Source organism: Peromyscus californicus, unplaced genomic scaffold (assembly GCF_007827085.1).
Source record: "Peromyscus californicus insignis strain IS unplaced genomic scaffold, ASM782708v3 Scaffold_4__1_contigs__length_199733344, whole genome shotgun sequence".
In the NCBI taxonomy this organism is placed as follows: domain Eukaryota; kingdom Metazoa; phylum Chordata; class Mammalia; order Rodentia; family Cricetidae; genus Peromyscus; species Peromyscus californicus.
In genome coordinates this window covers 8,262,904-8,535,254 of record NW_026294562.1, presented here as the reverse complement: position 1 = coordinate 8,535,254, position 272,351 = coordinate 8,262,904, and the positions used below count along the sequence as shown (strand labels likewise).

The window sequence follows — 272,351 nt, the reverse complement described above, 5'->3', positions numbered from 1 at the left end:
GAGAGCAGAGAGCCACGAGCTTGCTGCTCTGACCTTTGTGAGCCAAGGCCATTTCGTCACCAGACAGAAATGAGATTAGCATATGAAGGTGACTTCTGACGGAGCTGTTTGATGTGCTTCTAACACTCAGATCACGCAGGTGTGGAGTGTCCTCCAACTGCACCTCCACGGTGTCTTCTTTTACCCATATTTGCTTCCTTTGGCCCCTAGCTTTGAAAACCAGCCAGCTCCTAGTCTTATGGCTGCTAGTGGTGTGTAAGCCTATGGGATCAACAGAGCAGGCTGACGCTGAGCCCAGAGGTATACGAAGGCAAGGCCCTCTTCCAGGGACAGAGCCAAGTCCAGCAGGGTGGAGATGGGAAATCCCATCTGTCCTGGTGCCATGCTGTACTGTGGGCACCTGATAAGGCCAGAGAACCACCCGCCCAACCCTTATGTGCTTCCAAATATAGATTTCTCTCCACTCTGCACATGTCCATAGTCATGGCAGTGTGTCTTCTGAAGATAGCTGACTGTCTTTTCTCAGCTGGAGATGGAGCTAACTCTTAAGGGCGACAGCTTCGTGTCCAGGAGCCATGTCCTTCCCACGTCCACTTCCTGTCAGAAGTGGCAGTCCAGTCCTTCTGGAAACGAACGTCACCAGAATTCTCCACTGGCAGACGTCAGTGAATTTCCCCTAAGTTAAAAGCTGAAGGGCCCAGAGACTAACTGTTGGACCTAGAACCCAAATAAGAAGCTTGTCTGCTGACCTGCTAATTCAGCTCCTGAGACAGGTGGGCATAATGAAGGTTGATTTAGCAAAGTGCCTGGTAGGGAGAACACTACCTGAAGTGGAATGAGCAGTGTGCTGAGATACCTAGGGGAGGCCTAAGACTCTGACATCCACTGGTTGCCAAAGATGATCTGGTTACTAGCCAGAATTGTGTCTGGGTGTGGTTCAACCTCCTCTCTGCGTAGAAGAGTAAAGGGAAGTAACCAGCAGGAAGAGGTGCCAGGCTTCACTCCTGTAGAGGTGTTGGGTCCTGGTTGGCCTGGTTATGAGGCATATGTGTTGGGGCAAGTTGCCCTGTCCCAGCAGGGACTTTATGGGATGTGCCAGAGCCACCCTGTATGGAGCAGAGGCAGACTGGGTGGGAGTGGCCATGTCTGTACACCTACTGCTGACTAGCTGCAACCGACCTTCAGCCTCTCTTTAAAGCCAGCAATTTAGAGCTGACTTTGCTTCCACCCTCCTCATAGCTGGGTTGGTCCCTTTCCTTGGCAGCGCCAGGACACTTAACACTGATGAGCCCTAAAGTAAGGTGAGTCTACGTCTTGCCAGGTGGCCAGCCCTGAGTCAGTGCCAGTCTGTGCTGTGTGCACCTGAACCAATTCCTGCTCAATGGCTTGTTACCATGTCACCCTGAGCCCCTGGAAGTGTGATGCATGAGCCTGGGGAAGTTACCTAATGTTAGAATGGATGGGAATGAGAAGCAGTCCCAGGATGTATGTGGTCCCTGTCACGGCAAAGGCATCGAGCCCAGTGCCACCTGGACCATTCCACTCTTCAGACTGAGAAGATGTTGGGCCACGACCACCTACCCTGTTCATGAGTGAGGACCTGTGCCTATCCCATGATTAAGTGGAGTGAGGATTCCAAGCCTGTGTCTCTGACTCCTGAGTCCCGTGAGCCACACTGCATCTCTAAGAGTGGTCATAGTTTTTGTGCCCATGATCTCCATTTCTCCCTTCTGCATCTCTGTCCTGCCTCAGCCCCTCCCTGAGGACAGGGGCAGTGCCCTCTCACCCTGGAAGCTGTTCGGGTAGCCCCAGGTGATTCCCTAAAGCAAGAAAGGCTTTTCCAGAGCAAATTGGGTGTGTGTCGTCCAGGAAGCAGAGCCCAGCCCAGCAGAAGGGTGCTGGGTGACAGGTGCCCTGGGCTATGATTACGGTTGACATACTCTGCCCAGAGGACAGCAAGGCAGGGGCTGTGGCCTCAAAGTAGGTGAACTCTGGAGCCGTAAGCTCTGCCCTGAGACAGCCAAGTGGCCGCAGGCAAATGTCCTCTGTGCTCAGTTTTCTGGGCTGTGAAGTGGGGATGAGCCTATCTTCCTTGTGATATTGGTACTGGAAATGAAGCAAATGTGAGTCCTGATGTCAGTTAAAGGCCCCTGTGAGGTGAGACCCTTCCTGGAGTCTACCTTCTGTCCCTATCACCCGCCATGCCTCTTCTCGTCCCTCCTTTTCTCCTTTCACCCTTTCTTCATAGGCGGTTGGAAGCCTCCAATAGGCTGGGCGCGACCAGGCTGGGCCTTGCCCTCACTCAGCTAGGCGCCATTGACACACCTATAACACTTTGCCCAGAAAGGTTAACTAAGCCAGGTCCTGAGTCACCGGATGAACTGTGTTCTGTGACAGCCAAGCCCATGCCCCTGGTCTCTGCATCACCCCTCACCACAGGCCTCCGCTGCCTGTCACCTCTTTGTCACCCCTGACTTCCAACTGGGGACTCCAGCTGTGGCTGGAGAAGAAGCTGGGATGACCACAGGGCCCATGACCATGGTCATTTAGCCAGAAAGGATGCTGTGGGCTTCTGTTCTTCCTTTTTCCCTCTCCCCCAAGCCAGAGGAAGAAGACATGGGGGTGGGGGTGGGGACAACCAGGCTTGGATGGCTAGCTTTCCGTATGCAGGGTATTGAGGCCGCCTAATTGACAGATAGCAAACAGGGTAAGGGCTCTGGGTCCTCAGAGATAAAGGGGAGGGGGCTCCTCAGGATAAGGCACTGGGAGGGGTGGAGGGCTGAGGGTCTTGGGAGAAGACCAGATGGCTCTCTGCCATGTCCCCATCTGGGCCTCTGTCAAGTGAGCAGAGCCTGGAGAACAAAGGCTAATGTGCACACGAAGGACCATAGGAGGCATGGCCTGATGGGAGTGGATTGGTGGAGAAAAGGATGGGGTTTCTCTTTTTCTAGGAAGCCTAGGAGCTTGGTACTCCACTCTGGAAGTCACCATCCCCAGGCACCAAGAGAAAAGTACCAAGCTCCTCATTCAGGTGAATCTTGCATCCTGTCCACACTGACCCTCAGCTCAGCCCCTCCTATGAGGAAAGCCCTGGGTAGCAGTCATGGTCTCTGTGTTAATTTTTTTTCATTGGGGGCCTGAACTCCATGCAGTACTCCTGATGTCAGAACTTTCAAGAGCCCAGGGCTGCTGTCTAGTCTCAACCACCCCCCACCCCTGCCTGAGCCTGGCTCCCTCAGAAGACAGGGTTTGGAGGGACAAAGAATCCTCTTGCACCTCCTTTCTCTCCTTCCAGACCCATCCCGGGCACAGTGCAGCCATGTCCTTCGCAGAGACAGCAGCCTTGGTTCTCTCATCTGTCCCCAGGAAAGTGAGGAGTGAATGGAGGCGAACCTGCTTTGCCTCTTGGCAGGCGCCCTGGGACTGTAACTCAAAGGTCATAAGGCCACCAAACCCCATAACAATGTCTCTGACATCTCCGTTTTGGCTCCTTTTCCAAGGCCATTGTCCAGCCTAGTCTAAGCTCCTATTGCCCACCTGAATCATTTAAGCAATGACTCCATGGGCACTTTCCCACCCCCACCCCACTCCAGTACCCCCACCGCTGTCCCCCTTTATGCTCCCAGTCTGGGCCTTTCCAGCCAGCCTCATAGCAGGAAAAGGAGCTCTTTAAAATGCAGCTCAGTCCCGTCACTGTAGCCTCATTACCCTGTGACTCACTAGAGATATGACATCTAACCTCCTTTCCATGCAAGGTAGTCCATTGGTGACCTGGTCCTACGTGTCTCCTGGCTTTACTTCCGTTCTGCCACCCAGTCCCTCACTCCAGCTCCTTTTTCTGTTACCTGGGCCTTCACACGTGCTCTTTTCTTGGCATGACCTCACCGAGCTCATGTGGACAGAAGGGCATCTGCCGTGTGCCAGGTATAAGCCAAGTGCTTATCTGTACTATGATCGGGCCCACTTGATAAAGTCAAGTCTAAACTGTGACCACCCAGTCCAGCCTGCCCTCACTCACAGCCCCTTTCTACCGTCATCCATCTCTGGAGATAACTCTTCTCCACAGCCTTCCATGGCTTCAGGCATGGTGGCGGGATCTGACTCCATGTGTTGTGAGGGACAGGGTGTGTAGGTGAATTTCAGAGTCAAACTTGTCCATTGGGCTACATGCAGGACTATCCCAACAAGCACATGCTCAGGAGCTCCTGTATCCAGGGACTAGTCTGGTGCTGTGTGCGGTTCAAAACTGGCCAGGGGGCACCCTGAATGTCAGCATATGAGTTATTTCTCAAGAAAGCAGCTTTGAAAAGAGAGAGAACCTGAATGCTATGATAATAGCAGAGTGGCTGAGAAAACAGCAGGAGTTGCTGGTAGCACAAAGAACTGATGTGGAAACATTTTTAAATTGTTGAATAGTAACGAAGAAGTTATGGAACTCAGAACAGAGCATTTAATACTGTGCTGGCTGTGTGTGTGTGTGTGTGTGTGTGTGTGCGTGTGTGTGTGTGTGCATGAGAGCATAAGAAGTCATGCGTCCCCTTCTCCCCTGGTTCACAGTGTAGCCAAGAACCCACAAACGCAGCAAAGGGAAGCTGAGAGCGTGGGACAGGGTGGTTCAGTCTCAGTGAAGGGCTCCAGGAACACAGAACTTATTTTTGTCCAACCTCTGTGTGAATGTTGAGGCTAAGATCCACCACTCCCTCTTCAACACTTAGGAAACTTTCCTTTGGAATGTTCAACAGCCAAAGCTTGGAAGTCCAAGCTAGCAAGGTTTAAAGGGGCTAAGAGAACAGTCCGTTAACCTCTGTGGTAGTTAATAGTTGCTATCAACTTGATTAGATTTAGGATCAGAACGGAAACATACCTCTGGGTGTGTCTATGAGGATGTTTCTAGAAAATTTTAAGTGAAGTACAAGACCCACCCTGAATGTGGGCAGCACCATCAATGAGGTTGGGTCCCAAACTGGGTCAAGAGTTCGGGAGAGGGAGCGAACACCAGCATCCGTCTCTCTGCTTCCTGACTGTGGGGGCCATGTGGCCAGTTGCCTCTGTCCTGCCACCATGCCTAGCCCACCGTGACAGACAGTACCCTTAAACCGTGAGCCAAGACCAACCCTTTCTTCCTTAAGCTGCCACTTGCTAGGGATTTGATCACAAGAACCAGAAAAGTAACACGCTCCTTAAGGTCACCCAGGACCCAGAGGATGGGAATCCTTCTAAGAGGGCCCTACAGTTCCAGGAAGTCCTCTGTCCTTGTGATCAAAGAGGGCCACAGAGACCCCGGAGGCTGACTCTTGACAGATGTACATTGTGCAAAGGAAGGAGTCAGTGGAGAGGAAATGTTCCCTTGGCTTCCGAGGGAAGCCGCACAGTTGACGAGACTCTGAGCAGCCCCAGCCGATGCAGCAGCTGACTGGGACAAGTTAAGCCCAGGGCCCTGCTGCGCCCCTGTGGAGCCTAGACTGACCCTGACAGGAAAAGAAGAAAACGTTCATTTTTGACCATCTGTGTGTTTTGAAACCCCCAGCCCACCAAGAACCACAGCCTAGTCCAGTTCTGCCAGGGCACCTGGTTCTCTTAAAAACTTACAAGGTCCAGGTGTGGCGCCACCTTTAATTCCAGCACTAGTGAGGTAGAGGGAGGAGGATCTCTGTGAGTTCAGGGCCAGCCTGGTCCACATAGCAAGTTCTGGGCCAGCCAAGGCTACATAATGAGTCCTTTTCTAAAAACAAAAACAAACATCAACAGAAAAGCAAACAAAACAACAAAGGCCTTCCAAACACACCCAGATGACCAGCTTCTGCCCATTTTAAAGGGAACTTTCCAGATCTTATTAAATATTCCAAAAGCCATCAATCTCCAGGGAATTAATTGCTAACTAGGGTGCTTTCCAGACTGTGAAATACAAAAGAACCCAGGTGGAACTGTGGAGCAATCATCTCTTCAAAGGGGCAGCTTCAGAAAATTCAATCCGTGAATCCACACCCCCATAGCTCCTTTAGTGGATTCCGGGGATCAAACTCAAGTCTCCAGGCTCACACAGCAAGAGCTTTACTCATCCAACTACCTCAGTGGCATTTAAGGTGTTCTATTCTTTTGTCAAAAGTAGTTTGTCTCGATACTGAGTAAATAGAAATCTAACTCTATTAAAAACAACAATAAGGGCCTTTTTCGTCCATGTCCTCAAAGATCCTGGGTCCTATGGACTGTTCTCCTCCCAGAGCTGGTGAGAAAAGGATGTGCATTGGTCCAAACCATGTTCGGGCTGGCCGTCTGGACCATGTTCCCTGGAGCAGCTGCACAGTGGGCAGAGGGGATGGGGAGAGAAGGGAGGGGGTCCTCTGTGCCCTGCTGCTTCTCCCCTCACCTCCTCTTCGCCTTCAGTCTTAAAGGCTGGTTCCTCCCAAGCTGGGGAAGTACCCAGTGGGCTGTGAACAGAACTTCCAGGCTGTGAAATGAAAACAACCTTCATAATCAACAGGAAGCCCAGGGACAAGCCAGGAGGGGAGTGACTCTGGGGGCAGGGACAGCATGTGTTGGGCTCGCTCTTATTTTCAGTGGTCATGGTGGTGATGGTGGGGGGGAATTGAGGCCAGACACAGGAAGCTGGGTTTCCCAGCCTCAGCTTTTGATGGTTTCCGGGTCCCCTTGGGCCTGTTGAAAAGAGGCCCACTGAGGTGATACACCAGCCCTTTTAAGTTGTTGCCTTTGTCTCTGAGCAATCTGTTATAATCAGGCAAATGTGCACTGAAGAGGGCTTCCTCAGGTCGGGAGGAAGAGGGGAGGGCCTTGTGAACCAGGGCAGCATTGCTATGAATGTACAGTGCGGAGAATGAGCTCAGTGTAGCCCCTCCTCTGCATGCTCACTCTGGACCAGGACACCAGGCTTTCTCAGGGCCCCACTACCTGCATCCAGTTAACGATCACAAGCAGGAGCCAAGAGCACTGGACTGGGAGCATCTTGATCTGCTCCGGCACTATGACGAGCACACGCTACAGGCTCAGTGGCTCATGAACAGAGTCTCTTTTCTAAGTGACACAGCTTTGTACTTATTTATTTTTGAGGTGCTGGGGAATGAACCCAGAGTCCCACATGTTATATACAGTATGTACCCTCCCACCAAGCAACATCTTCAGTCCCAGAAACTTATTTCTCACTGTACTAGAGGCTGGGAAACCCACGGTCTGGGGAGGGCCTTTTTTTTCTGGCTTTTTATCCATGTTCTCCTGTGGAGGTGAGGCAAGGACTCTCATCCCAGCGTGAGAGCTCTACCCCCATGACCTAATCACCATGGAAAGGCTTTACTCCCTCACACCATCGCACTGGATGTGAGAATATCAGCATATGAGTTTTCAGGAAGATATAAACATAGCAGGAAGTAACGAAAGAAAAGAATCTCATTCTCGTGGATTATTTGCTGTGTGATTTCAGGCAAGCTCCTTGATGCCTCTGAGCCTCAGTTTCATCACTGGAAAGTTATCTCAATGAGGTGTTATATGCAAAAGCAATTATTTTTTATTTGAAAAAAATAGTTGCTGATTCTGACTCCCCTGGGAACATGGGAGAGCATCTTGGGGCAAGTGTGCAAAGAGCACCCAGTGGCTGTTCAGGCACCTGTGATGAACTGGTCCTCAGCAGGGTCAGGATGGGGCTCAGAAGCTGTTCAGAAGCTCTGCCACAGTGACCCCTCCATTTGGCTCTCCTCCCCCAACACCCTGTTCCCTGATAGTTCACCCACTCCGAACACCCACCAAGTGTCTGTCTTACTCCTTTCTTGTTGGCCTTTCCAGCTGCCACAGGACTCACCTGAGAGCTTCAAGGCTAGAAAGCAGAGGAAGGGAAGGAGCAGGACCTGACCTGGCTTGCAGCCAAGCCAGGAGCTGCGAGACCCCAAACAACCTTCTCCCTGCAGACTCTGTTTATTCAACTGTGAGGAAGGACTAATTAAGAGTACCTTTCTCTTCAGCTAGGCGTGATGGTACATGCCTGTAATCCCAGCACCCTGGAGGATTGTGAGTTCAAGGCCAGCCGAGCTACACAGGCAGACTCTGTCTACAAATAACAAGCAAATAAATAAATCTCTAGGATGGTGTTTTGAAGATCAAGTGAAATGTTGCACATGAAAGTTTACACGAAATGCAGTAAGTACTCAGGGAGTCTTGCCTATTCCTCTTTTTTCTGCTGGCATGTGACATTTAGCCCTTTATGCAGGTCTCACTGCCACGGACAGTCTCGCCATTTTAGAAGGCACTGGCCATGCGCAAACACTGACTCTAGACTCAGGTCACCAAGTCTAGTACCAGACAGTGTGGCAGATTCCCAGGTCAGGTGTGTTGGTATGTGCCTCCATTCCCAGCACCGGGGAGGCAGAGTTCAAGGCCAGCCTGGTCGACATAGTAAGTTGCAGGCCCGCCAAGGCTGTATAGTGAGGCCCTGTGTCCAAATAAATACCTAAGTTAAATAAAATGGAGATTCCTAGATTTCATCTTTCCTGCTGAGTCAAGCTCCAGGAGTAGGACCTGTGCCTCTGCACTGGGTCCCCGGGTGCCTCAGGCAGCCGGGAGGCTCCCGCTCCGGGGGTAGGACCTGTGCCTCTGCACTGGGTCCCCGGGTGCCTCAGGCAGCCGGGAGGCTCCTGCTCCAGGAGTAGGACCTGTGCCTCTGCACTGGGTCCCCGGGTGCCTCAGGCAGCCGGGAGGCTCCTGCTCCGGGGGTAGGACCTGTGCCTCTGCACTGGGTCCCCGGGTGCCTCAGGCAGCCGGGAGGCTCCAGCTCCGGGGGACGCACCCTTCTTACTGAAGCTCCTTGCTAACATGCTGTGACTGCTTTGCTTCGTTACCCAGAATGCCCACTGGCAATAGGCTTGTTAGTTCATTCATTCAACAATAAATGCGTAGTAAGGACTCAGTACAGCAAGTAAGAGCACTCCTGTGAAAGCAGTAGGACTTGAGTTCAAATCCCCAACACCCACAAAGGAGATGGGCATGGCCACATGTGCCTGGAACCCTGGTATCAAGGTGTGGAGACAGGCAGGTCCCAAGAGCTCAGTGGGCAGCCAGCATAGCCAAAATGGTGAGCTGCAGGTTCATTGAGAGATTCGGTATCAAAAATAAGGTAGAGAGACAAAAGGAGACACATGACATCATCCTCTGGCCTCTGCACATGGGCATGTCCGTTATCCACCCCACACCACCACCATCCCCCACCCCCACTGCTCCAACAAACACACAAAATATCCATTTAGTGCCTCCTGTGTAGAACAGACGTAGAAGTTTAGGTTCTGGGCCAGTTCACACCCACTAAGATAATGGTAAACAAGATCGGTAATTTAAGTGTTGACAATGATCTGGAGACATTGAATAGTTTCTGTACCGCTGGTTGAATGCAACATGACATAGCCACTTTGGAAAACAGCCTAGCAGGTCGTCATATTCCTGAAAGTGGGACACCATGTCCAGCAATTGTACTCCCTGGCTACATACCTAAGAGAAAGGAAAACACACCGTCCATCCCACGTCTTGTTCAGAGCGTTACGCATGACGGCTCATGTCTGTGATCCCAGCACCTGGAAGAATGAGGTCATAGGACTGGGTTCCAGGACAGCCTGGGCTGTACACTGAGACCTTGTCTCACAGAGGCAAACAAAAGCCTGGTTAGAAAATGAAAACGGGAGCAAGAGAAATGCTCAGCAGCTACAAGTGAACACTCTTCCAAAAGACCCACATTCGGTCACTAGCACCATGTCAGGCAGCTCACAATCTCCTGTAACTCCAGCTCCAGGTGGTCCCACCCTCTCTTCTGGCCTCCACACATACCACATGCTCATATGCACACATGGAACACAGACATAAATACAAAATAAAACAAATATTTTTTAATGAAAACAAATCAATGTCTATCAGAGGCTGAGTGAGCAAATGAAATGTGGTACATCAACAGGATGGGACACTGTTGATAGGAATTCCAACCACGCCCCCATGGTCTTGCATGCCCGGTAGGACACTTAGTCATCTCTGCCTAGTCCTACGTAACCCATGCACATGCGTGGAATAGCCACATGGGCCTGTGTGCGCAGGTGCGTCCTGGCCTTTATAAGACGGGCCCCATGTTCCCCACCCCTCTTTCTCACATGTGTCCTTCCACAGGCCTGATCACATCTATCCCTTTCTCTTTGTCTTGATAAAACTCTTGTTAGTGGACTCTGTCGTGTTTCGTGACTTTTCCTTTGGGGCAAGAGCGCCGCTAAAAAACCACCAACTGTCAGCACGGAAAGGGTCTGGATACGTACTGAACACAGACAAACCTTGAAAACAATAAGTGAAGGAAGCAGGTCTCAAGGGACCACTGTTGAGAGTATTTGTTTAACTATGCAAAGATGTGTTGCATTTGTTTAACTATGTAAAGACATGTTGCATTTATGTTGCATAATATTTATTTAACTATGCAAAGATGTGTTATGTTTGTTTAACTATGTAAAGATATGTTGCTGTCTCACCTTGCCTGCCCAAGGCACCTGATTGTTCTAATAAAAAGCTGAACGGCCAATAGCAAGGGAGGAGGTATAGGTGGGACTTCCAGGAAGGGAGAGTAAGGAGGAGGAGGAATTTAGGTTCGAGGAATAAAGAAAAGGAGATGACAGGGAGACACTGCTGGCCAGACAGACAGACACAGAGGAAGCAGCAAAGTAGACATACAGACTAAAAGAAAGGTAAAAAGCCCTGAGGCAAAACGTGGATGAATAGAAAGAGGTTGAATTAAGTTAAAAGAGCTAGTGGGACAAGCCTAAGCTAAGGCCGAGCAGTCACAATAAGTCTCCCTGTCTTTATTTGGGAGCTAGTTGGCAGCCGAAAGAAAATTCCAGCTACAGACCACATCTTGCCTGGCTTCACTTCCATGAAATTCCACAGTCCACAACTACACAGAAACAGGAAGTAGGTGGGTACTTGTGAAGGACTAGGAAATGGGGAAATGGGTGACTACCAACTTCCTGAGATGGTGAAACTTGGTACAGTTGAGTGATGAGATAGCCTCAAAACTGGCTCAGTACAGACTTCAGATGGGTGAATATTACAGAATGCAAACTAGACCTCAATAAATCTGTCATTTAAAACAAAGAATTAATTATATCATACATTAGCCGGCGTGGTGGTGCATGCCTTTAATCCCAGTACTCAAGAGGCAGAGGCAGGTGGATCTCTGTGAGTTCTCGGCCAGCCTGGTCTACAGAGTTCCATGACAGCCCGTGCTACAAAGAGAAACCCTGTCTGGAAAAAAAACAAAAAACAAAAGGTTGTTTTTTCTCTATTCTTTGTCAGTTTCCTACATGTATATAATGAATTTTCATCCTTCTCATGCCCTATTCCCCATCTCATTCCTGCTCCCTCTTCTACTGAAACCTTTCTCCTTCCCAGCACATCCTCCTCCTCCTTTCCTATCATTTGTGAGTATGTGTGTGTGTGTGTGTGTGTGAGTATGTGTGTCTCTATGTGTGTGAATGAGTGTATGTGTGCCTCTGTGTGTGTGAGTGGGTATGTGTGTGTTTCTAGATGTGTTTGTGTTCCACTGAGCTTACTTAGGGTTGCCTGCATGAGTGTGGGGAGGTTATTCACCGCAGTAAGGATAACCTATCAGTGGTTACACTCCTGGAGAAAGTAACACCCCTTCCCTCAGCCGCCATTAACTCTCGACAGTTTCTCAGGGAAGAAGGCCTCATGAGCCCTCCCTCTTCCGTATGAAATGTGCTGCAGTCCGGTGAGTGTGCTGACTAACCAACTGATATAAGCAGGGGGACATTTGACAGGAGTTATTCCCTCCTGGATAAAACCTTAAAGTGGGGGAGGTAGAGAGAAGGGGGAGGGGAGGGTGGAAGGAGGGAGGGAGAGAAAGAGAGAGAGAAGGGAGAGAATTAACCATGCTGGGGAAAATAAAAAAAATTTCCACATCATTAACTTATCTCTTGAGAATTTTTAGCAGAAAACCAAAATAACTACTTAAACTTATTTAATAAACCCTATAATGAGATTCTTTGGTGGGTGGGTTGGTGGGTTGGTTGGTTGGTTGGTTGGTTGGTTGGTTTTGAGACAGGATCTTACTATGTAGCCCTGGCTGTCCTACAACTCACTCTGTAGCCCAGGCTGGCCTAGAACTCACAGAGACCCACCTGCCTCGTCTCCTGAGGGGTAGGACTGAAGGTGTGTGCCATCACGCCTGGTTGAAATTCTTGAAAAACAGAACAGAGTTCAGGCTCTGAAGTCTCGCTCCCCAGGTTAGACTCCCAGCTGTCCCTGTCACTAGCTGGGTCGTTTGGGCAAGAACTACCACTCTCCATGCCTCTCTCCCGACTGCCACTGAATGGCAAAAACAGATGGAGAATCTTAGGTGAGTTCCCGATCCGTGTTAAGTGCTCAGTAACCATTAGCTGTTACTGTTTGGAGCCAGGCATACTCTAGGCTTGTGCTGTCTGATGCAGGAGGAGCCAGAAAAGTTTAGGCACTCCGAATAGAGACACACCGAGAGCCTACCCCACAACGTGTTTCAAAGGCTTGGTGTGCAAACAGCAGTAACTTGATACTAACTGCGTAGGGATGACATCTTGGGTTAAACCAACTATAGTGGCATCACTTGTCGACAATTTAAAATAACACAGTATACAACTAAAGCCACAAAGCGAAGCTTTCCCCTAAGACCACAAACAGGTGGCGGCCGCCTGCTCATGCCACTTTTGGTGAGCTTTGTACCAGGGGTTCTAGGCAGGAAAGCTAAGTGAAAAAATTAAATGAAAGGCATTCAGCTTGAAAAGAAAAAAGTGAAACTATTTCTATTTACATCCATGTGTCTGTCTACGTAGACAAGGGATCTTTACAAAGGTCCTGAGACGTCTCCATCTCCCTACTCCACCCTCCAAAAAAGTGTCAGAGCTAATAGATGTGTCTAGCAAGGTTTCAGGACACACCACCTAACAGAATCTATTCTATTTCCATACAATACCAACAAAGAATCAAAAAAATGAATATGAAAAATAGTTTTACTTAAATAGTATCAAAAGGACCAGGATGCTCAGGAATAAATGTAATAGATTTGGGCAGTAAAAACTGGAAAAAAGCTGTTAAAAGAAATTAAAGACCCAAATAAATGTCATGCCATCCTGTGGATACAGCTTGGAGGACTCGGTATGGAACAGCCCACAGGCAGAAATTGGAAGATGGCAACAGTTTCCAAGCTGTTACAACTTAGAAATTCAATGCAAACTCTCGCCTGACGCTTTTCAGGCATCCATAAGCTGATGCTGAAATTAATGTGGAAACACAGTTAACACAGATTAGACAAAAAAAAAAAAAAATTTTTTTTTGAAAAGAAACACAGAGGTCACATATTTCCCAAATTAAAACTTACTAAATCGATGATCACCAGCACAGTGTGAACTGGCCTAAAGGTAGACATACAGATCCACAGATCAATGGGTTGAGGCTGGGCAGCCAGAAATCAGCCTCACAGTTAGGGTAATTGATTCTCAACAGGGTGCCAGGGCTGTTCAATAGGGAAAAAAAAAGAGGATCTTTTCAACAAAGGATCTGGGGCAAACCAAGAGTCACATGCTGAGGGCTGAAACCAGATCTGCCTTTGCACCATATGAAAAATTAACTCAGGTGATCAAAGCTCTAAGCTACCTCAAGAAAGCTCTAGAAGAAAACACAGGGATCAGCTTGTGTATAACCCCAGCACTTGAGAGGTAGGGGAAGGAATAGTGGTGATTTGAGGCTAGTCTGGACTGTATAGCAGACCCTGCTTTCAAAAAACAAAACAGGAGTTTAAGATTACAAACATTATCGATGTGTTGGGCATTGTAACTATCGCAGATACGGATGTATGTGTAGGTTATATGCAGATTCGGTCCCATTTTACATGAGAGGCCTGAGGATCTGAGGACAAGTGTCTGTAGGGTCCTGCAATGGTCTTCCGTACCCCTGCACAAGTGTCCAGACTGGGCAGATCTACAGCCACAGGAAGATGTGTGGCTGCCAGAGCGAGTGAGTGGAGGAGCAGGGAGCGATTGTGGATGGCCATGGATTTCATTTGGGGTGATGGGAATGTTCTAGGTGGCAGTGCCTGGGCAGCCTCTGAGTATACCAAAATCTACCAAAAGGTACACTTTAAGAAACAAATTATGTGCAATATGAGTTAATATCTCAAATTTTGCAAGTGAAAAATTACATATATGCCTCACATTTATGAAAACCCATCTTAATTTTTTATTTATTTTTTCTTTTTTTGAGACAAGGTTTCTCTGTGTTACAGTCCTGGCTGTTCTTGTAGACCAAGCTGGCCTTGAACTCAAGAGAACCTGCCTCTGCCTCCCCAGTGCTGGGATTAAAGGCATGTGTCACGACTGCCCCGCTTAAAATTCTTAATTAAAATTTATTTTAATTTCTTCTATTTTTTTTTTGTTTGGTGGGGTAGGGGGGATATTTACTTGCATTTAACATTTTTTTCTTGAGAACTTTATAAACACTGCATCGGTATCAATCACAGCCCTCTCTCGCCCCTTCCAATACCCACCTTCTCTAAGTTTAAGACCTTTTCTTTTTAATGGTATGCATGTATATGTGTACATACACACATGTAGAACCTGCTGAGCCCGTGTCTACATTACGCTTATGTAGATGTGTCTGGGGCTAACTCCTTGAGGTTGGACAGTCATACGGGAGCCTGTCCCTGGAGGAAACCATTCCTCTCAGCAGCCACCGATGAAGAAGTCAAACAGCTATTTCAAGACAGAGACGCAATACGACCCATGTTTCCTGAGTTCTGGGTCAGTGGGTGAAGGTGGTTGGGATTGGACATCAACCAAGAAAGGGAACGCCTTTGTCTCTTCTTGAGATCCCAACTGGACCTCAGAAAGTCACCCGACAACGACAGTGCCCTTCGAGTCTCAGAAAGTCGCCCCATGACAGTGCCCTTCGAATCCTAAGCAGTACAGAGCTTTGAGCCAGGACTTCACTTCTAGAGATTTATGTCGCACGCACACTCACACGTTCAGTAGCTTAGACGCACGGTTACTCACTGCAGCCTCATCTGTAGCAGAAGTCCTGGAAACAGCCTGACATCACTGGGTGGCTAGCCAAGTGCAGTGTGATACATCCGTAACAGGCTACAATTTAGATCACAGTAGAGTAAGGAAACCCTTTGTGTACAAACAGGAAGCAATTTCTACGATTCGTCATCTAGTGAAAAAGTAAGGTTCAGGGAGGAGGTTCGCGCTGGGACTTGATGTGGGAAGTAAAACAAACAAGGGACTCTTCCAGCTGCCCTCCCAACTTCATCCCTACCCTCCTGGACTCACGGGCAGGGGTGGGGATGACGAGGATGGGGAAGTGAAACCCTGACTGACCATTTTCTCTGGAACACCAGGGTTCCCAGGAGGAAGGGAGCCAGGGCTCTCCTGAACAGAAAATGGCTCTGTCTAAAACATGTAGAAAAGTCAGGTCCATCAGTACAGACCTCGAACCCTAGCAGGGCTGAGTCCACTGTGACACATCAGTTGTCACGTGCTGTGTCATGTCACAAATGTTCTTGACCACAGAAGCACTGTGGAGGACAGTCTGTGTTAAAGAGTAATGGTGGTGCATGGAGCACACCATGAGAAATGCTGGGCATCAAACGGAAGTGAACGCAGAGCGAAACTCAAAAGTGGAGTGTCACGTGAATCTGCCACTCAAACCGGGCCCTGTATGGTTTTTGTTGTCACTTGGTTTTTGCTTTTTTCAGCACGAATCATGAACTGTTAGTGAGCGGTGACATCAGTTTAGTGGGTTACATCCAGCTCTAAAACAAATGATTTGGATAGAACAGAAAGTAACAAGAGGTGGCATTTTTACCACGCACAAGTGCACACACCTGCATGCTGGGCCAAGATACGAACTGTGCTTTCTATCGGGACGGTACCCAGGCCAGAAACCTCAGCACACAGGAGGACAAAGTAGGACAATCGCTGACTTTGAGGCCCCTTGTACTGCAAGTTCAAGGCCAGGCAAGACTGCAAAGCTTGGGGTTTGGGGAATTTTTGTTGTTGTTTGGTTGGTTGGTTTTTGTTTTGTTTTGTTTTGTTTTTTAAGTGGGGGTAGGAAAGGAAGAAGAGGAAAAAGAAACGGAAAGAAAGGAAGTTTTGTTCCTTGCTGTGGGCCACAGTGGAAAAGCTGGAAAGGCTCTTCCAGTGCTGGGGGAGGGGAGGGGTTCCCCCTCTCCCAACCTCCCCTGAGCTACCGTCTGCCAAAGGTCTGCAGCCCGGAGCTGCTTCTTGGTAGTGGGGTGACTGGACCCAGGGAGACACCCGGTCTCCTCTGATATTGATGTGGTCTTTCACTCCGTTGTCCCATGCAGACCGTTCTCCCTACTGAAAGTCTCAGCCTGGGCAAGGCAGGATTGGGAGCCCCAAGCTTCCAGGTTCCCCTGGACTGTGTGGAGCGCATCTCCAGTGCCTTCAACCCTGAAAGCTCATTTTGACGTTGTCTCAGTGACTTCTCATTAGCAATTACTTTTTTTTTTCTCTCTCTCTCTTGCTTTTTCTGTTTTAAAATGAGGGTCTCTTAAGTAGCCTGGGCAGCCTTCCTTTGGGGTTACAAGCACACACCGGCACATTTGGCTTTGAATTTTTATTTTTCTTTGTTTTTCAAGTAAATTTGTAAATTGCAGTTTTGTTTTTTTAATTTATTTTGTGTGGCTATGTGTGGGTGTATTGTGGAGTGGGCGTAGAGATAAGAGACAGTGAGCAGGAATCGGTTTTCTCCTCTTACTGTGTGGACTCAAGGGCATTGAACTCAAGCCGCCAGGCTTGGTGGCAAGACCTTTACTGACTGAGCTATCTTGCCAGTTCGGATCTTTCTTTTTTAAAAATATGGTGTAGTGGCAAAACCACTTCCTTATTCTGGTTCCCGTTCTCGGCACGGGTGAGCATTCTTCATTTAAACCTGGAGACATTTCATCCTGATCAACTAGAGACAGAACCTGCAGTGCCCGCCCCCCATCCTTCTGCAAAGCTGAGTGTGGTAAAACCAGGGTAGTCGTCTGCTGGGTGTGTGACTTCCGGCAGGTGGCCTCCTCCCTCTGTGCCCATTTTCTCATCTGTCCAATGAAGTCTCCCTCACAGGGAAGTTATGAGGATTAGACAAGACAGGCTGTAGGAGATGTTTATCACAGTCCCTGTACATAGCAAGAGTTCAGTTAATTAACGCAGGCACCTGCCCTTCTACATGGAACCACAGGTGACTGGGTCCAGTCCTCAATGTTAGGGACTTGTGGTGACTCATAAAGGAGCTTTGGGGGCTGGGGAGACAGCTCAGTTGGTAAGGTGCCTTGAAAGTGTGAGGACCTGACTTTGATGCCACAAACCGATGTGAAGGAAAGCGAGCCATGCAGCGTGTGCTTATAATCGCAGTGTTGGGGAGACAGACAGTGCACATGCATTTTTGGGTACTCACAAGTGATCATCCCCCAGCCTACACCCATCCCCTTTTTCCTGAGTAGAGTCCAGTACCATAAAGTGTTCAGGTGGACTCTTCTGTGCCTTGGAGAGCATACCCAGTCTGTGGCAGATGAACTCAGATCCACCTGGCCTTTCTCCATCCTAGGCAATATACCCTTCCAGTTGGGAGAATGGGGATCTTTATTCCTATACTTCCCAGGCTCCCCTGCAGAGGCCTTCAGGTCCCCAGACAGTACTCCCTGCAGTCCTTGGAATCCCCTCCTGCTGAGATGTGTGCTCCTTCCCTCACTAATGTGCTCGGACTTCCTCATTCCCGGCTCTCAAATACCTCAGGTTCACTGACATTTCTCACTTAACTGTCCATCTTCTCAACTAGACTCCCTTGCAGCCAGGGACTGTGTCTTGTTATGTCAAATCTGGTTTGTCTCCCTGCATAGCACACAGGTCAAGGTTTAGCAAAAGCCAGTGAGCAGCTGACTGCACAGTGGGAAGTTCTCAGGATGGGGGTTGGGGGCCCAGCCAGTGAGCAGCTCCAAGGACTGCTTCTCTCTATCCTCACTGACTAGATCCACACCCCTCTGGGATTCTACACGCACTCACACACTGTCACAAACATGCGGGATTAGCCAAGAGGCCTTCTGACTCTAACTATGAGCAGGGAGGTCTTCAGCCTTCGTCAGTAGATCATGCTGTCAAGAATGCTTGTGACCTTTATTAAAAACACCAGTGCCAAGCTGCCTCTCTGCTACGCTCGAAAGTGGGGCCCAGGAACCTGCTTTTGAACAGGTGACTGGTAGAAACTAAAAGTTCAGAACTCAAACACTTTCTTTACCTGCCCCGCCGACAATTTCCTTCCCTAGACTCAAACCCGGCCTTATAGTTTCACAAAAGGACAAATGCTGGACCAGCAATTCCAGGACAAGGGGCTGTGCATTGCCCACCCGCAGGGTGAGTTAGAAAACATAACTGATCCTTCTGGAATTGACAGCCTGGGTTTTCTTTGAAGTAGCAAGCCAAATCTTTGGTGTTGTGGCATACAAAAACAATAAACTAAGCCCTGGGTTTTGTTCACCTGGAACTGGACCTCAAAAGAGGGCCTGAAGAGAGCCCAAATCTTTGGAACCAAGTACACACATGACACACGTGTACCTCTCTGCTTCTCTGTTTTGAAGCGACACAGAGCAGTGGCCATGGTGTCAACTCTGGAGTCACCAGTGTGAGACCAGATTGCAGTTTACGACCAGTGCAGGCATCACTCTGCTGTTGTCATCGAATTTACAGACCTGGCTAATAACCCTCCTTGCCTCACATGGTTATCAGTAGGATTACCCAGTTAGTGTATCCAAAGGACCTAGAACAGTTCTTGCGTTTTGCCCATGATGGATATTCCTGATTGATAGCTAACAACAGCTTCAGGCATTAAAAAAAGCAGATGCCCGGGAACCTGGTTTGAGGCTCGCCTGGTCTTCGTGGGGAAACAACGCAAACAAAGCCCCCACAGAACTTGTAATCCCAAGTGGAAGTGATGAAATGACATCCTTTGTGTGCCCAAGGCCCTGGATGGTGGGTTGTTAAGTCTAGCCTTGTCACCAAGGTCTGATGTCTCCCTCAGGTCATGTCCAATGTGCTGCTGAAAAGGGTAATTTCACCTCCCTGGGCCTGTAGTGCATCCGTAACCTGAGCAAAGTCATGGTGCTTACTTCAGGCAACCTACATGACGGTTGTTGGAGAGCTGTGGTGGGGGTCAGCGGTATAGGCTTTGGCACACAGCAAGGAGGGTTCAGTGATTGCCACCGTGAGCGTGGGTGCTGCAGAGGGAGACCGGACTGCAATGTCCTCTCCGCTCTTCACCCCAGACCGTCTCCTAAGCAGCAAAGGCAACAACAGTTCTGCAAACAAATCTTCTCTCTTCACCCACATGCTTCAGGAAGGCTAACCTGGCTGCAAAGGAGGTTACAAGCAGAGGCTCCCTCCCGACTTGGGCCTCAGGACGTCAGAAGTCAGAATCACTGAAACTCCTCAGAAACGAAAGCACACGCCCCCTCTGCCCCCGCCCTCCAGCATGAAGCCTTGCCCTCCCTTACACGGCTCCTCCCAGCCAGCCCCACTCCAGGTATCTCTGGGGCATCAGGGCGGCTCCTAAGACAGCCCAGGTGCCTTGGAGCCTGTTAGAAGGTGCCAGAAAGTCTGACACAGTGTCTCAGGAAGGACTTGCCTAAAAACAGAGTCTCAAAATCTCAGGCCACCCAGGAGTTAGGAGCCCTGATAGGGCATCGGGCACAGAGTCTGCCAGGCTTCTCATACTTGCTCAGTCCTGGCTAACAGCAGATTCTAGGGGCCTTCCCTGTAGGCTCAGCTCCTGCTCAGAGGGGGCGTCTGGGAGCGGGGATGTTGAGGAGCGTGTCAGGTGATTCCTACAGCCAGGCAAGTTACAGCGTCTCTTGACCACCCTGGAGAGTGGGGACCTCACCGTTGCTTCTCAAGAGCAGCAGTGAAGAGGGAGTTAACCGCTAAGAATGCAGACTTGGGAGCCAGATGTGGGCAGGGGCCTCGGCTCTCCCAGCTGCTTGCTCAGCCACATTCATCCAGTTACTTAATGGTTTCTCCTGTGTGGTGTGGGGGCTGTAATTAATTGCAGGCATCTAGTTCCCAGATGGCCAGTAGGTTTACTGACGGCAGTGTAGATAAAAGTGCTTAGTGGAGGGCTTGACGTCGTCCTCGTCCCCAATAAACGGCTGCTGCAAGAGGAAAGGTATTTTTCGGGTTGAGTTGACATCTGCAGCTCTAGGGTGTGGATATATCCATGGGCGCTCGTGCCTCAGAGCCTCGTTTCCAGATCTCTCCTTGTGACAGTCCTACAGGCAACTGGAGGCAGATGCGACACCTCCCCTTTCTCCACCACCACCATTATCCCCCAACATACAGAAGATGTTTTCTTCCCTCTCTTTGACTGTGAGGCTCCTCAAGGATGGGCGGAACCACCCAAGCACGATTCGGAAGATAGGATGCTCCCCCACCCCTAGACCATCCATGGTGTCCCAAATTCACAACGTTTTATATCTATATTGCCAGAAGGCCCCAGTAACAGTGTATCTGAGCCAAAGAGGGAACAGGTGAGCTGGTGGGACTTAATAGCTCCCCAGCAGGAAATAGCCGTAAGAATGTCAGAGGGGCGGGCAAGATGCTGAATGACTGGGTCCAACACCTGTGCGCTGCCTGAATCAGCTGTTAGGAGGCCTTCAACCGCTGGCCAGCACCCGCGAGGGCCCAGGGTCTTCCCATGACCAGCCTCAGCCCCTCTCTTTCCTTCTGCGGAACATATGCCCCCCAGACTCTGGAGTGACTGCACCCTCTTTTCCCTGGAGGAGAAGGGACCCTGAAAGTGGCCTGCTGGGGGATGATGGGACTTGGCCTGTCTATTTGGGGCACCTTCCCTCTCTGTGGGGGTGGAGGGTTCAAACCATTGAGCACCCACGAAGTCTCTCCAAGCCTCCAGTTATCTGTGAAGGGGAGAACCTTTAGTACCCATTGCACATGGTTCCTCTGAGAAATAAGATAGCCCATATAGCAGCCAGTATACAACCATTCTGTGGTTCAGCTATGTGACAGGACCACCACTAAGGTTATCCACGTGAGCTATGTAAACTGCGCGCATGCGTGCGTGTGTGTCTGTGTGTGCACGTGCATGCGTGCGTACGTGTCTTTTGCTTTGTTCCCAGTGGTGACACTAGCCACAGGCTATGAGCCTGTTTCCACAGCTGTGAAATATTTAGTCTATGCTCTGGGAGCCAGGACACTCCAGGAGGGCCCCATAGAGCCTACAGGAGGCCAGGAAGACTGGATCAGCCACACAGAGAGGTAAATGGTTCCAGAGTTGGGGCTCTGGCACCCATGTCCCCAACCCCGAGCAGGTGATTATATGATGGAGTTGAAGTGCTGACCCTGAGGCTCTTCTCAGAGGTGAGACACCTGGGCACCTGTGTGATCCTGGACTCAGGTGCCCAGGAAGGGGAAGGGCAGTAGCCATGTCCTATTTTCTGTACATGTGGTGGACACTTTGAAGGCCCACGGGGCTGTCTTGAGGCTAGAAGTGGGTGTGTCCTGGTAGTACAAGAAGTTTTCTAGTGCCCAGAGCCTGGGAAGGAATCCTTTCGCTTCTTGACAGACATGTGTCAAGGACAGGAAACAGTCCAGTCAGTTTTCTGATGTGTGGTCGTCCCAGGCTTTCCCAAGAAAGTCCCCTGCTTTTGACTTCCTCCCGGCGGCAGGGCCATCAGTGACCAAAGCAGTTTTATTACACGCATTTATTTATTTGTTTGTTTATTTGTATGTGTGTGTGTGTGTGCGCATATGTATGTGTGTATGCGTGTGTGTGTGTGTGTGTGTGTATGCCTGTGTGTGTGTATGCCTGTGTGTGTATGCGCATATGTATGTGTGTGTGCGCATATGTATGTGTGTGTGTCTGTGTGTGTATGCCTGTGTGTGCATATGTATGTGTGTGTGTGCGCATATGTATGTGTGTGTATGCCTGTGTGTGTGCGCGCGCGCATATGTATGTGTGCGTGTGCACGTGCGTGTGTGTGCGTGTGTGCGTGCGTGTTTGTGTGTGTGTGTATGTGTCTGTGTGTGTGCCTGTGTGTGTTCCTGTGTGTGTGTGTGTGTGTGCCTCTGTGTGTGTGTGTGTGTGTGTGTGTGTGTGTGTGTGTGCCTGCCATATGGAGGTCAGAGGACAACTTGCAGGAGTTGGTTCTCTCCTTCTATCATGTGGGTTCTGAGTATTGAACTTGGGTCGTCAGCCTTGGTGGCAGTTGCCTTAACCCACTGAGCCGTCTCCTCAGCCCCCTAAAGCATTGTTTTAAGCAGTTAATAAACAATACTTTTTCTATTCCACACGGCACGTAGCAACCGTAAGCTTTCTAACACACATGGGAGCCCCAAAACAAAACCAGGAAAGAGAGTCTCAGTGTGTCACCATTGGGTCTGCTCCAACTTGCACAAAGGGGTGGTTCCCGTCTGCAGACGGCTACTCTTTGGAACTTCTTAGAGAGTAAGACACAATGACTGGCACTGCTTTCTGGGTAAGATCCTTAAGCTCTGAGGAGCCTCCAGGTGTCAAGTGAGGAGCCCAGCCCTGCTTCCCTAGATGAGAAACCTGAGGGAAGTGACTCACCCAGAGGGCACCTGGGAGAATCTTCTCCTCCCTCACTCAGGAGGGGAAACCCTGCCCCATGGTTCAGAATTAGCCAGACCCACATGCAGTCACCATTACGTGATGCTGCACATGACAGCTGAAGCTTCCGGCAGCACATTCATCTGCAGAAATTAATGCCTCTTGCGGGGTTTTGTGAGGACGTAATTATTACATGTACCTGCCTAGTAGGTCATCACCTACTCATCCCAGAGCTCGGGATTGGGGCTCCTCCTCCTCCTCCTCCTCCTCCTCCTCCTCCTCCTCCTCCTCCTCCCTACACAGTCCTTCGTCACTCCTCTTCTGCCCTGACTCCCACAATATTTACATGGCTGCCTTGGAGTATTTCTCATTATTTTATTAAAGTCATTGATTTAAGCCTGTCCTCTTCTTTCACTGTGAACACCTTGAGAGAGATGGAGCGTCAGAAGGGCAGCAGGCTTCTCTCTGTCCTCCCCTGTGTCTGTTGGTCTGAGTCAGTCCACACAGAACAAGGTGTCATATACCCCTGGGCCAAGGCTTTACCCTGGTGGAGATGGCATCATAAACGGCGTTCAGTGCAAAGTCCTAGGGAAAGACGTTTGTCCACTCATCCTCAGTGTCCTGAGGCCTAATACGCTCCCTCTTGCCTTAATTTCCCTTTTAAAATACAAGAATGACCCACACAACTTCAAGGGGCACACTGGCAGAGAAGAGCCAGGTTAAGATTTAAACTTCAAAATAAATTGAAGCCATTTTGCTCCATGTTTCTTGAGGTATAAGAACACAGACACCAGTAGTACCTAGCAGCCTTGTTGAAAAACAGTCCCTCATCAGAAGCAGGATCAAGGGGTGGAGCCCAGGAATCTGTGTACTGTACATTTCAGACTAACGAAAAGCTGGAAGAGAGAAGATTTGCCTTTCTGGATGTGCAATTTAAGGTACTGGATAAAGAAGGGAGCTTAGAGGGGAGATACCTGGTCTCCCTTTGACCCCAGAAGCATCCCACATTGAGCTTCCTAAAAGATTTGTCTGCAAAACAAATCGAAGACACAGATCACCTTCATCTCTCTCTCTCTCTCTCTCTCTCTCTCTCTCTCTCTCTCTCTCTCTCACAAACACACACACACACACACACACACATACACACACACACACACACACACACACACACACACACACACACACGCTTAAAGACAGGAACTCGTATACTGTTTATATTTTTAAAACAGGGCCTGACGAGATAGCTCCCTTGCAAGTGTGAGGACCTGAGTGTGGGTCCCCAGAACCCTCATGAAAAGCTGCATGTGACAGTGTGTGTTTGTACTTCCAGTGACATCTAACAGGCAGATCCATGGGCACTCAGGGATTTCCTCTGACCTCCACACTCATGTACATACATGCTTATGTGTATACCAACATGAGGACGTACTCCCCCACACACACACAGTTGGACGACCTGTCTTTCTTGTGATTAATAAGCACCTGACTTGCTGATGTAATTGAATGATGCTGAGAAGCCCTCCCTGCCCTCCAACCTCCTCTGGCAAGTTGGCCTGTTCTGTTCTGGGTATGAGATTCTGTCACAAATGTTGCTGAATATTCTTTGGTCTAGGTTGGTATATTTGGGGTCCTTAGAAGTGTCCCCCAATGTGCCAACTCAGCATGGGTACATCTTTAAGCCACTCAAATCCAGGTCTTTATTTTCTTACAATGCTGGTGATTGGAGCCAAGCCCTGCCCTCTACCACTGAGCTGTGTCCTCAGGCCTCCAAGTTCAGTACTGAAAGAACCACCTCTGATTCCTCAGTGCTGTGCACTTCTGTGCTTTTCCCATGTATGGTTCTGAAGTCAGCCAGCATGTGTCTCCCTCACTACCTTTTAGACTTCTCATCATATATTAACCAAATATGACTACAAAATTATAACAATGCTCATTATCTTTTAAAAACTGCTGCTTTTATTTTATGATGCCTTCCCACAGTTATTATTCCTGGCATATAAGATTTTCCACCAGCATGACCAAGGCTTAGAAATTGGCTTTTGCATATTCATTTGTCTGGTATTGTTTCATAAGCCATAGACATACTTAAACTTCATTATTAACCTTAATATTAGGTGAAATAACAGTCCATGAATTTGATAAAGCAAAGCATACTCAACCACCCCATTTTGTTGAGTGGTGGGGCAATTTCCAAGCCTTGTCATGCTGCATCATGCTGTTACATCTTTAAACAAATAGCTCTTTAACTCTTGACCAACTTCTCAGTGATGGTTTTCCAAGAAAGGCATTTCTCAGGATCCATCCACTCCCTTTGGATTTTGATGCCCTAGATTGAAAGGGTTTACTGCTGTTTCATTCACATTTCATGCTCTCGTGCCTCCTCTCAGTGGCTGCTATCACCCAGCCCACCTTGAGAGCTGTAGGCATGTGTGGGCTGCCAATGCTAGGAAGTCTTCTTGACTTTCTTATGGTCTTCCTAGAAGAGGGCTGATGGTCTTCACCAGAAAACACCACAGTCCTTGAAAGATTTGGCTGCCAGGACACATCATGCAAGACTTGTGGGGGAGGACCTTCTTAGTGTGTCCAGAGGAAGAACTCTCAATATGCGGGCTGGCTTCTGTCATGCTGGGGCACATGGGACATGAATGATACTCCTTGAGAACTGTTGTGAGAGTGAGTGATGGAGACAAGAAGAGGCTCTCCCTGCAAGTCCCCAGAACTCCCAGGAAAAACATTCCTGGACCAGAAGAGTCTAAGACCTCCATGCTGTGTGCATGTCAGTACTGATTCGTGCCACCAGGACACTGAAAGAAAGTGCTGTAAGTAAGGTATATGGTATCCAATTAGCTGAACAGTAGAGGACACTGTCTGTCTGATTCATGGGACTCCTAATGGGCTGTCAGTACTACAACAACTGATATATTGGGGAGCAGCAAGGGCTCTTGGGGCCCCAGCTCTACCACTTATCAGCTGTGTATCAGAGAGCAAATCTCTTAGCATCCACAGTTTCTTTGGGATTCGCACAATGGGAATAATGCTGGTACTTAGGGACCCTGTAAAGTTATAGTAAATTTAGCGATGTAATAGATATGCAAACATGTGGTAAATACAAACAAGAACACTGGATTTCTAAAATTGCCTTTGGCTGTCATCAGCTAACAGAAGAATGCTTCCTTTGTGCTTCTGAATGGGGGCCATGACAAGTGTCTCCTCTTCAGTGTCCGGTGACCAGATAAACAGCTCAACGCGCACACACACACACACACACACACACACACACACACACACACACACACAGAGAGAGAGAGAGAGAGAGAGAGAGAGAGAGAGAGAGAGAGAGAGAGAGAAAGAGAGAGAGAGAGAGAGAGAGAGGATCTCAATTATCACATGAAAGAGAAGAGATAAATTTTGTGGGTGCCAGTTTTTCCCCCATCACCTATTTTATTCAACATTATATGAGAGATATTATCGTTCCCATGGAAGAGAAATAACTCTTAAATGTTAAATAATTGTATGCATGTTAGAGCTGAGATTTGAACTCTGTCTGTCTGACTCGAGGACCTGTGTTCTTGTTCTGATTACTTGTTATCTGTCTTTAGTCAACATGGTCAACAGATCAGGAGAATAGGCAGGAGGTTTTAGAGCAGTGTTTCTCACCCTGTGGGTTGTGACCCCCATTAGGGTCACATATCAGATATTTACATTATGATTCATGACAGTAGCAACATTACAGTTATGAAGTAGCAATGAAATAATTTTATGGTTGGGGGTCACCACAGCATGAGGAAGTGTATTAAGGGGTCGCAGCATGAAGAAGCTTGAGGACCACAGTTCTAGAGGAAGGAGAAAATACATTAATAGCCTCGTGTGTATATCAACTAGCTGTTGCTGCTGCATAACAAGCCACTTCAAAATGGCCTAAAATATTCCACATGTAGTTAGCTCTCCCGTCTGTTCTCCGACCTGGAGATTCTTCTGGTCTGGAATAGCCCCTTGCATACTCTTGTGGTCAGCTGTGGACTGAGTGTGGGCTGATTTGTTGATCTTGGCCAGGCTTTCTTACCTGTCTGGGGCCTCAGCTGAGACAATAATGCTGACTGACTCAGCTCTGCCTCACCTACTCTCTTATCATCCAGGAGGCTAGCCTGGGCTTGTCCTCATAGCTGAGTACAGATGTGGGCAAGACCTTTTGGTGTCTAAACTCAGAATCAGCCCATTGTTGCTCTTGCTAGTCAAAGAAAGAAGCAATATTTCTGTTATACATGTTTACCCCAAACTAAAGTTTTTAATCCCCTTAACACCCCTCTGGAGAGAAACTACTAAGGGCTGTTTTTACAGATGGGGATATTGAGTTACAGAAGTATTAGGCAAATTTACCCAAAGGGGTAGAACTGTTCGGTGGCAAGGGCATGATTAGAACCTAGAATCCACTCCCTTAACTACGGGTGGCTTACACTCAGGTATTTGTGACGCAGTACTCCCCCGAGGAAGGACAGACAAAGGGGCCGGGTTAGATGACACAGCTCTGAGCCTGCCTGTACAACGGTGGCAGGCAGCCAAGTTAACCAACTTCTGTGACCTCCTTCTTGAAAGAAGATACCGAAGAAGAGATGGGAATGGCCTTGAAGGATGGCATGGTCCAGCCTGGGCCACTGGCCCTCTATCTCCGGAAATTTTTGTTTGTTTATGTCTCAATGTTTTAGAGAGCTAGGACTTCCCACGTCTGGCTCAGTGGCAGAGCTGTTTGGGTGATCTGGGAAGCCCTTGGACCTGAGAGGACCAAACTGCTTCTTCAGCTCAAGCCTGTCACAAAAATAGCCCTTGTCTAGGAAGGCAGGTACCCCCACCCCCCGCATTTCCCCTCCAGCCCCGCCTGGCCTCTAAAGAAAATGACACAGAGCTGACTGCACACAGGACGAGGCAGGACGTGGCTGGGAAGAGGGCTTGATGGAGACTCACCAGCAACAAAGGGAGGAAATGAATATGCAGTATTGGTAATTATACTGTACACGTCCCAATTTGTATTTCAATATGTCATTTCCATAATAAAACTGCTGAAGTGAGTAGCTAATGACACGGACTCGTGTCAGGGAGTTGGGGGAGGAAGGGACCCCCCACCCCAATAATAAAATTGCTTCCATGGCAGACTGGCTGTTTACAAGGCAGATGTATCCAGGAGATGAAGATGCAGCCCAAGGCTTTTATGGAAAAGGAGTCAGGGTTGACCGGCCAACTGCTGTGCTGCCTGGTCTCCATAGCTGCGTGGAGTTGTGCTCCGGGGTGAAGATGCAGCCTGCAGGACCCCTGGACCGGATTAGAACACACAGAGACGTGCTTTGGACTCTGGACAGCCCTCACGATAAGGTACAAGTCACCAACAGTCTTATGCCTGTGGCTGTCTCCTGCAAAGCCCCCAAATCTGTTACTGAAAACCTCCACACACACTTTTCCTACCCTTTCTCCACTGCTCACTTACATGTTTGAACTTCAAATTCTATCACCTCGTGGGGACTGGCCCTGACCACACTTGCCAGAAGCACACGCCCTATTTGGGGGGAGTCTGTTCTCGACAGGCCCTGGTTGGCACCTGCAACACTAACTACACCACAGAGCGATTGTTAGCTCCCTTATCCCTGCCCCCAGGGTTACCTCCACTGACCTGAGAATCCCCTCAAAATAAACAGAGGTGGTTCAGGACCATTCGGAGGGAGGAGGAGGAGCCAGGGGCCAGTAAGAACTTTCTCCACTTTCTTAGCCAGAGGATATAGTCAAACTCATCTATCTTTGTCCAAATCCCATTTCCCAGCTTTTAGCCGGGATAGAATGGAATCCTCTGGAAAAATAACAGAATCGGTGTCAAAGCACGAAAAAGGTAGTCATGGTGCCCTCGTAATTGTGTGGTGCTCTCCAGTCACACAGCTCTGGGTGGACACTGTGTCTGCTGGGCCTCTCATTACAGCACTGTGAGGTGAGCACACAGGTATTATGATGATTCTCATTTCACAGAGGAAGCCGAGGCCCCCAACAAGGGATCTGCCGAGCCCAGCACTGTGCCAATGTGCTTGGAACTGAGGCTTGAACCCTGGTCTCTTGAACCCAGGGCTCTTTGCACTCACACAGAACTGTCGGTGGCTTTGTGAAGCAGAACAGCAGCAGGCTAAGATGTTACCACTGTCCCCAAGACCAGAGGACTTGAGTACTTTCAGCCCATTTCTTTTTGGAAAAAGCCCATAGAAAAATATTAAAAACATTATAGACAAAAAGAATTTGGCTTTTCTGAAAATGATGCCAGGTGAATGGTCATTCTTTAGGAATATACCCTCTACTGAATTTTGATCTTAGAGCCAGAAGTTTGGGGTAGAATGAAAGAAAATGAAGGAAGTTCTCCACGTGGGAGACCTAGAACACACATTTTTTTTTCATTTGGAGAATTGTATCATACAGTTCAATCTTTTAATTCCTCAAAATCTCCTTTCCCACCCACTGTCTTATCCATCCAACCAAAAATCAATTTCAGCTTTCCCTTCAGAAAGAGAATCAAGTCAAATCAGAGACCAAGGGTCGATGATGGGGAGAGGAAACAAAATACAACCTTTTCTCTGATACACAGAATCTATCTTACACACACACACACACACACACACACACACACACACATACATGTGTGCACATACACATAAACACACATATATTCACACACACATGTGTACACACATAAACACATATATTCATACACATACACTCACACACACACTTTATTCACACATACATGTGCACACACACATAAACACACATATTCACATGCATACACTCGCTCACATACACACATAAACATACATGCATACACACATGGCATTAAAGCAATAGGGAACTATTTGCAGGAAGGAAGAAGAGAGACAAGTGTAAGCAAGGGACCACGATATACACTTATAAAAATGTCATAATGAACCCGCCATTTTGTATGTCAACTAAAAACTTAAAAAAGAGAAAAGAAAAAGAGCGGACTCTGACATGTGCTTACCAAACACCAGGCATTGTTCTAAGCACTGAGTAGATATTTAGCTCATTTATTTGTGTATTTTATGTATACAGATGTTTTGTCTGCATGTACACCTATCTGCACATCAGAAGAGGGCATTGGATCCCACGGGACTACAGTTATAGATGGTTGTCAGCCGCCATATGGGTCCTGGGAATTGAACTCAGGACCTCTGGAAGAATAGCCAGTGCTCTTAACCACCGAGCCAGCTCTCCAGAGGATATTTAGCTCATTTAATTATAAAGATAAGCAATGCAGGGTTAGCACTGTACCTGGTAACATTTCTTCAGTAGAAGATCTTGAAGGAAAAACCAGCCTCAATCAACAAGAGACTCCTCCTTTCTTCCCTTCTTTTTCTGCTCTGCCCCAGTCTCAGAGCTTTCCCAGAATCTCTAGGTCTCAGACTGGGGCATTGTTTGGCTGGTAAGGTACTTGCCACACAATCATGAAGACCAGAGTTTCATCCCCAGGACCAACATGAAAAGCTGGGTGTGGTAGCACATATTTGTAATCCTCATGCTGGGAAGGCCGAGACGGGAAGATTTCTAGGCTCACTGGTCAGCCTCAGTTCCAAGGAGAGTCCTCTCAAAATACAAGGTGGATAACTCCTGAGAAAAGAACACCTGAAGTTGTCTTCTGCACACACACATGCACACACACACGCACGCATGCACGCACGCATGCACGCGCACATACTATCCACATATGAGAACACCTCTCTGCTGTCTCCAGAGCTGCCCCTTCCCTGAGACCCTCCTTTTGCTGCCCAGGCCTCACTGGAGGCTGCTCACGTTTCATTTCTCCCTGCTTGGTGCACCCTGGACACTGGTTACCAGTGAAAGCTTTCCCCAGTCCCAGGTACACACAGGTCCTTCCCCCCACCCCACCCCACCCCCAGCCCCCAACTACGGAGCTTTGCACCTGATTTTACTATTCATGGGATGACCAGGCCTCATGGGGGTGTGCTCTCTTCTCAAAGCTTGGCCCCCTGCTGATCTCTGTGGGAATAAAAGAAGGGAGAAAAGGAGGTGATGACAGCTTATATTTAAGCCACAAACTGTATTGACAAATGCACTTGAGTGTGCACAGAATTCTTTTGAGGTAGCTAGGTGTGGGTATCCGGGAGTGAGAGAGAGAGAGAGTTTTATGTCGCTAAGTCAGGCACTAGGGACAAAGGCAAGATGGGCTCAGTCTATTCTCCTTTGCACCGTCTGGGTTTTTCCATATGCTCATTCCTTTTTCAAAATCAAACTAAGCATCTTAAAAAATAAAACAGAGAACAGAAGAAAGATGCACCCACACTATTGAACACCATGCACTTGTTCGAAAGAAGGGAACAGGAGCAAAGCTAAAGTTTCACGGAAGAGAACATTCAAATCACAATAGTATATGCTACGTTATTTTCTCTGTGGATAAAGTGTACATCTTCAAAAATCCGTATGTCTGTGTTTGCATAAATGAATGCAGACATATGAAGAAAAATCTGGAAAGGTGTGCATGGTTGAGAGTGTGATAGGACACATGAAAATTGCACTTTTAACACCATTTTATATGTTTGTATCATTTCAAGCGATTGTGTACAAAAAGAGGTAACTTACTAGATTTGAAAAGAGCCTGAGACCATAGCTGGTCATATCAGAGTCTCATATCAGAGAGATAGGATTCCTTGGGTCTTCAATGGCCACCTCAGCCCCAGATTTGAATGGGCACCCCAAATCTAGTCAAAGTCTAAAAGCTTCTCCTCTTGGGAAAAGCAAGTCTGCTGGCCTTGAACCCCCAAAACTTGGTACCTGAAGATAAGGTAGAGGCTTCAGCAGTGCTGGTGTCAGCAAGGCTGCCCTGCGTGGGAGGGCCACGGGGGCTGGAACAAACCACACTGCTGTCGCCAGGGCCCTAGCTCCGGGAAGCAACAATGAAAAGATATTGGCAGCTTTGACAGGGAGGAAATTGCTTTCTTCTGTAGGAAGGAGGAGTTCTGTGTAGAGGACAAAAAGCCACTTGCCCTGACAAAATGTTTAATTAGAAGATAGGCTGGGGAGTCGGGGGGGGGGGGGGGGGGGTGCGGGGGGGGGGGGGGGGGGGGGGGGGGGGGGGGGGCGTGTCACTTGCCAGGAGTCCCGGGGACTGTGTGCACACACATTCCGTCTTCTGAGTCCTGCGGTCAGGGCTGACCAGGGCTGTGTGGCCTCTAGAGAAAAGTGTGGGAACAGTTACTATCAGGGCTGACTTGGCCGGGACCTTAGTTTACTCCTGTCTACCCTAGGACCATAATTGCCACCTCACTAGGGGTAGAGAGGATTAGCTGAGTTCCCAGCATGGCGCCAAATAGCTGCTCACAGCTTAGTAACCTGAGGATGAAGTCACTGTGGTTATCACCCAGGCAGTCTGCGCAGTACTGAGGACATGGGTTCTAGGGCCAGAGCCTGTGGGTGAGATTCCCGGGTCCTCTACTTATTAGCTGTGGACTTGCTTATCTCTTGAACTCTGTGCCTTGGCTTACCAGTCAGCAAAATGAAGATGCTATTATTTCGTTCACCTTATAGACCCCATTGCTAAGATTAATTGAAGGAATACCCACTCACATGTGCCTGGACCACAGTGGTCAAGATTTGGTATACAGTAGGACTATGATATGTTTAGTGATGATATACATAAGAAAGCATGCCCAGGGAGTTTGGAGTTTTTATTCTCACTGGATCTTCTCTAGCTGTCCACCCCTGTTATGTTGCAAGTGAGACAGAGCAGAGCATCCCTCCCTTCTGTAGGCAGACAAGAGAAGGCGGGGAGGGAAGAGGTTACCCTTCACAGCCTTGGCTATCCCCACTGCACAGTTGAGACTTAAGACTCCTTTTCCCAGTTTCAAGACAACCACTTCTATCTCTAGATGTGGTTCTTAGACACACTGGCCAGCTAGAAATGTGGATCCCCCACATGCTGTGCAACCTTGGGTAGCCCCCACCAGATGTGGCCTCTTGAGGAGAATTTTTAAACAGTGATGGTCTACAGGCATTGCTGACCACACTCTCAAAGTCCAAAATCTGTGTTTGTCCCCATGGGTGGGCACCACTCAAACTTGGACTCAGCCATATTTAGGAATCACTCCTTCTCCACCAACTCAATGCTCCTAAAAAACAGTCTGCCATGGTAGTGGTAATTAGGGGGCACCCAGTCACTAAGAGCCAGCAGCAGATGTTACAGGAGTGGTCCATCAAAAGGACCACATTGGGACTAGGGATGTAGCTCAGTTGGTAGGGTCCTTGCCTAGTCTGCACCAGGTCCTGGGTTTTACCCTCAGCATGGAAAAAAACAGGCACTGTGTCGCTTCCCTGTAATCCCAACACCATCAAGATGGCAGCAAGACTATCAAAAGTTCAAAGTCGCCCTCAGCTACACAGTGAGTTCAAGGCCAACCTGGGCTATGTGAGACCATGTCTCGAAGCAGGGGAAGGGGCACACCATTTATCACCCTTCTCAGATATCACATCTAAAGTGCCAGTTTCCAAGGCAAAGGCCTACTGCCTCAGCTATCTCCTCAGTCATCAGAAACTGGCTGTGAGCACCTTGAAGGTTAGAACAATACCCACATGATGAAGACAGTGTGTGTACTGGGGCGCATAAATAGGGCGGGAAATGGACATGTTCCTATACAGCTGGTGGGAACAAAAAAAACCACAGGACAATTGAACAATCACTCTCTAAAGATGTGCACCAGGCTATTCCTGCCTAGGAATGTATACTAAGGAAAGAATTGAGAATGTGGGCAAAGATTTTACAGCAGGATTTTACTGTGACATTGTTTACAGCAGATGTTTACTGTGACATTGTCTATAGCAAGAAAAGCTATTTGGAAACATTTAGATATCTATTCTTGAGAGGTGGAGTAAATGAATTGTGTGGCAACAATACAATGGAATATTATGTAGCATTAGAATATTGTGAAAAAATACTCATTGACCGGGAATAATGTCCAGGATTAGTGTGGGATGGTAGATAAGTCTGGACAATATGACACATTTTATTTAAAAAAAAAAAAAAAACTTGTGTGCTCTTTGGCAGCATATACACTAAAAAAGAAATCCTTATGCACATAAACATATACCATGGGCCAGGGAAGGCATTCTTTTAGGCAGAACTCTGGTAGTGGGTCTGTAAGTCTAATGCCCTGTTTGTGCATCATGACAATAAGAGTTTTTTTAGATTTTATTTTTATTTATGTATATATGCATGTCTCTGTGTGTGCATGCCTGCATGTGTAGGTGCCTGTTGAGGCCAGAAAAGAACACATTAGATCCTCCTGAGCTGGAGTTCAGGTGGTTGTGAGTCACCTGGTGTGGAGGACCTGAGGTCCTCTGGAAGAGAAGTGTGTGCTCTTATCTCTAAGCCATCTCTCTGGCCCCGGCAATAAGGTTTTGTTTTTGTTTTGACATGTTTTAGCTTTATCCCAGAAAAGTTGGGAAAGTACAAAGTAAGACTTTAGGTGGGGAAATAGTTGTGTTGTTTTGCCGTATTAACCAAAACCAGTACTAACTGGGACTGGATAATATTTGGAGGGTAGACTGGGGCTGCGTGTGACAATCTTGCTGTGTAGCCCAGGCTGTCCTCACACTTGCAATCTGTATAGCTCCCGCTCCCAGGTACCAGGACCAATGTGTGTGCCACTACATCAGGCTAAGTCATTGTCATTACGTCTTTTATTTTTTCATCTCTGTGCTTCTATGATGATTACTTTGACAGTTTTTAATTTTTTGTTTTTGTTGTTGCGGTTGTGATTTTCTATTTATTTTTGAGGACTAATGGCAGGTCAAGTTGGAAGCCACAGAACCCAGAGACCTGGAAGGAGGAAGGGAATGAGAGGACTCCAAACTCCAAATGCTGCAGAATCTCCGCTGAAGTCTCTCAGTGGCCAAAACCCCGGCAAAGCCCCTGAGCTTTCTGGTCAACGTCTTGGGGCACACGCCAAATTGCCACAACTTGCTGAATCCTCTTTCCTATAGTCATATCTATGGTGATACATTATGTACCCTAGTAAAATTTGCCTGAATCAGAGAGACAAAGGAACAAGCCACTGCCACGCCTTAGCTCTAGGACTCCTCAGCCTGAACGAGCTCTGGTTCCTGTCTCCTCACGTCTTCTATACCTTTCTAATGCTTACTTAGCTATTTTATTTTACTATGTTATTTCCTTCTTGGGTCTCTGAGGGAGTTGAAGATTAGATAGTTATAGTTTTCCTTGTTAACAAATTCAGAAAAGAAACTCACTACAGAGGTATAAAGTATATAAGTTTGAAAGACATTCAAAGATAGTTTGGGGTTGGTAATACAAGTTAGGCTAGAAAATGAATTAGGTACAACATTTTGGACTCACCAAAATAGGATAGATAATGGAGAATTTTCTCTGAATTTGTCAAATGTTTATGAGCTGGACATTGTTAATGTCATTCTTGACTGTATATACTGTATATAGTTATTGTACTTATTGTATATAGTTTTTTCTTATATTAGTTATAGCTTTCTATTATTTTAGACAAAAAAGGGGAAATGTGTTGATATATTGTATATCCTAATAAAATTTGCCTGAAGATCAGAGACAGAACAAGCCACTAGATTAAACATAGAGGGCAGGCAGTGGTGGCACACACCTTTAATCCCAGTACTTGGGAGTCACATGCCTTTAATCCCAGCACTTGAGATCTCATGCCTTTGCTTGGGAAGCACACACACCTTTAATCCTAGCACTAAGAAGGAAATGATAGCTGGGTGGAGAAAGGTATATAAGGCGTGAGGAGACAGGAACTAGAGCTTTTTCAGGCTAAGGAGTCCTAGAGGTAAGACACGGCAGAGGCTTGTTTCTTTGTCTCTCTGATTCAGGCAAATTTTATTAGGTTACACAATTTATGACCACACAGATCTCCTTGCGGGGATGGAGTGGACATGTTCTACATTATGGAACTGGGCAGACTTTGGCTCTGCCACATGACTACATCATTGTTTGATGGGGCTATTAAAAAAAGAAAGAATGAAAAGAAGGAGGAAGAAGAGGAGGGTGGGATGGGAAGGAGGGGAAGGAGGAGAAGGGAGAAGGGGAGAAGGAGGAGGAAGAGGAAAGAACAAAAAAAAAACAACCCAAAAAACTATTGCTCCAGAGAGCTGTGAGTGGGAACCAGCATTGGTGGCTGCTGGTCCCAGTACACAATGTGTACGGTTTCTAACAATGATTCAATTTAGGATTTCTAACCTCTATCATGGTCAAAAGTGATACACATTCACAAGAAATTGTCCTTCAGATTTGAAACTCTTATCTTTTCCAGGCTATCAACACGTGGCAAGACAGCACGGTGAACTGTGGCAAGAGCTGCAGCTCACAGCCACGTTCTCCCAGGCCACACACCAGTCCTGTGTGCTGTATGGTGAGCTGTTGATGCTAGGTGTACTAGGAGTATAAACATGCTTTTAATGTATGATAATTTCAATTTACAGTGGAGATTCTTAGGGTATAACCCCACTGTAACTCAAGGAAGTCGTGTGTGTAACACACACATCTGCCAGGGCCTCAGATGATGGAAGGAGAGAACTGACTCCTGCAAATTGTCTTCTGACCTCCACAGGGGTGCTATGTAATACATCTCTCTCTCTCTCTCACACACACACACACACACACACACACACACACACACACAAATAAATAAATAAATAAATAATAAAAATGAAACAAAAATATAGCTACATTTTTTGGTGGCTGGCCTTGGAGAAGAGGGAACCTCAATTACAGAATTGCCTCCAACTGACTGGCCTCTGGGCATGTCTGTGGGGGCGTTTTCTTGATTGATAATTGATACACGTGCCATCCCTGAGCAGGTGGTCCTGGGTTGTGTAAGAAAGCAGACTGAGTAGGGTCCCAAGCAAGAGAGCAAGACAGTAAGAAGCACTCCTCCACAGTTTCTGCTTTAGGTTTCTGCCTTTGCCCCCCCCACCTGTCATACCCCCCACCCCCCTACTATCACGATCTGTAAACTGAAACAAACCCTTTCCTCCCTGGGTTTCTTTTAGTTGGTGTTTCCTTATCACAGCAACAGAAAGCAAACTAGCACACTTTTTCATAATCAATTTTAGAAAAAAATAAAAACTGATATATTTAAAAATCTTGCTAGGGCCATCGCTAGAAAATACATTAAATGCATATCAGAGTGGCAGGGCCGGTGTGCTTGCTGTGCTCTGGTCCCTTCCATCAGTGTCTCACCAACACTGTACACACTGGCTGCAGTTCAGCCTTAGTAGGTCCTTCACTGGGAACGTTTTTTACATGGTTGTAAGTTGTATTACATTTTCCGTTTAGAGTTTGTGTATTCATTGCTAGTGTATACAGCTATGATGAGGGTCTTGTACCTTCATTTCATTTCCTGCATTACCACTGCACTCTCTTACTCCTTCTGGGTTTCATTGTTTTCTTTTCTTTTTTGGTAGGTTCCTTGGGACTGTCTATGTAAACAACCATGTTAATGTAGGGTTGGCTTAATTTTAGCTTGTCCTTACAGTTACGTCCATACTGCATCCTCTTCTTACCTTACTGCATTAGTGAGAACTCCTAGACATCCAGCTAGGAAAAAAGCAGTAGTATGATTGTGATGCTGGGGATTCTGGGGGATGCAGCTTATCACCAGGTTGAGGCAGTTCCTGCTTTTCTGAGAGCTTTGTCTTGTTCTCATCATACATGGGTACTGCATTTTATCAAATGTTTTCCTGAATGAATTGATAGGATCATGTGGTCTTTTCCTTAGCTAATTAACATTGTGTATTACGAGTTTTCGAACACTGCATTACCATTGCGTCTCTGGATAAACCGCTTGGTTAAGGTGTATGACTCACTTGACAATGCTGAGTTTTACTCACTAACACTTCATAAAGGGCTTTTGCATGTATGTACATGATGGATATTTTTGGTGTGTAGATTTCTTTTTATGTGCTGCCTTTAATTTGGGTACCAGTACCACCTTCATAAATGACTTAAGAAGTATTACTCTTCTGTTTCCTGAGATTGTTTTGAAATGGTGTTAATTCTTCCTCATCTTTCAAAAAAATATATATTTATTTTTATTTTATGCATATGGGTATTTTGTTTATGTGTTTGTCTGTGTATCACAGAGCCAGAAGTGGGTATTGGATCCCCTGGAACTGAAGTTACAGATGATTGTGAGCCTCCATGTTGAGGAGCAAGGTAGGGGGGACTCAAGTGCTGGTCCTCTGGAAGAATAGCCAGTACTCTTATCTGCTGAGCCACCTCTCCAACCCTGGTCTTCTTTGTAAGTTTTGTAGACTTCTATAGTGAAACTTTATTTCTTAGGCATGCTTTAATTAATTCAGCTCACAATTCAATTTACTTAATAGTTGACAGGATGCTTTAAATTATCCCATACTAAGTGGCTTGTGGTTCTTGTGTAAATGTCACGCAGTCCTTTTATCTTGTTGATGTCTTCAGGGCTTCAGTAATCTTCTGTTTCATTCCTGATATTGATAATATGTGGGTCTCTTGCTTGTCAACCTTGCTAGAGATTTGTCAACTTTATTGACCACGTCAAAGAAACAGTTCTCTATTTCATTAAGTTTTTCTATTTTTGTTTTTTGTTTTTTTTTTTTTTTTGGTTTTTCGAGACAGGGTTTCTCTGTGTAGCTTTGCGCCTTTCCTGGTACTCGCTTTGGAGACCAGGCTGGCCTTGAACTCACAGAGATCCACCTGGCTCTGCCTCCCGAGTGGTGGGATTAAAGGCGTGCGCCACCACCGCCCGGCCTATTTTTGTTTTATGTTTTGTCAGTTTCTGGCTTCATCTCTCCCTTCTTGTTCTGACTTTGTTTTTGTCCTGCCTTTCCTGGGTTTTTGAAGAGTACGCGTAGATTATTGACTTAAGATTTTTCTAATGTGTTCATGAGAGCTGTGCATTCCATTCACCATTGTTTAGTTCTATATGAATTTTGACATATTTTAATTTAATTCAGCTCAACACAGTCTTAATTTCCCTTGTGGCTTCCTTTAATCCTGGATTACATAGAGTGTGTTACTTAGTTTGTAAATGTTTGAAGATTTTTTTATTGTGTTTCTATTAATGACTTCTAGCTAGATTCTATGATTGCTGAAGAATAGACTCGAAGATTTCAATCTTTTATATTTGTTGAGGCCTAGGACACGGTCTATATTGATATATTCTGTGACCACTTGAAAACAAAGAGTATTCTACTGTAGTTGGGCAGGATGTTGGATTAATGTCAGTTAGATCGTGCTGGTTGGTGGTGATATTCAGTTCTTCTCCATCCTTGGTGATTTACTGTCTAGTTGCTCAATCAGTTATTGAGGCAGTTATCAAAAACTTCATAGTCAGGCTGGGCGGTGGTGGCACACGCCTTTAATCCCAGCACTCAGGAGGCAGAGCCAGGCCAATCTTCGTGAGTTCAAGGCCAGACTGGTCTACAGAGCGAGCTCCAGGACAGGTGCCAAAACAACACAAAGAAACCCTGTCTTGAAAAAAACAAAAACAGAAAACAAAACAAAACAAAACAAACAAACAAAAACCAAAAAAACAAAAACAAACTTCGTAGTCTCCGAACTACAATCAAGGGTTTATGTGTTTCCCTTCCCAGTTGGCTTCACACATTTTTCAGGTCTGCTGTTCAGAAAACAATTCATTTTGAACCACTGCATCTTCACTGTATTGGTCTTTTTCTTTTTTGGTTTTTCGAGACAGGGTTTCTCTGTGTAGCTTTGGAGCCTCTCCTGGAACTCACTTGGTAGCCCAGGCTGGCCTCGAACTCACAGAGATCCGCCTGCCTCTGCCTCCCGAGTGCTGGGATTAAAGGCATGCGCCACCACCGCCCGACTTGTATCAGTTTATACATCAATGGCCTCACTTCTCTTTACACTCTCTCTCATTCATAATTATCTCAGCTATTTCCTCCTCCATTTAGAGCCATGCCAGGTAGTCCACTAATATTTGCTTTCAATGTAAAACACAATTTAGAAAGTTCTGGAGAAGGAGAGACTTGCGTACTGATCTACATCATTTTTGCTCACTGTGTCCTTTCTTCCTTCCTAAAGCTTCAAGTTTCCTTTGAAGTTTTTTTTTTTTCCTCCTTCTCACATTTAGCAAACTTTGAAAGCCATTCTTTGGGTGTGGCTGCTGGTGACAGAGCCTTTGAGTTTTCTTTATCTGGGAATGTTTTGATATTTTCCCTTTATTCCTGAGCGATGTTTTCACTGGGGATTCGAGTCTTGGGAAAACTTTCAGCACTTGAAGAAGATTATGTTCTTTCTTTCTGGCCTCCAGTGGGTTCGGATGACAAGTAGGTTGTCATTCAATTTATTTTCACATATAGATGAAGCGCCATTGTTCTCTGGCTGCTTTCTAGATATTTTTCTTTGTATTTAATTTTTAGAATTTTAATTATGGTGAATATTGGAGCAGCTCTCTTTGGGTGAAGGGTGTGGGGCTTTGCACTGGTTAGAATTCTCATCACTGTGGTCATTACCAGCAAAAGGCAGCTTTACAAGAGGAAAGCTCTATTTGGGCTGATGGTTTGAGTGACAGACCTCAGTGATGGCAGGGAAGGCATGGTTGTGGGCACCAATGCAGTGGTGAGAGCAACTGGAGGCTGCTTGCTCACACCTCAGCTCACCAGGAAGGCCTTCCCCAAAGAGACCTACTCCTTCCCACCAGGCCTCACCTCCCAAAAGTAGCATCATTTCCTACAACAGCATGCCAGCCGGAGACCAAGTATTTAGACACATGAGCTTGAGTAGGACATTTTACATCCAAAGTAAAGCGGAGTTCATTCAGCGGCCACTGCCCCCTCCTTCGCCTCTTCTTCATATTTATTTTATCTTTTTAATTATGTGTGTCTATGCGTGAGTACGTGCACATCAGCGCAGATACCCACAGAATCCAGAAGAAGGTGTCAGGTCCCTTGGAGCTGGAGTTAAAGGCAGCTGTGAGCCACCTGATGTGAAGGCTGGGAACTGAACTCAGGTCCTCTGGAAGAGCAGTTAGCATCCTTAACCACTGAGCCATCCTTCCAGCCCCTTCCATCTTAATTTTTTTTTTTTTTTTTTGGTTTTTCGAGACAGGGTTTCTCTGTGTAGCTTTGCGCCTTTTCCTGGAACTCACTCGGTAGCCCAGGCTGGCCTCGAACTCACAGAGATCCGCCTGGCTCTGCCTCCCGAGTGCTGGGATTAAAGGCGTGCGCCACCACCGCCCGGCCCATCTTACTTTTTGAGACAGGGGTCTCTCACCAAGCCTAAAGCTCACTGATTTGACAAGGCTAGCTGGCCAGCCAACCCCAGGGGTCTTTCCGTGCCTGTCTCCTGAGGGCCACAGCCGGCTTTTTTGTGTGTCCTACATCATGGAATGGCCTCCTCGCCCCTTGTCACTGTCTCCTCATGTAGTTTTTATTGTTTTTGTTTGTTTGTTTGTTTGTTTGTTTGTTTTTGAGACAGGATTTCTCTGTGTAGCTTTGCGCCTTTTCCTGGAACTCGCTTTGGAGACCAGGCTGGCCTCGAACTCACAGAGATCCACCTGCCTCTGCCTCCCGAGTGCTGGGATTAAAGGCGTGCGCCACCACTGTCCGTCCTCATGTAGTTTTTAAACCTTTCCTCCTCCCTCTCTTCTCTATGACTGCGTCCATAAGCGTCCGTAAAGCTCTGGTGATACTTTTTCAGCCATTTTCTCCCATTGCTCAGTTCAGGTCATTTCTCTTCTTTCTGTTCTCTGCTCACGGGTTCTTTCTCTGCACCCCTACCCCCACCCCATTCTGCTTGTAGACCCCTCCATAGAACTTTTTCTTTTAATTATTGTGCCTTTCACTTCAAAAATTTCCATTTGACTCTTTATATTTTCTATCTCTTTACTGAGACTAATTTTTTAATGTATTCCAACAATGAAACACATTTTTTGTGGGCATTTCCTTTTATCTAGGTATTGACATCTGTTTTTAAAACTGACAAATAAAAGATGTATGCACAAGGAAAAGTTGAAACATGTATATTCTGCTAAATGACTAAATTAAGTGAAATAATACGTGTGTCACTCATATACTTTTCTATTGTGGCAAGGACACAAACTCTCCTTTCAGCAATTTTCAAATATACACTACATTGTTATTAACTATAATTACTGGATTGTACAATAGAGCTCTTGAATTCCTCCATTCTAACTGAAATTTTGATTATCTGACCCACTCTTCCCTAATTTTCCCTTTCTCCATATGTGTTGTCCCCTTCCCCTTGGATCAAGACCTTCCTGGTTCTTGGGATAATGAATGATTTTTATACTGGTACTTGAGCATTTCCCTGTTATAGTCTAAAGTCTTGATTCTTATTTAGCACTCCTGTTTCAAATGGCTTTTTCTGATATCATTATGGCAGAGAATTGTTTCCCGAAATGTGTTGTTACTGTAAAGCAAAGATCAGAGTTCAAGTTCCCTTCCTGGCCTCCATTGACATCTGGGGAAGATACCTAGTTAAACTACAAAAGGGTGGGAGAGGACCCTTTATGTGGGAGAGGACCCTTTATGTGAGAGAGGACCCCTGCGTGGGAGAGGACCCCCTGCGTGGGAGAGGACTGTCTTGGAAAAATAAATGGGGGGGGGTCATGTTATCTCACTAGTCTTTTTTAGTGTGTGTATGTGTGTGTGTGTGTGTATTCATGCGTGCTGATGTAGGAATGCATGTGGAGGTCACATCAAAACCTCAGATATCGGCTCTTGACAGACTTACTCGTCTTGTTTTGCACTGTGTATGCAGCCCAGCCGGCTGGCTCTAAAGGTTCCTGGGTCCTCCGGTCTCCATCTCTCTGTCCAGCTTTAGGTGGGCTCTGGGGATTGGAACTTAGGTCCCTAAACTTGAACAGCAAGTGTTTTACCCTGTGAGCCATCTCCCCAGCCCTAGCTTGAAGGTCCTGGCTCCTCTTCTGTCTTCTCTGACATCATTCCGGTTCAGGTGGTGTTAGAAGCTAGCATTCTAAGTGGAGAATGGGTGGGATCACAGGTTTTCTGTGGTGTTTGGCTGGAGGAGAGGGATTATTACAGCAAAGCTTTCTGTTTTGGTAGGCTGTCCCTGGTCATTTGGCCTTTTTTTTTTTTGGTCTATAATTCCTGGTGTGTCTGGGATGCTGGCTTCTTTAGATCCGTGACTAGAATATAGAAGGCAAAAAATAAAATCCAGACAACCAGTTCAGCATTTCCCTTCTGCCCTGAGCTCCCTGGCCAGTCTACATTTTCCTCTCCTTTCGAAGACGTCTCATGTGCGTTGTTTAATGCGATGTCCAAGGTTGGAAGAACAGATAAAAGGACGTTTATCTTGTATTCCTGGAAGCAGGAGTTTCTACTCTCCACTTTTGTTTTCCTTTTAGCAAAGCGCAGTAACTTTGGAATGTCATTAATTCCAGTTTTTAGTCCAACTCACCAACATCGCTAAGTTCATCTCAGAAGTCTTTTGCTAAGAGAATGTCTCCAGGAGATATTTCGAGTCAGTCTTTCCAGAGGCCTAATGAGGCCTGAGTAGTTTGAGGACCTTTCTGGATGAATCTGTTATCACAGTAAAATGAACCTCATGAAATGGTGTTACATCTTCATAGCTCAGAGGGAGAAGATAGTGTTCCATTCACAATGGTTGACTCGAAAACAGCACCACAACCAGCTTCCGGAGCTGGCCAAACCTCTAACCATCAGTGCCTGATGATATGCCCCGAATTAATTATCTGTAACCCCCACTTCATCTGCTAAGTTTGATCTCCTGGAGATACTGCCTAAATTTCCTATCGGGGTTCTTCTACCATAGTTGAATCATAAAAAACAAAACAAACAAAAAAAAAAACCAACTCTGAATACTACCAATGAAGGAGGAGTTTCTTGGTTTCCCTGGAACCAGTTTCTCAGAGATTTCCTGTACAGCTGCATAGGGAACATATAACCACTCTGGCTGGTTTCATTTCAAGTCTTGATAGAAACAGGCTTTCTTTCAGAACATCCATTGGGAAGAGTGTTAGCACATGTCTCCTTGTTAAGATAACACTCACATAACCCCTCAATGGAAATGGAAACGGAAAGCATCCTAATAACATGGTTTTCTTCATCAGTGGAGGGCAGCTGTTCTCCTGCTCTGAACTCTGTTGTGTATGTGTGAATGTGTGTGTTGTGGGGGGGACTGGAAACCCAGTGAAGACTTCTCCGTTGGTTCCTAGTTTGTCCTTAGGTTCATCCTCATGTGGAACAAACATGGGCACAATGCTGCTTGCTGTGACCAGACAAAGTATGGTCTTTTATTGCACTATTACTTCAGTCATTTGGGGATTTGGAGGAGGGTTGGGGGGTGGTGGTTAATGGAGACAGATGGCCAATGCAATTATCACTAGAAAAACAGGTTTGTCCTTCAAAAATGACAACAGCAGTGGACTCTCAATGGCAGGTGAAATTTGAAAAAGGATTAGGAAAGGATTACTAACAGAAAAAGGACAGGTGCGTCCAGGGTGCTATGGTGATGGGGGAGGGGCTTCAACTTTTGAATGACACCTTCAAAATAGCCCTTTCACATCTCAGTTCCATTTGTATCCAGGGAATTTGACAATGGTCAGTATTGGTGGGCTTTGGGTCATAGTAAAAAATGAGGGGAAAAGTCAGAATGAGTATGGAAGTTTCTCCTCCATCCTTTGAAGAGAAAATGTAGCCTGAAGATGGTGTGTTGTCATTTTTAGCAAAACATGTCCATATGTATCGGAAGAAAAGGCAGGAAACCCACAACTCTCAAAGTGCTCCACCCTGTGTGAGCCTGCTGTTCCATTTCAGAACCCTGGGAATAGGCAGTAAAAAGCACCTTACTTCTCTAGGGATGGCTGTGAAGGCAAGGCCAGAATTTCCACAGCTGAGTCGATTGCAGAACTGTGAATGGATCGATCATCTGGCCCAAACCTGAGAGGTGCAGTGACCTGCCTTAAGTCATAACCGGTTGCTGCTAAGCCACAATCAAGCAGTTGGTCCCTTTCGTTTGTGTCAGCCCTTTCTTTGGTTCTATGAGTAATCCTATTTTAACAGATGTGGCCGATGATTTAGTTTTCTCCTCAGAACCCTAAAGGGAGGACCTAAGTCCTGTGTTCAGCCAAGGGACTTCCTATGAGGAAGCTGTAGCTACACCCATAGGGAACAACGGCCCCTGCTCTCCTTCTTAAGGGGCTTCCAGGAGTTAGGAATGAAATAATAACAGTTTACTAAATGCCTCATCTACAGCAAGCACGGTGCTAAGCATTTTATAGACGTAATCACACTTGATGTATCTGGGTCAAGAAATGCTTGGGAGCTGCAGGGATGGTTCGGTGGATAAAGTACTTACCATGCAAGTACAGGGACCTGAGTTCAGATCCCCAGCACTCATGGACAACCAGGCCGGTGGGCACTCAGCTGCAATCCTAACACTTCTAATGAGAAGGAAAATGGAGACAGTAGGATTCCAAAAATCTTTGGGGTCTACCAACTTGGTATGCATGGCAGCAAACAAGAGACCCTCTCTCAATCAACATGGAAGGTAAAGACTGATACCTGAGGTTGTCTTCTGATCCCCAAGTGCACACCATGGTATGTACACACCTACACACACACACACACACACACACACACACACACACACACACACACACACCACATATACACAGACACAAAGTTTTTTTTAAAGGAAAGGAAAATTATATTTATTCAATGTCCATTTCTTCATCAATAGGGGGTGATGTTTATACCTCATAGAACAATTTTAAGAGCAAAACAAATTATGCATGGAGAATAGGGCCTGGAATATTTTAAGCATTACATGAACATCAGCTTTTACAAGTGTAGATCTCCCCTTCTCTAGCTTCACGTATGCTAGACAGTTCCACTAGCACTAGACTGAATTACAGCATCTGTAAAACAATACGGGTCCAGAGCAGTGCTGTAGGCCTGTAATCTCAGTCCTAGCAAGGCAGGAGGATTAAGAATTTGATACCAGTCTGGGATTCATAGTGAGAACCTATTTCAAAAACAAAACCAAAACAGAGTAAGACCACATGGCACGCATTTATTCTGCACTCAAAGGTGTTCCTGTACAAAAGATGTAAGGTTAAAATTCACAATACAAGAAGACAATTGTTGTGGAATATTATTTTAAGATGTGTTGCATGTGTTTATGCTGTGGAATATTTGTTGTTTAATGCTGCAAAGATGTGTTGCATTCTTTTATGTTGCATTTGTTCAACTCTGTGAGGCTGTGCTACTTTGCCTGTCTTAAATGCCTGATTTGTCTAATAAAGAGATGAACAGCCAATAGTGAGGCAGGAGAAAGGATAAGCAGGGCTGGCAGGCAGAGAGAATAAATAGGAGAAATCTGGGAAGAAAGATGGAGGAATGAGAGGAGGAGGAGGAGGACTCCAGGGGCCAGCCACTCAGCCACCCAGCCACCCAGCCAACCACTGTGTACGAAATAAAGAAAGGTATATAGGATAGAGAAAGATAAAAGCTCAGAGGCAAAAGGTAGGCGGGGTAATTTAAGTTAGAAAAGCTGGCTAGAAACTACCCAAGCTAAGGCCAGGCATTTATAAGAAAGAATAAGCCTCCATGTATTTATTTGGGAGGTGGGTGCTGGGCCCCAAAGAACCAAAGAGTTAAAAAAAAAAAAACTACAGATATTCGATATTTGTCTTACATCAGTTCAATATAATGTTTAATACAGCCTAGTTCTTGCTGGACATTGAAGAGGGACCCAGGAAATTAAGCAGACTGTCAATCCTGGCCTCTACCTTTGGAACTTTCTACTTAGTTTGTCTGTAATAATGATGCAGCTAAATGTCACAGGTCTGGAGCAAGCTCCTGCATCTGTATGCCAACATGTTATTGTCATGTGCCTGCCTGTCTGGGATGGGTGTTTTTAGAGTGTAGTTATATGGAAATAGCCTCTGATTATGCTTCTGACTTTTGCAGGTACGTTATAATTTCTGACAGTTGTTTTGACGTGATTCTTGGGCAAGGCACACATATCTGTGAGGCACGTGGGCCTTTGTGCTTTAGGATGATGCTTGACTTTCCTTAATTTAACTATTCTGAGGCTGAGGGTGCGGCTCAGTACTAGAGGATTTGCTCAGAGTGTATGAGGCCCTGACTTGAATCACCAGCACAGGAAAACTTTTTAGCTTTTCTGACATATCATGCAGTATGTCTTTGTAATGCTGAGGCAAATGCAATACATAATGTAATATGCCTTGCTACTGTGGAGGAATGCAAACGGTCGGTTAAAAACAGGAGGAGTAAAAGGGAAAGTGTGGAGAACCCTTCCTCATTCTCTTTTGCGACTTTCCTGTGATAGATGGGAGAACACAGTAGCCAGTCTGTGTAAATCCTACTCTAGACCCAACTTGGAGTTTTCATTTCAGTTGTCTGAGGGACACATGAAACAAGAGACCTGTCTTTATGTGCCTTTGTGCGTCATGTGCATCCTCTGTGCATGTGACTGAGTCCTGTGAGGGTGTGAGGGTGGGAGGTCTTGCCTGCTCACTGTTGTGTCGCTTTTCCCAAAATGAGCCTAGCACACAGCATACTCGCAGTGTCGTCCGATGGCATGAATTAATGTGTATGCAGAATACATGTGGATGAGCCTGTTATCCTAGACAAACACACTGACTTCAGAGCTCATTAGTTTTGTTACCCAAGAACACTGTGCTTTGGGTCAGGAAAGAGAGGCTGAGAACAATTTGCACAACTTCAGGGCCTTAGGAAAAAGAAACCAGAGAGGGGGAGAGAGAGAAGGGGGGAAGAAGTGAGAGGAGGGAAGGAAAGGAAAGAGGATGAGGAGAAGGAGGCAGTTATGACTTCTTACAGAGGAGGATGGTGGCTTATGTCTGTAATTCCAGCACTTGGGAAGCTGAGGCAGGAGGATTATGACAAATTCAAGGCCAGACTGGGTTATATAGTGAGTTCCAGGCCAGTCTGGATTACAAAGTATGACCCTGTCTCAAAAATATATAATAATGTAAGCTAGGTGGTGGTGGCACACACTTTGATCTCAGCACTCGGAAGGCAGAAGCAGGTGGATCCCTGTAAGTTCAAAACCAGTCTGGTCTACAGAGAGAGTTCCAAGACAGCCAAAGCTACATAATAGTGAGACTCTGTCTCAAAACACACACACACACACAATGTAAAATGTTTGTCAGGGGCAACAGATTCCAGTGTGAGAGGCCAATTTTCCATGGTCCCCAGGCCTGTGACTCATGCCTTGGGTCTTCAGCTTCCACATCTCAAAGACTTCTCCCACTGTTCTGTCTTTCAAAAACAACCAGCAAGCCAGGCCTGTAATTCAGCTATTCTGGAGGATATGGCAGGAGGCTCACAAGTCCAATACTAGGCTGTAGAGTGAGTTTGAGGCCAGCCTGTGTAGCTTACAGAGAGACTCTCAAAATAAAAAAGTAAAACAGGGCTTGAGAGTCCAGTTCCGCGGGAGAGAACGTTTACTTAGCATGCATGACTCTCTAGGTTCAGTTCCCTGAACAGAACAAAGCAAAAACAAATGAGAAACAGGCTTTTCCAGAGATAAGGCAGACTGAGACTAAGACGCCAGGCTCTGCTTTTGTCTAGAACTTCACCAGCTTTGTGTGGTCATGCTGTTCTTCTCATGCTGGCCCAAGGCCTGCCGGGCAGGGACATTCCAGGCTACAACTAGCCGACATAGGGAATGTGGGGAGTGGAGAAAGGAGTTGTCTAATGAAGCCCTGCTACCTCAAGTGAGGATCGTGAGACCCCAGGGGAACAGCACTGTCCCAAACCACATGTGGTACCCTGGAAGAAATGACTCCCTACTCAGACTCTCTAACTCCGGCTCCATCTTTTCGTCACTTTTGTTTATGTTTTCCCTAAAATCCTTCCAGGACTCTCAGCCTGACATGTGTGCTAACGTGTCAGCTTCAAGCTCCCTTCAGCTCCTTTTTGCAGGGCCTATGTGGTTCTTCCCATTTTGTAGATGAAAACACAAAGGCTCCGAGACGTCAAATGACTTATCCAAGGTCACATAGCTGATGACTAGGAAGGAGACCCCATCCTACTTGCCAGTTTCCATTTCCTGCTACCTAATACATCACTCAACTCTTATTATCTTAGTATGTAGCATAGGCCATCTTTTATTGCAAGTATCTCTAGGAAGAATCATGTTCAAGCTAATGTTAATTGCTGACACTCCACTGCAAAACACTTAGAACCTTTGGCAGAATTCATTTTTGATGTGCATGCCTGAACATGTCCATGCATGTGCAGATGCATGTATGCCTTGTGTGTGTGTGGAGGCCAGTGGACAATCCTGAGTGTTATCTTCAGGAATGCTATCTATCTTCATGGAAACAGATCTTTGCTTGGCTTGCTGCTCAACAGTGAGCTTGGACAAGCTGGCAAGTGAGGGCTCACTCTCATCCCTACCTCCCCACACTGGGATTATAAGTGCACATCACCACAGCTGCCATTTATTATTATTATTATTATTATTATTATTATTTTAATTTTATAATGTAATTTAATTTTACATATCAGCCACGGATTTCCCTGTCCTTCCTCCTCCTGCCCCCCCCCCCCCCCCGCCCTCCCCCCAATCCACCCTCCATTCCCATCTCCTCCAGGGCAAGGACTCCCCTGGGGATTCAGCTCAGCCTGGTAGATTCAGTCGAGGCAGGTCCAGTCCCCTCCTCCCTTCACCCAGGCTGAGCAAAGTGTCCCAGCATAGACACTAGGTTCCAAACAGCCAGCTCATACAGCTGCCATCTTTATGTGCATGCTGGGGCTCAAACTCAGGTCCTTATGCTTTCAAAGCAAGTACTTTACCAACTAATCTTTGCACCCCCCACCCTCGCTCTTTCATTCATGCCTGCCCACCCAGTTTCCATGTGAGTATGGTGTGGATGTGTGTGAGTACGCGTAGAAGCCCAGGTGATGTCAGGAGTCATCCTCAATCACTCTTTTACGGTGTTCATTAAGGCAGGGACTCGCAAACAAGCCCAGAGCTTGCTGCTATGGTTAGTCTCACTAGCCAATTTGCTCTGGGAATCCTTTGTCTTTGCCTTTCAAGGCTAGAATTGCAGGCGGGCCATCATACCCACCCAGCGTGTTATGTGGGTTCCGGGGATCTGACTTCCTGTCACTGAGCAACCTCTTCAGGCCCTGAATATGAAAATTTTCATAGTCAGGCATGGTAGAACATGCCTTTAATCCCAGCACACAGGAGGTGGAAGCAGGAGGATGTCTGAGAGTTCGAGGCCAACATGGTCTACACAGCAAGTTCAAGGACAGCCAGGGCTATGTAGAGAGACCCTGTCTGAAATGGTTCCCCATATATAAGTATTAAAGAATTTGGGAGACACCCTAGAATGTGTTGATGTGGGAAAGGCTCCATGAGATCCCCAGTTTTGCCCTAGGCCACATCTTGATTGCCTGGTAATTAGAAGAAAAAATAAAACAGAAAACACCCCTCTACACTGGGCCATCTTATTACAGAGAAATCCCATCTTGCCCCCGATCTGTTATACAACAGGAAAGACAGAGGATAGCAGAGCTTCCATGCTTTCTGGTAAGGGAACCTCAACCATCTGGCTTCAATGGGTTTCTGGCTTCTCCACAAAGACAACAGTTAAGTATTTAAACTTTAATGTGAGCGGTACAGACTGTCAAATGCCTTTTCTCGCCACACTGGCACTGCACTGCAAAGCCATTCTGGCCAGGCAGGAAAGCACATCCATTTCTTTGAGTCCCCTAACCAAGCAAGGCCCTACTTTGTGTCATCCATGTTCTGTAGTGAAGGGCAGGGGCCAGAGAACGGAAGTGTCCTTCTTGCCCTTTGGTGAGCTCATAGTCCAATGAAATCCCGTAAATGTTGGACAATGGATTGAAGAAGCTTGGAGCTTGGCTGAGCCAGGTCGGAGGAAAAAGAACAGATGTGACTCTAGGAGAAGGGACCCCCGGTGAGCTTTCATGTGTGGCAGAAACTATTTATCCTCTGCCCGGGTCTCTACCCATAGCTGAGTGTGTCTGTGTGCTGGGAGGATGGGGTGGGGGGCATGCCACAGGAACGGCTGATGGCCAGTTAGCCCATCTAAACCAGCAGAGGATGCAGAGAACGGGGTTTGTCCTCGTTTCTATCATCTTGTCCGAGTACTCCAGTCCCTAGCCCTCTGTTCCACAGACTCTTCGTGACAGTCAAAGGCAAGATTAAGACTGCCAACGAGAGGAGCTGGCTCAGTTCACTGCCAGGTGATTCATTTTCGAAGGCAAACATACTCTGAGTATGAAAAGCATGGCTAGGAAGGTTCTGTGGATTATGACTCAGGTAACAGCTTAGGGGGCAGAAGATCTCTTGACCGTGTTTATGAAGACTGAGTACAAAGACCACAGGTCAAAGAGCAGGGAGGGACCTGACTGAGACATTCTGTCCAGGGACAAGGAAGAGCCAGAGGTTGGAGTGACAACCATAGGCAGACAAGGCTAGAGAAGGGAGGAAGGATGAGGGAGGAAGAACAGGGCTAATGAGTCCAGGAGAGCCCAAGTAGCCCACAGATAGAGCATCCCTCCCAATGCAAGATGGGGAGTCTTGGCGGCAGCTCTTCTACTGCCTTCTTGGTAATTTACCAGCCTCTGTGTACATAAAGGCATAATTATAGGCAAAATGAGTCCTTTGAAGTAAGAGTATAGAATGTCTAGAGGAAGAGGGATAAATGGAGAACAATCTCGCTTTAATATGTAAACAAGATTGATAGAAAAATACTGCTAAACAAATAAATAAGCCCAACGAACAGGAGGCTGGGAAAACAAGACCCAGGCTGAGCATGCAGCAGCCCACTATCCTGGGCCAACCAGAGTGACCTAGCTGACCTCACTAGGCATTTCTGCTTTTCTTCCCCACTCATACATCTTCCCATCAGGGCGGCTGCATCCACATCTCCTACCTGTTCTCTGCAGATATTCTCAGCAAGTTTCCAAAGAGGCCTGTTTACTTCTGGAATCAAAGCCCCAGAGAGAGGAGGGGTTCCAAAGGGCTTGAATGGTTCCTCCTGGGAAGCAAAGCTAATCGGGAATGGAGCTGAGCTTGTAACACTGAATCCTGGATGCCTGTCCTGTGATATAGCCCCTGAAATACCACTCTTTCCGCAGGAGCTAAACTTTATTAGAGAATCTGTTAATTGGGGGGGGGGGGGGTCGAGGGGGATGTGTGAGAGAGAGAGAGAGAGAGAGAGAGAGAGAGAGAGAGCAAGGCGATGCTAATATGATTTAACACTTGATGGGCTCTGAAAAAAATAAGGAAGGGGCTTCAGGCTTTAGCTTGGCACATTCATTGTTCCACATACATGCTACCAAAATGAATCTATGCAACTAAACTTTATGCAGGACTCTGGGGGCACAACTGCAGAAAGACTTTGTGAAACAAAGAGGCATTTCTCCTGCCTCCACTGTGTCTCTCTCGTGTGTCATTGCCTGGTGCTAAGAACTCACATAATAACAAAAAACAATGCCCTCCGATGGGGGGAACCTGATTTGGCACCAACCGTGGTGTTTTCCGTGGGAATGACGTTGGGGGCTGTGGCTGACTGTGGGAATAGTGCAAATCAGCACTTTTTTGTAGATTTTCTTCAAGCCATTGTTTGTTTTGGCTTTGGTCAGATCCGTAGCCCAGCTTGAAGATTCCCACTGGGTTTTCTAAAGCCCGCAGACCTATGAGAGATGGAACAGGGATAAATAAATAATAACAAACACCCTTCCCCTGCCCTAGCACTCATGTGTGGGGTGTGTCTGTCTCAGTGGGTGTATACATACACACATGTGGTTTGCAGTACCGTATATATGCAACCCATCCCACCACTAAGGAATTAAAGAGAAACTCTGGATTAGCTGGTTCCTTGTCTCACTATCATCTTTTATTTGGGGCAAAGGAGACCAGAGCTGTCTTCTCAAAGTATCAGTTTTGGGAAAATGGCATTGAATAAAACTTGTTGGAAATTGTGCCTACACAAGACTTTCCTAAAGTCCTTAGATGTTTGTGGACATTTAAACGTAAACAGTTCAGAATCAGAAGGTTCTGAGAGAAACAAAGAGAAAAGTCAGTACTGTGCTGGTAATGGGATGTGAACGTCTAGCTCACAGCTCTTCCGAAGGTCCTCGCTTTACTCTACCAAAGGGTGCAGAGTTCAACCATGCAAAATCTGTCACAAGATGAACAAACAAACAAAGAATATGTGGACAATTGCCACATTCTGATCCAAACTGTGAATGTATTTATTTCTAAATGCCAGATACTACCCGTCCTTGTCTTAGAAGCAGGTTAGTACATATTTAAGTTTTTTTTTAAGTGTGTGCATGTGTGGTGCATATGCATTTGTGGTATACACACATGCATACTTGTTACATGGCACACTTGAGATGAGACAGCTTGTGTGAGAGTTTTCTCTCCTTCCATTATGTGAATTCCAGGGACTGAAGTCAGGCCACCGGGCTTGCCTGTAAGGGCCTTTCCTGGCTGGGCCATCTCACCTGACTGTATATATTTTTTAAAGATTTATTTCATTTTATGTATATGCAAATGTGTACCTGAATGTATATATGTGCACCACATGTTGCAGTTACCTGAGGAGGCCATGTTGGATCCCTTGGAACTGGAGTTACAGGGAAATGTGAGCTGCCCGATGTGGGTGCGGAACTGAACTTGGGCCCTCTGCAAAAACAGCAAGTGCCCTTAGCTGCTGAGCTATCTCCAGTTCCTGGCCTCATTTATTAAAAATTTCTGTATGTGTTTGGTGTTTTGCCTGCAAGCATGTTGGTGCACCATGAACGTGCCTGGTGTCTGCAGAGGTCAGAAGAGGGTGTCTGTCCCCTGGAACTTCAGTCACAGATGGTTGTGAGCTACCATATGGGTGCTGGGAATCTAACCTGGGTCCTCTGGAAGAGCAACCAGTGCTCTTAACTGCTGAACTACTTCTTCCCAGTTCATTTTTTTTTTAAATGTGTGTATGTGTTTCTGGGGTTGAAACCCAGGGCTTTGTGCAAGCAAGCTAGGTAGGTAAGTTGCTTTAATGCTTATATCCACAGCCCAGTTTATAACATTTTTCAGAGTACACAAAGGTCTTTTTGCAGGCTCTGTGTGAGGAATGTGTATACAGGCTCTGTAAATGGTAAAGAGCCTTTTGCAAAGAAAATATTCTTTATTTAAAAAGTCATCATTTCAGTCTTTGTGACAAATGTATGTGAAAGTGTTTGGGGCTGGCGATGACAAGACACAACTCCAGGGGGCAGCATGTCTCTTGTAAGGAGACAAGACCAGGTCTCCTTACAAGATGAAAGTCTTTGGATGGATTTGTTTTGAGATGTTTTCCAGTGAAGTGCAGAAAAGTCTTGTTTACCTCGTCCATTCTGACTTAGATTCAAGTTACATCAGCAAAGGGGACCTAGGTTCCTGCTCTGAAAGGTCTCACAAAGCGGCTACCCTTGTAAGCCAGTGTGAGAACACTTGCCCAGCATGCACAGAGCTTTGATCTTCAGCAACAAAACAAAACAAAACTTCTTCATATGGCCCAGGGTGTGCCAGGTGTAGTTTTAACTTAGTTCACCCACCTAAGCATCTTACCAGGAGTTTCAGGGATGTGGAAATGTCGCCCAGGATGGGTTAGAGGATTTGTCCAGTCTGCATGTAACAAACCTAGAACTCTACCCCTTCTTACCTGGCTCCAGAACACTTCTCAGCTTTCCTGGTGTCTCCTACACATCTGTCAGGCCCCGCCGCTCAAGCAACAGCCGTGAAACTGTTTGCTGGGGTAGGGATAAGGATATAGGGGTGTGGGAGTGGGGGTGTGGGGGAGTGCCCGGCTGCTCTGAGGGTAGAAGAGGTGGTTCCCAGCCTGCCACTTCTGTCTTTGGGCCTCTCTGTCACAGAAAAGGGAGCCAGTTGTGGAGATACCCTACTGTGAGCTTTGCACAGCTGGACTGAGGAGTGTGGAGAGATGCTCACATCTCCTCCCCCTTCCTGGAAAATAACTTTGCATTTGAAGGGTTGCAAAGGAGTGGGTGATCTGTAACCCAGAGAGGGCAGCCTTGAGATTTCATCGGGCTGTGTGAATGTAAACACAGGTGGGTGCGTGCGTGCGTGCGTGCGTGTGTGTGTGTGTGTGTGTGTGTGTGTATTTGCGCGCGTGCGCGTTCATGTGTAAAATGTTTGTGTTGGGAGGAGTTTCTAGTTACATGTGCTGTTTCGATTCTCCCAGTCAGAATTGGACTTTTATTATTTGATTTTGAAAAAAAGTCTTAATATTTAGCTCAGGCTAGCTTTGAACTGGCGATCTTCCTGTCTCAACCTACCGAGAATTGGGTTTTTATCTAATAATAATTTTTAAAAAGCCCTAGCAGCTGTCACTTATTGGGGACCTACTATGTGCCAGGCATTGTGCTGAATTATTTTACTGTGAAGAAAATCATTTTTGTGCAGATGCACCCAGAGACACCCGAGTATTTTTTTCCATTCATGTTAAAAGGACAGTGCTCTCTACGCAGCTAGGATATGGGGAGAGACCGGGAAGGGTGCTGGGATCGGCAGGGGGCGGGCCCTGCCTCCCTAGTCTCCACCATTTATTTTGACCCGTCAGATGGCGACAGACTCGCACTAGGACCCAGGCGCCACAGCGCCTCCGTCTGTCCTGTAGGTTCATTCAATCTCCCATACACACAGACCCACACAGCGAGAGCGACACACACACTCACACTCACAACTGCACGCAGCGAGGCTCGGGAAGTCAGGCCCGCTCCTTGCCCGGGCGCTTCCTCGGCTCCAGCAGGCCGGGTCTCCCAGGGGGCTCGCAGCTCGGCCGGCCGAGCAGCCCCGGACCAGGACCAGCTCGCCGGACCCCCGTGCCTCCATGGGCAAACGCGGGCGGCCGCGCAAGGAGGCGCGCTGCGAGGGCTCGGGGCTGGTCCCCGTCGCGCCCCCGGCCATGCCCCCGGCCGCGGCCGCGCCCCAACCCCCGGCGCAGCCCGAGGAGCCGGCGGGGGCCAAGTCCCGGTGCCCCTTCTCGGACATTTTCAACACCAGCGAGAACTCGATGGAGAAGCACATCAACACTTTTCTGCAGAACGTGCAGATTCTGCTCGAGGCAGCCAGCTACCTGGAGCAGATCGAGAAAGAAAACAAAAGTAAGTTTGGGGGCCCGGCTGCTCGCCGGCGCCCAGCTCTTTCTTTCGCCCCCTTGGGCGACCCCTGTCGCCTGCTCAGCTCGCCCCCCCCCCCCAACACACACACACACACACACGCGCGCGCGCGCGCACACACACACACACACACACACACACACACACACATGAACCCTCGGCAATAAAGCCGATGACACCGGAGAAAGGACACGCACGCACGCACAAAGCTGCTAAAGATGTAACAAAGACAGCGAGGGGAGAGGGAGCCTGTCGGTGCCTTGGTCTGTCCGTCTCGAGCAGGCCCGGAGGACGGCCTGGCCGAGGAGTGGGGGAGTGTTGTTGTTTGCTGACAACTGAGCCGCGAGGCTGCGAGCTCGTTTCTCCGAGGTCGCCTTTCTTCCTTTTTTTTTTTTTTCCCTTTTTCTTTCCGGAGCCTTCTCCGGCAGACAAGTGTTGTTTTCTTGTCGCTCGTTTCCAGGGTTGGGTGGGGATTAGAAGCTGAAAGTTGGAAACGGTAAGCAGAGCTCAGGGCTTCCAGAAAGAAAACAGATACACATTACAACAATAACAACCACCACCACCACCACCACCGCCGCGAAACAGCTCTCCACGCCGTGGGCCCTGGCTCCGGCTCTTGCTCCTGCCTACTTCGTTTCTCCTCCCTTCCCGCAGCAGGACTGGGCTCAGGCCATCGTGTCTACGACATAGTTCCCCTATTCCTCCTTGGCCCTGGGATGCCACGGCCTCTGGTCCCCTCAAAGAAACAGGCCGGTGGAACCAGGCAGCGCCAGCAGCTCTCCCTGGACCTGTGGTCCAGAGCGCGCTGGGTGTGGGGGACTTGGCGAGGGGGATGTGGCTAAAAGCAAACTTTAGGATTCCACAGAAACAATAGTTGGGGAAGAAGGTGTGGGCTGTTGTGTGCGTTTTCTTTATTTTCTGAGAGACGCACAGGGCGAGCAAGGCAAACGCCTTACTGGGTACCGTCTCGCCCCCCCCCGCAACCGCCCCCCCCCCCCCGTGGCGACCGATGCTAGGAACCCCACCCCGGCCTGGGCTTCTTTTCTGTATTTGTTTCATTTTTTGTCCCTGCCAGTCGGGGCCCCCAGCTCTCGCCAGGCATTCGACTTAGCACCCTAAGGGGGGCACGCGTGTGCTGCGTCTCCAGCACCGTCCTCAGAATAATAGCTGTGAGAAGGAAGCCCGGGCCGAGGGGGTAAAGACTCACAGAGAGGAGAAAACCGAGATGTGTAATCTGCCAGAAGAAAGTAGGAAGATCAATGAAAAAGAGAGAGCTGATTGCAACGTGTCAGATCTTGCAAGACCCCACCACCACCACCACAACCATCAAAACACAAAAACACCTTCACCAAATACACCCGGGCCTTTAGGGTTAAAGTAACCGAGTGTTGGCAGCGCAATTGTGGGGACTTGGTAAGATCAAAACAAGGATCTGTGTCGGGAGGTCGGTGATGCGATCTTTTCTTTCTCTTGTCGCCTCTTTGCTCCGAGTGCCTGCCTGGCTTGCGAGAGGCACATCGCAGTCAGGCTGTGTGGCCGAGTAGCTGAGCGATTATTCACTGGGGTGTGTATAGGGGGGTGCTTTCGTCTGGAGAATAGTTTCTGAAAAGCCCAGGCTAGTGGGGAGCTGGGTGAAGAGGTGGTTTTGTTTGGTGCGTTTGCTTTTGTTGCAGGGGGAGGGGCGCGATTTCTTTAGTCGTCCCCCCCCTGGATCCCCTGTCTCTGGAGTCTGTCCCGTGGCGCCGACTCTGACTCGGGGGGTGCACCCAAAGAGGGCACCTTGTCAATGCTCAGCGAACCTCGTCGTCCCCCCCCCCAACCCCGTGCAATGAGATATATTAGGAGGTGGTCGGAGATCCCCCAGCGTCTTGTGCCGCCCCCCACTTCATACCCGCAGACAATCGGAGACCTACCCCGCCCCCCCCCCGCGCGCCCTGGCCGCCTCCACCTCCTTGTTTACCCCGTGTCGGGGCTCCGGCGTGGCCACCAGTCACGTAAGCAGAGAGCCGGGCGCGCCCGACTGGGCTGCCCCGCGCGGGGCGGGCCCGTGGTGGCTGAGCCAGGGCTCCAGAGGCCGGCACAGTTGAGGGGCTTCCTCCCGGCCCCTCTCCCGGGGTGTCCGCTCAACAAGCCCACAGACCCTGGAGAGGGGCTCCAGAGCCTCTGCACCCCAGTCAAAGTCAACTTCATGTGCGTAATCAGCCCCTCGGCCCGCATCCCCCCTCCTCCGACCGGCTCCCCGCGGGAGTATTTTTAGCACTCTCGCGTCTTTTCGCCGCTGCTGTTTGGCTCGAAATGACGTGATGCCAACAGCCCCCAGATTTCCCCGAGAGCGTGGGGCGCTGCGCCGTGCCTGGCTCGGCTGCAGGGACTCAGCTCCAGGCCCTCGCTCCCTCCGCGACAGCTCACGTAGGCAGGGGTGACCCTCCCGCAAACTCGAGGAGACCACCCGTCGGACCCCCAGATTATTCTAACAGAAGCAGCCCACTCTGCCCACTTTATCCGCTCCACTCTCCGCCTCCCCCTCGCAGTCAGGGTGCCCCCCCTCCCCAGTACGGCAAACACCGAGCCCTACATCTGTCTCGCTTTATTGGGGGCGCTTCTTCGTGCAGCCGGCGTTCGCCGTTGTTTTCTGCTCGCTGCACACAATGCCCGCGCGTCACGGCGGTCCGCGTGTGCACAGCAATAACGCGAGTCGGGGGGCGGGTCGTGCGTGCGCCGGGCTCGGGCACTGCGGGTCGCTCCGCGCGCGCGGGGCTTGTTTTGCTCCAGAGCTCTGCTTTCCGAAACGCTTACATCATTCAGTTGTTGAGGGGGTGGGGGTGGGAGGGGAATCTGGGCGTTCTGATAGGATTCCAGCATTTCCCTGGCCCCTGGCTTTTTGGAAGAAGTAAAGACCCTCCCCACCTATGCTTTGTAGTTGTTATGATGGGGGTGGGTGCCCAGGTTTTGTTTGTCGTGTGAGTCTTTTTTTTTAGGTCACTACTGCAAAGGGCATGGCTGGCGGGTTCAGGTGCACAACCTCCCCGCCTTCATTTCAGCGAGTTCCCCTGTAATCACTTGATCTCAGTTTCTCCGCCTCCTCCTCCTCCCCCCCCTCCCAGCACTAGACACATGGTTTCCACATGGAGACAAACTTCTTTCCTCCGACTGGACTTGACCTAGCTGCATCGTCCAGCCAATCGGCAGCATCCGCCTCTTCTGACGTCACGCGTTGCTGAGGCCGGAGGCTGGGGGGCGGGGTCAGGACGTGAGCCAGGAAATCACTAGGCGCTGTAGTTCAGCCAGTTGGTCCAGTCTTTTCTTAAAGGGACTCTCTTCTTGGAGACAAGCCGGCCCTTTCGACTCCATTTCGGGTTCCCTGAGCCCTTCCCGAGATGCGCCGATAGTGTCTGATCACGCGTTCACACGTTTGGTTTTCAGTGTTTGCAAAGTACTCACTTGGCTTATTTTCCACTGTAGCCAGAACTGCTTTTTATTGCCTCTTTGAGGTTTCCGTACTGGGAGTGTTCACCAAGTTTTGGCCGCAATGATGAATTATTTCCATTAGATGGGGTGATTTTCTTGGGGGAGGAGTTCAAATAGTTACTCAGTGTTGACCATGCGCTATGTGCAAGGGAAGGGTTCCCTAGGTAATGCAGGTACAGTCTTCTGAAATGTCACCTGGTATGAATCTATCAATCTCAAAGCTTCTAGAAATATTTATCACGTAGGCAGTGACCCTGTTATGACAGACCCAGAAACAGTCTGTGGCATCATCCCCTGTACACCTGTGGAATCCAGTGGAAGGGTAACAGTTATAGAGTAATACTTAGAAAAAGGTTTATCTCTACTGTGGCAAAGCCAGAAACTTACAAAATAATTGTTACCTGAATAAAAACTGGAAGTTGGGGGTTGGAGAGAGGGGTCAGCAGTTGAGTGTGTATTACTCTTGCAGAGGACCTGAGTTGTGTTCTCAGTACCTATGTGAGCATCTCACAGGCAGCTGTAACTCCTGTTCCAAGGAGAACCAACACTTCTGGCCTCCAAGGGCATTTCCACAGATGTACACATACATACACATATAAATCCTGGAAACAAATAAAGCACCTGTAAGCCGGAAGAAGTCACGGTGTTAGCTAAGACCCAGAGGAGAAAGACAGCTCCAGTGTTTGGGGCAGGTGCTTTGGAGGCTGCCTCAGCCAGGCGAGTGTGACCAGATAACAACAGAAGCCGCAGTTTACTCTCTCAGGGAGTGGACTGCCTGGGTTGGAGGTAGGGTGTGTTCCTAGGGGCATGGACAGGCCCTGAAGCAGCTTCCTCCTGTTGGTATAGGAAGCTTCGGCTGGAAGTTGCTGCTGTGTGGTGTTCTTTGGCCCCACCCTGTCTTCCTGACATAATCTCCTCTGCTTGGCCATGAAACCTCAACTCCTGTCCAGCAGGTCCACCAGCAAACAGGCTTCACAGTCCTGCCCTTGTGCTTGACTCAGTCAGGACACCCTCACTCTTCTACTCCCTAGGGTTTCTGTGTCCTACCCTTCCTTCATGACTAGGCTAATGCCTACCTCCTCCTTGAAGCCTATGGGCTGTTTCAGCTAGATGGGTGTTAATTCTTGAGTCAGCTTAGTTGAGAGTCTGAAATGCTTTGCAGTCAGAAGGAGCAGAGGTCCAAATTCCTACTCTGTTGTTTGGACATAAGTTACTTAGACTCTCTGAGGCTGCATTTCGTAAGTAGGGCATGTGAACATAATGATACCAAATCCCTTACATCATCGCAGAATGACTGAATCACCAGTTTTAAGCATTTCAAGCACCTGAAATACAGTACATGCTCAATAAATAGTAACTTATGGGGCTGGAGAGATGGCTCAGCAGTTAAGGGCTTGTTGCTCATGCAGAGGATCTGAGTTCTGTTTCTAGCACACACATCAGGAGGCTCACAACTGCCTTGACTCCAGTTCCTGGGGATACAACACCCTCTTTTGACGTCCTTGGGAACCTACATGCACTTGATACACACACACACACACACACACACACACACACACACACACACACACACTTTTTTTTTTTTATAATTTACCTGAACTTGACAGTCTTCTATTTATTTCCTATGTGTTAGCTGTATCTTTGCAAGGAAAATAACAACATCTTGTATGTAGATGAGTGTAGTACATACATTCAGTTGGGTATTGAATGTGTGTGTGCTTCTCTTTTTTGTTGTTGTTGTTTTTGGGTTTTTTGGGTTTTTTTTGAGACAGGGTTTCTCTGTGTAGTTTTGGTGCCTGTCCTGAATCTCGCTCTGTAGACCAGGCTGGCCTCGAACTCACAGAGATCTGCCTGCCTCTGCTTCCTGAGTGTTGGGATTAAAGGCATGCTCCTCTGCCACCCAGCTGTGTGTGCTTCTCTTGTGTGTGCTCTGGAGAGGCCAGTGGTATATTTATATATATATTTTAGACAGTCCCTTCATGAACTTGGTTGGAGCTCACCGAGTTGTTCACTAGTTCACTAGAATGGCTGTCCAGTGAACTCCTGGGATTTGCCCGTCTGCCCCGCCCCCAGCACTAGGGTCACGGATGAGCGACACCACACCTGGCTTGTACATGGGTGCTGGGGATCCAAACTCAGGTCCTCATGCTTGAGTGGCAAATGCTTTACTCCCTGAGACATCTCCCATTTGTTAGGGTCTCACAGGATCAGGTTGACGATAATATTCCCATATGTGTCATCCGTACAGTAGGCCCTTGCTAGAGATTTCTTGATGGGTTGCATTTGCCATTGCTTGGCTATGGCATATGATTCGATTTGGAGGTCAGAGGCATGACCAAACCTGGAAATTCTGAGTTCTGATTGTTTGGGGGCAGTAAGACCAGGGCCTGCCAGGAGATGATGGGTCAGGCCTGGACTACTGAATCTACATTCTGTCAATAGCTGTGATCCGAAGAATGAATAAGTTCTTGCTTAGAAAGTAGGGGACTAGAGTGACTTGTGCTAAAATGGAGGGCGTTAATGTTCAAACAGGTCATATCTCTGCTGAGGAGGCATCTTTGGATGAATCTATTGATTCCATAATAAGCATTGAGTGTCTACTCTATGATTGCTTTTTCCCCTGCAAACACTGTTGGTTGATTCACAATGGGGTGGAGAGGTAGGGGATTCATTTTCAGAAGAGTTGTGTAAAGATATTTGCTAAATTGGGCCCCCATTTCCTCCACGTTTTAGACTGTCTTCTTGGATTTGATGGGGGTTTAAAATGTGGTAGATGCCAGAGGTAGACTGTTGAGAGTATCATTGTGGCTTTCAGAACTCTAGAGCTGCTATGGAGGCTTGGAGAGGAGGGTCCATCAGCTACCAAGGCGAAGCAGCAATTGCTCAAACATCTTCTGTCTTTAACTCAAACATTCTTTCACTGGCACTCCCAGATATGGGGGTCTTCCTTTGGAGATGGCTGAGCCAAAGTCTAGAGGTGAAAGAGGGAAATAGAGGTGTCAGCATAGAGCAGCTGTGGCGGCCGATCACATTGCATGATATTAGTACCGACGACCATTTATTGAATACTGAAAATGGTTAGCATGAGACTAGCCAGGTCTTATCTTTCCCAGTCCACAGCCACCCTACAGCACGTGCAGTTTTCTTACCTCTATTTTGCAGTGGGGGCTGAGGGACTGAAGAGTGGGGATGCTGGGTAACTTCCCCAAAGGTCATGAGCTGCGTTTGCCAGCTCCAGAGCCCATAGATCTCACCACATACACGTGGACTCGTTTTACAGCCAAGGAATGAAGTCCAGACAGGTGACATGACTTGACTAAGGTCGCCCAGCAACATGAAGTGGGGCTGGTATCTGGAACACCCTGCTGGTTTTCCAGAGTCTTCCTGTACACACCTTGTTTAGAAAAGAGACTCAAGACGGAGTAGCCAATCAGAGAGGGTTTTTTTCAATTCCTAGTTATTCAACTATCCTGGCCTTAAGTTCAGGGCTCCTAGGAAACAACTCCCCACTCCTGCTGCCTTTCCCAAGTCTGTCCTCTGGGCATATTAGAGGACTTAGGGCTGTTGCTATGGTACTGAGGCCAGCAGCAGGTTCATCAAATGCTAAGTCTTTTGCCAAAAAGAAAGAAAGAAAAAAAAGAAAGAAAGAAGGAGAAAAAAAAGCCTGGCCCTAAAGAAGCAAATTGGCCGCAAAGATTAAGACTTGCATCCATCCCTGTGGCTTTTTTGTTGTTTTAGAGTTCCCCCGACTCCCCGCCCCGCTCCCTATTCCTGCCACCACGACTTTCTATAAATACAGTTGGATAAATATTGATTTAAACTGCGTTTCTGGAGGAGAAACACATGCTTGCCCTGGCTTGGTCTTCACTTAGATCCCACCAGCACGTCAGGCCCGACACACCTAACCCCACACGCCCTGGCTCCCAAGTGACCCGTTTTGGGGGGCGGGGAGGTGAGTTGTGGTTTTGTGGCTTTTTGGTTTCTATTTCTTTAAGGGAGAGAAGGAAAAAAGAAGCAGAAAAGGCAACAGCTGAGTAAGAAAGAGACATTCTGCAGAACGGGAACCAGCAAGTGGGTTCCAGTGGGCAGGAATCCCGTCCTTTCTTCCCCTCCATTTTCGGTTTTCTGTTTAAAGGAGGCAGGTGGGAAAGCAGCATCTTGGCCACAGGGAGCCCCAGCAGCCACAGAGCACTCACAACAAGCAGGCGGAGGTCCGGAGAGGGACGTGGCTTGTCCACAGTGACACGGCCGAGGCAGGACGAGGCCTTTCTGTGCCCTGCTCTTGTCTGTGTGATAGGAGAGTGGGTCATGATAGAGCCCCAAACAGCTTTTGTTTTACAGGTCGGGCGCTTGTAAAACCGCACTTCTCAAGCCTGGCTTACTGAGCCCAGGGTGTGTCTGGGTATTGCAAAGGTCATTGCAACATTCTCCGTCGTCTTTCAAAATGAAGCTCATTTGACTTTGCTGCACTAAGAAAACTATTTTCTCATAGATGAGGGGTGGTGGGGAAGGAGAGAAGAGGGTGGTGACAGTGATGGCCATGCTAAGCCTTAACTGAAGGAGGAAAATTCAAGTCTTCCCGAGGGGATCAGGGTGGGGTGTGGTTCCAGACGCAGAGTTGGGGAAGAGAAAGAAGTAGGGGAGAGAAAAGAGAGAGGCGACTCAGACCGATGGGCACCTGCCTCTGGGGTCCTGAGCTAGAGGCTCGGTCTTTGCTTCCTCAACTTGGCAGGATGTTGTGCTGGGCCCCTCATTTGTGAAACATTTTGAAAGTTCAGGTGACTCTTTACATAACAAGTCAGCAGGAAACATATAAACATATTTTAGGTAAGAGAAATTTCTCTTCAAGGGTTTCATTTTATTTGTGATTTCTTTGTAGACCAGGTTAGCCTCAAACTCACAGAAATCTGCCTGTCTCTGCCTTCAGAGTGCTGGGATTAAAGGCATGTGTCACCATCGTTTAAAGGCTTTTGGGATAAGACTCTGAGTTACAGTGTGGACTTAATGTGGCAATTCCACCGAGTCCGTCTGATAGTCAAAAGGGATTTATTCTGGGTTAACTCACAATAAGCATAAGGGAGTTGGTCGAAGGCTCCAGGAGGAGTGGGTTGCGGTCCAACGAGGTTCTCTGGCGAACTCTGTCTTGGTCCACAGCACCAGCATCCAGCATCCAAGACCACGAGGTAACCAAGAGAGTGAGCATGTATGCATCCCAGGTCTTAAGGGGTCCACCCTCAGTCACGGGGTGCGGGGTGGCAGATATACCTAGCAGTTACCTGCTGCCTACTGGCATGGTGCTTCCGGGGTAAAGCACAGACAACCACCCCTACATACCAGCAATCTCCTAAATCAGTCATGTGCATTAGTTTGTTTGTGTGTTCAAGTGTCACTTATGGAGCTGGTCTTTGTCTTAAGTTTGGAATGGTGCTAGGTCAGCAGTGCAGTTGTTCCCTTCACATAGTCTGTGCTCTATTTCAATGCCAGGGTTATAAAATTTAGTTACAAAACAGCCTCTTATAGCCCAGGCTAGCCATGAAACTCACTGTGACCTTGAACTTCTGATTAACCTGCCTTTACCTTCCAGTGCTGGGGATTATAGGCTTGCACTACCAAGTCCGTTTTATGGGTGCTGGGGATTAAACACAGGCTTCATGGTAGGCAGTCCACCAACTGAGATACACCTCTATTCAGAAATTCAGTTGTCTCAAAGTGAATCCCAACTGTGGGTACAGTATCTGAATTGATATTTGTGTATTTGGCTCTATACCCCAATATGGACAGAATAAAAACTCATCCTGAGGTTCCAAAAGGCGTCCCAGCCAGATGTGGTGGCACACACCTTTAATCCCAGCATTCAGGAGGCAGAAGCAATGGAATCTCTGAGTTTGAGGCTAGCCTGCTCTACAGAGCGAGTTCCAGGACAGCCAGGGCTCCACAGAGAAATCCTGTTATGGGGCGGGGTGGGGGTGAGGAGTTCCTTCCTACCTGCTGCTCCACCCCTGCACACAGCTGCACCCCAAACATTGAAAAAGCTTTATGTTTTTGTGTTTGTGTTTCTAACTTCAGCAGATCTAATGGACCCTCCTGCGCTTGGAAGATGATTTCCACCAGGTCACAATACCCAGTCCACAGCCCAGATAGCATGCCCTTGGCCACGAAGCACTGATGTCTCCTAAGGAATTGAAGCACAGCAAAATTACAAAGATAAACACACTGTCCTGAGGGAGGATGAGATTAGGAGATTCTAATTTGAACCAAGAAGGAGAGATTTGGACTATCTAGTATTTGAAATGTTTTACTTTGTATACTTATTGTCATTACAAGGACACAGGACTGAAGATGGTTTGCGAGTTCCAATAGACAGGCTATTGTACTAAAGCAGAGGGCAGGCCCGGGCTATGTGACTTCTAGCCACACGTGGCAAGCAGGAACTGAGGTTGTCCTTGTTTTTATCTCTGCAGGGGCCAGAGCTACAGAATGGCTCCCACAGCAGCCTGACCACCCCTGCCATGTTAGGCCCTTAAATCTGAGTGCCGTGTGTACAACTCTCCTTCATCCTTTTTGACCAGCCATGAAATTTAGCTTAATGCAAAAAGAAATATCTAAAACGGCCAAGAGCCAAGCTCTGTGCTTGGTGCTCTCAGAGTGAAGTGTGTCAGCTCTCCAGGTCAGGTGCATATTCCTGTTCAAATATTAGCCAAACAGAAACCAATACCCAATTCTATCTCCTGGGAGTCTGATAACCAGTCTCCAAGACAGCTCTGACAAGTAAGTGCTCTCTTGGAATGGTGCGAATGCCCTCGTCTACTGGACATTTACTATGTGCCAGCGCAATGCCAAGCACGCTGTATTAAATCCTCACAAACATCCAATCAGCAGGTCTGTAGTTACCTTCATTTTTAGAGCTGCCCAGAGCTTCATTCAGCCTTAGCAAGGCTGGCTCACTTTCCCAAGCCCACATGCTAACAGTAGTGGGTCTGGGACTTAAACCCACTGTTCTTCCTTGGGAGTTTGGGGAGAGCCTTAGGGAGCTGGAAGTTAACAAGAGGCAAGAAATGGAATCTGGAATGTTTGTGGTGTGGGTTGAAGGCTCCAGGAGGATATCTCGCTCGAGTGACTTCCTTTTCTCCCCATTCATCCTAGAGCGGAGAGAAGCGGCTAGAGGCTTCCAGGGGTTCCAGCATTGACACAGAAGCCGTTCCCTGGAGACTGATGGTCTGGGGGTAGTTTTGCTTGCTTGCTTATGCCAGCTTGCTGGCACCCTCTGAGAAACCCGCCCAACCAGTAGGGCACCTGTGGTGCTACCGGTTGGCTGTCAGGACTGTGGATCCACACCCTGTCAGACTCCAAGACTTCCTGGGACGCCCCAGCTTGTAGGGCAACTGGGCTGGGTGGTGCTTGGCGCCAAGGGCTTCTGCAGAAAGTCAGTGTGGATTTCTTTTATTATTATTATTATTATTATTATTATTATTATTATTATTATTACTATGGAATTTTTTATTCATTTTACATACCAACCACAGATCCCTCTCTCTTCCCTCCAGCCTTCCCCCCACATCCCACTCCCCATTACCTCCTCCAACATGGTAAGGCCTTCATGGAGAGTCAGCAGAGCCTGGTACATTCAGTAGAGGCAGGTCCAAGCCCCTCCCCCTGCAAGGTGTCCCACCATAGGTAATGGGCTCCTAAAAGCCAGCTCATGCACCAGAGATGGATCCTGATCCTACTGCCAGGGGACCCCTTAAGCAGATCAAGCTACACAATTGTCTCACTTATGCAGAGGGCCTAGTCCAGTCCCGTGGAGGCTCCACAGCTATTGGTCCACAGTTCATGAGTTCCCACTAGTTAGGTTTGGTTGTCTCTGTACATTTCCCCATTATGATCTTGATGCCCCTTGCTCATAGAATCCCTCTTCTCTCTCTTTGACTGGACTCCTGGAGCTCGGCCTGGTGCTTGGCTGTGGATCTCCGCATCTGCTTCCATCAGTTACCGGATGAAGGCTCTATGATGACACTTAGGGTACTCAATGATCTGATTACTGGGGTAAGACAGCTCAGGCACCCTCTCCACTATTGCTAGGAGTCTAAGCTGGGGTCATCCTCGTGGATTCCTGGGAACTTCCCTCATAGCCAGCTGTGTGAATTTCCGAGATGCGCTTGATGTCCAGTTGTTGCTGGACAGTGTGGGCCAGGTGGTTCCTGTCAGACAGCATGGGCCCAGCCTCCTCCTGTCCTGAGTAGAGCTCTAGAAACAGGAGTGGTGTTAACGATGACCGGGTTCATGTCACTCACTTGTTGGAAGCCCTTCCACAGTTTATTCCCCACCTCACTTAGGATGAAAGCCAAACTCCTTGCCGTAACTTTCATCCCTGCTGTTCAGAGTATAGTGATCTCTAGGACAGGCAGTCTTACCTCCCACATGTCTTAGCTTCCCAGGCTCCATCCCATCTGCTAAGTTAGAATCTGCATTTACCATGGTTCTTTATCATTCAACCCTTAGCCCACTTACCATGATTTGCGGTTTTACTTGCTTATCATCAGTCTGTGTGGCGAGACTATAGGCACCCGGAGGAGAGGGAGCAAGCTCTGTTATGTTCATCCCTGCACAGCACACAGTGGATATCTAGGGACTATTTGCTGAATGAATGATGAATTTTCTGAGCTAGCTGTTAACAAGAACACTATTGCACCAGTCATGGGTAGTTCATAGCCATCATCCCAGCACTGGGGAGGCTGAGGCAGGAGGATTTTAGATTTAAGGATAGCCTGGGATAGTTGGCAACCATTAGGATAGCCTTGGCTATATGGTGATTCCTTGTCTCGAGAAAAAGCCACAAAACAAAACAAAAGCCAAGAGCTGTTGTTTACACAGGAATGCAGAATAATCTAGAAGACTGCAGGATTTAGTATCCTTTGTTCCCACCACTAAATACCATGGAAATCTCATTCTGACACATTCCCAAGGCCACCTGGAAGAATAAGTTGAGACCTAGCTCAGCCTCCTCAGGTTGAGACCATAGACCTAACCAATTCTGCCTAGCCAAATATGCTGTGTGTGTGTGTGTGTTGGGGGGAGCAGTTCAGAAGATCTGGCTTTGAATCTAGTCACTGCCTGTGTGACTTTCTGGGCCTCATCTGTAAAACAGGAATCTCAGGGATGTGCTGAGAGTTGAAAGAGCGGACTGGAGAAGCAGCGCTGTGCATACAGTTTGTGATGGTTTGAATGAAGTGCCCCACAGGCTCTTAGGAGTGTCACTGGGGGTGGGCTCTGAGGTTTCAGATGCTCAAGCCAGGCCCAGTGTATCACTGTCTCTTCCTGCCGCCTGCGGATGCAGATGTAGAACTCTCAGCTACCTCTCCAGCACCCATGTCTGCCTGCATATGGCCATACATCCCGTCATGACGATAATGGAAACTGTGCCAACCCCAAACAAATGTTTTCCTGTATAAGAGTTGCTGCCATCCTGGTGTCTCTTCACATCAATAGAACACTGACTCAGACACAGTTACATGGTGGTAGCAAGTTGGTAAATGGATTCATTTTGTTCTAGGCTCTGTTGAGACTCCTAACATTCTAGAATCAAGGTTGGAGCTCCAAGTGGGGGTGAGGTGACATCATCCATATCTTCAGATGAGCAAGAGCCTGTGTTTTTATTGTAAATGCTGCACCTGAGGCTAAGCCTGAAGACCTGAAGCGGAAGGGGCTATGTGTGTGACTTAGTGCCCAGGGCCTGCTGGGGCCTACTATGGCCCTTCACCGGTCTGTGCCATTGGGAAAGGGGTGGTGATATCAACAGAGGGCAGGGGGAAGGGCCACTCCAGGCTAGGCTCCTGAAAGGGAACAGGAGAGTGGCCAGACCTGGGGCCATGGCAAGAACATGAGGCCCAGTCTTAGCAGTGGGGTTGGCCTCTGGCAGAGTTTTAGGTTTTAGTTTAGTTTGTTTGTTCTTGTTTGAGTCAGGGCCTCATTACATATCCCCTCCTGGCCTGGAACTGCTATGTAGATCAGGCTGGCTTCAAATTCACAGAGATGTGCCTGCTTCTGCCTTCTGGAATTAATTCTAGTATTAAAAGTGTGTCCCAAGACACTCAGCTCTTTTTATTATTTTATTTCATTTATTTATTATTTTTGAAGGCTTTAAAATCAAGTTGCTTCTATTTGGGGTGGGGGCTAGTCAGTAGGTAATGGCCTGCTGCACAAGCTTAGAACCAGGGTTCCTTGTGATCCCCAACATTCAGGTAAAAGTCTGCATGATTGTGACTCCAGCCCTGGGTGACTGCAGGAAAAGACAGAAGGGCTGCTGGTTTTGTTGGCCATTCAGCTCGGCTGAGAAACAGCAAGCTCCAGGTTCCATAGGAGACCTTGTCTAAAGAAGACACAGCAGAGTGACAAGGCAGGACACTCAAAGTCCTCCTCTGACCTCTGAATGGGCATGCATTCATATGCACGAGTGTGGACACACACACACACACACACACACACACACACACACACACACATTAATAGGAAGTTAATTTTGAAAAACAGGGGGAAAAAGAATCTTTATACTAGCAAAACCTGAAAAATGAGCTATCCTGGTATGGTGGCACATGCCTGTAATCACAGAACTTGGGGAGGTGGAGGCAGGAGGATCAAGGAGTTCAAGGTCATCCTTTGCCACTTGAAGAGTTTGAGGCTAGCCTGGGCTACCCTATCTTAAAACAAGAATTACAATTTATTTATTTACTTATTTTTGTGATGTTAGGGATTGAATCCAGGACCTTGAGAGGACTGGGCAAGCTCTTGTCACTGAGCCACACCCCAGCCTTTTCTAGTTTATTCCTGTTCTTGAATATAGGCAAAACATTCTAAATAAAACATAAATGATAGGTTTGAGCAAGGCTCCGAAAAAATAGCATCCCCTGGTTGACCAGGTCATGTGCTGGGGCATCGCTGACATGGCGAGATCTACCAGCATGAATGACTACAAAGACAAATGACAGGAGATCACATGACATTGGCAGCGAAGGTGAGATCTTGAGCAAAGGGCTTGGGGCATTCCTAAGGAAGGCGGCTGCGTCATAATCAGGGCCCCGGGGTAGGAACTGTATCGTTATAGTGGGACCCTGAGTGGGTCTGAGGAAAAGTGATCTGGGAGTCCTTCAGACCCTTTAAGAATGTTACTTAATCGTGACATTTAAAGGGCTGAGGTTGGGGCCCCTAGGATCTAAAAGATCTGAAAACTTACTCCACTTCAGAGTGTGTGTGTGTTCCTTTTCCTTTGAAACTTGAGTCAATCAGGAAAGAAAATTCTAGCGATGAGAAGGGAGCATACAGCTTAAGGCCTAGGTTTCAGCTCTCTCTCATGGTATGTCAGCTGTGTGGTGTTTGGTTGGCATGTTGGCGTACTTCTCTGAGCCTGGATGTTCTGAACTGAAAAAATGGACTCTTGGGCTGAGAAGCCAGTTTAGTGATAGACTTGCAGGGCACAAACTATGAAACATTTTGGAGGAACATTCACTTGGCATCAGTCTACCAAATCCTTTTTGAATTCCTTACCACCACCCACCATGGTGCCCCCACCACCACCAGGGTTCGGTTTGAGGTGTGTTCTCAGGGGTAAGCAAACTACTTAGAAGTGCACATTAACAGAATCCTGCAATGCAGACTTCTTCTTGGATCCAAGTTCATGCAAAGAAAAAAGAAAAAAAAAAAGAAGGAACAGTTGAGAGATTAGTACACCGTTAAAATCACTGAAATAGGCAGCCGTAATAAGGGCTATTTAATAAAATGTAAAAAACCCTTTTCTAAAGCAAGAGATGGGTCAGGATGGAAGTCAAGTGCAGCTGTCTGAGCCTTTGCCAGTGGTCTGATCTCACCAGAAAAACTGGAGTTAAAAACAACAAACTTCCAGATTCAGCGCTCTGGGATTAACCACCGCCTCCTCTGCCACTACCCCCTCCCCGCCCTCTCCCTTTCTCCCCAGCCTGGGCACCTGGGTCGCTTGGTGCGTTTCCATGTGGTTGGGAAGTCAGCCGGCAGCCCTGGCGACTGGAGCCCTGGGAGACGGCAGCCACCTCTCGGGTTTAGCATTACGTCATCCCTTTAGACCCAAATTTATCTCGGCTGCACACAGCCCCGCTGCTCTGAGCTGCCGCTGACTTGAGCGCTTATGCTCCAAGTTAGACAAGGCTGACTCACTGGGCAGAGCCAATGCTTTCTGTAGTTCTTCACGTTTGTGGACCCTGGAGGAAGAGGAGGCTGCCGCCTTCATATGGGAGTGGGTGTGTTTGTGTGTGGAAAAATGGGTAACTGTTAGTGCAGTTGATCTCTAGGACCTCGGAATTCATGCTCCCCTGTCCAAACCCTGGTTCTCTGAAATCATTACAGATAATTGCTGAAAACTGTGCCTACAAGGCAAGCACTTTGCAGATTCGGAACCCGAACAACCCCAGTGTCCTCAACAACAATGTCTGTGGACTTGTAACTGAACTCCACAGACTTTTCCTCCTTTCTCCATCTCACCTGTCTGCGGAGACTGTATGCTAATCAGCCTCCATGTATGAGTTTGCAATATATCACTTGGGAATTGGCATCTACTAAACTGTACTCGGGGAGTGGAGGGGCAGGAAGGACCCTAAAAGTGAGAGCTTGGACTGCTTCTTCAGAGGCAGACTGTCCCCATCCACCTTCGATTGTGGTAGAGCTGGGCGATTTTTGCTATTTTCAAATGGTGAGGGAGAGGAAGACACACACATACACACACACACACACACACACACACACACACACACACACACACACACAGAGAGAGAGAGAGAGAGAGAGACAGACAGACAGACAGAGACAGAGACAGACAGACTGACTCTCTTTAGTAATAGGGTGAACCCAGAGACTGGAAAGATCCCAGTCCTTGTGTCTGTGGACATGTAACCCTTGCTTTCCTGTTTCCCAGCCATGTTTGTAGTGCAAATTTGCTTCATCTGAACAAAAGCAAAGCCATGGCTGCCTCTGGGCTCCCCCTGGCTAACACAGAGCGCAGAGGACGCGTGTGCGTGCGTGCGTGCGTGCATGCATGTGGATAGCAGCCTCTTTAATTGCACATGCAAAGGATGGAGGTTTCTGTCCATGTGTCAGCCACTGTCACCATTGACAGTGCTTCTCCACATGTGCAGGTGGCCTTTGGTGACTTTTGTGTGACTTTTCACCTCTTCGTCAGCCGCTACACAGGCGTACCTGCCATTGGGTACAGTAAACTGTCACTTGCTATAAAAGTGACTTAAATTCCCAGAGTCCTTGGAATTTGGAGTTGAACTTTTTTTTTTTGAGACAGAGTTTCTCTGTGTAGCTTTGGAGGTTTTCCTGGAACTCACTCTGTAGCCCAGGCTGGCCTCGAACTCACAGAGATCTGCTTGGCTCTGCCTCCTGAGTGCTGGGATTAAAGGCAAGCACTACCACCCGCCCCTGGAGTTGAACATTTTAAGGGGTTCTGCAAGTGGTAAAAGTGAACTTTTAAACTCATCTGTCTTTTCTCTGCCCCCTCGATCAGACAGGGTCTCACAGTATAACCTTGGCTGACCTGGAACTCACTAACTTACTGTGTAGGCCGGGCTAGTCTTGAACTCACAGAAATCCATCTGCCTCTGCCTCCCAAGAGGCTGGAGTTAAAGGATTGTACCGCCACACCTGGCCTTTAACCTTACATGTTTTTTATTTCCAACTAACAGGTGTTCTGAGTAAATGGGGTTTTTTTTGTTTGTTTGTTTGTTTTGTTTTCTTTTGAGACAGGTTCTCTCTATGTAATTCCAGCTGTCCTGGAACTCACTCTGGAGACCAGGCCTGCCTCTACCTCCTGAGTGCTGGGATTCAAAGTGTGAGCCACCTCACCTGGCAGAGTGAAACACACACACACACACACACACACACACACACACACACACACACACACACACACACAATTTCTTCCTACCTCTATCCAGTAATGTCCTTGGCTGGGAATGAAGGGCTACCAGTACGCAATGGGAAAACCTTATGACCTATCCAACAGCTGAAAAAACACAGTCCCTTCTTTAAAGTCTAGAAAAGTCCCCTTGCCCCACTGTGGCTTGTGAACACTTCTCCTTTTGGGTCTCCCTGAATTTGATGAACATCTATTTCTTAAATGTTGTGCCAAGTGTAATATTTAAAAGGGCCTGTGACCTCACTGGAGACACTGCTCATAAAGAAGGAGGAGGAATAAAAGAGAGAGAGAGAGAGAGAGAGAGACAACAAAGAGACGAGAGAGAGCATTAAAATACAGCACAAACCCATAACACTTTTGAGAGGGTAAGTGATCCATCCCAAGATGTATTTTTTTGCAGTAGCCATAACATGGCCACACGGAAGGGGACACTGTCTCCTCACCAGGAGGAGCAGGTGAACATGACCAGAGACAGGCCGTGGCTGGTTTCCACGGCTCCCTCTCGCTCCTAGAGCATGCAGCACCCCAGTCATCTAGCTTGCTTTCTCCAGAGTTCTCAGCTGGTGTGGTTTGTGTCTCATGGGACATGTGGCAATATCTGGAGGCATTTTGGGTTGTCATGCCCAAGGGGTGGTGGTGTGCTACTGGCATCTAGTGGGTAGAGGCTAGGGATGCTGCTGAGCATCCAGCAATGCACAGAACAGACCCCAGCTCCCAGGAGGAACCATCAAAGTGTCAATAGTGCCAAGGTCGAGACATCCCTTAGACGAGGGACTTGGAAAAGAGGGTGGTGGTTGAGAACAGAGAGTGGCTGGTTTTCAGTGTGCTTCCTGCTTTTTGTTCTTTCCTTTTGGTTTTTTTGAGACAGGGTTTCTCTGTGTAGCCCTGGCTGTCCTGGAACTAGCTCTGTAGACCAGGATGGCCTCCTGAGTGCTGGGATTAAAGTCGTGCACCACTACCTCCTGGCTCTCCCTGTTTTTTAAAGTCCCTGTTGTCAGTTACCTTTCAAGAGAAGAACACGGGAGGAGCAACCATCATAGTTTCCGTTTACTGAGTGCTTAGAATGTACCCACTGATAGAATTATTTCATTTAGACTTCACAACGAAGCTTACTAGATGTGTATGTTTCCTGGGAACAAACTCCATGTCTGTTTCTTTCAGTACCATAAACATAAAGTCTGGTTCAGTGCCTGGCACGCTTTTGACCTCAACACCATGCATAAATGGAAGAATTAAACCCATTTTATGTAAGAGGAAAAGGAGCTTCAAGAGTCCACACAGCCAGAGCTCCAATTCGAACTGAGATTAGTATGATTCCAATATCATATCTTTATGTTCTTTCCTTGCAGCATCAGAACAGGTTTTCTGTCTAAAAACACTAATGAGATACCGAGGAAGAATAACAGTCCAAAAAGAAGAGGTTAGAAAACCTTTTGTCAGTATCGCCGTTGAGAGGGAGGACCGCATGGACGTCCTCTCTGGCTCTCATTAAATGATCTCCAGTTTCTGAACAGCGATTTTTGGTTCTCAAGTGTATCTGTGACGCATCCTTTGCAGATATGCTACTTTCCTGTTAGTGGGTGAGGAAACCGAGGTATTAGAGTTCCACAAGAAAGCAGTAGATAGAGGACAGATTCAGTTCAAGAATGAATGCTCTAGGCCCTGAGCATCAGCTAAGAAATGAGTCTCCTTAGGAGCAGACCCAAAACTCAACCAACTCATTCTCCTCAGAAGCAAAGTCATGTAAGTTCTTAGTCTTTCCATCCTTGAACGAGAAAACGAAAGCCAAAGAGAGACTACAACTCCCAGAGGCCATCGCGGAGTTTCCCCAGGCGCAAGCGCACTGAGGCGGCCCCGTCCCTAGACTCCCGAAGTGCCGTGGCGGCGAGTGGGGACTGGACTACATTTCCCAGGAGGCATCGGAAGGGGCGGTCCTCACCGCTGCTCGGGTCCCTCCCCCGTGCTCGCGCGGAGAAGTAAACAAACCGCGCGCGGGCTGCAGGCTGCGCGGCGGGCGCGGCGGGCACGGCTAGGGCGGCGGAGAGCGCGCCGAGCCGGGGCCGAGCTGGCCCGCCCGCCCGCCGCTCATGTCCCGGGGCGTCGTGGGACTGTAGCCGTTTGTGGCGCCTCCTATCGGCCGGGGGCGGGAGCGCGGAGCCCATGGAGCGGGTGCGGATGATCAACGTGCAGCGCCTGCTGGAGGCCGCCGAGTTTTTGGAGCGCAGGGAGCGAGGTAACGGCTGGGCGACAGCCGCCTCGGGCCCCGCGCGGGAGTGCTGCGCGGCTAGTGAGGGGAGGTGCGCGCGTGTGTGGAAGTGCGTGCACCGGTGAGGGGAGGTACGCGCCCCGCGCGCGGCAAGAGGGGCACGCGCGTGTGGGAACAAGTGTGCGTGTCTGTGTGGTGCGCGCGCGCACGCGAGAGAGAGAAGAGGTGCGCGCGCGGGCGGAGAGGTGGGCGCGCCGGGAAGGAGCTTTGCTCAGGAGTGCAGGTGAGTTCCCAAGACGGCGAGCGAGGGCCGGCAGGTGTGCTTGCGTGCATGCAAGCGTGCATGCGGTGTGAGCGGGAGCTTGGGCAGAGGACAGGGGGCTCTAGGGAGGACCTGCGACTCCGGACTGCAAGGGGCAGACCCGAGGAGAGGTCGGAGGGCGCTGGACGAGAGCTCTGGCAACTTGAGATGAGTGGGTAGGGAGCTGGGGAGGTGTGGGTGCAGGAGGCGGGGCCTGCGAGAGCCCTGGGCAGAAAATGTCCCCCAGGAGAGCTGCGGGAGGGACGCAGCGTTCGACGTGCTGTGAGATGGGATTGCATTAGAGGCGGAGACCGAAGGAGAAATGGAGTGACTGGGGTATTGGGGTGTGAAGAGCAGGAATGCTGTTGTCAGGAGAGAGAGGTCCTTCCTAAGACTTTGTGATCAAAAGAGTTGAGGCACACAAAAATGCAGAGCCCCGTCAAACGAAGGGTTTGTTTGTTTGTTTGTTGTTTTTGTTTTTTATAAGGCAAGTGAAATCTTTAGGGGTGCATGGGTAACCGGTGTTAGAAATTAGGATTTTTAAAAAGAATCCTTGGTGCTGGAGAGATGGCTCAGCCGCTTAGAGTCCTTGCTGCTCTAATGGGGACCCACATTTGGTTCCTAGCACCCAGGTTGGGCAGCTCTCAGTGGCCTGTAGCTTCAGTTCCAGGAGAGCCATCGTTTCTTCGGGCTTCCCAGAAAACATGCATACATATGGTTCAGGTACATAGATAGACTCCTGCACACGTAAATACACATAAAAAATATTTTCTTTTTAAAGAAATTCTTGGAATAAAATGTTTTGAAGAGGAGGGCGGAATTTGGTTTAGAAGAGGCATCGATATACTCTCTTGGCAGTGGGTTGGGTCTGTGTATACCACCAGATTGATGTTCAGGCAACGAATGGAATTTGTTCCTTAGGGTAGGATCTTGTCGTATAACCCAGGCTGGCCTTGGACTCAGGATCTTCTTGTCTCAGCCTCCTGGGATTAAAGGGATGTACCAACATTGGCTGTACACTGGGATTTTATCTCCTAATCATAAAGAGTAGAAACATTTTATGTTTTCTACTTTCAAAAAATGTGTTATTACAGGACCTTAGATTTGTAGATCCATGGATTTGGCTGTCTATATTCTTCTTATACCTTTTTTCCCCCCCTTCGTGCTGTTTTTAGAGTGTGAACATGGCTACGCCTCATCGTTCCCCTCCATGCCGAGCCCCCGGCTACAGCATTCAAAGCCCCCACGGAGGTTGAGCCGGGCACAGAAACACAGCAGTGGGAGCAGCACCACCAGCACTGCCAACAGGTAGCGATTTGGGGAGCTGAGGGAAGGGGAGGGAAGGAGCACAGACCCCAGGGCTGGTACCAACTCCAGAGCACCGCCACCCTGGGATTTCCTCTTTAAAAATGAAATGCAGAAACCATACCCTGGCTTTGTGGGGAGGGGGGGGAAAGGAGTAGAATCTTAAAAAAGCAATTAAAATGTTCTTGCTGGTATTGTTACGGTATCCCCCCATCTTCAACCTACAGGATAGGAAATTGAGACTTGGTAGGCTGTGTCCATGCTTGTAGCCACATGCTAAGAGTAATCTTGGACCAGCTTTCATTTTTCTTTCCAAGTTTATGATAGTCCAAGAAGAATTTTTAAAAACTAGAAATAGCCCTGGTGAGATATAAAAGAGAATCAAGGCTTTGTTAAAGAAATGAAAATATTTAGATATGTTAATGGACCTAGTCCATTTGTTAAGGGGGAGGAGGGGAAGGACCATTCGGTGTAACATTTGCATCTTATTTAATGGAAACTGGTTGGTAAGGAGGTTTAAAAGCAAACATAAGGAAGATTCCTGCCCTCTAGGACGGATTTTTTTTCCCAAAACATGTTTGTCTAGAGGTGCCGAGGCGTAATTGACTTCCCCTTTTGGTTAGCGTCTGGCTGACACTTCAGTATTTTGGTTCCAGAAAGCCAGCATATCCCAAGGATTTATGTCGATAGGCAGTTTTCAAGAAACCTTTCTTAAGAGAAGGGTGTTTTTCCATTGATAAGAGGAAGTTAAATGAAACCTTTATTTCTCATCCTGTAAACATTGTCTAGAGAATAAAAAGATTAATTTGTTTGGCCAGGATTGGGTAACTACAGATCCCTGCAGGCTGTGGGGAGCTCCAGCAAGGTGGCTTGGGTTGAGGAGGTTGACAGAGTAGCATCTAAGCTCTAAATGCAGAAAACCCTAGGTTTCTGGGTTTCTGTAGATAATGGTTGCAAGCCATGAGGTTGAATCTTTCTATTCTGCATTTCAACATCCTTGAGACAAAACTGGATTTATTTTCCCCCCTTTAGTCACACCTGTAGAACTATGTGTTTTCTCAAGACTGATCTTTTTTAAAATTAATTTTTAAATGATAAAAATAGCCTTATGTTTAAGATGCTGTATTTGTGAGTCTAGATGATCTCTTGTGGTATGGGTGTGTGTGTGTGTGTGTGTGTGTGTATGTACATTTAAGTATATAATGGTGTACATTTAGAACACATACTTGCTTGTCTTTGTAATTTTTCTGGTTATACTGTTAAAAATTAAGATGTATTCAGGAATTTATCTTTTAATCCATATATAGATTTGCATAGTTACTTTTCTATTCCTGTGACAAGCGCCACAGCCAAGGCAACTTACAAAAGAGTTTATTAGGGGTTTCTTTACTCTTTCAGAGTGAGTCTATGACCGTCATGGTGGGGAGCATGGCAGCAGGCAAGCAGGCCTGGTGCTGGAACAGTAGCTGAGAACTTACATCTAATCCATAAGCACAAGGCAGAGAGAGAGACATAGAGGGACAAACAGAAAGACAGACAGAGTGCCTAACTGGGATGGTGTGGGCTTTTGAAGCCTTCAAGCCTGCCCCCGGTGACACACTCCTCCAGTAAAGCCACACCTCTTAATCCTTCCCAAACAGTTCCACCAACTGGGGCCAAACATTCAGATCACCACAAGATTTAAACAAAATGTAAGATTTTTTTTTTTTTTTTACATTTATGGAAAAGAGTGCCATATAGGAAACTGGGCCTTGGTTCTGTCATATTATAAGTGTTTGGATCCCTGTCTTCTAGAAATGAGATCTATGATATCATTGCACTTTTCTTCCATCCCTTACTGTTTTCAAGTGTAAAATAAGGTGTATTAGATACTCACCAGGTTCCTCCCCCTGAGTGCTGATTGCCAGTTTCAGGACCTGGTTACTGTAGGTAATTATGTGTATCACTTCATCATTGCACATATGGCATTTTTACTAAAACCACTCGTAGACAGTAGAGACATTCATAAGACATGCATTTCTAGATTTTGCTCATTATAATTCATCATTTTGAAAGTTTTTGTCTGTGTTATTTATTTATTTATTTATTTATTTATTTATTTAGGTTTTTTGAGACAGGGTTTCTCTGTGTTTTGGTGCCTTTCCTGGAACTTTGTAGCCCAGGCTGGCCTTGAACTCACAGAGATCTACCTGCCTATGCCTCTCCAGTGCTGGGATTAAAGGCATGTGCTACCACTGCCCAGCCCCTTATTCTTTTTTTACACTTAACACTGGCTAACTTGGGGTTTGACTGAGATTTTCATTCATGCTACTGTTAATTAGGATTCTTGTATATTATATGAAGCTACAATGTTAATTATTGTGTCTTAGCATGACATGTCAGATACATTGTAAAACTGTAAGCATTTTAGGGTTCTGATAATATCCAAGAAAAATATATGTACCCTGGACCATTTAAGACTGAGAAGGTTTTCTGTTTCTGTTCTTTTTTTTTTTTTTTTTTTTTTTTTTAGGTTTTTCGAGACAGGGTTTCTCTGTGTAGCTTTGCGCCTTTCCTGGAACTCACTCTGTAGCCCAGGCTGGCCTTGAACTCGCAGAGATCCGCCTGGCTCTGCCTCCCGAGTGCTGGGATTAAAGGCGTGCGCCACCACCGCCCGGCCTGTTCTTGTTTTTCAAGATATGATTTCTCTGTGTAGCCCTGGCTGTCCTGGAACTAGCTCTGTAGACCAGACTGTCCTCAGACTCACAGAGATCTGCCTCCTGAGTGCTGGGATTAAAGGTGTGCACCACCACTGCCCTGCAAGAAAGGTTTTTTTGTGGGAACTTAAATACCAAGCAAACAAGAAAAAGAAATTGATTTATATATTTATATATTTATAATATATGATCTTAAGGTAGGCCCAGGCCTATGTATGTTAGGTGACCTATGGTGGAGAACTAGTTTATTAACGCAAACACTAGAAATTATTCCTTCGTAGCCATTTATATAAAATTTCTGCTCCATGGAAGTAGGGGAGCTAAATATAAATTTCTAATACCAGGTATTTTCGACACAGTCTGTTTGTCAGGGGCACTATAATCTTCCTGTCATCTTCAAGCCTACCATTAAATCAAATAGATTTTTATTGATACTGGTTATATGGAACAGAAAGATGATGTGTAGAAATTTCAGTTTATCTCCTCAAATGAGAGAACAGAGCATGTATGATACTATTTCCTGCCAGTTATCTGTGTAGAAGTTGTTCCTTTTTAGACAACTTCTTAAACATTGTTTACCTTTTCTTTTTTTCTCTGTGTTTGGTACTGGGGATTGACCCCATCACTTTGCAAAGCTAGCCGAGTGCCCTGCCACTGAGCTGCGCCCCCAGCCCAGCACTGATGTCCTGTGTTACCAGTGTTACCATATGTCATGAGGCAATATTGCTTTGATATTGTAGCATCTTAGAGATACAGTGGCTGCCTTTCCCCCTAATGTTCTTAGGTGTACTGTGATATTCCTGATACAAAATGTTGTCCTGTGAATTTATGTTTGGAGTTATTTGACTCATAGCATAAATTCCTCTTCCCCCTAAGTCTTGAAACCATACTTTTACAGAAGTACAAAGGAAAGAAAATGAATGATATAAGGTGGTATTATACATCTGTACCTTGCAAATGTTAGTAATTTTATCTGGCAGTTGGGAGGGAGTACCTATAATATATAATTATTTTTTAAATACATGCTTGATTTTACTGTAATCTTGGTCATACCTTTTTGGCACATGTTCTAAAATTGAACTTGCTAAGATGTTACTTACTGCCATTAGTGAAACTTGTTGCAGTAGAAGTCTGTCTCCTTGGGAGCAACAAAGCTCAGAATCTCAGCATTGCTGTTTTGTCTTACAACTGAGAAAAATCTCAAGATTTATCATCTTTAAAACTCTGCTAAGTGAGCCGTGGCTTTAGTGTCACACTGGTTTATGTTTAAGTATTTCTCAAATACATCTCCTTTTCTCTTGACTTCACTAGAACCCTCCTAGTCTCGACCATCATCTCAACTGAAGAAGTGTGGTAGCTGCCTCCCCGGTGTACTTGCGGCACGATCCTCATGAGTTACGTTGGCTGGCTGTCTTTCAGTGCCTTTAACACACTGTGTTTCCTTCTACTTCTGGGCTTTGTATGTGCTCTCTTCCCTGTTGGCGGTCATTTTCTTCCCTCCTTGCCAGATTATCTCTGTCTGTTATCAGTCTTCCTTCAGTGTACTCATGACTTCCTCCAGGAAGCCATTCTTCATCTGCTCTAGCAGATCAGGTCTCTTTGAGACAGGGTTTCATGTTGTGTGAGTGGGCATCCAACTTGCTTTGAGGCCAAGGCTGTCCTTGAACTCCTGATTCCCCTGCCTCTGTCTTTCAAGTGCTGAGATTACAGGTGTGGGCCAGCATGCTGGGCAGTAGATCAGATCTTTATATATCCTATGACACTCCTGCTTTTCTTTTATAATACCCATTATACTTGTAGAAATACTATCATCTAATTGTTTCTAATATTTGTGGCCCATTTGTTGGGCTAAAACATTCCATAAGGACAAGTGAAATAGGGTGTCATGTAACCCAAGATGGCCTCAGATTTCTGATATTCCTGCCTGCACCTCCCACATACTGCTGAGATTATAGGTATTCACTGTTTGCCTGACTTGCTGTAGCATTTATCTCTACTGTCTGTCAACACATAGTAGGTATTACTCAAACTATGGAAGATAGTCAAACTCCAGGTAGACAGCTTGTAAGAAAATTGAGTATTTTTTGTGCCATATTAGACTGGAAGAAAAAACAATGTAAGAAAATGCAACTCCTGCTTTGGCAAATTCTTTTATGATTGTGTTGTCAGAAATGTTAAGGATAATACGTTTAGAAAGGTAAACTGTGGAGAGAGAGAGATGGCTCAGCAGTTAAGAGCACTGACTGATGTTCCAGAGGGACCGGGTTCAATTCCCAGGTTGTCCAGAGTCTGATCATGCCAGGTTAAATAAATAAATAGAAAGGTAAACAGTATGTAGTATGTGAGGATTAAAAGTCTTCACATTTGAAACAAGTGTATTGTTCTTCTGAACAAGTGTGTTATTGTAGACTACAGAGTGTCACATTTGATTTTAAAGAGCACTCATTGTCATCGTAAGTCATGGAAAATGCTATGAGAAGAACTGTCAGTATTGGCAGAGACGTTGGTGTGAACCTGTGACACACGCATGGTGGTTACGTTGTCACTGTCTTAGGGTGAGCTGGAAAGAAGTCATTAGCCAGTTCCCGCTTGAACTTGAAGCTGATGTATGATCTCCTTATTATCATGTGGCTATTCAAGAATGCCAAAACACCAGTAGTAGTCCAGCTGCAACTGCTAAAATAAAGGAAATTTTTAAAAGACCTGTTAGATTTTCCTGTACTTACAGGGTTTGGTTTAACATTCTTTAAACACAAAGACATTTTTTTGTTCATCTTAATTTAGAAGGAATGATTGTATTTTTCAGCTTTATCTCCCTTCTGATTGTCTTCAGGAGTTTGTAGTTTTTGAGGGGAGAGTAGGATGATTTTTTTGTTTTTGTTTTTTGGAGATAGGGTCTCATTAAGTAGCCCTAGCTAACCTGAAACTCTGTAGACCACATTGGCCTCCACATCACAGAGATCCACCTGCCTCTGCCTCCTGAGTTCTGGGTCTAACGGTGTATGGCATTATGCCCAGATCTCTTTTAAAAAGAGATTTTTTTAATGTGTATTTTTTTAATGCAGGTGTTTTGCCTACATGTGTATCTGTGTGTATATACATGTGTGCAGTGTCTGTGAAGGCCAGATGAGGATGTTGGATGCCCTGGAACTGGAGTTAAAAACACTTGCGAGCCACCATGTGGGGCAGCACTTACTTTTAGAGAGTAGTTATAGAGGGTTTTTCTCGGTGGTAGTAACTTGAGTGTTTTATCTTTAAGAATGTTCCTGATGTTTGGAGAATTGCATGGAGGCTTATTTTTATGAAATTTCTTTTCTAGTTTTTAGATTTTTCATATTAAAATAGCTTCCAGGTCTTTGTGCTGTAGAAAACTCATAAAGTTTTATGACAAAAATGCAGATTATTAATAGTTAAATTCTTAGTGATGTTACCAGTCTTCTTCAGCACTTTCTGCATGCTGAGTAACAGACAGATCCTTTGACACAAGTTTTGTGATACTGTTTTCCACCAAAACAGAGTTAAATGAAAAATGCTCAAGAATTATGTGTCAGGATTCCCATTCAGTGCTTCACTGAAGCCTAAGTTTGCTCTTAGGTTTTGAAGACTTGAAAGTTTTCTTATAGGTCAGTAGACAACTGCTTCTCCCTGTTTAAAGAGATGTTTCTTTTTTTGTCCAAAACTTAAAACATATGACATGGAAGATCACATCTTAAAAAGGTAACTCTAGGTTTTATCAGATACAGTTCTCTGCTTTAAATACATGTGGCCAAGAGATGCTGTAAATGATTTCCTTAAGCCTTAGCTATGGCACAGGGAGTGATTAGTGTTAATAATGGAGGAAGAGTACCTCCCCTAGATATTGTACAGTGTCAAATAAAAAGCCCAGTACTGGGTTTAGGTGGCTGTAGTCAGAAGTTTTCCTGTGTCCCACCTGGTCTCGCAGCTGCTCAGACCCAAGTAAACACACAGAGGCTTATATTAATTATGAACTGGATAGCCTATGGCTCAAGCTTCTTACTAGCTAGTTCTTATAACTTAACTTATTTCTACTAACCTGTAAGTTGCCACGTGGCCATGGCATTACAAATCTGCTGGCATCTTGCTGTTCCTTGAGTGGTGGCGTGTAGTCTCCTTCACCCCACCCTTATCTCTGTATCTCTACTTGGATTCTTCCACCTGGCTCCATCCTGCCCTGCCATACGCCAATGCAGCTTTATTTATCAACCAATCAGAGCAACACATATTCACAGCGTATAGAAAGACATACCACAGCAGGTGATTTCTTCTTGAGTTGTTGGTCAGTGAGGTCCCTAGATTCCCAGCATTACAAGCTGTTACCATTGCTCTTGGTTACCCTTCAAAACTTTTTTTTTGTTGTTTTTTTGTTTTGTTTTTCGAGACAGGGTTTCTCTGTGTAGCTTTGCGCCTTTCCTGGATCTCGCTCTGTAGACCAGGCTGGCCTTGAACTCACAGAGATCCGCCTGGCTCTGCTTCACAAGTGCTGGGATTAAAGGCGTGTGCCACCACCACCTGGCCCCTTCAAAACTTGATGGTTAGACCTTATTGCTGAAGACACCACAAACTTGAGACATAGGACATGGAGAAATCAAGCAGGTAACTGACCTAAAAGCTTCTTCTCTACTGGCTAGCTTTCATAAAGCTACAAGTTTCAGCAAATGCTACCAGAGGAAAAAAGTTACCAGCAGTCTTACCCTGATGTGAATCTTGTGAGCTACAATAATGGCTGGCCTAATATGATATGCCCACCTGTATAGTAGTGGCATAAATGTTATGGAAGTGACCAACCACTTTTTCATTGAGATTAAAGCCCATTCTACAAAATGGAGCGCATGCCCGGTACTGTTAACTGTGGCTGGGTAGTTCATAAACCCTAGGAGAGAACCTAGTCCTATTATTCTGTTAAATGGACATCATATTAAACTGCTCTCTAAGATTAATTCATCTTTCAACCCTCCTCAAAGATGCTTCTTTTTATAGTAGATGGTGATTAATACAGAGACTCACAACTGGCTAATATACAGAGAATAAGGAGACTGGAGTACTCACTCAGCTGTAATTGGGACAGCTGTTCACATCTCTTCCTCCCAGGGCTCAGGAACTGTCACAGAAGGGTGGGAATAAAGATTTTAAGAGCCAGAGGTAGTAGACATCTGTAGCAAAATAACATGTGAACTTAACATTGCCTGGGACTGCATGCACAAGACCACCACAAGATCAAGCCAGCCAAAATCCCAGCATGGATGGAGGAGGGGATCAGGAAGTCCTGCCTCTCTGATCCCCTGCTATGGGAGGAAGTCAGTTTTCTTCAGGGATTCTGACTCTGAGGGACTACCAGTAGGCTAGCAGATGGACCCATACCTGTGCACACACGTAACAATAAATGGATTTAGTGGACATGAAATTAAGAAAATAAAAGCACATGAAGAGTTGTGAGGGAAAAGTGAGGGGACAGCAGTGAAATTGGAGAGGAAGGTAGGGAGGTGGATTTGATCAGAACATACTATATGCGTGTATGAATATTAAAATTTTAATAGCAAGCTGAGTTTCAAGCCATGCCCATCATTTTAACCTGGTAGACTGGACTGTGATCTGAAGAAAGCTTTGTCACCTTGAGTTCTTCCTAGAAATGAGGCAGCATTGTCCCATCATTTTTGATATACTTTGTCATTTTTTTCTGGTGAGGGTAAATTTTCTAAATATTAATCTAATCAAAGGGATTTGATAGTATGACTGACAAACTGTTTCCAGATACTATTTTTAGTTTGTTGTAGAGCTAATGTAATTTAAGGATGCATTATAGAACATCTCTCTCCTCTGGCTCTTATTATCTTGGTTATATATATATTTTTTGTTTTGATTTCCTGTTGTCCTAGCCCACTTTCTGTTGCTGTGATGAAACACCCTGACCAAAAGCAACATGGAGAGGACGGGGTTTATTTGACTTAAAAGTTACAGTTCATGATCAGGGGAAGTCAAGACAGGCACCGGGGCAGGAACTGAAGCAGAGACCACGGAGGAGTGCTGCTTACTGGCTTGCTCAGCTCTCTTTTCGATACAACTCTGGATGAACTGCTCAGAGTTGGCACTACTTACGGTGGTCTGGGCCCTTCCACATCAATCATGGATCAAGAAAATTACTTACTGACTTGCCTGCCGGCCAGTCTGACAGAAGCATTACCTCAATTGAGGTTCCCTCTTCCCAGATGACCCCAGTCTGTGTTAAGTTGGGGGCGGAGGGGGGGGGGGCGGCGGCATAGGAATACTAACCAGCACATCTACATTTAAAAATGTTGGCGGATCTCTGTGAGTTCGAGGCCAGCCTGGGCTACCAAGTGAGTTCCAGGAGAGGCGCAAAGCTACACAGAGAAACCCTGTCTCGAAAAACCAAAAAAAAAAAAAAAAATGTTGGCACAGTGCTGGGCAGTGGTGGCGCACACCTTTACTCCTAGTACTCGGGAGGCAGAGGCAGGTGACTCCCTTGAGTTCGAGGCCAGTCTGTTCTACAGAGCAAGTTCCAGGGCTACACAGAGAAACCTTGTCTAAAAAAAAAAAAAGGCACATCTCCCACTTGGCATATGTAGGTGTATTTACGTAGACACAGTGTATTTCTATTCTCATGAAAATTACCATCGAATGAAAGAAAAACTTGTGAATGTGTTACTTCAGATATGACGAAGTTCGTCTAGGAAGTACAGAATCCAGTGAGGTTTATAACAGAGGACCCGGGATCTGATCCCCGAGGGAGAGCTTCATGGCACGGAACCTATTATAACCTTGCTCTTACTTATCCCGAACATATAAAAAAGTACTCTCTTTAAAGGTTTCATACAAGGATGTGTTGTTGTGTGTTGAGTTCCCTCCCCTGTGCCCACCCACCCAACCTTTGCCTCCCCCTTTCCCCCATTGGTACCTTTGTTTTCCTACAAGTTTCGCTTCTGTTCATGTCAGGCATAAAGATTGTGTGTGTGTGTGTGTGTGTGTACATACGTGCAGTGTCTAGCAACTACTCAAAGGAAAACATCCTTGTCTTTCTGAAACCGACTTAGTTCAATTACTATGATATCTACAGTTGTATCCATTTTCCTGTAAGAATTTTATTTTCCTTTATGGCTGAAAAGTCCTGTTGTTTAAACATTTTTTTCATGTCTATATGTCTGTGACATCTTAAGTTACTGTAGGATGTTCTGCTTCATGTGTAGTGATTTATTAAGCCAGTTGTCTTTTGATGGCATTCAGATAGTCTGAGGTGTTTCTTGTCATTGCAAGCAGGCCTGAATTGTGCTGTACTTTTGTATTTGTAAACATGGAGACATAGAATTGTGTGTCAAAGGGTGCGTTCCTGTGGGCACAGAGGTGCATGCCTGTATTCCCAGAAGGCTGAGAGACAGGAGGATTGTGAATTTTAGGTCAGCTTTGGCTCCGTAGTAGACCCCATTTCAGAAAGAAAAAAGGAAAAAAAGGCAGGCTCCATCTTATAAAAATAGTAATAATCACCACTTGCATGTAATATGCAAGTTGTACATTTATAAAGTCCATGTCATATATTATCATCTCATTTTGGTTTCAGAAAATTGTATGAAGTGAAATTATTTTATTCTGCTCTTTTTTTTTTTTTTTTTTTTTTTAAAAATAAGGATTGTATTTGGATTGTATTTCAGGCAATATCCTCGGTAGAACTACAGGATGAATTAAAGTCCCTAGACTTGTTTATCCAGGATTAGCAAAGACTTTTTAGTAGCAATTTACTTGAAAATTAAGACTCAAACCTAGATTTTATGTGTCAGTGTTCTGCCTTTCCATCAGATGCCTGAGTCATGTGGCCCATGGCTGATGTTTGCGATGCCTCCCTCCCACCAGTGCTGTTTGAACCCTTTATCGTTTATTTTCTTTTTCATTAACTATTGAAACTGCTGAATTTGGTAAAGCCATGGACTGTCTTGCATTCTGAATTTAATTAATGAACCAATCTAGTAAGTCTTTGAATACTCTAAAGAAAGTACAAGGTCGTGCGCTGTAACTTTGCCTTGCTATGAAGAAGAAACGTGACTTTCCAGGTGTTTGGGTTTGCCCCCTCCATAGTTCTGCCATCACACAGGACAAAGTGACCTTTGCCCTTTGTAGAAGCTCTGACCAGTGTGTTTTCATCACACTGAACATGCTAAGATTAATGTCTGTGTTTGGCCTTACCATGTGGCCCAGGCTGTTCTAGGACCTGAAGAGATCCTGCCACTTGGGCGTCCCGCATGCTGGGATGACAGGCATACGTCATCACACTTGGCAGCAGTGTTATTTCTTTAACATCTGCACGTTACCCAGCCAGCTGTCCTCTGAAGGCAGTGTCGTTTTGTTTTTGTTGCTATGGTGAACTACCCTGACGGTATCAGCTTGGAAGAAAAGGGTTAGCCTGGCTCACAGTTCCAACTTAGGATCTGTCAGTGCATGAAAGGCACCGCAGGGGCTTGAGACAGCTCAGCCCATTGCATCTGTCAAGAGTTGTGCAGAATGATCGAATGCCTGTGTATTAGTGCACAGGTCTCCATCCTACACAGTTCAGAATCACCTTCCTAGGGAGTGATGCCTTCCACATTCAGGGTGGGGTTCTCTGCCTCAGTTAACACAATTAATAAACCCCCTCACAGGTTTGTCCACAGGCCAACCTAATCTAGACAATTCCTCATTGAGACCCCTCCCTTCCCAGGTGACTCTGCATTGATTCATTAACAATCATAACCAACCCTCATAGGCAGATTATATTCCTGAAATTAGTATCATAAGACAAAGAAAAAATATTCAGTCTCATTTTTCTGTGGAATCATTGTTGATTAAGGATATTAACATTATCAAAAGTTCCAATCCAATTTTACAAAACCATCCTGGGATTCTTTACAGAGACTAAGATTCACTTATATAAAATACAAATATTTCATAATATATGGTACTTACCTAACAATATAAGTGTGTAGGGTATGTGGAAGAGGGTCTCACTGTGTAGCTCTGGCTGGCTTGGAACTCACAGAGATCCGCCTGCCTCTGCTGGGGTTAAAGGTGTGCATCACCACAGTTGGCTGTTTTTTTATGTATGAGCATTTTACCTGTGTGTGTATATATTTGTATGTGTACTACATGTGTGCCTGATGCCCTTGGATGCCAGAGAGGTGTCTACTCCCCTGGAGTTGGAGTTACAGAGGGTTGTGAGCCATCATGTGGGTGCTGTAAACAACACAGGTCCTCTGCAAGAACTGCAAGTACTCTTAGCCATGGAGCCATGTCTCCAGACCTCACAGCTATCTTCTTTTCCTCTCCTCCTTCCTTCCTTTCCTTTTTTCTCTTTTCTTTTTTTCCTGAGACAGGCCGCAATGAGTTTCTTAATGAGTCCTGCCTTTTTTACTGTTTTGCACAGGTCAGAGTGAAATCTGAGCTCAGTGATAGGAGTACTTTGTCATTTTAGAGTACTCATATTCCCAGTGTAGATACTCAGGAAACATGAATGTGGTTGTATGCCTGAGCAAGCTCACAAAACTGTTTTTTTGTGCGATCCTGACACATCTTTGAGAAGACTTCCAGAGGAACTTAGGCTTAGTTAGTTGCTCTACGTGAAGGAAATCTAGAAATGTTTAAAAATCTTCATTCTGTTTTGTCTTATTTAGCATGTGTGCTCATTGGTGATAGTTCTTTGTTTGTTTGTCTTCCTTTTTTAAACACTTGAAATCCGAGGCCGAGACAGGAGGATGCTTGGGGCTTGCTGGCAAGTCAGTATGGCCAAATCGCTAAGGTCCATGTTCAGTGAGAGACCTTGTCTCAAATGAGAAAGCTACCTCTGACCTCCATATGCACATGTACACATGTGTGCTGGCACACACACACATACGTACACACAGAAGACCCCAACCCATAGATTGGTACCACATTTAGGATGTGTTGGCCCATCTGAATAACCTAGTCCTAGACGTGCCTGAGTTTAAGTGTAAGAGCTAGTCAGTAGTTAGCCTGAGCTAATGGCCAAGAATTTATAAATGATATTAAGGCTCTGTGTGTTCATTTGGGTCTGAGCAGCTGCAGGAATGAGGGACTAGAGGAGCCGGGTGGGGCCAGGAAAACTTCAGCTACACCTGGGAATTTATCTTCAAGGTGATTCTAGGTCTATCAAGTTGACAGTCGATATAAATCATCACATTAACTTGTTTCTTTTAATGTTTCAACAAAACATTTACCTACTAAATACCAGTATGTGTCTCATATTGTTGGCCATTTTCCCAATGGTAAAACTTAATGATAAAGTGTAAGAAGAAGGAAGCATAGTCCTTGAAGATGAAGATCTGTTCACTCAGAATGGCCCTAGCATGTCATTCAGAGTCACCAAAGAGCTGTGAGCAGTTGGCATGTCCACCAGCCAATGGGTGGGCCAGGACAGGGGTAATCACACAGTGAGCAGTTGGCATGTTCACCAGCCAATGAGTGGGCCAGGACAGGGGTAATCATATAGTGATCAGTTGGCATGTTCACCAGCCAGTGAGTGGGCCAGGACAGGGGTAATCACACAGTGTGAGTTAATTACTGTGCTGGTTGTGGATTTTGTTATTAAGGAAAACATGAGACTCCCCCCCAAAAAATTTACAAAGTTCAAAATTTGTCATCTTTAATGTCTTTTACTGCCTTCTCTAAGAAATTAGATATATCTTTAGTGGAAACATGAAGAAAAATACTCTAGAAAAAGTAAAAACTGGGTGTGGTACATTAAAAAAACAGTAAATAGTAATAATATAATAAGTATACTTTGAAGTTTTGCTCCACTGATTCCCATAATTTTCCTTGTCAACCCTTTTTGAATGTAACTTCAGGGACCCCTTCACCCTACTACAGCTGCAGTTCTCCGATTTTTTTTTTAAATGTATGTATATGGGTTATAGACTATAAGTTATGAGTTAGAAGATACTCATTTGGCTTCGTCGATAATATTTACCTCATTGCATGGGAACAACTTGAAGGAGTTCATTGCATGGGAGTACTTGAAGGTTTGGAAAGCAAATGAAACAAAAAAATGTGAACTAATTGAAGGTTGGTTCATTAATGAACCAGCGTATGTCTCCTCGGCTCTGGTAACGGAGACTTTGTTTTCCTTTCTTGGCAGCGATACTCTGGAGTCAAACGTGACCGTTTTATGTAGGTTCATTTCTCTCATCTGTCCTGTGACTGCATCACACTGCACCCTAAACACCGAAGAGTTTGTGTGTTAGTTATAGTGTAGTCAGAAAAAACACAGGGATCTCCTTGGGATAATGGTGCCTGTTCAGATATGGGCTACACAGAGTGTCTCTCTTAAAGTGATGTTATTGATACAGATTACCCATGATTCAGTGTGAAATCGAAGATGCTTTTCCGTCCGCGGAAGTTGATTAAGCAGAGGAGAGACGTCTGAAAGGACGAGTTCACTGGTGTTTGCTCTCAGAGTTGAATTTTATTTGAAGGAAAACATCAGCTAACCAGGCGAACGGCTGAACCTTGTGGAGAGCTTGGAATTGAATGTCTCGTGACACATTGTAGGGGCTTGACTGGACACATAGGTTGTCAAAGAAGCAACAGGGTTGTTTGGGAGTGTGTTCATCTGGAGTCGATTAATTTACTCAGTTACTGCTGTCATCATCTGAGCTACTGTTTTCTGTGTGTGTGTGACCAGGCGTCTTTCTCTGTCTCACACTGCTGAACCTTGTCTCATCCACATAGTTGGCTAAATGACCTAGTGTCTTTCCGTTTCTCTTTTCTTTGTTAGGATTATTTCTTTATTTCCAGGCAGACTTCATGGGTCACTGAACACTTGTCAATTTGTCTTATGTAGTATCCTTAACAGTGTTTAGAGTAATATATTTTTAGTTTTGTTAAAAAATAAAATTACTGGGGCTGGACAGATGATTCAGTGGTTCAGTGTGTTGGCTGTTTTTCCAAAGCACCGGGGCTCAAGTTCCAGCACCCATGTGGTGGCTCACAACTGTCTGTAACCTTAGTTCCTGGGGACCTAATGCCTTTTTCTGGCCTCTGAGGGTACCAGGCACATAGGTGGTACACAGACATATATGCAAGCAAAACACTCATACGCATAAAATGTTTTTTAAAAATTACCAAGACAGGGTGGTATAGCCTGTAGTTGTAGCATCTGGGAGGCTGAGGCAGGCAGGTCAGGAGTTTCAGGCCAGGCTGGGCTTCATAGTGAGACCATGCCTCAAAACAATAAGGAGCTAATATTTCCTGAAAACTTACTAAGTTCCAAATGCTTTTGCATGGTTTTTTTTCCCCTTCTAGTTCTCCCTATAACCTATCCAAGGCGTGATGATGCTTGAGTTTTACAGAACTGAACCAGGTTAACTAATCCTCCCCAAGGTCACACAGCTAGTGTAAGTGACAGAGTTAGTACTGAGTGCAAGGCTTGTTGTTGACTGACACTGTGTGTCCGTGTGACTTCTGTACAGGGTTGGTCCCTGGCGTCACTTTGGACGTCTCCACGGGGCTTGTTTCCTATCCCTTCTACTGTAAACAATCCCTTTAAGAAGGCTCCACACTTTACTGATACCAGATGTACTCATCATTTAAGCCCCAAGTCAAATGCTACCTTCCCCCAGATTTTCTCAGTAGCCCCCTGTGGAAGTGAACCCGCTGTCTTTAAACTCCTGTGACAGTGTGTAAGTGTGTGTCTTTCTTTGTGAGCTTGTTTTACCTTTAGTTGCAATGACTCCTACACACGTGTGAATTTACCAGCCAGAAACCCTTTCATTCACCGTAGTCTACGTCAGTGTTGAACGCTGAAAGCATTTAGTGTTTGCTGTCTTAATATTATATGTAAAAGCCAAACAAAACAGGAGTAAACCGGGAAGAACAAGGCAGTGTGGAAATATTAGTGTGTTTGTGATCGTTTGTTTCTTCTTATTTAGAATCATGTTAAATTCTGTGGTGGTATAACAACATGTGTCATGGATTTCCTACTTTAGTGAGAAGGTTCAGATTCTTAGCATTTTGGTTTTTTTTTTTTCCTTTTAATAAGACAAATAATAAGTCTGTTCAGGAGAGGCAGAAGGGCCCTGCTGTTTTAATTTTGCTCACAGCAGTGGGTCCGATCATGCTCCTTTGGTCCTAGCTTTTTATAATAGGCTCAATGTAGTGCTGGAATTCCACCATTGGTTATCATTGAATGAATTATCCTTTGCGTTTATGGCCACCAGTGGGATTGCCAAAGAGTTTAGAATAAGTTTATGGTAAACTGGCATCTACTCGTCTACAAATATAACATTGCTGTTGATGGTGTACTATGGAATTTTATAGAGAGATTGTCTCTTATTCTGCTTGCTCTCAGTTTTATTTTTTAGAGGAAGGCAGCTAAACCCAAACTTCCCTTGCCAAGAGGGCACAGGAAGTCTCACCAAAATTTAAATGTCTAAAGTATGCCTTGGGGGATTGCTGAGATGGCTTTCGCTGTGCAAGCGTGGTCTCCTGAGTTCGGTCCCTGGAACCCACGTTAAGGTGGACAGAGAAAGCCTACTCCACAAGCTGTTCTCTGGCTTCCATGTGCGCCAGGGCTCGTGTGCCCACACATACACACATGCACAGCATTAATGATGGTAAATAATTATATATGCCAATTTCCTTTTTAACTCTTCTGCTTGAGCAAACAAAAGAAGCTTTGAATAAACACAGAGTGGCAGAGGTTTCGTTGTAACTTCCTGAGCTTTACGCGCTGAGTTGTTGAGGTACAAGTTGTGTGCTTTTCTAGTCTCTTCTGCCTGAGCTGTCCATGTATTTGCTGCTCATTTGGGTGAACTCTTGAACTCCTGAGATGCTTCTTACTTTTTTTTTTTTTTTTGAGAGAGAAGTGCTTTTATTAAGATAATCTCTTTGAAATGACCGTCAGTCTTTTTGATCACGTGGAACTTCATGAAATTGGCAGTAAAGCAAAAGGTAGACAGACAGTAACTCAGTCCTCTGACTGTTGAACTCAAGACAGTAGTAAGTAGATTCTCACAAATTGTGAGGCTCACAAAAATACTTAATTTGTTAAGATTTATGAATCTAGCATTAAATATCCATAGGGGAGGGGGGATAAAATTAAAGCTGTCAGTAATGTAATATTTTGAAAACTTTTAACATTAACAGGGGTATGTAAAATGATAGATGGGGGGTTGATGATCAGCTGGAGAGTGCTTGCCTAGCATGCGTGAGGTTGTGGGTTTGGTCTCAGCGCCACATAAAACCAGGTGGAATGGTACATGCTTGTAATCCCAGCACTTGGGAGGTTCTCAGTTACACTGTGAATTTGAGGGTTCCTGGACTGTATGAAACACACAGGCACTCACGCAATGTAAAATGATCAGTTTTAGTTCTAATAATAAAAACTTACGTTCTCCTTTATCAAAGTCATATTTTAAATTCTGGATTATTACAATAGTAGCACACATATTTAAGGGAAGTATAACGTAATTCTGATACTTGCTAACTAGCTCACTGTATTTTGCTTTTTTGTATAGATTTGTTAGTCCTTGTAACAGTCACTTGAGGCAAGTAGAATGACTCAAGTCAGATGGATCGAGGCTGTAGAAGTCTGTGCGTTCAGTTCACTGCTTGTAATATGATGAAGTTATTAACAAGCCTGGCTAATGCTCTCTCTTTTTTTCTCCTTTTAGATCTACACACAATGAGTTGGAAAAGAACCGGTGAGTCAGTGATGAGGGGCAGCTTTCATCTGTTTGAAAGCAAACTTACTGTTTTACCTGAGAAATTAAAGTGATTGATAGTATACATATAGTTGTTATTTTATTTTTAAGATGTATAGATTATTGATTACGATATATTGTGTTTTCTGGAAGAAATGATTTATGAGGTAAACATGTTACTAAGCTCACTTGAATTTGAGTTTATGAGATGGCTTCTTTTCTGTCTTAGAGAACAGACTGACTGATAGGTTCATGGCTTAAAACATGGTCTTGCTAAAGGATCTGGTTTCTGGATTAAGTAATTAGTGCATTGAATCTTTGCAGTGCGCTCACTTGTTTTCTTATTCATTCAATAAATGTTTATCAATCATGAACTATAACACTTCTTTGCCAGACACACTGAGTAGTTTGCATAGACAATAGAAGAATGGTTTCGGCCATTTTTGTGGGTGAGAGAGAAAGTATTAGGTGTGGTAATGGAGAAACAGAAGGTACTGACTACAAGATCATTTTGGAAGGCTCTTTGTAAGACAATGAGTGAGCATTGAATACTCAGAAAACTGCAAGGCTCGGTATGAGCATAAAAGACTGTGGCATGCATGAGTCTGGTTCTGTCAGTAGCACTGCAATAAAATAAAACAAAAACTTAGAGCACAGAGCGCCAAGCATGGTGGCACACATCCGAAAACCCCAGCGTTTGAGAATCTGAGGCATAGGAGGAGGATCTTGAGTTCAAGGTTAATGTGGGCTATGTAATAAATTCAAAACCAGCCTGACCTATTTCAAAGCAGGATCCTGTCTCAAAAACAAAATGGGATTGGAGAGATGGCTCAGCAGTTAAAAGAGGGCCCAGGTTCAGTTCCCAGCATCCACAGCCACGCATTACTCCAGTTTCAGGGAATCTGATGCCCTTTTCTGACCTCCCTAGGTACCAGGCACACACATGGTGCTCATACATATATTCAGGGAAAACACTCAAACACAAAATAATACAAAAACAACAAAACAATAAGAAAATTAGAGTATATCTGGGGTCACATGGGTTAAATACTGATAAACAAGTGGATTTTGTAATGATTTCATCCATATGGATATGACTCTCATTCAGTAGGCCTCCATTAGAAGCTTGGCAAAAAGCTTTTAACATGAGTAAAGAGAGTCTTTAGTAACTATGTGGGTGAGAACTTTCAAAGTCTTGAGTAAATTTTATTTATTAATGCATGTCATCTCTGACTTAATCACAGCGTAAGAATGTGAAGATGGTGTTTATCCGTTGTGGTATTGCTTTGCTATACCCTGTGAGTTATTTAACCGGTGTCCTGCTGTGACTTGGGTATGGCTTTGCAGAAGTCTCCTGCTAGGACCTTACTTAGGGTGTGCTCCGTGGTCTTGCAAACGCTAACAAACAGCCTTCATTTCTTTTTTCTCTGATTATTTTTCCCCTTTCATGCTGTTGTTTATCTGTTTGCTTTATTCTCTTCCCCCATTCCCTGGGGGCCACTGTGAGGTGATACAGTAATCGTTCCAAGACAGGTTCTTAAAGGATTCTTATCATTAGAAATACAATTGTCGGCTGGGCGGTGCTGGCGCATGCCTTTAATCCCAGCACTCGGGAGGCAGAGGCAGGCGGATCTCTGTGAGTTCGAGGCCAGCCTGGGCTACAGAGTGAGTTCCAGGAAATGTTCCAGAGCTACACGGAGAAATCCTGTCTCAGAAAAAAAACAAAACAAAACAAAAAAAGAAGAAAAAAGAAAGAAAGGAAATTGTCATTTAGCAGCATGTATAAGAGGGCCAATGCTAAAAGAAAAATCAAATTTAATAACTTATGCCCTCCTTCTGGAAAGCTCCCAGCAGGACACAGGAAGGCAGTACAGGAGCATGTAAAAGCGCAGCCCATAGCCGGGTGGTGGTGGCGCACGCCTTTAATCCCAGCACTCGGGAGGCAGAGCCAGGCGGATCTCTGTGAGTTCGAGGCCAGCCTGGTCTACCAAGTGAGTTCCAGGAAAGGCGCAAAGCTACACAGAGAAACCCTGTCTCGAAAAACCAAAAAAAAAAAAAAAAAAAAAAAAAAAAAAAAAAAGCGCAGCCCATACTTTTATATATTTTTAGCCCCTGCCAAGTATTATTTAATAGTTGTTATTTCCAAAGTACAGCTCTTATTTACACTGTTAATTTAAAAAAAATGGTCAGCCTGGATTTTGAATCTTTTGAGGTAAGTTAATTCTGGCTTTACTTGTCATCAGCCTTAGAGCATGCTCTTCAATGAGGAAAGTAACTCAGTATCCAAGCAGCAGTTCAGTGTGTGTTCATCCTGAAAAGGTATTCTTGGAGTAATTTGTATTTTTGAAATTTTGCCACTTTATATATATTATATTTATGTCAGAAAAAATGTTTTCTTCTTAGTTCACGCTAAACTCTTGACATAAAGCTCTTGGAGTTGGTGGGTTTTTTCACCAAGGCAAGTGCAGTGAGAGTAGCAGTATGTGGTGTGCAGTGTTAATGGACAGTAGAGAAGTTGCAGATGGTTCTCTTAAAGCCCCGAGTTTGCCGAAGCTTGGGTTCTGGCCGTGAAGAGATAATAGCTAACAGATGTTGAGGTTCGTGCTCCTAGATCTCAAAGCCCAGTGGTGGAGACTTGGGGCCAGGGACACCCATAGTACTTTGTTTAAATCCACCATTACCCAGATGCCTATAGCTCACTCATTCTGGAGCTTTCGGTAGTCTCAAACACTTTGGGAGGTCTCTGGGGCTGGTTTCCTCTTAGCACCACTTTGGGCAGCCTGAGCTGGTGCAGAGCACGTTACTTGTGGAGTATCCCTGGTTGTGTCCTCTCCACACATGCCCTGACAGGCCCAGCAAGTGCACATTCAGCGGCTCTGTGTTCCTCGGGAACCTGTGTGAATTAGCTCTTGGTAAACCTAATGAGTCTCTGAGATCCAGGTATTAAGATTTACTTTGTCCGTTGGCTTATCTTAGGAGTTTGGTCCTTTGGCAGAGAAGAGACTGTTCAGTGCAGATTTGGATGCCACTTCATTGGTTTTTCATTTTCTTAATTCAAATTACTGGTGATGATTTCAACAGAGTCAACAACTTTAGCAGGACTTTAATGGTCAGGAACCTTAGTGCTGACTGCAGGGGAGGGCATTCAACCTTAGTAGCTGCCATTCGACTGAAACACAAGGCTTACCCTTATTACAGCTTTGGCAGAGCTGGGAGGGCCAAAGGAGGACACTGGACTAAGAAGATGCTTTGCTAGGCAGAGGCGGAATGTCTGTGATAAAAGAGAATTAAGTCCAATGGATGGTAATAGGTGTCCTCCATACATAAAGACACTCACATCCTCCTGAGAGAAAGATGATGTAAAAATTTATGGTTTTTATGGTTTATGTTGCACAGATCCTAATTGATCTTTTAATAAAAATCTCGAAGCCAGATACTGGGGTCAATACTGAAAGATCAGAGAGACAAAGGAGCAAGACATTAGAGAAACTTCTCACCACTACCGAATCCTCAGGCCGAATGGAAGGCGAGATTCTATCTATCTCCACAAAGCCTCTGACTGAATTCCCCTGAGTCCTCAGCTTCAGCTCTGGTTCCTGTCTCCTCACACCTTATGTACCTTCCTCCGCCCAGCCATGTCACTTCCCAGTGCTGAGATTAATGGCCTGTGTGCTTCCCAAATACAGGTAGCAAAGGCACGAGATCTCTAGTGCTGGGATTAAAGGCATGTGATCCCAAGTGCTGGGATTAAAGGTGTGTGCCACCACTGCCTGGCCTCTGTGTTTAATCTAGTGGCTTGTTCTGTCTCTGATCTTCAGGCAAGCTTTATTAGAGGACAACAAAATATCACCACAGAGTGCCTACTGTGCTCCCCATCACACAGTACTGTTCTAGGATTCCAGAAGATAGGAAGACAGAAACTGTGGGTCATAGTGTCTTTGAAAACTGGCTATCACAGTAATTTGAAACAAGATGGATGTGAGCATAAAACAGTCCTGACCATGATCCTGTCTAATCATAAATATGATGGCTATGTTTATTATTAATCTTTTTCTTTAGTGATAATTAACAAATGCTTGGCATTGTGATACATAAAATAAAGATATAATTCAAGCTTTATCCTATATCCTTAAGGTTAAAATCATCATGGTTTGGTATTCACAGGTTTATCTTCTAATGACATGATCTAGTTTAGTGACCAGTTAACGTCTGGAAAGGTACACTAACGGTGTGTTCAAAATGAAAACTGAAACCCATTAGTAGTGTGTGATTTAGTGAGTCACTGTGAAGAGAAAATAGAGTAGAAACTCTAGAGTACATTTCCTTAAATAAATGTAGAATTGTAAGACCTGTTTAAACTCAGTCATGATGTTAAAATGCTGTATGTTGTAGTAAAAAATACTGCTGGGTCACCAAGAGGAATGTGTGCTGACCCGTGAAGCCTTAGGAAATGGTCAGTGTGAGCAGACCTACAGAAGCAGGACACTGGCACGGAAAATTGTGTCCACGGGCCAGTGCGATGGTTCAGTGGGTACCAGTGCCTCCCACGCACAAATCTGACAGCGTGTCCTCAAGTCCAGAATCCCACTGTGGAAGGACAGAACTTTCTCTCCCAGGACCCCTCTGACCTTCACGTGCTTGTACACAATGAGAGTTACGTCCAGAAAAGAATAGATCACATTAAATGGGGGAAGAGCAGAGTCTGTCACATTAGCGATGGCCGGTAAGACAACAAAGGTAGTTTGCGATTGGACTCTGGAATGGTGTTTGTACTTCATTTTGTTGGCAGTGATATTTGAGGCCTTTGTTTTTGTAGTATTGGGAATTGAACCCCAGGGCCCTAGGTTAGGTAAGTGTGCCACTGAAATAATTACCCAACCAAGAAGATTTGAGGTTTTATAGGAAAGATGAAGGCATGATCAGAGCATTGGAGGAGGAGGGGCCCTACCAGCTGGTGATACGTGCTTAAAATCCCTGTACTTGGAAGGTAGAGGCAGAAGGATCAGGACTTGGAGGCCAGCCCCTACTACATAGCCAATTTGAGGCGAGCCTTGGGTACATGAGACCAGTTAGGACTAAATGATGAAATAAAATGTAGCTATAGAAGATGAGAGACCAGTTTGGGTGCTTTTGAGGTGGTCTGTGAAGTAAAAGACATCAGAGCCAGCACTCAGTGGTCTGGGGACAGAAGAGGACAGGATGAGAAGCACTAAAAGGAGAGTGTTGTTAACTGCTGCTACTTAGTCTTTTCCTTCCCAGAGCAGCAAGTGTAATCTTCCCGAGTATAGTGTCGACCATGACATTTCTCTGTGTGCAGCCCTTCACCTGCTTCCTAATTAAATGATATAAAACCTGTGGCCTGCGAGTTCCACTACTCTGTCCCAGAGGAGAGTCCTCATCTCCTGTGCTCCACCCCCACCCCACAGAAGCACCGCCCTTGCTTCTGTCTTAGGACTTTTGTGCTTGCTAAAATTTCTTCTGTTGTGATGCTTCCCTTGTTGTTAGTCATGATGGAGTTCTTGTGTCATCTCCTCAGTGGTGGAGTTCTTATCTGTCATGTGTGAGGCCCTGGGTTCAAACCTACAGGCGCACTCTGTCTACCTAGTCAATATATCAAAGTATAGTTATTAATGAAAACTGAGGAATATAGAAAAGACTCTTGAGATCTCAGCAGGAGTAATAATTTCATAGAGGGAAATGGAGAACTTAATGAATTATTGAAATGTAAGCAGATTATATGATCTAAGTTTACAGGTGGAAACATTTTAAGGGATTTTTACCTGGCTGAAAATATGTCACTTTTTTTTTTTAGATGCCTGGTGCCTCTTTTTGTGCACTGTGGTATGTATTATGTACTCCACAAATAAGGACCAGTTATAGATAAAAGGAACCAATGTCCTTGGTAAAGTTTGTACTCTGCAAGATCTTACTCATTTTTCATTCTGTTTGCAGATGGCTAAATTTTGTTTTTTGTTCTTTGGTTTTTCAAGACAGGGTTTCTCTTCTGTAGCTTTGGAGCCTGTCCTGGAACTCACTTTGTAAACCAGGCTGGCCTTGAACTCACAGAGATCCGCCTGCCTCTGCCTCTCAAGTGCTGGGATCAAAGGCTGTGCCACCACCGCCTGGCTGCAAATGGCTAAGTATTTTTATGAAGAAAACCTGCATATGTATATTAAAAGGATGAAAATCCCAGAAATGATTTTAACTTTTCTCTTAAAATTTTTTTTTATTTTTGTCTTTTTGAGACGATCTCACTCTGCCCTGGCTGGCCTGGAGCTCACAGAGATCCATTTGCCTCTGCCTCCCAAGTGCTGAGATGAAAGGCGTGTTAGAATTTTTGATGTGTTCTGGTTATCACAAATGTTTGATAATGAGTAAGTTTTCTTCTGGATGCTCTCATGTCCCCAAGGACATTTAGATAAATTTGATTTTTCTTTTGGTACTGGCCCTCTTTGTGCATGCTGCTAAATTAGAATTTTATTTCTAGAGCCCGTGGATCTGGACATTTCAACCGAGTGATTGTTTTGGTCTGCCTTCATCATCTGACTGTTCAGGATCCCTCGGTGGGAAAAGCATTTCTTAACTGGTTTTAGCTACAGGTTCTTGTATGACATTTGTTTGTTTTTTTTTTGTTTTTTTTTTTTTTAAAAAAAGACTGTACACTTACAGCAAACACATTCTGGAAAAGTGAACACTTGTTTTATTAGGAGGAAAAACAAAAACTGGCTGGACCGAACTTTGAGTAGTGCCTTGACTACTAGTATTTAAAGCAGAATGAAGGTGGGTTTCTCTAGTTCTTGTCATGTTTGCCTCACAAAGCAAAGTGACGTGTTTGTGCATTTAAATTATGGATTGTGTACTGAGGAAGGCCGTGACTGAAAAGGACACTTGTCCAGTGGCACTCCTGTTAATGGGGCATACCATGTGGACTTTATTTTTGGTGGGAGTCCTTATAGCAAGGCTACCTTAGTTGTGAACGTGTGTGTGTGTGTGTGTGTGCGCGTGTGCGCGCGTGTGCGTGCGTGGATTTTTAAAAGGCATCAGTAGTAAACCTATCCATACATCTCCCTAGATCATCAAGCTGAAAGGGGTATTAGGAAACCGTCTGGCCTAGACCAGACCTCAGAGCCTAAGTCCCCTCTTGACTATCCGCCCCACCAAGCTGGAGAAGGACAAGCTAGGGTGGAAACCTAGACTCCTAGTCCCCAGGCTGGAGCTCACTCATGGCATCTTCCAGGCATGCATGAAATACGTGTTTTTCAGAAAGCCTTTCCTGACTGTACATCGCGGCCTCCGCACTCCTGAAAGTCGCCTTTTGTGTTGTTTCTTTGACGAGTAATCTGCGCCACTTTATCTTGTGGGGAGCACATATATCCCTTCCAGACTGGACACACTCACGGGAGCAGGGCTCTGTGACAGCACAGGTACCTTGCACTCAGTTTTCAAGTGCCTTGACTCACAGGTACCCAGTGAATTAATAACTTTCCGTAGCAGGTTACATCTTTTGTTAGATGAAGAGAAAAAAGTTAAATGTCAAGTCAAATTTAGCTGTGCCTCCTCCTTTCTTCCTTTTCTTGCTCCTCTTCTTCATGAATCCTGCTCTTCAAGATAGAAAATATTTTAGGAAGACACAAAGCGAGATATTTGCAACCCTGCAAACATCTTCCCCTTCTAAAAAAATAGTTTTGTTCTCTACTCCTGCTTCAGAGAGAACAGTGTGTCCCCATAGGGTATTCTAGGTAATATGACCCACTTAGGAAATATGTGGTGACTGTGTTTCATAATGGGACCTCTACTAAAGCGGGTGTATCATGGGACAATGCCTCTTGAGTGGGATGGCTTTACAGATGCCGTGGTACATTTCATGTTTCGATTGTAGAGCTGACCAAGTACTCAGTTCTAATTTGACTTTTACTATAAATGGCATTAAAAACCAAGACTCATCTTTTTTGCTATGAAAAAAAACCACACATACACATCCATTCACATTATTTTATTTTTTTTGAGTCAAGTCCAGTTATATAGCATAGGTTGGCTTTAAAGCCATTATTTAGCCTAACAGCAGTTAAGTGTTTGGCTCATTTAAAAATTGATAGATTAGTTTGTTTAAGATGAATTAGTAGGCTGGGGAGATGGCTTAGTGGTTAAGACTGTGTACTGCTCTTCCAGAGGATCTGGGTTCTGTTTAAGGCACACAAATCAGGTGACTGAAAATTGCCTGTGACTCCAGCTTTAGAGGGATCACATGCTTCTGGTCTCTCTGGGCACCAGCACTCATGTGCCCATATTGTCACGCGCACGCGCACACACACACACACACACACACACACACACAATTAGAATATTTTTTAAATGAATTGGCATTTACCTATCATTTTAAAAATTTTAATTGGACTTTAAAAATTTTAATTGGACACTGGGAAGATGGCTCAGCAGGTAAAGGCACCGGTCTCCAAGCCCGACAACCCGAGTTCAATTCCCGGGACCCACATGGTGGAGAGAGAGTCAGCTCCCCAAGTTGTCTCTGACCTCCACATGCATGGCACGTGAGCACTCCACACACACAGAAAAAAAAGGAACAAAATCAGTTGTAATTGTTCTTAGAGTTTACCATAGTAAAATAATGAAATTCCTTTTGTTTAAAAGTTGTCAGTGAAGTAGGTGACCAGATGGTTCAAAAGCACTTGCTGGGAACTAAACTCAGATCTCCATGGTTGTACAGCAAGAGCTCTTAACCCGTGTGTGTGTGTGTGTGTGTGTGTGTGTGTGTGTGTGTGTGTACGCGCACATGTGCCAGTGAGCTTCAGGTATCCATTTGTCTCTGCCCACTTCGTCAAGCAAGGCTGGAGTTACAGGCATCTGCCACCATGCCCAACTCTTACATGGGTTCTGCAGACCTGAATTCTGTGCCTTGTGCTTGAGCAGTGGGCATTTAAGCCACGCCATCTCCCAGCCACCCTGATGTTTAAAACGTTTTCGTTATATGTGTGTGTGTGCATGCATGCCATGGTGGATGTGTGGAGAACAACTTTCAGGAGTTAGTTCTCTCCTTCTGCTGTGGATTCTGGAGATCAGACTCGGGTCATCAAAGGAATAAGGTAGAAAATGATAGAGGAGAACACCTGGTACCCTCCCATGGCCTCCACACGTGCACAGGCATGTGCACCAGTACACATGTGTGCACGTAGACATGCTGTGGGATGGTCTGTATGTCAAGTATGTTGCTGATTGGTCAATAAATAAATCACTGATTGGCCAGTGGCTAGGCAGGAAGTGTAGGCGGGACAAGGAGGAGAATAAAGCTGGGAAGTGGAAGGCTGAGTCAGAGAGACGCTGTCAGCCGCCAGCATGACAAACAGCATGTGAAGATGCCGGTAAGCCACGAGCCACGTGGTAAGGTATAGAATAATGGAAATGGATTAATTTAAGCTGTAAGAACAGTTAGCAAGAAGCCTGCCACGGCCATACAGTTTGTAACCAATATAAGTCTCTGTGTTTACTTGGTTGGGTCTGAGTGGCTGTGGGACTGGTGGGTGACAAAGATTTGTCCTGACCGTGGGCCAGGCAGGAAAGCTCTAGCTACATAGACACACATGTCAGTATTTCATTTCATAACATTTTGGTGAAATAGAAATATTTTTAAACATTAGCTTGAGAAGAGAGCCGCTTAGCACTTCAGTTCTAAAATACTGTTTTTCAGAGGACGACTTTTTATTGAAGAAACTTTTGGAAATGGTATAAAGAACTCTATTTTACTTCTGTCTAGGATTTTTTAATTTAAATTTGGGGAATCTGGATTACAAACATGTCTGAATTTCACTTTGTAAAATGAACCCATATTTCTTGTGAAGTGGAGCCACTATCCAGGCTTTCTCAGTACTCTTGATAGAGCTTGGAATCATTGATTACAGAGAGGTTGGATGTAACTACAGGTCAGCAATGGGTAGCAGGAAAACAGCAACTTTTCTATTCCCAGTAAAATGCAGTTTGGTCTCTGCACCCAATTCCTGCCTTCACATTTACAGGTGCAGTTAGTAAGAAATACTAAAAATGCAAGTTTAAGATTTTTCTCAGACTTCTTGGGTTTGTTTTGAACTTCCTTTGAACACTTCATCTATGATGACTAATAATAGGTAGTTGTCAGATGTCTGTGCTAGTGTCTCCTGTATACCATTAACCTCAAGGTTGTGTTTTCTGATTTGAAATCTCTGGTGGAAATAGGAGTTCATTTGAAGTGGCTTAGTCCCTGGCACCGGCAGACTCCTCAGGGTAATTACAAATCAACTGACAAGCACTTATTAGGCATTGGACTCGGCTAGTTACTAGAGAGAATAAAACGACAAGTCCTGGGTCCTACTCTTGATTATAACCTAACTAGGTAGAAGACAAAGATATTATTACAGAGCCCTTTTAAAGAGTATAATTAAGTGCTGAGTTGTGTGTGTGGCAGATGGGAGTTAAGGTAAATTCATTGTGGGGGGCTATTGTGGACTAAAGATGGTGTGAACAGCCTGGTCATACATACTTATTTCTGTGATCTGCATGGTATTCCAGTAGTTTGCCAGAACTGGCCTTGTGTGTCTAGTAGGTTTGTTTGACTTCAAGTGTAGTTTGCCACTTGCTCTGAGGTGAAGTCAAACCATCCAGCATGGGTAACATAGACAGGTGCCTGAGTATTTTCAGAGGAGTGCAGCCTTTTATCCCTTTAGTTTACAGTTGCTTCCTGCTGTGTCTGGGTTAGCTAAATACAGTCTTCTGGTTTTCTGAGACAGAGTCTCACTGTGTAGCCAACAGTGGCGTTGAACTTGACATCCTCAGGCCTCAGCTTTCCAAGTGCTGGGATTATAGTTTACTTATTTCATGAGCATCGATGTTTGGCCTGCATGTATGTCTGTGTGAGGATGTAGGATCCCCTGGAACTGGAGTTGTAGACAGTTGTGAGCTGCTGTGTGTGTGCTGGGAATTGAACCCAGGTCCTCTAGAAGAGCAGCCAGTGCTCTTAACCACTGAGCTCTCGCTCCTGCTCCCCAAGTACTGGAATTAAAGATGCTATCATCACACTAAGTTTATAGAGTGTCATTTTGTAATTGAAAATGAAATTATTCTGGTCATGGTTTCTCCTCTCTCATCTCCTTTCAGATCTTCCCCACCCTTCCAACTCCATGCCTTCTTTCTCTTTCTGTTAAGAAAACAGACAAGCAAATAAAAAAGACAAACAAGGATAAAACAAAACAAAAGAAAAGCACAGAACTGCAGCAACACACACTCAAAGCACATACAGACACATACAAGCAAAAGCTATCAAAACATAGAAGAAACCCATCAAAAGACAGAAATCAAGAGACTGTGATATATAGGCAAAAGACAGTAAGTTTAAAAACAAACAAACCAACCCAGACAGAATATTATGAGGTAAAAATCTCCTAAAATACCATTGAGTTTGCTTTGTGTTGGCTGTCTAGTGCTGGGCATGGGGCCTGTCCTTAAGTGTGGTTTGAATCTCCAGCAAGATTCCCTTGGAGAAACTAATTTTTCCTTTGCAGATGGTTGCAGTGTCGTTTTTTTTTTTTTTTTTTTTTTTTTTTTTTAAATAGTTACAGTTTTCCTGTGAAGAGTTCTCCCTGTTTTTGTGGTGGGAACGTTGGTGAAGGCCCAAATATCTTGTGAAAATAAACAAAAACTTGAGATTGCCACACTCCACTTGAAGATTTTAGTTGTTTGGGGCTTACTGGAATAAAATTAACATTTACAACACTACTCCGAAACAGAATGATATTTAAGAGATGCTAGAGAACCAAGGAAGAGGGTAAACACGTATAATGGGAACTTGCCTCAGCCCCTAAAGTCTCTTAAGGACCATTCTGTGTCAGACTAGTGGTGAAGCTGTTCATTTGAATATGCAAGCCCTACATGATAGGGCTTTGTAACTTAAAAACATGTCCAAACCTCTTTCTTAAGGAGTTTGCCCAAGAACTGATTTTGGCATGAGATGTAACATCAGAAACACACACACACTCACATAGAGAGACTCAAACACAGACACACACACACACACACACATTCACACAGGGAGATTCACACACATACATGTACACACACACCACAGAATGAATGCTCTGCTTTTCAATACTTTGATCCAGAAGTGGTTAGAGCAAGTCTGGTTCATTTAAAAGATCCCAAAACTACACAAGAAAGATTTCCTAATCTAGAAATGCAAAGACTAAATTAGAATATGTGAGTAATCTGTAAATTGTAAAAGTACACAAAGATTTCTTCACCAAAACCATGACTAAATTCAGGAAACTTTAAAACCTAAAGGAGAAATTTCAGATTTTTTTTTAAAGGACAGTCCTACTTAATACAATGTATGTTAACTAAAAAGGGTCTTATTACCACAAATAAAAACATTTAAATCCATTTTTAAACAATCTTCTTGGGCTTTATAAGAAGATGGACAGGTATGTGTGATGTTTGGGTCATGGCCAGGTAGGAGCTTTTCTGAGCCGTCCCATCCATTGCTGCCACCGACAGATGCCAGACCTTGAGCATTTGGATCATTGCTGTGAGTAGGATGGTAATGTCTATATGTCTTTAAACTCTTTGGCTCATTTTAGTCTAGCACAGTTCACAATTACTCCCTTATCGATGGTTGTGAGCCACCATGTGTTTGCTGGGAATTGAACTCAAGACTTCTGAAAGGGCAGCCAGTGCTCTTAACTGCTGAGCCATTTCTCCAGCCCCCACAACTATTCTTTTATAGAACAGCTTGTATTTTGCAAAACTAAAAAAAAATTTCAGTCACTTCCAAGTAAGTTTCTTTTTCAATTAGAAATTCCACCTTTACTGTCAAACATAATGCAGGTCAGGTAGAGCCAGGTGACTTATAAAGGAGAAGGTTCTTCCTAGAGCAGTTGGATGCTGTGTTCCTATAAATCTCTTGAAAGCATTTTTTTATTGCTGTATGTTGAGTCATATGAGGAGGGAGCGTAGTTTTCTTAGCTTGCAATGTTAAATTCTGGTGTTTTTTTAAGAAAAATTAAGTAAATATTGAGTATTGTCTTTTACCGTTTCAAAGGATCCTGTACATATCTTTTGAAAATAATGCTGTTTCAGGACTTTGATCCTGCATTATTTGAAAGGAAATACAGACAGGCTTGACACACATAATCTCCAAACCCTGTTGGTGTCTTTCGTTGGAACAGTAGTTTCTCTTTCTTGTTGTAGTGGTATGTGTAGACCAGGCTACCGTCTCCTCCGCTCTGCTGAAGTGAGCGTTTCACTGGTAACGGGGCAAGTGGAGCAACTTCCCTTCCACTTGGCTTTTCCTTTTTTCTCAGATCCGTGGAATTACATGAATTTTTCTAAGTTGTTCTCCAGAACTATTGATGTAATCAAAGTGTACAGTTAGTATTTGTCAACTAAAAGTAAATAAAACCAAGGAAAATATTACTCATAAAGGAAACTGTGTGGAAAATTAACAGCATTGAGCTAAGAATGGAGTAACACAAGATTAATACTAGAGTTCCCCTCCCTCTCTCATTCTTATGCTCCCTGAGCTTTTCCAGAAGAGTCAAACTAAGACTCAGACATATGAAAAATAGAAGCAGGTCGGAATGCAGGGTTATGACAGAACGCTTTAGACCAGTTTCTTTGACTTGACTCTTGTAGGGAATCGCTAATTCAGTGAACACTTTCCTCTTTTCAGAAAAAGCTTTTAAAAATGCAGTTATTAAAAATACAGTTTTTAGGGCTGAAGAGATAGCTCAGTGGTTAAGGGCACTGGCTGCTCTTCCAGAGGTCCTGAGTTCAATTCCCAGCAACCACATGGTGGCTCACAACCATCTGTAATGAGATCTCGTGCCCTCTTCTGGCCTCTAGGCAAACATGCAGACAGAACACTGTATATGTAATGAATGAATGAATGAATGAATGAATGAATAAATAAATCTTTTTTAAAGATAGCAGTTTTTAAAAATACTCTTCTTTAAGGCATATTCCATTCTACTTGCTTTAGAAGGGTTTTTTGGTCCGTCCCTAATACAACACTGGAAAACTTTTTTTTTTTTTTTTTGTTTTTCGAGACAGGGTTTCTCTGTGTAGCTTTGCGCCTTTCCTGGAACTCACTTGGTAGCCCAGGCTGGCCTCGAACTCACAGAGATCCGCCTGGCTCTGCCTCCCGAGTGCTGGGATTAAAGGCGTGCGCCACCACCGCCCGGCTACACTGGAAAACTTAACCGAAGGGGTGCTCCAGATTGGCACCAGGCGAGGCTCTGCTATGCTAGGCTAACTCCAAAAGAAATTCAGAAACTGCTTTTCATTTGGGCTCTTTGTGGTCAGGACACGCGCGCGCACACACACACACACACACACACACACACACACACCCGACATAGGGTCATGAAAGACAAAACTCAGACAGTTAAGTAATTTAGAAATAAGACAATATATCAAAATACCAGTTCTATGCCATTACCAAGGCTGTGGCATATCTTACATTCTGTGAATTTTATTTTCCCAGAGGTTCTAAATGGCCAGTTAAGTTTGTGAAGCAAAACACATTGGCCAACATTTGTTCTATGTTGTCCTTTTCCTGCCCCAAATTTCATCACCCCTCCTTTCCCCAAACAAAACCACAACATTTTGATTTGGGGAAAATTACGATAAAATGGGACTTTAAAAATAATCCCTAGCTAGCTTGACTGAACTGGCAGGTGTCCAGCAATGTCAAACCATTTGCCATCTGCTAGGAGTGAGCACGGTTCCCATTGTTAACCACTCAGCTCTCCATCTCAGGTTTCTCTTTCTCAGGGCAAACTAAACATCCACATTTTTGGGATGCATTAATTCTTAGACTTGCTCTTGTTCATTTAATAAATCTTGTCTTTCCTCCTACATTTATACACCCCCTCAAAAGGAGCTGTTATACTAACACATCTGAGAAGTGGGGCCGTTTTAAAGGACACAGGCTTCTGTTGCCATTTCTAGCTTCTGAACAGTTCAGTTCTAAAGCAGTCTTCCAGGTTGTCTGTGTGTGTAAGGTCACTATTTTACTGAGTTCTGTAACTGAACTTCATTTCTCTGTCATCCTGAACGGTCATTTGATTACAATAAAACAGTTGTGCCTGGCTCTGGACTGGAGTGGTAGTGTGAGAGTTAGATGTAAACCTGTGTAGATGAGATTTAATTCTTGTATGCGTCTTGTGTAAGAAAATAAGCCGGTGTCTCACAGCAGCTTATCGCTGTGTCTGCCATCTGATTTGCCAGCACGTAGGAAGTTTGTTTTGGTTTCAAAATGTACTTTACCCCATGGTTGCTGGCAGGGTACAATCCTATTGACATCACTGTGTTTCAAATAGGAAATTAACAAGTAGCTACTGTTGTGATTGCAGACTGCTTTCCCAGCCCCTGTGAGAGAATGCTTTTTCCTCTGGACAGTAATACTTCTCAGCCCCTTGGTACCATTAAATCAGCCAATGGGGGCTGCCAGGAAAGGGATGAACACCCACAAAAGACTGAAGAATAGAAAACTGTTAATAAGGCAGAAGTCTTTAATCTGTTTCCAAACTGATGTGAAAGATAATTTAAAAAAAAAATCTCCCCCCCCCCTTCCCCAGCTAAGTTTTGACAGTAGTCCAGGTCCAGAGCCTGATCCCTCCAGAGAGCACTATCCTTTCCCTCCACTGAAACCCTGGAGGGTTGCCAAAAGAAAATAAGCTATTTTGTATTTAGAACAAATTGCCACTGTTTTCTCCAGCGATGTAGCCCTATTTCCCAGACCTTGAAACCTGGAATACAGAAAGTTCTTGTGTGACTGAAGAAATATGCTGAATGAATGATGAAGCTAGTTTTTGTTTTTGTTTAAAGAAAAAAAGAAAAGGAAAAAAAAAAAAACCAACAACCCCAAATCCTTATAAACAGGTAGACAGCGGCTGCATGCCTAGAAACTAGTTTTAGCACAGAATGCACATGAGTGAGCAGTTCCTTAAGTCTTCAGCTCCGGAGGCTCCTGTTGGAGTTCCAGTGAAGAGCATTTGCTTCTAGAACAAGATATTAATTTTTTTTTTTTAAATGAGGGAGGCTGTCTAAAGTGAAATCTTGAGCCAGGCATGATGGCTCAGGTCTGTAAACTGAGCTGCTGTGAGATGGTGGTGGTGATGGTGAGTTCCAGGACAGCCTACGTAATGAGATTCCCAGTTTAAAAAAAAAAAAAAAAAAAAAAAAAAGAAGTTTATTTTTCTTTAGAGATGAATACAGAACATTAAAAAAACAATCATTTATGTGTTCTTATTGTAAACTCCATGTAAAGATAAGGTCATCTGGGAGTGGTGGTGCATGCCGTTACTGTCAGCACTTGGGAGGCAGAGGCAGGTGGATCTGTTGAGTTTGAGACCAGCCTGGTCTACAGAGAGAGTTCTAGGACAGCCAGGGCTATGTAGAGAGACCCTGTCTCAACAAAGTGAAACATAAGAAATAAAGATGAGATTAAAGCTGTCAGGGTCTTATTGTTTTCTTCCTTTGCATCATGTAATGTGAACTTGGAGACTGTTTTCTATACCTGGGTTTCTGAGCTATTTGTGTTCTGTTTTTTTCTTCGTGGTTGTCTTTCTGCCATTATACTTGTAATTGTGACTAGTACTTGAACTTAAAATTCTTTAAAAAATACGTTTCTTTTCATCATTGGTGTACGAGTCTTTTGCTTGCATGTATGTCTGTGCATCACATGCATGCCTGATGCCCATGGAACTAAATAAACCCTATGTCCTCTGCAAGAGCAGCAAGTGCTCTTAACAGCCGAGCCATCTCTCCAGACCTTGAACTTAAAATTTCAAAGTTAAAACCAGTTTTCTGCTTCCTAGAAGAAAATAGAACATCAGGAACGTGAAATTGACCAAAGTGGACTTGAGCAGACTGGAGTCTCTAAATTTCACTTGGCTTCGTTGTGCTAGCCTCGTATCCCTGTCAGCACTTGGATGGTCGGGTGCTCTTTTCAAAGTGTGTGCGTGTGCGAGAGAGAGAGAGAGAGAGAGAGAGAGAGAGAGAGAGAGAGAGAGAGAGAGAGAGAGAGAGAGAGAGAGAGAGAGAGAGAGAGAGAATGTGAATGTACACAGTAATCAGAAGGGAGCATTGGATCCCTGGGAGCTGGAATTCAGGGCATTCATGAACTCCCCAGTGCAGATGCTGGGATCTGAGCTCCTGGTCCTCTCATAGAGCAGTCAGCTCTCTTAGCTGCTAAACATCTCTCCAGCCCCTGTCATGAGTCCTGTTATTAAACCCTCCACTGTTTATTAAAAGAGATCTCAACTGTAATCAGGAGTTAGGTTGAAGATTGTCAGTTTCTCATTTCTTTGGTAAATCACATCTTAACATATATGGTGATTATAATTGCATCAGAAATAACACAAGTGTCTAGAGTTCTGGCATTTAGAAGCAGATCTCACAAATGCTGGCCTAACATCTAATTATACTGTTTATAGACTGTAGAATTGATTATTAGGTCAACTTTAGTGAGATAGAGCGTTCCAGATACATGTACTAGAAATTGTATTTCTTCTCCCTTCTATGTGTTCATTCTGTTTAATATTGGAAAAATTGAAATAATAAAAAGTATAAATTTAATCTCAACTAGAATATAGTATGATTGGGGCTGGAAAGATGGTTTAGTGGCTAAGAGCATTTGATGCTCTTACAGAGGACTGGAGTTTGGTTCCCAGCATCCACACGGTCTAGATCATAATGGTCTGTAACTCCAGACCCAGGAAATCTGATGCTGTCTTCCAGCCTCTGTGGGCATTGCACAGGCATGGTGGTGCACTTACATACATGCAGGCAACACACACACACAATCATCTCTTAAAAACAATGGAATTAATATAAAAACCTAGTATTAGTTATTGAAGTCATAGGTAAAGGAAAGTCTCGCAAGGGAAACATTAGTTTGACTGTGAGTTGAAAATTTTAACAGATGGCTGGGTGTGGCGGCACTCCTATAATCCCAACACTCAGGAGACTAGGAACTGAGAGAGGTCATTGTGGTTTACATAGCAAGATTTAAAAAACAAAATCATATTAGATGTTCACCATGTGGACAATGATGATGAGGGCAGTCCAGGTGATGGACAGGGATAAAAGCATGTTTGAGTGTGGATTAGATATATAGGGTATGAATATGGGAAATGTGGGAAGGAGAGAACAGTTACATCTTCAGAGGGGCAAAGATTAGTATTGGCAACTTTAAAAATCTGTATAGTATCTAGCTCACGACATGGCAGGTCGGGCTTACTGCTTCCTGATGGTCATTGTTTTTGACTCACTGGCACTTTAGGTTCTTCTTACCTCTGAATTATATAATGGCTAAGTAACATTGCAGCCTCCATGAACTCTTTCTTGAAAAAGAATATGTTTGTCAGTACTCAGATATCACTTCCTTTCCACACACACGCCACACACGCAACACATACTCTTACCTTGTGTCTTTCTCATATCTTCTTAACTGTGCTCCACTGTCCATTCTTTTCCACTCTCCAGATCTTTGGGATACATAGTCTCCAAAACACATTGGTCCAAAATGACATTTTCAAGTCCAAAACTTCACTTTAGCAGTTTGAATTTTTTTATTAAGAGATTTTCTATTCATTTAACATATCAACCACAGATTCCTCTGTCCTCCCTCCTCCCACCCCCAGCCTTCCCCCCAAACCCCCCATTTCCACCTCCTCCAAGGCAAGGTCTCCCATGGGGAGTCAGCAGAGCCTGGTACATTCAGTTGAAGTCGGTCCAAGCCCCTTCTCCCTGCACCAAGGCTGCACAAAGTATCTCACCATAGGCACTAGGCTCCAAAAAGCTGGCTTATGCACTAGGGACGGGTCCTGATCCCACTGCCTGGGGGCCCCACAAACAGTTCGAGCTACACAACTGTCTCGCTTATCCAGAGGGCCTAGTCCAGTACCATAGGGGCTCCTCAGCTATTGAGTTCATGTGTTTCCACTAGTTTGGCTAGTTGTCTCTGTACTTTTTCCAATCATGGTCTTGATATCTCTTGCTCATATGATCCCTCCTCTCTCTCGTCAATTGGACTCCCAGAGTTCTGCCTGGGACCCAGCCGTGGATCTCTGCATCTGCTTCCATCAGTCACTGGATGACGGTTCTATGATGACAGGGTATTCAGCCATCAGATCACCAGAGTAGGTCAGCTCAGGCACCCTCTCGACCATTGCCAGTAGTCTATGGTGGAGTCATCTTTGTGGATTCCTGGGAACTTCCCTAGCACTCTGCTTCTCCCTATTCCCATGGTGCCTTCATTTATCATGGTATCTCTTTCCTTGTTCTCCCACTCTGTTTCTGTTCCAGCTTGAACCTTCCATTACCCTAAGCTCTCATTCCCCTGTCCCTTGCCCTCCATTACCCCCTCTCACCCCCAGTTTGCTCATGTAGATCTCATCCATTTCTCTACCACTGGGTGATCCATGCGTCCTTCCTAGGGTCCTCCTTACTAGCTAGCCTCCCTGGAGCTGTGGGTTGCAATCTGGTTATCCTTTGCTTTACATCTAGTATCCACTTATGAGTGAGTACATACCATGTTTGTCTTTCTGAGTCTGGGTTACCTCACTCAGGATGATACTTTCTAGTTCCATTCATTTGCCTGCAAACCTCATGATGTCATTGTTTTTCTCTGCTGAGTACTCCATTGTGTATATGTACCACATTTTCTTTATCCATTCTTCAGTTGAGGGCATCTAGGTTGTTTCCAGGTTCTTGCTATTACAAATAGCGCTGATATGAACATAGTTGAGCATGTGTCCTTGTGGTATGATTGAGCACTCCTTGGGTATATGCCCAAGAGTAGTGTAGTGTAGCTGGGTCTTGAGGAAGATTGGTTCCCAATTTTCTGAGAAACCGCCATACTGATTTCCAAAGTGGTTGTACAAGTTTGCATTCCCACCAACAGTGGAGGAGTGTTCCCCTTTCTCCACATCCTCTCCAACATAAGCTGTCTTCAGTGTTTTTGATCTTAGCCATTCTGACAAGGTGTAAGATGGTATCTCAGAGTCATTTTGATTTGCATTTCCCTGATGACTAAGAATTTTGTTGGTATTTGTTGAGCAATTTCTTAAATGTTTTTTGGCCATTTGAGATTCTTCTGATGAGAATTCCCTGTTTAGCTCTGTAGCCCATTTTTTAACTGGACTGTTAGGTATTTTGATGTCTAGTTTCTTGAGTTCTTTATATATTCTGGAGATCAGCACTCTGTCAGATGTGGAGTTGGTGAAGATCTTTTCCCATTCTGTAGGCTGTCATTTTGTCTTATTGACCGTGTTCTTTGCCCTACAAAAGCTGCTCAGTTTCAAGAGGTCCCGTTAATTAATTATTGCTCTCAGTGTCTGTGCTACTGGTGTTATATTTAGGAAGTGATCTCCGGTGCCAATGCGTTCAAGACTACTTCCTATTTTCTCTTCTGTCAGGTTCAGAGTAACTGGATTTATGTTGAGGTCTTTGATTCACTTGGACTTGAGTTTTGTAGACGGTGACAGATATGAATCTATTTGCAATCTTCTACATGTTGACATTCAGTTATGCCAGCACCATTTGTTGAAGATGCTTTCTTTTTTTCCATTGTACGCTTTTGGCTTCTTTGTCAAAAATTAGATGTTCATAGGTGTGTGGATTAATGTCCGGGTCCTCAGTTTGATTCCATTGGTCCACATGTCGATTTTTATGCCAGTACCAAGCTGTTTTTTATTACTGTAGCTCTATAGTAGAGCTTGTAGTCAGGGATCGTGATGCCTCCAGAGGTTGCTTTGTTGTACAAGATTCTTTTGGCTCTCCTGGGTTTTTTGTTTTTCCATATGAAGTTGAGTATTGTTCTTTCCAGGTCTGTGAAGAATTTTGTTGGTATTTTGATGGGGATTGCATTGAATCTGTAGATTGCTTTTGGTAAGATTGCCATTTTTACTATGTTATCTTGAGATATTTGAAATAATGTGATGTTAGATGGCTTATTTTTAATTAAGTTTAAAATTTTTTTTGAGACAGGGTTTTATTGTGTTGTGTAGCCCTGGCTGTGCTGGATCTCACTCTGTAGACCAGGCTGGCCTCAAACTCACAGAGATCTGCCTGCCTCTGCCTCCTGAGTGCCGAGATTAAAGGTGTGTGCCACCACCACCAGCTTATAAATTTTAATTGTGTGTGTATGTGTGATCTCTGTGTGTGGGTATATGCACATGAATGCAGGTGCTCTTGGAGGACAGAAGACAGCATTAGGTCTTCGGGAGCTGAACTTAAAGGTGCTGGAGCAATGTGACATGGGTACTGGGAACTGAGCTCTAATCCTCTGCAAGAGCAGTTTGCACTATTAATAGTCTTAACCCCTGAGCCAGCGCTCCAGCCCCACTTCTTTTATAAGTGCATTTTGTATTATGTCTACTTACTTGTATATAAAATAATGTTCTCCTAGATTATTTTAAAGAAAAATATGACTTCTGGAAGACACCATATTTAACCTTAGGTCTTCAACAAATACCTTCTGACTCAATGAGGAGTACCTCCAGGGGTGTACATAGCCTACTCTTTGAACTGCTTGCATTTATTGGGAGCAAGTGGTTTAAAGACTTCCAGTAGGTATAGTGGTACCCTTAGTGGGATCGGGATAGGAGAACAGAAAGGTCATGAATTTAAGGCTAGCCCAGCTGCATTGCAAATTCCAGTTTATATAGATGAGTCCTTTCATGCCAAAATTGACAATATGATATGTCTGTGTGTGCGCATGCTTGTGCACACGTGTTACAACTTCATTGTGACACTTGTTGATATTTCTATGTGATTATTTTATGATACCAACTGAGAAGAATATGGAGTAAAAGCAGTTTCTTTCTGAGAAGTATGAAGAGGGTCCCAACTCTTCTGTTTTTATTTCTGGTGTCATTGAGCCCCCCGACCACCATAGTCAAGCATCACACTAGGGAAAGGCCGCTTGCCAGGTTACTACCTGGGTGTGAAGTAGAGCTGTGAGCTGTAAGTGAACCATAGTCACCAGATACTGGTTTACAGGAGCAGCTTGTTGAGCATCCTTGTTTCATAAACAGAATAAGGTGAACAGAATATGATCATATATGTTTTCATAAATAAAACGCATGAACAGAAAGCAGTGTGCTTGATTTATCTGGATCCATTTTTAATGCTTTTTTTTTTAAGTAAGCGGACAGATTTTTGTCTATCTTTAGAGATTCTCAATACATTAAATTGTAGAGAAATTTGGGTATATAGAATAGCAGCTAACTGCTGTCATGTGCAGGAGTGTGTAGGGAGTGAGCACCTGGCCACTAGCCAGCGTAGCTTGAAGAACGGGGCTCATGGGAGGCTCCCAGCCCATTGCATAACTGTCGGCGGAGAGGAAAATGCAAACACCGTCCCTATCACTCCACTTGGTTTACGCTTTGATTTAGTTACTTGGCACGGTCTTGGCATCCCGTAATAGAAGAGTGAAGGGCTGTGCCTCCAAGGGCATCGAGCAGTGCTGGTTGTGGGCCAGGCGGGGTTAGGTCTCTTCATGATTGCTGGGCAGGGGATTCGAGTTTCCAGAGAGGACTCAAACACCAGAATCGAAAAGCACTGCCGTGTGATGTTTGGTGGTGGTGGTTGTTTCCTAAAAGGGGATTCCTTCTTCTCGCAGCTGTGTGTGCTGCTGCTGGTTGACGACCTGCCCTTTAAAGTGCCCTGTTTGGTAGAGAGCCCTTCCATGTTTTGTGGTACCCTGTTCAGCACTGAAGTTTATGTACGGCTTGAAATAAAAAACAACATTGATTCCTTCGGAAAAAAATGATCCCACCTGACCAAAATAAAGGCAGACAGATTCCAGCTGCTTTTGTTTGTTTGTGTTTTCCTGTCGGGGGGAGGCTTGCCCATTTGGAAGATGTGGGCAGTTTTGAATAGGACCTTTCTAATAGAGTTGTTGGCTAGGAATTGCTACTTGAAAAATCTCATTTTAAAACAAGAGTTCAAAGTGCCTTTGAAAACAAGAGTACATTGTATCTCTCCGTCCTAGCTAGCAGCCTGAAGTTTCCTCAGAGCCAGCCCCTTGTTGCAGTCTCTCTCACCTCGCTATATACTGTCATTCATGCTGACTTTCCAGAGATTTTAAACATTATAGTTTGGGGCTAACCATGTGTTAACAGAGTATCCATGTGTGAAATAAAAGTTAAGTAAGTGCTAACCAGGAAGTTAACATTAAAAACAGCAACAACGAAAAAACACACGACATTTTCCATCAAGTCTAATTCCATCAATTTTATAATGTGGCATACAGGACCATACCTTTTACAAAACCTTATTCTGGATATCAGTTCTTAGACTTTGAAAAACATCGTTATATATTTGGTTTTCCTCAGTGAGTATGGATTTTCAAATCAAACCAGACCTTCTGTGTGTCTGGTGGCCCACAATTTGGCAACCCCTAACAGGAGGTTTCTGAGCCACCAGTCACAGGGGAGTGGAAGCAAGAAAAGACCAGATGGCGTCAAAAGAGAGGCCTGTCTAGGTCCTTGGTGGCTAAGCTTGCAGTCTGGTTACCAACAGAGACACAGGATAAAGGGTACAGAGAGGCAGCACGGTAAGAAGATGGAATGGCCATGAGGTCTTCTGGGAATGTGCTGTAGAGAGAAAACTTACACAGCAAGGAAGAGGTGACTCACGTTTATAATCGGAGAGTATCCACTGCTCTTAGAAGGAAGTGGCACGTAAACATCTGTGCAATTCTGAAAAGCACATCTGCTTGGTCAGCTGGTGGCCCTCAGCTGCCACTGAATCTTTGTTACTTACTTTCCAAATGTCTGCTTCACTTTGAAGTACAGAAACTAGAAGAAATGATACTTAGCTTCCACAGATATGTCTCTTCCCATAGGAATGAGCATCCTTCATGCGGATACTTCCTTTTCAGAGCTGTGTTCACCAGCTGTGGAGAGTGCTGTCCCTGGCCCATGGACATGGCATTTCTGAGTATGCCTTCTTCACATATGCTCATCTTGGAGTGTATTTATAATTACTTAACTGAAGAAATAATGGCCATGAAAAGAATGTTTTCAGAATGGAATCTTGTCTTCCCTGTTCATTTTGGGCATCAAACTTTGACTCTTGGCTTATTACTTAATAAATTTAATTTATTAAGACTGAGATTGTTGAACATAGTTGGTACTTCCTTATGGAATGCCACCTCAGCTGTTTTCTCTTGTATGAAGAAACGAAGGCATTTATAATCGTACAGGTTTTGTTTTGTATGGGTTTGTATGTTTAGCTGTTTTCAGCCCTGGGGATTCAACCAGGGTCTGGTGTATGGTTGGTGGTCACTTTTATCACTGGTCCTTGTCTCCAGCCCATAATCTCAGCCTATATACTTAGGTCCTTTTCCCTCCTTTTAATTACCTGGAAAAATCCTTGCTTCTTCATAGACAGATTGAATATCCTTAAATTCCCAAAGCCAAGTTTCAACTTCTTTGAAAGGTCTGCCACGCCCTGCAGTAGATCTCCCATGTTCAGATTGTTTGCTTGGTATTCCTGTAACTCTTTCAGCACGAGCTAAGTGGAACACTCTGGAGTCGGCACTAAAAACCTCTCAACGTTTTCATTTTATTTTAAATTATTATTATTATAATTATTTTGCTTTCCTCAACCAAAGAAATGTCTGAAATAGTGCTGAATACATAAAAGTAACATGGTAAATAAACAATTGAATACATTTTAAAAAGAGGGGAAGATGAAAGTGCCTTTGAACTCTTCATTTAAACATGTTAATATTAGCCCTTTTCCTGTTTTTCCCCTTTACATTTTGATGTTCTGGACTGGCACAGGCCCTTGCCTGTTAAGCACTTCACTACTGAGTTATAGCCTCAGTTTTGTTATTTTCAATATAGGTCTCAGCATGAAAAAACAGGGATTTTGCTAGTCCTTTGTTATTCAGTATAAAACTAGCTTTAAAAACTGAAACGTTAAAATTTGCTGCATGCACCAGATTTCTGGAGTTGAGTAATTTAAACAAAACCAGCAGAGCTGTTCTCTGACGTGCTTCCTGAATTTTACTAGTTGTTTTGTTTACTTTTGTAGAAGGCTGACTTCAGAGCAGAGCCTCTAATTATTAAGAAAGCCACCGGCCTCCATTGCACCCTTGAGCCAGGTCACATGAAGATACTGCTAGGTGGACCCCACAGCCATCCCGCTGAAGCGTTTAAAGGCATCCTCACCTTGTTTGTGCTTTTGATCTGGATTTGGTCTCCTTAGCAAGACGAGTCGGCTCATGTGCAAATCCTCCCCTGAGAGATTTAGGTAGTTAGCACAGTAGAGCAACTTTGAAATGGTTAAATATAGAGAAATACAGACATTCCTTTATCTGCATTAAGTTTATCCAGTTGCAGCCTAGAGTCAAGTATTACACTTAACATGATGAGCTCCGGCAGAGGATTTGGAATTCTCTTCGGATGGTTTGATAATTGTAGCTGGGTCTGTGGGTACTGAGACGGGCTGGCAGTTCATCAGCCCAACCTCTGCCTCACTACCCACGATGGCCTCCGCTCTCAGGGACACAACGGCCACACATCACCTTTTCTTACCCTTCTTTGGAGTTGCTGCCTTGGGAATTCTCACTTGACATTATCTCTTGTGTGTTGAGACCCAGTGAACTAATGGAACTATTTAGTCCCCTTTGAGAGGAAAGTGGAGGGCTCATTTTATTTCTGGTACTGAGACTGTTGCACAAAGTTCAGTTCCAGCCCCAAAGGAGTCCACACCCTGCACACTGCCGAACTGTTACGCTTGGTAGAACACAGACTCAGACATGGAGAGCAGTGGCGTTCTAACGTCTCCAGTATGTGCATGCTCATAGTTGGAGAAGGTAAATCCATGGGGCTCTCTGGTGGCATTTCCAGGAAAAATTCCCTCTGATTTTCCCAGAGAACGGTCTGCCAGAGAGTTAGGACTTTCAAGTAAATAATTCTGCTGTCTCTTTTCCTTGTGTAGAAAACAGGGTCAGTCATGAGAATAGAAGAGAAAAAAAGTTAAACTAACGAGTAGTAGTCCACTTAAGATAGGAAGTGAAGGCCTTCAGTGTTGGAGTGTGAAACCCACGCACTCCATCCTACTTAGTCACACAGTTTTGTTGTTTCTGTTATGCTGGATCCTATGAAATGGCCGTTTTTAGAAGTACTGAAGTGTTTGAAGATCAAGAAGTGTTCATGTGGCTCCACCTACTACATAAACAACATCTAACCCCATAAGACGGCTACAATTACTGAGTAGTGCAGGCGTGTGTGTGTGTGTGTGGTGTGTGTGTGTGTGTGTGTGTGTGTAATTAAAAGTTTGAAGGAAATGGAAACTGGGTGCATTTTATATCTCCTTGAGGTACCATAGCTGGAACCCCTACTCCAGCCTGTGTTTTTAATCATTCAGAAATCAAGTTCAGTTGCTTTAATATCCTTATTCACTTTAACAATACAGTAGGGATTCTATGGAGTGGACTAGAGAACACACTATTCCATGGGGGTGGCAGCGCATAATATAAAGCAACGTGTCTACAAAGAACAGAAGTGGCAGAGAGACTGGAAATCAGGCACCCCTATGCTTAATAATGAGGAGCGAGCTGTGGTTATTGGTTGGATAACTGAGAATGACTGTCTTTAGACTGTGTGTCAGTGGATACCTAGGCTGTGCTAATTTGATCATGTCTTTCTTAGACGAGCTCACCTGCGCCTATGTTTGGAACGCTTGAAAGTTCTGATCCCGCTGGGCCCAGACTGCACCAGGCATACAACACTCGGTTTGCTCAACAAAGCCAAAGCACACATCAAGGTGAGCCTCTCCACTTCCAGCTTTGAGCCAGACTCTGGGTCCTGGGTTAATTATTAACAGTGATTCCTATTGGTGTTTGTGTACCGCTCAGTAGACCATCCTCCTTCCTAACTGACCTCCAGAGAGACTTTGTAAAAATCTCACCAGCCGCCGGGCGGTGGTGGCGCACGCCTTTAATCCCAGCACTCGGGAGGCAGAGCCAGGCGGATCTCTGTGAGTTCGAGGCCAGCCTGGTCTCCAAAGCGAATTCCAGGAAAGGCGCAAAGCTACACAGAGAAACCCTGTCTCGAAAAAAACCAAAAAAAAAAAAAAAAAAAAAAAAAAAAATCTCACCAGCCGATCCGGTGGAGCAGTGTAACAGGATTCAATGAAATTATCTTTTTGACAGTATGGCTGGCCATTTAGACCTGGGAACACTAGGGCATGATACCCAGAAGGAAGGCCGTTGTGCCCTCTTGTGGGGATGACGTTATTTGTTTGTATCTCTCAGTATTTTTCCATCAAATACCATACTGTGGGAGGTTTCTCTTTTGTGGAGGTTACCTCATAGACTTTTATAGTTCCATCTTGTTTAAATAATCTATGCAGCATTCATACACAAAAAGACACCATTTTTATGTTAAAAAAATAAGTGCTTATCCATATTTACATACAAGGGTACACAAATACCCATATATGTATGTATGTGTGTGTGCCATATTTACATACAAGGGTACATACATAAATACCCATATATGTATGTGTGTGTGTGCCGTATTAATATATGCAAGGGTACATAAATACTCATATATGATGTGTGCCATATTTATATATACAAGGGTACATAACTACCCATATATATATGTATGTGTGTGTGTCCATTCATATTTTCTCTGCCAAAGAAAAATGTTAAGCAGAAATCAGTTTTATTGCTTTAGACTAGACTGTATACAAATAAATAACATTTCATCGTCTTAGAAACTTGAAGAAGCTGAAAGGAAGAGCCAGCACCAGCTTGAGAACTTGGAGCGAGAACAGAGATTTTTAAAGCGGCGACTGGAACAGCTGCAGGGCCCTCAGGAGATGGAGCGAATACGAATGGACAGCATTGGATCAGCTATCTCTTCAGATCGCTCTGATTCAGAGCGAGGTAGGCAGTGTTTCTTTTCTGAGGACTCTAGAATCAGGGAGGAGGGCCTGCAGGCACCGAGCGTTTGCTGTTACTCACCAGCACTGTTTTGGTGCTGGAGACCAACGCCAAGGTGTAGCATGTGTGAGGACGGTCGGCAGGAATGGACTCTGCCGTGGTGACACCTCTGACTCCCAGCTGAGGTCTGTGCACCAGACACGGCCTGCTACAGACTTTCCCTGTGTGTTCATGTGCACTTTCTACTTAGAAAGATCGTTAGACTTCCAGGAAACGCCGAGTTCTCCCTTAGGGTACAGTCACTGAAAGCACGATGCTAACGTTGAGAAAATGCTAGGCTTTATCCAGATGTTATTAGGTTTGCCACTAATGTCTTTCGATGTATTTTGAATACTGACCAGTCTCTTTGTATAGCATTCTTCAATTAGAGATTTTTTGAAGTGGAGGGTGGTTATGTGTATTGGTGCTTTGCCATGGGTGTCGGGCCCCCTGGAACTGGAATTACAGTTGTGAGCTGCCATGTGGGTGCTGGGAATTGAACCTGGGTCCTCTGGAAGAGTAGTCAGTGCTCTTAAATCGCCGAGCCATCTCTCCAGCCCCTGAAATTGTTTTTAATGGTTTCAGATTATTAGATTCAGAAGAAGAAACACCACAGGAATGACACTGTGCCCTTCCATTCATTGTCAGGAAGAGACATTGCTGCTCTGTTGTTCATGATACTAATTTTTCTGTGTATTTTAGAGTATCACACCATTTCTCTTCCCATGAGTTCTAGAACATTTGTCTTTGACAAAATTCAGAACAGAAATCACCCAAAAAAAAAACACTGATCTGTTCATATCTTCAGCCACCTCAGCCTTACGTCACAAACTCCTAGAATTGAATACTGATTTTGTCTGTTTTTGTTTTTGTTTTTGTTTTTCGAGACAGGGTTTCTCTGTGTAGCCCTGGCTGTCCTAGAACTCACTCTGTAGATCAGGCTGCCCTTGAACTCTGAGATCCTCCTGCCTCTGTGCCCTGTGTGCTAGGCATTTACCACTGCTGCCTGGTTGAATGCCAATTTTTTTGTTTTTTTGTTTTTCAAGACAGGGTTTCTCTGTGTAGCTTTGGAGCCTGTCCTGGAACTCACTTTGTAGCCCAGGCTGGCCTTGAACTCACAGAGATCTGCCTGCCTCTGCCTCCCAAGTACTGGGATTAAAGGCGTGCACCACCACCATCCGGCTTTTTGTTCATTTGTTTTTTGTTTTTTTATGCTGATGATTTTTAACTTTACATTTGGAAAAGTAGAGCTCTTAAATCTTGAGAACTTTTAAGTATTAGACAAGTAACCTTTTTTGAAGATGGATTTCTTTTTCTCTTTTCTAATGGAAACTTCTACACATACTCAGGAATACAGAACAGACAATAATCAAACTCCCGAGTGTGTACCCATCAGCTGATGATAACAGATGTTAGCATTCTGCCATTATTGTTTTATGATTGAATGTAAAACAGCAGCTTTGACAAGTAAGACTATTGAAAAGTCCTGAGCTTTAATTCTTCTTTAGGGGAAAAACAATAGTTGACTTCCTTTTGTTTTTAAAATGTGTATTGCTATATATTATTATGAGTGTGACCAGGGTTACACACAGTTTATTTCAGGTTGTATTTGAGGGCTGTGCACTTGATTGTCTTGAGTGAGACCTTTGGTCCAGTTCCGAGCATCGCGCGCGGTGCGCACATGCACACACAGACACACACACACACGTACACACACCACACAAAGACTCACACACAGGGAAGGAGATGGCTTGAAATTATATTTGATGCAAGAAAATCAAAAGCAGATCTCTCAAACTTAATGGTTGACTTATTTTAGTTACTAAGTATATAGAATTCCTTATGATCAATTGTAGAAATCTATAGATTCATCTGTAGAGTGTTACAACCAAAAATTTGGATGCATAAACATTAATTTTCTATCTTCAATTTCTCTCCACCCCACCCCCCTTTCTAAAGCAACTCTGATTAATAAACAACACTGTGAATTAGTTCTTGGTTTAATACGAAACAGATGTTGTTAAACCACTTGGGTTGGGCTCTTTTAATATTAAGTACTAATTCTCAAATAGGCCAAGTGCTTTCAGTGGGAGGTCCAGACGGACTGGCGTCCAAGGGTTTTAGTAAACTTGCTGCCTAAATTAAGACCGCCTCTGTATACTAGAATTCCCCTTACAGAAGAGCCCTGCTTCCCAGAGATCTCTGATAACCTCACTGAACAGCCCTTTTAACTTTTGAAAACGCATGTAAAGATTATTGACGCCCCCCCCCCCCCCTTCTTTCTTTCTTTTCGCAGAGGAGATTGAAGTGGATGTTGAAAGCACAGAGTTCTCCCATGGAGAAGTGGACAATATAAGTACCACCAGCATCAGTGACATTGATGACCACAGCAGCCTGCAGAGTATTGGGAGTGACGAGGGTTACTCCAGTGCCAGTGTCAAACTTTCCTTCACTTCCTAGAGCCCAGCATGACAAGAGTGCAGGGCGAGATACCCACTGGGCCAATTCAGTACCGTCTCTTCAATTGGGTTCCTGATGCAGTCTCCTTCAAAACTAACCAAAACTATACTTGAACAAAAGGGTCAGAAGACCTGTATTTAAGCAAATACTTAATAAAAAGTGGGGTAGAGCCTCCCCAGTAGAACAAATATTCACATATTGGAAAGTTCGTAACAGCAGCTGAAAACTTGGGTGTGATTATCTTGAGTTGACTTAGTTGACTTAAAAGAGGACAATGGAGACTCCATTCTCCTTTTCTAGTTTGCTCACGCCTGTTGAGTAGACATCTAAGGACGGGGTTATGAACCCTTCCTGAGCTTCTTGGCCCTAGAAACAAAATCAGACTTAGAGTAAGGAAAAGACAGGATAATCAGGCATTAATCTTGGGTAGCTAAAGAGCTATTAAAACTCAGCCTCAGTTTATCATGAAGCCTGTGGATGATCAATTCTTTTAAAAAATGAATTTTTAAAAAGCTCATTTCGTGCTCTACAAAAGGAGAGACTCCCATGAAGCCTTTGGAAAGAGATCATCACGCAGCTCAGCTTTCTGTTGGATTCCATGCTAAGCCAGCTAACCTTACCTGCATTGTTAGCACTAGGGCGCCCGCCCGCCCACCCGCCCGCCCGCCCGCAGCCCTCCGGCAACTTAGGGGCAGCCCATGCATGACAGCCTGTATCACAGAAGGAAAAGCTCCATGCGCCTCTGTGTCTGCGCCCATTTGAAGAGCTGTGCACGCAGTATAGCAGGCCAAGGTCTGAGCCACGGCAGCATTTTTATTTGAGATTTTGATAACTGTTTATATGTGTTGAAAACCAAAATGACATCTTTTTAAAGCTTGTCCATAAGTAAACATAGATGTCTTTTATAGTGGAAAAAAAAAACATGTGGGGAAAAATCATCTATTTTGATGCAGCATTTGATAATGATAAAACACCTCACGCCTCACTCTTTATAGTGCACAGAATGAACGAGGTCTGGGCTGGGTAGACAAAGGTCAATGCTGTTTTTGTTTTCTTTTAGGATCATTCCCTTTTACCAGCTTTTAACCATCTGCTCTCCATAGTAGGCATCCTATCTTAGTTAACATAGTTCGGTTCAGCACTTGTCTCATTTAACGTAAAGACTTGCATTTTCTACAGGCAGTCTCCTTCCTCACACACCCTCTGTGCAGGTGCTATTGTTGCTCTTTAAATATTTTCAGAAATGTTATCTTCTAAGTGACATTCTAGCCTGCACTTTGATGTCCTGTGTTCCCTTTGTCTTTCAAACTCCGCGGTTTCCCTCTGGGCCTCTGCTGTGCCCTGGAGACCTTACCCCCAGCTGTTTTGACTTTGTATTCTTTAAATAATTTAACTACCCTTAATTACTTTAAAAAAAAAGCTTTATGATTTTCATAACTTATTGCTGATTTTAATGGGTTGTTAATTTCAGTCCTGTAGTTTTATTTTATGTTTAGATAGGGCTGGGCAAGGAAAAAGAAAATAAAAACAACCATATTTAGCAGTGCAGTCGAGTTGTGTGTTAATGTCAGGGCTATCATCTTGTGAATAGCATGTTTCCTTATATGAAATGTACCATCTTGGTCTCATAAGGCCTCAGTACACACACAGCCCATGTTCTTCCTGTCCTCCAAGAGTACTTCTTCCTTCGGTGTGCTGTTTGGGCGAAGTTCTCTGAAGCAGACGCGGGTGAAACACTGCATGCCCCAGATACTCAGTGTGAAACCTGCTGTACTTCAGTTGCAGGGGTTTCCTTCAGTCATGTGTATTTGCCGCCTTTGGATTTCTCTTTAGTTGAAGTGTGTCCTTACCATGGAAAGTAAGTGGAAGCCATTGAGTGGCTTCATTCTGTGTGTGTATGTGTGTAGTCCTGGCTGTCCTGGAACTTGCTCTGTAGATTAGGCTGACCTCTAACTCAGAGATCGTCGGCCTCTGCCTCCCAAGTGCTGGGATTAAAGGCATGTGCCCTCACACCTAACTATAGCTTCATTCTTCCATTCCCATGGTGATGACTGGCATCATCTTGGCCCAGGATTGGAATCTGGAGCATCACTCAGGCAGACTTTGTTTTGTGTATGTACAGGACGATGGGCGGTGAAGCCTTCATCACAAACCTAGTGCCAAATGTCAACGGGATGGTCCAACACTACTCCTTCCCCAGCTTTGCTCTCGGGGAGGGAAGATGCGGGTAGATTGTGTGATTAGGTATCAACTCTACAAGACAAATTAGCTTAAAGACAAGTTATGCAAGAAATAAAAACCAAATAATGAATACCCACGTTATTTTTGTGAATACCCTTCTCTGTGAAGGCAGAATAACTTGAGTGCCCACATCTTCAGGTCATCATCTCCTAAATGCACAGCAGAAATTTAGAGGTAGCAGGAGTGTGTGTTAAAGCTCCCGTTCCTGTTGTAGTTTTAACAGGTGTCTACCCCAGCTCTACAGCCGACTGTCCTTCTTTCCTGGCGTGATAATGGCTTTCAAGTGTCACAGCGATGTCCTCTTGGGGATCTCTGCAGCCACTGTATGCAAACTGAAGCCTGCCAGATCTCACTGCGTCATTGACCTTTAGGGTATTCTGATGCCTGTAAATTTTTTATTTTTTGAGACTGGCTGGCCTCAGAGAATGCCTACCTCTGCCTCTGCCTGTGTTGTTATATGAAGAGATGCAGGTTACTCCCATACCTGTTTACATACCAAAGGAGCCTGACAAATTTTTGCCTCGGTTTCTGGTTAGCAGAGGGAAGGAAAGTGTTTTTTTTCAAGTCTTCATGGCAGTTGCACTACCACCACCCAGTTTAGGATTACAGAGATTTTTTTTTTTTTTCAAGACAGGGTTTCTCTGTGTAGTTTTGGTGACTGTCCTGGAACTCCAGGCTGGCCTGGAACTCAACAGAGATCCGCCTGGCTCTGCCTCCTGAGTGCTGGGATTAAAGGCGGGCACCACAGCTGCCCGGCAAATTACAAAGGTTTGTTTTTTTTTTTCCACTTTAAATTGTTTATTTCATTAACTTAAAAGGTGAACAAAATGTGTATTTCAAATTTTATTAAACTTATTTACCTGAAATATATGTTTACATGGAGGACAAACAGATACAGGATTTCAAGTAACTTATGGGACAGTCATTATCTGTTAAAAATAGTCTCCCGCACACACACCTTTCCTTTTTACAGTATAAAAGCTAAATGCAAACTTTTGATGTAAACGTATCTCATTGTTAACTGTTGATGCAGATGGGAGACACATTGTTCACAGTTCAGTTAATTGACAGACACAGAAAGAAAGCTGTTCCCTCAGACACAAAGATGCCCAGGTCTCTCACAGCAGGACTGCATGATTCACGTTCACACCACATCATTTCTTCTTCCCCTCTTTACTCTCCTTGCTGAAGACTTGGGTCAGCACTGCCTATTTTTTGTTTTTAGCTTGGGAATCATTTCTGCCGCATACAGCATCACTGACTTCCGTGATGGGAACTGTACAAGACAGAGGCTGCCATTGTCCTGTTTGAGCCGTACCTGGACTCTGCCTCTGTACTCAACATCACCGTTCCATTCTCTGGAGTACATTTTGATTTTCTCCAGAAATGCGTTCACTCCAACTGCTGAGCAAACGTCCTGAATCTCAGTAGCGGTAGGGTTTTCTACAGCCTTACTTATAGGAATCCGCCTCCCCTCCGCTCTAGTCTTATTATTTAAGTGAGTGGGGTAGATACAAATAAACCTATCGGACCGGGCGGCTGCGCAAGCCACCTCCACAGGAGTCTGCACAGAGCTCCAGGCCGAACACCTACAAAGATTTTTAACAGCTAAGACTTGAGGCAGAGCCCTTAACTCTGGGCCATAATGTTTCCTGGTTCAACTATCCTGAGGGATGATTTAGCCTGAAACACTCTTAATGGTTTTGTTTCTTTCACTTGAAGCCACTGTCTTCCCTTTACCCATCCCACCTAAAAAAAGTCTCAGGACAGCAGGGCGGTGGTGGCGCACGCCTTTAATCTCAGCACTCGGGAGGCAGAGGCAGGTGAATCTCTGTGAGTTCGAGGCCAGCCTGGGCTAGAGAGTGAGTTCCAGGAAAGGCGCAAAGCTACACAGAGAAACACTGTCTCAAAGAAAAAGAAAAAAAAAAGTCCCCGGACAAAACCAAAGTAGTATCCCCAACATATCTACCAAAACCAGCGTAACACATGAAATATAAGTGCTTTATTTACATTTTACTCTCAGTTCCAACATGTGATAGACCCTGGGACAAATGACTTGTTTCTCCACGGAGCCCATTTCCTACTACAGTTACTAATTTACTGTCTTGGTCTTGAAATGTCAGGGTTTAAACCGATCCATGTAAATTACTTCCATGCCTGTAGAAGCTGTAATGTTAAAAGGAAACCAAGAGGTGATCATGTGCATATGTGTGTGGGTGTGTGCAGTTGTTTGTAAGCCATGCAGCTTTGGGCACCATTCTTTAAGCACCATATATTTTTATTTTTTGAGACTTTACCCCTCACTGGCTTAGAACTTACCAAATAGACAAGGCTAGCTAGCTAGCAAGCCCCAGGATCCTCTAGTCTCCAACTCCTTGGTGCTGGGATTACTAACAATCCCCCATGCATATATATATATATATATATGTGTTTCCTTACATGTATGCCTGGTACCCATAAAGGCCAGAAAAGGGCATCAGATTCCGTGGAACCAGAGTTTCAGAGATTGTGAACAACTATGTGGATGCTGAGAATTGAACTTCAGTCCTCTAGAAGAGCATCCAAGTATTCCTAATGGCTGAGCCATCTTCTCCAACCTTCTCCAGCCTACTGGCTTTTTAAAATTTCAGTAAAATTGTCTTTGAGACTGGGTCTCACTATTGGCTGTCCTAGAACTTGCTATGTAGACCAGGCTGGCCCAGAACTCAGAGATCTACCTGCTTCTGCCTCCCAAAGTACTGGGATTAAAGATGTGTGCCACCATGTCGGGCTCCCTGGATTTTTTAAATATATGAGTTTGGGGCTTGAACATGAGTTCCTGTGCTTGCAAGGGAAATAGTTTACCAACTGAACTATCTTCCCAGCCCTACCCACCTTTTTTGATAAATGCAACCTATATTTTCTCCATCCCTAATGTCAACTTTGTTATTTTGACTCAGTTTTACAGAAAAATCCAATTCCTTAAATATTGGTTCACGCATAAAACCTAAACTTGTGTTTAGTTCAAATGATCCACCTCAACCTCCCAAGTAGATGACTATAGACTGCACCTCACCTGGCTTAACTTTTTATATCTTAAATACTTTTTAAAAGGCTATGTATGTAAAATAAATTTATTACATTTTAGTGATTTTTTTTAAAAAAAAATCCAACCTGAGGCTGAGTATACTTTACAGTGATAATGACCACTGCATAACTGAATGTGCCTAGTTAATATTTAGTGACATGTTTGGCTATAAAAGAAAACTGTCTTCTTGGCCTATGCACCAGATCTAACAGTAAACTGCTTTTCTGGCTTTTTTGTCTTGTGACGCTAGGGAGTTAAACCTGGGTCTTTTAACACATATTACATAAATATTCTTCCACTAAATACATTGTACAGTTCCAAGGATATTTATCTTACCCTTTTCCAGCTGTAATTTATCATTAACAATAGCACAAGTAAAACACTACACTTTTACAGACACTGCCAACTGGACTGTGTAAAATGCTTGCCTAGTATGTACAAACCGCTGGGCTTGACTCCCCAGCATCCCATAGACTGGGTGGGATGATGTAGACCTGTGATCCCAGCACTTGTGAGGGGAGACAGCAGGATAATCAAAAGCTTTGTCGTTTTCTGGATAGTGAGTTTGAGACCAGCCTGGGCTACATAGTACCGACTTAACTAGAGTTTCTTCTGTTTCTTTACTAAGGAGAATGATTAGAAATTCCACTAAGGCGATAATTGGGATACTTTCAGTGTTCACAACAGGTACAAAAAAGCAGCACTGTTTAAAAAATGTAGCATAAGCCATAAAGGGTTTCTAAGACATACATTAAGAGAACTCTGAGATGGTCTGTTTATAAGTGAATAGACAAGTATCTTACACTTTAGCTGTTTCTCTGGTCCCACCCAGCCCCAAGGTCCTGCAGCCACTTATAATCATTCAGAGGCTTAATATTAATTACCAATTCTATGGCCTATGGCTCAGACATATTAGCTAGCTCTTATAACTTAACCCGTAACTGTTAATCTATGTATTGCCACGTGTTCCATGGCTTTACCTGCATTCCACTACATATTGCTCCTTGGATGGCGGTTTGGTGTCTCCTTTCATTCTCTCTCGGATTTTCCCACCAGGCTCCATCCTGCCCTGCCATAGTCCAATGCAGCTTTATTTATTAGCCAATGGGAATAACACATATTCACAGCATACAGAAAGACATCCCACAGCACCGAATCCTTTTTCTTGGGTCAGAAATTCCACTGCATCTTTAGGCTGGGTGTGGTGGTGCAGGCCTAATTCCAGCACTTGGAGAAAGAGGCAGGCAGATCCTGAGGCTAGCCTGGTCTACATAGTGAGTTCCTACACCGCCAAAGAACAGACTACAGAGAAACCTCGTCTCAACAAAACAAAAACCCTGCATAAAGTAAATACAGGGGCTGGAGAGATGGCTCAGAGGTTAAGAGCACTGACTGTTCTTCCAGAGGTCCTGAGTTCAATTCCCAGCAACCACATGGTGGCTGTAATGAGATCTGGTGCCCTCTTCTGGCCTGCAGTAGTCATACATGCTGTATACATAATAAATCTAAAAAAAAAAGTTTAAAAAAATTTTTTTAAATTAAAAATAATAAAGTAAATACAGGGCTTTGAAGGCGGTGGGGACAAAGAGCACATCAGTTTCTCTAAGAAAGGAGAACTGAACTAGTAAAATGACATGATTTTGGGCCCCAAGCTGAAAAAGTAGCTCTTAAAACAAAAAGTCAACCTTTCCAATGATTTTAACCACAGCTCATTTAGCTATGTTCTTAAAAGACTAATTTGGGCTGGGCAGTGGTGGCACATGCCTTTAATCCCAACACTCGGAGTGGCAGAGGCAGGCAGATCTCTGTGAATTTAAGGCCAGCCTGCTCTACAGAGCCAGCTCTAGGACAGGCTTCAAAGCTACACCAAGAAACCCTGTCTTGAAAAACAAAAACAAACAAAAGACTAATTTGGGACACAAATTAAAAATTAAATATTCCAATGACTTACAATGTGTTCATAAAATGAATTGTTAAGGTGCACAGTAGAAGCTACCTACCAATGTTTACTGTGGAACCAAATGACTAAGGTCTAAGATAATAGTATTGTTAACTAATTTTAAGTTGTCAACCACTACAAACCTATTCTCAGAACTGCACTGGGCCACACAAGAACCACCTTCGGGTAAGCTCAGAAGGCAACAGGAAACCCTCAAAGAAGCGAAACCTTGTCTTTATTGAACACTGGCTAGACCAGACAAGTGTTTACAATGTCCATCAGTAGTATCGGTTTCAGAACCACTTATATCTACACCTACACACACATGTGTGTGTGTGCTTCTTTAAAATAACAGGAAAGGGAACAAGATTACTGGGTTCCTTGTTTGTTAAAACTACTGGATTACCTGTTGTGCTCTCCCTCCCACTGCAGTAAGAGTTTTTTAATTTGCAACTCAAAAATCCTAGATATAAAGAATATTTACATTTACTCTCGGATTTATAAATTACTACTTACACTGACTGCTCCATAGTACAAATAATACAACTGAGCAGATACTTGTTCAAACTCTGTAAGGATTTTAAATACAAAACCTTGTTGGTTTAAACATACTTCCTTTTTAGTATTTCAGTTATTATCCAAGCTAGGTAAAAATCCACATCAAACTCTGAATAAATTTTTAGCTGATTTACTTCATATTACTCACCTCTGAAATGTCTGGTTGTAAACTGTAAAATCCTAACCCAAGTCATAAGAAAGTCACCTGTCCTGTTATATAAGAGGTACTCCTTGGTATTTTCAAGGGAAATAACCTCAGCACTCAACATTAAAACCACACTACACTGGACGGACACGCAGCCTTCACAACAAAACAAGGACTTTTAAAATCTGAGTTAATTTGATGCCTTTTGATTTGGTACCTAGTCTTCATAATTAGACTAATAAAAACACCACTAAATGTACTTTAAATTTTTTTTCATAAATCAAAACTATTATATAGTTAACCCACAGCAGTCCTCAGGCTAAGGATGCACAGCAGAATCATCTACAGTGTCTGCCGCACACTGACTTTGGCCTGTAAGTCTGGGGTAATGCCCAGGCAGGAGTTCTTTAGTTTGCCCTAGACACTTCACCCCTTCCCATTAAGTATGTTCCAGTGTGAAAATTAAGTCGGGGATATTATGAACAGCTGCTGTTTAAGGAAGTCAGACACTCACTGTCATTCCAGTCAATGGCAGACATCCCTATAGCGTCACCCCTACGTCAGACACTGTCCCTCTTAATACACATTAGCTCAATTCTTGAAGAAAATGAGAAGTTACACATAGGTGACTGGTGAGTCAGGATGCAGTCTGGTTTTAGTCTTAGCTCTTCTTTTATGCTCTACAGGTCTTGCCACATGTTAATTAAAACAGCATTTGCTAATTGTGATTATTGCTAAATTTCTGGTTACTAATTTTTAAGACTATTAGGTTAACTTCAAAAGTCAATCAGGCTTTGATACTTACAATCCATATTTGAATTCCAGTTTGTCAGTTTGTTTTAAATCTTTTTAAGAACTCCACACTAAATTTTGTAACAAAACACAGTACACCTAGGGTTCCTATTTAATTTTAGAACATAGAGAGCTTAATGAAGCACTTTCATTTGGAACGTGGTCTTTTTAAGAGCCAATTCCTCACCCCCCTACCCCCCCACCCCCACCCCCCGGTCCTAACTTTCAGTTTAGTCCAAAGAAACCAACATCATTAGTGCAACATTAGGATGTCCCCAAGGGCCACGTTTCATCAGACACCGAGCTGCTGCTTTTATGTCCACCTATCTTCGGAACACTTCTATTCCTTTCCTAAGACACAGCCCTTAAGGAAAAGAAACACACAGAAAGGAACCTTGTTTAAGGCAGATGGCCCAGTTACAGCAAAACTGCCAATATAAGCACCAAGTACAGTACTGTCTTAACATGGCAAGGCACCAGCAAACCACACAATTACACCAAGTGACTTAGTTTTCATCAAGGATGTCCTTGCCACTGTTACTGCACTACTTAAGACGTCTGTTACAACAGCAAGATTAATTTAAAATTTCTCATTTAGAAGTTCTCATGCTTTAGGTACTCCCCAGGCCGCAAGCCACGGGTAGTGGGGATCTAACTGAAGGTCTTACACACGCTAGGCAAAAATTACCACTGTCCTCGGCCCAAGCAGCCCATTTTCTGCTGTAACACGTGTCTTTCCTTTTTTGTCATAGGTATTTATGAAGAATATCCTGACCTTTTGGGTTAGGGAGGAAAAGAAGAATTCTACCTCACCACTGTCAGAAAAATTTCAGTTTACCAAGACAAAATTCGTGAAGTCATTTAATTTACAAATAATTTCATACACACCCATTAATCCTTTAGGATTCAATTTCTTATACTCAATGAAGGAATTCTTAAGGATTTATGAAGCATTTCTCAGACTTAACATTCTCCTCCCAGGTAGTTCTGTGTACAAGCCTAAGGCTCATTACACCACAGTTGGCAGCTACAGACTCCACCCCTTTGTTAACACACTGGAGATTTTAAAAACACTTTATTTATTAAAGTTAAACATACAAAAACTGAAATTAACACACACCCTAAAAATTGTCTTCTTCCAGTAACAGGAAGACCCTTTTTCTATCTGTGTTTTTGGCTTAAACTCAACTTGGATAACTGTGGTGCTCACTTATACCAACAAATGCTGGCAACTTGATCTAGTTAATAAAAAGTACAAACTCGGCTACATGAACATAATATACAGGGGAATTATGGTCAGATTAATGCACAAGAAATACAGGAAAAATTTAATCATGAAACATTCAGTACTCTTGTTCATTAATTTAGCCTTGGTTTTTTACAAAAATAGTATCTACATTGTATACAGGGCTATACATCAGCTTTTTGTTTTCCCATATAAACATTACACATCCCCAAAATGGTACCACTACCACAAGTGAAAAATCAACAAAGGAAAAAAAAATACAAAACACCAAATAAACACCAGAGAAGGGGAGCATATCCTAAACATGGTTTGTTTGTTTTTTAATATAAAATTCAAACTCATTGACAAAAAAATACAAGGTGAGTCAATTGTAGAAGTGACCTAACAGGCCCGGGAAACAAGTAATTCAAGGAATAACCTCAAAATAAACTTTGCCATTTATAAATTAACCTATACTCGGGCTTGTCTGGACAATGGCCAGGTTATCAAACTGAAGATGTCTTTAGCAGGCTGGCATTTTGCCATGATGTTCCAATGAATTGCTGGGATATGTCAAGTGCAAAGCACCTGAAAACTCCAAATTAGGACTTATAAAATGTCTACTTAACATTAGTTAAGTGGGGACCTGAAGTTCAGTAAGTCATCTAAGTGCTGATTTAAGCAGCATCTACCTAGAAAAGTTGTCTTGTCAACAAACTCTGAGGAACTGTGGTAAGTAGTAATGAAAAGTTAAATGATAGCAGTTATCAAATGTCTTCAAGTTTCATTCTACCAAAGCCAAACAATGACAACAATGTATCTTCCTTACTCATCTAGCAAATAATTTACCTTTAGAAAAATATAAGGATAAAAAGGTAAATGTAAAGCCCTGCAGAGATGAAATCCAACAGTTCTTCTGATTACTGAGGCATCAAATGCCTGACATTGTATTTAGATGTATCTTGATACTGTGTCATAGGCTTGTCAGCAATTCCACAAGTTCCTACTCCAACTTTGCCCGTTACACTTTCTGGTGAAGCAAAAATACTCCTCTTTACCTGGGAACAAAAGGAAAACCATTTTTGATCAGTGTGTGAAAACAAATCTCAACTTTTTTAATGTTAAAATATATTCAAGTTCTAATATTTATAAAACACGTGGCTTTTGTAGAAAATATCACTACATACTAATATAAAGCTACCTGTCTCAAAATGTGAGGTTTTCACTCTCAAATTCCTATTTAAAGCATGAGCTCTCTATTTTGGTCTAACAGAACTCTGGCTGTAAATGAATTCTATGGTGAGACATGCTCTGGTCCCCTGCCCTCTGCCACACACGTGATATACTGTGTACCCTAACAAACTTTGCCCAAGGATCAGAGGACAGAGCCAGCCACTAGATTAAACATAGAGGCCAGGCAGTGGTGGCACACACCTTTAATCCAGCACTTGGAAAGCTGAGATCCATCTGGATCTCTGAGTTCAAAGCCACCCTGGTCTACATGAGATTAACTCAGTCTAGGAGAGAAACAAGAGCCAGGCAGTGGTGGCACACACCTTTAATCCCAGTTCTTGAGATCTCCTGCCTCTGCTACTGGTATATGAGAAGCACACTCGCCTGCCTTTACTCCCAGCGCTAGGAAAGAATATGGCTAGGCGGAGAAAGGTATGTAAGGCGTGAGAAGACAGGAACTAAGGCCGCCTTTCAGCTGAGAAAGCCCTTTTTGGCTGAAGCCCTTTCGGATAGAAGCCTTTTCAGCTGGAACCCTTCTGCTGAGGACTCAGAAGCATTAAGTCAGAGGATTCGTGGAGTTGGTGAGGTGAGAAGTGGCAGTGCCTTGTTCTTTCAGTATTACCCTAATATCTGGCTCCGGGTTTTTTATTAAAAGACCAATTTAGCAATTTGTGTTACAGAGCAGCTATCTTGACAACAGTGAAAAGCCAAGCTATGGGTGAGCATCAGGTCATCCTTATGTTGAGTATATGAATTCTATATTTATTTTCTACCCAACAAAGCATACCAAGAGAACTTATAAGCTCGTGTTTTATTGCAGAAAGTGACTAATGATTTTGATAAATCAAGAACTGGCCCTTTGGAAAACCCACACTCCTTTCTTACTCTGAAGTCACTTTACCGACAGCTGCCTTTCAGATGCACACAGTGAGGAGGAGGAGGCACTCACCTGGCCCTTCTTGTTTTTTGAGTAGGCCCTGTTGTTGAACTGCTGCCACTTCACCTTCTGGTCCTCTCTTTCCTGCTCAAGCTCTTTTATTCTCTGCGCTTTTTTCAAAGCTTTTTTCTTTTTATATTCACGTTGCTGGGCAATCATTTCTTTTCTGTGTGGAAAACCCAGACATAAATGTCAATAATTAAGATTTAAAATACGACTTCTTGTAAGTGCACAAACAAAACTTACATACTACTTTATTAACAAAAGCACAACTTTTCATTAAAAGTCAATGCCAAAATCTGGGTGTGGTAGCATGCCTGTAATCCTAGGTGGAAACAGGAGGATCAGAAGTTCAGAGTCCTCCTTGGCAAGCTGGAGGTCAATCTGGGATACACCAGACTCTGTCTTAAAGAAAGAAAACAGCGCTAAAGAGAAATGGCTCAGCATGTAAAGGCATCTGCCACCAAGCCATGCCTCATGAGCTAACCTCAGTCTGACCCTGAGAACCAGAAGGCAGAAGGCAAATCAACTCCTTCAAGTCTTCCTCTGACCTCCACTCATGCTGTAGTGCACATAAATCCACACAATAAATAAATGTAAAACAGACAACGCCACTCACTGAGCACTAAGACACTTTCTTTTATAAAAGAAGGCAGATATAGCTTAATGGTAGAACACTTGCTAAGCATGCCCAGAAGTGACCTACTACTTGGGAGATGGAGGCAGAGTGATCTGGAATTTAAGTTGTGCCTCTGCTACACAGAGTTCAAGGTCAGCATAGGCTACATGAAACCCAGTCTTACAAACAAATGAAAAAAAACAATAAAATCAACATTAACGGCTGGCTAACCCTTTACCAATTTCTAAAAATACAGCTAGTGTACTATATGCAACACTTGGGAAAACTGTATGAAGTGATGTAATGCAGATAAACTATTTCATCAATACTGAAGGAAGACAGCGACCAAGACTGGAAGAACAGCACAACCAACACTCTCTGTGATGAGCAACAGCAAAACCTGGGTTTCCCAAACTAGGATTCTAAGTAGAACCAGGGCCTAAACTACCAATAACCTCCACTTGCTAACAAAAACTGACAAGATCAAGAGTTTTTAAGAGAACAACTCCTGACTCCCCTGCACCAAATAACCATCAACACGAGGCTAAGTGGTCTTTGACAGAGAAGGCAAGAGTAAAACAAGAATCTGATTTTCTGCCAGGCGGTGGCGCACGCCTTTAATCCCAGCACTCGGGAGGCAGAGCCAGGCGGATCTCTGTGAGTTCAAGGCCAGCCTGGTCTACAGAGTGAATTCCAGGAAAGGCACAAAGCTACACAGAGAAACCCTGTCTCGAGAGAAAAAAAAAAAAAAGAATCTGATTTTCTTATTCAGGGGGTTTAAATGCTGTTAACAAGTGGTATTTTTCTAAATTCAAGAACATTTATGCAGCAACTTAAATTTTAATTCTTCCAAAACCACAAACATATTTATTAGACACACACACACACACACACACACACACACACACACACAAATAAACAACAACAAAAAAGAGAATCCCAGACAGCGGTCTCACACAAATAAGCACTTGGACTCAGAAGTGACTTTCAAGTGTTGACCCTGTCTTCTGCTTTCTAATATCTACTTTCTGGTCCCAAGTTTTTAATCCCAAGATTTTGTTACTTCTGTACCTCCCACATTTTTTTTTTTTTTTTTTTCAAATCAGAACTGCTTCTAGGAGACTTACTGAACAGTCTAAGAACCGTTACACACTATTTCACAGATCAGGCAGATGTTAAGCTTGTTCAACATCAACTAGGGAGACAAGTCAAGCAAAAGTACCTACATAACCAATGTCACAGTGCTTTCATTGTGTACTTTGTTAACCCTTGTTTCAACTGTTAGTTTAGATGTTATTTTCCTAAGGAAACTGTCCTGGTAACCATAGTACCTTTTTTTGTCCTCTTAAAACTACTGCCATACCCCTTCACAACTTCTACACTGGACTGTTTATGTTCCACCCACCCCAAACCTTTTGTGGTACTAGGTTCAAGTACACTAGTTAGGCAAAGGCTCCACACCTAAGCTACATCCCCAGCCCTAGGACACTTCCTTTATTATGTGTTTTTTTTTTTTTCTGAATACAGATTCAGCAGGGACAAGGCCCAAGGTGGTCTCCACTGTGGTCTAGCCTTAGGACCTAACTTACAAAAATACAGTGGATGCTCTTAGTGTAGTGCCCTCTTTATTGATTACATTAGTATGAACAGTATCCACTTTACCTAGGCACACATACTGATCTATGTGGCCAATGTTAAACAATGTTATAACCTCACTCCATGTAGCCTGCATGGATTCTCTTTGCAGATTACTTCAACTACCCAAACGGGAAACCCTAACATGCTACAATAAAGTCAGTTACTTAAGCCAGATGTAGTGACTCAAAAGACCGAGGTAAGACTGAGGAGTTCAAGCTAGCCAGTTCTGGGAAAAACACGTCACTTACTTTGACATGGGCTTGTTGCCACTGTCCTCTTTAGCCTTCCTTCCTTCTTCTACGGGTTTAAGGTTCAATAATGGCGTCACTTCAGCATTGCCATAACCAGCAAAGGTGATTGCAGCGGTGCCATTTTCTTCATCTATCTCCTCAATCTCCGCTTCATAACACCTGTAAAGATATCATGGCTGTAAGCAGGTGAGTAAAGATCTAGTACTCAGCCTACAAGACTTATACTGTAGTGACTCAATTATCATGTCTCTAAAATAAATTTCTGCAATCAAATGGCCCTTTTGGCAAAATAATGAGAGGTTTAAAGCGAGGCACCTGGTATCAAACGCCCTAATTAAAATTTCCACCAGAAAAATCTCTTACACATCTACTCACTGTACTTAATCTCTTTGAGAAAAGCTAATTCTTAAATGATTAATTTCAATGTATGCACCTGAGTGCAATGAGATTACCAGCTATTCACTTTTTAACTTGAGGAGACATCAGTTTGGAAAACAGTCATTCATCTTTCTTTCCTTTAGGATCCAAACCATTCTTCTCCCCAAAATTTTAAACTAAACCTAAAATTAAGCTGTGTTAATGGCAACCACCCAAGAATTACACTAGTTTTATAAATCACATTACCGACACTGATGATTGAAATAGGGCAGTCCAAACTGAATAAAAACATCTTACCATTGTATCTTATTAATTCATGTTATAGTTAGAGGGTTGTTTTTCTACACTTACTGTCCATCTTCACTCCAGATTGCCATACATTTGTCCCCTACTTTCCATGAATGAGTGGGCTGAGTAGAAGCAAAACTGTCTGAACTTGCAAGAGTTTCTGAAGGTTGAGTTGACAGAAGATCTTTGGTCAATTCTATAACTTCCTAAAAAAGAAAGCAAAAGCTGTAACACTTATAATTTAATACTGTCAACTTCTTTCTGGTTTTATAGTCAGTTTTTATACCACAAAGCAGTTATGCATGCTACATGTACAGTTCATAGCTACTGAGAAGACTGAGGAACAGCACTACAGACTAATAGTGAAGTTGTGATCTAAGTCTACACAGGCACCTTCAACTTAACTGTAAAAACCATTAGAAATCACAGTAGACAAGTTTCTGCCGTGGCTGACTTCTAAATGCCTTTTGTGACTGAACAGATTTCTCTACAGATGAGAAATAGAGACTGATTTTGATTCAAGGTTACTTTTACAACCACCATGTATCTTTTATGTAACTATAGTTTTATAGGGCATTACTTGGCAGAAATATCAACTGTGTAACCAACATACTTCTCCTCTATGAAGTCCCCAAAACACTGGAAACAGTCTCATTAGCACACAATGTTTCCACTTATACCCATTTCTACTAAAATACTGTAAAGCATAAATAAAAATAACCAGGAATTTTTCACCCCATTTAAGTACTAATCATCAAGTTAGATTCAAAACTATCTATACCTACTTATCAAGCACAGTAGCACAGCTTCATTTTAAAGGAAAAAATATAGGTAACCCACAGAAGCAGGTAGTGCGTCTCTGTATGGCAGATACCTTTCTAATGCAGGCTTCTGTGTACTAGTTTGACTGAGTGTGTTAGGGATGGTTAAAAACTTGCCAAAAATATAAACAGGTACTTAGCTACTTATCTGCTACATTCTTACTCTAATGTAGACATATATTATCCATTACCTGATTTTCAAAGAATTTGCCTACTAGTTTCCCACACTGTTGCATTTAAAACATATTCTATGTTTGGGGACAAATATAACAAAATTAAACTCTTAGTTTCTTCAGGCATCCATTGAGTTTTTGTAATAGTTGTTTTGGTTCAGTAGCCAAGGAAAGTTAAATATTACTCTCCTAAAGATTCTAAATCTTCCTGGCTACTTTTAAAAAACTAGTATTTGTACCAAAAAAAGAAAGAAAGAAAGAAAAAAAAGAGTATTAAGTACCTGGAGAAAGGTCAGTTTTGTGAATTAAAAAAAAAAAAAGCCATTAAGCCTCGGATTTGAGTTAAGAACTCAACAGAAAGCTACCTCTAAGGTTTGCCAAGTAGACATCTCTTTCTTTTCTAAGTCATGGGAGGTGATGCATGGCTTTATATTCATTAGTTCTGCAACACTTGAGACTGAACCTAGGATCTTGTGCAAACCAGAGTGCCTTCAAATTTTTTTTTTAATTAGACAAGTCTACGTAAATAAAGCAGGAGCATTTCCAATAACAGTAATACAAAAAGAAGAGTAAATTACCCAATTTTGTTCTCAGTTAACCACCTCCAGAGCCAGGACTATAAACAGGCCTGACCTCACAAAGGCTTTATCATTAAATGCCTGCATCTCCTTCCAGGGATCGTGTTTTTAAAGCACAAACATGTGTTCTACCTCTGTAAGAAGTCTCAGATTTGAGAGAACATTTCTCCACCACTTTCGAAAGGAAATATATTCAAAGAAAAGAATCCTGAAAAGCTGTGCATAATTTTCAAAATCCTGTGCCATGATGGCCCGTCTTATAAACAACGAAGTCCAGAGCATTTACTCCTCAAGTCCTGTAACTCTTGTCATTTTACATGTCCCTCCCAGTAATTTCCAAAGAACCTTCTCAATTTTTATCTTCACATGTGTGTATGGACCAAAGTATCAGAAAAACTATTTTATGTATGAGGGGGTTCTTGAAGGTACATACCATTAATTACTTTTCCTCCCCCAAGTCTGAGTTCTGAAACTGCTCCTTCATTGACAGATGGGCAGCAGTTACAGTAATCGGCAATTCCAGGAAGCATCAGGAGTTGTGATCTACATATCAGCAGGTCAAAGGGGGTGCACTCAAGCACTCTGCTTACTGAAGGAAGGCGTTTCGGGGATGCAGAGAGCCACTGTAATATATGAGACAAGTGACTTGACCCCTGCCTCCTTTAGAACCAGTTTATTCAGCAATACAGCCTAATAAATGGACTATTTTTGTGATTACTATAAACTGCCTGGGGAACTAAAGAGCTAGTCTGATTTTACTATACCTACTTTCTCTTCTAAGAGAAAAAAGAAATTTTTATTTTATATGAAAGTCAGAAACACGGAAACCTTACTGAAAAAATAAACATAAGGAATTAGAAGCCATTATGATGCCCCCTCAAAAAGAAAAGGTAAAAGCTTAATAATCACCCTAAAGATTTAAATAACAAGACATATATGTCCCTAAGAGCAGCAAGTAGGTGAAAGGGAGACTCATACCCAAACAGAAGCTATTTCCTAGTCTCAATGCAAATAACCAGGTTGGAAACATATAAAAATATAGAATATTTTTCTAATTTTACCTAATCTTAAGTGATGATTTCCATCTTCCAATAGTTTCAGTTCAAACCATACCAGGTAACCAAAATCAAACTCCTCATAATGGAGTAAGAGGGGAAAAACAAACAAAACAAAACAAAACTGATGAAAATTGGTCAAATAAAGAATTCTATCCTGTCAATATTTATGATGTTACACTTAAGCTTCTAAATCTGCACCATCCAGAATTTAATCAATGGTAGCTCCTCAGTTACCCTAGCCATATTTCAATTATTCAGTAGCTATGTGTGGCTAGTGGCTGTGGAACTGAACAGCAGACAAAGAACACAGTCATCATCGCAGAGGCAAGTTCTACCAGACAGTGCTGTTCTAACTGGCTAAAGAAAATCTGTAGATAAAGGACTTCAACGTCATTATTGCTTTGCTTTTCTTATTAAGACAGTCTCCCTAAGTCACCATGGCTGGCCTGGAACTCTACAGATCAGGTTGGCCTCAAACACATAGAAATCTGCCTGCCTCTGCTTGATTTGCTTTTTGTATTTTGTTGACTTTTCCCCACCCAGTGCTGGGAATTAAACCACAGGGTGTTGTGTATTCTAAGCAGTTACAGCCTCAGCCTCTAGATCATTATTAACTGAGCCCTAGATAAGCCTTTTAGGTAAATACTGTATCTACCATAACGTTCTCCCTACCATACTTTCCATTATAGATTTCACATCAAAATAACTGACCCCATACTCTAAAGATAATTTAACCTAGAAACATTAAAAAGACGTGATAATAATGCTGTTTGAAACCCCCCTAACTCCCCCCTACTAGTTCTACACAGACCTCCCACTGCCCAGGAAGCACACACAAGTGTTGTTCTTCAAAGAAAAGAAAGGACTGTTTTTAAGTCAGCAGAGGTAGATGGGACAGGTTAATTTGCTCTGTCACTTCAAGCAGACTCAGTGTAGGTGAGCAAATCCAATGAGTAGGGAGGAAACACTGGGTTATTGTTTACACAAGAGCTGGGGGTGAGAGAAACTGTTTTCTAAACACCTCTTCTTACTCAATGGCACATGCACTCCACAGGCCTGGCTTCTAAACACTGAAGGAGAGTCTTATTCAAAGTAAAATTATCCCACATACTTTCTGTTTTTAAAAATAACATTTACACTATTGTAAGTCTAGAATCTGAGTTTGAAAATGTCCAACTCATTTTAAATTACAAATAAGATCTTTCAGACTTCCAAACCTATTAAGCCCTCTCAAGTAAGTTACATTTGAAATTTTGTGGAGGTTTTTGTTTTGAGATAGGGTCTCACTATGTAGCTCTGGATGGCCTGGGACTCAAAGCTCTGCTTACTTCTGCTTTCTGAGTACACTTCCTAAAGGTGTATATAGCTGGCAAAATCTAATGATATTAATGGCCCTCAAGAAGATAAAGGGAAGGACTGTTTAGATGGGGCATAGAGCAAGCAGAGATCATAAAAACACCCTGAAAACTTCTAAAGGATCAGGTTCAGAATTTTAAGGATGTTCTTAAAATCAAAATTTTCGTATACAATATTTACAAGTTACATATGGTATTTTTCTTAACCTGGTGTTCTGAGAAGCAACAGATACTGAGTTTGTCCTGAAGCCCCAAAGCATGTCCTTCCAAGTTTCATACTTCCTATCCCCCATGAAAAGTTAGATCTCCTTTTCACACCAATTCAACTTAGACAAGGCTCAACAACTACAAAGCCTAGTCTGAAGTTCAAATACTTATATAACACCCACACAGACAGAAAGTCATCTCTGTACACATATTATGTACACACATCATGAGTGGTGAAAAATAAGGTCCCATGTTATTTTCAAATAACCCTGTGTCACTAAAACGGCCTTAATCCGGTTACACATTCCTCCTTTAATGGTGTTACCTTTTCAACTAAGTTTCCTTGTCAAATTTTTAAAAATAAAAGCATGTTCTGTTGAAAGGTTTCTTCTCATGAAATCCTAAAAGCACACACAAGATTTACAAAACCATGAGTGTTTCATTCATTTTGATGTACACCAAATGGAGGAAGCAACTTTAGAAGCTTCAGTGCCTGTATGCAGGTGTACATGTATATACAAATAAGGAGTACCTTCTTCATGGGTGCTTTGAGTGCCTATGGATTCTGAACAATGCACGTTAAAAAGACAAATATTCTTCTCAAACCACATCAACTACAACTGTCCATCTATACTTACTTGCAAATCCTTCTTCAATTTCAGCAGATCTTCATTTTCTCCGTTTCCAGACAAAGCAGCTTCTACTTGCTGGAGCTGAGCTTTGTAGCTGGCCAACTGTTTTGCTAGATCCTCTGACATCTGAGGGAAATGAAAGACCATACAAACTGAGTCAAATATCAAATTACAAAAATGTTCCTCTAACCTGCCTAAGTTAGATCACTTTTGCTCCCAACTCGAAGTTTTATTCGTCATCATTTTTACTTTCTTCAGATTTAGTCACAAACTTCAAAGCAATAAATTACAAACATGTCAGATAAATTCTATACAAAAAGATCTCCCAGAAAGTGTAAGAAAAAAAAAAGGAAAGTTCTTTTAACTAATATAGGAAGGCAGTGAGTGTGAGGCTCAACAATACTTTGACATACTCTTTTTTTTTTCGGGAGAGAGAGAGAGAGAGGGTTTCTCTGTGTAGTTTTGGTGCCTGTCCTGGATCTCGCTCTGTAGCCCAGGCTGGCCTTGAACTCACAGAGATGCGCCTGGTTCTGCCTCCCGAGTGCTGGGATTAAAGGCGTGCGCCACCACCGCCCGGCTAACAGTTGGAAAGGTCAAAATCACAAAAATTAGCACGGACGAGTACTTCCAAAGTCAGATAAAACCACACAAACTACTACAGCTACCATTCAAGTCTAAGTGTACGCAGCTCCTCAGAACACACATACTGTTCACATACAGGTAATCTCAGAAACCACCTTTCGACAAACGCAGCTCAATGTCCTAAAAAGCGAGATCCTGCTAAACCCTCCCTTAAAGCGTACGCAAACATACGGGTCCTGAGGACCATCTCCAGAACATTCCCGTCCACCGGAAGCCTGGAACCCGGGCAGACGCTTCCAGTCTGAAGGGTTCAAACAAGGCAAGCTGCTCTCCTCCCAGTCACCCAGCCCTCCAAAGCCCGCCATCATTCCGTCCATCCTTTCAGACCAGGAGACTCTCAGCTTCCATGGAAACTGCGGAGCCCCGCATCCTCACAGTGGACCTCTCGGAACGGCGCGGGCGTCTCCCCCACCCGACGGGTTCCCCGGGACGGCCACGTTCGCCGCCTCGGCCCGGAAGCCTCCTCGCCGGCCAGGGCCGCCCACTAGGGGTGCCAGAGCAGCGGGCTCCACACAGTGCCCGCGCCAGGGCCCCGCTGCCAGGCCTGGGCTTTGGGCCTCCGTCTCCACTCCGGGCCGAGGCCCGGCGAGGCCTGACCCTCCCTCAGAGGCTCGTTACCTTGGGCGGGATTGGGGACGGGACGGCGGGCAGGGGTCGGGGACGCGAGCCCAGCGGCGGCAAGGGGAGCTGCAGCAGGGAAAATATCCACGACGACGAGAAGATTCGGTCGGAAAAGGAAAAACTCCGCCGGCGGCAAGGGGGGAGGGGAGAAAAGCCGGGCTCCGGCAAGAGGGAAAGACAAGGCGAGTGAGCTCTCGCGAGACATACAAACTCTCGCGAAATGGCGCTTGAGTCACGTGACTCCCGGCGTCCTCTAAGCTGCCAGCGTCTGCGGCCTCAGGAGGCGGAGTGGGCGTGGTCTAACCGGCAGGAAGTGGCGTACCTGGGCTGCGCCGGGCGCAGCGTGCGGGTTCGTCTTACGTCAGTTCCGCCTTGTGGTGGGAGCGGCGAGGGCATCGCTGGGGTGGGTGCTGTCCTCAAGTTCCCGGGGCGTAGACTCGATGAGAAAGGGATTCAGTCCCGAGAATGGGTCGGGCGGGACGGCGCGCCTGCAGTCCGGCCCCGGGGAGGCAGAGGCAGGCGCATCTGAAGCTGAGGCCAGTCTGGTCCGCATAGCGAGTTTCAGGCCAGCCAAGACTGCCTGAAGACCTTGTAAGTCAAGAGAAGGGAAGTTTTGTTGTTGTTGTATATGAAATAAATAGCCAATAAGGGTAGATGGAGTGATAGAACGGGAAAAGTGGCTATTTGAGGTGCTTAGACAACATCCGTAGACGCTACAAAGCCAAGTGGTAAAAGGGAGGTTGGTTGTTTACAGAGTCAAGGTATCACACACAAGTATGAAGCATCATATCCCACAGATGATTAATAAATACAATGAAGAAATTTGGCATTCACCTACTTACCCAGTGATCAACTTCAGCACCACTAATTGTGAGACATCCTGACTTTATGCACCTCTTGACTGATATACCGTGAGTGACTGTCACCTGTGAAGGAATATAATCAAGCCGTCCAGTTTAAAGGAAATAGATGCATAAAGGAACATGTTGAGTGACTGTGAGCAAAGAACCACAGATCCAGAATGTGGATGTTCTATTGACTCAAATTATTCAAGAGTAATGTGGGTTTTTGTTTTTGGTTTTTTAGATTTATTTATTATGTATACAGTGTTCTGCCTGCATGTATGTTTGCACACCAGAAGAGGGCACTAGATTTCATTACAGATGGTTGTGAGCCACCATGTGGGTGCTGGGAATTGAACTCAGGACCTCTGGAAGAACAGCCAGTGCTCTTAACCTCTGAGCCATCTCTCCAGCCCGAGTAATGTGGTTTTAATGAGAAATATATATATATATTTGTTTTTTGGTTTTTCGAGACAGGGTTTCTCTGTGTAGCTCCTTTCCTGGGACTCACTTGGTAGCCCAGGCTGGCCTCGAACTCACAGAGATCCGCCTGGCTCTGCCTCCCGAGTGCTGGGATTAAAGACATGGGCCACCACCACCCGGCATCGTCTTGGGCATTTCAACACTTGGTCTCCAGTGCTGTCTGTAGTGGGTTAGAGGTACTTCCTGGAGAAGTATGCCACTGAAGCAGGCTTCGAGAGTTTAAAGACTTACATGCCACTTCTAGTTTGAGCTCTCTGCTTTGAGCTTGCAGTTTATGATGCCAGCTCTCAACAAACTGCTCCAGCCACCATGCCAGAGGCAGAGGTAGGAGAATCAACAGAAGTTTGGAGATCGCTGGGACTGGTTGATGTGTTCCAGGTCTGCCAGGGCTACATAACAAGAGCCTATCTGAAGAACCAACCAACCAAAAAGAGAAATAATAATGTGGTGTGTAAATGTTGACTGAACAGGCCAGGCTAGTGATGTTAACACAGAGGTAGTGTGTTCACTGAGAAGCACAAGGTACTGGCACCACCCCCTACCCACCCCCGTCCCCCCAAAAAACCATATGTGTGGAAATTTGAACATAGACAGTATTAGATGATGCTTGGGTTCACTATTACATGATGTTAAATTGCCAGTTTTATTAGTTGTGAAGTTTATAGATACTTAGGGGAGAGGCCCATGTTTAGATATTTAGGGATACCTGGCCAAAATACTATATTACATAGCTGGGTGTGGCGGCACATGCCTATAACCCCAACATCTGGTGGATGGAGTTATGAGGAGAAGGAAGTCGAAGCTAGCCTCAACCATGTGAGTTCAGTTAGCCTAGGCTACATGAGACTCTCAAAGAACAAAAATTATGTAAAATGTTTACACTATTTATATATCCATATATATGAACATAACATATGTATGAGTGTTCACATGAAATTTAAAAAGCAAAATGTTAGCAGTTACTGAATTTAATAGAGAATGTGTAACAGTTCATGGTATTAACCTCTCAACTTTGCTGTATATTTGACAATTTTCAAAATATAAATATGGGGGAAAGTATTCATAGCCTGGCTAGAATAGATGTTGAATGGTTTCATGTCTGTGTGTGTGTGTGTGTGTGTGTGTGTGTTGGTAATGATAGAGAATGGAGGAAAACTCTGGGTGATAGCCATTGCTTGTTAAGCACAGATATAATGTGAGATTACAGATGCACACGTGGCCCTTAGAAACAAAAGACAGCAGAAAGTGCTAATCCCATTGGTTGAAAAGAAGACCACTACCACAGTTTAGAGCAAGCTTAAATTAAATACTGGCCAGGTGGATGGGATCTGGCCAGGTCCATACCTAGGTTCCTGGGAAATGGTCCCGAATTAAGTTTTGCAAGGGCTTAAAAAGGAAAACCCATAATTCATTGCATTTTCCATCAGGTCCAATCAGGGACAAGCATACATCCTGATATATTTGCTTCCTACATACCTCCCACCCACATGTGATCAAACATCCAGTGTAGATGAGTCAAACTTGTTTAGGGGAATGAAAACATGTAGCTTGTTACCTCCCATAAATAGTACCCTCCAAGATCTATCTTTCCTTGGGCAAGAGGCTTGCAGATCAGAAACATTTTTGTTTCGTGAATCTCTAAGGCATAGTAATTAAAACTTCAAATGTAACTTTGGCTCTCACAAAAGGATGGGTCAGACATAGCAAGAAAGAGGCAAAGAGTGGGAAGAAAAGCATGAGTAAGTCGGTAAAGGCGTTACTTAGCCTTGCACTCAGGCAGGAGAGTCAGGTGGGCCTCACTTGCCCACTGCTGTATGATGGGGCTCTGTAGCTTTCTGCTATAGCCGTAGCAGTAGTCTTAAAATGGTCTTTGATTTTTTTTTTTTTAAATGTGTGTGGGTGTTCTGCTTGCATGTGTCTGTACCATCTGCATACAGTGCCCATGGATGCCAGAGAGGGCATTGGATCCCCTGAGACTTGAATTACAGATACTTATAAACTGTCTGTGTGGGTGATGGGAATTGAACCCCAGTCCTCTGGAAGAGCAACTAGTGCTCTTAGCCACGGAGCCATCCATCTCCAGCTCCTTAAGATGGCCTTTGAGAGTAGAGTTACTGCATTCCTCTGCTGTAGCTTATTTCTCTTAGAACAAAGACAAAAGGGAAAAATACTTCACATAATTTTTACTGCATGGTGTATAACAGGACAATCAATTTTTTAGAATTATTTGATTTAATCAACCACAAGTGACAGTGGGTATGCTTTCTCACATAGAAAGGAAAAAAGGAGCCACTTGACTTTTGTTTTTTAATTTGTGTGTGTGAGCACACTCGAGTGTGTGAGTGTGTGTGTTTGGGTGGGAAGGGAGGCACACGTGGTATAGTATACATGTGGACATCAGAAAGGCCTCAGGCATTAGTCCTGGTCTCCCGCTGTGTTTGAGACAGTCTTCTGTTCGCTGCGAAGCACCAGTCTTCCTGACTGGCCTGATAACTTCCGAGATTTTCCTGCCCTGGTCCCAGGGACGCATTGGGATTGAAGATTTGCTACCATGCCCAGCTTCCACATGGGTTCTAGGAATCTGAATTCTGGCCACTATATTTTCATGGCAAACGATTTACCAATGGTTCTCAACCTTTGGGTCACATAGCAGATATTTACGTTACCATTCATAACAGTAGCAAGATTACAGTTATAAAGTAGCAATGAAAATAATTTTATTGTTGGGGGTCACTACAACATGAGGAACTGTATTAAAAAGTCGCAGCATATGAAGGTTAAGAACCACCGCACTAAGCAATCTCCCAAGACTATAGAAACTCTGATTTTTACAAAAAGCAAAATGAGCTCCAGAGTTTCACCCTTTAGAGATCAGTAGCCCATAATTTGATGTGGTCATATTTAGCTATTTTGGTGAAAATAAAACAATTATGGGTACATTAATGCTCAAAAATTCCACTAGGTGGCAGTCAGGATCCAGGCTTCTATAGCTGATACTGTTTTTTTTTTTTTTTTTTTTTTTTTTTTTAACAGTGATGGAGCCATGGTGCAGAAACATTGCCAAAGGGAAGTCTGGGAGAAGATGAGGAAAGAAACGTAAATAACTATACTAACTATGGCCTAATAATAATAATAAACAAGTAACCAAATGATGAAGGACTACACACCGCCTGCACTCAGCTCTGATTGTAGTTTAATACACAGGTTTTTATGTGTGCTTGTTGTGATCGTTCAATGCATTTTATGAATTCTTTCATGAAACCTTTCAGATCACCATGTATGGTTCATACCTTTGCGTTGTTAAAATATACACAGGAACCAGGTGGTGGTGGCACACGCCTTTAATCCCGGCACTCAGGAAGCAGAGGCAGAAGGATCTCTGTGAGTTCGAGGCCTGTCTGGTCTAATGAGTTCCAGGACAGCCAGGGCTACACAGAGAAATGTGTGTATGTGAAATGTGGCTCACTTTGAGACCCTAATACATCTAGTACATTTAACACCTATGAGTCATATCTCCTGTAGAGGACCTAAGTTCAATTCTCCTGCACCCATGGTGGGCAGCTCACAACCATGTATAACTCCCCGATGCCCTCTACTGGCCTACTCTGGCACCTGCACTTATGTGCACATACCCCCATTCATATAATTAAAGGAATAAATCTTTTTTCAAAAAAGAAATTGTGAAAGACTTCTCCCTTTTGTCATGTTTTCCTTGAGTTAAAACTGATGGGTAATGGCTGTCACCTCCTGCAGATGACGCTGTTTGGTTCACAGCGGTCTCTGGTCTGTGGCTGTGCAATAGAGGAATTTGCTTATATATAAGCACCTCAGCTACGAAAATTAAACATTTTCTCTGTTGAAGGATTTTCTTATTTTTAAACATAATTGATGCTTGCCATTTTTGCTTTGTTTTGTTGTTTTGATAAGGAACCTTGATGTGTAGCCCTGGCTGGCCTGGAACTCACTATGTAGACCAAACTGGCTTTGAACTCCAGAGACCCTCCTGCCTCTGCCTAACTGGGTGCTGGGATTAAAGACATGTGCCATCACACCTAATCTATGACTGTTGGTGATTACTTACTCTATCATACCAAAGGCTGTGAGAGTGAGTTTTATGTTTTAAAGGGGGTGGGGAGCAATAAACATTGTCTGAAAGCACCTTCTTTGCAGGTAGTAAATGTATGACTGACCATTTATTTAAAAGACTCTAAAACTTTTGTCTGGCCTTGGCTTCCCTTCTGTCCTCTTACCACTGATACTTTTCCTGATTTCTCTTTTTCCAATTTCAGCAGAGGGGACTGCCCCCACAACTCTAGTGACCCCTAAAGGTCTCTTGCATGCATCCCTTCTCCTGTGCTCCACGATAGGCCATCAGCCTTTCCCACCTGGCCTGATGGTGTGTCCTCCACATTTGGCTATCAGATTGACCTTCTGGAAACACCTGTTCGAGACATGCTTGCACCTATTATAATCACAGTTTGTGAGCCCAGCACATAGGCCATCAGTGATGTGGCCACAGGTTTAGCACGCACAGGCTGTGTACTCTATTTGCAAGCCTGCCCTGCCCCTTTGTGTCTTACTGCCTTTGCCTCTGATGCATATTCTACCTCACATACTTGGATGAATGTCTTGAAATGCAGATGGACACTGAGCTACAAAGCTTGAGTTTCCACTCTGCTCCCTTGGGGATTTACATTTATTACAAGCACATCAGTTATCAGTAGTAGAAGCAGGCCCCTCTAGGCCTCATCTGTGGGGTAGTAATCACACTCCATTCTTTCAGCCCCTGTGGGTTCGAGGCCAGCCTGGTCTACAGAGTGAGATCCAGGACAGGAACCAAAACTACACAGAGAAACTCTGTCTTGAAAAACAAAAAAGACAAAAAAATGTTGAAAAAAAACATGACTGGTGTGGTTTGAATGCCCCCACCAAAACTTCTGTTGACATTTAATTCCCACTGTAAGTTGTTCAGAAGTGGGGCCCGATGAACCTTAGACGATGATTAGGTCATGAGGATTCTGCCCTCGTGAATTAATGAAGTACTGAGTTCTCTCTCCACTTGGTCTGTTGTAGAAGCCAGTTTGGCCCTCTTCGTTGGATGAGGCCTACTTACCATGTGATGCCCTGTTTTGCATCAGGATTCTGCAGAATCCCACTAAGACCAGCACCTACTCAGGCCCTTGAAGTCGGACCTTCCACGCTCCAGAACCGTGAGGTTAATACACTGTCACCCTTTGTAAATCACCCAGTCTGTGTTATTGAGTTAGGTAGCAGCAAAAGCAGACTGAAGAAGGCTGGAGAGAGGGCTCGGTGGGTAAAGGTGCTCACTGTCAAGAATGGAGACCCAAGTTCAGATCCCCAGCGTCCACATGGCCACACACATCTGTAACCCCAGCAGTGGAGGCGAGGGAGGAAAGCAAGAGGTCACATCACTGGGACTTGCTGGCCACCAGCTTAGCTGAAAACCTGTGAGCTCCAGAGTCCTTGTGTCAAGAGAATAACCCAGTGCACATGCACACACATCATACCACATGACACCACACAAACACACAAATAAAAAACAAATTGTTGAAGAGAAGTCAGAGTCATGAGAATATATTTGTAATAAAAATTACTAACTGTGGGCCAGGCATGGTGGTACATACCTTTAATCTCAGTACTCTGGAGGGAGAGGCACATGGATCTCTATGAGTTTGAGACCAGCCTGGTCTACATAGTGAGTTCCAGACTTGTAAGGGTTACATAGTGAGATGCTGTCTCAAAAATTTTGCTAACCATAATAGTGTTAATTTAATTTTTTAACAATAAGAACCTCAAATGGCCAAAAAACATGAAAAAAATACTCAAATTTATACATAATCAATGCCATTCCAGCCAAAATATCGTCCTCCAAATGGGAGAAGGTATGAATGGCAACATACAGACCCTAATGAGAGTACATAGGGCTCTAGAGAGCATGTTGATATTATCTAGTGAAGTTGAAGGGACCCAGAAATTGTACTCTACAACATTCTTGTCTATGTAATAAGGAGACTCATAGAACTTATTACTCTCTTGATTTTAAAAACAAACAGCCTGAATGATGTCTTCAGAAAAATAGAAGAGAAGGTATGGTGTATTTATTCACTGTCCTCCTTGATATCAAAATGAATGAAAATGAATAAACCAGAGGCTCATTTATCAACGTAGTTAAATCTCAACAGTGTTCAGCAAAAAGACCAATTGCAGGGGATTGCATGCAGTGAGAGACCATGTGTGTAAAGTCATGCAATAATAATTTGTATTCTGATGAAAGTAAAAGACTAAGCATGAGAATGAAAACTCCCGAATTTGGAATAGTGGCTGTCTCCGGGGAAAATGAATGGACACTGGGGCAGGGAAATGGCGATACAGGCGGCTTTTCACTCTGCCTCTCACAGGTGTATGTGTGAGCGCATGTACGTACACCTGCCTAACACGCACAAGGGTTGTGTGTGTGTATGTGTGTGTACATACAACTGCCTAACATGCACAAGGAGTGTTGTGTACCCTTGTGTACATACATCTGCCTAGCATGTTTAAAAAGAGGAAAGGAGACTATTTTACTAGAATCTTCATTGTTATTTACCTAAAACATGTGAGTTCTAAATAAAGCCTTCCCCTAGATTGTAGGACAAGGCACCCCTCCAGCAGATGTCCCCACCCCATATGCTGTATGTACTACAGTAGAAAACCACACTCCGCTCCAGGTCCTGTGACTTGAGGACAGAAGATTCCTGTTGGTCAGGAGGTGGCCTACAGGACATAGTCAGGACAGCCATATGTAGCAGCCCTGACTGAAGCAAGCAGGCTGAGCCCTAGTCTCTCCTTTTTGCCTCAGAGTCAAAACCCGAACTCTCCTCTGAGCTCATCACATCCAATCTTGCCTCTACTCAGTCTGTTCTCAGGGCTTCAGCCTTGACTCCCATCTCACCCTTTCTTCCAGCCTCAGACTCTAAGTTTCTGCCAGCTGCCGCTTCATAGCCCTCTGTGGTCTGGTTTCTTCTGCTGTATCACCAAAATAATGTCATACTCAAAGTCACCAATTCACTTAACTCCCCAAGGCAGAAAGCCACTGCAGAAAGCCACCTCAGCCAATGTTCTGAATATTTTTACATCTTCCTTTTGGATTGTGGTTTCTGTGACATTAATCTCTCCTAGACCTTTGGCTGTCCATATTATAAGACCTTCTGTCCATATTATAAGACCTAGTTCCACCGTGTGTTGGTGGTGTACACCTTTAATCTCAGCACTCAGGAGGCAGAGGCAGGTGGAGCTCTGTGAGTTCGAGGCCAGCCTGGTCTATAGAGTGAGTTCTAGAACAGCCATGGCTCTTACATAGAGAAACCCTGTCTCAGGGAAAAAAAAAAAAGACCTTGTTCCTCCCTCACCAAGGGTCTCTGTCTCTGTCTGTCTGTCTCTCTGTATATCTTTCTCTCTGTCTGTCTCTCTCTCTCTCTCTCTCCCTCTTCCCATCCCCTCTTTCTTAGACAAGATCTCTCTCTCTATATATATATCCCTGGTTGGCCTGGAACCTGCTATGTAGGTTATGGTAGCCTTGAACTCACAGAGATCTGCCTTGAGAGTGCTAACCTTAAGGTTATTTAATAAAATAAAATTTAATAAAGGGTCATTTAATAAAAAAAAAAAAGACTTACTAAACACCTAAGCTCTGCTCTTTTCTCAGGTCTGAGGCACAGCGTTGGAAAGGCCATGTCTCAGAAATCTTACACTTCATGAGGGGAGAAACCAAAAGTTTTAAAAGCAGATCGGTAATCATTAGCAAACAAGTGTCATAGAGAAAAATGAAACTGTAATAAGAGAGGTTGTGGAAAAGGAGCAAATAGGTTATATTCATTTTATAGCAAATAGTCAGGAAAGTCTCATCCAAACAATGACTGGGGATGAGACTTGGGTAAGAATTATGAGCCAAGTGGCTGCTGGTGAAGGGGCCAGTCTGTACAGCAAGGTCAGCCAGTGTAAAGCTGGGAGGTAAGAGTGCTGGCTTCTGATAGGTCAAGTTTGAAAGGCCTATGATCAAATGGAAGTCAGGGCACATGGGGAAGATGATAGATGGATGGGTGGGTGGGTGGGTGGATGGACAGATGGATGGATGGATATAGACAGAAAGAAAGATACTTGAGGAAGAGCAGATATGCTGGAAATGGGAAGTAGGAGAAAGAGAGACAATCCAAGGTTTAGCTTAGTCCTGGCTAGATTAAGTATGTGGTAGCTACTAGAGGTAACTAGAAATATAAAGTAGGTACTTGAATTTATCCAACAAATAGTTATTGAGAACCTGGAATCCTATGTTTGTTAACAACAGAGTGGCTCATACTGGTTTAACTTTTCTGCAGATAACAACAATGAACTCTGGAGGAGAAAATAATCTAAAGAAATCAAAGAGTAAACAGATAAGAAACAGTGAGTTGACACTTGAAGTGAAAGGCCAAACCTGGAGCCAGAAATGGCTGGTGAGGTTCAGACAGGCAAGCAGGTGGATGGGCAAGCAGTTGAATAGTCCGTGTCCACGGTGGGAGAGTGAGCTGAGCCAAAGCCTCGGAAACAGTCAGGGAGTCTTTGGTCCTTGAGTTGCACATAGGTATGTCAGGTGGTGGTTGGCGTGGGATCTGCTGTTGCTAGGTTAGGTGTCTGTCACTTTAAGGGGCCCAGGTGATGGAGTTACTAACACTTTTCTTGGTGTCACGTCCAATAATTTTCAAAACATGATTTTAATAGACTCATGGTGTGCCTACAATCTCAATTCATCTGGTGCCTCCCTTTCTACTCCCAGGAATGAGTCACTGATCAATCACCCTGTGCCTGCTTGGTGGCACATGACAGATGGTACAATTTCTGGGTTCACCTAGGAATTCAGTCACCTTCCTCACTCAAAGTGGAGTCAAAAACTACTTGTAAAATGGAGCCTCTTAGGGCAGGGCACAGCCTGGAAAACCACTGTGTGGAGTAACTTAGAGTCAGATATCACCTGATCCCAACATTAACTGTTCAGTAAAACAAATTTGAAGCTCTTCAAAAGAATGTTAAAGGAAACCATAGTCTATATATTAATTATGATGTGGAAATCACAATCTTTTTTTTTCTGTTTTGTTGTTGTTTTGAGACAGGGTTTCCCTGTGTAGCCCTGACTGTCATAGAACTCACTCTGTAGACCTGGCAGACCTCGAACTCACAGAGACCCATCTGGCTCTGCCTCCCAAGTGCTGGGATTAAAGGCGTGCACCACCACTGCCTGCCTTAGAATTATTTTAAAGTAACTACAGTAAACCAGATGGTGGAGGTGCACACCTTTAATCCTAGCCCTTGGAAAACAGAGGCAGGAAGGTCTCTATGAATATGAGGCCAGCTTGGTTTACAGATTGAGTTCCAGGGCAGCCAGTGCTACACAGAGAAACCCTGTCTCGAAAAACCAAATAAATAAGTAAATAAATAAAATAGCCACAGCAGCTCTGCTCAAGAACATGAATGAAACTATGTTCATCATGACTGAACAAGGGAACCTCTGCAGAAGATCAGAACTTAAAAAAAAAAAAAAGAAAAAAGAAATTCTAGAAGCAAAAACAAACTTAAGTTTTGGCAGTTTAGTGTGCCATGGAAGGTCCTTCCAGCTCAGAGTCCTGCCAATATTCCCAGCCTCAGCCACACCCCTGGGGTTCTGAAGTGTCACCTTCTGTGGCTGTGCTAATGTTGATCAGCTTTTCTTTTGCCCTTGTTTTTCTGACTAATTTGTACTCATCCCTCAGCTTGAGAATCATGTCATTTTGGAAAGTACTCCCGAGGTGTCACCCTGGAGTCCGTGTCCTTGCTGCCCCTCCTGGGTGAGGCTGTGATGTCCCGCGCTTGCTCGCTCCTGCTGTGTCTGGTGTTCTGTTACCCTCCCCAGTGACATACGTTCCTTTAGGTCGTGTTCATCTGTGGTGCTTCCAAACATGGCAGACAGAAGGTGATGGAGTTTGCTGAATGTGTGAATACCTGAGTCAGACAGAGATGGAACTGTCCGCCCAGAAGGAACCCCCCCAGTTCTTAGCCACTAACTTCTGCTACCATAATCCTTCCCAGATCAAAATGCCAGGTGAGAAAACCAGAAAAGAACCTGGACCTGCAGCCTAGAGAGAGGAACCTTGCACGTGTGCTTAGGAATTTCTTCGATCCCTTCCCTTCTTTCCCACTTCCTCCTGATAACAGCCGACTCTCACAGAGGTTATGTTATATCCCTTACTTGAAAGATACTCCCACGGTTTCTTTGGGTTTCAGAAGCTGATTGTCGCTCTAGCGCTCTGCAGCTTTCTTTTGACTCAGAGTTCTTACTTCATACATAACGCAAGCAAGGATCTTGAAATGTGGGAGAGACACTATTCCTCTGTCAGTGGTTCTCAACCTTCCTAACGCTGTGACTCTTGAATACAGCTCCTCGTGTTGTGATGACCCCCAACCACAAACGTATTCTAGTAGTAACTTTGCTGCTGTTATGAATCATAATGTAAAAATCTGATATGCAGATGGTCTTAGGTGACCCCTGATCATTCAACAACCCACAGGGGTCACGACCCACAGGTTGAGAACTGCTGCTCTATCAAGTCCAGCCCATGCCACATATGGAGTGCCTGTTGTCAACTCTTGTCTTTTTTAGCTGCAGGCAGACCCCTTCGTGCTTCACTAACCTGCAATTCATTATCTGCCGCAGTAGCACCAACACAGCTAAGCCAAGGAAGCAAGTCAGTTGCCAAGAACAGTGAGTAATGGTGGAGCTCAAAAAATCAATATCTGTCCACATATTTCTATGAATGGGGTGCATCCATCAAAATGAGTGGGTGACATTTGTCCCAGCCTAGCTGACATGAATCACTTTCTGTGTTATCGGCAAAGCTGGTCCCTGCCTGGTGGTTGGCATGCTCACTTACTGATGGGGTCTCTGATCGAGTCTGAACTAATTGAATCCTAAAGTGGAATCCAGTCACTAACGATGTACCAACGCCCCGCACTCTCAGGTTGTTCCCAGCATCCTTCCTAATCACTTCTGTAGCCTTCTGGTTTTGACTGTTTATCTTGGTCATGCCTCCTTGTCTGAGAAGTGATTGGGTAGTATGCAGAGGTAACCTCACGGGGTTTTTCCACTCAGTAGATGGGATTTTAGAAACATGGGTGTGTGAAAGCCCCGTGTTGCCTTTTAAAACCCCCTTGTGCTCAAAGAGGAAGCTTAGTGAACAGTTTCACCAAAGCATCAGGAATCTCAGAGAATGCTGAGTCACTGGGCTCTGGAAATGAACCTCTGTTTCTTTAGTTGTTGGTTCAAGATGAGCAAACTTCCCTTTCCCATGAACTAATATGCCAACGAGCCAGAGATCAGCTCGTCCTCTGACACAGATGACAGAGGAATGTGACAAATGTTCCATCTCTTCCCTCCCAGCTCATACTGTGTCCTGGCTGCACACCCGCTGTGTCTTACTCACCTCTGCGGTCCGCTGTCTCCAAGCTCCTTCCTCTGTATTTGCCCAATGGGGAGCTTTTCCTCTGAACTCCTTGCACATCTGTCAAAATCTCTTCATTGAGATTTGCTATAGATGTTTCAGGGACTGTGCTAGCTCCCACGTGCACACCCATTGGATGGTGCTGCCTTGCTGGCAGCAGAACCCCCAGTGTGGCTCTTCAAAACCACAAATGTCCAGCCCCCGTCACTCCGGGAGAGTGATTTGGACTTCCCACCGGGAGGAGAACCACTGCTTTTCAGTCACCAGGTGGATCAACCAACTTAACTACAGACGTGCCAAACAAACCAGTCCGGGACTGTAGATGTAATTCTAAACGGTCTTATTAAATAAGAAACACAGAGCCAAATAAAGAGTTAAAAGCCCAGAGATCGGAGCAGTAGCCAAGAGCTAAGACCACCTTATCTTACCACTTGCTGCTGTCCTTCCCCTGAGAAAGAGAGACCTTCTTCCTGTGTCCTTTTTATTGACTTTCTGGTCTGCCTTCTCATTGGCTCTAAACCCAACCACATGACTTCCTCATCACTGCTTGTCTATACAGACTTCCAGGTCTCTGTCGTTGGTACTGGGATCACCATGCTGGCTGTGTCCTTGAACACACAGAGACTCTGCCTGCCATGTGATCGGACTTCTGCTTAATGATCTCCAGGCAACTTTATTTATTAACATACAAATAAAATCACATTTCAGCACAAATAAAATATCACCATACGGGTCCTAAATGGTGGCTTGAGCAAACACCTGGGCTGTCTAAATTTGGCTGTCTTTTTGTAGGTGCTAATGCCAAGTTGATTACATTAGTCCTATTACTTGTAGCCAAAAATGTCTTCCTGGCTACCTTTTCTCTCATTCCTCTTATTTCAGGTGTTAACTGAAAGTGTTCTGCTTGAGAAAGACATGAATGAATGAATGAATGAATGAATGAATGAATGAATGAATTCAGTCCTTGAGTGTGTCAGTATACTGAGGACTGAGGCTATCGTATTGACTGAATAAGTCCCCGTCCCTGTAGATTCTATGTTCTTGTGAGAATAAAACTTCTCTTGAAGTCAGATTAGCAACTTCTCTAGATAGACAAGCTTATGTCTCTCCAATTATAAGTAGGTTCCACCAGTATGAGAGGTTAGAATAGGAACCCTCGGGCCACAGGCTCGCTGTTCAGGAATTCCCCTATCAGGATAACTTTCTTTAGTCAAAGAAAAAGGAAATGGCAACTGAGAGCTTGAAGAAAACTTTGTCTCCTGAGTTTATGACTCAGAGGAAAAGCTACAGTGTACCTGAGGCGACATCTCTGTTCCCAGACCTAAGACAAGGAACTGTGGAACAGATTGGGGGCCACAACATGAAAGAGTTAAAAAAACAAAAAAACTTTGTTTCTTTTTACTTCATTTATTTTATTTTAATGTTTTGAGACAGGGTCATGTATATGAGGTTGGCCTTTAACTCACTATGTAGCCAAGGCTGGTTTTGAACTCCTAATTTTCCTGCCTCTGTTTCTGAAGTCCTGGGATTACAGGCTTATGCTACTAGTACACCTGGCTCTGGAAAACCTCAGATTTAAATGAGTGATATTGGGAGCAAAGGAAACTATTGGCTACTCAGTGTGGATATTTGAGTCCATGTGAAGCTATCAGGAGTGATAGGCCCAACTCATGCCCAGGTCTTCCAGCTGCAGGAAAGCCGCCAGCATGAAGATGCCTTCCACTTAAAGACCATCCAATGCCCCCTTAAACTAAGTGACGATCTCCCTTAGGGAGAACTGTACTTGGGACTCTTTTTAAATTTTTTTTAACTTTTGTATTTTTATTTTACGTGCATTGGTGCTTTGCCATGGGTGTTGGGTCCCCTGGAACTGGAGTTACAGACAGTTGTGAGCTGCCATGTGGGTGCTGGGAATTGAACCCAGGTCCTCTGGGAGAGCAGTCAGTGCTCTTAAGCACTGAGCCATCTCTCCAGCCCCTACTTATGACTCTTATTTAATATCACTACCACATATTGTTTGCATAAGAGATGGGAGGGCCCCGCCTGTCACATTTCCAGGGAACAGCAGCTAGGAAAGTGTTCGCCACTGGGATGAAGGAAGACTCACCTGGAAAGTGAACCCATGGAGTGAAGGCAGGTCTGGTGGACCAGAGAGCAGATTCCAAGGAGCAGGGCCGGAAGGAGAGATCAACAATGGTGCAAGGCACTGGCTAAGGTCCAGGTGTGAAGCCTCGGCACTGGAGAAGCCAAGGGGAAGGTCTTTGACCTGGTCCTGATAGCCCGCTCTTGTCATAAAACTCAGCGTCAGCTGACAGAAAGGAGCCTGATAAAGGTGACCTCTACAAGAGTAGGAGGTGTCTGATAAGCCTTGTGTGACACACCACACAGATGTTTTTTCGTCTCCTCAGAGTTGTTGAAGTCCAGCTTGTCAGCTTCACAGTGCTTTTTTGCTACAAGATGCTGGCCTGAGCTTGGTAGAGAGGAGGGTCCCTGCCCTCAAGGAGCTTATATTTCAGTAGGAGGAGACTGTCATTTGCAAGTCAGCGGTAAATGCATAGGGAAGAGTTAGATCTGAGAATGAGCTATCAAGATTGATGAGGAGGAGCTGGAGAGATGGCTTAGTGGTTAAGAGTGCTTGCTGCGCCGGGCGGTGGTGGCGCACGCCTTTAATCCCAGCACTCGGGAGGCAGAGCCAGGCGGATCTCTGTGAGTTCGAGGCCAGCCTGGGCTACCAAGTGAGTTCCAGGAGAGGCGCAAAGCTACACAGAGAAACCCTGTCTCGAAAAACCAAAAAAAAAAAAAAAAAAAAAAAGAGTGCTTGCTGCTCTTCTGAGGTCCTGCGTTCAATTCCCTGCACGTGCATGTCGGCTCACAACCATCTGTAACTCTAGTTCCAGGAGATCTGATGCCCTCTTCTGACTTCCAGGGATATACACATGGTGCACAGAAATATATCCAGGCAAAAACAGTCATATACATAGAATAAAAATAAATTTTCAAACAAACCAATGATCGACCAGAGACACCTGTCAAAGCAGGGAGGTTTTCTCTATGGAAGTGAGTTTAAGTTGGGGCCGTAGCCACGTGACGAGAAGAGACAGCTGTTCAAACGGGCTGAGCAGCCCAAGCAGAAGGAAGACTCCAAAGCAGGAACAAGAGCAGACTGAGTGGGGCACAGAGAGAAGCCCTGTGACTACAGCACCGTGAATGAGAGACAAGGAGAGAGACCAGGCGAGGGGTCTGCAGGGGAGGTCGCCTAGATCCTGTGAGAGTTTAGGACTCTGAAGACAGTGGGTCCTCAGTGTGTGCCTAAGACCTCGTTTATCTCTGGAAGCATGAGCCTGCCTAAAAGGTGGGGTTACACTGAAGACAGGGATGGGAGTAGGAGAGAGCTGGGGAGAGAATGTAAGACATGGTGGATCACAGCTGGAACGTAGAGAAGGATGTGGAGAAAGTGGAGTGTTCAGGACACACTGGAGCAGAGGAAAGAGGAGGTACTATGGGTTAGAAGTGAGGTGTGAGGAAGGAGATGATTCAAACATGACTCAATTTTAGCCTGAGCAGTTAAATGAGTACCGGTGTCATTTACAAAAATGAGGAGGCCCTCGCTGGGGTAGGAAGGAATTCATATTATCTGTCTCAGCCATGTGAGACATCCAAGCCGAGATGACAAATGGCCGTAAGACAGAGCATGCTGGAGTACAGGGGTGGTGTTTAGTCTAGCACTACTTATTTGGAAGGCATAGGCAGAGATAGAGATGGATGGAATGAGGTCACCCAGTTAAAGGGCAGAGGGGATACAGTTACAGAGCCCTGAGTACTGCCCATTCTGAAAAGAAGAGAAGAAGAATGAGGAAGGGCTGTAGGCCCCAGATTCAATCCCTGGCATCTCCCCCAAGATAATAGTTTTTTTCTCTAAATTTGCCAAATGCAAATGGACTGGATATTGTAACTGTAATTCTTATATGACTGTCTTATTATATATAGTTTTACTCTGTTATGGTTAAAACCTTCCTTTTTAATTAGACAAAAAGGGGGAAATGTAATATTCCTATACACTGTGAATATATGTCACTATGAGTGGTTTAATAAAAAGCTGACTGGCCAATAGCTGAACAGGATAAAGTTAGGCAGGAGAACTGGACTAGGAGAACACTGGGAGGAAGAAGGGTGGAATCTGGAGTCACCAGCCAGACTCAGAGGGAGCAAGAGATGAATGTGCCATGCTAATAAAGGTACCAACACGTGGCAGAGCATAGATAAGGAATATGGGTTAACTTAAAATGTAAGAGCTATTTAGTAACAAGCCTGAGCTATTGGCTGAGCATTTGTAATTAATATTAAGCCTCTGGGTGATTATTAGAGAATAGCTTCAGAACAGGAAAACTGCCCACAAAGGGACCATGAGGAAGGAAGAAAAACAGACCACTGTGGTGTCACAAAAGCCCAGATGTGTATCCAGAATAAGGGAGTTGTTGCCCAGAGAGAATATTGCTCACTGGTTGGCTAAGAGGAGGACAGAGACCTAATCATGACCTTTGGCAAGATAACCCTGATAGGGTCCTGCTTGGTGGAGGGTTGAAGATAACAGCCATGTGCAAGAAAAGAGCCCAGGAAGGCAGCTTGTGGATCTCAGAAGACTTCCTGGCCAGGCCCTGTGGAATCCTTAAGTCTGGGGTGCACTGATGGCTCCTGGCAGAGATTAGCCATCATTTTCCAAGAGTTGGATATTTTCAGTTTTCTTAGTTTAAATTTACCAAGCAATGAAACACATGTCTTAAGTGATGAGATTTTCTTTGAATTGAAATGAAATTTGCATAACACAAAATTACTCATTTAAAAGTAAACATCTCGTGGGATCCAGTACATTGGCAGCATGATGCATTCACCACTTCTATCTATTCCAAAGCATTTCTGTCTTCCTGGAGAGACACTCCTTCCTCACTAGGCATGGGGCTTTCTTTGAGGACATGCTTTTATGTGACTTGATTTTATTTTGTATTGAGGCACCGGGGAATGTACCTAGCATTACACACTGTAAATAAATGCTGAACTCTGAGCCCTGTCCCCACTCCAGCATGCTATCTTAGTGCCCCACCCACTCCAACGTGCTATCTACGTGCTGGCTTTAATATGTTGCGTGACATATCTCCTCTGTAGAGGGAGAGGCCCAGTCCGTTCCACAGTAGTCTCTCCCACGTGTGCTGATGAAACGCAGCTGAGACATTCCCTGACCTTGGCAGAATCAGTCCAGCCTCCTTCCTGTCCCTCCTCTCAGAAACTAACGGTTGCAACTGACTTCTCTGTGGCCCCACTGTCACCAACAAGGCAGCTGTGAATTTAATGACAGGGCAAACAAAAAGCTGGTGATAATTAGGCGCTCTGATGTTCAAGCGTTATTGTTATTCTGGAAAAAAATCAATTAGCTGAATAAGAAAGTGCCATTGAGACAAACATTAATTTTTCTCCCAGCATGGCTCCAGCTGGGTAGGTCAGGTCCAGAAGGCAAAAAGGTATTTCTAGTGTAATAGAACTTAAAGTGTGTGTGTGTGTGTGTATATATATATATATATATATATATATATATATTTAAACTTTATTTCATGTGCATTGGTGCTTTGCCATGGGTGTCAGGCCCTCTGGAACTGGAGTTACAGACAGTTGTGAGCTGCCGTGTGGGTGCTAGGAATTGAACCCAGGTCCTCTGGAAGAGCAGGCAGTGCTCTTAACCACTGAGCCATCTCTCCAGCCCCTTAAAGTATATTTTTAGATGTCTGAGAGATAATGGGGTTTTGGGGAATTTGTTTGTTTGTTGTTTCTGTGGAAGGGCTGGGGGTAGCTCAGTTGGTATAGTGCTTGCCTGGCAGGGATGAAGCCTTGGGTTCCATCTCCAGCGTTTATAAATCAAGCAAGGGTGCACAATCCCTGTAACCCCAGCTTTTGAGACAGGGAAGTGCAAGGTCAGAAGTTTGAGGCCATGCTTAGCTATATAAGGAGTCCGAGGGCAACCTGGGCTACAGACCCTGTTACTGTTTTCTTGGGGAGAGGGTTTAAGACAGGGTTTCTCTGTGTAGCCGTGACTGTTCTGGAACTCCCTCTGTAGACCAGGCTGGCCTCAAACTCATAGATCCACCTGCCTCTGCCTCCTGAGTGCTGGAATTAAAGGCATGTGCTACTACCACCCAGTTCAGACCCTGTTTTAAAAACGAAACATCAAAATAAAAACAAATTTCTGTGTATGTGTATGGGGGGTGCATTTGCCCATTTGGGTGTATGTGGAGGTCAGAGGTTTTGTATTGGAATGGCTTCTTCAATAACTTCTCCCTTTATTTTTTGATACAGGGTCCTCATTAAAACCAGAGCTTTGGCCAGGCAGTGGTGGCACATGCCTTTAATCCCAGCACTTGGGAGGTAGAGCCAGGCGGATCTCTGTGAGTTTAAGGCCAGCCTGGTCTACAGAGCGAGATCCAGGACAGACACCAAAACCACACAGAGAAACCCTGTCTCGAAAAACAAAACAAAAACAAACAAACAAGCAAAAAACCCCAGAGCTTTGCTGTTTGGCTTAGACTGGCTTGCTGGCCAGCCCCTAGGGATTCACCTGTCTCTGCCCTCCCTACTCCCCCAGCACTGGAGTTACTAAAGTGCTCAGATTTGATGTGGAAGCTGAGGATCCGAACTCAGGTCCTCATGCTAACAGCAAACACTTGACCTACTGAGACATCTCCCCAGACCCAAACCCTAAAGTTCCCTGGGAGTGGGGTGGGGGGTTTGTGATCCCAGGGCAATCATTTATTATCTGCACTCTGTCACCTTGCTAACAGTGATGGCAACCCCTTTTCCTCCTTGTTGGTAGTCACGAAAGTGCTCGAAGGAAGCCTGGGCCTGTCCATCTGTCAGGAGTGCCATCTCTGGAACGAAACTTTGATGGTATATAGAAAAACACAGATGAAGCAGTTTCTCTTCACTTGCTCGTTAGTCAAACACCGGAATTCAACCAAGCGGATATTCTCGTAAGGTTGTACGTCATGTTGTTGTGTGTGTGAATAAGACAACAACACAGGAAACGCTCCTCCCAGTGCCCGGCATGTAACAGGAACTCAGTAAATATTAGCTATTTCTACTCCTTACAGCTAGGAGAAGGGGCCAGGCCAGGTGAAGCAGCGCGAAGTAGGTCTAACTGTGCACCTTCAGGGGGACTTTGGGGTCTCCTGCTGCTGAGGACTTGACCGTTCTGGCTCCCCAAGACTCCCAGCAGGCCTCTTAGCCTTCTCTGTGTTTATCGGCTTTCTGTCCTTGCTTGGGCTCTTAGAATCACAAATAGCCTCAGCAGAGGGAGTCAGATGTTCTGAATCTCCCTGTGCTAATGGATGGTCACCACACCCCCTGCCACCACAGCCGGTGACAAGGCCTTCAGCATAATGGAAGGCATTTGAGGATCTATTTTTTTCTCCCGGCAGAGAGCATTACTCACCTACTCCTGTGTGTCACAAGGAAGAAGAGCAGAAAACACAATAAACCACCAAGGATGAGTCAAATTTCAATAGAGGGGCTCAGCTCCAAGGCAGGAGGCAGGCTGTTTCTTCTGCATTCCTGAGATTCAAATTGCAAGGAGTCCTCAACCTTCTGCTCCCTTCTCCCCAGGAAGAGTGGCAAATGGAACGCAGCTCCATTGTGCTGCTTCAAGGTCAGAGAAACGGAGAAGTGATGCTCAGAGAACTGGATCCTTAAGGCCAGAAGGCTGGATGGGACAGCAGGGAGGCCTGCTTCACCATCCCACCTCTCGGCTCTTTGTCTTTGTCCTTTCTTCCTTGGTGCTGGTGGGTTTTCAGCCACCTGTAAGTCGGAGTGTGGGAAATGTCCCTGTCTCCAGCAGCACACTGCCTAAGGCCCTTCCAGCAAGCAGCCAAAACAGGCTGTGTTCATCAGGTGAGACTGGTCTCCCTGGAAGGGGTTCCACCACTGGCCTCTGGACGTCCTGAAAAGCTCTCTTCTTAAGATGGCCTGAGGATTTTCCCCAGAAGGTGCCAAGAAACAATTTTATGGCCATTTGGTGTTACTTTTACATTTTCACATAATTTCCTTTTTCAGTAAAAGGATCAGAAGAGGCAGAGGCAGCCATATCTCTGAGTTCTAGGGCAGCCTGATCTACATAGCAAGCTACAGTCCAGCCAGGGCTGCATAGTGAGACCCTGTCTCAACAACAACCACCAAACCAAACCAGAAAGAAAGATCTGAAGAAGGTTGGGTAGGGTGTAAGATAGAGACAACGACACACGCCGTGGAGTAGTTAGCCAGCTTCTGTCCTACGTGAGGCACACTTTGAGTATTTGCACAGGCCACTGGGACAAACACCATAGAAAATACACATTTTGACATGATTGGCGTACCGGAGGCCAGTAGTCCCAAAATTTGGCTGGACATGACAGTCACAGTGAGCGTGTGGTACTACAAGCTCTTGCTATGTCTGAGGAATTCTGGGCTCCTGGGTGTTGTGTGGAAATCTCTATTTTAGAAATCTCCCCAACTGGTTCTGATGACTACTGACGTGGGGAGCTATGGCAGAGGGCCATGTTTTGAGAGGAAGAGATCACATGTCAGCTCCTATCCCCTGGGCCGTTCATTTGTTTTCATTTATTTTTTAAAAATTGATTGTTGGAGAGGCTGTCTCACAAAAACAAAACAAAAGTTGCTAAATTTAGTGTCTAGAGACTCCTTGGTCAAATATGTGCTACTCTTGTAGAAGACCTCTAGCTCACAGGGGCCTGTAGCTCCAGCTCTCAGGGGTCTGATGACCAATTCTGGTTTCTGTGGGCGCCTGAACACACATGACATACAGAGAGAGAGAGAGAGACAGAGAGACAGAGAGAGACAGAGACAGAGAGAGAGAGAAAGAGAGAGAGAAATAAAATAGGTCTTTTAAAAATTAGAAACTTGCCAGATGGTGGTGGTACACACCTTTAACACAGCACTCAGGAGGCAGAGGCAGACGGATCTCTGTGAGTTCCAGGCCAGCCTGGTCTATAGAGAGAGTTCCAGGTCAGTCAAGTATACACGGAGAAACTGTCTCAAAAAAAAAATTTAGAAACTATTACATTTTCTTATTTATTTATCTGTGTGTAGAAGGGTTAGTGGCGTGCAAGCCATAACTCATATGTGGAGATCAGAGGGAAATTTATGAGAGTTTTCCACCATGTGAGTCTCAGGGATTGAACTGAGGCTTGCTGTCAAAAGCCTTTATCCCCTGAGTCATGTCAATGGACCCTAAGCAGTTTTATTTTTAACTTGAAAGTGGGGAGATGGTCTTTGTGCAACATGAAGATAGTAGTTGTGAGAGCAGCCCTGATGGCCTTTGCTTTTACAAGCCAGTAAGAAGTCTTCAATTAGTAATGCCCTGTCTTTTTTGGACCAAACTGCAAACGAAACAGAAGAAAGCTGTCTCTAGCCCAGCCCTTGGATTCCAGAAACGTGCAACCTACAGTGAGCAACTTAATCCCTTTGTGTTTGCCACACACATTTCTACATTTGTAGCACACTTTGCACAGATCCACACACATGCACACACTCCACATTCAGTGACATACACTCACACCCAGACATTTCAAACACATTTGAAACACCATCAATACAGATTTAGACAGCTTAGTCCACCCACCTACCCACCCCACGCACTGTCACCCACACTCAACAGATACACATGTGCAATAGACATGTTCCAGACATACGCTGCCCAACATACAAGATTCTTGCAGAAGGTCACATAGTCTCTGTATCTGTGATGCTGGGATTTCTTTGACTTTATTACCCACCAATCTGAAAAGGTAACAACCTGTAAGGAGCAGGGAAGGACTACTGCCCTCTATGATGTTGATTTCATGTCTTATCTGCCCAGAGACCGATGGAAAGGATATAGGACAAGTAACAGTTCCTATATGTGAAGATGTAACCTGCCCTGTGAGCTCTCTTTTTCTACCTACACCTTTCTGCCTCCATCTTTGATTATGGGAAAATTGACCCACTTAGCTCAACAAAAAGTTAACATGTACTATGGCTTTTAAAGGAGAAATGGGTCGTTCTGAGTTATCTCCCTCAGAGCTTAACAGTTTAGACAATATTCCAGAAGCTGCCCGACCATTTGGACAAATTAATTGACGTCAGCTGTTATAAGCCCAGAATTTCAATAAAGAACCCTGTTAGCAAGTGGAATCGGTGATCTTGTCATATCTAAAATTAATTTGCTTTTGTATCTGAGCTCTGACGTTAGCAATATTCTTCAAAAAAGAAATTTGTAAAAGCCCCAGAGAATTCTGGGTAATGGCATGTAAATGAAGAAGATCCTGGTGTTCAGTGTTCGCTCCTGGCTGGCACGAGGTTCTGGGACCATCTCATATGGCGAGAACTGTGCTGGGTAGAATGCATCCCCCCTTAGTTGGCTGTTGTCAGAGTCTGCTGGCGAGGACTTGTTGTCCTTACCACGTTCCTCTTCACCACGCCTGCCAGCTTGCTCTCTTTTCTTTCAGCTCCATTTTCAGCATTCCAGGCCTGTGTGATATTTTGATCCTCTCCATTCTAGACTCTAAGCATCTGTTGAGTATGCAAATGTGTCTGGGGCACAGGTGCTTCACTTCAAGAAAACCCAAGGAAAGTCACAAGATTTCCATGGTGACTTAGTACTTTGTGTTGCTTTTAGTTTTCATATTTTATTTATTTTAACATCTTATTACATGTTACAACATACCAGTCTGCCACTATGGAAATTAGAATAATAAACAAAGGGATCTGTCACGTGATATGGTTTGAAAAGCAATAAAATAGATGTTAAAAATGTAAAACTTCTTTCTATGAAAAGATGGGAAATGCCATACAATGATGAGTGGAGATCTGTGATACACGAATTGTCCAGGGAGGAGGGGGAAGGGAAGGGCAGGAGTGGAGGGAAGGAAGAAAAGGGACTCAAACAAGGATAAAAACCAGGAACAGACACTCTGCAGGAAGAAAGAAGTCCCAAGGCCTGGTGAACCTCACTATATCTGAGAAAAGGGCTGGGGACACAGCTCAGTGGTGGAGTGCTTGTGTGGCGTGGGTCAGGGCTAGGAGTCAGTTCGAGCCCCTCCAAACCAAGCCACCCACAACGGTAGCATTTTGGGATAAAGACAGTGTAGCATGAATCTTAACAGTTCTTATTAATAAGATCAAACCCGAGGCCAGTTATTGGGGTGAATACTGGAAGATCAGAGAGACAGAACGAGCCACAGCTACCTCACCTTGCCGGATCCTCAGCTGGTCTTGTTTCCTCAGACTGGACACCTCTGAGTCCTCATCCAGAATGGGTCTCAGCTGAACTGCTTCTCGAAAGCCTGAAGCTTAACCAGCTAAAAGCTTCTAGTTTCTGGTCTCCACGCCTTACATATCTTTCTGTTTTTGCCATCACTCCCTGGGATTAAAGGTTGGCTTTCTGGGATTAAAGGCGTGAGTCACCATGCTTGGCTGTATCCTTGAACACATGGATTTCTGCCTCTGGAATACTAGGATTAAAGGCGTGTGCTACCACTGCCTAACCTCTATGTTTAATATTGTGGCTTTTCTGTTCTCTGACCCCAGATAAGTTTATTAGGATACACAATATTTTGGGGAACACAATACTACCACAAGACAGCATGAAGCCAGAGCCTTGGGAGGAATGCTTGCATTGGTATGGTACGCAGTGCGGTTGGTTCATTAAATCCAGTCCCTTTCCTCAACTTCCCACAGTGTCTCAGTGACTTGCGGGTCTCTCTGCATCTTCTGTTCCCTTCTCGCTGGATCTTAAGTCTCACTGGGTCCATCACATTCAGGCAGAAGTTTCTCCAGGAGCCCTTTGACTGGACTCTCCTGTTGTTAGCCTCTGCTAAGCTTCCTGCCCCTACTCTCTTCGAATTCCTTACTCTGTTCTCTTGTGGAGACCCTCCCCATATTTTTTTCTTTGAAGCCCTGACCTCATATCATGGACACTTAGTTGGACAGGGAAAATGGCTTTCCATGTAAGTTTCCTTTTTTTTTTTTTGGTTTGTATTGTTTGAGGTTTAAATGGATCCATTGATTTTTCTGACCTACTCAGGAACATTGCTATTTTTAAATAAAAGTGGGATGTACCAGGTAATAGCAATCGGAAACCATCTCCACTGGTGAAAGTGACCTCTAGGACTGGCCACCTTCTAGGGCTCTGACACAGTGATTAGAGGGACTCCATTCTGTGTATAGGAAATCTGGGGCTGGGCTACTCTGATGCCAGCCCCTGACTGTAGCATCGTCAATGTCCATCAGTGCCTTTCTCTGTACCCTTCTCATATGATCTATGAACTGCTCACCAGCTGACTCATATGGGTCCCCTGAGTGCAGGGTTGATGGGAGTTGACTTTTTTTCTCTGCAATGAAGCCCTGGAAATGTCCAGAGCATGGGTCACCATGTGGTAGCATCTGGGTTTGCCCTTACCTCTATATGAGATGATCACCAGTCCTATCTGGGTAGGAGTGCACCAGGAGTCTGATGGAAATAGGAAATAGCCAGAGAGGCAGCTATTTGCGTTCTGTAAGGGCTCAATATGAGCACACAATTCATTTCTACCCACCAGGCCTGATGCTCAGAGCAGGGCTAAGAGCTAGGATGGAGGAATTTTCTGCATTCAGTGGCTGTTCCACACTCCAGCTTCTGTCACTGATGACTAGAACACTTCAGGATAGTCAAATGTGATCTTTCTGTTCCCTGAACCCTACCAGGGCAATATGTTAATCCTCTCAGGGACATAGCTGGTCAATCCTTAGATGTCCTCCAACCTCAGGGGTGCACACCACACTAAAACAGGAGATTCCTGCAAGAGTCACAGGTCCAGGGACACTCACAGCCTAGAAAATTAATAAGATGCCAGATTAATGCATCCCAGGAACAGACCACTAGGACCCATTCACCATGACCCCTAGAAAACAATGGCAATCACCCAGAGAAGCTGCGAGCTTTCTGGGGGCTCTGTGTTAGGCATAAGGACAAACCGTGGTGGACCATCAGATGGCATGCAGGACTCCGTGAGCAACTGGCAAGTCAAATCCATGTGTGTTTTCAAACTACCCATGAGGCAAGTAAGTCAAAACATTCTAAACCCATTTTGAAGATGAATAAACTAGGGCTCCAGACCCCAGACTTGACTTTCCTTCTTTTTTTATTTTTGTGAGGGAAAAAAAATCTCATTTATTCCAGGTCAAATGAGGATGACTTTAAAGTTCGGGTCCTCCTGCCTCCGTCTACCCACCCCTGTGGTATGCACCACTGTGGCCCATTCTATGTGATGCTAGCTGGTAACAGGACCCAGACCCAGAAGACCAGTGTCTTAGTGGAGGTTCAGGGTATGCAAAGTGAAGCTGCATGGCAGGGATCTCGGCAGGCTTCTTAAAAGAGGTAGTGTAAAGCAGATCTGGGAATTAGGGTTCTACGGGAAATACCATGCTAGCGGCAAAGATGGGCCAACAGAAAAGGTGGAACTCAGAAGAAATACTTAAACTTCCAGAAGGAAGTTGATTTCTGTGCAGATATTTTCTAGCTTCCATTTTAGCTTTTCTGTGTGTTGTATCACTGCTATGAGCAAATGGAAATAGACTAAGAATTTCTTCCAAGTTTTAATCTCCAAATTCTCACTTCTGTAAGTATTTTTGTCATTTTCTCTTAGAGTAGCAAACATTCAGACCCAAAGTCAAGTTTTGTGGCAGAGGAGTCTGGTAAAGAAAGGATGGGAGACAGTGTTTGTACAACCAGGGAGTGGCAAACTGTGGCTTGCTGGACAAACCTGGCCTGCTTTCTGTTTTTGTAAATAAAGTTTTATTAGAGCACAGCTTCTCTTATCATTTCCATCCTGTCTGTGGCCACTCCACACTCCAACAGAAGAGCTTGGTAGTTGGGGTGGAAATTGAGACCTGTAAAACCTGAAAGGCTTAATGTTTGACTTGCTGCCCTCTCCACTAGATGGCTCCACAGGGGGCCAAGGAGTGGATGTCCACAAGGTAAGGAAAACGGGGCTTGTTCAGATGGCTCAGTGGTTAAAAGCACATTCTGCTCTTGTAGACCTGAGTTCAGTTCCCCGCAGCTCAGGACTGCCTGTGACTCCAGCTCCGGGAGAACGCAACATCTCTGGTCTCCACAGGCATACACACATACATATGTGCACACACCCACACATACATACCTAATTAAAAAGAATAAAAATAGGTGCTGGAGAGATAGCTCAGCCACTCTGAGCACTTGCTAGTCCTCCAGAGGACCTGAGTTCAGTCCCCAGCATTCATATGACACCTCATAACTGCCTATAACTCCAATTCCAGATCTGATTGCCTCTTCTGGCTTCCTTGGGCATTGCATTATACACATATATAGTGCATATACATACATGTAGACCAAACATTCATTCACATAAATAAATCTTGGGGTTTTTTGTTTGTTTGTTTGTTTTTCTTTTCTTTTGTTTTTTAAGTCAGGGGTTTCTCTTGTAGCCCTAGTTGTCCTAGAACTCACTATGTAGACCAGGCTGGCCTTGAACTTACAGGGATCTACCTGTTGCTGCCTCCCAAGTGCTGGGATTTTTTTTTTTTTTTTTCCGAGACAGGGTTTCTCTGTGTAGCTTTGCGCCTCTCCTGGAACTCACTTGGTAGCCCAGGCTGGCCTCGAACTCACAGAGATCCGCCTGGCTCTGCCTCCCGAGTGCTGGGATTAAAGGCGTGTGCCACCACCGCCCGGCTGTGCTGGGATTAAAGATATGCACCACCACACCCAGTCACATAAACAAATCTTTTAAAAAGAAAAACTTTTTTGGAAAAGAAAAAAAAAAGAATCACACTCCTAGTTACAAGCAATGAGGAACTCTTCAGAGTGACTGTTAAATGTTCCCAACAGTAAATCCTACACAGTGTTCACTGAGTGCCAGCCAACACTTTAAATGTTTCACACATAAGAATTATTTATTATTATGATCACTTCGTGCTATTCATGAGGAAACTAGGGATTCCAAGAGATCAAGTACCAGAGTTCCCACAACTAGCGTGACACGTAACAGAGAGAGGATTTCCCACTGGGCTGTCTAAGGCACCCTAGTGCCTCTATGTCTCTTACGCTTAGGAATCCTAGGCATTCAATAGTTCCTTCCACAAGACGGTGGAGAGCCATGCTGGATGCAGCCCAGTGTGGAATGCTGTAACAAAGAACCGACTGTTTCTTTCTAGGTAGGCATTTTCATCGCAGCAACCAACACACACGATATGTGACGCCTGCCACTCACCTAGGAACACAACTATTTACAGGGTGCTGACTCTCTTTTGATGCACTGGCCTCAGGAGGAGGAGAGCTATGACAGAGCAAAGCCTCTTCCGGAGCAGAGACAAAGTGCTTGAGCCACGGCGCGGTGATCTAAGACGGAGTCACCAGCTGAGTAAGGTGGGGAGGGACGTTGTGGGTCGCTATCACGATGCTCAGGGACTAGTCAGCCAGGCCTTGAGGATGGCTCACGTCTACCCAGGCTGGAGGACTCTGCTTAAAGCCTCTCGTGATTAACTAGAGAGGCTAAGACATGGGCAGTGCACGCCCCGCTCCCATCAGCACCAATCAGCTGTCTTCAACTACCTGAATATCTAATCACAGCTAATTTCTCATCCTCCTGCAAAGGTGCTTGGTGCAAGAAAATCAAAGACTTGGTATCTGCCAAGAGGCAAAAAAAATTCCATGCTGATCATTCCACCTGAGGTGGGCGGGAGGAAGGAAGCGCTGTGCGGGAGCACACTGAAGAGGAGTCGGGTAGCGCCTAAGAGCAGACACCTACCTACGGAACTAAACTCACTTGCCCCCTGCGCTTGCTGTTCCCCGTTATCCGGACTCAGACTCCACCTCCCGCTGCTGGGGACCTGGGAGAGGAGAGAAGCTGACAGCTAAGAGGAGGCTGGCCCCCAGCAGTTGGTATCACCGCTCTCCACCCACACGCCCTCTCCCAGGAGGAGAATACAGGCTGTACCTCAGTGCTTGCTTTGCGGCATAAATCTCTCACCTCCCCACTCCCACAATCCAATACGGAGAAAAATAAGAGGGAGGATAAAGAATATTTGGTCAGGGTTCCCTTGCTCGTGAGAGAAAGTTATACATATATTCTACCCCAAATTAAATGGGGGGAGTGGAGGGGAAAGGACCATTTGTGAATAACAGGCTGCTCTCTGCACAGCCCCATTATTTGGAGGCGAGCCCAAAAGGCAGAAGGACCTGTTTTTGAGTTCCTTAATCATGCCTTAGCGCCTGTAGCCCTAGGGGAAACCCATGCCTATAACCTTGACTGACAGCCCCTAGCCCAGTAGCTAGTGGGCGGGTGGGGTGGGGGTGCGGCAAAGTGCCTCATACTTCCAATGGCTGTTAAAAAAGAGCAGAAGACCTAGAACTCCAGAGAGTCCAGTCTGGAGGTCTGTCCTTGCTGGATGGAGCCTCTGCTTTGAGGGGCTGGGTACCAGTCACCATTCTCTGTGCTCTGGCTATGGAAGCAAGAATGCAGCTGCATTCAGGCCTGTCTAAGATTTCAGAAATGGGGAGTGGAGGGCATTCATTCCAGGAACCAAAGCCCAAACCACATGTCTTAGTTAGCTTTAACTGTCAACTTGTCACAGCCTAGAGTCACCCAAGAAGGGAGTCTCACTTGAGAGACTGCCCAGATCATATTGGTTGGTAGTCATGTCTGTGAGGGATTGTCTTGATTGTTAATTGGTAAAGAAGCACCCAGCCCTTTGTGGGCAGTATCATTCCCTGGCAGATGGGTCTTGGGATGAATAAGAAAGCTCAGTTAAGAATGAGCCAGCAAGCAGCCTTCCTCCATGGTTTCTGCTTCAAGTTCCTGCTTGAGTTCCTGCCCTGACTTGACTCCATGATGGACCTGAAAGTGTAAGCCAAGTAAATCCTTCCCCGCACTGAGTTGCTTTTGGTCAGTGTTTTATCACAGCAACAGGAGGAAACTAGAACACTACTCCACGCCATCATTAGTGAGTGACTGTGGAGAGCACCACGTGCCGGGCCAAAAGACACCAAGGACCCAGGCCTTGCTCACACAGAGCTTCACGTCCAACAGAGCACGTGGGCCTGGAACCAACAGATACAAAACTGAAAGTCCCTTTACTGTGACGGAAGAGGACCAGGTGGCAAGGGTGAGGTCCCAGAAGATCTTAGCTAGTGGCTTAGAGGAAATGGGCAGATCTGGGGGAGGGGAGGGGTGGGCTGGAGGAGGGGAAGGAGTTCTCAGCACACCTGCAGAGCACACTGCATGAGCACCAAGGGCTCCCCAACCCCCCCCCCCACACACACACACACTGGGGAGGAGAGGAGAGAGCACAGGACTCAGCTTCAACTCTCCTGGGACTTCCCCAGGGCTAAGTGCTTTCTCTGCAGAGTTTGTTGGTTGTTACCCGCCTCCCCCAGGTACTCTCATTTCTTAACATGTTCATAGACACAGGGGCATTCCTGCTTCCTGTCTGTGTGTTTCCATGCCATCATTTCTGCCCTCAGCATTATATCGGGCAAAGATACAAGTCTGAAGAAGAGAACAGAAGACACAAGAAAGACCTTCTGAGGGAGAGGGTCTATCTGAGATAATCCTTCCTCAGAGACCTCACTCTGCTCGGTGCTAAAGGCAGGGCAGAGCGGATGGAGCCAGGGTGCAATACCATCTTGATTACTGTATCCAAGCCTACACACACACACACACGCACACACACACTCACACGGTATGTGTTGCCTCATGTGTGGCAGGAAAGGAATGTACTAACTAGGTTAAGGTTACCTACCTTGGACCCACAGATATGCTTTAGAGGGCTTAAGGAACCCTCAAACTGTACATGGAACACAGTGGCCTCCTGGAAGGGGTCCGTAAGTGTCGTTCAACTCCCATGAAAAGTTAGGAACACCTGTCAATGTGGTGATATCCACAAGCCCACAATGTTCAGGTCTCTGACTGTGGCATCATAAGTGCATTTACTGAAGAGATATGAGTGATGGGGCCTCAGACAAAACGAAGGGGCAGAGGTGTCCTGCGGAAGGAAGGTCATTTCCAAACAGGAAGTATAACTCTTTCGTTTGCAGTAAACTACCTTCACAGACATGCAAGTAAACGGTATGAATCTAAGGTGGCTGTGCTTTGCCTCCCTTCCCCTCCCCCGTCCGCAATAAATATTCATTTAACTTGCTTTTGTTTCCATAATGTATATAGATATTATATTTTATATATAGATAAAATTTTAATTAAAGGATGGTTCAATCTGCAAGTCTTTGGACTTCATGAAACCTGTAACATCTACTCCTGGATCTGGGATTCAACTCAGGCCAAGTTCGCAGAGGATGCCTGCACAGGCTGTGGAGCCTGTCATGTCCTGTTTCTCTTCCTTTCCTTCCCTAACCCCTCCTTTCTTTTTCTTTTTCCTTTTCATGTGTATTTCAGAGACTGGGGAGGAAATGACCTGAGTGAGCGGCCAGGGCCAGTGGGACAATGGGCCGGTACTGGGTGCTGACATGGGAGTGGCGCTCGCTCTGACTCCAGCCAGGTCAGCCCTAGCCCACACCTTCACAGCAGCCTCGGTGTCTCTCTCTTTTCCCGCCGCCCAGCTGCGTTCTGCATGACCGAATCCGACACCTCTCACTTCCCCCACAAACGGAACTTGGTGTTTGGATGACGTGCGAGACAAGTCGTTTGTGTAAAAGACCAAACTCCACCTTCAGTCTTCAACCCCAACCCCAAACCCTAAAAAAAGAAAAGAAACAAAAGCAACATGGAAGGAGCTGGGCTTCAAGTACAGACCTTCTGAGCGCCGGTGGAGACTCGAGGACCGTTCGAACCTTAAGCCCCGCCCCCGCCTGTGTGACTTAAGCTGTTCTCCTTAGCATCCCGTGCCCTGGTTCCTCAGCCTTGAAGAGGCAACGCCATGCATGTTTTTATGTGGGAGAACTGGAGCAGCACCCAGGAGATACCGTGAATCGCCTTCTTCCTGGGGGACAAGATGGTGTAGACCACTGGTTCTGCTCTAGGGTAGAAATGCCACCTGCTGGCACCTTCACCCACTACATGACAGATTGGCCAATCGGCTATGCTCTGTCCCACTCTGATAGCGACTACGTCTCCCATACTGGAGGAAAGCTCAGTTTCACAAGAGCCCTGGGCTCCCAACTCTCTAACTTCTCAAGACACACCCGAAATAGAAGAGTTCATCTCTGAGTCTGCCCATTTGCTTCCTGCTCACCGGCTCCGTAACTGGATTACGTTTAATGAATAAACCACCCAGGAATGATGCTCCTTTGCTGTTCTTGGCTGAGTTAAACAAAGCAGAAGGGACGTCATTTGCAAGTTCTGTGAGACAGCATTGGTTTGTATCACCTGATTCAATGACCTGGAGTTCTGCCCCCAGGTTTGATTTGTGAGGAGATGTTTGAAGATAAACAGGCGATGTGATAAAGCATTTGAAGTCAGAGTTCTAGAGCCTTCATATCCGGACTGTCTGAGCTTGGGTATGTCATGGATACTCTTTGGACTCTGTCCCTGGTTAGGGGTGACGTTAAGGCCCACTTTAGAGACAGTTGGACTTCAAAGTGAAGTCTTCTTACCAGGATGCCTGGCACTAACAGGCTGCCCACGAGGACTCCACATCTCATCCTTCTCCTGCACTGCCTCCTGGGGTGGCAAAGTTTACCCTCTGGTTCCCCCCAGAACTGAGTGGTGCACTGCACCTCCCCCCCCCCATGCACATGGGACATCCTGGGGGACTGTGCATATTCATTCTGTGAGTCTCATTTCCTGTCCCCTTCATATACAAGGGACGCTTTCAATGCCCCTGCAGCACAGTGGAAACTACAAGCCATGCTTGGCTGTATGTGGGACTGTGTCTTCCCTGTATACACGACAGTTCAAATTAGAAGTGATGGGAGATCAACAATGCAACCTAGAGTAAAACGGAACAATTATAACAATATATTACAATACATCATTTGAAACCTATAAGTTGTTTATTTTTGGAATTTTGTTTTTAATATTTCTGGATCAGAGTGGACCTCAGATAACTGAAACTGTGGAAAAACCACAGCTGAGGCACACTACTGACTATTATCTATGTTTTTTTTGTTTGTTTGTTTTTCGAGACAGGGTTTCTCTGTGTAACTTTGCGCCTTTCCTGGATCTCGCTCTGTAGACCAGGCTGGCCTCGAACTCACAGAGATCCGCCTGCCTCTGCCTCCCGAGTGCTGGGATTAAAGGCGTACGCCACCACCACCCGGCTATTATCTATGTTTTTATAGAAGGAAACTGAGGATAACCCTGGTGACTCGCTTGTGTTCAAACAGTACAAATGAGATGTCAGAACTCCAAGCTGGCTCTGTGCTACTGGAAGTTCTGCTTGGTTGCGGACTTGGCTGTTGGTTTACATAGCTGCTTTCTCCCCGTGCACTGTGAGCTCAGGGCTCTTCTCAGCTTGGGACCTGTAGACCTACCTTGAGGCCAGTTCCCCAATTGCTCTGAAAGCCCCTAGCTGAAGGCTCCAGCGCCTGTGAACCTGCTGTCAGCACAGAGAATCTCCAAGAGTCCTCAGTGTACCAGGAGAGCACACCAGTCCACAAAGTCAGCTGAGCCCATGGACTTCCTCAAGAGGAAGAGGATGAGGACCAGAAAGAGAAGGAACATGGGAGGGCTCATCAATTTTGGAGGCTTGCTCCTAGGATGATCTGGAGGAAGGATCAGAACTCTGTCTTCAGTAGCCTTGTGCAAGACCTGAGGTGGATGAAGTCCCCCATCTCCTCCACTCTCAGTCCACCCTCTCCCGTCATCCATCGCCTCAAGGTGGCTGTGAGCATACTTACTGCTTCTTCTTGTACCCTGCGGCAACCTCAGGCAAGGCTGTCTAGTATTAAGGCCACAGGGCTGACCTTGAGGAATGCTCTCCCTGCCTTCTGGAACTCTCTTCTAGTTTGAAGTTTCTGCCAAGAAAGACTGTTTCAGCCCCCTGACACCTGAACTGCTCTTCTTCACAGTGAGGCTGGCCCAGGTGGCTGCCCCTTGGGTGATGGGTCCCTGGGCCACCAGCTACACCACTCTCCCAGTGGACATGTCTCCAAGACAGAAAGTCAGGCTGAGGATGCTGCTGTGGATATCGTTCTGTATAAATAAAACACTGATTGGCCAGTGGCCAGGCAGGAAGTATAGGCGGGACAAGGAGAGAGGAGAATTCTGGAAAGCAGAAGGCTGAGGGAGTCACTGCCAGCCGCTGCCAGGACAAGCAGCATGTGAAGATGCCAGTAAGCCACAAGCCACGTGGCAAGGTATAGATTTATGGAAATGGATTAATTTAAGATGTAAGAACTAGATAGCTAGAAGCCTGCCACAGCCATACAGTTTGTAACCAATATAAGTCTCTGTGTTTACTTGGTTGGGTCTGAGCGGCTGTGGGACTGGCGGGTGAGAGATTTGTCCTGACTATGGGCCAGGCAGGAAAACTCTAGCTACAGGATACAGTGTGCAGCTAGGACTGATAGGACAGCAATGGTGAGTAGCTGCTGGTAACCTTGATACAGCACATCCCACAAGTCAGGCTCTGAGCCAGCCCGCTCCATTCAGGATCTAACTTAATCCAGGGAACCAACAGGACATTGACAACCCATGTTAACACATGAGAAACAGAAGTTGTACAACCACGGAGCCACTGGCCAGAGGCCACACAGTGGCAGAGCCTCTGCCAGGCAGACAGGAGACTTCTAACACTTGTGTCCCATTTCCTCAGGGAAATGGGATGAGGCTGATCCTGAGCCCACACAGCAGTTAGAACAGCAGGTTTAATCAGCACAAATGGCTGAATGTGTTTGGGCAAGGCTGCCAGCTGTCTGTGGAGAGATTCCCCTCCACCACAACTCCAGGTGGAAAAATAAAAGGGAGGGATCAGACTACTCCTAAGCCTGGCCCTCCCAGCACCCCCATTCCAACCTACTTTACTCTCCCACGTGTTTTCCAAGTGCCCTCCCGTCCCCTTCCATCTTCACCCCACCAGAGGAAGAGAGAGCCAAGCTCACTCTCAAGCTAGTTTTTCTTTGTTGTCTGTTTAATGTGCTTTGAGATTGAGTGATTTTCCCATTTTATAGATGGAGAAGTTGAGACTTGGGAAAGAAAAGAAGTTGTATAAGAGGATGGCTTTGTTGGCAGAACTGGCCTTGAGATGGGAGACAGAAATGAACCCCTTAGGAGTTTCGGAAATAACTTTGGAACCTTGGCAAGCAGGACTGAGTCTGGCTGAGAGGGAAGGGATCGATGGTCTAAGGACACATTTGTCCTCTGCTTGGCATAGCCCAGCCCAGACCTGTCCTTCTAACCAGCCAGTGTTCGTTGTCACTGCTAGAGAGAAAGATACTGTCCCTCTCATAAACAGGCACCTGCAGGGTGAGCTCACCCACTGGCCACCCCCTATGCCAGGACACGCCTCCAGAATAGGCTTCCAGATGCCACCAGCCCACAGGCCTGAGAGTGCTTGGCATCTTGTAACCTTGGGTGGCACACCTGTCATCCATGAAGCTCTCTTGCAACTCATAGAGCAGGTCAGAGGTTCCCACAGCCAAGCAGTTGGGTTCGACTCTGTGACCTGTGACAATGTGCCTTGCCTGGGGCCTCCCAAACCACAGGTGGCTCCTCTTGCCTCTTGGTGTAGAAACAGAGGTGGACAGGGACAGATTCCAGGGAGCTTGAAAACCTTCAAGGAGGTGCACATAGCTGCGGCACTGGGAGGCTCGGGTTAAACCCTAGTACCTCGTCTCAAGAGTCACATGACCTGGGGAAAATCATGGCACCTTTTCAACTCTGTTGATATTTGTAGAAAAGAATCAATCATATTCCTTTAGTACTTTTGATAGACCCAGAGAATTTACATCGTGTCCATCTTGCTGAGGGTTGGATATGGATTGTCCCCCAAGTGTGCACGTGCTGGGAGGCTGGTTCCCAGTGTGTCAATGCAGGAGTGGCGGCGGGAGTTTAGCAGAGTAAATAGCTTAAGAGGACCCTCTTTCATAAATGATCAATGTCTGGACACAGAGTGGGTCAGGTGGAAATTCTCTTTTACCTCCACTCTTCTCCCACTCCAGTCAAAGGGCAAAGTTACCCTTGGGAGAGAATTAGGCAGTCTAAGCTCTGGAACCTGTGAAGTGGAGGAGAAGTCACCCCAGAACAGTCACTGCTGCACGAAGGGGAACATTCTCCTTGTGTCTTTATATGTCTTGGGCCAGTGAGGTGGTTCATGTAGTAAAGATTCTTGTCACCAAGCCTGATGGTGTGACTTTCACTCTTGGAACCCATACAGTAGAACGAGAGAACTGACTTCACTGGCTTGTGCACATACATTTGCATGCATGAACGCATGTGCATGTGCAGACACACACACAGAGACACACACATCTTTTGTCTGATTTCACCCTAATCTGGAAGGCTTGAAGTCTCAAGTCTTTTTTTTTTTTTTTTAATTTTATATGTCTGCATCTGTCCAACACTTGTGCATTTGGTATCCAAGGAGGTGGTGAGTCTCCATGGGTGCTGGGAATCGAACTCTGGTCTCCCACAAGAACAGCAATGCCCTTAACCACTGAGCCTACTCTTCAGCCCACAAGTCTTTGTTTGTTTGTTTGTTTGTTTGTTTGTTTGAGATAGGCTTTCTCTATTTTATTTTGTGCCTGTCCTGGATCTCACTCTGTAGACCAGGCTGGCCTTGAACTCACAGAGATCCACCTGTTTCCGCCTCCCGAGTGCTGAGATTAAAGGCGTGTGCCACCGCTGCCCAGCAGAAGCCCCAAGTCTTAATGCTACCTAGCTGCACAACTTTGGATGAGTTATAGGGCTGCCTCTGGGCCTCAGTTTCTCTCTAAAATGACAGGTGACTATGTGAGCATTCAGATTCTGGGAGCCTGTGTATCGTGCCAGCCTTCTTATTTTGTAGATGAAGAAAATGACATTCAGGAACACTGTATTGTTCGTGGTCAAATGCATAGAGAGACCTTTGACAGATCTACTAACTACTAAAATCCAGCTCTTCTGATTTCAGAATATGGCCCTAGCATCCATGAACTTCACGGATTAAAAACATTGCTTCCTCGTGCAGAGGGTAAGATGAGTGTGTAGGGGCCTGGTCCCCAACATGTGCCATTGAGTGAGCAAGCCAATTGTCTTCTCTGTAAATAACAGCCTATCAAGACGTGACTCTCCCACCGAAGCAGCACGACCCACAGAAACAGAAAAAGCTAACTGGCTCTTTCGAGACCGTGGAGAATGTGAGGGTGCTGAACTGTGTGCTAGTCAGTGGCAGGATGCTGGGACAGAGGGCTGCAAATGCCACTCCAGGATGTGTTAATGAAGGCTCTGCATGCACAACACGAGAGGCAATTATCCTGTTCTCCCTGGCACTGGCTCCTCCTGGCAGGAGTGCTGCCCACAAGACTGGAAGAAGTTCAGCAGAAAGTTCACCAAGAGAGCCAGATGGAGAAAGAACAGAACTCGCTGTCTGGATCTGCCGTACCCAAACAGAGAGCTTGTCTGCACTCTCCTAATCCTGGAGGACATGAGGAGGAGGCAACGAGAGGAGGAGGCCTCAGCTGTGACGAGGGGAATCTAGGCTGCTTCTCTAAGGGTTTAGGGCTGCTCACCTTCATGGCTGCAGAGGTCATTAAGATAGGGTGGGGAGGCCAGACATGGCACAGAATTATAATGGCAGCACCTAGGAGGTTAGAGAAGAAAGATAACACATCCAAGGCTAGCCTGGGCCACAGAGAAATAAGAATAAGAAGAGGAAGAGGAAGAGAATAAAAGGAAAGATAGATAGATAGATAGATAGATAGATAGATAGATAGATAGATAGATAGATAGATAGATAGATAGATAGACAGACTGATAGATAGATAGATAGATAGATAGATAGATAGATAGATAGATAGATAGATAGATAGATAGATAGATAGATAGATAGAGGATAGAGAGATATGAGGTACTGAAAGTCATTTCAGGAAAGACATGGCCATGCAGTTGAGTCAGGAGTGGTGGGGTGATGTGTGGTTATCACTTTGCAGATGTCTGTGTGGAGTTCCCTTCCTGGTGGTTCCAAACTCTTGCCAGGTTCCTGCAGAAGACTCTTCAAAGTTCCAGGAAAGAAGACTCTGCCTCCTTCCTCTTCTGGCTAGAACCAGGCCTACTAATGGAACTGTGTAGGCAAATCCTGTCCACTCCACCCAGATCAGATGAAGTCAGGTTAAAATAGTGCAAGGGGGGATGGAGAAGTGGCTCAGTGGGTAAGAGCACTTGGTGTGCAAGCACAAGCACCTAGTTGGAATCCCCAGCACTCGTGGGAAAAGCCAAGCATGGCTGCATGTGCCTGAGACCCCAGCCCTGGCCCAGGGGAGGCTTGCAGGGTAGAGAAAGTGAGGGGATTGATCCTGAGCTTGCTGGCCAGCCTAGCAGAGATGATGAACTCCCACTGCTCCTTAGGATGGACTGGAGCAAGTCCTGGCAGTAGGAACACTGCCCCAGACCTCATGTAAGGACTACCAGTGAGCTAGACAGCCCAGGCTAGGACTGGGAAGCCAACTGGCTAGGCCCCAGCTAACACAGGCCAAGAGTGCAGACAGTGCCAGGGGCTTGAGGAGCTGACCAAAGGACACAGAAGTAATTCCACCCCTCAGCATATTTCCCAGGACCCCATGAGCTGTCTCATGTTCTACCTGTCCCTTGTCTCCACACAGTAGACACTGACACACGCACACGCGGGAGGCTTCACATTTATATGCGTAAGAACCACCTGAAAGATTGCAGTGGCCCGTTCTTCGAGGTTCTGATTCAGTGAGTTTGAGCAGGACCCTAGACATCATGTTTTGATCAGTCTTGGGAGATGCCCACACAGGTGGTTTCTGGACTTCACTGTGAGTGAGAGTCCTGCTCTCACAGCTCCGTGTGCAGACCTCTGAAGCCAGAGCAGAGTCTAAATCCCAGCTCTGACAGTCGGCAGCTGCAGGACCTCTAACCCTGTTCCCAATCTGTGAAATAGCAATGGGGCCATCCGCTTCCTCTTGCTGTAGGAATTAAATGAGATTCAGCAGAGGCCCAGCAGGCTGCCAGGGATTCAGCCTTGGTGACTACTGCTGGTAGAACCCCTGCTAGCCCCTGCTCCCAGCCCCTCCCCCCACCACAGGAACTCAGCAGGCAATGAGAGGCATATGTGGCTGAACTCAAAATTGTCTTCACACATGCTAGGCAAGTGCTCTATCACCGAGTTGTCGCTCAATCACACCCTCCCCTTTTAGATTTAATTCTTTTAAAATCACTACTGGGAATTGAACCTGGGACCTTGGACACGCTGGTTAAGCACTCTGCTGCTGAGCTATATCCATCCGCCAACAGTTTAATTTCATATATATGTGTATATATGAATATATGAATGATATCACTAAGTTACTGAGGCTGGCCTCAAACTCGTGATTCTTCCTCACTGAGGCCTCTGATTCAGACCTCTGAGACTGATCTAATTCCCCATTAGAGAGCAAGGCCTTTTTACTGCCCTATTTTCTTACCCCAAGTAGAAATGAAATCACTTGCTGCACCGTTTCCTCATGAAGAAAGAGCAAAGACTCTTTTCTGCCCAGCCAGAATGAGTACTGGGCAAGTCTCTGGCAGCCCCACGTCTCGTTTATCGTTAAAAGGAAACAGAAAGTTGCTGGTTGACTACTAGACCTATCATTACCTTAGAACTTGATGGGTTGGGCAGAGTCGGGATATGTCAGGAACCTGGGAAGAAGATGAGGTCTCCCCGCAGGGCTGCATGTAGCCGGGCCCTTCCTAGTCTGGGTTCTGTGGGCGGTTGTCCTTAAGCAAATGGAACTTCTGGGTTCATAGACAGCAGATTCACCCTGTCTCTGGGCCTCTGAAGCCATTGGCTCAGCTCTTCTTTATCCTCTCTGAGCTTTCCGAGTCCTCGTCTGCGACATGGGCTTCCTCTCTGGGTTCTGGTGGGGATCAACTGGAAAGCCTCAGTGGGATGTGCTGCACTCTGGGCTGTCTTCACGAAGGGCAAGCGTGCCGCCATGCCCGCCCCCTAGCCAACCTCCTTTCCCTGCAGCTCCTGTTCAACATCCACTCAGTGCAGCCCAATTTATTTCTATGTGATGGAAAAAGAAGAGGCCAACACTTGAGAAACATTCACGAAGGGCCTTGGTTTTCGGGCATTGTGTGTCATACACGGAAGCCCCTGGAGGAACAGCTCAGGGTTGTTCGTGGGTGGCATTTACTGTGGAGGGAGTTGTTTCTCCTTAGAAGAAAGGCTGTGTGAAGTGCCTTCTTCTCTTCCCCCCGTGTCTCAGGGAAGTGACCTAGAGGAGCAGTTCTCGGGTGAGTCTAGAGCTGGGTCATCACTGGCAGACCTCTGGGCTGACTCAGATCCAGGGCAGGAGCAGTCCCCTGAGAAGCTAGCTGCCCTTTTAGAGAAAACCCCCGTGGGCGTGAGAAGAGTAAGCCATGTGAAGGGGAAATAGAAGCTTGACTTTTTTTTACCTAGAAACTCCTGGGTTTCTGCCTGATTTGTCATAGGTTCTCTCTCCAGGTTGCAGGCTCCTTGAACATTATCTGTTCCTTCTGTCACCATATGTACTTCGGACTTACGGTGCACATAAAAAAACAGAGAGGAAATGGGTGGGTGGGTGGATGTGTGGATGGGTGGATGGATGGATGATGGGTGGGTGGATGGATGATGGGTGGGTGGGTGGATGGATAGGTGGATGGATGGATGATGGGTGGGTGGATGGATGGATGGGTAGGTATATGGGTTGGTGGATGAGTGGGTGGGTGGGTGAATGAATGGATGGATGGATGGATGGATGGATGGATGGATGGATGGATGGGGGTGGATGGATGGATGGATGCACAGGTAGAGGAGTCTGCTGTCTCTCACAAAGAAGCCAGCCTCAGAAACCAAATGCAGTCAGTTATGGGCTGGGGAAGCCCTTGGGTGTGACCAGTCCCTAATCCCAGCACTTGAGAAACTGAGGCAGGAGGGTCACAAGCTCAAGGCCAGCGTGGGCTACCACACAAGTGTCAGTTTGGGTTATACACAGCAAGACCCTCTCCCAGCCCACTACTCCTAAAGGCACAGATTTCAGAGCATAGGGACCACACAGAGTTGCACTTTCTATAGTTGGAGGACTATGAGAATCATTCTCACTGTCCTTCTCCACACAAGGCAAAAGGAGGCCATGTGTGGCCATGTGCCTGGAATCCCAGCACTCAGGAGACTAAGCAGAGAGATTTCAAACTGCAGGCTGGCACGAAAGGCCGCCCGAAAGAAAGAAATAAGGGAGGGAAAGAAAGAAAGCTCAAGATAAGTAAACATAACAGGAAGGAAGGAAGGAAGACCCTTTTCAATGGTTTCTACTAGACAGAGAATTTGAAGCCAACCCAGGCCGCATGAGATCTCACCAGCCGAAAAGGAATGAATGCACTTTCCTCATTCCCACTCCGGGTCTGAATCTCGGTTTTGCTACATGCCAGCCATGTCACCTTATCGAGTTACTTAGGCTCTCTCCTTCAGCTTTGATTTTTCTCGTCTGTATCTAAGTTATGTGACGGTTGGGCACCATGAGAGCACACCCTTGGGTGCTTAGCACTGAGCCTCGCACACAGCAATGAGTGACAGCTGCACTGTCCTTGTGAAAACGGCAACGCTTCCACCCACATTCTAACAACCCTTCACGGCAGGGGCGAGCACTAGCAGCCTCCAGCTGCCCCCTGCTTGGAGGGAGAAGATGTGGCTTGCCCTTTCCTTGGTTCTTCCAGCAAACCAAGGAGGCTTTTACATCTCTGGCTTCCCTTCCCTCCCCTCCCCCTCCTCCACCCACTCTTTCTCCCTCCCCTCCTCCCTTCCACCCTTCTTTCTTCCCTCCCTTCCTTTTCATTCTTGACAGGGTTTCCCTGTACAGCTCAGGGGGATCTTGACTCAAGACCCCCACTCCTACCTTAGCCTCCCAAATGCTAAGAACACCATGCTTGGTTATATCATATCTCTTGGTATTCAGGGCAGTGGTGAGGGTCCAAAAGGGTGATGAACACGAAATGCCCATGAAGTTGTAATGACCTGCAGCCAGACTTGTTCAGATCCTTAGTGGCTCCCACAGCTGGCAGGAGCAGAACTTTTCATTGACACCACTAAAGGAAGCAGGGGAGAAGAGAAGCCATCGCTCCAGCAATGCCCAGGCATGTTGCAATGGCCCCCACAGTGGGGACACGGGACAGCCTCAGTCTCTCCCTAGGAGAGTGTAAAGGGGCGAGGCAGAGCAGAACTGGAGTTCAGGGCATTCTGCCAAGACTGGAAAAGTCTCCCAAGGCTCCTACCTCTCCCTTGTCCTCCATCCCCACCTCCCATAGTCACTTGCTAATGTACCAGAAAGGCGCCACCCCTTAGGAAGGGGTCTCCAGGGCTCACACCTTGTCACACGTTCAACCCTGTTCCTGATGGTGTTTGTTTTGTTTTGTTTTATCCAAGGAGGATGTGTAGCCCTGGCTGTCCTGGAACTCATTCTGGAGACCCGGCTGGCCTGGAATTTACAAAGATCTGCCTGCCTCTACCTCCAGAGCGCTGGGATTAAAGGTGTGCACCACCACAACCCAGCTCCATGATGGTAGTTTGTTTTTCGTTTTTTGGTTTTTTTTTTTTAAGATAGCATAGAGAAGTCAGGTTTTTAAAATTATTTACTTAACATATGTGCATGGGTGCATGCATGCCATGGCTCGCATGCAGGACTCAGTTGTTTTCTTTTCACCGCTGGTTCCAGGGATCAAACTCATGCCATCAGGCTTGGCAGCAAGTGCCTTTACCTGCTGAGCTGCCTCACCTGCTCAGAGCCAGGGCCAGATTTTTAAGTTTCCTGTTTTGTATTCATAGAATGTTACAGATTAATGGGGCAGGAAGCAACACTGGGGAATTTGTTATCTGTACAGGTCTCTAGTTGACGAAGTGACCTCATTCAAGGGGCAAGTAAGAGATCTTCCAAGGAGGTAGGAGGATTGGGGTTACGGACCTGATGTGGGAGGGCTTCTCTCTCCACTGCTAACCTGGACTTGTGCATTCAAGCTCTAAGAGCTGGTGAAACATCCCCCAGGGACAAGCCCACTGCCCCTGCTCTGATCCTGTGTCTGAGCAGGAACACAAACAACCCTTAAAATAAGTGTCAGCCATCATTTCCCATGTATCGGCTCATTTCTTTTTCACAGTAGTATATTACCTTTATTTTGCACACAAGGAGACTGCAGCAGAAAGATCTTAAGAAAGTAGTTCAAGATCGTGTGGCTTTCGGGCAGTATCCAGGCTCAATGAGCCCAGAACAGCAAGTAGAGTGTTCATGTAATTGGCCGTTCTGAGGGACTGTACGGCAAGAGACACTCCTGTTACTGAAGCAGGCAGGAGACATGAAGCCCCAGCATACACAAAAGCAACCATGGTGAGAACACTAGAGGCATTCGCTGAGCTCCTAGTCTTAGCTGGCTCACCAACACTGTGACAGAGCAGGTACTACTGACATCATTGAGAAGATCATCCATCTGTGACGGTTAGTTCATCAACTTGACACAACCTAATCACCTGGGAAAAGAATCTCATCCAGGGATTGTCTACATTGGGCTGACCTGTGGGCATGCCTCTGGTGGGCTGTCTTTATTAATTGATGTGGGAAGATCCCGCCCACTGTGGGAGGCACTGTTACCTGAGCAGGGGTCCTAAACTGTATAAGAAGGGAGAAATCGAGCTGAGTGCAAGCCAGCAGCATGCACGCATTTATTCTTTCCCTGCTCTTGATTGTGGATGTGATATGACTAGTTATTTGAAGTGCCTGCCTTGACTTCCCCACAATGATGGACTATAACTTGGAATTATAAACTGAAATAAACTCCTTTAGCTCTAAATTGCTTTTTGCCAGGGTATTTTATCACAGCAACAGAAATGAAAGTAGAACATATCCATGCAGCCATCCATCCACCCATCTACCCATCCATCCACACATCTACCCATCCATCCACCCATCCACCCATCTACCCATCCATCCACATATCTACCCATCCATCCATCCGTCCATCCATCCATTCATTCATTTCTTCATCCAACTATCCACCCACCCACTCATCCACCCACCCACCCACCCATCCATCCACCCATCTACCCATCCATCCACCCATTTACCCATCCATCCACATATCTACCCATCCATCCATCCATCCATCCATCCATCCATCCATCCATCCATTTCTTCATCCAATTATCCACCCACCCACCCAACCATCCATCCATTCATTCATTCAGTCATCCACCTACCCACCCACCCACCCACCCACCCATCCATCCATCATCCATCTATCCATTTCTTCATTCATCTATTATCCATCCATTTCTCCATCTATCCACCACCTGCCACTTCTGGAGCTCACACAGTATGGTTCCTCCTGAACTATGGTCCAGATTCCCAGAAAAACCTGCTCTGCCCTGGCCCAGGTTCATTAAAAAGGACCTTCTGTTGGCCACTTCATAGTGGGTGGCCTCAGTTGCTCAAAGCCCCAGGTGCACCTCCGTCCTTGCTCTTTCTAGGCTAACTGTCCTCCGAGCTCCAAGGCTTCTCCAGGGAAGGTCCTTTAGCCAAGCACTGTTGTCAGAGCATATGCTACCTGCACAGCCTGCTCACCTGGAGTATGGGCCAACAGCTTCATCCATCCAGGCTAGCCAAGAAAGACTAAGGGCACATGGGAAGGCATGGGGTCAAGGGTCAGATGGACCTTACCTCCACGTCTAGCACAGTACCTGCAAAACAACTTGTGCTTAGGCTTTGGACCAGGTCCAGAATATGGCCTGAAGAGACTGTTGCCCGAGCAACATTATGGCTCCCGTTCACCTGGCTCAGTGTCCCAGTGTCTGTCCAGGAAACCTGTCCTTCCTCTCTGGGCAGCTTGGCCTTGATCAGGGAGCATCCCACAGTATGATTTCCGGCCAGCTTTGTCTCATGACTGCTATGCCATGGAACACCACCCTCCACTCCACTTCTGCCCCTGACATCCTTCAAAGCTGCTTCCCTTGTGACCTTCCTGCTCCCGGAGAACAGTCATTCCCACACAGCCCTCTCTCCTTTCCTCCCTATCTCCTCTGTCCCTCCCACTCTCTGGGAAGGAAAGCAGGCTCCACAATTGATTAATAGCCCAGCTTTCACTGATAATTCCTCACTGAAGGCCCACAGCACAAAGCTTTGAGTAAACATAGTGATTTGCTTTAAATAAACGTCCTCCTCACAAAGTGAAGTTGAGCCTTCAGGCCATCTGACCCAGAGACCATTTTCACCTCTGTGTCCTGCTCCATGGCATGTGTGTGGGAGGGAGTAGCCTGAGAATCAGAATCCTCCACGGACCCTCCTTCTGTCTCACTGTGGCCGCACTGCACCCCCTTTTCTGCCCCTGGAAGTTTCACCTCTGACCCGTCTGCCACCTCTTATTGTCTTCTCCTCAGTACACGTCAATGGCTCCTTTAAATGGTCCCACCCCAAGCCCAACCCCAGCCCCCAGCAAAGGGCAGATCGGACCAGCCCTGTGTTCCTCCCTTTTGACCTCTGACCTCTGACTTCTGATCTCCTGCCTCCACCCTACTTCAACTCCATAATGGATTTGGACCCACTTCCCTACTTTGACTCTTGTGGCTTAAGTTTGACGACATCTCTCCCAATTCTGTGCCAGCATCAGATGTGGAGTGGAGGCCTGGGAACCTGCAGCACCAAGTAGGAACCAATGCAGCCAGTGCAGGGGCATGTGGAGGACCAGTGCCCACTGCACCAGCTCATAAGACCCAGCTATTGAGTGGAAATACTGAAGAACAGGGTGGTCCTGTGCCTGTGGCCCTATAAGGGACCCTGGAGTCGGACTGTCATCCTGTGGTCTTATGCTGAGCCCATCACATCAGTTACTACAGGATAACTCACAAGGCAGGGCATTCTGAAATCTTTCTCTCTCTGCATCTCCATTTCCTCTCTCAGAGCAGGAGTACTTTGAGAGTCTTGCTGGGTCTTTGGTTGCAAAAATGAAGGACACTTCAGGGATTTGCAGAGCAGATAAACAGATTTACTAGGATGAACACAAACTTGGTGGGGGGGGACAGTTTTCCCAGCATTCCCCTACTGTGAGAGCAGAAAGCTCCCCTGGCAGGAGATGGGAATGTCCCCAGCAGTTGCTCTCCAGTGCCACTTCCTGCTGGGTGTGTGCAGTCAGCAAGACCCAAGGAGTCACCCCCATGGTCCATCATTAGTGCGGGGTCTCTGGCTTTGAGAGACTTAACCAGACAGGCTTAACCAGAGACTTAACCAGTGGCACCTCTGCATACCTGGTGGAACCTGAAGGCTAACTCAATCTTGGCTCAGTGTATTGCCTTGGAGCGTCTTGCAGTCTTAAAAATGACTGGAGATGGACTGACATTTCTACTTTAGAGGGTTGGGGCTCAGAGTTAGATGTGAGCTTTGCTTGCAAAAAAACAAACAAACAAACAAACAAACAAACGCCCTCCTGAATTCAGGGTGTGGTGGTACATGCCTGTAATCCTCAACACTCAAGAAGTAAAAGGAAGATGTACAAGGCCCTGGGTTCTATTCCCAGGACTGCAAGAAAAAAAGAAGGAGAGGAGGAGGAGGGAGAAAGGAAGGAAGGAAGGAAGGAAGGAAGGAAGGAAGGAAGAAAGAAAGAAAGAAAGAAAGAAAGAAAGAAAGAAAGAAAGAAAGAAAGAAAGAAAGAAAGAAAGAAAGAAATGATATTGGTAAGACAGCCTGTGTTATATAGAGAAACTGTCAAAAACAAATAAACAAAAACAAACACCCCCCCCCCAAACAGACTGGGTGTGGCAGTCCATGCCTATAATCCCAGTATTTAGGAAGTTGAGGCAGGAGGATTGCTACAAGTTTGAGGTCAGTCTGGGATACACAGTGAGTTCCAGGCGAGGCTGAGCTTTAGTCTTTATTTTATTTTATTTTAAATTTAGCATAATTCCTTTATTGATTCTTTGAGAATTTTACATCATGGACCCTAATTCCACTCACCTCCCAGTCCCCCCCTATATCCTCCCCTTACCCCTGCAGCACCCCCAAAAGAAAATTTTTAAAAATCAAAACAAAACAAGCAAACAAAAACAAAACAAGCAAACAAAACCATCTTCGGTCCTCCATCTTTCCTGCCTCTCCAACACCTCTTCATTCGTCCTGGTGGCGTTGGGAGCCCAGGTGATCACACAGTGCACCCTTGTGTCCAATCAGCTTGCTAGTCAATGTTCATTGCAATGAACTGACCAAATGTTCATTGGTCTGGTTTAAGACCTCTGGTTTCTAGTACACCATCAATACTGAATCCTCACTGAAACTCTTTGCAGATATCTCTTGGCCCTGAATCATGGAGATCCTGCAGGTATCATTCTACAGGACCAGTCCCTTCGTGAGCTCCAGCAGGTCTTAGATGCGGTAGATGTTAGCGTGGGTCAACTCAAGGCCTGGTTGTGGGTGCAGGTGGTAGCTGAGGTGATCAGTCCAGGCCACTGGACGGCCCCCCTGCCCCCTCAGGTGATGGGGCAGAACCAGCTACCCTACACCCATGCCATCAGGTCAGTTCTCCATCGTCCATGGTGAGGGTGGGGCCATCTCTGGGGGGCGGGGATGCAGCTCTCCTGTAAGGGTCAGGGCCATCTCTCTTGCTGCAGTGTCTAATGAGGGCAGGACCAGCTATCTCAGGGCCAGTGAAGGGCAGAGCCGGCTCAGCGTGGCCCTCTGATTTTATCACACATGGTTCCTATGGCCCCTGAGGTGACACAGGCCACAGACATCAACACAGACCCCAGCTGCAGCAGGACCACAGACCCAGACATGGCCCTCAGCAGCAGCTAGGGCCCAGATGACATCCCAGCTCTGAGTGGAAGCTCTGGCCACTCAGATCATGATGTCTCTGGCTGCGGCCCAGCCTCCAGACACCAACAAGGCCATAGGTTGTGGCCCCAAGCTTGGGCTTCTGTGTGACCTTTGGTGGCAACACAGGCCTAGGACTTCAACACAGACACCAGCTGCACTAGGACCATGGACCTAGACGTGGTCCTCAGCAGCAGCACAGGTCTGGATGTCACCATGGCCCCAGGTGGCAGCAAAGGCCACCCAGATTAGCATGGCCCTAGCAAGGCTTTAGGGTCTTAAAACACACACACACACACACACACACACACACACACACACACACACACACACACAAGACCAAAGAACTTGTAGTTGCCAGAGTGACGTTATTTTCCCCCTTTATGCTGGACATTCCACACTGTTCCCTCCATCTAGAAAGCCCGTCCTCCTCAGTTCATTCGCTGACTCCTGATGGCCCCTGGCAATCTGGTTCAGGTAGTTCCTTCTCTTTAAGAAATACCCACAGAGGCATGAAAGCCCAGGCCCTGAGTGCTGCAAGTACGTCAACATGACATAAGCTAGAGTCATCTGGGAAGAGGGAATCTCAACTGAGAAATGACCCTACTACATCGGCCTGTGAAGCATTTTCTTGACTGATGATTGCTGGGGAGGGCCCAGCTCACTGTGGTGGTGCCACGCCAGGGCTGGTGCCACGCCAGGGCTGGTGCCACGCCAGGGCTGGTGGGCCTGGGTGCTATAAGAGAGCAGGCTGAGCAAGTCCAGGAACAAATCAGTAAACAGCACCCCTCCATGGCCTCTGCTTCAGTTCCTGCCTTGATTTCCCTTAGTGACAGAGTGTGATCAGGACATGTGAGATGAAATAATCCCTCTCCTCCCCAAGTTGCTTTTGGTCATGGTGTTTATCACAAAAACAGAAACCTAACTAAGACACCCTGCTCCCCACTCCGTGTGCTACTTTTTCTCCACAAGATTATTTTTTATATTTTGTATGTTTATGTATCTTTTCTTTGCATTAAGATGCAACTCATAGAATACAAACAGCACTTGCTCTTTTTAGCATACAGTCCAGCGTTTTCAGCATAGCCAAAAACTTGCACAGCCATTACCCTACCTAATTTCAGAGCAGGTTTATCATCCCCTAAGCAAACCCAGAACCACTAAGCAGTCACCCATGTTTTCCTTCACCCGTAGACACCAGCCACCACTAACTTATTTTTCTAGGATTTGCCTATTCTGAGCATTTTATACAAATGGAATAGTGCAAAGTGTGGCCTTTTGAGTCTGGCTTGTAACCCTTAGCACAGTGTGTGTGTGTGTGTGTGTGTGTGTGTGTGTGTGTGTGTGTGTGTGTAACATCATTTGTTCTTTTAAATTTTAAAGTGTATGTGATTTTATTATGTGATTAAACTATTTTAAAAGATAACTTAGGCTGGGCGGTGGTGGCGCACGCCTTTAATCCCAGCACTCGGGAGGCAGAGCCAGGCGGATCTCTGTGAGTTCGAGGCCAGCCTGGTCTCCAAAGCGAGTTCCAGGAAAGGCGCAAAGCTACACAGAGAAACCCTGTCTCGAAAAACAAAACAAAACAAAACAAAACAAAAAAAAGATAACTTAGTTACCACACGGTGAAGAATAACCACTGTTTGGCATGTGACTCAATGGTAGAACACTTGCCTAACTGGTGCAGGGCTCTCGGTTCCAGACCCAGCACTGCAAGAAGAAAAAAAGGGGACAAAAGAAAAACGGTAAATTCTTACCAAATAACAAGTTACTCTTATTTAGCAGGTGTTACTTTTATAGACAAACTATGTAGGACGAAGTGCTGAACTGTCTTATTAATAAAAACCTGGAGCCAGATATTGGGGTAAAAAGCCGAGAGATCAGAAAAGCAGAAAGAAGTCAGCCATGTTCTCACTACTTAGAGATCCTCCACCAAAGAGAACTACTTCCTGTGTACCCACGCCTATATGCCTTTCTGTTCTGCATCTCACTTCCTCTCTCTGCCCAGCTACATCATTTCCTCTTCCTGCTCAGCTCTGTCACTTCCTTTCTATCTGTACAGACCTCCAGACCTTTATGGTTAACTAGTGTTGGAATTAAAGGTATTTGCCACTATGCCTGGCTCTGTTCCCAGTGTGGCTTTGAACTCACAGAGATCCAGACAGATCCTTGCCTACCGAGTGATAGGATTAAAGGTGTGTGCTACTATCGCCTGACTTCTAGGTTTAATATAGTGGCTGGCTTTTCCCTCTGATCCTCAGATAAACTTTATTGGGGGACACAGATAAGATATCACCACAAAACGAAACATCGCACTCAAGTTTACACATCCGTTCCCCACTGTTTTACCCTTTTTAACAAAGGTAACCATCAGTTTCCTTGTTGTTGGTTTTGTGTTTTTACTGTCCATAGAGTTGGTGAGATTGTTAACAAGCAGTGTGCAATCCGAATCCCTGGAAACTGCTCCTGATTTTGAGGCTCGGCCTCTTGTTTGCACATGTCTAGTTCTCTGGGCATTAGTCAGCGATACGCTTCCCCATGCATTTCTGAATCCATCTTTTCCTGAATCTTACAGGCAGGACTACAGAAGACAGGACATGGAAAAACCAGCCTTCTTTTCGTTGTTTGGAAGGATCTGCATTTCCAGGCATGATTTGAGGTCCCCTTGTTTATCAAAGGAATAGAGAAAGCTAATTATCAATATAGTTACCACCTCACCCAATGCCCTGGGAACAAACTATTTATTTGTTGTTGTTTGTTTGTTTGTTGAGACATGGTCTCAAGCAGCCCAGGCTGGCTTCCATCTTACTATGTAGGCCAGGCTGACCGAACCCCTGGTCTTCCTGCCTCTAAACCCCGTGTTGGGATTTCAACATGTGCCACCATTCTATATTTAAAATAAAGGTGTGTGTGTGTGTGTGTGTGTGTGTGTGTGTGTGTGTGTGTGTGTGTTTAACTTATAGAGCATGAGTGACAGGTTATAGGGAGGAACAATGGCAACCATAAAGTCGCCATACCCGAAGGTCTGTACACAGCAGGAGTGAGGACTCCCCACTGACCTGTGCAGCCTGATGGAGCTTCTTCTTTCCCCACCTAGATCCTCCAGCCATTTCCAGAGTCCCCAAGACCATGAGAAATTTGGGGAGAATTGGGTCCGGGGACTGGGTACTCAAGTGAAGGTCCAGTGACCCTCTCTGCCCCCTCCTTCAACTCAGCTGTGAGGATCTTTGGCAAGCAGGCCCAGCCAAACTCCTGAGATGGTGGCAGTTTGGCTCAGAGCCCAGTCCTGTACAACGGCCTTCCTGGGCATCCTCTGCCTCCCAGAGCTGGGGCTACAGGCACAAGCTGCCACTCAGCTTCTTGTGGGTGCTGGGAATACAAACTCTGGCCCTTACGTCTTTGAAGCAGGCTCTTTACCAACAATGCTACCCCAGACCTTTTAAAGGAAGCAGTAAATTAAAGATTTAAGGGAAAAAAATCCCCATGGGTAAAACCTATTGATATTCCCAGTTCTTCTGTTTGTTTAGAGTTAAATAAATTAAAAGTATAATAAAAAACAATCTAGTGCAGTTTACATGTATTTAGTGTATAGATTGAATAAATAGTGATTTTTAAGGATTATACCTCATTTTTTTCTGCCAAAAAGAAAACCAATGCATTGGAATGTAAAGTCTTTGATTTTGTTTCTTTTCAGAACTCTAACTCATTTGTAATTTTCATTTCCTATTTCTTCAAACTTTCATTTTAAGAGGTAACTGTCACAGCTGCTTCTTTTATATGGCCACCAGCTGTGTGTGAGAATTCCAATGTCCCCACCTTTCCCGACAGTTGTCAGAATCCGTCCTTTCTTAACTGGTGGGCTTGAAGAGGTGTGTCACTGTGGTTCGGTTCGGATTTGCATTTCCCTGTTGAGTAATGTTGCCTGCCTCTTTTTACATACTTACTGGACCTTTGTATATCTTTGGGGGAATGTCTATTTGAATTTCAGCCACTTCTAAGTTCAGGGGTTTTTGGTTTGTTTTTTATTGTTCAGGTGTCTGCGTACGTTTCCACATATATCCTACTCACTGTTCAGTGGTCCATTTTTACATGTCTGAGTTCCCAGTTACACTTTGGCCAAATGTGGACAGAGCCCGGGTCACACCCGGGCTTTGGACGCTGTCCGGTGTTTTCCTCCGAGGCCTTTTTAAGTGCCCACGTTTCCGGTCACCTCTGTGTGGAGGCCTGTCATGGACATAAGGGGACTTCCCAATGAAACAGTCTGAGCTAAAAAGTCTGAATTCTGGAATATTCTGGCATGCTACCTAAAGAAACCCCCCTCCCCCCTCCCCGGAGCACTCAGACTACCCTCTCCTCTTCTTTGGTGGGGCTAGTGGGAAGTAGCAATGGTTACTTTCAAGCCAAGGTGGACACAGCTTGGGAAGGGTTGGTGTCCATCTGCTTTCAGAGAAAGGTGGGATACTTTAACTTGTTTCTGTAGAAACTGCCAAAAATATTGATGCCCTTCCAGTACATGACCACCGCCTTCCGTTCAGCGTGCTTGCCTGGCCTCAATGGCTGCCAGGTGACCCAGAACACAGAGCTAGAATCTGCCCCTGCCATCTTCCTTAGCCCTCAAGCATGACCTTTAGAACATTCTTCTCTGTCCATACCTGGAAACGGAGTCGCTGGACCCTACAATAATTCTATTTCATTTCTTTTCTTCCTTCCTTCCTTTCTCAAAGAAAAATACTGTATTATATCGAGGCAGTCATTTCCACGCCCACCAACAGTGCCCGGGGCATCCTGCCAGCACTGGTTATCTCTTTTTAAATGGTAGCTCTCCGATGGGTGTGAAGTAGTATCTAATTGTGGGTTTGATTTGCATTTCTCCTGTGAATCATGCATTGAGTTCATGGTTATTGGCCCTCTTTATGACTTGTAGAGAAAAATATCAAGTCATTGCTTATGTTTGAGTTGGCTTGTTTTGGTTTTTGTTGCTGTTGGCGGTGGTGACTTGTAGGAGTTCTTTGTATATCCTGGATATTAGTCCTTTATCAGATACACAATTTGCAAATATTTTCTCCCACTGTGTGTGGCCTTTTTACTCCATGGATCCCTTTTTAATGAACAAAGTTGACATTTTTTTTTTTTTTTTTTTTTTTTTTTTTGGTTTTTCGAGACAGGGTTTCTCTGTGTAGCTTTGCGCCCAAAGTTGACATTTTAATGATATATAGCTCATCTAAAGGAATGACCTAAAATATTTAAATAAAGCATAAGGAAGATAGCGAAAGGAAAAGAAAACAACAGAATGACTTCGGGTTTGTCCCTCGAGCTGATGACGTCCTTTGCTCTGGGGAAGCCCCAGCTGATCAGAGGGAGTAGTTGGGAACTAGACCACGTGTGCTATTTCAAGTCCCCGGAAGAAGCCTACCCGATACCTGGGCCCGGGTGTGGGTGTATGGACGGGGGCGGTGCTGTGGCATCGGGGTTTCCCTGAGATCTGTGAGGGGGGTGTGGTGAGTGGGCTCAAAGGCAGGAAGTTCGCTGTTGGGAAAGCAGTGGGCGCAGGCACCTGCCTCTCAAGCCTCTCAAGCCTCTCAAGCCTCTTTCCCTGCAGGTCAGATAACAGCAGCCCCAGAGCCAGGTTCTGAAGAACGGCTGCCTCGCTGCCCTTTGCTCCCTGTAAATCTTTCACCACCTTTACTTTGTTTTGTGAGATTTTTTTTTTCCTGATTCTAAAAATAATTATGCCGATATCCAACTGACTGAAGTATAAAAGAAAAACATTAGCCGTCAGCCCACCCCCGGGGTGGCAGTAACGACAGTGATCATCCGTTAAACACGACTGTGTCAGAAATCAGGCTTCATGTTCCCCTAGAGAACCCCAACCACCCACAGCCCTTCACATCCGTACCCAGCAAGGACTCTGAGCTCTTTAGGGAAGGGCTAGTTCGAGCGTAACTGGGCTCGATCTGTCTGATTTCAGATCTGTCTGATTTCAAAGCCCATTTCTACTACAGCCTCTATTCTGCAACCATTAATCTTAGCAACAGTAAAATATGCCAGCTAGCCGGGCAGTGGTGGCGCACGCCCTTAATCCCAGCACTTGGAAGGCAGAGGCAGGCAGATCTCTGTGAGTTCGAGGCCAGCCTGGTCTACAGAGCGAGATCCAGGACAGGCTCCAAAACTACACAGAGAAACCCTGTCTCGAAAACAAAACAAACAAACAAACAAACAAAAAGATATGCTATCTATGGTTTCATTTTCTCATAAAATGATCTCATGGGTGCTACTACCACAGTTTTTGGTTTTTTTTATTTGTTGAGACAGGGTTTCTCTGTATGTATCCCTGGCTGTCCTGGAACTCACTCATTAGACCAGACTGGACTGGACTGGAACTCACAGATATCTACCTGCCTCTGCCTCCAAGTGCTGGGATTAAAGCATGTGCCACCACTGCTGGGCTGCTACTACCGTGGTTTTAACACAGGCATCATCTTAGGCTGATGTGTTTGCACCCGCCCCATCCCAGCCTGCTGGTCACCTTGAATGGCCCTCCCACTTCCCATACTTGAGCAGTTCAGCCAGGTTTGGGGTTTTCTAATGGCCAATAATAAAATGACACTCCCTTTTCCCTTCACCTTCTAAAAAAGGAATGACAAATGGCTTCTCCAGCAACTGCTGGGAGGGTAAGCATTACTGTACCACATTCCCACCTTCATCTCCAGACAAGGGTCTGTGGACAATCCCAAACCATCAGTGTCTGCCTCGGTTCAGAGCAAGCGGCCCTACTTGCCATCCCAGATTTGGAAAGGGACAGAGGACACGGTGATGGTTAACCTCAGTTGCCAACTTAGATCTAGGATTACCTGAGAGATGGCCTCTGGGCACACATGTGGCATGTGGGAGGTCGTCTTGATCAGGTTAATTGAGATGAGAAGACCTGCCCATTGTGGGTGGCGCCACTCCCTGGCCTTGGACCATGTGAAAATAGAAAGGGAGCTGAGCACAGGCGTTCATCGCTCTCTGCTTCCTGACTGCAGATGTGACGTGAGCAGCTGCTTCAAGCTCCTGTTCTTTGATTTCCACACTGAAATGGTGTGTGCCTTAAACTGTGAGCCAAATAAGCCTTCCTTCCTTAAACTGCTTTTGTTGGGATGCCTTGTCACAGTAACAGGAAGTAACTGGGATAGATACCCACGCCCAAAACTAGGGATGAGACCCCATTTTCCCCTTACTACATAAACAGCATATATAAAAAGGTAAAATAAGATTCCTCTGCAATCTCCCGACTCATGACCCCTAATACATGTGTTTTGTGATACTTGTATGTATACATATGTGTGTTTAAAAAAAATGAAAACATACTGTGAGTACCATTTTCTTACTTGCATCTTTCTCTTAGCAAAGTTACTGGCTTCATTGTAGCTACTAGCTGTATCACCTTGGTTATATTAAACTCTGTGTCTCAGTTTCTTCACAGAGACAGTGGGGATGCAGTAAAGTTGAAGTTATTGTGTGTGAAACACTCAGACCTGGGCCTGGTACTTGTGTTTTCTATTTGGTTCTTACTTTTATTCTTATTCATTTTCTTAGCTGTTTTTCTATTGCTGTGCAGAGACATCATGACCAAGGCAACTTATAAAAGAAGGATTTCCCTGGGGCCTTGCTTACAGTTTCAGAGGTTTAATCCATGATCATCATGGTTGGAAGGAGAGCAGCAGACAAGCAAGCATGGCGCTGGAGCCGCAGCTAAGAGCTCACATCTGACCCAAAAGTTCTTGACAGAAAGAGAGAGAAAAGGACTGCACCTGGCGTGGGTTCACCCTCAGCGACACACCTCCTCCAACAAGGCCATACTCCTAATCCTTCCTAAACAGTTTCACTGAGCATTCAAAACACCTGAGCCTGGGGGAGCCGTTCTTACTCAGACCACTCATCATTCTTGTTGTTTTTAATCTTCATTTTGCCTTTAGATAGGGTCTCAAACTATAGCCCAGGCTAGCTTATAACTCACCATGTAGCCCAAGCTGGCCTTGAACTCAAAGCAATACTCCTGCCTCAGCCTCCTGAGTGCTACGTTACTGCTTTGAGCCATCGTAACCAGCTTGAAACACTCTCTATACCAGACTTCTGCCATACACACCGGTGGCTCTGGTTCTCAGCCAGGTAATTTGTTCCGGAGCCACGTGTGGGGACAGTTCTGGTTGTCTAGCAGGTGGGCAGGCAGCTATTGGCAGCTAGCTGATGGAGATACTTAGGTTAAGTATCCTGCAAGGCCCAAGCAGGCCCCACAAACCCCAGCATTGAGACAGAGTGAACCCAGTGGTTCTGTGTTTCCTTAGTCAGCTCCCTGTGGCTAATCTTCTCTGGCTTGAGTGTTCTCACACTACACTGCACTGTGAGAAACACATCAGTGGAGATCTTAGGTAAGACCGAGACATGGTCCTGGACAGAGAAATGTGACAGGGTAGCGCACATAACAGATCAAGGTGCACAGTGGATATGCAGAGTAGTACACATGTATGACTGTCCCTATTTTCAACTCCAGACAGTGGGGCAGGAAGGAGTCTAAGATTGGTGGCCCTCAAGACATCTTGCACCTCCTGTGACCTTTTAACAACTGTAAACAAGGCTCCATTGTGTCACTGGTGGTGAAGTGCCCGGGTTAACCAGCCTGGGTGTTTGCCAGGGAGGGGACCTACTGTCATGCTGGCCCAGAGATGTCTGGGTGAGATTAAAGGGTCCTTTATGTTATGCCTCTTGTGCAACCAGAGAGGCAGTGGTAGTCTTCCCCAGTTTTGTCTCCAGATCATAAACTGAAAACCCCCTTGAGATTGATTATTGACCTAAAGACACGTTGTAATGACTAGCTTTGTTTACTGTTCAGAGGAGACTGGAGAGAGAGAGAGAGAGAGAGAGAGAGAGAGAGAGAGAGAGAGAGAGAGAGAGAGAGAGAGAGAGAGAGGAGACCGGCGTTATTGTGAAGAGTGCAAGAGTGCAAAGAGGCTTTCCACCCAGTTTCAAAGAACATGTTCTCGCTGGTGAAGGAGGCACTTACTGCTGGCCTGCGGGGGTTGTACCTCAGACCCCTCCATCACTGTAGCTACTTGCTGCATGCCTTCTGCAGGACAGTGACCCTGCCTACAACATGGGACAGCTTGTTCTCTTGCTGTCTGGCTCTATGGGCTCAGGCTTCTCTGCAGCAGGCACTGGGACGAAATCAGGAGGACAAAATAAGATAAGCCACAGACTCTAGACATGGAAGCAAATCAGAAGCAGTCCCCCATCCCACAAGCTCTGCAGCTAGTCAGAGCACAGATCTGTCTACGGACCTAGAGACCCCTGAAGTCCAACAAGGCTGAAGAGCAGCCTGGCTCAATTCTGTAACCAGCTACCGCTTCGAGGGTGCCTGCCGAGAGTCCTGATTCTTGCTGTTTGATAGGCTTTGGGTTTTTTCTTTGGCTTCTAGTCTGACTCTCTGCAGCACAAGCTGAGACTTTGCTCTCTCCTCCAGGACCATCCCCAGTGAAGTTGGCTTTTCCAGCAGCATCCCGGCTGTTCTGCCTCAGAGAGCTCATCATGTGCTCTGGGGCTCAGGTCTCCTAACACCCACACAGTGGTCCAGCATCCAAAGGATAGACGCTCCCTGACTCTTACTAATGTTTTGTCCTAAGAGGTGGGCAGTCTATGGGAGGGCTCTGGCAGTGAGCGGCTGAGGTGCCAGCCTCAGGACAGGGTTTCCAGGTATCTGTGAGCTTGGCAGTTTCCTGCTTTCTCTTCTCAACAGTGGTGATAACAGCGTCCTTAAGATGTGCCTAAGATCTGCTGAACAGTATTTGGCACAAAAGCAAATAATAAATGTTGCTATTATTTTATGAGCCACTGGAAAGCTAGCCTGAGTCCATCTATAGGGTATTGAGAGGAAATTTATTTCCTCCGTTTCCCTCAATGGAACTTGAGAGGGGAAAGGCATCTGGCATCGCTTTGTCCAGAAAGACAGCAATGGTGATGGACAGGTAGCCTTCTTTGCAAAGCTGGACTCTGTGTGTTAAGAACTGGGACTGGAATCCCCATAAGTTACAATAGCATTTCTTGTCCTGGTGTTGACCATCCCTCCCAGGTGAGATCCCCTCTCTCTTTCTTGGCAAGGGTCTGTCCCTGGCTGAGGATGAAGGGATGGAGCATGGTAGGAATGACACATTGGGAGATCTGCGGCAAGCTGTCACACACTTCTGTCAGTGGAGCTTTTCATTCTAGCCTTACTGGTCCCAAGAAGATGAGTAGACCTAGAAGTCAGGCACAGGTGCCCAACCGTCTGCCTGCCGTGTCCTGGCGGTGGCTTCCCGGTTGAGTGTATAAACTCTTCCACTTCCCTAGACGGAGAAGATACACAGCCCTGCCTCATCTGTGGGCAGCATGAGCCATGTCTCCGTGTCTCTGACACGGAGCCTCCTCATTCCCCCTTCCTCTCTGCACCTTCCCCCTTCCTCACTGCCTTCCAGACTCGGCCAAGGCTCTGAAACACGTGATGCTATGATTCTAACATTCCCCAGATTTATAACAAGAGTGCTGAGGAATCCTCAGAGGCTCCGAGGCCTTGGCGTAAGGACACATCTGAACTAAAAACTGCTGTCTGGGAGTGGAGGGCAGAAATGTCACCAGCGATTTTATCTCTTTAAAAAAAAGTGGCGCCGGGCGGTGGTGGCGCACGCCTTTAATCCCAGCACTCGGGAGGCAGAGCCAGGCGGATCTCTGTGAGTTCGAGGTCAGCCTGGACTACCAAGTGAATTCCAGGAAAGGCGCAAAGCTACACAGAGAAACCCTGTCTCGAAAAATCAAAAAAAAAAAAAAAAAAAAAAAAAAAAAAAGTTGCAAGTGCAATCCAGGGGCTTTGTGCTTCCAAGCGGCTGGCAGCTTCTTCAGCTCTGAGAAGACAGTTGACTGGGGGGAAGGAGTTCACAGGGGCAAACAGACACTCCTAGGTGTGGATATTACCCATGATGAACTGGGAATTAACCAAAGGACAATCTGAGTTCTGGGACAGGAAATCCTGCCTTTGGGGTAGATGGTGAGACAATGGCCTGACTCTGGAAGGACTCAATTTGCCCATCTGCTTATTGGGCACACACTTGATACCCTACCACCACATTACTGGGAGCGCTCTCCTCCCACCTGTGTTATCTTGACATACACATGGATCTCACCGCCAGCCAAATCCTCCCATGGCTCACATAAAGCACCACCATCAGTCTGCCACGCTTATGCCAAAACAGACTCTTGGGTGGGGCTGGGGATGCAGCTCAGCTGGTAGAGTGCTTGCCCAGTGTGCAGGAAGCCCTCGATGTGAGCCCCACCACTAAACACACTGGCTGTGGTAGTGTGCACCTGTAACCTCCATACCCTGAAAGTGAAGTCAGGAGAAGGTCAAGGTCCGCCTCGGTCACACAGGAGTTCGAAGGAGCCTGGGCTGCGGGAGACCCTATTTCAGAAACAGCAACACACTGAAACAACCTCCCAGACTCTTGGAGACAGTATCTCCCATTCACAAGCCCCATACCTGACACAGACATGAATGTACACAGACCAGTCCCACAGGCAGCAGAATTCTCCACTCAGACACCCCATAGTGCACTCACATAGTGGGTTCATAGATGTGAGGGTTACTGCCGACTTGCTCTCTCTTCCTCGCACAGACAGCCTATAGTTCTCTCAGCCCTCACAGTTGACACCCAACAGCGTCACATGGAACATGTCTTTCTCTCACTCCCTCACACAGACACACAGAGGAGAGCCCCGCACACACAGCCATAGGTATTCACACTCAGGTCTGGATCCTCTGGGATCCCTCACTCACAGAACTCCAGGTCCAACCTTATGGAAGGAGATGTTCTGACCCTCCCTGGCAGCATCCACTCACTGCCCACCCACCATCCCTGCTTGTTCGGGTGCAGGCTACAGAAGCCTCAGAGAATAGAGTGGCTGGCTCATCTGGATACGCCAGCATCCTGGAACCTCTTTAGTCTTAATACAACCCAGAGGTCAGTTACTCTCTAGGGAACTAATTTCAGCCCCGCTGTGCCCCAGGAACACCCATCTTATCAGCAGCACATGCCTCCAGGCAGCTGTTTTCTGAGGTGCCCTGAACAGGCGCCCCGGGCTCTGGCCTCTGTGCTCAGCCACTGGTCAGTGCCTCCTCCCTCATCAGGCTTCCAGCCGGAAGAGGATAGTGCTTAGGCACAAAGCCTGAGGGCTGGGCAGAAAACCCATGACAGGCAGAGCCTGGATTCCAGAAAACACCTTCCCATGTCTGCTTTGAAGGGGAGTGCAGGCAGGACCACCTACCAGAAAGGCTGTCCTTTGCCAACTGCCCCACCTTAGGGCTCTGGTGTGTGGGTTTTGATTTTAGTCATCATCATGTGCCTTGTCAGACATCCCTCACCCCTCCCCGCCCTTTCAGGGGGGCATGACACCACATAGATGTCCCCTGCCTGGTTAGACCTACCTCCCATCCACCTCATTCAGGTGGTCACCACTTAAGTCCTGTTCTTCAGGTCTTAACAAGGATTGGGAAGCAAAGGGTCAGTCTGTGAAGGGGAAGGTGTGAGCAGGAGGAATTTTCTCTGGCTGTCGCACGCGGCAGGGCGTCCCAGAGTAAGCGCATTTATGTGTTCCCTTCCTCTCTATGAGGACTCTTCCTGGATTGGCTGTAGTGGTAACCAACACGCCTCCCAGCTCCAGGCTTCCATCCTAAACTGTAGAAGGATATGCATGAAGCCAGCACCTTTGGTCCTAAGCTCTGGAAGTGAGTACCAAAGGCCATGTGGGCCAATTTAAGAGTGGATCAGTCCCTATGCTGTGCCTGGAGCTAGAGTTGGGGGAGAGGCCCAATCCTCTTAGAGGAAATAAAACCTCTCACTCTCACCAGAGGACTGGAATAGACCCAGGACAGCCAGAACAATGCCCCGGAAGTAGCACTCTTCAAATTTTAATGAGTACACAAATCTCTTGGGGTTCTTGTTAAAATACATATTCTAGTTTAATAGTTCTTGGACAAGGCCCAAGAGTCAGCTTTTTAAAAAAACACACATTTATTCATTTATTTGTTGAAGGTGGGGGCATGGGTGCGTGTATGCAAGTGTAGGTCAGAGGGCGAATTTCTCCATAGTCAGTTCTCTCCTTCTACCCTGCAGATTCTGAGGGGATTGAACTCAGGGCATCGAATTTGACAGCAAGTGCCTTTATCCATTGAGCACCTTACCAGCCCCCAAGAATCAGAACTGTTTACACCACTCCATGATGGCACCGCCCACTTGGGAACCACATCCAGGGTACCAAGGATCTAGCAGCTAATACCTCCTCCCAGATATCTGTAATGCTTGTGCAATAAGGAAGGGCAAACCAAGGAGCTAATGGGACTCAGTGCCACCAAGCCTTCCTGCACCCCAAGGCCGGTTGCTCCTCAGACTGGTCCTCCCTCGGTTATTCGGCAGCAGGGCAGAAGCTCCTTCTCATCCCTATTGAACAGAAGAGACAGTGGAGGCTCAAATAAACGTGTGGCCTCCCTGAATCACCCAGCTGGTTTGAAAGACAGTACAGGGACAGGCAGGACTACATCAAAAGTCCTCCTGGGTCCCCCTCCAGGTTTCTGGAAGCTTCTGAAGGTCTGCCAGGAAAGGAGAAAGAGAAGTAAACCACCACATATGGTCACACTTCCCCGGGGCTGGAAATTTCCAGGGTGCCAGTAGAGAGCTGTGTCATCAAGACCTAGTGACCTTCTGGCCCTGCTGTTTGAAAACCAAAGTCGCAAAGGCCAAAGGTCATCTAGGCACACTCCACCTACCCCTGCTGCTGGGGCTATTTTTAACCTTCTGTCCCTCCTGGGTTCACTCCTCCATGATCTCCCAATGGCTGTTCTTCACAGTTACCCTCTCACCCAGGGTGGGGCCAGTCACACCTGAACAGCAAGTAAGATAATGTGCCGCAACCCCCACCCCCCACCCCCACCACCGCCGCCCTGTATCTCCTCAAAGGGCTGGGTGGGACAATTGCAAGTAATTTTCAGAAGGACTCCTTGGGAATCTCTGGGAAGGCATAAGATTATGTGTAAGATCCAAATGTGGAACCGGCTTCTGGAGGCAGAACCCCACTTGCTATTGGTTAGATTAATTCACGGACTGAACTCTTAGCCCTCGGCACCTCAGAATGCAGCCTGGCTTGGAAATAGGGTCTCTGCAGAGGTGGTTGGTTAAGAGGAGAACAGGACGCTAACCAATTGTCTGACATCTCTATGAAGAAGAAAAACACAGGGCCACACACTCTAAGGACAAAGACAGAGTGCCCATGACGGCAGAGAGAACACACTGACACAATGCATCTTATTAATGTTTCAACGGCAGAACCTAACTGCTGGCCAATCAGCAGAAGCAAGCCAGGAGTGTAAAACAGTCTCCCTGAGAGCCCGGAGGGAACCAGCCCTGGGGCCATCTTGACCTCAGCCTCCCGACCTTCTGAGACACTTGGCTTCTGTTGTTCAACTCTTCCATCCTGTTTGGCTTTTGGTCAAACTTGTTTAGCTTAGCTGTCATTTTGAAAGTCCTGGTGAACCAAGGGAGAACCTCACAATTCGACATTTAATTGCTTCTCAAATTGTGCTGTTGCTGTGATTGCGGTTTTAGGTGTCTTGAGGACTAGGCTGTCTCTCGTTTTCTTTGGTCTGAGAATCCCAGACCTATTTACTTAGACAACAAGCCTGCATTGGCTTGGCCAGACTTCCAACAAGTGTTGGTTAATGGCACACGCAGGTTAATTTATTGACACACACCTCTCAGAAGTACCCTGAGAGGTATCCTCCAGGCAGCAGAATCCCTGGCTCACACTGAAGTAATTGTACTTCAAAACCAGCTCAGGAGAGTAGAGTTTCTAGAACTTTCCAGAAAGAAAATAAAAGTTCAGAAATTGGGTGAAGAGGAGTTTTCAGCCATAGGTGAGGAAGGTACTGAGTTATGATTACTGTGGGTCCATATGTAGTTCCCAAGGTAAGATTTGGGGTTGGCAGGAGACTGAAGCCCCCTCCTCTCTGTCTCTCTCTCTTGCCTAGATGACATTTTCTGACTTGTTTACAAGTTGCACCCTGATAGTGGCTGGGCAGGCTGGGAAGGGTAATGAATCACCAGCACCTCCATGGGAAATACATCACACAGCCCAGCCCAGCCACTCCCAAGGCCTGGACCCCACCCCTTAGCACACACAATCAAAGCCACTGAGCCTGGCCCAGGAAGAGGACTGCTGAAATGACATGTCCTGTGGGCATACAGAGCCTTGCCCACTCCTGCTTTGGTAGCATGCTCCTCTCTTCCCATCAGCTCTCTGACTATGATGTTTGCCACACAGAGTCTGAGGGTAGCAGTTGTTGCCCACAGCAGTTCTGAGGTTCACACCCACAAATCTTCCCTGCCCCTCACTAATACCCTGTCCCTGATCTATGTCTCCCAGGCTGGCCCCAAACTCACTATACAGCTGATAATGACCTTAAACTTCTGGTCTTCCTCCCTCTGCTCACCGAGTTCCGGAACACAGCATGGGACATTGTGCCCAGTTTATGCAGTTCTGGGGATAAGCCTGGGACTCAGCATGCTAGGCAAGCATTCCACCAACTGAGCTACATACATCTCCAATGCTCCACCTGCCCTCTTCTCCCATGCAGGTACAGATCTAGATTTGCACCTGACTCTGGCACTGACTGGTTGTGTGGCCTTTGAGAAGTTACCTTCTTTGAGCCTCAAATTCCTTAGCTATAAAAGAAGGCCAGACATAAATACGTAGGCCATCCTGCTGCGACGGCGTTTACACGAGATGGCTTACGTCGCCATGCTTGGCACAGTGAGGCTCTCTCGAGCACACATACCGCTGTTCTGTGGTGGCAAGTGATGAATATCCTGGGCTTGTATAGAGTGGCAGAATGCTCATTGGCAAACCGGAATGGACATTCCAATCTATTGCAAAGCTAGGCGATATGACATCAGTTTTACCTGCTTTATTGAAATTTCACAGCCTGTGACTTTTTGCTGAGGAATTTGCACTGATACAAGGCGACTCATTCATTCTCCAAATATGTTCTGAGCACCTGCTAAGGAGGTGACGTGTTCTTGGCAATTCTTAGAGCAGAACTGGAGGGTGTGAAGGAGAAGCAGTGACTGGCAGTCGCCCAAACTCATGAAGTTTCCTTTTAAGTTTTTTCCTAGGTAATGGCAGATTCTCCACCTACCTCCAGACTGGACTAGCATTGCCTCAGGAAATGCCCAAGAAGCCGAGGCAGGAGAGGCCTGTGCCAGGGAGTTGGACCAGCCTTGGAGCTGGGATCCCAACTTTTTTTTCTCCTAACTCTTGTGACCACAGGAAAGCCAATTGTCCCCATGGAAACTCAGTTTCCTTTGCTAAATAACTTTATACCCAGGTCAGACTTTCTAGGCTGCTTTCAATTCTAGAGCTGCCTCTTAGTAACTGTTTTTCATCCATTGATTTATCCTTCAAATATCCTCCTAACCATCCAACATTGTTTGGATTACTATGTTTTGGGAACTATAGAAGGAGTTGAGGGGATAAGGGAACACTGAGAAATGTCCCCTCTAGGACCCCAGAATCCAACAGTGAAGAAACCTCAGTTTCCCTTACACCCTTCCATGTGCTAATGTGAGTCCAGCACTCAGAAGTGATCGAACATGTTCCTGGCAGGGGCTGGCCCTTTCTCAGTCCAACTTAGATGATATGGGACTCCTAGGATCTAAGTAGCATGTAGCCTTGCCTCTGGGCAGGTGCTCGAGGCAGACATCCCTCTTCTCTGGGATCACAGCCAACGGGGGACCCAGCCCTTCTGCCTGAGCTCATGACCCTGTGTTTCCTGTCTCAGTAGGAGATGGGTTCTTAGAGGGCTGGTGGGCTCCCCAGGGCAAACTCTCAGTTCAGAAAGGAAGTAGGTGGGAGAGCTCCCAGCCACATCCCACCCTTTCCTTTGGAACAGCAGGGCTTCATACCAGTCTCCCCCGCAGATCTCTGCTTAGTGCTTTGGGGGCAGAAGTAGAACAAGTGGCCACTCCTAGCTGCAAGGAAGCCTGGGGGAAAAGAGAGAAGTGTCCTGTAACTGGCTTAGGTCAGAGGTCAGAAAACTTTTTTCTGGAAATGGCTGAAAAGTAAATATATTGTTTTCCACTCAATGTAAACCACACCTGCTCCCCTCTGCCTCTGTGGGTTGGCAACAGCCATATGTAAACATGTGTGGCTTGCTTCAATAAGTGTTTATGTACATACACACACTTGAATGTCTGGTAGTTTCCATGCATCACAAAATATTAACTTTCTTCAAAAATTTAAATAATGTTGAAAATTGTGTCCTGTGGCTAGAGAGATGGCTCCCTTCTGGAGGACCCAAGTTTTGTCCCCAGCACCCACCCATCTGGTGGTTTATAACCTTCTGTACCTCCAGTTCCAGGAGATCCGATGTCCTCCACAGGGCACTGAACACACATGGTGCACAAACATACATTTTGGCAAAACACTCATACACGTAAAAAAAAAATCTAAATATAAAAAAACCTGTTTTCAGGGTCTGAGGCATGGCTCAATTGGTAACGTGCTGGTCTAGCATGCACAAGGAGCTGAGTTCCATCCACAGCGTCACATAAACATAAATGGGGTATGATGGCACAGCAGGTAATCCTCAGCTACGTAGGAATATGAAGCCAACCTGGAGCAAAATAAATAAATAATAAATAATAAATAAAAGGCTGTTTCTTGGATGTAGAGGGGTGCACAAAAGGAGCATTGGGCTGTGGATGAGCAGATCAGGCTTCATTCTGTTAATGGACTGGACATTGTTAATGTAATTCTTGACTGTATATATTATATATACTTATTGTATATACTTTATCTTATATTAGTTATAAGCTTCTTTTAGTATTTAGACGAAAAAGGGGAAATGTGTCCCCCAATATATTGTGCACCCTAATAAACTTATCTAGGGTCAGAGAACAGAATAGTCACTAGATAGTCATAGAGGCCAGAAAATGGTGGCACTCACACCTTTAATCCTAGCCTTCTGGAGGCAGAGATCTATCTAGATCACTGTGAGTTCAAAGCCACACTGGAAACAACCAGGCATGGTGACACACGCCTTTAATCCCAGCACTTAAGATCTCATGCCTTGCTTGGGAAAGACTCATGCCTTTAATCTCAGGAAGTTATGGCAGGAAGCAGAAAGGTATATTAAGGTGTGAGGACCAGGAACTAGAAACTTTTAAGCTTTTAGACTTTTAGCAGCAGTTTAGCTGAGATCCAGAGGCTTTCAGTCTGAGGAAACAAGATCAGCTGAGGAGTTGGCAAGGTGAGGTTGGATGTGGCTTGTTCTGTTTCTCTGATCTTTCAGTGTTCACCCTAATACTTGACTCCAGGTTTGTTTTTATTTATCAAGACCTTTTAAGATTTGTGCTACATCATTCCATGACTTAGGACTTAAATTCTTCCCAACTTCGGTTTTTCATTCTTAAGCAAGACTCTCCATCCGAGGCTCTCACTTACCCAGGGATCCTTGCTCTTCTTTCTCTCTCCTTGCATAGCCGGGGCATACCACGACTCTCAGATACACCAGCACTCTAGCTGGAGAGCCAGGCATCCCCACCTACACAGCATTCTAGAAATACATTGTTCCCCATTCCCAAGAAGAACCCCCAAACTTTCCCTGTACATCCTGTTCTCCCTGTCACTTTCAATCTGGGTAATTAAACTCAACACCTCAAAGGTGATTAAAAATTAATTTGGCATTCAACAGGCCCGGAAATGAAATTCAGGAGGAAGCACACTTGGAGAGCTGGGCTAGAAGTAATTAGAAAAATCGTCCTGCTGGGTAAGAAGAGTAACTAAGTCATTACCACAGCCATGGAGGGGACAGCAGAGAGGCAAATGGTGACTGCTGAGGTTACATGGTAACAGGTCATTTCCCAGGCCTTCACGGGTGAGACTTCACGGGTGCCGCTTCTGCCCAAGCCTGTGTGCCTCCCCACTCTGCTCTCTTGCCGTTCCTGTCTGCCCCGCCCCCACCCCAGCAGCTGCTGTTACCTCTTCCCCTCCTGAATTCAGTCTTCCTGTTTGCACACATCCCCCTCCCCCTTTGGAACTATTCCAGCATTCCCTCACCTTTTGCTCCGTGTCCAGTGCAGCCTGCTTATTTTTTTCTGTGGTTTGTAACTACTGCCCTCCAAGAATGGCTCTTGATGTAGCCCGCACCCTACCCTGGGTGTTCTTTCCTGTTCCTTGTCTCCCAGGCAACAGTCCTACTGCTTGAGATGCCAGCCTGGAAGCTGATATTCCAGGATGCTGCAAAAGGGCATTTCCTTTTCCCATCTCGGAAGCCACCAGGGGCCTTCACACCTCCAGTACCATCCAACTTTCCCATCTGGTGTCTTTGAACATTGTGAGCAGCAGGAAATATCTAGTTAACCCTCGAGGGCCAGAACATCTTTTTTGGTGGAGCTCAGGAGCCTGCTGGGGAAACTGTTTCACTCAAGAAGATCCCTGAACCCATTGCAAACTACTTTGAATGAGATGATGCAACTCCTGGGTCTTTCTATGGCCTTCTAAAAGACTTGGTTGTCATTAGCTAAGTGTGGTTACTGAATTTAAATTTAAATTGAATAAAATGAAAATCTCAGTTCCTTGGCTATATATGTGGCCAATGGCAACCGTGCTAGGGAATGCAGATAAAACACATCTTCTTATCAGAAAGTTCTACTGGATGGCTGGCGCTCTGCTAGAGGATATGTTTTAAGAGCATGGGCTTGGAAGTCCGACAGATGGTCTGTGGCCCTGGGCAACTCACTTAATTTCCTGAAGCCTCCCTGGTTTCTCATCTGTAACTGTAGCTATCTCAGTGAGTCATGAAGTCCAGAGAAGGTGATCCAGGTGAATGCTCATTCTGTGCAGTGTTGGATAAAGAGAGACCTGCGAAGAGCATCTCTTGACCTCAGAGAATGGGCTGAAGGAGAGTGACTCCATCCGTCTCTGTGAGGCATGCCTGTAGACTGTAATCTGTATAGCACTACTTCTTAAAAAATAAATAAATAAATAGATCAGCAAAAAAAATCAAGATGAGACGAACTGCAAAACTCTAGAACAGATCCCTCCCATCCCCCTTGCCTGAGTTCCAGGCATTTCAAGTGCCTAGTGAGTAACTCCAGGTAGATGCTCTTCAGTGTCCCATAGTCAAGAACCCCAAATGCAATGGAGCATCTTGCATCCTAAATCCCCCTGTTCTTCCTTCATGTCCTAGCTTAGAAGTAGGGCCCAGTTTCTAAGAAACTAGAAGTTATATTTGCTTGATCTCCAGAATTTTTTTTTTTTTGGTTTTTCGAGACAGGGTCTCTCTGTGTAGCTTTGCGCCTTTCCTGGAACTCACTTGGTAGTCCAGACTGGCCTCGAACTCACAGAGATCCGCCTGGCTCTGCCTCCCGAGTGCTGAGATTAAAGGCGTGCGCCACCACCGCCCGGCGATCTCCAGAATTTTTAATCCTATGATTTACTGTTCTATAGACAAGGAAGCTGGGGCTCACAAAGATGAGGGATCACGAAGGACCTTGCTACCTAACACCTCTACCCACCCACAAAGACCCTCCCCACATCTGTTCCATTCCCTTTTCTCCAATTCTGTGCCCCACACACTATTATGGCCACATCATCTCCTGTCTGGATCAAAATTCCTCTGTTGTTCCCCGGTGTCCAGCCAGGCTCCTCCCCACATCCTCCCCAAGCCATGATCCTCTGTAAGAGCTAGGTATTTAATGTCACCACTTTCCTGGTCAAAGTCCCCGAAAGTTTTGTTCCCCTGCATGTCTCTGAAACCTAGCACATCATAAACAGTCCCCAGACACTTAGCTACGTGAATGCATGAATCTCTTGGAACACTTCAATCTAAGAGACATCCAGAAGTCTGTGGTAGAGGTGAATGGGGGACACCTAGACTCCAAACTTGGGTGTCACCTCTGAATGGAGAGATGGAAGAGTTACTGTAACTGAGAAAACGTGGGCTGATAAATAATCCAGGATTCCTTCTGAGAAATGATGTGTCCATGAGGATGGAGGAAACAGATTGCCCTACAGGGTTCCTGGGAAGGAAACCCGGCCACAGCATGGGACGTCACGGTGCTTCCCCAGCTGTGTGGGCAAAGGTGTGCGGAGTGGTTCCATGGAAGAAGAGATGCCTGTCCCAGCCAGTTCCACAGCCACTACAATCAATCCAAGGGTCCCAGTTTTCAACTTGGCCAGTGTCCAACAAGTTCAAGGTAGAAATTGCTTCTGGGTTCCCTCATTCATCAAGTCTGGTTTATGCTTCAGGGAATGCACCCTGATGCGTGGGCTCTTTCAGAGTATAATGTCAGTTCTCCACCTTCCTTATCCCCATGGCGCCTTCCTGGGCTGCCAGTCTGGGAGCCAGCAACAGGTCATGGTTCTCAGACAGGTCAGTTCATTTCTTTGAGCCTCAGTTTTCCCTTCAGAATACTGGGACTAGAAGACTTCTGTTTTTGTCTATTTTCTGTTACTTTAAAGAAAAAGAAAGAAAGAAAAGAAAATGGGGTGAGGGGGCGTTACTGCTGCACGCCTTTAGTCCCAGCAGTCAGGAGGCAGAGGCAGGAGAATCTTTGTGAGTTTGGGGCCAGCCTGGTCTACATCAAAGCTCTAAGACAGGCAGGACTACATCGAGAGACCCTGTCTAAAAACAAAACAAAACAACAAAAAACCCCAACTAAATTAAAATGTTTTCTCTCTCTTTTGAAAAAGAGAAAAGGAAAAAAAACTGGGGATGGGCATTTTATAACTAGAAGTTGATTTGCCTCGTGGTTCTGGAGGCTGGGTGTCTAAGACAACGGTGCGAGCATGTCTCAGCATCCATCCGGAGAGTGCTGCTGCCCCACACTGCAGAAAACCTTCCAAGGTGAGACAGAGCTGCTGTGCCAGCTTCGATCTCTTCCTCATCCAACAAAGCTGCTGAGGTTGTCATGAGGACCACACACGGTGACCACTAGTTCACAGATTTCATCTCCCTGTGCTTGTCGACTGGGTCAGCTATGGGCACCTGCTCCAGTCAGCACAGTCAGAGACAACGTGACTCTATTCCAAGTGTAAGCCTGAGCAACTGAGGAGCACTGAGAGCTGAAGCTGTGTGTCCTTCTGCTCTGTGGAGCCTAAAGCCCCAGCCTGAAAAGATTTCTTTGTGTAGACCCGAGATCTAGAGAAAAATCATGTAATAGCATTATTTGAGCTCTAAATCCAGCCTTACATAAGGCAAGATCATCTGGGTATAGAGGCAACTTGAACCAAAAATCTCCATTTATTTATTTATTTGTTTGTTGGTTGGTTGGTTTATATTTTCCTTTAAACCTGCTTAGGACAGAGGTTTCTTGTACTTGCAAGTGAAAAGTATCCCCAGTTCAGAAAGTGTCCTGGAGGAGATGTGAAGGAGGAGACCCATGATAACTGATGGAATCCAAGCCAGGAGGGAGGCGCAAGGACATTCCAGGTGGAAAAGGACATGTCGACCAGGTTCTCATCTGGTTGTGATGGCTGGGCATCCATCCATTCCGTGCTGTCTGTACAGCCCAGTGGCTTCTTAACACCACAGCGGCTCTTCAACCATGGGAGATAAACGTGTCAACCTCACAGGCTTTGAAGCTCAAGATGGGTCCTCACTGTCAGGCAACGGTGGCTCCCAACACGTGATCGCTTAAACATAGTCACTTTCACTGAGGAAGATAAGGTACGGTGAACAGATGGGAAGGTCTGTCGGAACCTTTCCCTGGGCTCTGTGCCTCTTCTCTCAGTCTTCATAACAACCATGTAGGACATTGGCACTGGGATTTAGAGAGGAGGAAGTAGCCTGTCCAACATCACAGAGCCAACAATCAGCGCTGTAACCTATATCCAGGTTGTTCCAAATACATGTTTTTTTCTACCACTGTGGCTATTCCGAGGACTGAGGTTTGGGCCTCTGTCAGCTGAGCACAAACGCCTGTAAATAGGGGCAGGCTGCCTGGCCTGCACAAATACGGAAAGGAGAGCATCCATGAAGGAACAAGAGGCCAAGCATGGCAGAGAAAAGGCTCTCCAAGAGCCAGCTTTCCAAGATTCAGAGTCCAACATCACACAAAGCCCTCCCTGGGTAGGGGACAGAGGGATCCATGGATTGAAACGTCATGAATCCCAGCCACCCACAGAAGCTGGAGGAGACCAGGGTTTGGAGACTTAACTACATTCTCATAAACATGCTGTACTTGCCCACTGTGCCTTGCAGGGTGGGCGACATGGAGAGGCCGTGAGGTATGCGATGGAAGATGAGGGAGCACTCCTCCAGAGCAGAGGGAGGAGGACGGTCCTCCGATCTGTGCCTGCCTGTGGGAGGAGGTTGTGTTGTGGTTTATGTGAGCCTTTCTGTCTCCTTTTAACTTCTCTCTGTCCATGACTGGTAGGGCCTGTGTAACCTCTGCCAGCCTGGTCCCTTCCTCTGACTCAGTGACAAGTGTAAGGACGTTCCAGAGAGTCACTCACAGCAGGAGCTAGGCTCCCAGGTTCTCCCCACACCGAGCCTTGTCCCTACTTTCAAGCTCTCTGGCTCAGCCTCATTCCTAAGCAGGTGGGAGGTGTCACTCAAGTTTTATAGAGAAGTGAAGGCCTGGAGAAGGAGTCAGATTGCCCGAGGTCTGGAGTAGGGAGTGGTCTGGGATGGCTGGAATGAGCCCCAGGCTGAGGTTCTTTCCATGCAGTCCATTAATATCCCTGTGGCAGCACCTGGGTGCTCCTGTCTGAGAAGGTTTCTTGGCTAGCTCAGCCCTTAGTCTGCCGGGCCACCCTGGAAGCCCCTTGGCCACCGGGCACGCCTCACGGCCAGTGTGTTCTTGCTTCTACTCTTTATTCATGCTCTCTGCTAAGGCAGGGACTTTTGCCTCTTTCTTCCCATGTCTGAGATAGTGTACATCTAAAGTCCTTGCTTCTCAGAGTTGATACCTCATGCTGGCCGGTGTGGCCTGCCCTTGCCACCGTGAAACAGTTATGTGCTCCCCACAGAAGGACAGCAGGCTCTTCTACCTTATCTGTCTCCCATTTTGCAAGCAGGTCCCAGAGAAGCCAAGCTACGGCGGAGCAGGGACTTGATAAGAGAAAGCTTGAAAGTAGGGTACCCCCGTCCATCGGTTCGCTGGCAGAAGTTGTAAAGGTCCCGTGAAATACCAGGATATGCGGTGCTGGTAAGCAGCCATTGTGGTTGGTATCTAAGGAGTATGGGACCAAATCTGACTGCAGAGGTGGGTAAGTTAAGCCTTGAGTGAGCAGAGAAGGTCCATGGGCTGGAATCTCTAGCATCCCAGAAATACAGCCAGGACCAATGAGGAGGTGCAGACTGCTCAGTGGACCGTCACCCAAAAAAAGCAGGGGCCAATGGGCTCAGAACCTGAGTGAGACACAGTCTCCTGGTACCAGGACTTCAAGAAAAGCCAGAAGGTGAAGACCGTGCTGGAGAAACAAAGCCTCATTCATGGGAAATGGCCGGAAGTGGGGGCGCTTACCAGTCGTTGGCGCTGTATGGAGAGTCCCAGCGACCTGATAGGTGGGAAAGTAGGCCTGTTGCAGGCGGACCAGGTTCCAGGGTCCTGGCACGTCTCAGACTGCCGGGAGAGCCTACCTGAGTCAAGCCACCAAAAGTTGTATTTTAAAAGTGGCTCGAAGGAGTCAAACCACACAACAGGGCCCACGTAGGGGTTTTATTGAGGGGAGGTGAGAGAAGGGGCAAGGAAGGGGACAGAGCCAGTCCCTGGGGACAAGAGCGAAGGAAGAGAAAGAGAGAGAGATGGGGAGGTGGGCAAGGCCTGTTATGATATATTGGGGGGCGCGGGGGGCGGGGAGGACAGTTCACCCTGGCTGACCAGGGTATCCTACGTGTGCAGGGAAGCATGCTGGCATGCTGGGCAGATGCAGTGGCGGGCTGGCTGGCGACTCACTCCATGCGGGCGTCATTCACAACCCAGACGCTGCATCCGCGTGGAAATGGTTTATTATAATAGAGAGACAAAGAGAAGATGGGAAAGAGGGAGAGAGGGAAAAGAAAGAGAGGAAGGGAGGGTTTTTCCTTAAAATGAAGCTTTTACATCAGGACGCAGGGCAGCGCCGAGGGGCGGGTCAGAATATTAACATTGGTTTTCAAGGGATGGGTCAGAATATCAACAAGGCCCTCCTTCAATAAGGAAATGTAGTGAATGTGCACAGGGGGTGCTCTTAGTGGCTGCAGCTGAGGTATATCCTGTCAGGACCCTAAGAGCAGGCCAGTAGAGATGCCTAAATGCTAACACGCCAACTTTTCTTAGCGCCCTCCTCTCTAAGCGGAGTGGAGGAAGGGGCCAGTAAGCAGCCTGCCCCTGCTTACACATCTGAGGTGACCGCCTCAACTCAGTTCTGACATGCTCCATGATTAAACTCTTGCTGTATACCCCTCTGTGCACTCTCCTGGGGCAGATTAGGAGATGCCACTCATCTGCCTACATCTTGGATTGAAGGGGTGGAGAAGTATCAGGTCGGTCACAGCCAAATGGAACGGAGTGCTGTATTATAGACGTGAGCCAGTCCTGGGAAGACTGGGAAGCCTGCACCTTCTGTGTGCATCCGGCCCCGTGGGGTGGAACTAGCCCGAGACAGAGCTGTCTCTGGAGAAGAGCCGGAGTAAAAGGCCACAGGGAACAGAAGGTCTTGGTGACATTGTTGCTTCCCCCCCCCCCCCCCCCCCCCCCCCCCCCCGCCCCCATGAAGCTAAAACTGGCCACACCCCTTGGACTTCAGTTTCAAGGCTGACAACTTCTGTTGCTACATTAGACAACAAACAAAAAGGTGCTCTTTCAGCTGCAATCAAACATCTAGGCCTAGGATTTGGAACCCTCCCTTCCCTCCCAGACCATCTCTACCCTTTCACCAGACTTCCTCCTCGGAGGCCCATCTACCCACATGCAGATTGACTGGTAAACAGACACCAAGGCTGCCCAGGACGAGCTCATGGGCATCTTTGTGTGGTAACAGCCATGTGTACTATACAGAAAACTGGTCCTGAGTTCAGTCCACGGTTGAGTTAGTGAGGAGAGAAGAGGAGGGAGACGAGAAAGAGAGTCAAGAGGACGCGGCCCAACAGTAAACGGGCGCCCTCCCCATCCCCATGCAAAATTATTCCGAGCCCCATATAATTCTGTGTCTCTGGAGAGATGGTGCCCACACCACGCCCAGCCAGGAAAGGCTTCCACTCTGACTTAATTTTCAAAACCTCTTCTTGTGCCAATTGAAAGGGTGGCCTGGAAGAGAGGAGAGACCTCTGACCAAGTTGCTGTTTGTTGTTGATTGATTATTTCTTTTAATTGGCCGCTGGCCCAGGATGATTAATCCTTGAGCTCAGAAGCCTCTTGCCACTTTGGCCTCACTTCATCTTTCACCCCTTTCCTTCCTCAGCAGGGTCTAGATGGGGGTGATTCAGGCCTGCGGTCTCCTCACGACCACTGCATTGTTCAACCCTTCCCTTGGCCTGCATGTCCTATGGGCCTATATTATGTACAGCCTAGGCTGTTCCCACGACCAACTCAGTGTCCCTGGGTGTGTTGGGGAGGTAGGCTGCTCAGTTCCCAGTGCCTCCTGACAGAGCCAAGGCCTCAGAGTGTAACTACTGGGCTTCGCCCCTGATGTATCAAAAAGGACATCCCTGGGCCTCACGTTCTTCCCTGGGTGTCAGCTTCATTTCTGTCTGTCCCAAAGAAGAGGATGAAAATTGGAGAGTGCCTACTGTCCACAGGCCCCACCAGAACTCGGAGTTCTGGCCATAATCTTCAGCAGGGTCACCATTAGCCACCAAACAGAACCGACAGGGTGACCCAGCCCAGGCTGTTTACATCCCCCTTCCAAACTCTCTGCCTACGACAGCGGAGAGTCCAGTCCCCTCTCTCTATCTTTACCCAGTAAACTTTTATTCAAACTGGAGGCTGCCAGGCCACCAGCCAAACATAAATCTTTGGTTCTTTTTTTTTTTTTTTTTTTTTTTTTTTAGTTTTTCGAGACAGGGTTTCTCTGTGTAGCTTTGCGCCTTTCCTGGATCTCGCGCTGTAGACCAGGCTGGCCTCGAACTCACAGAGATCCGCCTGGCTCTGCCTCCCGAGTGCTGGGATTAAAGGCGTGCGCCACCACCGCCCGGAAAATCTTTGGTTCTTTCAGGTCTAAATCAAGCTGTGCTGAGCAAGAGCCTCCTACCATGGGCCTCCAGCCATATTTGGAAGTAGAGCCGGGAGCCAGATAGGAAATGGTTACCTGTGCTTACAGGCCAGCCATACAGCAAGTGCTGACTCACTAAGAGAGAGCCCGGTGCACCCATACCCCTAGGCCCCTGAGCAAGGAGATCAGAAAGAGAATAAAATGGAGGGACTGTCTGCCCTGGAGCAGGGCAGAAGCCTACGCAAGATAGTCACTCTCTATCTGCTTTTGAAAGAATATGCGTTATTATTGCTATTGTTACTGTTCATAGTATTACTCTGATATTGTGGATCAAATGTGGAGGCATACTCTATTTTAAAATAAACAAAAACTAAGGCGACATGGGAGACTATGAGGGACTCTAGGAAACGTTCTCTGGGAGGGAACTCCATGAGAAAGAGGTTTTTAGAGTCAAGCCGTTCAGGTTGGGGATGGTGGCTGCGCAAAAGCATACCTCATCCTCTGACACAGGGCCTCAGTTCTCCAGTGCAGAGTCTCCAGATATGAGTGGGGACTCTGGACCATCCAGATCTTGAAACAAGTCCAGCCTGATGGTAACTGAAGTCCGACCTGACCCTGACCTGTAGACCTTGTAGGAATAGTTCTCAGTTCAGTGCTCCAGCCTTCTGCCCTGTGACCGCACCAAACACCTGCTTACCCCAGGGCACTGTATCTGTTGGTATTTATTTCTGTTTCTTTATTTCCAGTCCCCTGCACAAACTGTGAACTGGATGAAGGCAAGAATCGGATTTTTTGGGTTCTATGCAGAATAGTGGGAGTTAACTGTGGACTTGAAGCTTACACAGCCTTCTCTCCACTCCCTGTTCCTTACTCACATGTCCTTTGACCTTAAGCACATGACTCCTTTTCCTTGGCTTCAGTGTTTCCCTCTCTAAAAGCAGAGATTAGAATTAATAACTACATCACATGGTTGGCACAAGGAACAAATGAAGACTGTACATAACACTTGACATTGTCCTTGGCACATAGGAAATAGTTAATAGATATTAGAGAAAACTACCTCCAAAACTTAGTAGGCTAAAAACGAAACAAGAAATAAGCAAACAAACAAAAACTCTCAGTGTAACCAGGGCTGGGGATATGACTCAGCCAATAAGGCACTTGCCTTGCAAGGGTGAGGAGCTGAGTTCTGGTTCCTAGAATCCACATAAACAGCCAGGTGTAGTGGTCCCAGCAATGGCAAGATGGGAGACAGAGACAGGCAGGGCCCCGGAAGCTCATAGGTTAGTTAGCCTGATGTGCCTGGCAAAGTTCCAGGCCAGTGGAAGTCCCTGTGCCTGAGGACCCACACCTAAGGTTAATATCTGACCTCTTTATGTGTGCACCATGTGCGTGCTCCTCTACCCACACACATAAAACAAACAAACTATAATCACTTAATTTTTCACAGTTCTATGGGTGACAGCTTGGTCAAGGCTCACCAGGGTGGCTCACCTCTGCTTCAAGCAATTGAGGCTGAACTCACTCACAGTTTTGGTCCATTGGCTCGTCTGCGGGACTATGATCTCAATCTTTCAGCTGGTCACTGGTTGAGGTTATCACTTGGGACACCACCGTTCTCCACGTGCCTTCTCCAGCAGGCTAGCTAGGGCTTCCAGAAAGCCAAGTATCACTTCCACAGCATTAGTCAAAGCAGGTCAGTCCAGGGACTAAACATGAAGAAATGTGGCTACTTTTATAAGAAGACAGTACCAAGACTATAGGATGACGTCATCACCATCACCACCACCACCACCACCACCATCACCACCACTATCATTACCATCATCGTGTATGTGAGAGAGTAGTGTGGGCACATATATTGTGGGTATATGTGTGGGTAGCATACAGGACAACTCTTGAGAGTCCATCCATCACAGGATCCAGTGATAGAACGCAAAGTCATCAAATGTAAGTGGTAAGTGCTTATACCCACCCAGCCATTTCTCAGGCTCTATATATGTGTGATTTTTTCTTTCTTTTTTTCTTAACTATTTTTAATTACATGTAGATGCATGTGGATATGTGCTTGTCAGTGCAGGTGTCTGGGGAGACCAGATGAAAGTGTCAGATTTCCTGTGATGTGCCTGATGTGGGTGCTGAAAATTGAACCCTGGGCCCTCAGGAAAAGCAGCCAGTGCTCTTACCCACTGAGTCATCTCTCCAACTTACGTAGGTATTTCTTTTCCTTTCTTCTTTCTGGTTTCTCAGGACAGGGTTTCTCTGTGAGGCCCTGGCTGTTCTAGAACTCACTCTGTAGCCCAGTCTGGCCTCGAACTCACAGATATCCACCTGCCTCTGCCTCCCGAGAGTTGGGATTAAAGGCGTGTGCCACCACCACCAGCTTGGGTGCTTCTTTAGTCTTCCATAGTTGTTGTTTTCCTGCTTCTAGTATATATCCATAGGTACCTGGACCAGCATGCATTAAATTCATTTTTATTGAAAAAAATAAGTAGAGATAGATTTAGAATCCTAGCACTTGCGGGATAGAGGTAAGAGGATCTGGAGTTCAAGGTCAAGGTGAACTCACATCAAGAGCAAGTCTCAAAAATATAATACAGGGCTGGGCATGTAATTTAGTTGTAGCAGATCATTGCATAATATTCTAGATTTGATCCCTAGCTACAGAAAAGGAAAAGAAAATGATAAATAAGTAGGAAAATGGAGGAGAAACTAGAGACCAGAGAGAATTGCCTTGTTTAAGGTCACATAGCAAGAAGTAGCAGAGTTAGGACCATAAATTAAGTTCCTCGGTGCTCAGCATAGTCTCTTCTCAGGGTGCCAGCCTCTCGCTCTGGACAGCTGCTGAGATGAGGTAAAGCACCATTCTCCAAATAGTTGCCCTGCTCCTCAGCTTCTGTTGAGGCCCCAGAGAAATACCTGGCACCCAAGACAGTGCTGCTTTCCAAAGAGTCCAGGGAAAAGAGAAGAGAGTGTTTCTCATTCCCCAGGGCACAGAACAGCCCAGAGCAGGAGCAGAGCAGCAGCAACCCACCTCAGTCCGTGGGTGGGAGCCAGGGAGGAAGGTCAGAGACCAAGGCAGTCCTCGGGATGGGCACTGCACAGCCTACTTATTTCCTCACCGCCAGATCTGTACAGATGCATGGGCACTTTCATAAGTACACATGTGCACACCGAGGCATGCTCCCTTGGTCCTCTCTTTAACCTCTGAGAGAAAGCTGTCAATTAGATGGTGGACCGTTCAGCTCTGGGTTGGCAAAAACAGAAATTTCATGGTTTTGAAACTCTTGGTCTGGGGGAGGAGAGCATGAGAAAGTCAGCCAGCTGGCTCAGGAAGTTGTGAAACGAAGCGACATTTCTGTTATCAGTCCCTTCCTGTTGTTGTGGCACCTGGGGAGAAACCAGAGCCCTTGAGAACCCCACTTCCTCCTAGCAGAAGAAGTCGGGCCTGCTGAGTCACCTGCTGGGGGGAACACACCTATTTTCAGCCTGAGGTAAATGAACTGGACAGTCACCTAGAGCACATTCCCTTGAGTTTTTTCATCATAGCTGGTGTGACTGGGTGAAGCCCATAAAGTAGAGGCTCCCCTCCCCCTCTTCTCTTTTCTCAGAGTAGCTTTCTTTGTGAGGAAGTCACTCACAGGACCACAGGAGAGAGTGTGGCAGGACAACCATGGGTGTACTACTAAGATGGAGGTGCAGTAGGAGCAGCCCAACCTTGGAGATGAGTCTTTCATGATTTAATTGTGGGGACATTGCTCTAGCTAATTTATTATTATTTATAGTTTTCCTATAGACCATAAGCCCTTTTATTATGCCTGGGTGGACCATTGATGGTCCTGCTCTTGGATGAGATCACTGTTTGGGAGCTAAGATCATAGCGGCCTTGGAGCTAAGTAGCCTGGCCTAAGGTAAGCTTAACCATAGTGAGTAACTTGGGCCAGACTCTGAATTCCTCTAAGACATGGCCTCCTAGCTCCTGGGCTCTACCCAAGTCTCAGAGGCAGGGCAGTTGATTCCTAGGATATCAAAGCAAGGGGAACAGCTAGATGTCTTTAAATCTAACCCCTGACCACATACACACTTTATTGATGGGAAAACAGAAAAGGAGAAAGGATCAGGGATTCACCTGAATCCAGTACCCAAAGACCCATCCAGCGCATTTTTCAGCCAGAACTACCTCTCAGCTAAAACCAATGAAAAGTGGGTGCAGGGTAGAGATGGGAACAGGAGCGAATAGGTGGCAGGGGGCTTGGAGGGAGAGAGTATTGGGATAGATGACTCGAACTGAGGGGCATTTCAGGGGCACGGCAGAAACCTAGAGCAATAGAAGTTCCCAGGAAACTATGAGGGTGACTTTAGGGAAAACTCATAGTAATGGCAGATACAGAGCCTAAACTGGTCATCATCTGTAACCAGGCAAGGCTTACAGTGGAGGGATTGGGACACCAACCCAGCCACAAAACCTTTGATTTACAATTTGTCCTGCCTGCAAGATGTGCTGAGGTAAAGGTGGCACAGAACTTGTGGGAGTGGCCAACCAATGACTGGTCCAGCCTGAGACCCATGCCATGAGAGGGAGCCCATGCTTGACACTCCCTGGAGGGCTAGCATCCAGAGACTGGACAGCCCAGAGACCTAGGCTAGAATATATCTGGCAAAAAAAAAAAAAAAAGAAGTCAATGAAATGATTCCTAATGACATTCTGCTATACTCATAGATTGTTACCTAGTCCAATTGTCATCAGAGAGGCTTCATCCAGCAGCAACTGATGGGAACAGATGCAGAGACCCACAGCTAAACATTAGGTGGAGCTTGGGGAATCCCACAGAAGATGGGGAGAAAGGATTGTAGGAGGCAGAGGAGTCAAGGACAGCACAAGAAAACCCACAGAATCAACTAACATGGGCTCATAGAGACTGAACTGGCAATCAGGAAGCCTGCATGGGTCTGACCTAGGTCTTCTGCATATATGTTATGGTTGTGCAACTTGGTGTTCTTTCTTTCTTTCCTTTTTTTTTTTTTTTTCAAGACAGGGTTTCTTTGTGTAGTTTTGGTACCTGTCCTGGATCTTACTCTGTAGACCAGACTGGCCTTGAACTCACAGAGATCCCCCTGCCTCTGCCTCCCGAGTGCTGGCAACTTGCTGTTCTTGTGGAACTCCTAACAGTGGGAGTAGGGGCTGTCTCTGACTGTTTTACCTGTTTTGGGGACCCTTTTTCTCCTACTGGGTTTGCCTCATCCAGTCTTAATATGAGGGGATGTGCCTAGTTTTATTACACATGATATGCCATGTTTGGTTGATTAAAAAAAATGAAAAAAGTGGGTTCTAATGAGAAGGTCTCTATGGATCAAGACAACTTAAGCCTTTGTATCTCAGTACCTGTAAGACAGCACAACACAGTGATGTCCTCCAAAGAGAGTGGTTTGGGGACCATTTGTACCCATTGCCCCAAAGATTTACAAATACAAGGAGAGAAACCGAAGTGTAAAATTCCTTGTGTAGATATGAAGCACACGTGCATTTATGAGTGGATGTAAAGCATGGAGTCCACAGGTTGGAAATGAGTCATTAGTACAGGCAGTCCTCCATGTCTGTAGGTTCTGCATCAGTGTATTCAAACAGCCTCAAACTGATCATACTTGGGGAACTAGGTCAAATCTGCAATAAAAATGTACAGATATTTTTTCTTACTATTGTTCCCCAAACAACACATTTTACAAATACTTAACATTATGATTTGAATACAGAATACCCCCTTTCCCAACATAGGCTCATTTATTAAACATTTCCAGATGGCAGTAGTTTTGAGAAATGGAAATTTCAGGAGATGGGGTCTAGTAGGAGAAGTATGTCACTTGGGTAGTCCTCTTTTCTTGCTTTCTAATTCTTGTCCAGCATGAGGTAAAGAAACTCCTCTGTCATATGCTTCTGTCATCATGACGTTCTACTTGTGTGGGAGACTAAGAAACCACAGACTGGACCCTCAGAAGCCATGGGCCAGAATATTCCTCCCTTAAATTGTTGCCCAGTGATTTGGTCATACTATTGGAAAATCAGGACCAGGAGTGGGGTTTCTGCTATTAGTCCTAAGCGTGTAGTACTTAAGCCTTTAGAATTAGTTTGTTTTAGAAATGTAGAAACATTTGGAGACACATGCTGGAAAAAGCCTAGGATGCTATAAGCAGAGCTCAGTGCTGTTCTACTGGGAGTCAAGAAGTTGAGAGTGCTGTTGGAAACGTGGACAGTGGAGATTTTGTACTCGGCATTCAGGTGAAAATGAGGAATACATTGGGAATTGAACTAGAGGCCATTCATGTTACATTTTGGCAAAGGAGTAGTAGGAAAAATGACTGGAGGGTATCTCAGGAATTGTCTGTATCACACCCAACCCAGGATCGAGTAGGTAAAGGTAGTCAGATTAATGCAATTAGATCACACAGATCTCTGAGTTCAAGGGCAACCTAGTCTGTATAGCAAGTTCTAGGACAGCCAGTGTTGCACCTTGTCTGAAAGGACGAAAGAAAGAAAGAAAGAAAGAAAGAAAGAAAGAAAGAAAGAAAGAAAGAAAGAAAGAAAGAAAGAAAGAAAAGATAAAGACTTTAAGAAGGATTTTTGACTTGGCAAGAGAGCTCTCAGGGTCCCTACACATATAGGGGATGCCTAGGGAAGAGGTTCCCAAGCTGAGCTGTGCAGACATTCGGAGGCAACTGTTCAGGGACTGCAGCTGCAGCTGCAGCCGGTGGCAGTGCTAGTTTTTCAGACCTGCAGAATGCAGGAGGTGGAGGATGATTTCCAAGAAAGGCCTGGGAATGCATGGTCAGAAGGAGATGACTTGACTATGCAGGAAGCTGTTGTAACAGAGCAGGTAAAGTTTCAGCATATAGCCCAGAATGTTGGAGATGTCAAACACATGAACTGTCTTTGAGGAATAAGGACAATGAGTGAAACCAGACCAGGAGAGAGGCATTGAGGGTGGCAAGCCAGAAAGGCTACTGGGGTGGGGTTGCCTAAAGCCTTGGTAACTCATATTACACCACAGTGTATCCCCAGTGTTGCATATGAAACCTCAGGGTTCAATATTTACCCTGCTAGATTTGATTTTTATTTGGTCCCATTCTCCTTCTATGCTCCCATTCCCCATTTTTGGAATGGGAGTGTTTATTCTATACCACTGTGTTTTGGAAGTATAGAAATGATTTATTATGATGGTGCTTGTTTGTTCTGAGTCTTTGGACTTAACTTTTGAACAATGGAATTGTTGGCTTTGGAGGTGGACTAAATGCTTTTAGAATCATATGAGCTTTGTGGGGCATGGTCAGAAGCAGATGTTATGGCTTGACTGTGAATGTTCCCTGTAGGCTCATGTGCCAAGTATCTTCCTTTGGTGGCACCTTTGAAGGAAGTGGGGAGCCTAGCTGGAGGGAGCAGATCACCAGGAGTATGCCTTTGGGGCAGTATCATGTCCCAAGGCACTGTTATCTCTCATACTTGTCTCACTTTCACTCTTGTTCTCTGCTTCTTGACAATCATGAGATATAGAACTCTTCTGCCATGTGCTTCTGCCCAAGTGCATGGGGCTGAGTGAAGGCTGAACCCTCTGGAACCATGAGCCAAAGTCAACCTTTCCTCCCCCAAGTTGCCTCAGGCATTTTGGTCACAATGACAACAAAACTGAAGGGTATAGTTTTCATAGCCATCATAAACCATCAAAAACAGCCTCAAGTACACAGGAATGGTTTTGTCCGCTGTAGATAAATATTAGGCCATTTGTGGTGGTTTGAATAGGAATGGCCCCCATAGTCTCATGTGTTTGAATGCTTGGCCCACACAGAGTGGCACTATGGGAGGTGTGGCCTTGTTGGAGTAGGTGTGGCTTTGTTGGAGGAAGTGTGTCACTGTGGAGGCAGGCTTTGAGGTCTTATATGCTCAAGCTACACCCAGCGTTGTAGCTAGAGTTTTTCTGCTTGGCCCCCGGTCAGGACAAATCTCTCTCACCTGCCAGTTCCACAGCTGCTCAGACCCAACCAAGTAAACACAGAGACTTATATTGCTTACAAACTGTATGGCTGTGGCAGACTTTTTGCTAACTGTTCTTATATCTTAAATTAGCCCATTTCTATTAATCTATAAGTTGCCACGTGGTTCGTGGCTTACCAGTATCTTAACATTTTCTCATGGCGGTGGCTGGCAGTGTCTCTCTGACTCAGCCTTCGACTTCCCAGAATTCTCCTCTCTCCTTGTCCCGCCTATACTTCCTGCCTGGCTACTGGCCAATCAGTGTTTTATTTATTAACCAATCAGAGCAACACATTTAACATACAGAACATCCCACAGCACAGCGTGGCTCACAGTCTCTCCCTACTACTTGTGGATCAAGATGTAGGACTCTCAGCTCCTTTTACAGCACCATGTCTGCCTGTATGTCACCATGTTTCACTATGATGATAATGGACTAAATCTCTGAAATATAAGTGAGCCTCAATGAAATGTTTTCCTTTGTAAGAGTTGCTGTGGTCATGGTGTCTCTTCACAGCAATAGAAATTTTAACTGAGACACCATTTTATACAAAGAATTTGAGGCTCTGCACTTTTTGGTATCTTTGGCCCTGGTCAATCCCTTGTAGATACAGAGGGATATCTGTACACAGAGGAATGGCTGTATTTATTTCTTATCCTAAGACCTTGGTGACTACCTGAAGGCTCCAGGAAGCTCCTAGAAGGATTGGTTTCATTTGCTGTGGTACTAAAACCAGGCCCTACTGTGGTGATATGTTGTGCACCCCAATAAAGCTTGCCTGGGGATCAGAGGGCAAAGCCAGCCACTGTATTAAACATAGAGGTCAGGCAATGGTAGCACACGCCTTTAATCCTAGCATTTGGGAGGCAGAGATCCATCATCTCTGTGAGTTCAAGGCCACACTGGGAACAGAGCCAGGTGTGGTGGCACACGCCTTTAATCCCAGCACTAGGAAGGAAGGAAGATGGCAGAAAGGTATATAAGGTGTAAGTAAACGGAAAGTCTCTCTCTTGACGCTGAGGATTTCATAGAGGTAAGAACATGGCTGGCTTGTTCTGTTTCTCTGATCTTTCAGCTTTCACCCCAATATCTGGCTCTGGGTTTTTTTTTTTGTTGTTGTTGGTTTGTTTTATTAATAAGACAGTTTAGCAATTCCTGTTATACCCTACCTGTAGCCCTCATCTGTTCCCAGCAGTTTCAAGGATGAGATGGCAGAAATGTTGTGACAAAAGCCAGGAGACACCTTTGCAGGTGGCCAGGACTTAGTAGGTCTGAGGTCAGGTTGAAGAATGACTGTGTAAGTCCTAAACACCTAGGGCAGTGGAAACGGAAGGCCACTGAGCCCCACATTCCCAGCCAGCCCAGCCCCGTGACTGTGTGCAGGTCCTGACTAGGAGTGGGAGGAGCAATATTGGGTTTGTTTTGCTTCTACTTTAGCTGCTTAATTTCAGGGAAATTATTATTTTTATTTTTTGTGTTAATTATTTGAGAGTTTCACAGTGTGTTTTGATCATATTCAAGAACAAGATCCCCCAGTTCTTCCTATTCACCTCCACCACACCTACTCAGCTTTGTGTTCTTTTCTTCTCTTTCTTTCTTTTTTTATCCTTCAAGATTGTTTTGTGCTATCCAAGTATTCTTGCATGTGTAGGTTTCCATTGGAGAGTAGTCAACTTATCAAGCTCTATACTCTTAGAGAGATCTTGGCAAAGTCTTACTTGTGAAAATTACCTGAATTCTCCCGTACTTTGACATCCTCAAGACTCCAAGGAAAGGGAAAGTATTACCATTTTTTTTTTGATAGTAAATGAGATCATTTCCAAGGAAAGGAAAAGAATTATCATCATGCCAATTTTACCCTGGGATGGCAATTTGTTGGAGTCTTTCCTGGTCATCTTTTCCTGGCCAGAACCAATTGGCTGAGTCAACCTGGGTCAAGGGGCACTTCCCACCCTAAGAGAGGTGCCTAGTAAAGGTGTCTCAAGTCTCCTATGTCAACAGATGGTGGCCTACCTTCTCCAGGGAGCAGCCATCCCACCACATGTGAAGAGCCAGAAGTGGGGACTGCTGGTGAGGACTCCTGCTGGGAACCTGCACCACAAGCCTCAGTAGACCTACATCCTGTCTAGAGTGGGTCCAAGTCTACCTGCAGGGGTGGCATTGAGGGGTCTGTTAGGTCCACCTCAGGAAGTTTTCTTCTTCGTTTTCTTTCTTTCTTTCTTTCTTTCTTTCTTTCTTTCTTTCTTTCTTTCTTTCTTCCTTCCTTCCTTCCTTCCTTCCTTCCTTTCTTTCTTTCTTTTTCCTTCCTTCCTTCCTTTCTTTCTTTTTCCTTCCTTCCTTCCTTCCTTCCTTCCTTCCTTCCTTCCTTCCTTTCTTTCTTTCTTTCTTTCTTTCTTTCTTTCTTTCTTTCTTCCTATCTTTTTTTTCTGAGACAGGGTTCCTCTGTGTATCCCTAGCTGTCCTGGAACTCACTACATAGACCAAGCTGACCTCGAACTCAGAGATCTGCTGGCCTCTCCCTCCCAAGTGCTGGGATTAAAGGCGTGCACCACCACCACATGAGACCTTAGCTTTAAAATACATATCAACTGGAACCTCATCATCCTAACACACAGCCAACCTTACCTCGACAACTCCTCATCGGATCCTGTTTCCATGAATCTTCAGACTGAAAGTTTCTGAGTCCTCACCCGAATGGATCTCAGCTGAACTGCTGCTAAAAGCCTAAAAGCTTAAAAATCTAAAGTTCCTGGTCCTAATGCTTTATATACCTTAATGCTTCCTGCCATCACACCTTGGGATTAAAGGCATGTGTCACATGCCTGGCTGTTTGCAGTGTGGCCTTGAACTCACAGAGAGATAGAACAAGCCACAGCTAACCTCACCTGGCCAACTTCTCAGCTGATCTTGTTTCCTCAGACTGGAAGCCTCTGTGTCCTCATATCTGAATGGTTCTCAGCTGAACTGTGCTGCTCAAAACCTAAAAGCTTAACCAGTCAAATGCTTATATACGCCTTATATACCTTTCTGTTTTTGCCATCACTCCCTGGGATTAAAGGCTCACTTCTTGGAATTAAAAGGCATGTGTCACCATGCCTGGCTGTTTCCAATGTGACCTTGAACTCACAGAGATTCAGAGGGATTTCTGTCTCTGGAATGCTAGGATTAAAGGCGTGAGTGCCACCATTTTCTAGTCTCTGCATCTAGTGGCTGTCTGTTCTCTGACCCCAGATAAATTTATTAGGGTGCACAATATTTTGGGGAACACAATACCATCACATTTCCCCTTTTTTGTCTAAAATTTAAAAAAGCTTATAACTAATACAAGAAAAACTATCCAATATGGTGATATTTTATTTGTACTGAAATGTGATTTTATTTGTATGTTAATAAATAAAGTTGTCTGGGGGTCAGAGCTAATAGCAAGCCATAACAGAAGCTGGGCGGTGGTGGTGCACACCTTTAATCCCAGCACTTGGGAGGCAGAGTTAGGCAAATCTCTGTGTGTTCAAGGATACAGCCAGCATGGAGACACATGCCTTTAATCTCAATACCAACCATAGAAGACCTGGAGGTCTGTATAGATGGGCAGTGACAAGGAGGTCATGTGGTTGAGTTTACAACCAATGAGAAGGCAGAACAGAAAGTCTATAAGAAGACAAACACACAGGAAGTAGTTCTCTTGCTGAAGAGGACGGCAGCGGCAGTGAAGGGTAAGGTTTTTAGCTCTGACCTCTTGGGCTTGCATCTCTGCAGTGGCTCTGTGTTTCTATTTAACAAGACGGTTTCCTCTACATCCTAGCTTTCCTCCTTCACCCTCTTCACCCATCTGCCCACCTTTCATTTTGTGACATATTCCCTTAGACCTCTGGGTCTGGGCTAATTGCTTATAGGAAGGCATTGGGGGAACACAAAGAGGAAGTGAGGAGTAGGGTCAAACCTACCCATACCTCCTCAGGGCCCGTGTTCAACAGGAAGACAACCATGTAAGGAATGACATAACAACGCACAGTGTTGTGGTCTGAATATGAAATGTCTACCATGGACTCGTGTGTTTGACCATTTGGTCCTCAAACTGATGGCGCTGTTTTGGGAGCGTGTGGAAATTTGGGGACATAGGACCTAGCTGGTGGACAGAGGCCACCAGAGGCCAGCCCTGCTTCAGTTTCCCTGCCTGTTTCCTGATTTGCCAACATGTAATCAAGTCACAGAGAGTGACCACCGCAGATGCTGTCGCCATGGTGCCCTCTAAAATCACGAGCCAAAATCAATCCCCACTCACTGAAGCTGTTGCTGTGCCTGTCTGATGTACTTTTCTTTTGCTGTGACAAATCACCGTGATCAAAGCCACCTATAGTAGTGGAGGCTTTGTTGGGGCTAACGGTTCCAGAATAGGCTCCCTCACCATCATGGCGGGAAGCAGGGCTGCAGCCGGCAGGCATGGAGCTAAAACCACAGCTGAGCGCTCACATCCACAGACAGGGAGCAGAGAGCACACAGGAGAGGCATGTGCCTTTTGTTGTCTTTTAACTATTATTCTTATTTATTTTCCTTTTTATTACTGAAAATAGATTTTTTTCTACACAATATAATCTACTGATGGCTTCCCCTCCACCTCCAGACCCTCCCCACTTCCTCATCCACCCAAATCCACACCCTCTCTCTCTCAGAAGGAACAAGCGGACATCTAAAAGTAAAATAAAATCCAGAATAGGACAAAACAAACAAGCCAATAAATAGAAAATAAAAGAGTCAAAGAAAAAGCACAAGAAACACATCCAGGCACAGAGACATATATTCACACACACAGAAATCCCGTAGAGACATAAAATGGAAACCATAATCTTTAAGTAAAAGATCTGCAAGGAAAGAACAACAAAAACAAAAACAACCAGACAAAGCATAACGGGATGAAAAACAAAAACAACACCCTCCAGAAATATCTTTGAGCTCCTTTAGTGTTGGCCGTGTGCTGCCAGACACATTCCTGCCCTTGAGTGTGGTTTATATACCCAGTGAGACTCCACTGGAGAAAACTAATTCTTCCATTGAGAGCAGTTACCACTGGAGACAGCTTCTGGATTAGGGATGGGGCTTGAGCCCACTTCCCCTTCTCAGTGCCGGGACCCCGTGTGGCTTAGACCTGTGCAGGCCTGTGCCTGCTGCCACAGTCTCTGAGTCCATCTGCGGGTCCGTCCTGCTGCGTTTAGAAGGCCCTGTTTTGTAGCAGGAATCTTAGAGTCTTATTAATAAAATCAAACCTGAGGCCAGTTATTGGGGTGAAATGCTGGATGGTCAGAGAAACAGAACAAGCCACAGCTAACCTCACCTCCCCAGATCCTCAGCTGGTCCTGTTTCCTCAGACTGGAAGCTTCTGTGTCCTCATCCCAATGGCTCTCAGCTGAACTGCTGCTCGAAGCCTGAATGCTTAACCAGCCAAATGCTTAACCAGGCCAACTTCCAGATCAAAGCTGGAATGGCTACCCACTACACTGTTTCTTTAGGCTTTCCTCCCCTTGGCTCTTAGAACCTTTCCACCTCCTCTTCCTCAGGGTTCCCTGAGTCCTGAGGGGAAGGATTTGATCGAGACATCCATTTAAGGGCTGTGTTCCAAGGTCCCTCACTCTGCACATGGCCAGTTGTGCGTCTCTGCATTTGTTCCCATCCGCTGCAGGAGAAGCCTCTCTGAGGATGGCTGAGCTGGCCTGAGTCTTTTGAAACCTCAAAACCCACCCCTAGAGACGCCCCTCGTCTAACAAAGCCATACCTCCTAATTCTTCCCAAACCAACCCCAAGTATCTAAACATACGGGCCTATGGGGACCATACTCATTCAAACCACCACACATGCCCCAAAGAACCTGGAAAGCCACATGCACTAAGAGATTTCTCACTAGGAGAAATCGGGGCAGGAGTTCAAACAGGGCCGGAACCTGGAGTCAGGAACTGATGCAGAGGCCGTGGAGGAGTGCTGCTTACTGGCTTGTTTTCCATGGCTTGCTCAGCCTATTTTCTTTTTCTTCTTTTTTTTGGGGGGGATGGGGGTTGAGATAGGGTTTCTCTGTGTAGTCCTGGTGGTCCTAGAATTCACTCTGTAGACCCAGCTGGCCTCAAACTCAGGGATCTGCCTGCCTTTGCCTTCCAAGTGCTGGGATTAAAGGCATGCACCACCATGACCAGCTTCAGCCTGCTTTCTTATACGACCCAGGACCACCACCCCAGGGGTAACACTACACAGAGAGCTGGGCCTTCTCACATCAGTCATCAATCAAGGAAACGCCCCATAATCTTGTCCACAGCCCAGTCTGGTGGGGGCATTTTCTCTATTGAGTTTTCCTCTTCCCAAATGACACCAGCCTGTGTCAAGTTAACACAAACCAGCCAGCACAGCCTCTAGCATACCTTGGTTAGCTATTCCACCTAGTTCTCCACTCCCAGCCTTGTGAGTAATCAGGGACTTGATACTCAATGTCCACCCATCCATGAACATCACAATGTATCAAACACTGGGGGACAAAGCGAGGAAGCCGGGTCCCTGCTTCCCTCTAGTAACTGGGTTTGATTGAGTTAGATGATCTTGGAAAGCAAGCCCATAACATAAATGTAGACAGAAAGTTCCACAATGCTAACAGAAGGAGCTTTCCCACAGGCTGGGCTCTCTCAGAGACCTCTCTGAAGTAGGAGCCCAGACCTGAAGGAAGAGCAGGATCGCAGGTGAGCAGCATTTCCAGCGCAAAGGCAAAAGGTAAGAGGAGAGGAGAGGGCCCTCAAGGGTAGAAGGACAGGTTCGAGCACTGTGACTGAGGGTTAGCTGGTGTAGACATCTTTTATTGGCCAAGAGAAACTATCCTCTTTGTTAAAACCACGGTAGTAGCGGCCCAGCAGTGGTGGCACATGCTTTAATTCCAGCATTTGGGAGGCAGAGGCAGGTGGATATCTGTGAGTTCCAGTCCAGTCTGGTCTACTGAGTGAATTCCAGGACAGCCAGGGCTACATACAGAGAAACCTTGTCTCAAAAAACAAACAAAAAACCCCAAAACCCAAAAACTGTGGTAGTAGCATCCATGAGATCATTTTATGAGAAAATGAAACCATAGATAGTATATCTTACTGTTGCTAAGATTAATGGTTGCCGTCAGCCCACCCCTGGGGTGGCAGTGGCGACAGTGATGATTCATTAAACACGATTATGTCAGAAATTAGGCTTCATGTTCCCCTAGAGAACCCCAACCACCCACAGCCCTTCACATCAGTACCCAGCAAGGACTCTGAGCTCTTTAGGCAAGGGCTAGTTCTTGCCCAGCTGGGCTCAGTTCAGATCTGTCTGATTTCAAAGCCCATTTCTCGACAGTGTCTATTCTGCAACCATTTTGAGCCTGTCGAACAACACTACAGATGTGTGACCGCTGTGGGGCTGCCTTCCACCCTAGGTTGCTGACATTTTTTAAAGTGGGTTTTTTAGATGTATTTGTTCTTATTTTATGTGTATGGATGTTTTGCCTGCATGTATGTCTGTGCACCACATGTGCACAATGCCCAAGGAGGTGAGAAGAGGGAGTTGGATCCCTTGGAACTGGAGTTACAGATGGTTGTGAGCCACCTTGTGGGTGCTGGGAATCAAACCCGGGTCCTCTGGACGAGCAGCCAGTGCTCTTAACCTCTGAGCCATTTCTCTAGCCCCTGGATATTTTTTAAATAGTGAATTTGCTCTGCTTTTGCTGTTATGAAAACTGATAGGAGGAGTGTTGGGGATGTAGCTGAGTGGGTAGACTGCTTGCTTAGCATACACCAAGCCCTGGGTTCAATCCCTACCACCGCATAAACCAAACATGGTGGTAGAGTCTGTAATCCCAGAACTCAGCAGTCAGAATATATGAAATATATGAATATATGAAATCCTGTCTCACAAATACAGATATGGGCTATAAAGCCGTTAAGGATGATTAACCTGAAGAACAGTTTAGGACAAGGGTGCAGTAAGGCCTGGGAGCTGCTGTCGGTATGAATAGTGCTCAGACAGGTGCCCGGGGTGGAAGTGGGCTTTGGGGCTGGTAAGCTGCATTTAGGATATACTTACTGCCTTTGTCCCCTGGGAGGGTACGTCTCTGTGTTTTCTCCGTGCCTGGAGAACCTGATCTTCCAAAATGTCCAAGAGAAGAGGGAGGATAAAAGGAGAAAAGCCAACCCAGTATCAGCAGGAGCCACCTCCCAGCCAGTCCCACTTCCCCCGCTGAGCAGCCCTGGTCGCTGCCGCTTCTCTCCAGGGAGCCTTGCTCTCCGTAGCTGCCCAGGCCTGAGACTATGGGGAGTGCTCTGTTGACAGTGCTCAGCAACCAGGGCTGAGAATCAGCGGGAGGTTGGAGTGGAGTCCCCAAGAGGAAGGTCCTGCGAAAGAAGTTCCCAGACCCACGGCTCAGAGGGAGTGCGGAGAGGAGCCGAGGGTTGAGTCTTTCCTTAGCCCGAGCCCTTTGGCAGGGTGCTCCATGTCCCTGCACACACAGCCAGGGAGTCTGCCTCCACCTCCAACAGCATGGAGCGCTGCAGGGCAACCCTGGGCGGATGGGGGAGTAGAGTGGGATCCCCATGTATCCTCTTCCTGGAACCCGTGGCCAGCAATGGATTGTTCTCTGGGAAGGAAGCCAGTGTTGCTCAGGGGACCCAGAAGAGCGGGAGGAGTCCAGCGAAACCTACGCTCTAGTAGCGCAGGGTTTAGGTCATTGATTGGACGTGTTATGCTTTCCTCGGGCCCCCAAGCAGACAGTGGCAGTCAGATCTCCGATAGCGGAGGTTATGGAAAGAAGTGCAGGGAAGGCTTAGGCATCTCACAGACCAAGTCTCTTCACTTGGGAAAGTGGGGTGGTAGAGCCTCTGCCTCTCACCGAGGCTTCTGGGACCGGATGGGTTAACTGGCGAGCCTGCTGCATCGCTCCCCCTCCCCCCCCCACCCCCCCTGTGACCTATTGCCTCTTCTCCACTCCACCCACACCTTTCCTATGTCTAGAGATCAGACTCAGCTCAGGGAACAGTCTCTAAGTAGGTCACTTCCCTCTCTGGATTTCAGGTTCCTTGTTTTCCGAAACTGAGACTCTGTGCAAAGGTCAAAGGCAGCGGTCCAGGCCTTATGGGAGATGGAACATAACGCAGACCTGGGCCAGGATGGATGGCAGTTGGAGGAAGGGCTGGGGATACTGAGGAGGCCAGGAGTGTCATCATTTGGAGGGCTAAGTGTCCCCCAGCGGTTCTCAACGTTCCTAGTGCTTTTACTCTTTACCCCAATTCTTCGTGTGGTGGTGACCCCAACTATGAGGGGGTCACCTTGTTTTAGTTGTTACTTCATAACTGCAGTGTTGCTGTGAATTGTAATGTAAATATTTCTAGAAATAGAGGTTTGTCCAAGGGGTCATGACCCCAGGCTGAGAATCACCACGAGAGCTCCGTCAGGGGTAACTTCTGAACTGTCCTCCTCATCTTCATGCTGCAGACATCTTTCTAGGTTTCTGTTCAAAAACATTGGCACAAGCATGCAAAGATACACCGCAGAATGTATGTACCCCAAGCCGGGGACCCCTGGTTAAAATGGAAAACTGGGGGCAGAAACAAACACAGCACGCTGCAGAGGTGTTGAGACAAGTCTGTCTGTGGAATGGTAGGATGCAGAAAAGCAAGCCACAGAGATGAAGGTCTTCTGTGATCTCATTTGTCACTGTACATGTCTCACATACACGTTCTACAAGCAAGTGTGACATTTGCACCATACACACATTTTGAAGCATAAAAGTGAAAATCCTGAGTTGCCTGTGCTAGTGTAAATAACCCCTTACCCGTGCTCACGAGCGAATCTAGTTAAACTTCCTGGGTCACCAAAACAGACAAGAAGCATGAAGGTAGGAGAGAGCGGGCTGGGAAGACGGCTCAGTTGCTTGATGGACAAGGTCGATAGCACCTACATGAAAAACAGGCATGGCACCACGTGTCTGCCACACCCTTGCCCGGGGACAAGACAGGCAGATCCCGAGGGGTCTCTGGGCAGACAGTCTAGCCTAAACAGGGAACTCTAGATTCAGTAAGAAACACTGGAAAAATAAGAGAGCAATTGAAGAAGACACCGTGGTGCAGCCTCTGACCTTCACTCAGGCCTGCACATGTACACATACATGCATGCATGCACACATGCACATGCATGAGGAAGAAGATGGGAGAAGAGGAAAGAGGTAATTCTTGGATTGGAAGGAACAAGAGAGGGAAGTAGGGTGATTATCATCAAGGCACACTATGTACATGTATGAAAGTGTTATAAAAACCCATCATTAGGCCTAATCAATATATGGTAATACATTTTTTGACGACAGGTCTCATTATACAACCTGACTGACTTGGAACTCATTATGAAGACCTGACTGTCCTTGAACTCACAGACATTCTCCTGCCTCTGCCTCCCAAGTGCTGAGATTAAAGGTGTTCACCACAGTATCTGATCCCAAAGTCTTTATTTTTATTTGTTTGCTTGTTGGGTTTGGTTTGTTTTTGAGACAGGGTTCCTCTGTGTAGCCTTGGCTGTCCTGGAACTGGATCTATAGACAAGGCTGGCCTCGGGCTCAGAGATCTGCTTGCCTCTGCTTCCCAAATGCTGGGGTTAAAGGTGTGCACCATCACCACCTGGCAAATCTTTATTTTCAACTGAAGAAAAAGAAAATCTTGAAAAGGTACATAGCCCTTGTTAAGAGTAATTTTCTCTAAGGTGGAAAACATGTGAAATCTTATCTTTTACATTTCCTCACTGTTGGTTATGCCGCCGCGCTGCCCCTCGTGGCTGGTCACCGCCCACGGCGGCCATGCCTGCCGAGGAGCGTGCTGATTAAAAGAATCATAGCCATGGTTACCTTTTTAGAGCTTTATTGGGGGGGGGGGGGAGAGACAGAGAAAGGCAGAAAGAGAGAGAGAGAGAGAGAGAGAGAGAGAGAGAGAGAGAAGGGGGGAGAGGGAGGAGAGGGGGACCGACGGGGAGAAGGAGCCCAAAGGAGAGGGGACAGAGAGAGCCCACAGAGGGCCCAACTGCTTTTTAGGCTGGGAAGCCGGCGAAGGCTGATGACATAATTAAAGGACGTAAATAAGGACCAAAACCTTACACTCACTCCTTGACTTTCTTAAATCTAGCATGTTTTTTCCCGAATTAAAGGAGTCAAATTGTCAACGTTCTCCTTAGAGCCACAGGAGGAAAGTGACACTAACGACAGAGATGTGACAAGGATGGCCAGTCCCTTTCCCTGGTGGTCAGTGTTTCTGTTCATCCACATATCTACCCTGCTGTGCTTGCCTGAGACCTCGGCATCTCCTGCACTGGAGAAGACGGCCCAGGTGCTTGGACCCTCAGACGTGGACAGATGACTTCTTTGGAAGTCCTGAACATCTTGAAGCATGCTCTTTGTGCATTCTGGGATACTCACTAGAGAAGGTCCTATGAGCTAGGAATCCTGTACCATGCTAATACCCAGACTGCCGTATTCTCCACATCATGTATCACGTGTGTCATCCTGTTTTACCTCAGTACTGCGAAGTAAGTGGCTCCGACCTTTAATTCTGCTTTGTAAATAAGGAAGCTGAGGCTTGGGGTTGGGGGAGGATGTGCAACTTGCTGAAGGTCACACAGCCACAGAAGGCAGAGGCTGAGTTCACACCACTCCCCCTGATTCTGGAATCCACCCGAGAGCCACCATTTAGTGGTCTCCTGGGACACATACAGCAAGGATGTATGAGCAATGTTTTTAGACCATAACTTCTTGCTGAGTTATCATTAGCCTGACCACAAATGCTTCTCTGGAAGAGGCCGAGGAGTTGGAGGTGCAGGCAGCATGAGAGGTCCCTAGGTTCCATTCTTGGCACTGAGAGGGTGGGAGAAGATGGGAGAGGAGGAGAGGGGGAGGGGAATGAGAAAGAAGTAAGGATTGGTGATGTCTGTGATTGCAGGCAGTTGAGCCATTTGGGGGATAATACCGACCTTGAGTGACAACCGTCTAAACAGATTTAATTGTTTAAACGTTTAGTGGTGGGGGGGCACCATTCATAGTCCGAAGCTTTCCTGTGCTCGCCCAGCACCAAAGTCCCACAGCCACTTATAAAATTCCTGTGTCCCGCCTGGTCCTGCAACCACTCAGACCCAAGTAAACACACAGAGGCTTATATTATTTTTAAACTATGGCTATGGCAGGCTTTTTGCTCGCTAGCTCTTACATCTTAAATTAACCCATTTCTATAAATCTATACTTTGCTACATGGCTTGTGGCTTACCTACTTTTACATCTTGCTTCTCCTGGCAGCGGCTGCCAGCGTCTCCTCTGCTCTGTCTTTCTTTTTCCTCTCTCTCTAGTTAGAATGTTCCACCTAACCTTATTCTGCCTCACCATTGGCCAAACAGCTTTATCTATCAACCAGTCAGAGCAACACATTTTCACAGCATACAGAACGACATTCACCCTTGTGTGTGTGTGTGTGTGTGTGTGTGTGTGTGTGTGTGTGTGTGTTTCCAGGTCATAACACACGTGTGGAGGTCAGATACAACTGTGGGAGTCAGTCCTCTCCTTTAATCATGTGGGTCTCAGATATTGAACTCAGGCTTGGAAGCAAGTACCTTTACTCACAGAGTCCTGTCACAGGCCTGACAGCTGCCTAACTAGAAAGGAAAGGTGAAAAAAAAATCCCAGTCTACCATGTAACTCAACTCACCATGGTTTGTGTGATTCTAAAAGGTCAGCACTGAGCCAAGCATGCTGGTTCACGCCGTAATCCTGGTCTTCGGTGGGCTGGGGAAGGAGGGTCAGACCCGAAGGCCAAGGCCAGTCTGAGCTACTTCTGGAGACTTCTCTAAAACAACAAACAACCCAAGGAGTTGAAAGTAGCTACTTCTGGAGAAGGATCAGTCACTCATGAATGACTTTGATCTGTGCTCATATATAACTTTGATTTACATTGGAAATTAAACAAAATCCAAAGTAAAATCAAAAGAATTCTGTCTCCAGCCAGGGAGGAAGGGAAGTGACCTGGTCAAGAGAATGGAGACCTAGGAGGTTCATCACACAAAGGAAAGCTAGCCGGGCCTGAACCAGGAGTTGGCATTGGTGGCCAGGACATTAGAGTGGTGAGTCCTGGGCTGGGAATGTAGCTCGAATGATAGATTGTCCCCCTATTTTCAAGGTCCTCCTGGGATCAGTCCTCAACATGGTAGAAAACTAGACACGGCAGCAAATGCCTTCAACCCCAGCACTCGGGATGGAGCGGCAAGGGATGGGGTACAAGGTCATCCTTGATATTTAGTAAGTTTGAGGCCAGCCTGGACTGCACAAGATGGATTCAGAAGAATAAAGGAAGGGAATCTGGGGAGACGGCTCTGTAGGCAAAGTGCCTGTTGCACAGGTGTGAGGACCTGAGTCCAGATCCACAGTACCTATGTAAAAAGCCAGGCTCAGCAATATGCTCCTGGACTCTCAGAGCTGAGAAGGCAAAAATGAGAGATCTCTGGAACTAAACAGGCAAATCAGTGAGCCTAGTGAGAGACTCTGTCTCAAAAAATAAGATAGAGAATGATAGGGGAGACACCTAACATCAATGTCTAGCCTCCATGAATGAATATGTGTACCTGCACACACACACACACACACACACACACACACACACACACATACAGTAGCTTCCCTTAGTACCGATGAGGAGAGTTGAAATAGTGTGTGTTGGGGGAGGGGGGACTATTAAAAGAAGAATCAATTGGAAAGCTGAAGAGAAGGCCTGGTTATTCCAGAGCCAAGGACATGTTTCCTTGAGTTCCAAATAGTCAAGTGGGCCCTTTTGCGCACAGATGTAAAACAAAACTGTGGTCTCCTCTCCAAGGGGCAGTTTCCATCATACAACTGTGCTTTCATTGAGCAAGGTTAATGGCTGGTCAGACCCACGCTTTGGATACCTGGGGGCAGTGGGGCAAGAGTGTGGCATCTGTCTGTTCTTGTGAGCGATGTGTTTGGAGGAGGGCGCACACATGCACACACGCCACAGTGATGCTCAAGAGTCAGTCTTCTCCTTCCACTGTTCGTCCTGAGGACTCAACTCCGGTCATCAGGCTTGCCCGCTTTACCCACTGGGCCGTCTTGCTAGGTCTGTAGGCCCTTGTTTTATACTAGACTCCTGAACTGGGCCCAACAGATTGAATTAAAATAGAAAGTGAACCACCCAGACTGAATAAACTTCTGTGTCCTGTGAAACCCAATTGTTGTCTGGCTTTCCAAGAAAGCAGGAGAATGAGAAAGCCGGATTCTCCCCAAGGCTGGCTGGTGTGGCCCAGGAGCCCCCACTGCTATAACCTTGCATCCTCTAATCTTTACAAAATGTAGCCAGATGCCAACCATCCAGTTCTCTATTGTTCTGTCTTCCTGTCCCAGCCCTACAAGGAAGGAATCTTGCAGATGAGCAATCTGGTCTTTGTTTTTTGTTTCTGCTTCTTCAGCCAGTCAATCCGTGAGACCAGTCTTGCGGTCCCAACAGAACCCTTACCACAGTCTGTGGAATAAAGTGTCGCCCGGCTCTAGAATCACAAAGACAAGTCAGTCAGGATCTTCAAAGTTGCTCTAGTCTTGTCCTTTGACAGTAGCATGTAGAGAAGTTGGGCTTTAGATCCAGGCCTGAGGCGCGAAGGTCTGTCGCTGCCTTCACTATATTATATTCCTCAGACAGGGGCTGAAGTGTCCTCTAAGACAGAGCTTCCAGAGTTCAGCACACTAAGAAACTGGTTATGTAAGGGCAAGGTGTATGCTGGTGAGCTCACCAGGAAACATCTCTGGCAGAGGAGTGTCATGCTGTCCGAGGGACAGGCAGTCCAGGCCCGAGGGTTGCTCATTCCTAAGGGGTGGATTTTCTAGAGAGGCTCAGGGTTTGCTGGTGAGAGAGAGAGTCCAGTTCCTTCCTCCTACACAAATTCCTTCCTTGGGAGCCCTGGATTCAACGTGGACCTTGCGGGGAGAGAGGACAATGCCTGGGTGTTGAATAGCAAGACAGTCAGTCAGAGGAGGCCCAGGGCTCCATCCTGATGTGTAGGCGGGTGTTTGGTCCTCACAGGCCTGGAGGAGCACGCCCAGTGTTGAGACCCTCTAGGAAGATAGTACAGGAGCAATTCCTGGCAAGGCATACATTTAGATTGTACACGCCCCAAGGTCCTCTGGAGGTGCCCCTGTTTCTGGAGTCCAGGGAGCCTGAGCTCTGCTGGTTAGAATTTCTTCCTTAATCATCTCTGGTCTGGAGAAGAGGCTGGGATGGGTTGGACAAGACACACAAGCTGCTGATTCACCATCGGCACTGAGGATGGATGGGAACCAGAATCTGCCCATTGGGCCCTTTCAGGGGAGAAGCAGACACATCTGTGGGTCTTGAAGCCCTGGAAAGAGTCCCCTGCCTCTTCTTTCAGTTCAAATGCAGATACCTCTGGGGAACTGAAACCCTTCATACCCAGGGCATATATTTTCTGTAATGCCTCCGTGTCTTGTAGCCACGTCACTGGAATCTCCAGCTAGTGTGCCTTATGGTCACACGGTACCTAGCACCCACCTACCCCCATTCTGATTCTGCCGGTCTGGCGCTCACCAACACTTTTTCCATTTCTCTTTTCGTTTTATCTTCACAGAAACCTGGGGCAGGTATTGGGTAGAATCAATAGTCACCATTTTAAAAACAAACAAACTGACCCAGAGTAGAGGGACTCCCTGTGCGGTCCCCAGGTCTAGTCATCTCCAAACTCAGCTTCCGCCAAATCAATCCAGTCCCCTCCCGCCAAAGTCAGATCAGCCTTCTTGTTTTCATGTTGAATTTCCCTGGCTGTTCCCCAATGCCCACTGAGCCACAGCAACCCTTTCCTGTGTCCCCAAGCACACCCTACACTGTGACCACGAGACCACCTGCTGTTCCTACCACATTTCCCCACTTCCGTGACTTCCCTCAAGCTGCGTCCTCTGGTAAGCGTTCTTATTTGTTGGTGGACATTTAGACACATGCTTCACTTATTCCTTCTCAGAATGTCAAAACGGAACTTAACCTATCTGAGTCCAGCTCAAGCACTGCCCCTTCTTTGGCCCAGCATCTGGCTACCTTTCTCTGCACCTGCCGAGGGCTTTGCTTTTATCTTTCCTGATGCTTCCGGTCCATTCTGCCCCAAGCTAGTCAGTCTCCTCAGGGTCTATGAATACTTTCGGAAACCCAAACCAGGTGGAATATCAATTCAGTCACTTTTCCCTATGACCTGGGGGGGCAAGTTGACCTTTCCTGGCTGTAAAGCTGGGGTGGCACCTGCTTTACTGGGCTGGGTGAGAATTAAGTGAAACACCTAACCCTATGCCTCAGGTACACACTGGGAGAATAATGAAGTAATGATTGTGAGAGGAGCTGGTTGGGACCAGTGTGGCTGGGTCTGTTGAGTCCAGGAAACTCAATGCTCCTCATTCACCTCCTCCCCAAATGCCTAACACCCACCTAGAGAAATTAGATTGTTGGGAGTGTGTGTGTGTGTGTGTGTGTGTGTGTGTGTGTGTGTGTGTGTACCTCCCTGCTGGTCTGAAACTTATGCTCTGCCTCTGCCTTCAGAGGTGGAGATGGCAGGTGTGTACCACCATGCCCAGCTTGCTGTTGAGCTTAAAGGCAGCTAAGCCTTGGAGTCATAGGTAACCTGTTGCATCAGTTCCCCTTGGGCAGCTTGCTGAAATGCAAATTGCTGAGCCCCACCCTGGACCTTCTGAATCAGATTTCCATCAATGAGGCCAAGGAAGCTGCATTTAAAAATTGGATATATTTATTGTATTTTATGTGCATGAGTATTTTGCCTGTATGTGTATATGTGCACCATGTACATGCCTGGTGTCTCAGGGGGTCAGAGAAGGGCATTGGATCCCCTGGAACTGGAGTTACAGGTGGTTATGAGCCACCATGTGGGTGCTAGTAGTTGAACTCTGGTCCTTTGGAAAAGTAAGTGCTTGTCATCGCCGGACCAGCACGGGAACTTTCATTTTTAAACAAGTCTGGAAGGAGGGAGCTGAGGCAACAGCCCTAGCCACACTGGGCAGTGGGAAACACGGAAGGCAACCGAGATGGGACCAGAAGGACCAACCTTCCCCTTGAGTGCGATGGAGGTGAAGCTGGAGGATGACAGTGTCTGCGAAGAGTCCCACTTCAGCTCATCTCCTGCTTCTCCTTGAGCCTTGGCCTAAGAGCAGATAGAAAGCCAGTCAGCAGCCAGACCGGGTGACCAGATTCACTCTCGGCTCTCTCCAGTCATTGACACTCAGTAAATATTTGTTGAACCAACTGAACTCCCAAAGGGCGGTCTCTGACAGAAGACCAGAACCCAGCCTGCTGCCCTAGATTCCAACACCTGCTTTTCCCTCTGGGCCTGGACCAATGGGGTTGCTTGACTATTCATGGGAGAGGGAGGGCAGGAAGAATGTACAGAGAAGCACATTGGTCCTCAGCCCAGGGAGCCATGTTATGAAGAGAGAAAGCTGGGGACAGGAGTAAAAATCTGAGGCCCTTTCTCTACCCTTCTCTACCAGCAACACAGTTGGACATCAGGCATCAAGGGTTCACTGAACTGAGAGCAGATGGTCTGTTTCTGAGCTCTACCACAGTATCTCAACCCCAGACTCACATAGAAGAATATCCCAGGTTTTTAAAGGTTCCACGCTCAGGCCACCCACCTTCTGAGCGATGGAGTTCAGAGGTCAGAGTTCAGGGTGACAGCTATAAAAGCAACACAAGTGATTCTGTTGCCTGTGTAGCTGAAATTGCCTGGTTGGCCCCATTTTTCTTCTCCTTTTGCCTCCTAATGCTTGCGGTCTGATGATCCCGGAAGTTTAATTTTAACAATCACAGCTAATAATTAGTGAGGGCCTACACATCTGGCAATGAGTACCCCCCAACTTCACCAACTTCACAGGCTACTGGGGCAGACAGACTAGGAAACAAGCAGTTATAACGTGTGGCATGGGAGTGCCTGGGAACAGCCCTCACCTCAGACCCTGGGGGTCAGCAGGAAAGGAAAGAGGTCTCTGGAGATATGGAGTCTGAATGGAGGGTGGATGGACAGACGGAAGAGTGGGAGTGAGCCTGGGGAGACATAGGAGGAGGGAGGGGGGAGGGAGGCTTTAGACAGAAGAAAGTAAGCAGTCCTTGCACAAGGAAGGGGAAATGAGTGCAGAGACCCACCCTAACCAAAAAGCTGTTTGCAACTGACCCTGTCAGGAAAGGGAAAATCGGTTTTCTCCAATGGAGTGAGTGAGCCACTGTGTGTATCAAGCCCACTGGAGGGCAGGCCCCATGCCCAGAAGCCACTGGCCAGCACTAATGTGGACTCCATACTTATGTGCACTTTTTGTTTTGATTTTGGTGGGTTTTGTCTTCTTAGCCTATTTGTTTTGTTTTGTTTTGTTTTCCTGTTGTTTGAGAGAGAGAGAACATGAAGTCGGGTGGGTAGGGAAGGAGGGAGGAGCTGGGAAGATTTGGGGAGAAGGGAAAGAATATGGTCAAAATATATTGTTTGAAAAAAAATAAAAAGAAAAACAAACAAGAAATAGTTGGATTTGTGGAAGGGGTGAAAAGATTAAGGCTACCTTCCACAGGAGGAGGGGGGATTCACACGAAAGACCCTCGTGATGGAAGAGGGGAGGGCTAGATGCAGGGTCTGTAATCCATGTTAAGGAGGCCAGTTTTGGTCTTAACACGTCGAAGCATCCAGGGGTAGATTTACAAGACCGGGTGAGTAGAGGCTGATTTGAGTGACTCCGTAAGTTCATCTGCTACTGGGTGAGTAAGAGGGATGAGAATGGAGGCAAAACCTAGTCAGGACTCTGGGAGATGAGGGGCACCTGAGCTTGGGGACAATGGAAGGACATAGATGCTTCAAGAGACACAGAGGAAGTGGTGTGCACAGGGACTTAGTGATTCATAGGCTAAGAAGTAGAGCAGGGATGTCCATCACTGTGGCATGTCCTCTGTGTTAGTCAGGCTAATGACTGGCTATGACAAATACCTGAGAGACAGCTTAAAAGGGAGGATTATTCTGGCCCCAGAGTTTGAGAGATTTAAGTCTGTTGCTGTGGGTCTGTGATGAGGCAGACCATCATGGTGGTAAGAGGAATGCTTGAACAGGCAGGAAAAAGAATGTCAGAATGTACTGAGGACAGGGTATATCTTTCCACAGTGTGCTCACAGTGACCTTCTTCCATTACCACACCCTAACAGTCCATTGAAGTTTTGAATCTATTGCTGAAGGCCAAATCCAATCCAAAGCGTTAACCCTGAACTAAGCTTCAAAACACGAGCCTTTTCAAGGAGCTTTTCATATCCAAGCCACAACACACACTCCCAAATTCACAAATTGGAGTTCTAGTCTGCAGTACCCCCAAATACCACCGTATTTGGGAACAGTGCTTTAAAGAGATAGTTCAGTTGAAATGAGGCTGCTATTGGGCTCTAACCCGGTCCAGCTGGCATTCTTATAGGTAGAAGCTTGGGTCCAGAGAGACATGAGGCATATTCATGTGCAGAGAGAACACCATGAGGAAACAACAAAGAAGAAGCTGAGATTGGAGGACTTAGGGGAAACCCACTTGCTAATACCTGGACCTGGGGCTTCCAGTCTCCCAAAGATGACGACACACACTTCTGTTGTTGTTTCCAGCCAGTCTGTGGTCTCATCAAGGCTACATTACCAGGCCTTTTCCCTGCATGGTGCTTGAGTGTCTGTTTGCACAGCCAGGTGGGTGGGGGCCAGGTATTACATCATGAAAATGTGCTAGAGGAGGAGAAAGATGGGCAGAGTTTGAAATCTGTTGAGTTTGAGAGGTTTGCCAGTACAAGGGCTATAGCTGTGTCCCACCCGACAGGAGCAGGCAGGGAGGAGTGGGAATGAGATGTCATGGTCTCCGTCCTTCCTCCAGCACTGTGTGGCCTTGGATCTGCCCTGTACCTTCTCAAGGTCCCTCTGGAACACAGGACTGTCCTTCCAGGTCCCAGGGGCAGTTTACCTCAGAGGCTGAGTCCCACCAGGGTGCTCTTGGGACTGTGCCTCAGTGCCTCGGGGGAAGACATTGTTGTTCTTGGGCCTCCCATCCAGGATGTTAACCAGGAAGGGGGCCTGGTCCGCAGGGGTTCATGAAGTGCAAACAACTTGGAGTTGGCAGGAGTGCCCTGCTCCTCCTGAAGGGCCTCCCTCTGAGAGGCAGGTTCCAACAGGGCCCTGAGCAACCTCACTTCAGACCCAAGAAGTTCGGAGAGCCCAGTGCCAGGGCCCAGGGAAGGCTGGCCCACCCCAGTAACACCGGCTCCTGGTCCTGGTTGGGCCTTCTCCTTCCCACACCCACCCCGTCTTTCTTTTTTACATGCCCCAGAGACAAGAATACCAGATTTAAGAGGAAAACAAGCTGGATGGTAGTGGCTCACACCTTTAATCCTAGCACTAGAGAGGCATAAGCAGGTGGATCTCTGTGAGTTCTAGGCCAGCCTGGTCTACAAAGGGAGTTCCAGGACAGCCCGTGCTGTTACAGAGAAACCTTGTCTCAAAAAAAAAAAAAAAAAAGAGGAAAACAAATAAATAGTTGGATTTGAATATTTAGGGCATAACTTATAATTATTCAGTATTTGTCTGAAATCCAAATGTATCAGGGAATTCTGTATTTTGTCTGGCAACCTTACCTGGAAGAGACTCCAGGATCCAGCCAGCTATTCCAAAAGAAGACAGAGATGTTTCCTCCACCCCACGCTGCTTTGCTTGTTCCTCCAACCAGAGGCTGAGGAGAACCTGCCATTGCCCAATTCCCTGGCAAGCTGTAGCCTCATCAGACATTGGTGCTGGCACTGGAGCCATAGGATCTTTGGAAAAGTGTTGCATCTAATTAATCTAATAAGTAGGTTGCAAGCTCTGACCGGAAGTGGCAGAGGATTCGCCCTGACAGATGGGCAGGAGTAGGCCACACCTGCTTCAGGCACCTGCCAACAAGCCGCTGGCTGCAGCCTGTGGGAGAGTTAATAGGGTGCTTTGGCTCCACATCAGATACGTGACAAACAGAAGTCACACCAGCATCATATTAACAGTGTCATAGCTGCTGTTTATGGAGTCCTTGCTGTACACCAAGCACTGAGCAAGCATTATCTCATTTAACCCCTATAACAATTCCAGCTGGCAGAAGCTACTATTATCCCCATTTAACACATGACAAAACTGAGGCCTGGAAGGTTGAACAAGCTGCCTAAGGTCACACAGCCAGAGAAGGATAGAGATGAGGATTCAAACTCAGTCATTCAAACTCTGGAATCTGTGCTTTCTGCTTGGAAACTCTTGGTTCCTTCCTCTCACCCCAAACCATTTCATGTTGGTGAATGACATATATTCAAGAGACAGAAGAACACACCATGTATCCCATGAACTTTATCAAGTATTTTCTGTATGTGGCACATGCATCTCTCCCCAAGCCTTGATCTTAGAGATATTATGGCCTGGGGAGAGAAATTGATCTCAGTAAATTATTGTTAAAGAACTACAACAAAGGACTGATGATGTAACTCTTAACTGCATGTCCGAGGCTCTGGGTTACATCCCCAACAAATCCCTCTCCTCTGTCCCGAAGCATGGTGACAGCTATGGCATGATATTGCTGTTGAGACAATGGAACTTGGCGATCAAACGCCTGGTTCCCCAGCCTCCCTGTAGTAGGTGTTAGATTTGAGGTCCATTGCTTTGTTTCTTCATGCCTCTGTGTTTCAAAGTGAGACTGTTACCCATTTCATAATGTTGTTAGAATTAAATGATTAATGCTTCAAAAGCACAGTAGCTAGATGGTTCAGCAGGTAAAGGCACTGTAAACCTGATGGCCTGAGTAGGATCACTGGAACCCATGCAAAGACAGAAAGAAAAAACTGCTCTGTAAGACTATCCTATGACTTCCGTAATCACATGGAGGGACATGTAAACCTCCCATCACATAACACACACACACACACTCACACACACACACACACACACACACACACACACACACACACACACACACAAAATCTTAAAACACCTGAAAAGCATACATAGTAAACATTTTATTTAACAAATACTTAGCAACTGCCAGGGATGTGCCAATCACTGATCCAGGCTACTGGGATTATTTTGGTTTTAAAAATTGACAAAAATACCTGCCCTTGTATGATTTGTGCTGTGGCTTATAGTCTAATGATAGCAATTATTTTAAGGAAACTATTATTACATAAGTAATGCTAGCTGTTAGTGTTTTAGAATTATAGTTGGCCAGCCTGATCAGCAGAGTAAAATAAATAAATAACAGTGTGATTGAAAATGATCAGTCATCACTTACTAAATCATCTTCTTGATCTAAAGGGGCACAAAGCAGAGAGTGTTTCACTTGGAATTGACCCACGGATATTTCCTGTAGTTTCAGAGATAAGTGACTTTCTTTAAATTCACACTGGGTTTGGGGATGGCTTTTGATGCTCACGACAGACTTGGAATGACAGAAACAGACTAAGACAGCATGACTGCAGTCTGGGTCATCTACAGACCCCGTGAGAAGATGTCATTTTTGGAGGTTCCTCTAAAAATCTGGTCCATGAAAAAGCCTGGCTTTGAGTCACCAGCTGAAGTTCCTAAGGGCAAAGTAGAGTACAGATCTGACCCTGGGGCGGGAAGGAAGGGAAACCAGCTGGGGACCCATAACATCTCAAGGTCCTTTCAGGAACCTTTCAGGAACCACCCAGCCTTAGCCTCCTGGTGCTGTTCCAAGCCATGGGACCCACTAGTTCAAGAGAGAATAATTTTTGCTGTTTTAGATTAACGTTTGGAGGTAGGTTCTCATGTAGCCCAGGCTGACCCCAAATGTTAGCTGAGGGTGACCCTGAACTCTTGATCCTTCTGCCTTTACCTTTCAGGAATTGGGACTGTGGGTGTGAAGCACCATGCCCAACTGTGCTGGGACTCAAAGCAGGCCGTCATGCATCCTAGGAAAGCATTCTACCAACTGCTGCACCCATAACCCTGAATTTTCTTTTGTCATTTGTGATACTGCCTACCCGCTCGCTGCAGGGAATGGGGAGAGACTTGAAAGTCCCATGAGAAAGATGGGGCTGTTGTGATATTGAAGGAAATAGACAGAATGGGGCAAGTATCATCCCAGGAAGCCTGGAAGATACAATGTTGGCCCCTAATGTTCTCATCGTCCCATGGAAAAACGGTGCTGCCTGAATATAAGCTGAAGCATGTGTCTAGCAGGGCTGCCCTCCCACAATGTGTTCAAATTTAGGGTCTCCTGGTACTGACTTCAGGGTGTTTAGTTTTAGTCACTGGGATCCAGGAAGTCTCCTGAGGATTGTTTATACCCAGGAACACACATTTAACCTTTCAATGTCTTTGGGTCAGGGTATGGGATAAATTCTGGTCCAGCTCGGTAAGAGTCATCTGCCTTGACTCTCTAATGCCTGCATATCTGTCTCTATCTTGGTAGGCATGTCTATGTGTGTGTGTGTGCTGTATATGAGTCACATATCTTCACATATATGAATGTGGCTTGTGTGTCTGTTGGGGTAGGCATGGGGGGGGACATTTGATGGAACAAGTCAGAAAAAGTCGATTATCTGGGGTGACCTCTCAGTCGGGTGGCCTCTTGGAGAGGGCTCTCTTTGCTCTGTGAACCCCTGATTCACAGTCTCATGGGCAGGCTATACTAGCTGGTCTTGGGGACTCTGAGAGAGCTGGTTTCTCAGTGTCTTGGCCTGGAGTCTAGAGAGGATCTGGGCCTCAGGGAGCCTCAGCAGGAGGCAACTCATGACTAGCTAATCGATCCCTTGGCACCACTCTGGGGCACCATCGCCTTGGCACTGTGGTGACTGTTCCCTGCCATGCCCTCTCGGCTTATGTTGCAATGTGTACAGGAGTGCTCTGTCAACTCTAGAGGCCACGCTGCCCACCAGCAGCCAGGTCAATGGAGCAGTATGCAGTGCTCAGCCTGCCCACCAGCAGTCAGGTCAATGGAGCAGTGTGCAGTGCTCAGCCTGCCCACCAGCAGTCAGGTCAATGGAGCAGTATGCAGTGCTCAGCCTGCCCACCAGCAGCCAGGTCAATGGAGCAGTATGCAGTGCTCAGCCTGTCCACCAGCAGTCAGGTCAATGGAGCAGTGTGCAGTGCTCAGCCTGCCCACCAGCTGCAGTGGTCCTGTCTGTTGGAGGCAGCCTGAGACTCCCTGATCTAGTGGTGAGGAATGGCTGTTTTCTAAGAACCTGCCTGGGATGCCCGCAAACTGCAAGCCCCCCTGCCAGTCTAGTTTTCTAAGCAAGGTCTGAAAAAGCAAGCCATACAGTCCACACCACCCCTCTTCCCTGCTCAGGTTCCCTCTGCCTCCATCTCTCCCTTTCATTTCCTACTGGAAAAACCCTGGTGCAATGCGGCTGCTAGACCTTTCTGTGAGGACGGACACACTCAGTCTGTCTGTGTGCTAGCCACCAGCCACATGCAGCGACTGCATACATGAAATGTGACTGAAGTGACTCTAGAACTGGATTTTAAATTGAGTTTGGTTTCTCCAGGTCCCACTGAAGAGACCATCAATGATGTCATCACAGAGAGGCACTTATTTGACATTGGGCTGGTGACAAAGCCTGTTTGTGTCCATGGGTCCCTGGAACTTCATAGCAGCTCTTCCAGGACAGGGCAGGACAGGACCCGCTGCACAGCACCCAGGCAGGTCCTCCAAGGCCTCCCAGACAGCAGGAAGAGGAGCTGAGACTGCAGCCCAGGTCTCGAAACTCTGAAGTGGGCCTTGGCACACCGCCACCATCCTTTTCTCGGCAAAAAGCAATGGCTGCAGCTTGGATTTTAGGTCCACACTTGACCTGTGGGAAGGTTTTAGAGGTGAGTGGTGTAATCATTCATTGGAGCCCGGAGTTGCTCACTCTGTTTGTAGGTAAGAAAAGGACAATATGTTGACATGTGCCGATACATATATATTAGGCAGTGTGTTTGTTTTTTCACAAATGGGTTTTCATTCACCTTCATAGGGTTGGGTGATTCCTCAGTTTGCTTTCTGAGACTATATATATATGGAGAGAGAGAGAGAGAGAGAGAGAGAGAGAGAGAGAGAGAGAGAGAGAGAGAGAGAGGCTGGCCTTGAACTCACTATGTAGCCCCAGCTGCCTTCAAACTTGAAATCCTCCTGCATCAGCTTCCAAAGTGCTGGGGTCACAGGGCTTTGCCACTCTACCCAGCATGAAATTCTCCTTTTAGAGACAAGGAAATACAAGGCTCGGAGAAGTGGCTTGAGTGTCCAAAGCCACACAGCAAACACGTGGAAGAACTAGGGTTTGAACCAGGCTCTTCAGCTATGAGCTTCTTTACCTCCAAGTGCCTTCGGATGAGAAGGAGGCAGCTACAGCACCTGCCAGACTCTAGTGGAAGCCGCACAGCAGCAGAGAGGCCTCAGGTTCCTCAGCCTTGGCTCCAGGGAACCCGACACTAGGGCTCTGGAAACAGACACGTGTGGTTATTAATGGTGGCTGAGGGGCTGTGGGATGACTCAGCATGGAAAGGTGCTTGCCACATTCACTTGGTGATCTTAGTTCAATCCCTGGACCCATATAAAAGTGGAAGGAGAGAATCTACTCTACAAAGTTGTCCTCTAACCTCTACAGACACACTCTGACACATGCTCCCCTCCCTCATCATGCATAACACATACACACAAAATTTTTTTTAAATAGGACTGTAGGCAGAGTTTTTCTGTCCCATAGCAGATCTCAAATAAACACCCAGAGGCTTAATACTAATTACAAATGCTTGGCCAATAGCTCAGGCTTATTACTAACTAACTCTTATATTTTAAGTTAAGCCATATTCCTTATTTATGCTCTGCCACGTGGCAGTACCTTTATTAGCATGGCACGTTCATCTCCTGCTCCCTCTGCATCTAGCTGCATCTCCCTCCTCTGACTCTGCCCTTCCTCATCCTGTCATTCTCAGTTTGGCTTTCCCACCTAACTTTATCCTGCTCAGCTATTGGCCAGTCAGCTTGTTGATTGAACCAATCATAGCTACATCTATTCACACAGAAGGATTATTCCACAGCATAGGACTAGACAGAGAAGAGTGGTGAGATTAGCAAGGGTGAGTGAGGGGCACCACCCAGGAAGGTTTTCTTGACAAAGAGAACAGCATTCTGTGGTGATATTTCCTTTGTACACTCCAGTAAAGTTTATCTGAGGATCAGAGGAAAAGGCCAGCCACTATAGTAAACATAGAGGTCAGGCAGTGGTAGCACATGCCTTTAATCCTATCACTCGGGAGGCAGAGATCCATCTGGATCTCTGTGAGTTCAAGGCCACACTGGGAACAGAACCAGGTATAGTGGCACATGCCTTAAATTCCAACACTAGTGGCTAACCCAGAAGCTCCAGGCTCGGTAAGGACAGTGCAAGGCCTTCACAGTGAGACCATGGAGGTCTGGAAGTCTGTATAGAGAGACAGGAAGTGATGTAGCTGGGCAGAGAGAGGAAATGAGATGGCAGAACAGAAAGGCATATAGGTGTGGGTATACAGGAAGTAGGTCTCTTTGGAGACTGAGGTGTCAATGAGGTGAGGTTGGCTATGGCTTGTCCTATTTCTCTGATCTCTCAGATAAACTTTATTAGGGGACACCATATATTGGGAGACACAATACATTACCACAGCATTCTGGACTGGGCTTCCTTCTATGGATGCTTTCATTTACTGAGTATCACTAAGGCCATTTTCCCTGTTTCAATATCAACTGCTTCATTTTAACACCCCCAAACTTTGTGGCTTCAAGCAAGCATGTGTTCACGATTCTGCCACCTGCACAGTGAGCTCACCTCTGCTTTATGTGCTGTTACCTGGGTGGTCTTCCTGCTTCCTTTTTCTGGGACCCTCAAGTGGCTGCATGTGGCTGGCTGGAGGGCCAGCTCAGGCCAGAGCTCCGCTGGAACATGGCATGGATAGGCTTCTGTTCCCTTCCATCAAGGCCACCTGCTCTGCATATGACTCTTTTCAGCAGAGAGACTGGATGGCTAACCCAGAAGCTCCAGGCTGGGCAAGGACAGTGCAAGGCCTTCACAGTGAGACCTGAATAGAAAGAGTAGCAGTTCTAATCTCAGGTCGCTTGGAAGGACACATAGCATGGATGTGTCTCTCAGGATCTAGTCACCCCTGTGACCACCCACTAACCCTCATGCCACTGTATCTGAGAGACCAGCCCTTGCTGCCCAACTACAGGAGTGGGAGCCCCTTTTGCTGTGTGAGGGGCTCCTAGTCTCAGTTTCTGGAGCCCTCTCCTTCCCACCATACTTTCTAACTTCTCTGAACTGGCTCCCAGGCACGGCCTGGGCCTCTGTGCCCAGTCCCTCACCCAGAATTCCCTTCCTATAGATGTTCATCCAGCCAACATTTTCCATTTTCCTGACTTTCCCCTAGAGCTGGCTTTCTCTGCCTTGTTCCTCAGCTCTATACACACACACCATTGCATGCATGGTGCAGGGAGACAGGGCCCCAACTTGACAGGGTTTTTCTTAGGGGGCATAAAATGTAGCCCATTGGGATGGATGCATAACTATGACAATGGGAGGGGGTACTTGTCCCCAAACACAAGGGCTCTGGGAACCGGCTTCGTAGCTCTAATCCTCTTTATGGCCTTACATTTGGGCACCTTGTTCTCTCTGCTGTAAGTAGTGTGTTCTGAGCATCCAGTGAGAACACTACCTGGAAAGCAACTGGGCTCAGTGATGCTCTTGCTGTTGGTCTGTGCTCCTACTGGGGTATAAGCCAATGGTGGAACATTTGTCTAGTGTATGTGAGCCTTAATATGCTCCTCAGAAGCTGAACCTATGAATGTCTGATCCTCTATCTGATGCCTCGGTGCTTAGGAGTCAGGGTAGGCTCACCATGACCTTCAGCCCACGACTCGTTCCTGCTCCAGCTCTGAGCCACAGCCAGCCAGTGCTCCAGTGACCTTCAGGCCTTCACATCTTCCAGTGCATGTGAAAGAGCATGAAAGGCAGCAGGCCGGAGATGCAGAGATGGTACAAGGTCAGCCAGCAAGAGGAGGCTGGCCTGGGCCCGGCCTCAACTCTAGATGGAGATGTTCTTAGGAAGTCTGCCATTAATAAAGTGGAGCCGGCAGCCCTTTCCAAAGTCTAGCGTGCCGTGCACAGAGCCCTGAGGACATGTACGGTTTAGAGAGGCTCATCCGCACCCCCACCCCCAGGGTAAGCCGACCATCCCTTCTGTTGTTCATGGCAAGCTGGCTTATCTCTCTGAACCTTACTTGTCCTTATCGGCTAAGTGAGAGTGAAGTTGGAACAGCCGAGTAGATGGTCACCTGTAAGGTCCAGCATTGTAGCTGACGCTTTCCACCGTGTTACAAATGGCCTTCGGCCACCCCAGGCCATCTCTGCTGTCTCCATTGCACCAGTCTGCTCCAGCCAAGGTCTGATGCCTTGCTCTGACTTCATAGGGCAGGGCATAGCTCTGCTGGCAATAGCCAGGATACCCTTCTGGACCCAGAAAATGCTGAAGACCTTTGCTATGACCCCATGCCCGAATGCTGGGGTCACATGGGTAACTGGGCCCATTGATCATCAGGGACCTCTCTAAGCCAGGGACAGATGGAGTCAGTCTTAGAGTCTGGACTGCTTGAGTGTCTGGGGTGGGAGCCATGGGGGAGGAATTCATGTGACCTTGTCATCTCCACTCAGGGGACTCTATACTCTCCTTTCTATAGCTGGAAAACTACAAGTGTCACTCTGAGGGACAGCTATTGGCAGGCCATTCCATGACATCTATTTAGAGCTGGCAGCCCCTCCCCGACATGTAGGGGTGAGGGCAATGCTCCAAGAATCAGAGCTGATGTGAGGCCAGACCTTTTCATGTCCCCATCACTGAGCCCTGAAAATGATGACTTTCACAGTGAGAAAAGCTGAGGCCAGAAGGAGGTAAAGAAGCCAACTGCTGAGTCTCAGCTGGTCCAAGGCAGCAGGCAGCCCCGGAAAGTGGATTCTTCCTACATTTTAGTCATGACAGGACAAAAAAGCATAAAGCTACATTATCAACGCAGAGAGAACCGTTCTGGAAGAGCCTTTTAAGGGTAGGAAGTACCTCATACATTTATAATGTTGATAAATGCATTAAGTATTTTCTGGAGGGCACTGTATAGGAAACTGCTAACAGCAGGAACTGGAAGAAGAGGGATGGGAGTGTAGGGAAACAGCGAGAAAAGTTTACCTCCCATCCTGTTCTCTCTAGACCACTTGAATTGTTCTCCGGATGCATTTGGAAAATGAAAATGGGGGCTTATCTGATTGGTAGGAGGGTCATTTTCATTCTCCTCTTGAGATTACAGGCACAGACCACACATCTGGCTCTTTCACTGACCCTGCTACTCAACCATTTGACTAGGCTGAGATTGCAGGCATCGGGGACCACATCTAGCTTCCGTGTGGGTGCTGGAGATCCAAACTCAGGTCCTCATGCTTGAGTGGTAAGAAATTCGTCAACGAAGCCAAATCCCCAGACCTAAAAGAATTACATTTAAAACAAACAAACAAACAAAGTTTGGGGACCTGAGTTCAATCCCCAGGATCCATGTGAAAGATGTGTGGTGGTCTGTAATCCCAGTATGGGTCAGGGGAGGTGAAGTCAGGAGAAGCTCTGGAATTCTCTGGCCAACGAACCCTACTCTACCTAGCAAGCACCAGGTCCTAGTGAGATACTGCCTGAAAACACAGGGTAGATGGTTGCCTGAGGAATGATGTCTGAGGCTGACTTCTGACAACCCACCCATGCACATGCATGCACAAGCACCTACAAACATACCCACCTACATGAACGTGCACCCACATGTACACACACACACACACACACACACACACTACTGTCAGCTAATCCCAATAACTTTTCAGAAATACGTTTATTTACGTAATTAAGAAATCTTCCTGGGAAGCCGAGCCCCAGCAAGAGCTGCATGACTGGAAGTGAGAGACACTTCTGATACCTATATTGAGACACTGCTATCAGTGATTTAAAAGAGAAAATCAAAAACCTGTGTTAGCGTGGTTTCGGGAAGGGAGTATCTAATTTGGCTTTGAGCTCTGTGCCTTATGCGGAGAGCTGACCACAGTAAATGCTCACAATGGTTCCTGTGCTAATGGATATTTGGTTTTGCTCTCATGGATCCTGAAGCAGGTGCCTGTCAACACTCAGCAAGAGAAATCAGTAATCAGATGGCATTATCCCTGAACATGGCTGGGAGCAGAGACGGGCACAGGACCACTTTGTAAGACTGAGGCTCCCATCCCCCACACCAGGGCAAGGGTGACTGAGGACCAACCCACCACTGCTGAGGGTCTGGAAGGGGTGAACATGGGCAGGGGCCTCCTCTCTTGATTGCAGAGGGTGCAGGCACAGGCCTCACTATTTTCTACACCATCTGGGCATCCTGCCCTCTGGGTATAGAAGCAAGCCAAGCCAGGGATGAACTGTTCCCAACATCTCCTTCGGAGCCAGGATCCACCCCCAGAGAATTTCTTCCCTCAGACCTAGGGTGTGAGACGCTGCCCAGAACATTCCAAGTGCCCCTTTGACTCAGAGGTGATGTGTCTCCATGGGGCATGACATTTTCCTATAAACCAGATGACTTCCAGCTCCTCCTAGCCCCTATTTCTCTTTCTCTCTCTCTTGTAATTGATTGTTTGGTTATCATACAAAGAAATGGGACTCACTGTGACATTTTCTCATATATATATGATATATAACTGCTCTTGCTCGTTCCCGCTTTCCTGTCCCATCTGTGAATCCCCTTCCTCCTCAATAGCCCCTTCTCCTTTCATGACATGTAAATCCATTTAACCTCTCTTGCCCATTTCTTTAGGCCTCTTCCTCTCTTTTAGTCCTTTCATGTTCTGCGCGCACACACACACACACACACACACACACACACACACACACACACACCCCTAGGTTTTTCATATGAGGAAAAGTACACATTATCTGCCTTTCTGAATGGTTTATTTGCTGAACATAATTATCTCCAGTTCTATCCATCTTCCTGCACATGTCATCATTTCTTCCTTTACTGAATAGAAATCCATTGTATTTATGTTCCATGTTTTCTTTATCCATTCATCTGCTGGTGCATATCTAAGCTGGCTCCATATCTCAGTTGGCAATGAACACGGATGGGTGGGTATGCTGACCTAGAACCCTTCTGGTTATCCAGGAGTGGTATAGCTGGGCCAAATGATAGTTCTAGTTCTATTTTTTTTAGAAGGACATCCATACTGATTCCCACAGTGACTGCACCAGTTTGCATTCCTGTTAGTGATGTACTACAGTCCCTCTTAGTGGAGTATGGTGGCTTGTGCCAGTAATCCTAGCACTCGGGAGACTAAGGTAGGAAGATTTCTATGAGTTTTAGGCCAGCTTAGTCTACAGAATTAGACTGTGATTCAAACAATCAAACGAACAAAAACAAATAAAAACTGTGTGTGACTCAGGAGGCAGAGGCAGGTGGGTCTCTGTGAGTTCGAGCCTAGCCTGGTCTACAGAGCGAGTTCCGGAACAGCCAGGGCTACACAGAGAAACCCTGTCTTGAAAACCAAAGAAACAAAAAACAAAAGAAAACTGTGGTGGTGGTGGGTGGGGGAGGCTGCTCCTCTTTCCACATCCTCACCAACATTTGTTGTCGTCGTCTCATTTCTTGATGACATCCGTCCTGACTGGGATGAGATAGACTATGATTTGATTTGTAGTTTTGATTTGCATTTCTCTCGTGGCTAAGGGTGTTGAACCCTTTGTCAACTATCTGAGTCACCTGTATTTCTCTATTTGAGATCCATTCACCTCATTAGCCCTTTCCTTCCTGCAGGGTCCTGAAACATCTGGTAGCTTCCTGGTGCCTTTAGGATGGAGTTTCACCTGCTCACCAGCGTTCACTTAATTCAACCACTCCTAACACTAATCATACCACAATCGTGGTAACACACCCCAGTGAGCTCCACACTTGGGAGGCAGAGGGAGGAGGGTCAGAATTTCAAGGTCATCCTCAGCGGCACAGCGAGTTTAAGGCCAGCCTGGGCTGTAAGAGACCCTGTCCAAACAAACAAACAAACAAACAAACAAACAAACAAAGTTAGTGTGGCACGAATTGTTAGAAGGTTTTATTAATAAAAACAAACCCAGAGCCAGGTATTGGGGTGAACGCTGAAAGATCAGAGAGACAGAACCAGCCACAGCCACCTCACCTCGCCAACTTCTCAGCCAATCCTGTTTCCTCAAACTGGAAACCTCTGAGTCCTCATCCACATGGATCTCAGCTGAATTGATGCTAAAAGCCTAAAAGCTTAACCAGGCTCTAGTTCCTGGTCCTCACACCTTATGTACCTTTCTGCTTCCTGCCATCACTTCCTGGGATTAAAGGCGTGTGTCACCATGCCTGGCTGTTTCCAATGTGGCTTTGAACTCACAGAGATCTGGATGGATCTCTGCCTTCAGAATGCTAGGATTAAAGGTGTGTGTGCCACCATTTTCTGGCCTCTATGTCTGTCTAGCGGCTGTTCTGTTCTCTGACCCCAGATAAGTTTATTAGGGTTCTCTGGTCCCTTCCAGCTCATGAGTTCTGTTACATACATAGAGAATGCCTCCCCCAACTCCTTTTCTCCTGCTAATCCCCAGCCTCTGTCAAGGTTAAATTCCTTTCATCTGCCCTGTGCCCTCCACATACTCCCAAGCCCTGGCCTAAGGCTGGGTCTCTAGTCTGTGATGTCAAACACTGCATGTGGTCCTGAGAGACTCTATCTTCCTGAGGCCAAAGACACAGCAGTTGCAATTCCTTCATCTGTACCGCGCCCCCCACCCCACCCCAATAGCCACTGGCAGAGGGAGCTGGAGGGCCTGATATAGAGGTTACCCCAAGCAGGGACAAGCTAGGGTAGGGTTTGGGTTTTCTGGGGCAGGACCAGCAAGGCCCTCTCTACCTCCTGGTCTCCCATCTCTGACCCTCAGGAAGCTGCTGGTGCCCTGGCTGCCTCATCTGACCTAGGCACTGGTGCCTCAGGCTGCCTTTGTTCCAAGGTACAGGGCAGATGCGAGTCCTCGGGAAGGAGTCACTTTCTCTTTGAGGCCTTTCTCGACTCTATCCTGGCGGCGGCTTTCCTTCCTCTCCTGACACTGGTTCTTCCGCTTTCAGTACCTATCCGTTCCTTCAGATGTTTGACTTAGGATTACCAACGCAGTGATGAAACACCGTGACCAAACCTCAGGAGGAAAGGGTTTATTCAGCTTATGCTTCCACATCACAGCTCTTCACTGAAGGAAGTCAGGACAGGAACTCAAGCAGGGCAGGATCCTGGAGGCGGGAGCTGATGCAGAAACCATGGAGGGGTGCTGCTTACTGGCTTGCTCTCTATGGCTTGCTCAGCATGCTTTCTTATTAGAATCCAGGACCACTAGGCCAGGGAAGGCACCACCCACAGTGGGCTGGACCCTCCCCCATCAATCACTAATTAGAAAATGTCCTACAGGCTTACCTACAGCCAGATCTTAACTGAGGCTCCCTCCTTCCTCTCTGATGTCTCTAACTTGTGTCAAGTTGATGTGAAACTAACCAGGACACTATTTATTCTTACCTTGTTTCCCTGTTGCTTTACCACTCCACCTAGAATACACGTTTTATAAGATGCGTCTCCCTAGCTCTCCCTGGAACCCAGTTAAATTTGCCAAACCCACCAGTTTGTTGAATGAAGGAATACAGAAAAGGCTGGGTATGATGGTGGCTGAGCTATAGTCCTGGCAGCTCTGAGACAAAGACAGGGGTAGCGAACTCAAGGGAAAAGTGTATAAAGGCCCCCCTCTCCCTTCCCACCTCCAGCCCACCGTGACAGTGATGCTTTCCATCCTGATGAAGAAGGGAACTGACTCCCAATTCTCCATTGTAAATGAGAAAACCCATTAGAAGACCTTGAGGATGTAGTGCTTGCTTGTAAGGCCAGCTACTTGGAGCTTGAGCCAGGAAGGTCGGAAGTTCAAGACCAACTCAGTCAACTTATCAAGCCCTATCTCAAAGTAAAGTAAAAAAAGAAGAAGAATTGGGGTGCCCAGTGGCAGACTTGCCCAGCATGCATGAGGCCTTCGATTCAATCCCCAGAATTGGAAAAGAAGAGGCACTCAACTTACAACCACCATTTCAATTGGGGGGGCACTGTAACACACTTCCTCCAACAAGGCCATACCCACTCCAACAAAGCCACACCTCCTAATAGTGCCTCTCCCCGTGAGATTATGGGGGCCAATTACATCCAAACTACCACAGAGTGTGACCTGAGAGTTATAAGTCAAATAAACCTTTTCCTCCCCAAGTTGCTTTTGGCTACAGTGGGTTTTTTTTTTTTTTTTTTTTTTTTTTTTGGTTTTTTTCGAGACAGGGTTTCTCTGTGTAGCTTTGCGCCTTTCCTGGAACTCACTTGGTAGCCCAGGCTGGCCTCAAACTCACAGAGATCCGCCTGGCTCTGCCTCCCGAGTGCTGGGATTAAAGGCGTGCGCCACCACCGCCCGGCATTGGCTACAGTGTTTTATCACAGCAATAGAAACCCTAACTAAGACAGGCCCCTATTCATCTTTCTCACTATGTTGAGAGCTCTGGCTATAAGTAAATGTTCACTCTTGGAAATATGGCAGACTCATGCCCTCCCCTGGAAGTGATGCTGAGCACAGAATATCACCTGTCTAGACAGCAGACTAGAGGAAGCCAAAGAAAAAGAGGGTTGAGAGAGGCAGGTAGCAATGCAGTGTTCCTGGTTCACAGCACCCCCAAACTCATCTCCTTCCAAGACCTCAGAACTTGGCCTCGTTTCAGAAGTAGGTTCATTGCCGATGTGATTGCCCTCAACTCCATATGACTGGTATCCTTTCCCTTAAAAAAGGAGATGCTGAGCCGGCTCAGTGAGCAAAGCTGCTGGCTGCCAAGCCTGAGGACCAAGTTCAATCCATATACCAACATGGTGGAAGGAGAGAACCCACTCTATGAAGTTGTCCTCTGATCTACATGCCCATGCTGCCATGGGTGCTCACCCTCCCTACACACACTAAATAAACACACAAACAAATAAAGGGAGGAAAAAGAAAAGGAGTTGCTGAGGGAAGAAGGCTGTGGGGAGATGGAAGCAGAGGTTGGTCTGACTGGATGTCCAACCAAGACAACGCACAGATTTCTGGCAGCCGTCGGAAGCCAGTGTAGTGTCACGGCATTCTTCCTGGACCTCCGAAGGGAACCAAGGATGAATTCACCAGAATTGGGAGAGTATTTTTATTGTGTTAAGCCACCCAGCTTGTGGCAGCTTGTTACTGTAGTATGCCACTTGTGGTGGCAAAGGGCAGATGTCAACAGTGTTTCTGAGAGCCTGGAGTCCCCTAAGTCTTCGACTCCTAGACTCTGCAAAGGCTGGGCCTCTTTGGGTCAGAGTCCAGTGCTGTGTCCTGTGTCCCCTGCTCCTTGGAGGCTGTGCTCACTCAGGTGTGCAGACAGCTCCCAGCTGGAGAGACTTCCCCTCATGAACAGCCAAACCAAACACGGTCCCTTCCTAGGTCCCAAGTCACCTGCCACTTGGCAGTGAGTGGACGTCAGCCCAGTTCCTGGCTGGCAGCATTGACAGGCGCCCATCTGCTCCGGAAGAGTGTGGCCTGGATAAACAGAGCCAGGTTCTGCCTCCCACAGCCAACCCAGCTTGGTGGACGGAAGCCCTGGGCCTCCGGTTGCAGACCCCACGTCCTTTCCATCCTTCTCCACTCCAATCCGGCCACGGCTGGTTGCTGCAGCAGTGACAAGCTTCCTTGGGAATGGGAGAGAGACAGGCGAAAGGAAGAGTTGGTTGTAGCAGGACTTGGCCTACCTCCCAGGTCACCTCTTTGAATCCCTGCTGGGTCCAAGGCCACTGCCCCCTCCATCTGCCTCTCTCACCCCCCACTCCACTCAGAGCCATCTGTCACTGTCACCCCCAGCAGGCACCACGGTCTTATGACTCAGCACCCAGTCTAAGCTGCTCTGTGGGTGGCCACTCTGGAACTCTGAACAGGATGGGAGGAGGGTTAGGAAGGGGCATGAGCTAGGAGTAGGCAAAGGGAGAAGGCACGTGCAAACCCCAGCTGGCCTTTCCCAGAGCACCAGGCCCTGACAGTACTGGCTTCATCCAGTCTTAAAGCAGACCAACTCTCAGGCAGAGGCGTAGCCTGGCCTCAAATGCCAGAGCCTAATGAAGTACACCCAATTCTCACCTCTCTACCCCTCTACCCCAGCCTGCCTCTGCCAGATTCCACCACCTGCTCTGCAGGTCCAGACCCCAGGTTAGATGGTGCATCTCTCTGATCCTTCAATTCATGTTTCTTCCTGTGTTCTCAGCTCCTGAAGCATACTCACCCGTCCCACCCCCACCCCGAACTCCACTCCCCACCCCCTCTGTCTCACTGTGTAGCTCCGGTTGGCCTCAAATTTACAGAGATCTGCCAGGACTAAGGCTGAGCACCACAATATTCAGATCACCCACACATTTTTTTTTTTTTGAGTAGGACATACAGATTCCATGTCACCTCTAATGAGACACGTCACCCCAGTGCTCACTTCAGTGGATTAGGGAGTGATGAGGCTGCAGGCACCCCTGTAGGGAAATGAGAAAATGTCACTACCAGTGATGGCTAGAGTCTGGTCCCCCAACCTGGCATCCTGAGGAAGTGGCTCCAAGTCTGTCTTGAGTTCGAAGCGCCTTGTACCTCTGGCTCCCACTCAGAGTATTTGACTTTCCAAGGAAACCTTGCAGGCTGGGCTTGTCCTGCAGTTGGAAGATCAGGAATTGAGGCCAGGCCCCAAGCCCAGGGTGAGTGCTGTGGGATGTTCTGTATGCTGTGAATGTGTTGCTCTGATTGGTTGACAGATAAAAAGCTGATTGGCCAGTAGCCAGGCAGGACATATAGGCCAGACAAGCAGAGAGAATTCTGGGAAGAGGAAGGCTGAGTCAGGAGACACCAGCCTGCCATCCAGGGAGCAGCATGTAATGGCACACAGGTAAAGCCACAGAACATGTGGCAACATATAGATTAACAGAAATGGGCTGAGTTTAAATGTAAGAGCTAGTCAGTGGTAGGCCTGAGCTAATGGCTGAGCAGTTTTAATTAATATAAGCGTCTGAGTGATTATTTTATAAGTGGCTGCAGGGTCTGTGGGGCTGGGCAGGACCAGAGAAAACTTCAGCTACAACAGTCCCTGCCCTGCAGGAGCCTGCCTGGGAAGATGGCTTCATTCTGTTCCTACTGAGTTCTCCTCCAGAGCTGAGGCCTCTCAAGCCGGATAGAGGCCTAATCCCACCACTGCCTGGCTTCAGAGCAATTTGAGACTTGTCCTGGTTCTCTCCCTTCCTGGGTGGCCCTTGTGGGGTCCATCTTAGATCCCCTCACAAACATGAGTGGCCCTACTTCTTCCTAGCCCCATTGTCCCCAAATCAACCCACAATACCCTCTCTTTTCTTTGTGGTTGTTTTATTTTTGGTAACCACCAGGAAACAAGGCAGGGCTAACCGAAATAAAGAATCCTGGGAAGGTACTAGAAGCCTCAAAATTGTAGCAAAAAAAACCTGAGTATGATTGCACCCGAGCTCTGTAGTTGAGTGAGACCTTGGCACGATCCCTTCCTGGGCCTAGGTCCCCTCAACCAGAAGAAGGACATGACAAGAGTATTTGCCCAAGCTGGGAAAGCTGGCGCGCCCCGATAGTCTCAGCTACTTGCAAAGCGAGGTGAAAGGATTGCTTGAGCCCAGGAGTTCAAGACCATCTTGATAACATAGCTAGACCTTGTCACAGGCAGGGAGAATGTGGGGGTGGGGGGGAGGGGGCAGTGTCACGGACTTAGCCCGAAGGGTTGTTATAGAAGGTAAATGAGGCAGAGAATGCTGTCTGAGGTAGTCTGGCTTGTTCCATTGGAAACGGACAAAGCCCGTTTATATCTTCTATGGTATGATCATGGTGATCAGTCATTCATGTCCTCTGTGTGCATACAGTGAGTTTGGGCACAGGATTGAGGGGTTCACCTGAACCAACTTTCCTGATGTCTGTCTTCTCTGGTCTAATCTTTCACCTTTTTCTACTAGAGACAGGTCACCTCTCCCGAAGCATCCCTTCCCCTCCTCTCCATCTTCCCTCTCCCCCATCCCAGGCACTGGGCTATTTTTCCCGGCCAACCCTTTCTCCAGGGAGAGTCTTTCCCAAGAACATGTGTTACTTCCCAGAACAGGAAGGTGGGCAGGAGACAGCCCCCGCTGGAAAGCCAGAGGACGCACTTCTGCACAGCTTTAGAATAACAGACTTGTAGCCGAACTGCTGCTGCTCCCCGCAGCTTGCCCTGTTTCCCAGCTTCAGAACATGTGAGTTTTCCCCAGAGGCACACAATGAGCAGCCGAGATTCTGCCGGCACGGAGCACCTGCTGAGTGCTCCATGTGGTTACCACCCATGCCAGTGACATCCTCTCCAGGCACAGGTCAGGGCCCTGAAACACAGGAGAGATTAACATCAACTGTCCCCCTGTGCCTCCAGCATTGACATTCTATGGAAAGAGATGACATTTCCAATAAGTCAACCAGGTAGTTGTGACAATTACCACAAAGAAAAGGTGGTTTGGGTAGTGGGGATGTGTGTGTGGGGGGGGGTAGAGTGGCAGCTGCATTTAGGGAAGGGGCATCCTCTGTACCAGGGTAGCCAGGGAGGCTTCTCTGAAAGGTGGCATTCAGTTGAGAACCGGATGGTGAGGTACAATTATGAGAAGACCGGGAAGAGGCATTCAGCTCCCAGGAACAGGGAATGCAAGGAGTCTGGGGCAGGAATGTTGGCTGCTCTGGGACAGGAAAAAGGCAAAGATGGTTGCAGCAGATGAGTGACAGGCAGCAGATGAGTGACAGGCAGCAGATGAGTGACAGGCAGCAGATGAGTGACAGGCGGCAGATGAATGACAGACGGCAGGAGGCTGAAGGAGGTCAGGGTCAGACCACGCATCCTGGTCGTGGTGCTGAGTGTGGATTTTATTCTAATAGCGACGATCTACAGGTGGAACTTTCTTTTCATTTCTTTCCTCCCTCTCTTCCCTTCTTTCCCTTCTTCCAAATAGTTGCTCATGTAGCCCAGATTGTCTTGTAACTCACTGAATGATCAAAGATGACTCCTACTCTTCTTGATCCTCCTGTCTCCAGCAAGTCCTGACATTACACACATTTCTCACCTGAATTGCCATTTTTTGGTGAGTTTTTGTTTTGGGGGGTTTGTTGTTGTTTGTTTGTTTTTGTTTGTTTGTGACAGGGTTTCCTTTGCCTTAGACCTGAAGATCCCCCTGCCTCCATCTCTCCAGACCTGGGATTAGAGGTGTGTGCTCCTATGCCCAGCTGGGTCAGGAATTAAGCACTGAATCTGAGCTACTTACACTTTAGATAGCTCACTCTGGCAGCTGTGTGAGGAGTGGACAGAAAGGGGCAAACATTTGTTAGGATGCTCTTGTAGCCTGGCTACCATGTTGGCCGTGAGGAAGGAGGAAGGCAAAGGCAGAAACTGGCACGTGGAAATGCCGCAGCGCACAGCACAGGCCTGAAGAGACAGTCAGCAGAGCTGGGAGCCGGAGGAGCGAGGCTGCAGGCGACATGTGGCCATAGCGAGTTTTGATGACCTGTTTTCCTGGCCTTAAAGCCATGTGAAACTTTTGGAGGCACACTCACGGGTACCATCTGTGAGTACACATCCGTCTTTGGTTTCCAAAAGTGTGCGGTGGATTTCCATTCTTCATAGGTCACTGTCAGAGCTGCTATCTATATCACATGAATGTTCTAGAAATAAACCAGGAGTAGTCAGAACAGAAATAACTTACACGCCTTTCCTCTCCTTTTTTTTAAAATATTGGTTTGTTTGTGAGAAAGATTCTCCAAAACGCAGCCCAGGCTGGCCTTGAACTCTCTGTCCTCTGGCCTCCACCTCATGGGTGTTGAGATTACAAGCATAAATCAGCACATCAGGCCTGCTCACTCTCTTTTTCCATTTCAAAATTTTGTTTACACCGAATATATCCTCATGATAAAAGTTTCAATGTACAAGGGCACACAGTTTAAAACACTCTTTCCAACCCTATCCCCTCCCTGGAAAACATTCTCTGCTTCCTGCTTATTTTTCAGTTGTTTCCAGAAATAATCTCAGGGTATGCATGCACACACACACACACACACACACACACACACACACACACACACACACACATAAATATTTACCAAAAAGTTCCCTGAAAATCACTTGCCATCAGCCCATAGCTGTCCCGCGGACAGAGACCTGTACCCACCACTGCTGCTGCAATCCACTCACCCTATCAGAAGAAGAGCATTTACATGGTTTCCAGTTCCTGCTATGTCATTAACACTGTTGCAACAAAGACATGTGCCTCTTTGTTCTCTCTCCTGGCTGAATTCCTAGAAGGAGAATTCCTTGTTCCAGGATAATTATATTATATTTTCTGCTTTGATAAGTGTTGATCCATTGTTCTCTTGGGGGGCAGGGAGTCTGTTCTCTCCTTCCCCTAACCCCAGCTTGCTGAGAGAGGCCTTCACTGTGTCAGTAGGAGCCCTGAATAGATGTTTTGTCTGTGCCGTTCCATAACCTTAAACTTGCACTTTTTAGTGTACGCACACCCCCATTAATTCTGTGAGTATCATCACCTCAACTCTGCAACTCAGAAAGCTGGAGACACAAAACCAGCACCCCTTGCCGGGCGGTGGTGGCACACGCCTTTAATCCCAGCACTCGGGAGGCAGAGGCAGGCGGATCTCTGTGAGTTCGAGGCCAGCCTGGTCTACAGAGTGAGAACCAGGACAGGAACCAAAACTACACAGAGAAACCCTGTCTCGAAAAACCAAAAAAAAAAAAAAAAAAAAAAAAAAAAACCAGCACCCAGCAGGACTTTTAAGCGACAGAGAGAAGACAGAAGCCACAAGCTGGAAGACCATAGGACAAAGTGGAACAGAAAAAAAACAGGCAATGCAGGAAGGGAGGAGTGGCTGTCTCTCAGACTCTCCGACCCTGGCTGCCCAGATGAGCCAAGGTCACACAAGTCACAAGCCAAGGGTCAGGGCAGGTCTGTGAAACAAACCACTGCACCAGGACTCCTGACAAGCCACTGTCTGGTCACACTTCTGTCTGGGCCAGCCAGAGGTCTGGATGTGAGTGTACAAAAGTCAGGAGGGCCCCGGGAAGTAGGTCACACGCTGGAGGAGCAGAAGCAGAGACAAGAATGGGTGCTGAAGTTGGCACTGAAAGCCGAGTTTCCTTCCCCATAAGCAGGTTGGCAGCTGCAAAGCAGGGGAATGCAGGAGTCATTAAGAGGGCCGGAGAGGCCCGGGGGTAAAGTCAACTGCAGTGGCTAAGTGAGTCCTGGTTCAGACACTCTGGGTCCGTTTGGAAGTCTCCCTCCCGACTGCCCATTCTTCTAATGGGCTCTACTTCCGCACACTCGAAGGTAATGGAATGAGCATCAGCAAAAAGAATGTTCTAAATAAAGAAACTCAATCAAAGCTACTGACCTTTCACAGAAAATTCTTCTTACAGGCTTGGAGTGAAAGGACGGGAGGAATGTGAGCCTTGAGAGATCGAGAGAGCGAAGACATAGGCTTGTTCTCTCTCTCTCTCTCTCTCTCTCTCTCTCTCTCTCTCTCTCTCTCTCTCTCTCTCTGTGTGTGTGTGTGTGTGTGTGTGTGTGTGTGTGTGTGTGTGTGTGTGTGTGAGTGTATCTAAGGCATGAGTGTTAACAGTGAGAAACTCATACCACATTACTAAGAGCTGCTCCTTTAAAACACAGCTTCTAGAAGGGTTTGGTACTCATATGCGAATACTCAGCACCCAGGAGGCTGAGGCTGGAGGATCAAGAGTTTGAGACCAACCTGGACTAAATAGGGATACTCTCCAGGGTTGGAGGACAGGTTAATCTGGACGTTTTCTAAGAAAATCATACAAATTGTTTTAAAACTTTTTACACCAAGAAATGATGTGCAAAACACTAGATAATGGTCTGGTACATCTAGATCTTGGGCTACATAGTGTATTACAAATCCCACCCCCAGCCCCTCAGACAGGGTCTTACTTTGTAGCCCAGGCTGACCCAGAATTTTGGTACTCTGTCCAACTGCTGAGATTAAAGGTGTGAGCGATCATGCCAAAATTTTTCTTATTAGTTACTGTGGCGGTTTGAATAAACCAGGAAGTGGCACTGTTCGGAGGTGTGGCCCTGCTGGAGGAAGTGCCACTGGGGGTGGGCTTTGAGGTCTCAGAGTTCAAGCCAGACCTAGTGTGTCTCACAGTTTCTGCCTGCGGCCTGCTGATCCAGATGCAGAACTCTCAGCTCCTTCTCCAGCACCATGTCTGCCTGCATGCACCATGCTTCCTGCCCTGATGATAAGGGACTAAACCTCTGAACGATAAGTGTCTTCATTAGGGTTTCTATTGCTGTGAAGAAACACCATGACCATGGCAACTCTTATAAAGAAAACGTTTAATTGAGGTGGTGACTTACAGTTCAGAGGTTCAGTCCATTAGGATTAAGACAGGGAGCGTGGCAATGTGCAGGCAGGCATGGTGTTGGCTACATCTTGACCAGAAAGCAGCAGAAAGTCGACTGTCACACTGAGTGAAGCTTGAACAAAAGAGACCTCAAAGGGCCACCTCCACAGTGACACACTTCTTCCAACAAGGCCACACCTCTTAATAGTGCCACTCCCTTTGGGGACTATTTTCTTTCAAATCACCACAGTAAGCCAGCC

At 46.2% G+C, this 272,351-nt stretch overlaps 3 protein-coding genes and 2 long non-coding RNA genes across 16 annotated transcripts; 2 read left to right on the top strand and 3 right to left on the bottom strand.

Moving 5' to 3' along the window:
* The first annotated feature begins 55,420 nt into the window (after positions 1 to 55,420).
* On the top strand, positions 55,421 to 126,524 carry Mxi1 (MAX interactor 1, dimerization protein). Of its 3 annotated transcripts, none has more exons than XM_052761657.1 (6): positions 55,421 to 55,881; positions 76,986 to 77,118; positions 94,496 to 94,525; positions 121,237 to 121,351; positions 122,309 to 122,480; positions 124,813 to 126,524. In XM_052761657.1, exons 1-6 carry the CDS (start codon positions 55,608 to 55,610, stop codon positions 124,974 to 124,976), a joined length of 888 nt encoding a protein of 295 aa, XP_052617617.1. In that variant the 5' UTR covers positions 55,421 to 55,607; the 3' UTR covers positions 124,977 to 126,524. The 3 variants fall into 3 exon arrangements, with proteins under 3 accessions (XP_052617617.1, XP_052617618.1, XP_052617619.1); XM_052761658.1 differs by lacking the exon at positions 55,421 to 55,881 and adding an exon at positions 75,301 to 75,536; XM_052761659.1 differs by lacking the exon at positions 55,421 to 55,881 and adding an exon at positions 75,668 to 75,792.
* On the bottom strand, positions 126,353 to 131,347 carry LOC128094898 (signal recognition particle 19 kDa protein-like). The gene is made up of 2 exons (XM_052713497.1): positions 131,265 to 131,347; positions 126,353 to 128,869 (listed from the first exon to the last, which is right to left on the bottom strand). Exons 1-2 carry the CDS (start codon positions 131,345 to 131,347, stop codon positions 128,416 to 128,418), a joined length of 537 nt encoding a protein of 178 aa, XP_052569457.1. The 3' UTR covers positions 126,353 to 128,415.
* Positions 131,348 to 134,776: 3,429 nt separating this feature from the next.
* On the bottom strand, positions 134,777 to 146,528 carry Smndc1 (survival motor neuron domain containing 1). 2 transcript variants are annotated; one of them, XM_052761583.1, is made up of 6 exons: positions 146,372 to 146,528; positions 145,118 to 145,237; positions 140,351 to 140,493; positions 139,619 to 139,780; positions 137,126 to 137,279; positions 134,777 to 136,001 (listed from the first exon to the last, which is right to left on the bottom strand). In XM_052761583.1, exons 2-6 carry the CDS (start codon positions 145,235 to 145,237, stop codon positions 135,864 to 135,866), a joined length of 717 nt encoding a protein of 238 aa, XP_052617543.1. In that variant the 5' UTR covers positions 146,372 to 146,528; the 3' UTR covers positions 134,777 to 135,863. The 2 variants fall into 2 exon arrangements, with proteins under 2 accessions (XP_052617543.1, XP_052617544.1); XM_052761584.1 differs by lacking the exon at positions 146,372 to 146,528 and adding an exon at positions 142,293 to 142,482 and having other exon boundaries at positions 145,118 to 145,229.
* A 168-nt stretch (positions 146,529 to 146,696) lies between these two features.
* Positions 146,697 to 177,701, top strand: LOC128124845 (uncharacterized). Of its 9 annotated transcripts, none has more exons than XR_008223001.1 (5): positions 146,697 to 146,965; positions 150,733 to 150,795; positions 152,773 to 152,914; positions 158,369 to 158,470; positions 166,063 to 170,770. It is a non-coding gene; the product is annotated as an uncharacterized LOC128124845 (long non-coding RNA). The 9 variants fall into 9 exon arrangements; XR_008222996.1 differs by having other exon boundaries at positions 157,640 to 158,470; XR_008222999.1 differs by lacking the exon at positions 166,063 to 170,770 and adding an exon at positions 157,640 to 157,810 and having other exon boundaries at positions 158,369 to 164,958.
* Positions 177,702 to 205,066: 27,365 nt separating this feature from the next.
* Positions 205,067 to 213,574, bottom strand: LOC128095024 (uncharacterized). The gene is made up of 3 exons (XR_008213137.1): positions 213,358 to 213,574; positions 211,762 to 211,912; positions 205,067 to 207,686 (listed from the first exon to the last, which is right to left on the bottom strand). It is a non-coding gene; the product is annotated as an uncharacterized LOC128095024 (long non-coding RNA).
* Between the last annotated feature and the right edge of the window lie 58,777 nt (positions 213,575 to 272,351).

Excerpts from the sequence above, each read along its gene's own strand:
- Mxi1 (XM_052761657.1), top strand. The coding sequence starts at position 55,608 with ATGGGCAAACGCGGGCGGCCGCGCAAGGAGGCGCGCTGCGAGGGCTCG. Across the intron at positions 55,882-76,985 it reads GATCGAGAAAGAAAACAAAA|AGTGTGAACATGGCTACGCC; the intron begins GTAAGTTTGGGG and ends TGCTGTTTTTAG. Across the intron at positions 122,481-124,812 it reads TCGCTCTGATTCAGAGCGAG|AGGAGATTGAAGTGGATGTT; the intron begins GTAGGCAGTGTT and ends TTCTTTTCGCAG.
- Smndc1 (XM_052761583.1), bottom strand. The coding sequence starts at position 145,237 with ATGTCAGAGGATCTAGCAAAACAGTTGGCCAGCTACAAAGCTCAGCTC. Across the intron at positions 139,781-140,350 it reads ATCTGGAGTGAAGATGGACA|GTGTTATGAAGCGGAGATTG; the intron begins GTAAGTGTAGAA and ends ATATCTTTACAG. Across the intron at positions 136,002-137,125 it reads CAAAAAACAAGAAGGGCCAG|GTAAAGAGGAGTATTTTTGC; the intron begins GTGAGTGCCTCC and ends TTTTGTTCCCAG.
- LOC128094898 (XM_052713497.1), bottom strand. The coding sequence starts at position 131,347 with ATGGAGCCTGGTGGGAAAATCCGAGAGAGAATGAAAGGAGACACCAAA. Across the intron at positions 128,870-131,264 it reads CAATATGTAGTGGAATGCAG|GAAACATTATGGCCCAGAGT; the intron begins GTAAAGCCATGG and ends TAGTTGAACCAG.